The sequence below is a fragment of the Balaenoptera borealis genome (assembly GCF_965194805.1).
Source record: "Balaenoptera borealis genome assembly, chromosome: 5".
In the NCBI taxonomy this organism is placed as follows: Eukaryota; Metazoa; Chordata; class Mammalia; order Artiodactyla; family Balaenopteridae; genus Balaenoptera; species Balaenoptera borealis.
In genome coordinates, this window is record NC_138862.1 from 11,130,369 (window position 1) to 11,403,111 (window position 272,743).

General features: G+C 41.9%; 2 protein-coding genes and 4 long non-coding RNA genes across 13 annotated transcripts; 3 read left to right on the forward strand and 3 right to left on the reverse strand.

Annotated features, from left to right (window-relative positions):
- Positions 1–135,389: 135,389 nt before the first annotated feature.
- Positions 135,390–176,320, reverse strand: LOC309630200. Its single transcript, XR_014245527.1, has 2 exons — positions 173,153–176,320; positions 135,390–136,671 (listed from the first exon to the last, which is right to left on the reverse strand). It is a non-coding gene; the product is annotated as an uncharacterized lncRNA (long non-coding RNA).
- On the forward strand, positions 161,357–176,326 carry LOC309630199. Its single transcript, XR_014245526.1, has 2 exons — positions 161,357–162,885; positions 166,304–176,326. It is a non-coding gene; the product is annotated as an uncharacterized lncRNA (long non-coding RNA).
- Positions 176,327–176,938: 612 nt separating this feature from the next.
- On the reverse strand, positions 176,939–240,983 carry MRPS6 (mitochondrial ribosomal protein S6). Its single transcript, XM_082395123.1, has 3 exons — positions 240,849–240,983; positions 192,165–192,304; positions 176,939–177,501 (listed from the first exon to the last, which is right to left on the reverse strand). The coding sequence occupies exons 1-3, from the start codon at positions 240,891–240,893 to the stop codon at positions 177,312–177,314; spliced, it is 375 nt and encodes a 124-aa protein (XP_082251249.1). The 5' UTR covers positions 240,894–240,983; the 3' UTR covers positions 176,939–177,311.
- LOC309630197 lies at positions 177,508–190,155 on the forward strand. Its single transcript, XR_014245523.1, has 2 exons — positions 177,508–179,746; positions 179,794–190,155. It is a non-coding gene; the product is annotated as an uncharacterized lncRNA (long non-coding RNA).
- On the forward strand, positions 202,419–207,928 carry LOC309630202. The gene is made up of 2 exons (XR_014245529.1): positions 202,419–205,659; positions 205,945–207,928. It is a non-coding gene; the product is annotated as an uncharacterized lncRNA (long non-coding RNA).
- On the reverse strand, positions 207,379–243,234 carry SLC5A3 (solute carrier family 5 member 3). 8 transcript variants are annotated; one of them, XM_082395057.1, is made up of 3 exons: positions 239,985–240,623; positions 236,147–236,229; positions 207,379–218,994 (listed from the first exon to the last, which is right to left on the reverse strand). In XM_082395057.1, exon 3 carries the CDS (start codon positions 218,653–218,655, stop codon positions 216,499–216,501), a length of 2,157 nt encoding a protein of 718 aa, XP_082251183.1. In that variant the 5' UTR covers positions 218,656–218,994; positions 236,147–236,229; positions 239,985–240,623; the 3' UTR covers positions 207,379–216,498. The 8 variants fall into 8 exon arrangements, with proteins under 8 accessions (XP_082251183.1, XP_082251182.1, XP_082251186.1 ...); XM_082395056.1 differs by lacking the exons at positions 236,147–236,229; positions 239,985–240,623 and adding exons at positions 221,282–221,572; positions 222,866–236,119; XM_082395060.1 differs by lacking the exons at positions 236,147–236,229; positions 239,985–240,623 and adding exons at positions 220,084–220,166; positions 220,989–221,275.
- Positions 243,235–272,743: the final 29,509 nt, after the last annotated feature.

Below are 272,743 nucleotides of genomic sequence, written 5' to 3' on the forward strand. Positions count from 1 at the left end.
TGAGACAAATTTCTGATGTTTAAGCCACCTGGTCTGTGGTATTTTGTATGCAGCCCTAGCAATTTAATATGCTGGCAAAAGAACAAAAATCCTGGGAACTCTCTCTAAGCTTCTGTTCCTCATCTGTAAATTAGGAATATTTGTTTCTGCCTTGCGGGGCTCTTGTAAGGGTTAGGATCACAAATGACAAGGCACCTGGAGCAGGGTCTAACGTAGAGCAGGCGTGTGCTAAATAATTGTGAAAGTTAAGATTGTTGTTACTATTATTAGAGATCAATCAATGTGTATGTGTTGCTTATGGGTGGTCCCTACCAAATGTACCTAGAATCTCTACCCATTGATTTGATGATTTAGCACCAAAGAATTTAGTGTTTTAGGCAACCCTGGAGATTTCACCCTCTCTGGGCCACCAGGCTACCCAACTCCAGGGGGCACATTTATTCCCTAAACTGACCCCTCTTCATAACTTTACATCCTCACCTATTTCACAGAAAGTCAGTATCGCATAATAGCCATTGACAAGACAAAGCTTTGTTGAAAGTCTAATATAAATTATATCCACGAGGCTACTCACCTTCATGTCAAACTCTAATAAATTGGTCAGGCATGATTTTGCTCTGATATAATCTGTTTTCTTTCCCCCAAAGAGATCATCTTTTTAAAGGATTGGTGATTCTATCTTCTCGCATATCTGTGCCATGTGACACACGGGAGAAGTGAGGCCTGAACAATGAGCCTTTTTTGTGTAGTAGGATTTCCGAGGACACTGTGACCACAGGTAATGATGGGTTACATCCTTCACTAACAGTCCTGGCCACTGAGGTACATTTAGTTTGCTTGTCCTTGAAAGTACTGGACTTTGACCACCTCTGAATTTTAACCTCTAATCTGATTAATTAGAATCTCCCTAAAAGTTCTCCCCACCAGCACTGGCTCAGATCATGGCCACACACCACTTCTTTACCTTAATATCTCTAAATGAAAGGACCCTCTTAGCCCTCAGTTTCTGATGGCCCCAGATTCTCTGCCTGAGTTTCTCCTTTTGGACATAACTTTCTGTAAACACTCAGGCCCTGCAAAGTTGGCTCACCCCAGCAGCTATTTCAGATTTGTCCTCTCTGTTTAAATGAGATGATGTACAACAACACTCAGTGAACCATGATACCAGAGATAAATGTCCAGCTTTACATTAAATTACTGTTTTTCAACTTTTAATATTCTCTCATTCCTGACTGATAACTTGACCCCAGGATTTTCTGGTCATGAAAAGTGAATTGTCTTCATTTACACAGCTGACGTTCGCGGTCCCTGATAACGACTTTCCTCCATGTCTGTCGTCTTTTCCTTCCACCTGGCCTCAGGAGAGCAACACGCCCACTCTCCCCAGGGCCAACAGCTTTCTACTAAACTCCTGTGCAGTGTCTGCCCTCACCTCAGAGGACCTTCCTCTCACAGATTTCTCGGCTTCTCCCTCCCACCCACAGGCTCCTTCCTGACATTACAAAATCATCTTCTCCTGAGCTCATGCCCTTCCCTAGCTGACCATCTCTCATGGCCAAAATTCTCTTTTTTAAAAAAATTAAATTAAATTAAATTTTAAGAGTTGTATTGAGATATAATTGACATATAACATTGTGTTAGCCTAAAGTGCATGACGTTGATTCGATACATTTATGTATTATAATATGATGACCACAGTAGTGTTAGCTCACATCCGTGTCTCATCATGTAATTAGCATTGCTTTTTTCTGGTGGGAACAATTAAGATCTAGACTCTTAGCAACTGTGAACTTTATAATACAGTATAGTTGACTATCATCTCTATGCTGTGCCTTAGATCTCTAGGACTTATTTAACTATTGGTTGCAAGTCTGTACCCTTAAGTAATATCTCCCCAGTCAATTCCTTGCCCCCCAGCCACTGGTAACCACATTCTGCTCTGTTTTTATGATTTTGACTTTTTTAGATTCCACACATAAGTGAGACCATAGAGTATCTATCTTTCTCTGTCTGACTTACCTCACTCAGCAGAATGCCCTCAATGTCCATCTACGTTGCCTCAAATGGCAGAATTTCCCCCCTTTTCACAGCTGAATAATATTCCATTGTGATAATGCACCACATCTTCTTCACCAAGATTCTTCGTCACAAGGTTTTTTCCCACCACCGCATCTTGTAGCCACTCGCTCACTCGAGCATGTCTGAAGTCTGATTGCTGGCCCACCTCTCCACCAAACAAAACGCTCACTTCCAAGGCCCAAGATGGACCCCCTGGGCAAACTCCCACCCCCACTGGGAGGGAGGCAGAAGAAGCACAAGGCTATAAGCAGGAGAATGAGTGACCTGGCCTGGCTGAGACACCTGGCCTCTTGGGAAATTGCAGAATCACACAGCGAATCTCCAGGCGGTCCAGAGGCACCCGGAGGTCAATCACTGGCTTGCTGGAGGTGTCACCTCCTTCCCCTCTGTTACCCACGACTTCCTCCACCCCAAATGTGCCAGCCCACCTGGCTCATCTCCGTCTCCTCCAAGTCTTCCCCAACTTTCCCCCAGTCTAAGCAAGCCCCTCCTCAGCATCTTCCCACATCCATCAGAGACCCCCCAGCCAAGCACTCTGCACTGCCCCACCGCACTGACGAGTGCCACTGAATACCCACCTTGGGCCAGGCCATCACTCAGCTATTCTGTCTGCACAACAACCCCACAGGTTAGATACAGTTGCCATCCTCATTCCCATTTCACAGGTGAGGAAACTGAGTCCCAGAGAGGATAAACTTTCTTTCCCAGGGTGTCCCTTCTAAAAAGTAGCAGAGCCAGAACTCGATGGTGAGGAATCAGGCTCCACTGAACATATTCTGCCTCACGTCTGTATCTGCTCCCCTCTTGCCATCTGTGTTCACTCAACTGTGGGGCCCTAGGGCACCCACACCCCGGCCCACCCAGGGCAACCTTAGACTGGAGGGGCCTGTCCTCTTCCAGAGATCTTCCAAGCTGTCTCGAGAAGACCTTGACATTCACACCTGGGGCCCCGACCCCTCACTCTCCATCCTGGATTCTGCTTCGTCCTCATTTCCTTCCCCATCAAAGCCAGCAATGCTGCACCCACTTCCCCTGCTGAGTTGCCACCATTGGAGAGAGACCCAACTTTGTCCCCAAGAGGAAGAAGAGAGGAGCAGTTCTGCCACAGTCTCCAAGTGGACTGCCCAGGTTGTTGGCTGTGTGGTTTAGGGCAGGTTACTGAACCTCTCTGTGCCCTGGACCTCACATCTGTAAAATGGGCATGATAACAGTACCTCCCTCCTGTGAACGTTGTAAGGATGAAGTAGCACTGAATAAGCATTAGCTCTTCTTATTTGTACTCCTGTGGTCTAAGGAACTACCCCTTCTCTTAGAGGTAATATTTCAGTAGGAGGCTCTTAGAGGCAGACAACACTTGGAGAGATAAAGAAATGCATCTCTAACAGCAGAATTCCAGACACCCTCGAAGGCCAAGGGTCTCTGCACCCTCCAAATCATATCACCAAGGCAGCTGCCCATGTGTCCTGACCATGCTCATGGCCCAGCAAGAGCCAGCAAGCTGGTTGGCACAAAGTGGCCAGTCGCCTCGCTAACACTGGCTTAAGGTTTTCATTAGTCAGATGTGAGCAGAGGGTGTTCCTGTACCACTTAAATGAGCTCCGTGGAAGATTCACCTCCACAGTGGTGACCACCACCCAGAAAAGTAACAAGGGAGGGGCAGGGCCCAGGCCCCAGCCATCTTGTTAGGCCTTGCATGAATCCTGGCCACGAGGTGGGGAGCAGGGCGAGAAGGGAGCTGTGCAGAGGGAGCGCGAACAGCTCTGGTGTCTTTTTCTTTTTCTTTTCTTTCTTTTTTTTTTTTTTGGCTATGCACATTTGGAGCTGTTACCGGTCTCAGTCGCGACATCTTTATTGATTCCACAGGCTCCAGGACCAGAGCATGATGAATATCGCTTTTCCACTGGGGCTGAAGTCACACGGCCAAAAGAGTGAGGCAATCATCCAGAAAACAAAATTGTTTTTGTCTGAATGTGCCATTGGAGACGCTCTGAAAAACAGTCTCTTCAGGTGATTATAGAGCTTAAGCAAAGCCAGGCTCTTGCTTGAATTATCCGCATAATTGCCTTAGTTCTCCAGTTTGTCCACGCAGATGGGACCTCGCAAATCACCGGCTCGCCTAAGGGAGCACGTTTGAAGTCAAGCAATGATAGTAATGATGCCAATTTAATAAAGGAAGAGCTAGGCTCTGCTGAGCACTCAGCTGCAGCAACAGCCTGGGGTTTGTTTAAAGATTTCCTATGACAATGGGTTTCATGGATGTTTTTGTCGCTGGTTGTCCATGATGATCCTGGAAGGTAGAATTCCCACCTTGAAGATCATCTTGGTCCCTGAACCAAACTTGTCATCTTGGATGGCTTCCCCGTTGCTGGGAGATCCCTCGTCCCCTCACTGCAGGAGGTGTCCACGGCAGGCCAGTTCCTGAGGTCAGCCGTCTGCGCCATGTTGACCAAACTGGACACCGTCTTCTTGCAGAGTTAGCGCACTTCCCCTGAGATCCCCCTCTTGTCCCTGCCTTTGGCTAACCAGGCAGATTACCCCCTTGGGCATCAGAGCATGTGAGTACATATCTGCCTCTACCAAGGCCAAAATAAAAAAACAAGTGGCATGGCAAAACGGAAGCATTCAAGGTGGGGATATAGGGGTAATTACAAAGGTGTGGGCAGCTGAGCATAACTGCTGGGGGGGGGGGGTGCAGGAATCCCAGGTTAGCAACATTGGTGCTCTCACGCATGGCCCCTCCATCCACCTGCTGGATGGGGAAAGGAGAGGTCCCCAGAATATGCAATGTGAGGGTCATGTGGAGTGGGCCATCTTGAGAGGAGTTGTGAGGGACAGAGCCAGCCAAGGCCATTTTACAAGGACGGGCCAGGGGAGTCAGACCATGGTGCCAACCTACTCCCTGCCTCTGGTCTCAGGTTGGGCTCCCTGCTATAGCGCCAAACCCAACCAGAAGGCAGGCTCCATGATCCCATCCATGCGCCATATAGGTCAGGCCCCCAAGGCAGAGATCAGGGTAGAGGAAGGTGAAGAGAGAACATAGCAGGGTAAAGAGAAGGCATTCCCCAAACATAGCAATCAAAATTCAATCATAAAAGGAACCCAATTTGGAAGTTCAGAATTGAATGTCCTTCGATGTTTAACCACATCTTATAACCCAACAAGAGTCAATTGATGTAAAACCTAGAACCTGCTGCCTTGACTAGGCTGAGGTGATACTTTGACTTTGGGTCTGATAAATTATTATAACCCTGGGAAAGTATAGAAATTACTATCTTGTATAGTCACTGTAACCTCAGGAATGGATAAAAGTAAACATAAGTAGAAAGATAATAAAGTAAACAAATTAGGTCCATGATTCTAGTACTTTTATCATTGTTTTAAGTGTAATTGTAACAAAGTTTCATTATCATTGTAATAATATTCAAATTTTTTGAAGCATGTAAAAGAATCCAGTACAGTAGGCTTGTGATTTTAATTGGTGATTAGGAAATTTTGAAAAAAGAAGTTTGTACTCAAGTTTAAATATCAGGGAACTTTAAAATTTGTAAATTCCTAGGTTTTATGTTATTGGTTGGGTAAGTGGCATTTGAAGAACAATATTTAATAGGCTTATGAGATTAATAAGCTGTGTGTTCAATTAATCATACATAGTATTGTTCTTTGTGCTCAAACCTGTTGGATATTTACAAAGGCATTCTCCTCTTACCAAGGACCTAGGAATATAAGCTCCAAGCTAAGCCCCACCATGTCCATGAGGCTTTCATTGATCCCTCTAGGAATTTCTCATCTCCTAATTCTTTAGCTGCTAGACCTTCTTTTTGGGTCTCTGCTGTGTAACTAAGCTTTTTCCGTCTTGTTATTTGGGGTATATATGCCTTGACTCCCCAACTAGACTCTAAACTCTTTGAGAGACAAGCACTTCTCTTGAAACAATCTTCATTTCTTTCTCATTCTCCATTTCTCCACGCCCAGCGCTAGACACATATTAGGTACTTAACACATGCTCATTATTTGGGTGGTTTCAGATGTGTGGAATGATTGTGTTACACTACAGATACCCCAATAAACAAAATCAAAGTTTTTGTCAAGGAAAGAGTTAATATAGAGGACCCAGATATGGCCTGCTTGAGTATGCAGTAATGGGAGTGTTTTATCAGGACTTTCCTAACTTAAAAATACTTTCTCAATTCTAGGATGAGAACTATACCCTTGTCTCCCTTCACCATCACCATCATGCACAAAGACCCTTTCAGAGCCATGAACTTTTCAGACTCTGTGATTCTCTAGAGGTATAAGACATAGCCTCTTCTTTTGAAGAGGCTCAAACCTTGTTAGCAGAATTCATCTATTAAGAAAATGTCTGATGAGTACCTACTGTGTGCCCAGCAGTGTCCTGGAGACATAGCAGGGAAAGAAGCAGAGTCTCCGCCCCTTAGAGAGTCATGATCTCACAAAACAACAATACCATGTAGCACGTGCTCAGTGAGAACAGAATGAGTGACCATAAGCGCTCTAGAACTTGAGAAGAATGCCACTACTGAGCAACAGAGTGATCAGGTTAAGCTCCATGAAAGAAGGGGCAGGGCGGCAGGGTGGGCCTTAGGGAGTCAAGAGGGGTGGGTGGAGGGGGATGCATTCTTACTGTATTGGAGTGAACAACATAAGGGAGGTAGAAATTGATTTCTGTTTTGGCCATGTAACATGTGTGCCACTGTCACATCAGGGGTAGATGTGGAGAGTAGACCTATATAGCGATGGTATGAGTAGACCAGAGCTAAACAAGGACAATCTCGGAAAGAAGTTCAGAGTATCAAGGGTTTAGAATAGATCCATGGGTGGTACAACAATAGTGTGATGTGATAGATAGTGTGATGTGATGTGGTGTCTAGTGTTTTTAGACATTTCTCCAAAGAAGACATACGGATGGCCAACAGGTGCATGAAAAGATGCTTAACACCACTAATTATTAGAGAAATGCAAATCAACAGTACAATGAGGTACCACCTCACACCAGTCAGAATGGCCATCATTAAAAAGTCTACAAATAACAAATGCTGGAGAGGGTGTGGAGAAAAGGGAACCCTCCTACACTGTTGGTGGGAATGTAAGCTGGTGCAGCCACTATGGAAAATAGTATGGAGGTTCCTCAAAAAACTAAAGATAGAATTATCATATGATCCAGCAATCCCATTCCCGGGCATATATCTGGACAAAACTACAATTCAAAACGATACATGCACCCCTATGTTCATAGCAGCCTTATTCACAATAGCCAGGACATGGAAACAACCAAAATGTCCATCGACAGAGGAGTGGATAAAGGAGATGTGGTACATACATACATATACTCAGCCATAAAAAAAAGAATGAAATAATCCCATTTGCAGCAACATGGATGGAACTATAGATGATCATACTAAGTGAAGTGAGTCAGAAAGAGAAAGACAAATACCATATGATATCACTTATATGTGGAATCTAAAATACGACACAAATGAACCTATCTACAAAACAGAAACAGACTCACAGACATAGAGAACAGATTTGTGGTTGCCAAGGGGTAGGGGTGGGGGAGGGATGGACTGGGAGTTTGGGGTTAGCAGATGCAAACTATTACATATAGAATGGATAAGCAACAAGGTCCTACTGTATAGCACAGAGAACTATACTCAATATCTTGTGATAAACCATAATGGAAAATACTTTTTTAAATGTATATAATGTATAACTGAATCACTTTGCTGTACAGCAGAAATTAACACATTGTAAATCAACTATTCTTCAATTAAAAAAAAAAAAAAAAACTAGTGTTTTTAGTTCCAGACATTCCTTTTCTGCTCACCAGCTACTTCTCATATTCTGTAAATTGGGGTATTCCAAAGTTAGGAATTTTTAATTTGATCCAGCCAAGGTGTAAGGTCGGGGTGGAGATATGTGATGGTGGGGGTGGAGCATGGCGTGGGAAAAGAATGACAGAAATGTCCCAGAGGGCTGGGGAGTCCATGTGCAAGGCACTGTTATTCTTTAGGATTCTTCCCATGAGGATTCCTGAAAGGGGGTGAGCCTGGGAGGGTGCTTCCATGCCAAGCATAAGTACTTGAGAAGCAAAAGTGGGGTGGCATGTCACCAAGCAAATGGGCCAGTCCTGTTTCACAATTTCCCTGCACCCACATTAATTCTGAGAGTAGCTAGATGTTTCCCATGTGCCCCAGAATGGCACAGAGGTGATGGACGGAGAGCCGGCCCTGACAAGAGCTTGCGGGGGGGTGGGGGGGCAGAAGGACACTGTGGTGACATACATTGCTGAGGACAGGGACCTGACAGGAGTGACAGAAGCCTCGGGGTGTGCCAGTGTGCATGGAAGATAATGAGTCATAACCAGTTTCCAGCCCCCTCCTCGCAAAAAGAACAAGGATCCCAGGGCAAGGGGAGAGCAGGGCAGTGGGCAAGGATTTGAGATGACCCTGAGTTCGCTGACATTTCAGTTTCCACCATCTGGCAAAACAAGATCTTGAAACAGAAGGTAAAATCAGTTTGTTTGTTTTTTTTAATTAAAAATAATGAACATTTCTGAGTTCAGGATTTGAGATTTGTGCCACATTTTTAAGGCTAAAAGAAAAAGTAGAGACTCTGAAATAGACACAAGAAGGTAGGACAAAAACCAAGAGAGAGGGAGATGGGTGTCACAGGAATCAGGGGAGAAAGGAGGTCCACAAAGTGTGAGTGGTAGTGTGGACACCAATGCCGAAAGAACCAGAGATGAGCCACAGTTTGCATAAGGAGGTTGTGAGAAATAAGGCGGTGATCTTTCAAGGGACAGAGGCTACATGTACAATGCTTCTCTCAACTTTACCAGCTGCCTGTGTCTGCAGCATGTCCTGCAGCTTGAGCTTCAGGGGATACTGTTGCATGCATTCTTCTTCAGAGAGGCTGGTGCTCTTCTTCAGGGCGCCAGGGCTCTTCTTTAGGAAGACTGCTACTCTAGTTCATAGACCATTTAGCCCTTCTTTGAGCCTGAAACAAAGCTCATTGTCAGCAAGTTTGACCAGGCACAGAATATAACAATATATTGAAAAGCAAACATGGAGAAGATTTGGCCCTGTTTTGGGGTCCTAGAGAACTTTGAGCCACCATGATCCTTCAAGACCAGTATGGGAAGCTGCTTAAATACAATCTTTTAAAATGGAAGGTGCAAGGGGAGGTCAGGTAAGCCTAGAATAATCATTAACTCATTGATCCGATGTGGTGACCAGAATTGGTCATTGTGCTGCAATGACCAGTTTCAATGAGATACCCACTGATTATCTGTATAACTTTGGGCAAGTCACTTACTTTTCTGGGTCTCACTTTCCTCCTGTAGAAAGGAGACATTCTACATTCTCGGAGATTTCTTCTGCTCTCCCAACCATTTTCAGTGCTTTATCGTTGTCTATTGTCATGTTATTGTTGAATCCAAAGTACTAGAACTGTTGATTTGCCAAACCATAAGAAGATATTTTCCAACTGGTGTAGATCTGATGAAATGGTCGCTCTTGTTGGTGGGAATGTGATTCTAGAGGACAATTTGGCAATAAGTATCAGAAGCCTTGAAAATATTGTACGTTTGACTCAGTGATCACGTTTCTAGACCCAGGAAGTAATCATGGACAAGTGAAAAGATATGTAGGCAAGGATGGATGTTCACTGCCATGTTATGGATAATAGGAGAAAACTGGAAACAACCTAAATATCAAATAATAGAAGATGATTACATAAATTATGATAATTCATATTAGTATAATAGAATATTATGTATAAAATTATACATAACACTACACTGTACATGAATATTTAGTAACATGGGAAAATGTGTACAATATTCAGGACATTTGGTTACAGTGAGATCTGATTTTTGGAACATTATTGTTCCATTTATATGAATAAAAAATAAAGGAGAAGGATGTAGCCTAAATATTTACAAGACTATTCTTTAGGTGTGAGGATAGAAGCCATCTTAATTTTCTTCTTTGTGCTTCTGCGTTTTCTGCAATCAATGTGAACTGTTTGTAATCAGGTTTTTAAATACATTTTTATGGAGGGCACCTTGCACCTAGGCCCTCTTCATATCCTGATGCCAGTTAATCTCTCAGAAATATGGCAGTAAATACTTCATCACCAAATACTTCATCACCAAATGGTCTCTGCCTGGCTCTGAGCCTTTTGGAGTATGGTTTTCATGGATGGTGGGGAGACTTAGGTGGGTTTTGTTGAGATGGTTGTGGGGGTTTTGTGGGGAAAGGTGAGACTCTGGGGGTAGAAGGACAGAGTGAAGAGGGGTCAGTAGTAGCTCAGTCTCTCCCTCTTTCCACCTGTAATGCCAACAGCCCACATACAAGTTCAGCAGAAAAACTTCCATCTATACAAACAAGGAGCAGCGAGGGTGTTTGCGCATGAGGATTATGTAACTGATGATGTCTCTGTACACAAAATTAAAAAGCATTACTTCCACATGCCAGCCTTGGAAGTAGCTCCCCTCTCTAGAGGACTGTCAGCATTCCTGGCTTCAGAAGACATGCTGCACCTTTTCCCCCATATTCTATTGGTTACAAGCAAATGGCCAAGGACAAGATTCTCTCCAGACTCAAGGCAAGAGGAACCAGACCCCATCTCTTGGTGGCAGAGTGGCAAAGGTCATGTTGCAGGAGAGTATGCAGGATATGACGTGTGTTGCATCTGTTTTGGTACAAGGCCTTCTCGAAAAGAACAGCTGATGCCTGTGGAGATGCTGATATATAGGCCTGGCATTACCAGATCTTCTACTTTTTCAGGAGTAGCCTGCAAAAATCTTGATTTTTATCTGAAATCTCTTATTTTTTTTAATGTCAACAACTAATTCTGAACACTACAAAGCCATTGTCCAATGTCACTTCATATAGTGTCTCCTTTTATCTCTGTATGAAAGTGCCTGTCCCTTCTCTAAGTGGTAACATTTTTATTTACCATGGTAAAAACAAGTTTTCAACCTTCAGTATGGAATGGGGGGAAAGGTGAGAAGTAGAATGTCACTTAAAGAGTCTGTCACACAGAGTGAAGTAAGTCAGAAAGAGAAAAACAAATACTGTATGCTAACACATATATATGGAATCTAAAAAAAAAAAAAGGTCATGAAGAACCTAGTGGCGAGATGGGAATAAAGACACAGACCTACTAGAGAATGGACTTGAGGATATGGGGAGGGGGAAGGGTAATCTGGGACAAAGTGAGAGAGTGGCATGGACGTATATACACTACCAAACGTAAAATAGATAGCTAGTGGGAAGCAACCACATAGCACAGGGAGATCAGCTCTGTGCTTTGTGACCACCTAGAGGGGTGGGATAGGGAGGGTGGGAGGGAGGGAGATGCAAGAGGGAAGAGATATGGGAACATATGTATATGTATAACTGTTATAAAGCAGAAACTAACACACCACTGTAAAGCAATTATACTCCAATAAAGGGGTTAAAAAAAAAAAGAGGGATAATGCTGAGGTCAAGAGGAAGATGAAGTTGATGATTCTAGAAAGTAAACCAAAGAAGGACCAGGGTTCTAGAGGAGAGAATAACAAAGCAGGTGAGGTCATCTCTTACGTTCTTCCTTGACTGGAAGAGGGGCCATGCCTTCTTTTCCAAAGGGAAAGAAAGGAGGAGGAAAAGGGAATGAAGGAAGGCTCATCCCACGGGAAACAACACTTTGCTGAGCACAGATCACATTCCAGGCATCGTTCAGGCGCTCTTTCAGACCTGGGGGCATCAGAAAGCCCAGTCAGGTGACTTCGTGGTGCTTATCTTCTCATGGGCTTCCCTGTCTCCTCACAGGGCCCAGGTATGTGCTGAGAATGAGATGGGAGGTGGTGAGGGCACTGAGGGCTCAGAGGAGACCAAGGGTAGGAGCAGCTGCTGGGGACAGAGGGCCGGGAGCTCTCTGGAGTTGATCATCTGCCCTGCAGAGATTCCCAAGACCACCCCGCAAGCAGGCACCCACGAGCAGGGATCTTCTGAGGCTTGGGAGCAAGAACACGGGAACACTTAACATGGTCCTGGGTTGAAGATTAGGGCAGAGGAAGGCCAGTGGAGTGAGGTCTGAGTGGCCTTTAAGTGGTGTGGCTCCAGGGGAGGCCAATGGAGCGCAGGGTGGGGGACGAATGCTCTGGGGCACGGCTCCTCTCAGGAGGCCAGAGGAGGGAACGGCTATGACTGAGCCCAGAGGCCACGCCCATCTGCCAGTTCTGCCAAAGGTCAGCAATGTGCCTGTGGCCCTGGCTGGCCGAGTGATGCGTCTACCCAGTCATGAGATAATGGGTGCTTGTATCTCTGAGAAGTTAGCCCCCCAAGTACTCAAATGACACTTTAACATACAGAATTGATGGTGCTAACCAACTCTTCATTTAAAAGGAGAAATAAACTGTTCATGTGACCTTTGTATTTATTCCAATTATTAAGGACCCCAAGAAAAATGAAAAACTGCAATTTAACTGAGCAGAAATACATTCTGCAGCCTTATAACAAGCTAGGGCTTTATTGAAATTCCTGTTTTTCTAAGAGATGAGCAGTTAGAACCAGGCTGTAACAGAACAGGCAAAGATTCACAGGAAAGAATATTAGAAAGCATCACTAGATGAATAAAAAAGGACTAAACATACACTAAAGCTCAAAAGCAAGAGAAAAATTTTTCTGAGCCTACAGACAGTGGATAATCAAGTCAGTTCTCTCTTGGATACCTTATGTAAAAGTATTCAGAAAGTTGCTTAGTTTCTGTGAAATGAGGTGTACCTTCCGAAATTTCATTTCCAAACTTAAATTTGAACCTGGAATAAAATTTAATTCCTCCCTCTCCATGCTATGCATCTGTTGGAAAAAAAATTTGAAACCAATTTTCTATTGTACAGCAAAATCAATGCCAATTCATCCTGATGTTTCTAATCAACATGTCTTATTTTCTTCTCTGTTCCCATAACTTATAATTATTTGTGGTACTCTCCAAACAAACCCTTCTGTTCTTCTGCTTATGCCTCCTTCTGGCTTGCGATTTATATATGTGGAAGTAATTTGAGGCTGGAGATCACCAATCTATTACTAAGCAATTTGGGGGGTCTTCAAGACCCCCCAGACATTTACAAATACAGATCTCTGTCTCTTGGTCTCTCATAGTTCAGGTACAGTGTTTTAAAGAAAAGGTTAAATCCTTAATCAGAAGGTAAACACAGAGCCATGCAATTTCTTAATTTGGATTTTGAGAAAACTAATCATTGTCTTAGTGCCACCACTGTTCCCTGCTAAAATAATTTCCACAAATGCTGGAGGACTGAAATATTTGATTCTTGCTCAGAAATCTCATCCAATAATTTGACATTGGCACACTCCCGCCTGGGCCTTCAGCACAAGGCTGCTTCTTACCCAGCCCTGCCATTCCCCCACTCTTGGTCACTTTGGGGTTGTTTAAAATATATGGGCATATTTTCAGCTTGAAAATATTGAAAGCATTTCCAATAAGTTTTTATAATTACTGAGGCTTGAGTTTTGGAGAGCAAACTTCTTAAGTGGGCATCAGCCCGTGGAACTTCTTGAGAAACCAGCCAGTCTTCGTGTACCTAAAATACTGGGGGCAGAGTTGGGCTGACACTAAAAGTTATGTCCATGGCAGTCTCCTCCAAATTGAGGGGTGGTGTTTAGGAACTACCACCTGAAGAATTATTTACCCACTTGGGAGATGTCAGGCTTAGCAAATGGGCTCACCACTGGAAGGAGGTGCAGATGGAACCTGGTAAGGAGGAAAGGAAAACTGCGTGCTGGGAGCCGTATCAGGAATGACTCTGAGGTAAGAAGGAGGCAGGTGGAGAGCGGGGATGGAGTTTTAGGAAAAGAACATTCTTCAAAAATGGACCCATTGTGGTGTAAGACTATGAAGAGAGTGTTAAAGGATGCTACATCCCTTCTCTTAATTCAGGCCACCCAAAGACCTTTGAGAAGGAGCAAGCTTTGTCAGTCACCCCAAAATGTAGACACACTAAGCCACCCCTTCCCCGTACCCTTTCTCCGTTATTATCTTCTGCAGATGGACGTGATTTATAAAGAGAAGTTTTACAAAGAAGTGTTTTAATGCATAGACTATAATTACAGGGAGATCTAATGTGGAAAGCCACTTTATCAAAGAAGACAAAGACAGCACAAGTGGCTTAACTTGAGCAACACTTGCTCTGTGTCACCTTCAAAAGGATTTCTTGGAGTCTGGCTGGAGCTGACAGCAGGGCAGATATCCCACCAGGGTGTACCCAGAAGGTATAGCAACCATAGTCCATTTTAATTGGTTGAAACCAGTCCTTAAATATCTGTATTATTGCTCTTGTGGCTTCACAGTCTCTTTGAGATGGTGAGGCTTGAAACAAAAGAAAATAAAATGAAGGACATTTGAGTTCCAGGAAGTTGAGTTGGAAGCCCTGTTCCACTACTAACAGTGGAAACTTAAGCTTCAGATTCTTTCTTTCCCCCTTCCTCTTACCCCCAGTGATACATAACATCTCAGGTAACTTGCACAATATCAACCAAAAACCTCCTGAACTGAGTGCCAACAGGCTCTCTTGTCCATTGGTCACTTTTTTCAAAAAGAAACCAACCAATAAACATCAATCCAGTAGGGGACGTGTCTCCAGAGGCCTTTACCTTTAAGATAAATTTTCTTAAGTCAACATTTAGATCCCTTTGTTAGCCCACACTGGGACATGGAAGTTGGCAAGGCATTGCTACTCTCATAAAATATACAATGTCATTAATAAGGAGATACTGTAGCTTCCTCTTATGTCTGTTGAGGTATCAATTCTTAACCAGGCATCCAGTTCCCCTTTATATCTTCGCCCTTTCAAGTCTGATAAGGATTGCTCATCAATTATGTACTTCTCCCTCCCAGGGGGAACTCCATTGCCTCCAAGCCCAGAGAAAAATTCACTACCTGAGATGGGAGGAGATCTCTGTGTTCTCAGGTTAGTTTCTTCCATGTTCTCAAAGAGAATTTTAAAAGTTCAAATTCACAGCCCATTTGCATTGCATGGTGATTTGTATTTTAAGATGATGTTCCCATGTGATGTTCATATGTATTTGTGTAAAAAGCCCTTTAGATTTCTGGATATAAAAACTTATAAATGCAGGATGTCTGTCTTCACATTTTGAAAGACTTTCTTATTAAAGGGGCATTGGATTTCATCTCTGTTGCTCCAGAAAAAAAGAAATGAAACCAAAGAGCAGAGTCTACAGGAATATAATTCTTTTCAAAAATAAGAATTTTCCTTAATAGTTTAAGGTGTTAAAAATGGAACCACTTGCTTCAGGACAGTGGGGCCAGTTGCTGGCACTGGAAGAAGACACCCCTACCACAGTATTTCAAGAGACTGGAGGCCATTCATGAGGGAAGTAAAATAGGGGTTCAGCACCAAATGTCTATATGGTACCTTCCAACCTTCCAACTCAAAAGCCTTTGGGAACTCCTAACTGTGAGGGGTCTGTTGACGGTACCGGGAATCGCCCCACTCTCTGGAACATAGCATACTCAGTATCACACTTTCTTTCATTTGTTCAAGTCTTCCTTTACCTCCCTTAGTACAGTTTTATTGTTTATTATTTTATTTGTATAAATACTTGGTTTTTTTGTTTTGTTTGGTTTCTGCTTTCTGAGGTTTAAAAGTTACAGTAAAATAAAGGAATAACTTAAACTTCCATATTCCCACAATTTAGAATCAACAAATGTTAACTTTTTTGGTCATATCTACTTTTTGTCAATTTTTAGGAAGAGAAGAAGAAGGAAGAAAGGAAAGAATGAGGGAGGGGGAGGAGAGGGGAGGGGTGAGTCGAGGATGAATGTTAGCTAATGTCCCCTAAGCCACCAACCCCCCCACCCACTCCTCCCCACATTCCCCTGGAGACTAAAGTTGTCATGTATCATTCCATTTCGTTAAAAAATTTTTTTCTAGGTAGATATGCATCCATTAAAACACACACACACATACACATTGTATGATTTTGTTTTTTAACTACATATACAAGTACATTATCTGTATATATCCCATAAATCTGCATCTTGCTTTTTATACTCTACCTTAGGTTTTTAACATCTGTTAATGTTGATGTATACCAGCTCTATTTATTATTTTTTTAATTGTTTTATGGTATTTCATCATAGGAAAATACCACATTTTGATTGTTTATTCCTATATTGAGGGATATTTCAGTCATTTCCTTTTTTTTCTGCTGTTGCAAACAATGCTGTAACAGACATCATTGCATATAGGATGCTTATGAAACTTCTCAGGAGGTTGTCTACTGTGTATCTCAAAGCATAATTTCTAAGACACAGGGCAAGTACATTTTCCTAAATGCACCAAACTTCTCTCCAAGAGGTCTTTACCAATTCATATTTCCAGAAACAATTTACCATTTCCCCTACAACCTTGCCAGCAGTTGAGATAGCTTGACTACTTAATCTTACAAATACAGTGGCTGGGAAATTGTCTCTCTTTGTTCTTTTTATTTGCCTTCTCTGAATTTCAGCATCTTTTGTTTGTTTTTTTTTCTTATTTGTTGACCATTCACATTTCCTCTTTGGATAATTCATTTTTTTCTACTTTTATTTTCCTTATTATGTGTTTTATATACTAATTCCTAGTCTATTAAATATGTCTCCCAGTCTATTTTTTCACCTTTTGCCAACAGAAGTTTATAGGTTTTTCTGTACAGAGTTTTAAAATTTGAAGCAGTTGAATATATCTATCTTTTTCTTTATTGTTTGGGCTTTATAAATTCTTCTTTTAAGGTTTTCTCTAAAATCATGTAGATGTTGTTCTTTATTTTCTTTAATAATTTTTCACATGTAGATCTATAATCCGTCTGGTGTATGTGTAAAGTATATGGTTTGAGGTAGGGATCTAATTGCATTTATTCTGCTCTTCCCCCTTGCCCCACCTACCACTTCCCAACCTCATGAGATTTTTCTGAGATAGTTTCTGCCACTACAGAGTTGACCTCTCCCTGTCTTGATGTAATCTTCTCTGGAACACATTTTCTTGTGCATCAGAAGGTGACAAGTTGATACAGTTCCAATTGGTTCACAGTGTGGTACACTTGAGCATATCAAAAGTGGAATGAAGCATGGAATTATAGACAGAGGTCTGCACATGTCACTCAAGTAGTGTGCACAGGCTTATCTGCCTGGCTGGCACAGACCCTCTCCCACGTGTACCCAGTGTAGATGTTATGGGCTGAAATATGTCCCTCCACCAAATTCATATGTTGAAGCCCTAACCCCTAGTACCTCAGAATGTGACTAGAAATGGAGCTTTTATAAAGGTAATCAAGTTAAAATTTTCATTGAATTTTAATAAAATTTAAAGGTAAAGGTTAAGGCAAAATTATCTTTAAGTAATTTTAGGGTGGGTCCTAATGTAATCTGACCAGTGTCCTCATAAGAAGAGGAAATTTGGACACAAAGAGACACCAGTGATGTGTGTGCACAGAACAAAGACCATGTGAGGACACAGGGGGAAGGCGGCCGTCTGCAAGCCAAAGAGAGAGGCCTCAGGAGAAACCAACCTGCCAGCCCCTTGCACTTGGACTTCCAACCTCCAGAACTGTGAGAAAATACATTTCTGTTGTTTAAGGCACCCAGTCTGTGGTACTTTGTTTTGACAGTCCTAGAAAACTAATATGGTAGGATAATCCCCCACAAAGATGAATGAAGATCCTTGTGATTAGATACAGATAGATTTAAACTTCTCAACGTGGATTTTTCATTTAGCATACTGAAAAGTAGGTGAACAATTGATACCATAAGTTCACCCAAACAAAGGAATGCATCCAAGGAAATTGTATGACGGTCCAGATGGAGCAGTACTTTATTTGTCAATAAGTCAGTCCTCCTTCAAGCTAGCACACAGGATCTGACCAACCACAATAGATGTATTAGTTTCTTATTGTGGCCAAAACAAATTGACACAAACTTAGTGGCTGAGGACAAATTTTTTATCTCACAATTGAGAAATCCTAAAATCCAAAAATCAAGGCAAGGCTTCATTCCTTCTGGAGGCTGCAGAAGAGAACATATGTCCTTACCTTTTCCAGCTTCTAGAGGTCACCTAGATTCCTTGGCTTGTAGCCCCTTCCTCCATCTTCAAATTACATCACTCCAACTTTTGTTCCTGTCCTCACAGCTCCTTTTCAGACTCTGACTCTCCTGTCTCCCTCTTACAAGGACCTTTGTAACTACACTAGGCTCACTTAATCCAGAATAAAGTCCTCATCTCAAAATCCTCAACTTGATCACATCTACACAGTCCCTTGTGCCATGTAAGGTAACATATTCATCATGTTCCAAGATGTGAACATCTTTGGGAGCCATTATTCTGTGTACCACAGTTGCAAAACAGGTCAGTAAAACAATTTTAAAAGAAAATAATTCTATTATGTTCAAAAGGAGAGGATTTTAAAAGAATGGAAGTATTGAAAGCCTTCCTGCTTTTTAACTCAACAGAAGAGTTTTTAAACTAACTTTTTAAACGGTCTATTAGTACCAGACGTTTTTCAAAATCGTTTTTAAGTCCTTGTTATACTAAAATTGTGTTGTTTCACTTGATTTTTTGTTTGGTTTGAGCCCTCTGTTGAGCTTTTTTCCACATCCGGTTGGATTCCATCTGCCAACGAGCACATGGGCCTGTTTCTACTTAGAAGATCCTCTTCCATGTGCAGCCTCGAGGCAAAAGTGTCCCGAACTACTGAAAACGCTTTCCTACCCTGGATTTCTCTAGGCAGCTTATGCAACGCTGAGTCAAGCTCCAAGTCAGGAAGGCAAAGCTGCGGGGCTGGAGAGAGACAAATGCTCCTCTGGCCCAACATGATTCAGTTCCTTCAGGCCTCCTGTTACTGACCCTCTCAGGCAGCTTCAGGCAGCATGTTCTTGCCACCAAAGACCTCCAGTGTCATGTGGGGGACTTGAGTGTCATCCACTGACAACACTGAATTACAGCCTGCCTTGGGCATTGAAGAAGGGTGAGTGGGAAAGCCCCCTGCAGGCAGACCGGGATGAACACGTGTATGCATCTGCCAGAAACCTATGGGAAGTTTCAGATGCTGGCAGAGCTCATGCAGCTGAGAGAGGAAGGAGGGCTGATTGTTCTGGAAGGCTGTTGCGCTCCCAGGGGACATGTGTTAGAACAATTCATGCCCCAGGCGATCGAGAGAGCAGAGCATGTTTTTCAGCAGCTATTGCTTGTTTTCCAGAATGGCAAGCTGCCCTGATCATCTGTGTCTCTGTAGTGGATAAACTCTGCAGGCGTGTGCCACATAGGTGTGCATCTGCATGTGTCTGTCAGTCTGCCTATGTCTGTGCACTTGCTCTTGTATATGCTAGTGTCTCCATGTATAAGTTCTGCTTTTTACTAAGAACCAAGAGCTGCCAGAGATGGAATCTTCTAACTGCCCTTCCAGCCTCTCTCATCTCTCTTTGATGCTCCCAGAGGTGCAGGCTTTTGACCGACACACCAGCCTTCCCAGAAAGCTGCCCCTGCAGCACTTGGGAAGGCAGGAAATGCCCAGAGGCCTCAATCCCTTTCCTGCTCCCCCTCATAACTCTTTGGGGGGAAGTTCCAGGCCTGTGGGGGAAGGTCCAAGCCCCGAAATGCCACTGACCCTGTCTCCCTCCCAAGGCCCACGCTCACTCCCTCAGCCAGGCAGGGACACCCAGAGGTGCAGGCACTTTGGCTTAGACCCTGTGTGTGACTGGGTGGGCTGTTTTTCTCAGGAGGTAAGAGCTACTCTGAAGAAGAAGCTGAGGTATGAACTCATTACATTTTGCAGGCTCTTTTTTTCTTTTTTTAATTAATAAACTTTATTTTTTGAGCAGTTTTAGGCTCACCAAAAAATTGAGCAGAAAGTTCGGAGAGTTGCTATATACCCCCTGTCCACACACACACACACACACACTCATACACACACACACACACACACACTCATACACACACACACACAGAGCCTCCCCCATTATCCACATTCCCCCACCAGATTGGTGCATTTGTTACATTCAATGAACCGAAATTGACATACCATCATCACCCAAAGTCCACAGTTTACATAAGGTTTGCTCTTGGTGTTGTATATTCTACAGGTTTGGAAAAATGCATGACATATATCCACCAAAATAGTATCACTGCCCATTATATACAGAATAGTTTCACTGTGCGAAAAATCCTCTGTGCTTTGATTGTTCATCTGTCTCTCCCCTCTAACCCCTGGCATCCCCTGATCTTTTTACTATCTCCACAGTTTTTCCTTTTCCACCATGTTATATAGTTGGAGTCATATAGTATTACTCTTTTCAGATTGGCTTATTTCACTCAGTAGTATGCATTTAAGATTTTTCCTTGTCTTTTCACAGCTTGATAGCTCATTTATTTTTATTGCTGAGTAATATTCCATTGTCTGGATATACCAGTTTGTCTGTCCAGTTCACCTACTTTGTTGCTTCCAAGTTTGGGCAATTATGAATAAAGCTGTTGTAAACATCCTCGTGTAGGGTTTTTGCATAGGTATGTTTTTTCAATTCCTTTGGCTAAATACTATGGAGCTTGACTGTTGGATCATATGATGAGTGTGTTTAGTTCTGCAAGAAACTGGCAAAGTGTGCAGACTCTTTTTAAATGTACAATTTCTGCCTAACTTTATTTTTCACAAAGCTATTTATTAATATGTAGTAGGCGCTTGAAATCCTCATGGGATGACACTTTTGATTCTTCCAGAATTCCCCAACTCAAGAATGTGGAAAATTTGTACAGGCTCCTGGCATCTTCCCGAATCACATGTCCACTGGGGATTGTGTTTCCTGCACATCCATGCACACCACAGTCTAACTGCCTCTTTGACTTTTACAAAATGTCTAGCTTTTACTTGGTGACCATTTTTTTACACACAAGAAAATTACTTTCGGTTGTTCTATACTTTCAAGAGAATTACTTTGTAGCATTAGGTCAAGGAGAGGAAATCAACCCACCACCCTGGGATGAGGATGCTGGTGACCAGCTAAGGACATTCATGAAGCCACATGATCTGTCCCCAGTACAAGCCTCACTGCGTAGTTGGTTCATATCGGTGACTCAGCAAAATGACAAAGTGCAACTTGCTGTAGGCCTTCTGAATCGTTCAGGGAAACTCAAAACTTCAAAGAATAGGTCCACAAATCCAGTACAGTTTCTTTTCCAAAAGGTCTTATGAAACAGATTCACATGAGTAACCTGGTCTAATCTGAGGAATATTTCATTAGTCTGTCCTCACATTGCACAGTTAGCGTAATGACAGTATAACATTAAGACTGCTGAGAACAATAAAAAAAACCACTGATCCATTCATTGTAAAAAATGAATTGAGTCCCAGTTCTGTTGGCTTCTCCATTGAGAGATGAGAAGTGGAAATTGGTAGTAGTTACCTATCAATGTCCCTGGCAATATGGTGACAGCTCTCCTAAGTAGACCATTTAACAATGCTGGAGATGATATTAATTAAAATAATGTTTGTAAAGCACAGCTGAACAAGCATCAGAACAAGAGATTCCTAGGAGGTCAGAAACCTTGAGAAAGTATGAAGCCATGAAGCAGAGCTAAAGTGGAGGCAGCAGTTGCCTATGGGGTCACAGGCCAGTTCTTGGCAGCCTAACTCAGGTTATAAGGGGTCGTGAAGGCACCAGGGACAAGTAGGGTGATGCCTGGAACACCCTCACATAAAGCCAAGACCACCAAAGGGCAACCCCCTGAAAATTGAACCAGGGTAAAACAGGGGCCTGGAAGAGAATGTTCTGTCTCCTCCTTGGCTCTGGGTGGACCTGGAAAGAATTGTCCCCTGTGAATTTCTAATAGCAAACCAAAATTCATACTACGTGGGAAGCTCTACCTCTGTTAGAGGTAGGTAGAAAGTATAAAAGTGGTTAAGAGACATGGAGGATAAAGTGAGAATATCTAACATGTTACCAGATCAGAGTTTCACAAACAGATAACAGAAACAATGTGGAAGAGGCAATATTTAAAAAGATAACAAGCATGAATTTTACAGAGCCAATGAAAGATATCAATCCTCAGATTCAGAAAGCCTTAAGAGCAACAAACTAGATAAATAAAAAGAAATCCTCCCTTACATGCATTGGTAGTGAAACTGGGCAACAGGATTCAGCAAATTATGGCCCATGGGTCAAATCCTGCCTGCCATCTAAATAAAGTTTTATTGGAACACAGCCATACCATTTGTTTACACATTGTTTATGGCTGTTTTCATGTTACAATGGCAGAGTTGAGTAGTTGCAACAGAGACTGTGTGGATGGCAAAGCTAGAAACATTTATTATATGGTCCTTTCCTGAAAATGTTTGCCTACCCTTGTCGTAGAACATTAAAGGAAAGAGAAGACATTAAATGATTATTTAAATTTATGGAGAGTTAGCACAACTAGAATTTTATCTCACATCTCTTGACTAAGGATTCTCAAAGCTGGTCCTAGAACAAGGACCAGCAACATCAGCATCACCTGGAAGCTTGTCAAAAATGCAACTTTTTGAGCCCCACAAGTTGTCCAAAAGACTCCAATGCATGCTAAGTTTGAGAACCACTGCTCTTGACTAATTTACTAGACCAGAGGTTCCCAACCCTGGCTGTACTTTTTTTTTTTTTTTTTGGCCGCACCACACAGTATGCAGGATCTTAGTTTCCCGACCAGGGATCAAACCCGTGCCCCCTGCAGTGGAAACATGGAGTCTTAACCACTGGACCGCCAGGGAAGTCCCCCTGGCTGTACTTTAGAATCACCTGGGAGTTTGTAAAAAATATCACTGCCTGGCCTCACCCCCCAAAGATTCCCACTTAATAGGTCTGGAATGGGGCCTGGGTATTGACATTTTTTCAAAGCTCCCCAGGTGAGTCCAGTCTCCATTCAGGTGAGAACCACTGCATTATAGACTTCTGCCTTCCTTGTTTTATCACTGGTGAAGTAGACATGGAGAAAATTTGACAAACTCCCAAAGCTTTGTCCGTGCAGTGTATGGTATTCTTGACTATGCAGACTAAAAAAGAACACTTGGGGTGGGGAGGACTGTTTTGCTGTCTTATTCAAACCACCTAAATAAGCCAGAGTTAAGTCTTACCCTCCCTTCCTTTCATCCCCTTCATCTCTCTCGGTAGAGGAACTATTAAAAAGTGAAATGACCAAATGTCAAGCCATGTGAGTGGCTGGAGGGTCAAGCTTCATGAACCCTCAGTTCTGTTGTAAACAATTTTAGAATAATGAAGGGTTTTGGTAATGCCCAACTACACCAACAAGGGAAGGAACTGAGAAGAAGGAACTGAGATTTGATGAGTTAAGAAACCAAGGAGTCTTCTGTAGGTACGTGGGTTGGGGAAAGTGGGAGACGGAGCATTCATGCTAAAGTTCTCACAGACGTAGGGGCTAGAAGAGGAAGACTGACAACTTCTTCTCTATTCACCCCCAACAACATTGACTTCTGCTGAAGGACACACCTCCTGGACATGATGTCTACTGAAAGCCTGCCCCACCTGTACCCACCATCTTTACATTGTCACGGCAAGGATAGCCCTCTGGAAGGCAAGCCACAACCTAAGAACTAGATGGCATCAAATCACCACCATCATCTTAGCTTTTAGGTGAAAGGAGCTATTTGGATCAAGAGCTTCTCTGACAGAGGATAGTGAAATTCAGAGAGAAAGGAAAACGGATTGACATTCCCAAGCTTGGCAAAATTCCATTTGCATAAAATGGAATGCTGAGAATTTATCAAAATTTTAACTTAAAATGTCAAAATAGCATAATTTTGAACCATCATGAAAACAAGTGGTTTTTATAATAGGAAAGCCCACAAAATGGCCACAGTAATTTGCATCTTCATGGTTTACAGGCAAGAAGTCTTCAACTGGAGTTGAGGGAGAAGTAAAATAAACAGCTAGGGTTCTTTTAACCACTCACCAAGATACTTATGCACTTAAGAGACTGATGCTGGAAACCACATTCTCATCTACTCTGAGTTTCCACCCATTGCCTTGGAGCTATATCTGGTGGACATTATTGTAATGCCACTGTGAATATTTGTTTAAATCTCACCACATATTTATGGGGAACAGATTTGTTTCCCCACGGAAATCTTGGATGAGGCAACTGAGAAAAATGATTTTGATGACTAAGGCTTGGGCAGCAGGGAGAATGAGAGATTTGGGAGAAAACCAGAACCAGAAGACAAGCAGACCCCCAGGGTCAGGGGAAGCCATGGCAAAGTTTCCACTTGGGGTCTCCACATCAGGAGTCAAACTCAAGTCCAGGAGGCCAGGGAACCTGAGTCCAGATAGCTGACCTGAAATTAAGTTTTTTGGGTCTAAGGCAAAGTTCAGGACAGCTGCAGGAATTGTATGGGTCATGCAAGGTTAGGGTTGGGAAATGGCCAGTGTGGGGAGCAGGGTAAAGGGAGAGAGTTTGAAGGTGGGTAAGGAGCCTCCTTGCACAAGGCCTGGTCAGGTAGAAGCTGGGGTTGGTTTCCAAGGCTCATTGCTGCCAGGGGAGGCCAGTTGCCAGGAAACCTATCCTTGGGAGATTAGGTACTTGCCTTGACAACTCCACCAGGAGTCTGTTCTCTCTGGAGTCCATGGTCAGGGACCTGGTGTTCTCTTAGACTGTTTCTCAAGCACTGGTACATCCTCAAGGCATCTGATGAATACCTGATGGGGAAGAAGACAGGCACAGACTGGGGGTGGGTTAGACCAAACAATGGACACCATGGAGATGTGGCCACAGGGACTGGCAATTCATTTTCAGAAGTGTATTCCCTGGGAGGCTGGAATACAGACTAACAAGGTTCAATGTTCTCACCCTGGCTGGGCATTAGAATGATACAAGGAAGTTTTTTTAAAAAAAACATTGCAATGCCCTGGCCCTATGCCCAGAGATTCTGACTTAATTGGTCTGGGGAGAGTCTCTGGGATTGATATCTTTGAAACATTCTCTGGGTTATTCTAAGGCTCAGTCCAGGCTGGGTTAGAGGAAGGTGGGGATGGGAAATAGATGACCACTTCTGTACTTGTTACCCACTCTCTCCCTTCTCTTTCTATGGAAACGCCATCCTGTGAATGTCTAGTATTTGACAACCTTTGAGTTTTTATTCATGCTGCCTCTGGAAAGAACAATAACCATTGGGTTTATTTATTACTTTTCCACTAAATTACTTTAAAATGGGAATTTTTAAAGAAGTCTTTTACTTATTTAACAATTACTAATCACTATGTACAAAGTATTGTTCTCCGAGGGAGAGGCACAAAGTGACAGGAGGTGACAGGAATGGGGATCAGAAATGTTCAGAGCCCAATCGGGGATGCCTGTGTTCTCACCTGTCCACAGATGTGCGGGAGGAGCTGCATCGATCTCAGCCTCATCCAAGATGTCACCCCATCTGTTGAAGGTGGATGTCTCCGCAGGGACTGAACTGTTTGATAATAAGCCACAGGAATGGGCACCATCTGAAATGTAGCTCCAGAGCAGAACTGGAATGACAATGCAAGGAACTCACATCTTTGCCCTGGGCTTGGGCTCCTCAACAAGATACACTCTTGAAGATCTCTAGGGTGCAGACCAGCTGGCCTTTCCCAAGCAACAACTCTTCCTGGATAAATTTCCTTTGTCCGCGACCTCCAAGCCCAGATGGGAAATATCCACAAGTTTCCTCCTCCACCGGATGCTTCATAACCTTGGCTGAAATACGGCAGCACATCCATCACAACCTCTCCAGCTACCAAACCCCTGTCTGCCGTTCTGGGGACTTTAGGCTCACCTGAGTTTTCTCTATTGATCAGGGATACCCAAGGTGACTCCTAAGTCATCCAGAGTGAAAGAAGTCAGACAGAGAAAGACAAATACTATATGATATCACTTACATGAGGAATCTAAAAAGGTGGAACTGGGGGCTTCCCTGGTGGCACAGTGGTTAAGAATCTGCCTGCCAATGCAGGGGACACGGGCTCGAGACTTGGTCCGGGAAGAACCCACATGCCACGGAGCAACTAAGCCCGTGTGCCACAACTACTGAGCCTGCACTCTAGAGCCCACGAGCCACAACTACTGAGACTGAATGCCACAACTACTGAAGCTTGCGTGCCTGGAGCCTGTGCTCCGCAACAAGAGAAGCCACCGCAATGAGAAGCCTGCGTGCCGCAACGAAGAGTAGCCCCGGCTCACCACAACTAGAGAAAAGCCAGCGCGCAGGAACAAAGACCCAATGCAGCCAAAAATAAAAATAAATAAATAAATTTATAAAAAAAGTAAAAAATAAAAAGGTGGAACTTGCAGAAACAGAAAGTAGAATAGTGGTTACCAGGGCTTGGGTGCTGGGGTGAATAGGGAGATGTTAGTCAAAGAGTGCAAACTTCCAGGTAGAAGATGACTAAGTTCTGGAAATCTAATGTACAGCAGGGTGATTATAGTTAATAATACTGTATTGTATACTTGAAAGTTGCTAAGAGAGTAGATCTTAAATGTTCTCACCACAAAAATGTAATGTTAATTATGTGACATGATGGAGTTGTTAGCTAACTATGGTGGTAATCATTTTGTACTATATAAACATATCAAATCAAAGCTGTATACCTTAAACTTACACAGTTTTTTATGCCAATTATATCTCAATAAAGCTGGAAAAATAATTTTAAAATATAGGTGTCTATTGAAAATATCAGCAAATGTTCTTGAGAATCCTCCTATTCTACACTCAGTGTCACTGAATCTATTTGTTGTAATTCTGTCCCAGTTGTACAGTTGACCCTTTATATTTTTGTATGTGTCTTCTGGTTTTTGAGTCAAATGGATATGCATTTCTATATTTTTTTAATCAGTGGAATTGAGACATATTAAGGTTGAGAAATGGAATTAATTTTTATGCTTTGTATGATTTATTAAAAATTTCCCATTTTCAACCGTTGGTGAATAAGTATCAGCATTCTTGTTTTGATAGATCAGGGAAATTAAATAAGTCACCCAAGGTCACAGAGCTAGTCAGTGGAAGAGCTACAGTTCAACCAGAGTTAATTTGGTTATTTATACATTAAGTGAATTTTTCTCTGCTTTGTTCAAAAGTAAGCCAAAATAAGTATTTAATTGATTTGTTTTCTTTTATATTGAGGGCTCTATTTTGTTGGTTAGTTTGACTGTTCTTCCTTTATTCCTTAATAAAAAAAAAAAATTTCTTGGGGACTGTGGTTGGCAGAATAATGGCTTCCCAAAAATGTCCACATCCTAACCCTGGGAACCTATAAAAATATTGTCTACATGGTAAAAAGGACTTTGCAGATGTGATTACATTAAGGATCTTGAGATAAGGAGATCCTCCAGGATAATCTGGGTGAGCCCAATATAATCACAAGGGTCCCTGTAAGAGGTTGGCAGAAGGATCAGAATGAGAGAGAGAGAGAGACGATGTAAGGACAGAAGCAGAGTAGAAGGAATACACTTTGAAGGTGGAGGAAGGCTCCATGAGCCAAGGTACGTAGATGGTCTACAGATGCTGGAAAAGGCAAGGAAACAGATTCTCCCCTGGGGCCTCCAGAAGGAAGGCAGCCCTGCCAACACCTTGATTTTAGCCTAGCGAAACTGATCTCAGATTTCTGAGCCCTTGAACAGTAAGGCAATACATTTGTGTTGTTTTAAGCCACTAACTTGTGATAACTTGTTACAGCAGCAACAGGAAACTAGTACACTCCCCTCCCTTCCCCGTCTACACTACGATCTTTTGTTCTTTGACCTAGCCAGTTCCACATTCTACCCCAGGAAAATGTTACTTTTAGGTGTGTAGTGAGCTCACTTTTCCCTTTTATTTTTTCACAGTGTCCTAGATCCTAAACACAACAGTCTTGTTGTTTGGGGCTGGGGCCATGTACAGGGGACTTGGATATTTTCTTGGAATTCCTGGCTTTGGGTTGTACTTGGTGGATCAGGCCAAGTTGTGGGAGGTCCCAACCCTGGCGGATACTTAGGGGAGATCGCTCTCCTCTTCTTCCCCTGCTCCAAGACACACCACCCACACTGGCTGGCTGAATTGTATCTGAGTGTTTGTGCAAAGTTCTGGAATGTAGAACTGTTCCAACCACAGAGGTGGTCAGACCCCCCAGATCCTCCCATTCCTGCTACAATTCCATACTTTCTTTTCATTCCTTCATTTATTCATTCATTCATTTATTCAAGTGACAATAAATAGCCACCTTCCAGGACCCACTGCTGTGGTAGGTACTGGGATAAAACACTGAACAGACACAGCCTCTGTCTCTGTGCGGCAGGGCGATGGATGGTAAGAGTGCGGTCAGTGTGTGCTAAGAGAGATGTATGGTCCCAGACAAGGGCGATCCACACTGCTGAGAGCTGGTCGGAGTTGGTCTCAAACACAGCCTCTGGGAGGATGGGACCTTGAGCTAGGTCTTGAGGATCAATAGGGCTCAACAAGCAGGCAGGGAAGAATGGGGGAAGGTGTTGAAGGCAAAAAGTAAGCGCTGCAGCTCTAGAGGCTGGATGTCCTGGACTGGCTTGGCCCAGCACAGCAATGCAAGTAGTTTGGTGTGGCCACAGCAAAGGGTATAAAGGCAAGTGGAAAAGAGGAGGTGGAGAGGGGGGCCCAGCCCCTTGGAGACTAACAAGAATGTCAAGGGCAGCATTTGTAAAACGGAAGCTTATCTTCCTGCACGTTTGAATTGCACAGCCATGACCCATTTGTTGGATGGTGGAATCGTCTGAGAGCATCTCATCACTGGATGATGGATACTTGTTGGCTGATTTAACTAATTCAAGGATTGTGTGTGGGATTGTTTCAGGGTTGGTGTACAGTTAAAGAGGAAAGACGGGGCAGCATAATGGTTAGACCGTGGGCTTTGGCGTAGAATAAACATGGGCTCTGACTTTCTATCTGTTTCACTTTGGGCCAGTTAAATAACCCTCTGTCCCTGAATTTTCCCCAGTGAGGTTCAAAGGTTGGAGTGAAGATTAAATCAAATAATGCATCTAAAGTGTTCAGCCTTCTACCGAGAATAGACTCAGTGTTCATAAATCATAGTTGTTTATTATCATGTCCCTTTATGTCAATTTAACAATGTGTCACTCTATTTTCCTACCAGAGGAAGATAAGAGGAAGCTGTCAATGGCTTCAAGAAGGGATTTTAATAAGAAGCTGTGAGGAGAATGACAGAAAAGCCAGAAATACAAATCCTACATTATAAGAAGATTCAGGTTGAAAGCAGATGGGATTAACTGAAGTGTTAGAAGATTTTAAATTAATTAGGGAAAAGTTTCATGATTCTAGAACAACAGACCTTTCTCTAGTTCCCATCAGGGAAACCAAGACCACAATGGCAGGAATTTGGAGGAAAGATGGTGTTAAGTCATTTTCTGAAAGAACCTTAACTGGGGAAAGTGGGGAAAGAAGAGGAGGAAAGACTTTTAGTCAGCATTTTGACATGACCTTCAGGTTTGGTCATCAGGGGAATCTGGGCTCTAGTTCTCTGAGGGCAGGGCTTTGTCTTGGTGTCTGTACCTACAGAGTGTCTGCCACATGGTGGGGAACCCACAAATGTTGAATGGGTGAAGGAAACATTACTAGTTATTTCTTCTTAACCAGCTTCCCTTCCAGTTCAGGCATTATTCACATTTTAATTTGGCACAGGTAAGCCAGTAGATGGCTTGAAATAAAAATGACAACTTCTTGTCCCTAGCTTGAAACCCATCTACCATTCAAATTCCTCAAATCGCTCAGACACTTTGTTTTCACTCATGATCCTGTCAGCACCCGGTAATGCCAAGATCACATGTGGTCACATGCTTGACAGAGTTTCGTAAACTGAATTAAACATCGTCACTCGTGTCCCATAGAATATGGACTGACAATGAAACGATACTTAAAGTATATCTTTAGTGAGAGAGAGGTGATTAATAGACTTCATTATTTTTGCAAGTCTTAACTTTATATTTTGTGAAACAACAAAAATTTAGAGATGTTATTTTACTGGCTGTCATGGATTTTTAAAAGTGACTGCCCAAATATGAGAGAACTGAACAGAAGATGTGAGTGTCTGCACTTACTGGGGCTGGACACTCATTGTTCAATCCTTTATACCAACCATGACGAAGTTTTTCTTGAAATTGCACTAGTAAGCTTCTTTTTTCCTGATTTAACAGAATTTTCTTGCAATCTAATCGGATCACACTGATTATTTTTAACAAATTTATTAAAAACTCACTGAAATACTTTCTCTGGAAGATTTTTGAACAGGTTAAAAATGTTTCCATTTTTAATATGCAGGTACGAGTTTTTATAGCTAACCCATCATTTTCAGCAATGGTACTGCGTAGTAATGAAATATTTCCAAATGTCTGTTTTCAAAATGCTTTCTCCATAGCATGATTTACTCTTGAGGATCAGATCAGTAATGTTCTTATTCAAAGTTAAAATGTCAACTTTACCTTTACAGATTATGTTTATTTATTACTTCAAAAATATCTGCCAGCTAGCAAACCACTGGCAGCCACCTGCCTCAGAAACTGTGAATTTGCAACACTAATCTTATGGTAAAACACTGAATACCCTGGCTCTAAGTTGGAAAACGTTTAAAGTATTTTATAAAAGATAACCAGGAAATCTCTGTGTGATTCAAAACATGTTCACAATTACTTCCGCTTCCATTACAAAATACTCGAAAGAGTCCTGCATAATTTAAAGTTTTTTGTGCATGTTTTATTACTACATTTTTTTTAGAAGTTAGCTTCATCAATGTCATCTTCTAAAACTTTGTGCCCTCCAGCGACAACTTCTTCCTAATGATAGGTTCCCTGTGAGCAGAGTAGTAAATAAAAATCACCCTTGGATCTATCTCTGTAAGGTTACCCTGGGCTTCCTTTTATATTCTGGTCAAATTGGCTGTCACATCAAGGGTTACACTAACACCATTTTCTCATAGAACATTATTCTTATAACAGAAGTCACTTAGCATTAAAAATATCTTCTCCAGTCCATCTTTCTTTTAGAGGTCTACAAAGAAAGAAGTCCTGGATGTATTTCACCACTGAGCAGAGTTAAAGAATTCCATAGGCTGAGACATGTCAGAAACATCTGTACTTCAACCCAACTGTGTAGTAAACCACCCGCACTGTCTCATTTCTCCTAGGACTTGTTTCTTCACATCTTCAGTGATGTTTTTCAAGGCATCTTCCAGAAGTATTTGCTGACAGAGGAATGCATTTTAGTTTAGTCATCAATTTGTGTTCCATGCATTATTTTCGAGCTGTTGTCACCACAACAGGAATAACAAGTGTTTCCTTCATAGTATGTAGCTTTCCCCCATTTACTATTAAGTGAGAAACTTACTATTAAATGTGCAACTTAAACTTTGGAAGTCTCTTAAGGTGCTTCCAAACATTTATCGTCAAATTTATTGTGATTTTTGTAAAGCACTGGATTGAGTAGTGAACAGCTCTGAGCATTTAAAAAAATGTAGAAATTTACTGTCATATTATGGATAATACCTTTTTCAATGTTTGCAAATAGTTAGCTTCATACCAGCTTTAGTGATAACCCAAGTTGCAATACGCATTTACTTGGGCTGCACGGCTAATGGTAGATGATATATATTCATATTTCAAGCAGCTTTTTCGGTCATGTCAATTTTTGTGTGTGTGTATATGACTTGTTGCCAGGACTGAGTAGATTATCATTGTTTTGCCTCATAATGTGACCAAGAAAGAGCTTGCATCAGGAGAAGGGTTGGCCCTGACATCTCTCCAATGGTTCACCACTGTTTTCATTATTAGTATTATCTGTAACCAGTACTTTCTCTACAGGTTCTTTAAAGCCCACTTGTCTGCTTTGTGGGTGTTGGTTTTGTTGAAATAAGGTGATAGAAACCGTAAACCCACTCATATAAGCTCATAAGCTCATATAATTTGCATTTGTCATATCGCCCTGAACTCAAGTTAATGGATTCAGGGGTTACTCCATCACCAATTGAACTTCACGTGAGCGAGAAACAATCTTTCAATGGTGTCAAGCCACTAATATTTGAGGTGTCTGTTACAGCAGCCAGTGTTCGCTTAATTAATACATTTCCTTTGTGTGAGACATTTTGACAGATGTTGTAAGGGCTGCAAAGATAAATAGACATCCCTGAGTTCAAGACTATAACTAAGACATGCATGTAGGTAATCATATTATGACTCAGTCCAGAGCACAGGCACCACGAGAGTAGCCCAAATTAAGCACGATGGGAGTTTAAGTAAAGAGAACAACCTTTTCAGTTATTGTGGTTAGAAAATGTTCCCTGGAGGAGATCATATTTGTGCCAGACTTTGGGGGAGAGATAAGATTTCAGTAGACAGAGCTGAGAAGGGGTCTTCTCAAAGAAGAGAGATGTGTGTCTCCTGGTGGCACTTTAAATGTCAAGCTAAGGTGTTTGGACTTGATCCTGTAGGCAATGAAGAGCCAGTGAGGAATTCTGAGTGGGGGAAGGTGCAGTCCCATTGATGCGTTAAGGAGATGACTCTGGGAACAGTGAAGAGGGTCTAGGACTTTCCTGGTGGTCCAGTGGTTAAGACTCTGTGCTCCCAATATCGGGGGCCTGGGTCCAATCCCTGGTCAGGGAACTAGATCCCACATGCATGTCACAACTAAGAGTTCACATGCTACAACTAAGGAGCCGGTGAGGCGCAACTAAGGAACCCACCTGCCTCAACTTGAACCCAGCGCAACCAAATAAATAAATAAATATTGACAAAAAAAAAAGAGGGTCTAGAGGAAGCACAGGAAAACCTGTGTGTTTTTGAGACTGATTAAGAGGCAACTACAATGGTGAGTCTTGAGTCACCACTTCAAAGCTCCGACTGTGCGGTCAGCAGACTTGTGTGTGAATCCTGGCTCTTCCATTTGTCAACTATACTGACCTTGAGTTACTTAATCAACTAAGCCTCCATTTCCCCATTTCAAAAAAGGACTAATAATAGAAGGTGCTTCATAGATTTATGTGAAGGTTGAGATAATGCATATAACACATGCAGCAGAGTGCCTGGCACTCTGACTTAACAGTCAGTGACTTAACAGTGACTTAACAGTCACTATTATTTGTATTCCCAAGGTGAGATTATAAGGACCTGAAATGGGTTTGTTGCAGTGATAACAGAAATGAAGGACTGAATTCAACATACATGCAAGTTAGGCAGATAAATCCAAAATGACTCAGAAATTTGGTCTCAGTTACTTGGGAGAATGTTCTCCCACTGAAAGGACTGATTGGTTTCATGCAGGTAAAAAAAAAAAAAAAAGAGAGAATTTTTAGATAAGCCAAGTGTGAGGTGTGAAGGGAAAGCCAGAGACATTTGTAGACAGGGATGAAGAAGGCAGTAATTTAAAGAGAAGGAGAAAATTTTTTAAATGGAATAAATTGTTGGAGAAAGATTCCAAATGAGAAAGGAGATGTGACTGAGACATCATTTAGGGTCTTATCTGTAGCGAGATGAAGACACATGCCCTGCTCCCCTTCCTCTGAGATAAAAGAGAATGAGAAGGAAAAGGGAAGAAAAACTCTAGAAAAGCTATGATATATAGAACAGAAAAATTGAGGTTGCTGGTGGTATGTGGCCTTGGCTTTTTCGGAAAAGCTGGTGGTGTGGGGGCTGGAAGTGGGGACAGATGTGTCAGCACAGGAAGCAATTACCACTCAACACTCACCATCTCCAAATCCTGTCCACTGAAGACCCTGTGCTCAGTGCTCTGCAGAGAGAATTTTTAAGGGACATTGTTTTTATGGGGATTGTTGAGTGACAAACTTCCCTGGCCCTGCCGGAGGTTTATAAGGTTAGCTAGAGGCTAACAAGAACAAACACACTCTCACCATCTTGAAGAACTGGATTTAAAGTTAAAGGTCCAAATTGACTTCTTTTGCTCTGATGTTGGGCAGAATCAATGCCAAGGGCATGGCATGTCAAGGTGTTTGCCAACAGAGGCCAAGCTGTAGTTTGCTCTCAACCATCCCAGGGAAGCCGTTGGGGGACTGGAAGCTGGTTAGTGCATTTGGTGCTACAAATGCTGACTCAATATCCATAGAATCAGCTCCACCTTCCTACACCGACACACCCCTCAGGTCAGGACCTTATTGACTTCTCATCTTCCAGGCTACCCAGATCCTCCCTTTAACCGGATTTTGTCTTTGGATAACATGACTGAGGACAGAGGGAGATGCCCAGTGTGATGGATAACTCTACAGAGGGCCCTGCCTGGATGTTGGGGCCAAGTTTCAGCTGAAGTTGAGTTAGGGCAAGCCAACTTGGAAGCTCATAAGGTTGAAGATCTCCAGCCGGGAGAGGCACCCACCAGAAGTTACCGGTCACATTAGAACCTTCCTAATGAAGCGAAGCCTTGTTTATTTTTCTGTGGTAGAGGTAATTGCATGTGACATTTTGCTGAATCATTTATTTATATTTTTCCTCCTTTTTTCAGCATAAGAAACTAAACAGATGGAGAAAACTTACTTAAAGTGTTTTCTTATTACTCCTGGCAGTCTTTGGCTCCAGACAACTGCTTAGCCTCTTTCCCTGGCTAGAAAGAATGCCTGGAAGTGTTTATGCTGCCTTCAGATTCACAGAGGGTGAGCAGGGACCACATTTCCCCATTTGTTTCCTTCATCAAAGTCTTCTTCCCAGCTCCAGTACAAAGATGTTTGACTGAGGCTCTGGACCCCACTCAGAAGCTTTTTTGTTTAATTTGATTCTTCTTGTTGACATTAGGAGTGCATTTAAGCATGTCTCCGTCCCCATCTTCAAGCTGGAATGCTCCCTGTGAGAAGTTTGGACATGGATGAAAACATCCATGATGGTGAACACAGCTGGGAACACGGGCAACTGAGGGAAGGGCAGATGGGAGGCAGGGGCAAGATTATATGATTAATTTCTGTTATGGGTGGAATTGTGCCTTCATCCCCCCATCAAAATTTAAATGTTAAAGTCCTAACCTCCATACCTTAGAATGTGATCTTACTTGGAAACAGGGTCTTTACAGAAATAATCAAGTTAAAATTAGGTCATTAGGGTGGACTCTAATCCAATATGACTGATGTCCTTACTGAAAGGGGGAAATTTGGATACAGAGACACACATAGAGGGAAGACAACATAGAGACACAGGGAGAAGAGAGCCATTTCCAAGCCAAGGAGTAAGGCTAGGAGCAGATCTTCTTTCACAGACGTTAGAAGAAACCAATCCTGCCAACACCTTGACCTTTGACTTCTAGCATCCAGAATTGTGAGGCAATAATTTCTGGTTTTTAAGCCACACCGTCTGTGGTATTTTATTATGGAAGCCCTAGGACACTAATGCAATTTCATTCCAGAAAAGTACAAGGGGTGTGAGATATGTTATAAAAAGAGGCAATGGGTATGATGGGGTTGAGAATAACTACTTGGTTCAGACTCTCAAACAGAGCTGCTGAATATGGCCTCAAACAGCAATAATAATATAAAAATTTGGTTTGGTTTGGCAAAGGCAATGCCATAATGGGTAATTTCAGTGTCAGAAACAATCAGAGTATTAAATATCTAGCAAAAGAAAAGAAAAGTAAACCTCTAACTATGGAGATTTCCTGTGCTTGAGAGGAATTGACCACGAAGCAATTAAAGTTAAAAAAGAAAGAAAACCTTCTATTTCATACTTAGAGAAAACTCTTAAAACTCTTCTTGCTATACACAAATAGCCCCACTTATATCTGTATGGCTTGTCACAGTTTTTCAAGCACTTCTTGTACTTGATTCCACTTAATAGTCCCAAGAGATAAACAGGGCAGAACAAATTATTCTTATTTTATAAATGGGAAATTTGTGACTGTTAGGGTGTTTTCGCCAAGGTCAGATAAACTTTAAATTTCTTTCTTGATTAAAATGATTTTGGTTGAAAAATAGTCACCAATTTGAGTAACTTAGACATAAAATCATTTAATAGTAAAGATGCCCCCCACAAAGAAGCTATTCAATATAAGTAACCGGCCATGGGAAGACCAGAACCACAGCTACCCCGAGGCCTTCCCCTGCAAGCGGTTGAGAGTCTGGTCCATGAGGTTGCCATGGAGATGATTCACCGCCAACCTCCAAGACTGAGTCTCTGATCAAATTTCAAATTCCCAGATGAGAGGATCTGATTGGCTGGTCAGGTGTCTAGCCCTGTGGCAACTAATTGTGGCCAGGGTGGCCAGGTCATATAGTATCAGCAGGGTGAATGGGGACCCAATCATTATAGATTACGGGGACAGTTTCCAAAGAGAGGGAAATCATAATGTAGCTGAGCAAGTCCCCGGAAGTTCCATCCCTCAGCTGCCCAACACCAACATACATGGACCTTCCTGTGCATCCAGATACGCCCCCTGGGTAACACGATGCAGAACATAGAGGCACAAGCACACATATCCACTCTCCAGTAGAAACAACCAAAAGTCACATCCAGCTCATCAAACTTGATTCCTTTTCTTCCTGGGCTCACAGATTCACTCCATTTCCCAGCCTCCCCTGGGATAAGATGGGCTGTGTGACCAAGTTCTAGCCAGTGGAATGTGAGCAGAAATGTTGGGCATCACTTCTAGGTCTGGACCTCCTTGCTCTTCCCCCTTCAGTGACTTGATGCAGATGCCACAGTGACCTTGGCAGCTTCTGTAAATTGCCTATGGAAAAATTACAATATGCAAGGAGGCTGGGTCCCAAGTCACTTCTTAGAGAAGAGGAACCAGCAGATCAAGAACACATTTGAGATTTTAGAAGAGCAAGAGAGAAAGTCTATGGTGTTTGAGCCCTAACACATTCTTGGTTTTGGTTTTATAGCAGCTAGTGTTGTCTTAATCACTGCAGAGGGTGATGTTAAAGGCATACTGTTCAGTGTTCCCAAACTCCAACGGGTGTTCACTCCTCCCTTCATTCCATCACAGTCCTTTCTCCCAATTTCACACCTTATGGACGCTTCCATCACCAATGTACATTGTATAAAGGAGTGGGGAGAAGGAAAGAAGAAACAATATGAGATATGAATCGGGAGACTGAGTTGCACACCTGACTCAGTAATGCTACATCTTTTGCTCATGGCAGTTCCCTTTTCTATGGGAACCACAGGAATGGGCTACTGGCAGCCATGTTTATACTGCATGAACTTGACTCCTCAAGGCTGACTGGGGCAAGCAAGGGCATAGCCTTCACCTTAATGGGCCAATCAGTTTCTCTCTCCTGGGAACTTGGAATTTGAATGAAAGTAAGAGAGACCAGGAGACGAGAACTAACCACATGAATAGCAAAGTTCTCGAGGAAAGGTCTATTAATTCCTGGGTGGATAGACATCAGTGGAGCAGCCCACTTCCTATCTTCCTTGAGGTGACTTTTCAACTTCTCCCTGAATTACATGATATGCCAGTAATTCCCCTTTATGCTTAAACTTTAAAAAATTACAACCAAAAAACTCTAATTAAAAAGGTAGTTCCAGCGGAAGGGATTTGATAATCTCCTTGGTACCCAGAGGAGGAGCTCTCCAAATATTCATTCATTCATTTAAAGAATATTTATTGATATCCTACTATGTGCCAGGCATACTCTGCTAGATACTGAAGATTCGATGACAAACTCAGTCTCTGCCCTCTTGATGTTTACAGAGGGGAGAGGGGTATTAGTCAGGTAATCTCATTCATAAACATGTAATTACAAACTTAGATAAAGACTCTGAAGGAAAGATTCAGGTCTGTGAAAGAGCATAGCAAAGCATCAAACCTTAGACTTGAGGATTTGAAGAAATGACATTTGGGTTGAGTCCTGAATACTGAGTAGGTGTTAACTCACGGAAGAAAGCAATTCTTAGATAAATATTTACAGAACCTTGTGATGTGGGTACACAGGGAGTACAATAGGAGCCCCCCCAAAATGTATTTTAATTTCTTTGAAGGAAATGGAAAAGGCTTCTCATAGTAGGTGACATTGCAGTTGAATACTAATGGATGAAAAGAGATTTGCAAAGAAGAAAAAGGAGGAAGGACATTCCAAGCAGAGGGAACAAAGCATGTGCAGAGGCATGAAGGCATCAGAAAGTGAGAACAAATAGCTCTGCATGGTTGTAGCCGTTAGGATCAGGATGTTTGTGAGGGAAACGGTCAGTGAGAAAGCTAGAGGATCAAGTCATAAAGGGCCTCATCTAAGTCATGCTAAAGGGGATAGACTGTACCCTGTGGGCAGGGGGAGTCAAAGGAAAATGATCACAGGGAAGTGTTCCAATAGGATTTTTGCTTCGGAGAGTTCTTTCTAGATTTTATGAAGAACAGTTTGGACCTGGAAGAGGATGGAAGCTGAGAGGAAAATTCAGGACCATGAAGCCCCTCTGTGTTAATAGTCATCATCTACGATAGGCTTGAGGTCCACCATAACCTGAGCATTTCTGGGAGAAGCAATAGTTTGAAGTGTTCCTCCCCTCCTACCTGGCTCATCGCTGCGATCTTGCTTGGCTCTAGTTGCCTCAGGGGTGACTCGTGCCATAGCAGCAAGTGGGTTCTCTTCCTGCGGCCTTCCATCCCTGTAATCCCTTCTCCACAGTACCAGCTGGTTATGCTTCCTGGGGCTCACAGCTGATCACATCCCTCTGGCCTAGAGAGTTACTTGTGGCCTACAAGCTCAAGCCATAGCCCTCTCTTGACCATTTCTAGCATCCTTTCTCTTTACTTACTAATACTGACCGTCGGCTCAGCTCTTTACGTACATCATCTCTAATTCCCACCCCACCCCAAGGTGAACATTACTGTCCTTATTTTACAGCTTCGGAGGCATCAAGTCAAACGTCACAAGCCAAAGGTCACAGGCTAATAAATTGTGTGATCACATTTTGAGTCCAGAACTAACTCCAAAGCGCATACCCTCTCCATCCAGGCATGTTAACTCTAAACCAAGTGGCCTGGGTTAGTCAAGCTATAGTCTCCAAATTATCCACCCCCACATGCAGTACCCCAAGAACTGAACCAAAGCATTACTTACATAAGATGGGAAAATGCCAATACTATACTTTTCCCAAACCACAGTAAATAATCCAATTTTCTTAATTTTACATATGTGCCCTCTATAAATTTTTTAAACTCTTTGGCCCCTTCTACTACCATGTAAATTAGAATTTAGTATAGAACACTGACTATGTACTAATTTTATGGTTATTTTAATTGACTCCAGCGCTTAAATAAGTTTGAAATCCACTGAGCTAAACTATACGGTTAGTAGGGAAAGAGGGAAATGAGGCTAGAAATCTTGGTTGGGGTTTGATACACAGAAGGCTTCGAAAACCTAGCCCGATAGTTGTACTCTAAGCAATGGGGAGCCTTAGGTGGCTTCAAGCTGAGGGGATGCCCAATTCCAGCTACACTGTAGGAAGACTTCTCTGACCACAGGGGCCAAAAAGATCAGAGCAGAATTTCTCAAAACATGGTCCCATAGCAGTTGGATCAGAATCCCCCAGGAGCTGATCCCCCAGGAGTTAAAATACAAATTCCCAGGCCCCACCCACAATTAGAATCCTTGGGGTTGGGATCCAAGAATCTACATTTTAACAACCTCTGAGATTTTAACGGACACTGAATTTGAGAATCAGCAGATTAGGAGGAGAGATTCGAGCCATGGAAACCAGTTGGGGGGCTGCAGAGATTCTCCAGAAAGGAAGCAAGAAGGGAATGAGCTGGAGGGGAGGAGAGGAAACTCAGGGAGAGATGGACAGGAGAGGATGTGGAACGGGACTAGTGATTAGATGTAAAGGAAAAGGGAGAGATGGAAGTCGGCTCAGGGTTTCTGACCTGGGTGGCCAGGAGGATGGTGGGGTCATTGGCAGAAACAAGGAGGGCAGGGGAAAAAGCCACGTGGAGGAAGATAATTTATGCTTGTGTTGGTCACTTTGAAATTGAGGTGCTGACAGGACATCCTAGCCAGTGTGTAAACAGTATACCATTAGCAGGTCTCTAAGTGGCATTGAAAATCTACGGCCGACTTGCACGGTTGGAAACCTCAGGACACTGAGGCTCAGGCCAAGGGACAGGCCTTCGGGGAGTCTATTAGCTTTCTCTGATCATGGCCACAGACGACACCTCATGCCCAATGGCCAGCTGCAGATACAGGCCGTTCATCACACCAAGGTGGGGAGAGCTGGGGAGTGAGGACGAATGGGTTCCTGCAGATCCAGCCTTGCTCTGGGAAAACCAGCTCTAGTTTCCTGTCCTGCCAGTGCTACCTTGTGACAGCACCTTCCAAACTGCACCTTGTTACTGTCACTCGTGCTCTGGTTGGGATCACTCACCAGCGGTGACCTCAAAGGCAGCTTCAAACCCCGCACAGCTGTGTGCTCAACCCGGCCAGTTGTATTCCACTGGAAAGTCAGTGGGGGCCAGAACCTGGGAGTCAGCTCAAGGACACCTTTTAAGACCAAAAGAAGGCCTATTAGAGTTGACAGTTTCTGGAGATCCAAGTCACATGGGGGCCTCTCATCTGCACATTAACACATGCGGGCCTCAGGGTCGGGGGCTTGTCTGGAACTCAAACCATCGGGTTTTCTAAAACACACACATTTTCTTGTTTAGCTTCCCGTCTGCTGAGGAGATCATCTGGGGACTATCACCGCCGGAAATGCATCTAGAGGTTTTCAATTAAAATAAATTGCCTCAATCTTTACAAATTATACAAGAAACTATTGGTGTCATACTAGGGCCTCAGACTGTTCACTCTCAGGCGAGCTCCAGGCTGAACTCCTTCGGAGGCCACAGGAAAGAAGGAAACATCAGCAGACTCACAGCCAATGCCCACACCCCTGCCCTGCGTCCCCGCTTCTGCACCTCCCCACGCCCGACCTACCTCAGGCATCGAGCCACAGTGCCCTGTTCTCAGCCCCGGGAAGCTCTCAGCATAAGCCTCGGAAAACCCACCCTGGTGATCAGTCCCCAGGTCTCCCTGTCTGTCACAGGGACCCCCATAGCAGCACAGGGTTCGGTGGCCTCCAGACACCCTTTCTCCACCGTCAGCCAAATCCAACTCATCTCAAGGACCGTAAGTGACACAGTACCCCGGCACCTCCCAGGTGCAAGCCTGCCCTGCTCTCTGGTCTTTGTCCCCAAGCAGGGTCTCCGGGACACATAGAAGAGCAAGGGTGCAGTTACCTTGCCTCCACACCAGAGCACAAACTCCTGGGGTGAATATTTCCTTTCTGGAATTCCCCTCCTAGGGACGCAGCCCACAAGAGCCTGGGAAGAGTGCAAAGTTTAGGTGAACAGCCCTTGTGCTGTTTACAGACCTTTCAGGATGTGATTGTTTAAGACAATTCAGGACTACTTGTGTTGACACACACATATGTCACTGTCTTAGTCTGCTACGGCTGCCATAACCAAGAACTGCAGACTGGGGGGCTTCAACAACAGAAGTTTATCTTCTCACAGTTCTGGAGGCCAGAAGTCCAAGGACAAGGTGTCCATGGGGTTGGTTTCTTCTGAGGCCTCTCTGCTTGGCTTGTAGGTGGCTGTCTTCTTCTGGTGTCTTCACATGGCCTTCCCTCTGGTGTCTGTTTTAATCTCTTTGCATAAGGACACCAGTCAGATGGAATTAAGGCCCACCCATATGACTTCATTACCTTAATCACCTCTTTAAAGACGCTATCTAGATACAGTCACATTCTGATGTGTGCTGGTTAGGACTGAAACATACGACTCTTGGAGAAGAAACGATTCAGTCTGTAATAGTCACAGAGCACAGCACCCACCCATTCAAGTCTGACCCCTCCTGTTCCTTGTCTATTAGCCAGACTATCCACCACTGCATTCCTTACAAGCTACAGTGAGTCAGAGAAGAAGAAGGAAAGGTCCAAAAAAAGTCACTGGCTTGTAGGTCACAGTTCTGGTAAAAAGGTCATCGGAGGAAGAGTTTGAAATTAGTAACTGTGGGTCCCTGTCCTCATCTATTTAACACCCATCTCTCTTGGTCCTGGGAAGTCACCAAGTGCCTTTAACTGAATGCAGATCAGCTACTCTGGCTTGTAGCCATGACACTCCCCCCCTCCCCCACCCCCCAGCCTTCGGAGAAGATTCTTTCCTAAAAGATCCACACACACTCTAGGCAACAGACATCACCTTAGTGCCTGTGGTGCTTTGGTTACTATTGGAAACCCCATCACTAGGTCCAGCCAGCCCTGTGATCTCACAGGATGGAGGAGGCCTCGCGGAGGCCTCCACGTGCAGATGGGCCATGCCGCCAGCTAGAACATGTTGGAGACGTTAGGCAGCTGTCTGAAGAGAACTGTTTTGATCCTCACAATGGATGAGCTGAAACACTCTGGGAAATCTACTCTAAAAGGAAAAAAAAAGACACTGACATTTACCCACACAGAGGCACTGCTGTTAGCATGTATGGCAAGATGGAGCAGTGCGTGGTACAGTCAGAGGAGGGTAAGGCCAGAGGCCTGGGGGAGAAAAGCTGGGGGAGGAGGTGGTGCCAGAGCTGAGCCTGGAAGGGAGAAGCCAACGAGGCTGAGAGCAGGCAGGAGAGAGGCCCCAGAAGTGAGGGCACGGCCTACCTGACCAGATTCAGGTAGGAGCCAGCTGCGCTCAGGGCTGAGACGGGGTGGCAGAGCCCCGTTCTGACTGAAGCAGAGGCAAGTGCTCCAAATGCAGATATGAGGATGCTATGTGAACCGTATACTTTCCAGAAAGAACAGGGAGCTGACGGCGGTGCCTGTGGCCGAAGCAGGCCTGCAGGCAGCAGGAGAGGCCAGCCTGTTCTCAGACTCAGCACCTCTTCGGCATCTAAACCAAAGCTCTGCTGCACTTTTTGGCTGGCCCCGAACTCGCTCTCCGCTGTCAGCATTATTGCTTTCCAGGAATCTCCTGTTTTTCAAAGTATTTTTGCCAAGATGAGATGTTTTGCAAGCCCCGCGGCCCATCTCCCTCCTCCCCATCGTCTTCCAGCCCCAAGCAGTCTCGCCCCACCCTGCCCTCGCTCCCCAACTCACCCCAGGATCTGGCTGAGACCCAGGAGTCCCGGAGGCAGAAGACAGGCCCGTCTGTCTCAACCAGAGCTGGCGACATGTAGGGGCTGCGGTATTCTCACTGCCCAATAAAGACAACTGCTTGTTGGCAGATACTCCCAAGGGGCAGCCCTTGAGTCTTGGCAAGAGAGAGGGTAGGACTGTTTCTGAGTATACTGTGACATGAATTAAGGGCAAGGGACCCTTTCTAAAATATTTGCTTGAGGACTGGGTCTTAAACTTATTCCACTGCTCAGTGACTCCTACCCCACATAAATTCATCAGTACAGTAAAATATGTATTCCGATTCCCGTTTACTACACCGAGGGGAACACAAGTTGCCTATGGATAAAGTGTTTCAGGCTTGTCGATCCCTGCAACTGTAAATCATTTTAACCCAGTCTTGCAAATAAACACGGAATTTTACCAGCCCACTACTATACTTCGTCAACGTAGGCAAACTCATCTTCAGGCTGCAGAATATGTTATTAACATTTATCGAACTGTGGGGCTGGCATTATTTTGAAAGTTTCATATGTGTAAATGTACGTAATCCAAAAGAGAATTCCATTTTACCAGGAAAAAAATAATAATAAAATCCCTACATTAGAACCACCTGTGACTCTTCGGCTTGGCATCCATGGTGATACCCATGGTAGTACTTCTCCACCACAAGTACTGGAGCGATAGCAAACTGTATGTTTAATCCAGGCCTAAAGACTAAATCATTGTTCTACCTCAGCATTCCTTGGAGAACTGCAATCTTTCAACTAAGTTAGGACTTAAGTTTTTCCTCACCTATATACGGTAGAGCTTTCCCAGCTGCTGGCGGAGACCTTGGTGCAAACAGCCACCCCAAAGAAATGACCCTGGACTTTTCTGGAAGCCTCACCAAGTCCTAGGAGGGTGAGAGGGTAGGCAGGCTGTTTCATTCCCTGGTTTAGCCAACCCTGGGGCATGGCTTCCCCAGCACCAAGCATGCGGCTTTACGGGAAATAGAAAAGTAATTCAGTAAGAAAACTCTTTAGGAGTTTACAGGGCAAAATGGCTGTCACAAGCCCTAAATAGTATTAGCATTAAAGTTCTCTTCAGAAAGGTTACCCTGTCCCTGACTGCTGGTGCGGTAGAGACGTGAAAGATGATAAAGCCATACTATGTCAAAGACGGAAGGGAATTTCAGAGGTTATGTAAGTCTGTGGTTTTAAAACTTTAAAACTTTGAACAGAATCTTACATGGAAACCCAGTACATCAAGCAGGCGAGTAGAAGGCCCGCTCGCTCCTCCTCTTTACCCCAGACACCTCTTGGCAATAGCGGGAACAAGCTGGGCCACCACCCTCCCGTGGCTTGCCTCCCCACTGTCACTCAAGTGTCAGCCTTGGAAGTAGAGAGGAGTCACACAGCCTTCTAACATGGCAGTTCCACTGAAGAATGATGCCATATCGGCTCTGAGATGAGAGTCTCCCGGTGGCACCAGGCAGCTAGACTCGAAGCTCCTGTGCCTGCATCTGGGGTTCACAGCATCTGGGTAATGGGACGCTGCACGGGCCTTCCTGCCACTCCCTGCTCAGCCCCTCCTGCCAGCAGTTCCTCAGCAGGAGAGCCTGCCCCCAAGTGGTTGATACAGATAGTACAATAAAAATCACAGCTGTTGCCAACGTAGGTTCATTAATTGTAACAAATATACCACCAAATACCAAATGGCCAATATTTACTTTATATACATTTCTGTATGTCTGTTACATGTTATAAAACCTATACTATAAGAGAAGGGTTCTCCTCTTCTTACTGGGGCTTGGAGAGGGAAATTGCCCTAGAGCAGATAACATAGCTAGTAAGTAGCAACGTCTAGCCACAAATCAGGGGCTGCCTCAGCATTTTTCCCTTCCTGTCTTATGTCTTTACCATCACCGCCTCCCCACCCCACTTCCTAATACCCGTGTCAGTCTCTTCATCTCTCAGTACATTCATTCAACAATATTGATCAAGTACCCACTGTATTCCTGGTACTGTTCTGTCACTGGGGATATAACAACTGAACAGGGCACACAGGACCTCCCCCCCATAGAGTACACAGGGTATAAGTAAACAAAGAAACAAACAATGGAATAACATCTCATGATAACTGCAATGAAGGAAATAAACAGGATGCTGGGATGGAGAACAACTGATTTCCCGCACATAATTTTAGAGCCATAACCCAAACCCAGAGACTATCAAACTCCTGATATGCTCCTGACAGCTGGAGCATTTGGTTACTCCTACTCCCAACCCCTTAAAAGAGTTGTTCATGCCCAAGAGGGGGCCCTGGTTCAACCACCCACCCAGCTGTGTGGAGTGGGACAGAAGAGAGTGGCGGACCTCCCCAGAGGAAGTACTGAGGGGAAACAGGAAGTGCTGAGGGGGACAGGAAGTGCTGAGGGGGAACAGGAAGTGCTATGGGGAAAGAGGAAGTGCTGAGGGGGAAGCAGGAAGTCCTGAGGGGGGACAGGAAGTGCTGAGGGGAAACAGGAAGTGCTGAGGGGAAAACAGGAAGTGCTGAGGGGGAACAAGAAGTGCTGAGGGGAAACAGGAAGTGCTGAGGGGAAACAGGAAGTGCTGAGGGGAAAACAGGAAGTGCTGAGGGGGAACAGGAAGTGCTGAGGGGGAACAGGAAGTGTTGAGGGGGAACAGGAAGTGTCTAGCAGGAAAAGAAGTGCAAGAAACAGGAGGTAAAGGAAGCACTCATCTCAGGGATCCTCAAGGCAGAAGAATGTCTTCAGCTGGTAAAAGATGAACATTCAGATCTCCTAAGTCCTAACCAAACACACCAGGGAGACGATGGTAAAAGGGGGGCAGAAGGAAATGCTCACGGGGCTTCCTATGAGCCCAAGGCGGGATGAGGTGAAGGGGTATTAAAGGTTCCTCCTCTCTTCCACCCCAAGGGAATATGTGACCCTAATAGGGAGAATTTCAGGCACCCAACTAACCTTTGCCAGCTAGGAGAAAATGAAAACCTCAACTAGAACACAGTAACCCGCCAATTTCTTCACCTTCGCCTGGGACAGCACTAACCATGAATAGAAGAAACTGCAGCCAGGCAGTCGCCAGGGTTCAGAGAAGCTTGCAGGAGGGTGGGATCTCAGAAATATTTGCTGGAGGAAAGGGGGGCACAGAATGCAAATATTGTATTGAGGCCATGCCTTTACTCACATTACAACTCAGAGTCTCAAAGAAAAGATTCTTTATTTTCTCTATCACTTCATCTGATATTCCTCATGAGTCCACACCCTGCTCAATTCACAATAGATCGGACCTTTCCAATTTAAACGGTCTCTGTTCCATGTAAACACTGAGTCAGTTTATTCAAAGTTCAATTCCCTATGAGGCTGGTCTTAACAGTCTCTTTAGGTCAGCTCAGATTTCCTCACCTGTTGCTCTGTTACTTTCCTATATGGGAGCTAAATGTTTAGAGGAGAGGTGGAGTTTTCATGACTCTGAAGAGACCTGGCATCTCTGAGCCTCCCTACTGGAAAGCTCCCCGAGCCAGATATTACACCTAGCTCCGCCTGCCCCTCCAAGGGCATCCAGGCATTTCTGCTGGTCCCTTCCACACTGCAGCTGATGACAGCTGCGTAGGGTCAATCGCTGCTTCTTCCTCTGACCCACTGAGTTGGTGTCTTCCCCAGGCTAGAGCCAGGGCAACTTGTGAAACAGTCTCTTCCCAGTGTCCTAAACTGTATTTCACTCATTTACCCAGTAGTCCCCATTGACTCTGGGGTTGCGACTGTGAGAGGGGATATTAGACTGGGGTTTGGTCTCTTGCTTGCCCTGCTATGGTCAGCCCTCCACCAGTCCTTCCATGCCATTTGGAAGTGGCCAAGAGCAGGGTTTCTCCCGGAGGTCTGAGCCTCCCTTTAATACACCCAGGGAAGCATGCCACTAGCCTTGAGGTTTGGGGCTGCCCTTGCCTATCTGGATGTTTCTGGTAGCCCCATGGAATAAAGGTGTGTGATCAAGATCCCTGATACCGAACCCAGCCTTCTTCCTTCTCGATTCTTCTCTGCACCCACAGTTGCAGGTCCAAGCAGGGTAGGCTCAAGCTCTTCCTTCTGTGTATCATATCTTTCCCCTACCCTGCAACAGGGAGCCTCAAAGTCTAGTTGTCACTGGCTGAAGTCTACCTCTTCAGTAATTATAGAAAATTTTCAGGATATGCGTCCTCCAGCCTGGGTTCTTGATATGTTCAGGAATTTTGAAAGTCCTCTCCCTCTCTACAAAGTCTGGTTTTCAAGACTATTGTCTTGCTGCAAAATCCTATTTGGTTGTCAGAAACTTGTTTCTCTTTGCCCCCTGACATAACAATTCTGATTCTTTTCCAACCTCCCCCTGAGGGGGAGCGGATGGCTTAACTGTAGAGGAAGAACTGGAAGGAGGCCCTGCCCACGAAAATGCAAGGAACATTAGCTGTTTGCAAAAACAAAACACAGACAAACAAAAACCAAGGAAAAACCTATCTCCATCCCATAAACCTATTACTGAGACTCAATCAAATGCTTGGCCTCAGTCTGATTTGCTCCTATTCTCAAAAGAGTAACACGAATACTTCGGTGGATGAGAATGGGCCCTCCAGAGCCCCAGAGTCTGTTTGGCCTCTTGTCGCTACTCATCCTTACTCTCAGACTCTCGGGTGAGAGACCATGACAGTCACATAGCCCCAGAGAACCGGCACTTCTGACTCTGTGGGAACTTCAGGGACAAGTTGATGCCTTTCCGATGTCAGAAAGAGGCAGAGAGAGACAGATGGGGCTGGACTTAATACTTCTACAAAGTTATCAACTTATGGCTGATCTCTTTTGCCCAGTGATGGAAAGGTCTCCTAATTGCCACAACTCTTAGAGACTCAGTTTAGAAGAGAGGAGACAGTTGTATGGATGCCTCGGTGCCCTCTGTATGGAGGATGCAATCAGGAAAATGAGGGAAAACTAAGGAGAAACAGAGCCAAATACGTGCACATGGACCATTTCATTCACCAACTTCTTCGGAAGCCACTTTAAACAGAGCCGTTGTTATTTTTGATGATGGCCTGCCTTCCTCTGGCAACTTAATTTTCAAAGGACTATCACATCTATGATCTCCTTTCATCCTCTCAAAGCCCGGTGAGGTGGGTACAAGAGCACAGCCATTGCCTTTGACAGATGCGTCAGCCTCTAGGGCACAAAAAGGTTGTCTGAGATGCTCAAGGTGACCTGCTTCAAATAAAACCCCCTGACGCGTGGGACACGTCCTTTCCCTTGGGTACCAAAGAGAAGCGGGGCATAAATCTTTGGAAAGAGGTGCAGAGCTGAGTGAGGCTGTGGGACAGTGTAGAGGAGACACTGGGTGCTATAGATTCATGCTGGACTTAGACACAGGAATCCTGCTTCTCAACTTGGATCGGCCACAGAGTGACCATGTGACTCTGAGGACGTCCCTGAACCTTAGCCTCTCTTTTCCTGCCCATAAATAGGAATAATAGTGTCACCAGTGAAGCTAATGAACAAGTCCCAGGAAATAAAAATAGAATCTGGGTAATAAAATAAAGTCTAACATTTTTTTTCCCTTTGTGCTTAGTCCAGTGTCATAGGGTACCGCGTGCAGAGGCCTGGCACCTGGCCCTTCAGACCGGGGTTCCTGGTGCGAAATGGCCCCGCCCAACACTTCAGCTTAGTGGGCCGTGTGCAGAGACCCTGCATCTGGCGCTGCCATCTGGAGCTCAGAGCAGCACGCCTGCTCCTGATGCTTGAGAATCCCACCCCCTCCCTCCTGACCGGAACCCTATAAAGCAGCCCGGCCCACATCCTGTCGAGAGAGCATGTGCTCTAGAGCTGGAGGACCCAACCCCCGGGCCGTGGGCTGGTAGTGGTCCGTGGCCTGTTAGGAACCGGACAGCACAGCAGAAGGTGAGTGGCGGGCGAGCGAACGAAACTTCATCTGCCCCTCCCCATCGCTCCCCATCGCTCCCATTATTGCCTGAACCATCCCACCACCCCCACCCCATGTCTGTGGAAATATTGTCTTCCATGAAACTGGTCCCTGGTAACAAAAAGGTCGGCGATCGCTGCTCTAGAGCACTAGCTCCCACCTCTCCATTCTTTGATCAAAGAATAAAGCTTTCCTTTGCTTATGAACCAAACTTGGTCTCATTCTACTGGCTCATCTGTTGGCTTGAATGACATAGCGCAGGAGGGCCCTTGCTGGAGACTGACTTGAAAGGGTCGGTAACAATAGTAATAATAATATCTGCTCTATTCACCACACAGGATGGTTGAAAGTATCAAAAATAAGCTTTTTTATGTGGCTGTATCTCTGAATGTGTCTTTATGGAGGGATATTTTATGACACAACCAGCCTTTGGAGACAGTGCTATGAATACTCAATGCCAATAACTAGAACGTGCCCATGCTCTTGCTTTTTCTAACCCCATTTTGGATAACACCCCAGCATCTCTGTCTCCTTATTTTAGGAAAGAAAGGAGGAAAAAATTGTGTGCAATCAGGAATATATAGATTAGTCCTTTTATTTTTGCTTACAGATGACTGGAGGAAGGAAGATGGTAAAGCGTTGGGTTCTTAGCATTCTTGGTCTGTACATTAGAAGAACATTTTATAAAGCACTTTTATATCTTTTTCTCTTTGGGTCTTCACAACAACCACATAGGTAGGTAAGCAGGATAAATCATATCACCTGGGTACAGAGCCTGAAGAATGGAGCTGACAAGTGATGGGACCATGACCACATGGCACTGACCTGACGTCTCCTAAGCCTCCTACACTCTCCCCCTCAACCTGGTGCTACATTTGGGGCTGAAACCTTCAGCACTTGAGACAAAAGATATTTTTTTTAAACATCTTTCTTGGAGTATAATTGCTTTACAATGGTGTGTTAGTTTCTGCGGTATAACAAAGTGAATCAGCTATACGTATACTTATATCCCCATATCCCCTCCCACTTGCATCTCCCTCCCACCCTCCCTATCCCACCCCTCTGGGTGGACACAAAGCACCAAGCTGCTCTCCCTGTGCTATGTGACTGCTTCCCACTAGCTATCTATTTTACATTTGGTAGTGTACATATGTCAATGTTACTCTCTCACGTCATCCCAGATTACCCTTCCTCCTCCCCGTGTCCTCAAGTCCATTCTCTACATCTGCGTCTTTATTCCTGTCTTGCCCTTACGTTCTTCAGAACCATTTTTTTTTTTTTTTTTAGAATCCATATGTATGTGTTACCATACGGTATTTGTTTTTCTCTTCCTGACTTACTTCACTTGTATGACAGAATCTAGCTCCATCCATCTCACAACAAATAACTCAATTTCGTTTCTTTTGAAGGCTGAGTAATATTCCATTGTATATATGTACCACATCTTCTTTATCCTTTCATCTGTCGATGGACACTTAGGTTGCTTCCATGTCCTGGCTATTGTAAATAGAGCTGCAATGAACATTTTGGTACATGACTCTTTTTGAATTATGGTTTTCTCAGGGTATATGCCCAGTAGTGGGATTGCTGGGTCATATGGTAGTTGTATTTTTAGTTTTTAAGGAACCTCCAAACTGTTCTCCATAGTGGCTGCATCAATTTACATTCCCACCAAGAGTTCAAGAGGGTTCCCTTTTCTCCACACCCTCTCCAGCATTTATTGTTTGTAGATTTTTTGATGATGGCCATTCTGACCGGTGTGAGGTGATACCTCATAGTAGTTTTGATTTGCATTTCTCTAATGATTAGTAATGTTGAGCATGCTTTCATGTGTTTGTTGGCAATCTGTGTATCTTCTTTGGAGAAATGTCTATTTAGGTCTTCTGCCCATTTTTGGATTGGGTTGTTTGTTTTTTTGATATTGAGCTGCATGAGCTGCTTGTATATTTTGGAGACTAATCCTTTGTCAGTTGCTTCACTTGCAAATATTTTCTCCCATTCTGAGGGTTGTCTTTTCATCTTGTTTATGGTTTCCTTTGCCATGTAAAAGCTTTTAAGTTTCATTAGGTCTCATTTGTTTACATTTGTTTTTATTTCCATTTCTCTAGGAGGTGAGTCAAAAAGGATCTTTCTGTGATTTATGTCATAGAGTGTTCTGTCTAGGTTTTCCTCTAAGAGTTTTATAGTGTCTGGCCTTACATTTAGGTCTTTAATCCACTTTGAGTTTATTTTTGTGTGTGGTGTTAGGGAGTGTTCTAATTTCATTCTTTTACATGTAGCTGTCCAGTTTTCCCAGCACCACTTATTGAAGAGGCTGTCTTTTCGCCATTGTATATTCTTGCCTCCTTTATCAAAGATAAGGTGACCATATGTGTGTGGCTTTATCTCTGGGCTTTCTATCCTGTTCCATTGATCTATATTTCTGTTTTTGTGCCAGTACCATACTGTCTTGATTACTGTAGCTGTGTATTATAGTCTGAAGTCAGGGAGCCTCATTCCTCCAGCTCCGTTTTTCTTTCTCAAGATTGCTGTGGCTATTTGGGGTCTTTTGTGTTTCCATACAAATTGTGAAATGTTTTGTTCTAGTTCTGTGAAAAATGCCGTTGGTAGTTTGATAGGGATTGCATTTAATCTGTAGATTGCTTTGGGTAGTATAGTCATTTTCACAATGTTGATTCTTCCAATCCAAGAACATGGTATATCTCTCCATCTGCTTGTAACATCTTTAATTTCTTTCATCAGTGTCCTGTAGTTTTCTGCATACAGGTCTTTTGTCTCCTTAGGTAGGTTTATTCTTAGGTATTTTATTCTTTTTGTTGCAGTGGTAAATGGGAGTGTTTCCTTAAATTCTCTTTCAGATTTTTCATCATTAGTGTATAGGAATGCAAGAGCTTTCTATGCATTAATTTTGTATCCTGCTACTTTACCAAATTTATTGATTAGCTCTAGTAGTTTTCTGGTAACATCTTTAGGATTCTCTATGTATAGTATCATGTCATCTGAAAACAGTGACAGTTTTACTTCTTCTTTTCTGATTTGTATTCCTTTTATTTCTTTTTCTTCTCTGATTGCTGTGGCTAAAACTTCCAAAACTATGTTGAATAATAGTGGTTAGAGTGGGTAACCTTGTCTTGTTCCTGATCTTAGTGGAAATGGTTTCAGTTTTTCACCATTCAGAACAATGTTGGCTGTGGGTTTGTCATATAGGGCCTTTATTATGTTGAGAGAAGTTCCCTCTATGCCTACCTTCTGGAGAGTTTTTATCATAAATGTGTGTTGAATATTGTCGAAAGCTTTCTCTGCCATCTATTGAGATGATCATATGGTTTTTCTCCTTCAATTTGTTAATGTGGTGTATCACATTGATTGATATGCATATATTGAAGAATCCTTGCATTCTTGGGATTAACCCCACTTGACCATGGTGTATGATCCTTTTAATGTGCTATTGGATTCTGTTTGCTAGTATTTTGTTGAGGATTTTTGCATCTATGTTCACCAGTGGTATTGGCCTGTAGTTTTCTTTTTTTGTGACATCTTTGTCTGGTTTTGGTATCAGGGTGATGGTGGCCTCATAGAATGAGTTTGGGAGTGTTCCTCCCTCTGCTGTATTTTGGAAGAGTTTGAGAAGGACAGGTGTTAGCTCTTCTCTAAATGTTTGATAGAATTCGCCTGTGAAGGTAGCTGGTCCTGGGCTTTTGTTTGTTGGAAGATTTTTAATCATAGTTTCAATTTCAGTACTTGTTATTGGTCTGTTTATAATTTCTCTTTCTTCCTGGTTCAGTCTCAGAAGGTTGTGCTTTTCTAAGAATTTGTCCATTTCTTCCAGTGAGACAAAAATTTGAGCAACTTGAACAAAGGTGTTTATTTTTTTCCCTGAAATTCAGCAGTAGTTGTTATTGAGATTCCTTGAACATCTAATAATTATAGAGTGTTATATCAATTTACAGATCTAGGCTGAGCCTCAGCTTTGTTCTGGGACTAAAAAAGATGTGGAAGTGAAGTGGTTGATGACATCTAAGATGTATGAAGCTATTAGTGGAGAAAAGACAAATTATGAAATAATAATGAATGACTCAGGCCAGAACTACAACTAGTGTGGGGCACGGCACACACTAAGCTCTAAAGGGACACGATGAAGTAACAAGTGATTGAAGCAATGAATTAAAAGTAATTAATGAGAAACATACTATTAAGTGCTAGGTTGTATGGTTCACAATGTAAAAGATGCAGGGTTTGGATGGAAAAGAAATCAATGAAAGTGAGTATTGTTAGGGGAAATGTCATGGAGAAGGAGAGATTTGACTGGATGTTCATAGATCAGTAAAGATTCTCTATTTCAGGAAAAAGTGAAGACATGCCAGATAGGTAAAAACAGAAAAATCCCAGACAGAGGCATATACAAGGTATGTACACAGTGGCATGCTGGTAAATATTCAACTTCCCTCTCTCAGGAAAAAAACAAACAAACCCTTATTTGTAGCATTTACCAATTTCCATGGTATAACTACTCCAAACATGGTTGATTTCAAGCTACCAGCATGATGTTACTGAATGTGGAGTTGGGAAGAGATATGCATTAGCTCACCATCATATAGTGTTTCCAGTGTACAATAGACATAAGTAGTCTCAAGAGCACAGATAATAGTAAAATAACTAGGGACTTATGAGTTTTAAGTATTAACTTTTTAAACATACTTTATTTAATATTATATAAGTTACTTTTTAATAATGGCTGAGTTTAGCAACTGGCTCACAAACTTCCTGGAAATTTACCATCAGCTCTTGTGACCCAGTACAAGACACTATTGCATGTACATAAAACAAAGAAATCAGACCCACAGGAATGGCTCATGCTGGAGGTTAGAGGGAAATGGAATTCACTTCTTGGAGCCAGGTTTAAAAGACTAGGAAAGACACAGAACCCGGTCCAGTCTGAATGGAGTAGGACATGAGGAGGCACTGAGGATACTCAAGCAAGGGACCAGCTGCCATAATGTTTGAGGAAGCCTTAGAGGGACAGACAGGGCAGAGGGATGTGGGGAAGAGACAGACATGGGGCTCCAAGGCTGTGAAGTAACGGGGGCTGGAAGCAAGGGTGACAAATGGAACCCAGATGGCGAGACTAAGGGGAGAGACATTCTGAAATAAATCCAAGCACAACTTGGTGCCTGGATTTGGGGGTAGGGAGACAGGCCAGACAAAGATGCATTAGGCAGGTCTGGGTGACTTGAGAGGAAAGTTAAAGATGAGAGAACTAGCTGAGCTGAACACACTGGGAAGGAAAACGATTTCTTGAACCTGCTGGATGGGAGGCAACAGCCAGGGGGTATACAATGGAAATATCTTGTGGACAACTGTGAGGAGATATGGGCCTGGAGCTTGGGGGAAAAGAATGTGGTGGAAAATGCCACCACCTTTAAGAGTTTCAACCCAGAAGTAGCAGAAGAAGCTTGAGCAGGACAAGCTCTCTGAGGAATACACACTGAAAAGAAAGCCTGAGTGTTGGCACACACACCGTCACCAGGAAAGTGGGAAGAGGAAGAAGAGCTGCAGAAGATTCCAGATTAAGAAGGCACTGGAAGAAGACGCAAGAGGGAAGAGATATGGGAACATATGTATATGTATAACTGATTCACTTTGTTATAAAGCAGAAACTGACACACCATTGTAAAGCAATTACACTCCAATAAAGATGTTAAAAAAATAAAATAAAATAAAAGAAGGCACTGGAGAGTAGGAGAACCAGAGGAAGAGGTCAGAGATACCAAGAAGGGGCAGTTTCCAAAAGGGAAGAGTGTATCCAAAGCATTAGGGATGTTGAGCAAGCTAAAAGAGAGAAAAATAAGTTTTCAGAAAGAAAAACGGTAATGGAATTTAATTCCATCCCACGAAGAGAAATAAATCCCTCTGTCTCAGGCAGAAGCTCTTCTCTTGGCCTGGGTCATCTGGAACTGGCCTCAATAACACACCTCGCTTGGCTTTTGTAGACACAGGCTCTTTGCTTCAAAGATGGAGGTTCCAGTCAGGCAGTAGAAGTGTGGGTTAGGAAATCTCAGCGTGCTAAACAAGCCCTAAAAATAATGGATAACTTCTCAGTAATCAACAGTGATGACAGAGCTGAGATTACAGCAGTTAAATCTTGACTAAGCAGCTAGGGAGGTGGAACACGACACAGGCAGCCTTCTCAAGGGATATGAAGTTACAGTTTGTGAAATAATCTGGTGGCTACATTGATTCCAATTGCTTCCTTTGAGAAGATCCTCCACGAAACCTAAAAACACAAGTCTTGTCCCTTTAGAGGAAATCGGTTTTAAATATCCAAAAATAATAAAGTATAAATACAGCTGTCTTCTTAAAGGAATGTGCTGTATACGTGCATTGTTTGTTACGGATGCCAGAGATATCCACATACAGCCTTTGGGGACCACTGTATAAATAATGAGCACTCTTAAAAATGCAAAAGCCAATTCAACAACATATTCATTGCTCTTATTTTGGATTATGGCTATTGAGAGAGAAAACAGATCCCAAGCCAAGTAGAGAGAAAGATGATATCCCACATACTGTGTTTAATTTAACAGCAATAACAAAAACAAAGTTACTCTACAGGTTTATTTCCAAAATTTAGTAATTCTGGCAATTCTTTTGCTTCATAAAGAGCTGAAATTAACAGCAAGATTATTTACCTTCTCTTTTTGTTTTACAGCGTGTGTCATCCTTTTCCCTTTGGTGTCATCTTATTTGTTCTGTTTGTCTCTAACCCTCTAAAAGGGCAACCATGTCCCGACATTTTTTTTTCATTTTGAACTTGAATGATAAAATCTTCCTTAGTTTCTTAACACTTTATGATATATATTAAAACCTCCCCTGTATTACTGCACCAGGCTTTAATTAGGGGAAGATTATTTCCTGATCCCATCTCCTTAGCTACATGGGATTGTGCTGCAATCAGGAGAACCACAGGAGAAATGACTAAAAATGACAAAATTGTTTGTTGGCAGGGATTTGGGGAAGCAGGCACACTAAACTTTGCTGGTGGCACCATAAACTGAAAAAAAAAAAAGTCTTAAAGAGCAATTTTGCAATATGTGAGCAGTCATGGTAGTTATTCTACTCTTTGACCTGGTAGATCCTCTTGGGGAAAAATGTCCCCAGGAATCATTCCAAGAAAACAAACATATTTGTAAAAAGATGTTTCTCGTCCTGTCGTATATGAAAATGAATCACTGGAAACAGCCCAAGTACCCAACTGTGAGGAGATGGTTTAGGCAGACTGTGCTCTATTAATACAATGGAATATTAAATTGTCACTAGGAAGGACGATTATAGGGATGATTATGAAATCTGGGAAGTATCATGCAAAAGCATTCTGAGTGGAAAAAGTAGAAAATCGATCAGGGCACAAGAATATAGGTAAAATTTTATGATGTATCTAACTAGTGATATAGGGGTTCAGTTATTGGGATTCCTTAGCTTTCACCTTGGGCCTGTTTGATCTCCTTGTATACGAAATCCTACAACTCTCAACTGGGAGGCTGTATACTCCCCTCAGAGGGGAGCAGCAAAATCAGAAGATGGAGGAAAGGAGGAGGTTCACATAGTTTAAAAACAATACAGTATTTTGTTCTATTGTTTTCGTGTGTGTGTGTGTTTGTGTGTGTACATACATATACACATATATGTACATAGGGAGAGAGATTGTGCTTCATTTGAACCTCAAATAATATTTTTAAAGAATGTCAGCATTGTATGTTTATCAAAAATCAAAAAAAGGGCTTAAAAATATTGAGAAATACTAAGTTCCTTCTTACAATTGGTTCTAGGTATTTACTTAACCTATTTAGTGATGGCATTTGAATTGGATCTCCAGATATTCCATGGAAAGTGTTCATATTGAAGCAGTCTAGCCGCCCACAACTATCCTGAGTGGCAACTATCACACAAAATAATTTCCTGTCCAGCAATTTGCCTAGGAAGAGAGTTTACATGAGATAAACAGGCTGATGGTCTGCTGCACTGAAGTGGCAGTATGGCAACACACTTAACGCAAATTTTTAAATGCTCAAAAGTGAACTCTATGAAGGGAAGTAGACTAAATGGAGGACCAAATAGTCACTTTGAGTGTATGGTTGAAAAGGTCTCATTATTTTGCTATATATTTAAAAGGAACTTCTGCCATGTTGGTAGACAATAACCTCTCCCAATACCCAGGCTCCGGAACCCAATCCACCATCCCCTGAGAGCCCTACTTAATCAGAGTTCTATCTGTCTCCATCATCTCCACTGCCACCTCCGGTGACTTCTTGCTCTCACTGTCCCCAACCTAAATGAAACTCACTCTGGACACTTCCTTTTCCCTTCAAGCAGCGGTGTGCCAGTAAATGTTTAACAACCAGCTCGATTTATAGCCTTTGCCAATTGCCATGGTGTAAATACTCCTACTGTGGCCAATTTCAGGCTACCCACATGATGTCACTGAACGAAGAGTTGAGAAGAGATAAACAAGAGCACACCATTCACATGAGTGGTGTTTGGTTTAAATGACCAAACAGATACAATAGACATAAGTAACCTCAAGAGCATTGGTAATAGTAAAATGTGATAAAATAACTAAGAAGTGAAGAGTTTTGAATATTTATTACCTTTGATTTTAAGAAAATGTATTTAATTATAATCTTACACATTTTAATTTTTAAATTTTAATAACAGCTCACAAAAATCCCCCAAAAGTTAACAACCAGCTCTTGCAAGCCACCTCTGGCACACCGATCTAGCACACCAGCCCATCTCTCCATTGACATTTGGATCATAAAACTACTGTGCCATGGTGCATAGGGTTTCACTGCCCTCTTTGAAGCTTTCTCCTACTGTGGTTCTAGAACAACACACTGTTGTAGTTTTCCTTTGACATTTCGGGCACACCTTCTCATCTCTTGTCTTGGTTCCATCTCTTTCTCCCATCCCCTTTGCATATTAATATGCCCCAGGATTTCCTTCTTTATCTGTGTCCCTTCTTACCTTCCTTGGGTGATCTCATTCATCACCAGCACATTAAGAACTCCAAAATGATTCCAGCATTTGAACCCCAAATCCTGACTTTTCTCTCAGGTTCAAAAGGGCCCATGAGCACTCCACCTTGCTCCTTACCTTTGTGCCTTCTTTCCTATCTCTTCTTCCCAACTTGATATTTTTCATGCCTTCCTTATCTGGAGATAAGGATATTCCCACTCAATCACTAATTCATTTGCAAATATTGATTATTTAATAGGGGCCAGGCACAGTTTTAGGCTATAGAAATATAATAGAGAGCAAAATTGGCAGACTCCACCAGAAGCTCACTGTCTGGAGGGTGATACAAGACAGTCCATAAGACAAAGAGGCAAACAAAAACCAGATATATTTTATAGTGTCACATAATAATCAACTGGATGAAGGGCAAGGCATCTTAGAGTTACCCTCTTTTCTTTCTTCCTTTACTCCCTACATCCAATTGGATACTAAGATCTATCCCTTTACTGATTAAATATCCCCGAATGGAACCTTCCCCTCTCTCCAAATTGGCCTTAATTTGGTCATTATGACTTCCACAGTCTCTGACCTGGCCTCCCTGTTCCAGGTTCTTGCCTGATCCATGCTTCACACTTTCTCTGGAGCTTTCCAAAACACCAATCTCATCATCCCCCTCCCCCTTGTTAAATGCCTCGGGGGTACTTTAATAACCGTAGGATAAATTCCTTGGCATGTTAAACAAGGAACCTAATTTTGTTAGTTATTTACCATGTGTGAAATGCTCAGTGAACACACTTACATCTGTGTGGACACACAACACATACACACACAATGCATTTACTTCTATATCCCAAATAGTTACAGAAAGGATTTCATTATCCTTCCAACAACTTGGTGAATTCTCATGATTTTTCACTTTGCACCTGACCCTTTCCCAGTCTGGCCCAAGCTTTCCCCATGAGGTTTCCTCTCCTGCCCTTCCCCACCACGCCTGAAACCTGGCCTCACTGCCCTAGGTTCCCATTTGAAGTTAGTTTCACACTTTTGAGCGTGTGCTCACCTTGCCCCCTCTGCCAGGGGTGCATGTGCTTCCCTTTCTCTACCCGGTGAGATCCTACAGTTAGATGCTTCCTTCTTAGACGTCTCTTCCCTCTGACCCCCACCACCATACTTTGCCCCAGGAAACCCCTCCCTTCTTAGCAGTTCCACAGCACTTTGCTCATAAGACGCTTTGTTGAGCATCTACTACGTTCTAGGCTCAATTCCAGACACGGGGGATAGAGTGATGAACAAATCTAAGTCCCTGCCCTCATGGGGTTGGTATTCTAGTGGGAGGAAATGGAACACACACACATAAATAACTTCAAGTAGCAATGAACACTGTGAGAAAAAGCACGGGGTAGTGAGTTGATGGGAAGGAGTTCCAGGTTGTGTCAGGGAGGGACAACCACGGCACATACCACCACATAGAAGAGTTGGTACTGGGTCCTCATTCATCTCCCCCATTAGTCAATGCGGGTAGGGATCATGTCTTATTTCTCTTTGTCCCATGTCACCTAGCATATATGCAGTAAGTATTTGTAGAATAAATAAATAAACCAATGGGCTTTCACAGGCAATTTGTTTCGGGCACAGTATCCAATCAATTACCAACATTTCAAGTTCCCAAACTTCTTTTTTTTATAATTTTAATTTGTCCTCATTTCTTTTTCTAAAATTTATTTATTTATTTATTTATTTATTTATTTATTTATTTATTTATTTATTTATTTATTTATGGCTGTGTTGGGTCTTCGCTTCTGTGCGAGGGCTTTCTCTAGTTGGGGCAAGTGGGGGCCACCCTTCATTGCGGTGTGCGGGCCTCTCATTATCGCGGCCTCTCTTGTTGCGGAGCACAGGCTCCAGACGCGCAGGCTCAGTAATTGTGGCTCACGGGCCTAGTTGCTCCGCGGCATGTGGGATCTTCCCAGACCAGGGCTCGAACCCGTGTCCCCTGCATTGGCAGGCAGATTCGCAACCACTGCGCCACCAGGGAAGCCCCCCAAACTTCTTCTGATGGCTTCGTAGAAAATCCCAGTGACACAATGAGCCTCCTTTTCAAGCTATTCATAGCAAGCCACCTGAGCAGCTCATACTTTCCCCATTTTTCTCCCATGACCGTTGCACTACATCCAGCCATCTGACAGGGAGTGTAAAATTGCGTCAGACTTCCCAAATTTGAAAGTACAAGGGTTATTTCTGGCTTGGAAGTAGTTCAGTCCCAGGAATATCAATGCCAGCATCCGTTCTAAAGTTAATCTATTTCTCCATCTGTACCATTCATGAATCTACCCATTTGACCTCACAGGAAAGAGAAGTAGCTAGATGGACTCCACAGCTACAGGAGCTAGTAAGCCGTTAGCTTCCTTTTAGGGAAATGCACAGAGCATCTCCACAAGGAAAGAATTGTGAGATATCACACGTGTTTTTCACACTCTCACAGAACGCATGCAGCAGATAGATGGGGGGAAGGCACTGACGATTTTCATCCTTCCACCTTGAAAATAGAATGGTGACTTTGGCAGATCACATATGTGATCACATTTCACGTTATTTGGGGCACCCTAATTAACATTACTTTTTTGTTTGGGTGAGAAAATAGCACATATCCTTTGACCACTAGTACAGGTACAAAAATTACAAGAGGAAATATTATTCCAGGTGGTTTAAACCCCAGTACTTTATCCCTTATATACTTGCTCTCAATGAATTCAGATTTGCATGGGTGTGTGTGTGCATATATATATATGAATATTTATACAGCTTACTACATTGATAAAAGAATTTTAGGCAATTTAGAAAATCACTTAAAATATAACAAGATTGTATGACTTAAAAATGGGATAAAATTTTCGCATATGATGTTTACTTGAAACGAGATTGACTTATTGTACTAGACCTTTCTTACTGAGATTTGCTAAAACATAATTAAATCCTTCTGTATAGAAACTTAAGACTCCAAAAGAAATAATGGTGCTAACAGAAGCCCAGGGTAATATCTCTGGGAATGAGGAAGATTATGTTCCTCATTTCAGACACATTTTTGCACAATAGATGAAGGAGAGTCGTCTTCTGTGTGGTGAGCAGTTGTGAAGTTCTAAATGCTTTTAGTTTCTCGACCTTGGTGTCAAGACCTCCCAGCTCATGGACTCATACAGCCCGGGATGTCTCCAGGTATTGTTGTGATGGGCAAGAGAGGTGGGGCAGAGGACCAAGAGGTTAAAACGTTCTCTGAAAAAGAAAGTGACTACTTTTTTATTTCATATTGGCCTGCGGGAGGATAGGAGGATGTAGGAGATGAGGAGCAGTCAGAAAAGAAGAGAACTAATAGGGGAAGCCACAACCCAAAACATTGACTACTGTAACACTGAAATGTTGAGAACCCTGCATCTGCGTAGATGGTGGGTTGGGGAGGGAGGATATGGGGTAGGGGTTAAGAGTTTGGGTCTGACACAGGCTGGCCTTGACTCTTCTTCCATCAGCTCTGCTGTTTACCAGCTGTGTGACCTTGGGCATGGTCACTTAGCTCTTAGGATCCAAGTGTACGATGTGCTCATTATTCTTAGCTCCCTTTTTGAAGTCAAAGAGCCAAACTTGAAGATCTCTTGAGAAAACTCCCGTTCAGTTTTCAGAAGCACAGTGGAATGAAGAGGCTCCCAAGGAGCTGGAGGAGAGGCACGGTCCTGCTGGGGACTGGTCTGGGGAAACTTCACTTGTGTTTTCCTAGGTGGATATTAGGTGAGTGAAGCCCAGAGTTCGGCCTCCAGGGACCTACGTATCTTCTCCACAAGCATGTCAAGTCTTTACCCTAAAAAGCCCATTACTGAAAATGTTAGTGATAAAAGAGTTTGTATATCTTTTTGGAATATCTGCTTTTCCCCCCTTAGTGGTTTATAACACCCCACCCTAAATTCATGGCATCATACCTGTTCTTGTGAAAAACAGAACAATATGTCCTTGAAATGTGACTTTTTTGATGCCCTTTGGTATGTGCCAGTTGCATTGGAACAAAGAGCCCTCACCAATCTTTGTCTTTTTTTTCCTAATTTTCTATAAATTACTATTTTCAGACTTAGTAGTAAAGGTTTCTTCACATACAAACTCTCTAGGCCCACATGAAAACTTGAAAACAAGTAATTAAACACATTACCACTAAGAACAATTAAGCACATTTTATTTTACCTCCTGGAAAAGAAGGTTAAAGCATCTTAATTCCAACAATCAGCTTGAGACAAAGGACTTTGTACCCAGAGCTGCAGAGGGCCCATAGAGGAAGCCCACCATGACACTCACCCTGGGTCTCCAGAAGTCCAGAGAGGACAGGAGACAAGAGCAGAACAGTATCTCCTTAGAGGGTGAGGGTGGCGCTGCCCCAGTAGAATGCCTGGATCCACAAACACATAGACCCTGATGGATTAACAGAAGGACTTAGAACAGGACCCAGTGGGAGGACCTAGCTGGTGGCCACCACACACATTTTCTGTGGATTTCCTCACCACTGGGCCCTGCGCTCAGCTCTCTGAGACTTGAGGCTCTAATGCAAAGACCAGGCTGAGAAGGTTCCCTGGTTGTCGGTCACTCTGCCTTTACATGGTTACTCAGCAGATTATAAACTCAGTAACTATGGATTTCCACTTTATTGAACAATGCTTTGAATGGGTATTAAGTTTTTTCGGGTCTTTATGTTTCTCCCCATACAGAGTGAACAAGCGGAGGCTCAGTAGGTTTTTGCTGATGGAGGTGATAATCAACTCCTTGAAGGCAGTATTTACGGACTCAGCCAATATTTATTGAGCACGTACTACATGCACTGGTCTTGATTTATAGTGGTGAGCATTACAACAGAAAACAAAATGCAACTGAGTGCGTTTCAGAGATCTTATTGACTTTATTCATCGATTCATGAATCAGGCAGCATCAAATCAAGCAGATACAAAGGAGCTCTGAGAAGCTGTGCAAAATGAAAGGCAGAAGGGAGCAGGAGTAAAGAAGTTATACTAGGCAAAAAATCAAATTGGTTATTGCCAGGTTACTTTCCTTTAGAGGATGGCAGGGGTCTACCAGGCAGATTACCTAATGAAAGCTGGTCGGGTGATTCCTTATTGACTGATTTAAGATTGCTTTTCTAGGAAAGCTGAAACTGTAATTCAATTAAGTATTGGTTTGGTGACGTGGGTTTTGCATAAACAACTCCATTGTGGGCCTGTTGTCTTGTTTTTAACAACAGACATGACCTTAACCCTAATGTAACTTAGAATCTAGTAGGAGGGACAGGTACCAAATTTACAGTACAACAATAGATATAAAAGTATGCCCTCTTGGGCTTCCCTGGTGGCGCAGTGGTTAAGAATCTGCCTGCAATGCAGGGGACACGGGTTCGAGCCCTGGTCCGGGAAGATCCCACATGCCGCGGAGCAACTGGGCCCGTGCGCCACAACTACTGAGCCCATGTGCCACAACTACTGAAGCCCGCCTGCCTAGAGCCTGTGCTCCACAACAAGAGAAGCCACCGCAGTGAGAAGCCCACCCACTGCAACAAAGAGTAGCCCCCGCTCGCCGCAACTAGAGAAAGCCTGCACACAGCAACGAAGACCCAACGCAGTCAAACATAAAAATAATAAATAAATTTTAAAATTTTTTTTAAAAATTAAAAAAAAAAATGCACTCTCATGTCAGGTGCTATGAGAAAGTATAATGGGGGCTTTAATTAGATTGAGGGGTGTCAGAAAAGGCCTGTTTGAGGAAGTCTTCTCAAAGATGAGGAGGCCCTAGCCAAGGGCTGATTTAGGGGAAAGACTGGTGAGGCCAGAGCCCAGGGAGAGGTAGAGATGGGGGAGAGAGAGGAGGCTGGGAGGTTAACAGGGGCTAGATCACACAGGGTCCTGAGGACGTGTGAAAGACTTGATTCAAAGCCAAGTGCAGGAGGAAACTATTGAAGGGTTTGGGGCAGGGTTTTAAGACGATTTGGTTTTTACTTAGAGGAGATCATTCTGGCTGCAGGAGAGAAGGCGGCAGATGGACACAATTATAAATAGTCATGGGGAGACAGGTAGGAGGCTAATGGGTTCTCCAGGTAAGAACTCTTTTTGTGTGTGTGTGTGAGATAACATTTATTTATTTATTTATTTATTTTATACTACCAGGTAAGAACTCTTGGTGCTGGACCTGGGATGGGGCAGTGGAGATGGAGGGAAATGACAGATTGCAGATGTACTCAGAAGGCAGAGTAAACACACTCTGTTTGTGATAAAGGGGAGAGAGTTGCTGGGGCAACTAAGTGGACGGTGGCTCTGTTTCCAGAAGGAGAATACAGTAAAGGAGCAGGTTCAACAGGAAGGTCACGCGGCTGCTTTGGAAATGTTGAGGTCGAGGAGTCCATGAGAGCTCCAAGCCAAGCTGACGAGGGGGCGGAGATGTGACCATCCTGCAACTCAGAAAGGAGGTGGAAGATGCTTTCTCCACGCGGCATAGCAAGGCTCCTCATCACTAGCCTGGCCTAACAAATGACAACCACAGGACCAAAAACACTCACCTGAATCTGCCACTTACCCGGAGGCCTCCAGAGCCCCAGTCTCAAGAAGGCTTAACAGTCCCTTTTGCAACATATTGAAAACATTGAAATCCAACCACAAACCGGTCAATTGCCAAGGGAGCTCCCAAAGAGTTAAATGTGTAGTAAGTATTACTTTAGGTATCCTCCAGCTTCCTCCCATATCACAGTTCATATACTCAAGTCCCAGTATAATAAAATATGGATTAAGCTGTTGTAGAACTTAATGGAGCCAAGTCATGAGGCCAAGTTTCAGTTAATACATTTTAAATGAAAACACACCGGCAAGATTTAGAACAAGGGTCAGGAATCATAAAATAAATACCACAAAATAATTCTCCATTGTGAAATGACGGGCATCGTGCCCCTGGGAATCTAAAATCTCTTCTGAATTCAACAATCTTTTCACTTGGAGACAATTAGCAAACTGTTGGCAGGCTCTGCTCTTACCTTTAGGGAGGGAAAGAGAAGAAGCAAACTCAGACAAGGCAGCCAGAATCTTGTCTATCTCTATTTCTAAGCTTGGCTTGAGGCATTGTCAAAATATGATTGCTCTGGTTCAAGGGAAGGCACTGACCAACCAACTACTGGGCAGGAGTAGAGGGCTGGGAAAGAAGAACCTGGTTGTGCAAGCTTCTAGAACCTTCTAGACGCTAGCGATACCTTTGTTTTCTGAGGGCTGCAGGTGGTGGAGTAAATTAAAACTCTTTCCCGTCCATCCCTCTAAAATCAGTCTCATCATGAATCCTGCCAGAGAGCTTGGTTCTACTCTCAGGGAAGGCGATCACTGCTACAAATATTCTTTGCCATGGTGATAGTGAAGGCGGGGGTCTCACTGCCACCTCCGGGGGTGTTTGGCTTTTCTGCGCCCACATCTTTTTCCAACCTCCACAGCACACTGAGTTCCTAGATAATGCTGGGAGAGCGCCAGGCCCTGGAAAGACTGAGCTGCTGGGCCAACTCTTCAGCTGCTCAGAGCTCTGTGCTGTGACGGGCAGTGCCCTTCAGTCAAGCAAAGGAGAGGCTGAGTGTCACACTTATACTCCAAAATATTGTCTGTCTGGAAGTACTGGGAGCCTCCTGGAAAGGCCTGAGTCCTGCATGTTTCTCATAGGGAGACATCCCAGCAGGACAATCCTTTGTTGGGTGCTGCTGTCCTGGGCCTTGGGGAGTCTTTGGCTATCTGCTCAGTCCCTCACGCCAGTGCCCACGGCATGGTAAAGAGCTAAAATGCCCCCCTTGTATTTCCAAATGCCCCCCTAAAGGAGGTAGTACCACCCCAGGATGAGAAGCACTGTTGGAGGAAACCCCAGGACAGAAGGAGTTAGGGACCCAGAACAGTGTCTTCTCTGTACCTGTCACATCCAGGACTTGGACAGTCAACAGGATGCTATTCCCAGCCTCTCTGTCCCCCAAATTAATCCAAGATGTATCCCCCCAAAAGTCATCTGGGTATTTTGGTGAAACCCATGGCTTTCCCTGGGAGGCCTCTAAGCTGCCTACCATGCTGCTCTCCCTACCAGCTCTCTCTGGGGTGGCCAGCATTCCTAGGCGGGCTGGGTGGCAAGCCATGTTGCCACCTTCCCCTGCCTCTCATGGGCCTTAGTGACTTGCTGCCCAGTCCCCATGTCACAGCTCTTTCTCCTCCTTACACAATGCGGACACCCATTCCTTCACACTAGGGCCCAGGAAGAGCCATTATCAATAAATGCTGCAGTGGGTTCTTATGTTTCTTGAATGTGAGGATGCACGAACAGTTTAATTCTGTAAGCAGAGAAGCTAAAATAGTTGCTGGCTGACACAACTGGTTGCTGAACTATGTGGAACAGACACTGCTGCCACTGGGCCAAGACTGGAGTAAATGTGGCCACACATGTGAATTGGATTTTGACAAGATCCTGTTGCAGACTCTCCTGTGTCAAAAGCAGCAAGGTCTACCACAAAAGGGAGGGTTTTGTCCTTGAAAAAGGTGATGTCAAAGAGAGAAGTGATGACCAGCTTGTGAGCTGTATTTAGAGGGCTATTAATACACTGGTCCCCAAACCACAGGTGATCCCAGGTGGTTGAAATGAATGAAGAAAGAGGACACTTCTGAAGGCTTGCACGTCTAAGCAGTTACAAAATTTGAAGTTAACTGATGGGGGCACAGAGTGGAGTCATAGCCCAGCATGGGTGACTCCCAGGCTCGCAGCCCAGCAAATGGACCGTGGCAGTCTCCAGGCCAAAACATTAGTATCATTTACCCTAATTAAATCTACTCTGAAGGGGGCCCGAGCAGGACTGTGTGGAGCTGTATGTCTTGTGAGACCTTTGGAAAGGCAAGCAGCCTGTAGCCACCATGTCTGGCTCAGAGCAAATAAACAGCAATCGACATCTTGGCCCAGACTATAAATGTAAACTTTCAGGGGAGTTCTTTTCCAAGGTTGGATCCGTGTTTTTCTTCATTATTATATATATATATATATTTTTTTTTTTTCCATTTTCATGCACATTGCTACTACTGGCCTCCAGCCAGATCTACTCTGCCAAGAGCAAGAAAACTATGAGAAAAGCTTTTTTTATATATAACATTTCTGAACTGACTAGAAACAGGTATAAGGAATCTAGGCAGTGGCTGGCAAGGGGAAAAGAAAAAAGGGAGATGCATGCTTGTGGGCCAGAGTAGAGACATTGCAGAAGAAGAATATCTAGCACTCGAGAATGAATTACAGTGAGATGGGGATGAAGAAAAGAGAAGGAACAATCAAGGGAAAGTCCACAGTTCAAGGCTGGGGTCTGGAAGAATCAATGGAGTTGGGGCATCTGTAGCAGGCTGGTGCTTTTAATCACTCCCTCATGCTCATGTTCAGGTTCGAAGGAACACCATGGAAAGGGCTCGTATCAGCATTTTACCAGCTCAGAGTTTTCTCCAGGACATGCTTCCCACCCTCCAAACTCTCCAATCTCTTCTAATCTTGCAAAATTTCATCTTGTTCCCTTTCTCCCTAGATCCTCCGGCCTGTCTCACCTCTGTGAATTGGTGACATTTTGGGGTATAGCCTGGTAGGCTTTGATCTGTCATCATCTCTATGATCATTTTCTATGATCCCTCTCCCACTCCCACCCCATACACACCATACCCTGCAGCTTTTGACATGTGAAGCCCAACTTTCACCTGGCCTAAGATTAGGATACACTGTACACCAGGCTGACTCGAGATTCTGGTTGCCTGGGCCAAGAGGGGACAAAGGGAAGAGAGAGGAGACAAGAGGGGGACCTAACAAGGAGAAATCAAATTTGTTTTCATACATGTAAGTGCAAAGTGATGGTATATCTAAATGGAGATGACCAGAGGGCACTTGGAAATTGAGTATGGAGTTCAAGAGTTAGGGCTAGGGATGACTTTTGAGAGACATTGGCCTAAAGGTAAAAGTTGAACCTGTGGTGGTGATTTATTGTAAAAATTTCCAGCCCCACCTACAAATTTATTTACATTTACACTCACACTCACCCTTACACTGTTAGCTCTCATCTCTGTATTCAAGATAAATCTCCCACCTACAGTCATAACCCCATTCCTTATCTCCTTTACTACTAGCTCCTAATCTTCAGTTTACAAACATGTTCAAATCTCCCTTATCATGAGAACAACAACAAATTAACAAACTAAATAAAAAAAAAATACCCTCCCATGACCCTGACTCTTCCTCCAGCCTACTGTCTGCTTTGAAATGTTCTTGGCTTTCCCAAGAGGGAAAGTGGTTTGCCTGGGAGGAATAGATGCTGCCTTTACTTCCTCATTTCTCATCAGCTTCTCTCTTTCAGAGGTCACCCTTAATCTCCAGGTCTCCAAACCCAGTGAATTTGTTTCAATCCTCATTTTATTGGACACTTCTACAATTGACATTTTTGTTCTTTGGAATTCTCTGCTCCCTTGGCCTCTGTGACTCCTCTTTCTTGGTTTTCCTTATTATTCTCTGATCTTTTTCTTACTGGCCTTCTTAAAGAGCTCCTACTGTGGTACCACCATTCTGGTATGTATTCCCCCAAATTTTAGCCTTGGACCTTCTCTCCTTTCTCTCTGCATGTTCCTCATGGGTGATCTCTTTCATAGATTTCTAATTTAATTCCATTACCATTAGACAACACATTCCATATGATTTCATTTTTTTCCATCATTGAGAATTATTTTATGACCCAGCCTATAATTGATCTTAATGAATGTTCCATATGCAAACAAAGAGTAAGTATTCTGTTGTTGTCATGGGGAGTTTTTAAACAAATGTCAATTACATCACATTATTGATATATATTCAAGTCTTCTATATGCTTATTGATGTTCTATCAATTATGGAGAAAGGAACGTTGATGTCTTAAACTATAATTGTGGATTTGTCTGTCTTTCCTTTTAGTTATGTTAGTTTTGCTTCATATATTTTGAAGCTTGGTTATTGATGAATATATATTTAGAATTTTTGTGTCTTCTTGATAAATTAATTACTTTATTATTATGAACGCTCCCTCTTTATCCTTGGTAATACGCCTTGTTCCAAAGTCTACTTTGTTTGATATAGCCAATTCAACTTTCACTGCATTGATGTTAGTGTGGTATATCTTTATTCACCCTTTTACTTTTAACCTATCTGTATTTTTATATATAAAGAGAGTCTCTTGTATGGTATGGTCTTTCATTTTATCCAGTGACAATCCTTGCCTTTTAATTAGGGTGTTTAGACCATTTCTATTTAGTTTAATTATCCACGTGGTATAATTTTCATTTACCATCTTCCTGTTTGTTTTCTATTTGTCCTATCTGTTCTTTAATCTCTTTTTCCTTCTTTTACTTTTTTTGGATTACTTGATAATATTTTATGATTTATTTTATATCCATTACTGGTGAGCAAAGAGATAGAAATAAAATCTGATGAATATGGTGTCATTAAAGTTAACATAAGAAATATCTCAATAAGAAGAGTAATCAACTGTATTAAATGCCTCTGAGAGCATGAATAAATATAGACAGTAAAATGACCATAGGATTTGACAATGTGGAGGTTGATCTGATGACTTTGATAGAAACAACCATGGTGAAGTAGTTATATATATATAGATATATATATATGGTGAAGGGGTTATAAATCCAATCTAAATGGGATGCAAAAGGAATAAAAAATGAAGAAGTAGAGAGGGATACCATGGACAACTGAAGAAGTTTTACTGTAAAAGGGAGCAGAGAGAATGTGGTAGTGATTGGAAAAGGATGTGGCATCAATAGGGATTGTATTTTAAGAAGAGAAATATAAGACATGTTTGAGTGTTGATGAAAATGATCCCATAAAGATAAAGAGATTGATGTTACAGCAGAGAGACGAAGTAAAGAAAAAGAGAGCCGGTGGGTTCCAGAACACAAGTGGAGAGAGTGAACTTTGATAGGAAAATGTCACTTGTCATTTGTAAAAGGAGAAGCAGCAAAGAAGTGGTAGACATCAAATCAATTGGTGATTTTTTTGACTTTCCAAGTTCCTCTCTCTGTTCCCCATGTTCTCAAAGATAAATAAGCATAGATCACCAGCAGAGAATGAGTGTGTATAAAGTGGTATAACAAAAGGAGTTATCACTGTGCTAGAAGCTTGGATATGGAAGTTAGTTCCTGATGAAGGAATCAGAGAAATCTTCTTAGAAATGGTATCATTCAAGCTGGGTCTTGAAAAATGGGTAGGATTTGAGTAAGTAGACATTCATTCATTGGCAAATATCCATGGAGTGATTGTAACCACCCATGATCTGTGCCATGAACAAGACAGGGTCACTGCCCTCAGGAACTGCTTGCTAAAACTGGGAAATGGTTTTCCAGGAAAAGGAGAGAATAGGAATAGGGGGAGGATAATTGATGAGAAATGAGGGAAAGTGGGCATGTGGTAGCCAAATTATGGAGGACCATAGTGGAAAGCTTAAGGAATAAGGAATTACTGAAGATTTTCTAGTAGAAAAATGAAAAGATTGGTCTTTAAAATGGGCTACTCATCAGAGTTGTATATCTCAAGAAGACCAGGAAGCCAGAAGGAAGAGAAGGCAGGGTTTCACATCCATAAAGGGTCTTAAATTGAAACTTTTGACATTATCTCTAAATAAGCTTACATGTATTGTCATAGTAATACATTGATAAAATTGAGAGAAGACAATGTTTATCTGCCTGATTTTTAACTTTTGTCTTTATTGGTCCACACTACCTGTAATGCCTCTGAAATTATACTTTTTATAAATCCTGTAATCATCTTGTGAGACAGTTATGTTAAATTTGGATTTTATATTAAAAACATTAATTTTAAAAATGGAAATATTTTAAAATATTCTACCATTTGGGGAACTCAGTGTGTGTGTGTGTGTGGTGTGTGTGTGTGTGTGTGTGCATGTGATACAGACCAGAATCTCTAAAAGACTGAAAGTGATAAAGACTCAACCACTGAGAACTTCTGCTTGGAAATACAGCATTGTTAACTTTCATAAACTGTTAGTAGCTGCCTTCTTCCTGCAGTATTTTGCAATATGCTGAGAAGCATCAGATGATCAAACAGATGGCAAATTATTACAGTTCTTTCATTAATGTCAACTCTGGTCTTATCATATTAACAATGGTCACATATTGTATCTCATTCTGCCTTTGCATGCACTCTGTACCAATTAGTAGAATTTATTTCCAGTCCATTGACATTTTTAAAAGTTTTTCAAAGTAAACAATTTGATACAATTTAATTACAATGCTTTGAAATTCAGCTATGATTAATGGAGTTAAAGAAGAACACACATAAAATTCTTGACAGACACAAAGTGATTACCAAATGAAACTGTCATGAGAAAATAAGATACTTATTTGAATTTCAATTAGTACTGAGAAATGACCCCTGTAGGCAGATGAAATAAGAACACACATTAAGCAATGCTGAGAGTAAGAACTAATGTCCCCAAAACACATGAATCCATATCCTTCATTGTTTGACTTCTCCACAGGACTAGACTAACAGAGGAACAGAGTAGTTGAGCACCTGTTGGGTATTTTGTGAAGAGAACTACAAATGCACAGATGTTTCCTAAGAAAATCTCCCTCCCCATTCTTCCATTAAAGATTAATATCTTTAGTTAAGTATTACCCTGTTTTTTCTTCTTTTTTAAAATCCAAATACTTCTGGGTATTTGCCTGACCACGAGGAAACACACTCATAACTAAAAGAAAGCAGAACATGTTACTCAGGGTCCTAGACTTGCAGCTGGGGATGGTAGCTGTGTGGGCTTTAGGTTGACTCTCTTTGGGAAGAGAGGATGCATAAATATTGTTAAAAGGATGCATATTTTTAACTCTAAATATGAGAAGAAGGATTGGTGTGTGTGCCACAGGACTAAGGGATGTAATGTTGTGGACATCTGTTGTTTCTGTCTGTTCAACACCCCCATTTCCTCTGTGGAACTGCTCCTCTTCCATATCAATCATGAATTGATACTACAGATGGATCAACAACCCCATCAGCCCAACACCGTCTCTCGGCACAGGAGAGAATGACTGACATAGACCCTGATGATCAGAGTCTCCCATTATTCTAACCACAAGTGCTGGTGCAAGTGTAAGTCCTTCCCTGGTATTTTTCTACTTAAGCTGGAATAAAATTATTTAGGAGGTCAGGAGATCCCAGAATGAAATGCAGAATGCAGGAGAATAATGTGTTGACCTAAGTACTGATAACTTTGGAAATGAGTGGAGTCTGTAAGACTAAGGGCCAAAGAAATGGTACCTAGGCACAGCAGTGCACACTAGCTGATAAAGTTGTTTCCTACAAGTGTACAGGTTGACAACTTTAAAGTCATTATATATGTATACTGGAATTGGACAGTTAAGTAAATGGATCACAGATAGTGAGAGCCAGGTTTCTTACAGTTGGAGGAGGAGGTTACACATAAGAAGTGAGAGGAGGCTAGAATAATCTATGAAGTAATGGGTTAAAGTTGGAGACATCCGTATGAACTCATATTTAGCTTAGTATAGATACTGATGGTTACATATAGAAACATTTATAGATACGTGTATATACACAAGTTAGTATACACACATATATCTCCTTACTCTGGCAGCTGAGAAGACCTAAAAGCAGTAGCCATCCAGATCTTGGTTTATAATAGCATTCTCCAATAAAGGAGCCAAACTCCCTGGAGAAATGACTGATTCTAGAACTGGAGCATGAAATATGCAAGATGATCCTGGAGCATCTTCTGGTGCCAGAAAGTAAGAAAGTGCTCAAAACCCCACAAAACCCACATTGATGTGAGTATGTCAAAGGGACCCAGAAGCAAACTGAAAGAGCTGTCAATGGCCAAAGCTAGAATTCTGAGCAACAAAATCTTTAAAATAGTAGTGGATTATAACTCAATGTATAAAATAAATATCAATCAGCCCATAATGATATAAATAAATAAATTGAGGAGAATAGACAAATCTCCTGTGCAGAGGAATTTCTAGTAATTTATGTAGAATGGAGTACACCCTCAAGGAGATGAAGCATAACTCCTCATTCCTTAAGTGTGGGTTGTACATAGCAACTTCCCTCCAAAAAGGACAGTATGGAAAGGACGACAAAGAGTAACTTTACAGTGTAGAAATTGACAAACATTACTTTATAACATCAACAGTGATAAGTCATGTTAATAGCATATACTCTTGATATGATGTGATGAAAATGACACTTTACATGTATGGTCATCTTCCCCCAAACGCATAGCCCAAGTCTAATTATGAGGAAAACCTCCGACAAATCCCAACTGACAGACACTCTACAAACTAGCTGACCAGTTCCCCTCAAAACTGTCAAGGTCATAAAAAGACAAATAAAGCCTGAGAAACTGTGACAACCAAGGGGAGCCTAAAGGGACATAGCGACTAAATGTCATGTGGAATCCTGAATGGGATCCCAGAACAGAAAAGAGACATTAGGGGAAAACTGAGAAAATCTGAAGAAAAAGTGTGGACTTTAAAATAATGCATCAATAGTGATTCATGAATCACGACAAATGTACCATACGAATGTTAGATGTTAATAATAGGGGAAACTGGGTGTAGGGAACTCTCTGTGCTACCGTCACAATAATTCTACAATGAGACTTGTTCTAAAATAAAAAGTGTATTAAAATAAAATTAAAAGCTTACTCAAATAATACCTGCACCAGAAAGCCAGCTCTCTCTCCAGCATCAGTGGCTCCCTGGTTCTGGAGGTCCTGGGTCCTCTGTAACTCTTCTTGACTGCCATAGTTTCTATAGACTGCCTGCTTTCTGCCCTGGGTCCCCGAGCTCTGTTCCTTGGATCCTTATGGGGTACCCTTCTTTCACCATCCTTGGTGCTTCACAGGACCCTACTGAGGGTCACTTTTTCCTCCACATCATCATCTGCAGATCCAAGTCAGGCATCCCAAGCAAGATACTAGGTTAATGGGAGTCTTCATTCAACGCCAGTAAATGCTTAGAAATTCTGCCTTGTAAAACCGCTGCCTCCGCTCCCCTCTGCCCGCTTTATCAGGGGGAGCTATTTGAAGGCAAATCTACTTTTCTACTTAAGACAATGAGAGAGACTTACCAAAAAAGAAGACCTAGAACATTCTGAGACTCTGAAATTCCAGTGTACTCCTGACCTTCCCTTAAGGCAATGCACAAGACCCTTAGTTGCAAATACCTTTCAAATAGCTGCAAATCATGCATTTGTCCCATTAAACTTGTCCTGGCTCTAGCCTCATATCCTAGAGTTCTCCCTCTGCCTGTTCCCCATCTCTACTCCCTCACCTCTCTCTACACCCCAAAGCATCAACTTAGTACTACAAAGACCTCAGAGAAAACAGGTAAAGAAGACTTTATCCAAGAGCATGGGCAGAGGGATAAACTGGCGAAGGGGGAAAAGTGCACCACTCCAAAGAAGAATCGTCAAAACGAGCAAGAAAACAGCCAGGGTCTTAAATAGGGCCCACAGCGATGGGTTTGCATTGGGCTGCTTCTGTGAATGCAACAAGTTGGGGTCCCAGGATGCAACAGTCAAGAGAGGGTATGGAGAAATCAGAAAATATGTAAACTTCATTCTGGAAAAACAGTCAAGAGACACCTGGAAAAGAGCCAAAGAAAGGGTGAATAAAAGAAAAAGGAAATAGGATGTATTTAGTTTCCCGCAGCTGCTGTAAAAAATTACCACAAACTTTGTGACCTAAAACAACAGAAATTTATTTTCTCATGCTTGGGTGTGGGGCGCAGGGCGGGCAGAAGACTGAACTCACGGTGTCAGGAGGGCAATGTTCCCTCCATGGCTCCAGGGAAGAATCCTTCCTTGCCTCTTCCATCTTCTGGCGGCTGCAGGCATTCCTAGGCTTGTGACTGCATCAGTCCAGTCTCTGTCTCCACTTCCACCTAGCCAACCCCTCTTCTCCGTGTCCATGTCTCCTCTTCTATCTCTTAGAAACTTACTTGTTGTTGGACGTAAAGCCCATCGAGGTAATCCTGGATGACCTCATCTCAAGCTGCCTACCTTTACTTAATTAGAGCCACAAAGATCCTTTTGCCAAATAAGGTCACACTCAGAGGATCTGGGACATGGACACGTTTGGGGTGGGGAGGGGGCACCGTTCAAGCTACTACCTAGAACGTAGGAAGGAAGGTTAGAAGCAACCACCTCTCCTAAGCGTGAAAAAACAAATACTCCCAATGTGGTTGTTGGACGTTTGATGGGGAACAGGTATTTTCATACACTGGGCACAGCAGAGCTGTGAAGCATTTGTGCTTCATTGGACTTCAACCCTGTGCACCTGAAAAAATACAGAATCCCAGGCTCCACCCCATGCTAACTGAATGAGAACCTCTAGGAAGTGGAGTTTGCATATCAGTATTTTTAAAAGCTTCCCACATGATATTAATGTGAGCCAAGGCTAAGAACCACGGTGCTAGATGAGATGGGAAGGGAACGGGCACTGAATTTTTTTTTTTTTTTTTTTTGGTCGTCACCAAGCCGCTTGTGGGATCTTAGTTCCTCCACCGGGGAATGAACCCCGGGCCCTCGGCAGTGAAAGAGCGGAGTCCTAACGGCTGGACCACCAGGGAATTCCTCTGATTTTTTTTTAATGAAGCTCCCAGCCCACCCTCAGGACAAACAGAAGCAGAAATGCCACCATGTCCGGTCATCACCCAATATTCAACTGCAAGAGGCCTTGGGACCTGCCCCTCAAGACCAGGGATAGTCAACAGCATAACGAAGTAGATTTCTTGGCTTTGTTTGTTGCCAGCATCTGTGCAGTCTCCCAGACACATGTGCATTCCCCTTGCCCCGACCCCCGACCCAGAATAATTCCCTGCCCACGGTGACTCACGCCTCTTTCCATAGAGACTCACGCCTCTTTCCTCCTCCCCAAATGGGGATATTCCAACTAGCGCATAATGATCCAGGTGGAATGACATAGTTTTCCTAAAGGTGTTCTCCCAGATGAAAACCACATCTTAATCTAATCAAACTGTTTCTTTTCTAATTATTTTGTACAAGAAGCACTAGATCGGATGAGAAAGACGAGAGTCAACTCATTAAAGTTATCTGATTTATATTGAAGGAAAATTTGATTTGCCTTGACCTAAAACAAACATATTCTCTCAGTCAGATCATGAAATATGGATCAAACCGTATTTAGAATGGATTACGAATATGCTTTGATTGTTTTAGTAACACTCTTTTACACGAGTGACATCAAAGGAAGCACCAGTTAAACAGAAATGAAGCCAAACTGGCTGGCCTTTGAAGGGGAACAAGAAACTCACTATCCTGTAATCACTACTGAAACAGTCACTTAAAGAAACTCCCTGGGCTCGAAAGCAATCAGTCTCAAAGCTACAGGCAAAATCTGAACGGACAGTGCCCCATTGTTGAGAACAAGGAAAAGATGACTGGATATTTCTCCACTTTGTCATTCTGACTTAGCAAAAAAGAAATGTGAAGACAAAATCAAAAATACTCCCAGGTTAAGGCCAATTTTGAGCTGGTGGAAGGAGAGGTACGTCCACAGCGGAGTTCCATGGGACGGAAACACGAGAGTCTAAATGTTCTCAGAGAAGAGCTTTAAACAAAGAACATTACGCTTCTTTTTATTCTCTCAGAATCATTGCCTACCAAAAGATGATCCAAGAATAAATAGTCCATTTACACATAAAAAAATAGTAAACCATGATGTGGTAGTCATTAGTTCTGCCTTCTAGATTCTTCTGGATTGTCTCTTGGGACCATGATAGGATTGTAGATCCCTTGCCGGTGAAGTAGGGTGTGACCATATGACTTGCTTTGGCCAATGAAATGGTGGGAGAAGTGACAAGTAATTTGCAGGCCAAAGCGTTTAATGACCTACATATGATTTGCTACTCTTTCTCACTTCCTCATGACCGCAGCATTTCAGAAAGTGGTGGCTTCACCAGCCCAGCTCCTACAATAAGGACATGAGGAGAAACATCAACTGGTCAACCCACAGTGGAAATGTAGCATGAGCAAGAAATAAACCTCTGTGGTTATAAGTCACTAAGATTTTTGACATGTTGTAACCATATCTTAACCCAGCCTAATTAGTTTTGTATATATGATATGAAAGAAAAATGTTCAGCTTTGTACAATTCAAGTCAATTAAGAAATAGCATTTTGTAACTTTTGAATTAGCAAAAAAGGAATTAAATGATTAAAATTCATTGCTAAGAATACCAGAAATTAAAAAAAAGCATTATTGATAACTATACAATTTGATGATATAACATTTCTGGAGCACTATCTAGTACTATCTAATGAGAATCAAAAAATATTCACATCCTTTAGGATGTGAATTATTGTTTTAGGAAGGGAATTATTATTCTCTTCTGGGAATTTTTTTAAGGAAATAATTCAAAGGAATTGTTGGAAGTTAATTATATAGATTTGTGTACAGTAGCTCTGTTTGTAATGATCAAAAACTGGAAAAATCAAAATGCCCAACTATTAGGTATGGTTAAGTAAACTATAGCAAGTAAGAAATTTAATATGTAACTTATCAAAACCAATGGAACAGTAAATATTACATAAAGTTCAGTGAAAAAGTAGCACATCTCTGCACCCATACAGACTTATAGCTCCTGTAGAATAAGCAGATTTTCCCACTAGAATATAAGCTCTATGTGGGTAGGAATTTTCTGGGTCTTGGTCCCCACATTCCAAGTCCTCAGAACAATGCTTGGCCCATGGAACACATTTTGTCATACTTTTTTTGAGTTAATTAGTTAATCTCCATAAAAAACCTTCAAAGTCAAGTATAAAGTTATTGTCCTCAATTTATAAATAGAAAAAAATGTAGTTTTGAGGAATTTTTTGTTTGGTTGGTTTTTGGAGGGTTTTTTTTTTTTTGCATATTTTCTATAACGTTTCAGCATTTTAACTGAGGGGATGCCTAACTCCTCAATTCTCCCTCTCCACACAATCCCTCAAGATGTGTCTCTTCTGTGGTCCCCAAGAGGTGGGAGAAGATCAGAGGTACACAGGGGTTTAGAAACCAGGCAACACCTGAGGGAGGAGATGAGTCCCAGATGCTCCTCATATTCGGTGTCTATTACGGTGCAATAAATTATCCCAAAACTTAGCTGCTGAAAACAACAAACGTTTATCATTTCACAGTTTCTCTCAGTCAGGGATCCAGATATGGTTTAGCTGAGTGTCTCTGACTGAAGGTCTCTCATGAGGTTTCAGTCATGCTATCTTCCAGGGCTGTGGTTTCATCCGAAGGCTTGATGGAAGTGGGATGGATCTATTTTGAAGCTCACTCATTTGATTGTTGAAAGACCTCTCTCTCATCATGTGGATTTCTCCACAGAGCTACCCTACAACACAACAGCTGGCTTCCCCAAAGTTGAGTGATCCAAGAGAGAGTGAGCACCTAAGATGGAAGGCACAATCTTTTTATAATTTAATCTCAAGATGGCATCCCATCACTTCTGCCTTATTCAAGAGAGTCAGTAAGTCCAGCACACACTCAAGGAGAGGGGATTACAAAAGAGAATAAATATAGGAGGCAGGGGTCACTGGGGGAATTCTCGGAGGCTGCCTGCCATCCTCCTTTTCCATGACATTCACTCCATAAATGACAGTGTTGGCCCCTCAGACAGAGGCCATTCCACTTACCAGGCTCAACACACTGCAGATCCAGTCCTGTTCCCCAAATGCTCCACAGTGGCTTAGAAAGTTGGAGATATATCATATCATATCTGCATACAAGGAGATTCACGTAGGAACCCCCAGCCCAGGCTCATGCCACCTCTAACACTGTCTGAGTGTGTTTGGGCTCTTATAACAAAAGTACCATAGACTGGGTGGATCATAAACAACTATTTACTTCTCAGAGTACTGGAGACTGGGAAGACCAAGATCAAGGAGTCAGCAGATTTTGTGTCTGGTGAAGACCCACTTCCTGGTTCGAAGACAGCCATCTTGTCGCTGTGTCCTCACATGGCAAAATGGTCGAGGGGAATCTCTGGGGTCTCTTTTTAAGAAAACTTTTTTATTGAAGTGTAGTTGATTTACAGTGATTCAGGTGTACAGCAAAGTGATTCATATATATATATGTATATATATTCTTTTTCAGATTCTTTTCCATTATATGTTATAAGAAGATATTGAAAATAGTTCCCTGTGCCATACAGTAGGTCCTTGTTGGTTATCTGTTTTATATATAGTAGTGTGTATGTGTTAATCCCAAATTCCTAATTTATCACTCCCCCCTCCCCCTTTGGTAAGTTTGTTTTCTATGTCTATGGGTCTATTTATGTTTTGTAAATGAGTTCATTTGTATCTTTTTTATTTCAGATTCCACATATAAGCAATATCATATGATATTTGTCTTTCTCTGTCTGACTGACGTCACTTAGTATGATAATCTCTAGATCTATCCATGTTGCTGCAAATGGTATTATTTCACTCTTTTTATAGCTAAGTAATATTCCACTGTGTATATATACCACATCTCTTTATCCATTCATCTGTCAATGGACATTTAGGTTACTGGGGTCTCTTTATAAGGACTAATCCCATTTATGAGGGCTCCACCTTCATGACCTAATCACCTCCCTAAGGCCACCTCCAAATACCATCACATTGGGGATTAGGCTTCAACATGAATTTTGAAGGAACACAAACATTTAATCTGTAGCAAACACACACCAACCTGAAAAAAAAATGATTTGTTAAGAAAAATAAAGGATAGTGGTTGAGGATGTACAGGCTGGCACCAGACTATCTGGGCTAGAGTCTTGATTTTGCCACTTAATTATTGTGTGACCTTATCCAAATTTCTCACCTTCTCTGAGTCTTAGTTTTCTCATCTATAAAATGGGACCTATCTCATAGGACTGTACTGAGGATTAAAGAAAACAATATTTAAAGCGCTTAGAACAGGGTCCAGCACACAGTAAACTCTCAATAAATGATAACAGTTGGTTTATGTTTGTTGTTGTAAATAAAAACAGAAGATCTAACTTAGAGAAGGGATAGGACTGATCCTTTTGCCCAAACTTCCCTCTCTGCAGTCATGGACTTCTGAATATGGTGTTCAAGCAGTTTTCAAAAAGGAAAAGGTTTTTCCAAGGAAGGCCAGGTTCCATCCACTGCGTGTTAACTCTTGGCCTCATAGCTTGGCTTGGACCACCATGAGCCATGAGAGTGGCAGGAACACAATGGTTTGTTTTCTGTGCATCTCTCCTAATCTGCAAAACAGATGCAGCCTGGATGGTCTCCACTCTGGGCTGTCTTCAGCAGGAACGAAGCCCCAAACTCTGGCACACGGTCCTGCATTCCCAGTGGATGGGATCCCCATAAATCAGGCCACTGATTCCAACCCCACAACCGGCAGCAGAGAGATTCTTGGCAGAAGCTCCTATTTTGTTAGCCTATGACTTTCTGTCTAACCATTTAGTCCTGTAAAATCCAACTGGTTGCCACTAGAGAAATGATGATTTTAGCTATGATTTCTCGTTCATGCTGAGCATGTGTCTCCTGTCTGCATGCCTTGGTGAGTTCCAAAGCAAGAAGAGCGTATTATAGCATATTCTTCCCAGTGGACTCCAGTCCCGGAGAGGAAGCCAAGGAAATTAGAACAACCAAACCAAGAGCACTTAGGAGCTGGGACAGACACGGGGCACGAGCAGCCTCTCAGCCCTCTCCTATCAGGGAGCCACTTTACCACCAAGCCCTGGGGACCACCTCACCGTGGACTCGCCTCCTCGGGGAAGATGAGCCTGACCCCCAGTCCTCCAGATGCCACACGTCCCAGGGGCTACTGTGCACCCAAAGCTTTGCCTCTTCATCTTTCCAGAAGCATGTTCACTGCCCGTGCTTCTCATTCTCTCCAGGGAATGTGTTCTCTCTTTTGTCCCTATGTTCCCTGCTCCTCAGACTTGGGTATCTGTAAAACAGCTGGATGGCCTGAAAAAATATCAGTTTGATCCCCATTCTATCTGCTGGCACAGTGACCTTAGCCAAGTCACTTCACCTCCTTGAACGCTAGTTTTCTTCTCAGTCAAATAAAGAGGAAGGTGGAGCAGTGTGATCCCCGAAATACTTTTTAGCACTGCATTTTCCATCTCTCTGAGTGGATGGTGGTAGGTCAAAAGCAAAGACTCACTGCAGCCCACTGATGAGTGGACATCATCCCTTCAGGAAGAGCTGGCCTGACCCGGTCCTCCCTTCCTCCCGCCCCACAAGCCCAGGGAGTGAGACGGGACAGACCCCCAAACACTTTGCCCCAGCAATTGGAGGAAAGAGCCTGGTGAGAAGACCCCAGCCCGGGGGGAGGCAGCTTGTCACCAAAAAATAAAGGAGTAAATACATTACGATCCTCTTACAGGGAGCACGCGTGGCAATGAAGCTTAAATCTGGGGCAGTGTGGCTTGTGTGTGTGTGTGTGTGATTGTGTGTGTCTGTGGTGTGTGTGTGTGTTTGTGTGGTGTGGTATGTGTATGTCTGTGGTGTATGTGTGGTATAATGTGTGTGTCTGTGGTGTGTGTGTGGGTGTGTGTGTACAGCCAGATCCACCTTTTCAACAACTTTTGACACTAAGAATAATAGGTTTTTACTTGGGCTCAGAAAATTACCATAAAGGACACTTTGGGGAACATTGGTGAAACTTGAATATGGACTGTATATTACATATTAGTATCGTATCAGTGTTAAATTTTCTGAACTTAACACTTATATTGTGATTATAAAAGTGAGAGTCCTTATTCTTAGCCTTCAGGGACAAAGGATCATGGTGTCTGCAACTTATTCTCAAATGGTTCCGTAAATATTGCTAATAATATAAGTCTGCATATGGAGAGAGCTAAAAGCACACGTAGCAATGTTAACCATTGATAAATGTAGGTCAAGGGCAGACGGATGTCCATTGTGCTAGTCTCACAACTTTTCTGCAGGCTTGAAAATTTTCAAAATAAAAGGTTAAAGTGAAATTTTAAAATTTAAAAAGCAAAGTGTCTAGGGATTTTAAAAACATCTTAGTTTGGGGTTAAAAGTAGTGGGGGTAAAGACAGGTGAGAGCCTCTAGCTCTAATTAAGTTCACCGACCCTCTCAGGTTTCAACCCCATGACAAAGGCCAAAAGGCTGAGCCAGCCCCGCACAGCTGTGTTTCAGGAAAGAACCCAGTGAGAGAGACCCGCCGCTGTCGGTGGGGAGGAAACGCAGGCCGTGTGGTGATTGATGGCCACCCAGACGCAGTGGGCCACCGGGACAGGCAGCCCTTCAGCCCTGGAGGTGAGGGCCCTTGCTTCTGGGGGCATCTATTCTGACTCCAAGTTCCAAATGCAGCTGCTTCTCAGGCAAATCTTCCTCTCTCCCCGCAAAGCATCAGTGCTTTCTTTCCCTCCTTAACTTCCAATTGTCATTTCAATGACTGATAGGGGTGAGGCCAGCAGCGGACCAGGTTGCCCTCAGGAGGCAGAAGGGCTGGGCCATTGGCCACCTCTGCCACTCTGCCCCAGATCAATAGACGTCAGCTCAACAGACGTCAATTCAACAGACGTCAGCTCAACAGACATCATGGAGATCCAAGGCCTCTTAGGAGGGATTAGATGACCATAGGTCTTTTGAATTTCATTCCCATCTCAAATCATTCTGATTGTCCCCATAAGGAAGCATCATTATGGTCACCAAAGAGTGAGCATCTGCCACCACACTGCACTGACAGAGGGCACTCCTGGTCGCCTTGGATGGGGTAGGGGTGAGGGGCTGCCCACAGAAGGAGGGCTTGGAGGACAAGAGCTCTCCTCCCCTGGCTCTTTCCAAACTTTTTGCTCCTCCTCTTACCAAGGTGGCAGCACCTAGTCAGCCCCGTAAGGCTCTGGAATCTTCTCCCACGCCTCTGCAGTTGCTTCATTTTTTCTCCTTCACTTCCCCTGATTTTCAGGCATCCTGAGAGTTCGTTTTGGTTTGATACAGCCAAGAAGAGGCCAAGCTGGGGCTCAAATTCCCAATCCTCTAGGCTTCTTGCCTGGAGGCAGCCTCATACCTGGAAGGACCAACATGGCCCTCCCAGCTCCGAAGGTTCCAAGAGGTCTGAGTGGTTCCCCCAAGAGACCACAAAAGGTAGACAGCTTTTTCTGCCGGGGTGGGCAGCAGGAAAGCCTGCGCCCCTAAACAAGTGCTTGGAAAAGAGATAAATAATTTAAGAAAGCATAAAGGAGGGAAATTAGCTAGCATCCCTCCCCCAAAGTCATGACACCAAGAAGAATCCCTCCCACCACATTCTCACCCTTTCTCTGACTCTATATGAAGTCCCCAAAGTCAATCAACACTTCGGGTTAATTACTAGATCCATCCCAGATTTCAGAATCCTACCCCTTCCAAATTTTGAGTTTAGATCTTGTTCCTGGCTCCCTTTACTTCTTTCTCCTTTCCTTTTCTTATCCTGTGTATACAGTATAGTCCCACTGATATGCTAGGTCATGACGTCCAATGACAAGAAGAGAATTCTAGCAGACCCCTATCATTTCTCTGCCCTGGTCCTCCCTCTCTTGGACCACACACCTACCTCTCTTCCCTGCCTCCAACCAGTTTTCCTGGATTGGAGTCTCGATGCCCCTATCCATCCACCCCCCCACCACACCGGTGAGCCCCAGGGAGCCTCCTCCTCACGCCATCCCTGCCCTAGGAGAAAAGATATTCTGATCATATCAGTGCCTCCCATCCACTATGGAGAGGAAGGTAATGCAGGGCACATTTCTTACCCACACAGGCTCTTACTAGGGTCCTCTACACAGCACTTACTATCATTTTACACCCTCCACCTTCCACCCATCCCAGAGCACGGTCCTTTAAAGAAGAAAATGTTCCTAAAAGCACCTTGAATTGTGTGAAGATTTCAGTTAACACCAGAGATATTATTTCTTAATAGACTTTAGTTTTTAGAGCAGTTTTAGGTTCACAGCAAAATTGAGCAAAAGGTACCAAGATTTCCCATATAAACCACCTCCACACGTGCATAAGCTCCCCCATTATCAACATCTTCCACTGGATGTTACATCCCTCATGGTTACAATCAATGAATTGACACATGATTATCACCCTGAGTCCACAGTTTACATTAGAGTTCCTCTTGATGTTGTACATTCTATGGATTTGGGCATACGTGTAAGGACATGTATCCCTCGGTGTAGTATCACACATAGTATTTTCACTGTCCTAAAAATCCTCTATGCTCTGCCTTTTTATCCATCCCCCACTCCTCCTTAACCCCTGGCAAGCCCTGATTTTTTTACTGTCTCCATAGTTTTGCCTTTCCAGAATGTCACATAGTTGGAATCATACAGTATGTAGCCTCTTGGGATTGGCTTCTTTCACTTGATAATATGCCTTTACATTTCCTCCATGTCTTTTTTTTTTTTTTTTTAAGCACTTTTCTTTTTTATAGCTACTTTATTTATTTATTTTTTTATTTTATTTTTGGCTGTGTTGGGTCTTCGGTTCATGCGAGGGCTTTCTCCAGTTGAGGCAAGTGGGGGCCACTCTTCATCGCGGTGCGGGGACCGCTCTTCATCGCGGTGCGCGGGCCTTTCACTATCGCGGCCTCTCCCGTCGCGGGGCACAGGCTCCAGACGCGCAGGCTCAGCAGTTGTGGCTCACGGGCCCAGCCGCTCCGCGGCATGTGGGATCTTCCCAGACCAGGGCTCGAACCCGTGTCCCCTGCATTAGCAGGCAGATTCTCAACCACTGCGCCACCAGGGAAGCCCCCCTCCATGTCTTTTTATGGCTGATAGTTCATTTCGCTATAGCTCTGAATAACATTCCATTGTCTGGATGCACCACAGTGGTTTCTTAAAAATTTCCATTGGAGTAGAGTTGATTTACAGTGTTGTGTTAGTTTCTGCCATACAGCAAAGTGTATCAGTGATACATATACATATATCCACCCTTTTTTAGATTTTTTTCCCATAGAGATCATTACAGAGTATTGAGTAGAGTTCCCTGTGCTATACAGTAGGTTCTTATTAGTTATCTATTTTATATATAGTAGTGTGTATATGTCAATCCCAATCTTCCAATTTATCCCTCCCCCTACCCTTTTCCCCCTGGTAACCATACATTTGTTTTCTACATCTACCACAGTTTATTTATTCCTTTCACCTACCGAAGGACATCTTGGTTGTTTCCAAGTTTGGGTGATTATGAATAAAGCTGCTCTAAACATTCGTGTGCAGGTTTTTGTGTCGACAAAAGTTTTCAGTTCATTTGAGTAAACACCAAGGAGAATAACTGGTGGATCGTATGGTAAGAGGCACTGCTATTATTAATTGTATTTTTCACGCAAAGACCCTTGCTCCTCAGCTCCTTCTGGGGTCTGCCTCATGCCCCACAGCTCCCCAGTTCTTAGCGTCTGATTCACTTGACTTTTTTAATATAGCTTTCTAGAAAAAAACTTTATTTCTAGATAATTGTAGGTTTCTTTGCAGTTGTAAGAGATAATTCAGGAAGATCCCTTCACCCAGTTTCTCCCAAAGATAACATCATCTTGCATAACTATAGTATAATATCACAACCAGGAATTTGACAGCGATATGGATGTACAAGTTTGTTTAACCATTTATCCACTGAAGGACATTTGGGTTGTTTCCAGTTTGGGGCTATTACAAATAGAACTGCTATGAACATTTTTGTAGAGGTTTTCTTTTATTTTTGTGAGCATAAGGTTTCATTTCCCTGGGATAATGTCCAAGAGTATGATTGCTGGGTCACATGGTAAGTGCATGTTTTGTTTTGTAAGAAGCTGCCAGATTCTTTTCCAAAGTAGCTGTGCCATTTCCATTCTCATCAGCCATCAGCCGTGATCCAGTTTCTCCCCATCCTTGCCAGCAGTTGGTGTTATCACTGGTTTTTATTTTAGCCGTTCTGATAGGTGTGCAATGATAGCTTGTCGTGGTTTTCACTTGCATCTCCCTAATGGCTAATGGTGTTCAACACCTTTTCATGTGCAAGTCTGCCTTCTGCATATCTTCTCCAGTGAAACATCTGTTCATGCCTTTGCCCATTTTCTAATTGGATTATTTAGGGCTTTTTTACTACTGAGTTTCTGAGAGTTCTTTATATATTTTAGATATGAGTCCTTTGTTGGGTGTGTGGTTTGCAAATATTTTCTCCCAGGCTGTAACTCGTCTTTCCATTCTCTTCTCAGGGTCTTTCACAGGGCAAAGGTTTTAATTTGAGGAGGTAAAATTGACCAATTTTTCCCTTTATGGATCGTGTTTTTGATATCAAGTCTAGAAACTCTTCACCTAGCCCTAGGTCCCCATGATTTTCTTCTATTTTTTCTAAAAGTTTTATATTTTACATTTTATATTCAAGTCCATGATCCATTTTGAGTTAACTTTTGTGTAATAACGTGAGTACTCAATGTGTGAGGTTTAGGCTGAGGTTCATTTCGGTGCCTGTGGATATCCATCGTTCCAGCACCTTTTGTTGAAAAGGTCATCCTTCCTCAGCTGAATTGTTTCTGCTCCTTTGTCAAAAATCACTTTGACATATTTGTATGGTCATTCGCTTGACATTCGTTTTGCCTTTTTTCTTTTTAGAAATTCCCCTGCCTGGCAGAAGGCAACCGGCTGGGCCTGTCTGAAGTCTCAGAGACTCTGGATAGATAGGTAGCCATTGCTTCAAGCAGCCTGGGCTCAAACTCTTACCCAGTTGCAAAGCATCAGGGATGTGGAAAATGGCATCCTAACTTAAGGAAAGCAAGAAGCTAAAATGGTCTGGGAAGGGCAGGTGTCAATCAGCACTTAACTGGATTTTATAAAAATGGAAACTATTAGCTTCAAATGCTAAAATAAATTTTTATTCAGTTAAAAAAAGATGGAAACCAGTAGAATAGGTGTCTTTCCAAGGAGATGGCAGAATGTGAGTGAATTCCAGCTTTCCTTTCTCTAAAACACTGAGTTGTTCTGAAGGCCATGGTGGGCAGTGATGGGGACTGTGGCACCATGGTGTAACCACAACCCAAGTTAAAAACCCCACCTGGGAGACAAAGCCATTCCCGGCCACCAGTAATGGCCAGGGTGCACTTTTGACGGCATGTCTTGCAGCTCAGTGCAATATTTCTTTTCAGATGTGCTTTTCCTATAGTTTTTGGTTCTCCTTGAAAGTGTCAGGATTCAGTCTCCTCCTGTGAACTTCACCCAGAGCTGGAGGAGCTGGGTGGAGTTCATTGTGAGCCGAGAACCCACTCTCTTCACTTCTCTTCTGCTGCCCTGGCCTCTCCCTCATCCTACCTTTCACCCCACAGACCCCCAGGTGGGGAGGGTGGAGGAAAGGTGAACACTATAACCAGAAGCCTCACAATGTGGGTCCATTTTCATTCCAGGTCCAGGTGAGAGAGACCAGATCCTTTGGAGCAGAGCAGATTCCCTTGACCGGCAGGTACAAGACTAAGAATTACAGCTCCAGGTCTTTTTTTAATGTCAGAATGTCAAAAATTAGAACACATTTCTTGAAAAGCAAGATACTGGCTCTTCACAATTCCCTACTCGGGCTGGCTTTCTGAACCACCTTAAATGCAGAGCTTCCTTCTGCGTGCCTCAGAATCTCCTAGAAACAAAGGCTATTCAAGACACAGCACTTCTCAGGTTCCAAGAGTGGATCTTTCTGCCTCTTGCTGGACCTAGAGCAGCAGAAACTCCTGGCAACACATCTGGAGAAGGATGCGGGTCAAATGAACTTATGCCAAAGCCATCAGCCCTTTTGACCCGCATCCTTCCCCAGATGTGTTCAAGAAGAACATCCCAGGGTGAACTCCTGTCACAAAGCAATCTCCTCTTGCTGTTTGCAAGACAAACTAAGAGGGCAGTCATAATTAGAGTGTCACAAACACACCACAGTTAATAAGTGACATAAATAACCATATAAATGACAAGCTGTGAATCTGAAACTTGACAGGACCTTTCAGATCCAACAAGAGCTTGGCACCGAAAAGCATTCTCTGAATTTGCACATAATCTGCTTTTTGCAGCTCCTTTGAGAAGGAGCTATTTACCCAGTAAGCATGTTATTCTCCACTGGAGATTATGGTCATTCCAAGTCAATTAACTGCATTCCAAAGAAAACAGGAGGAATTTAAAATACCGGATTTGAAGGTTTGTGAGGGAGATAGAGAAGACAGGAAGGGTCCTTGTAAATTGTGGTTACTAATACGACGATATTGCCCTAGAGCTCTGGACAGCAGACAGCACTTGATTTTTTTAAAGAGAAAAGATTCCATCTTGTTACTCAGATTTTCCCATGGGCAGCATGGTGGAGGCTGTACAGGCCAGTTTCAGGATGGCACCAGCTGGGTGCTCTCTCTGGAGCCCCATCACAGGGGGTGCCCACAGAGCCATCCATGGTTACTGAGTCCTCACAGCCTCTGGTCTCCCAAGACTTCCCCTTCTTGCTTTTTACTTTTTTTAATTGAAAATTAAATTCATGTAACACAAAATCAACCATTTTAAAGTGTACAGTTCAGTGTCATTGACTACATTCACAACGCTGTGCAGCCAAAACCTCTATCTAGTTCCAAAACATTTTCATCACCATAGAAGAAAACCCCATCCCATTAAGTCACTCCCCACTTTTCCCTCCCCCCAGCTCCTGGCGACCACTAATCTGTTTTCTGTCTCTATGGATTGGTCTATCCTGGACATTTCACAGAAACGGAATCATACCATATGTGACCTTTTGTGACTGGCTTCTTTCCCTTAGCATCATGTGTTTGAGGTTCATCCATGATGTAGGATGTATCAGAATTTCACTCCTTGTTATGGCGAAGTAATATTCTGTTGTTGCATAGATGTAGCACATTTTGTTTATCCATTCATTGGCTGAGGGACATTGGGTTGCTTCCACCTTTTGGCTATTCTGAGTAGCACTGTTATGAATATTCATGTACAAGTTTTTGTTTGAATACATTTTCAGTTTGGGGAGGTATCTACCTAGGAGTGGAGTAGCTGGGTCTTACAGTAATTCTATGTTTAACTTTTTGAAGAAACACCAAACTGTCTTTCCCCTGCTTGCTTTTAAGTGCAGTTATGCCTTCACTTAAAACTGTCTTCCCTGTTATTTCTGAGGTTGGGAACAAGGGAGTGGAAGTTCCCTGGTGTGTCACTCATCCATCTGGATACCAGAAGTCCAGCATTAAATTAACCTTCTGCATCACTGTAGCTCCTGAAGAAGGCCTGGTCTTTCCACACTCACACCCTCCCTGCCCCAGTAGGAACTGGGGCTGAATGATCACGGGGGAAAAAGGAGGAAGGACAGAACTAATGAGGCAGCGGACTCCAAAGAAAAGTACCCACAACCCGTGGGTGCACCAGACCATTACCTACTGAGATGCTAGAATATGCTAGAATAGGACTTCTATTTTGATTATATTTATCTAAAAAGTAAGAAAAAAATGAGCTTTACTAATGGTTATGGGTTGAATGGTGCTCCCCCCTGCCCCCCGAAAAAGATATGTTAGAGTCCTAACCCCAGCACCTCAGAATGTGACCTTATTTGGAAATAGGGTCCTTACAGAGCTAATCAAATTAAAATAAGGTCAAGGTGGGCCCTAATCCAATATGACTGGTATCCCTATAAAAAGGGGAAATTTGGATAGACACACACACACACACAAAGAGAAAAAGACAGACAGAGACACAGAGAGAATGCCACGTGAAGAGATAGGCAGAGATCAGGGTGATGAGTCTTGAAGCCAAGCAATGCCAAAGATTGCTGGCTGACCACCAGAAGCTAGGAGGGAGGCCTGGAACAGGTTCTCCCTCACAGCCCTCAGGAGGAACCAGCCCTGTCCACACCTTGATCTCGAATTTCTAGCATCCAGAACTGTGAGGAAATAAATATTTATTGTTTAAGCCACCCAGTCTATGGTATTTGATTACGGCAGCTTTAAGAAGCTAATATTCTAATCTGTAATATAAAGGTGCTCCTGGGTGCCCCTAACTGCAGGATTTGAGGCTTCTTGAGGGAGGAGGGAGTTCCACACCTTGCAAGGAGAGGTGACAAGTCCCCCTCTTGGGAAGAGTGACTAGAAGCAAATGAAGTGGATTTATAAAGATTAGATCTCGTTGTGACGTAATCAATTCTTACAAAACAGATGGGTAAAAGCCCAGCTGGAAACAATGCAGAGGCTGCAAGCACAGGAGGGAAAAGGGAAAAGGGGAGCTGATTTGTCTCCTACACGCAGGCTTCCCCTCAACCCCACCATGCTGCACCATCAAAACACTGGGAGCTGGTCAGATCCCACAGGAAGACAGACCAAAATCATATCCCTTCTGTTATCGATGAATCAAATCTAAATTCCTACGATGCCGTGAGGTATTAACCAATGGTGATATAAAACCACCACAATTGATAACACTTTAAAAATTGTTTATTTCACCTTGTTTCTCTGTTTTAACCTCAACTTGACGCATATTTTATAACTCATATAATGTACGGTTTTTAAATAAATATATGGGGAATATGTATCCCTCCCACACACAACTTTTTACTAAATGAGTACATAATCAGAAGAGCTTGGCAACCACTGATTTAGGGTAAGGACTGCAGATAGATGTGGGACACCAAAACAGAAGGTGCTGGGGCCCTTATATCTGATCTTCAGCAAGAGACAGATGCTGTTGAGATATGAGAGATGTTCTGGACCAGAAAATTCCCCAAGGATGACACATTCAGTTCTCCCAGCTCAAGGACAGGACATGGCTTCCACGGCAGTGGGACCAGCACAGGCTCCCACAGAGGGCACTGACAGAGCTCCCTCACATGTCAAGTGGCCGAGAGATGGAAAGGTCTTCCCCACGTGCCCAGGTGCACCACACAACCATATTGACCCATGGGTTCACCAGAAGTAGAAGGAGCCAGGTCTCTGGTTTGAAAGGTCACAAAGATTTCCACCAAGAAGAGAACTGAGCAGGATGGCTTCCCCCTACCTGTGGCAGTGGAAGAGGGGGAAAAAAACCTCAGATATTGGAAAGGGGCAAGTGAAAGTGACTTTTTAATGTATTTCAAGGTTGGTGAGGAGACAAACATTCTTGAGCAAGTACAGCCTCCTAGGACCTGCAAATCTCAGCAGATTGCCTTGAAGTGGAAGGGTTTAAGCACCCAGGGTTGAAGGGAGGCCAGTGGATAATCTACTGGAATTCCAGAATCCAGACCCCTCCTTTCCTTCTCCACCTTCCTAATCTGAAACTCCCTACCTTCTTCTGACTCCAAATCAGAAGTGGGTGGGAAAGAGCCAGCAAAGCAAGAAGCTTGAAGAGTTCCAAGTTAAGCAGGTAAAGGCAAAGTTCTCAGGCAAAGAATGGAGAAGTAAGGGATTTCAGGGAAGAGGCAGAAATTCATGGGATTTGGGGGCCTGGGGGAAGGTGTGAAAAGTGTGGGGGTTCAGATGAGGTCGCTGTGGGATGCTCAGAAGATGTGAGCCCCACCCCCAGCCACACGCTCATTCACGCGCACGGGGATGAATTAGCTGGATGAGAAGCGCTACACCCACATTCTTGGACACGGCACACTTTAGGAATGCGACACTGTGAACGTGAAGTCAAGAGCAGATGAAACCTTTTCTACACTCTGTGTAGGTTTCCTTGGCAGAGGGAGGGAGAACCCATCCTCTCCACCGGTGGTTTAAGGAAACTTCAGTAATAAGAATGGCAAGTCAAATGGTATCACACTTGCCAATGACCCAACCAACCAACTAGTAAGACAGACTGTCCTCACCACTTTAAAAAAGGCAGACTTTTTCAGGGCAGTTCTTGGTGGACCTATAATTTTAGAACCTTTCTGTGAAGAGTGGAACAGCCACAGTAGCCTGTGTCCCTGGCAATCGACCACTCCAGTATGCTCTGGGGGGGCCTTCCTTGCGTGGCTGCCTGATCCTGCTGTTGGATGGGGACGCCCGGATGTGGACCTTCCTCCACGTGAACAGTGACCCATCAGCCAGGGTGCACTTTGGGCCAACTCAGGCATCTCATTGGAGGGGAACCACAGGTGGTCTTGGAAGAGATCCGGTTGGACCACGAGAGGCTGGAGACCAGTGAGCAGGAGGGGCTAAGCTCCTCTGAGGCCAAGGTAGATAAAAATGTACCCAGGTGAGAGGCTGCCCTCATGCCCCAGCTGCTCCTAAAATGACAAGAGCTTAGATTTTCTCTGTCGAATCTGGGGGTGTCCTGAGTCAGAGGACCTTCACCAACCTCTCTTGCTGACAAGCCATGTTTGAGCTTGGGGGAGAGGCAATGGTGTCTGACGTTCCCTGACCATCGCTAAAAGCTCAAGATGAGGTTTTCCTCCGGCAGCTTCTCATTTGCCTCTAGCGAAGGATCCTTCCTGGAGGGGCCTCGGGAGCCCCAGATGCACCTGGTTCCACCTGGTACCTTCACGGCAGGTCCCGGACAAAGCAGCTCCCAAGGCGGAGCAGTAGGGCTTGTGTACCTGGCTCCTCCTCCAGGCCCAGCCCTGCCTGCGTTGACTTTGAAAGAAATATTTATACTAAGGGCTGAAGCTAAGGGAAGATTTCACCACCTCTTATCTCTTGTAGTTTAGAAAAACAACCAACATTTCATTGACAGCTGAGCCCGTGGCGCCTCTGTTTGCGTCTTGTTTCTCTGGGGAGCATACTCTTCCCAGAGCCCTGTCTCAGTTTACACTGCTCTGCTCACTTCCTCTCAGACTCCCAGGGGAAAAGAAGATTCTCAGGAACAGGCCGCGTCCCTGGTGAGGTCCCCTGAGCACTCCAAAGGCCCCAAACTTGAGGCTGGCCTGGCTTCACATGCCATCTGTTTGATGACAGCTCCCCAGTCTGGACCTCCAGCCAAAGCATCATGAGTCTCTCAGTTTGGAGGAGCCCTGGAGATCCTCCCACCCACCCGAGCCCAATACTCAGTGCAGTCACACAGCGCCCCAGCCCAGAGCAATCTTCTCAGCTTCTTTGCACTTGTCCCCACCCCTACGTAAGCCCTGCTTTTCTATCCATTGCCCCCAAGCCACCCCATGCACTTCCCCAGAAATTACAAGGAAAAGGCTCTCCAGCCCCACATCCCACCACCGTTCCTCCCTTTCAGTCCATGGCAGAATTCTGTTAGGCTCAAGCACTCATCCTTCTCCAAGGAACCAAGCATCAACCTAGGATGGAAATCTCTGTGCCCATCCATCCTCCCCCAACACCCTCTGCCATCTTCCCCTGACTCAGTCTGCTCTCCTCCCTCTCTCCTTCCCTCCCACTCTCCAAACTCCTGCACCATGGTGGCAAACTCCCTACACCCACAGCACTTCTTCACACGTTCCTCCTAACTCTTGGCTTAACTTCGTGATTCTCAACCCTGGCCACACATCAGAAACCCTCAAGAAGATTTTTTAAAAGATACCAGTGCCCAGACAACCCTGGCTACTTAATTTGTGAGGCCCAGGGCAGAATGAATTTGCAGGTCCCCTTGTTCATAAATTATTAAGAATTTCACAATGGCAACGGCGGAGCATTAAACCAAGTGTGAGGCCCTTCTGAGCACCGGGCCCTGTGCAACTACAGGGATTGCAGGATCCATGACCCATGAAGTCCAGGCGCTTTCCTTAAACATTAGATTTAATTAGCCTGGGGCCCCTGGAATCTGCATTTTAAAAGCTTCCCAGGAGATGTTCCGGTGACTGAGAGGGTTGCTGCTGGCTGCCCAGAGATCCTACTTCTGCTGCAGGCCTCTCGGATAGAAACTGTTTATTCTTCTTCTCTTGACCTTGGGGCTAGGAGTTGGGCTTACACCTTCCTTGTTTCATATTGTACTTCCAAAACATCGTTCATTCACAGTTTTGCAAACTACCTGCTTGATTGAGGCTAAGGTCATTCAGGTCTTTTCCTTGCCCTAGTCTAGGTCTTTTCTGGTCTTTCTTTGGTACATTTCCTCATCCAACCAAGACTTAGCAAATGGTTCATGACCTTCTTCACCCCTTATCATGCTGCTGCTTCAGACTCCTTGTGGGTGGCTCACCCAAGATCCTGGCCCCTCCTTTCCTGTTCTTCTGTCTCTGGTGATCATCTCCTTCCTTCTCCTCAGCACCCCACTCCCATGCTCCCCTGAGCCTGGCAGACACTCAGGGCTCCTGCACCTCTAAATCTCAAACCCAAGTGTCCCTACTCTCTGACCATAGCCTCTTATCCTAACTTCTCTTTCAATCCCATAATCCTGCTACACGTGTTACTCAATCCCATTGAAGCCTTTGGTCCCATGACCTTCCAGGAATCCCTTGTCTGTTCACTCTCTTCATCTGACATTTTATCCTGCTTAGATTCAATGTTCTAGTTCTTCCAAATACTATACATTCCCTTCCTCTTCTGCTCTTACATCCCTCTCCCCCTTCTAGTGAAATCCCAGCCCTAGATGAAGATCAACATCCATCTTCTCCAGAAGAGTTTCTCCATCTTGCCAGAGCATTGCTGGAGGCAAGTCCCACAGGTGCATGAACCCACTTCAGCCATGCCCTCAGGACTGCCCGACAATCAAAGCCTCTCAGAGATCCCCCCGCCAGCTTAGGCTCCAATTACACACAAATCATCCTTCCAACCTTCTCCAGTCTCATCATGTCCGCAGCCACCCCTCCCTCCTTCACTCTCCGCAAGTGACCTTGCCCCCTATTTCACTGAGAAAAGAGAACCAATTGTCAATCCCCAAATCTATCAGCAGGCACTCCTGCATTTGCCCCTGACTCTCCATCCTCTCGTCCAGGGCTAATTCCTTCACAGATGCTCTCTGCTTCCCTTGCCTCCCATCTGCTCGGGAGCCTTATGCCATCAATTTCCCTCTCTCTGGCCTTTTTCTTCCATCTCGTCTCTGTTCTAGATCCTTCCCTTCAGTATTTAAATGTCCTAGATTCTGCACTCCTTTAAAAAGAAAGAAAAAGGGGAAAAGAAAAGGTGAGGAAAGGAGAGGAGAATAGAGGAGGAGAGAAGAGAAGAGAAGAGAAGAGAAGGGAAAACAAAAGGAAAGAAGTCTCCCCATCTCCAGCTGCTACTCTCTCTTGCTCCTTCTATCATGGTCACACTTATCGGAAATGTGGTCCATCTCTCACCTCCCGTTTACTCCTCACCTCCTACCCACTGGCTTTTATTCCATTATCTCAATGAAACAGTTCTTGATAAGGTCACCAATTACTTCCATTTTAAACACAATGGCCACATTTTGGGCCTCTTCTTTCTTGACCTCAAGCATTACCAGAACTGGTTGACCACTCTCTCCTTCCTGAAATATACTCTCCCATTGGCTCCTTCACATCATTTTCCTTTCCTGTTTCTCTGGCTTCCCCTCCTCAGCCTCCTTAGGGGTTCTTCCTCCTCCACATGACAAGTATATGTTTGAGTTCTTTAAGGCTCTATTCTAGACCCTCTCCTTTGCTCCCTCTACTCTCTATTCCTGGATAATCTCATTTATTTCCATCACTGTAAAAGTCATGTAAATGCTGATTCATTTTATCTGCAAAGACATGAAATATCAATGGCCATTTCTCTCACACTGTATAAGCATCCTGGGCTGATATAATGGTGCCATGGTTTGGGGAACCCAGGCTCCTTCTGTCTTGTTGCTCAGCCACCCCCAGTATATTGCATTATCTGCATAGTCTCAGATAACTCCACACCAATAGTCCAGTCTTTAGGAGGAGGGAAAGTGGCAGGGAGCAGACAGGTCCCTTCCCTTTAAAGATACTACTCAGAAGTTGCATGCGTCACTTCTGCAAACATGTCATTGGCCAGAACTTGAACAAATAGCCACACCTAGATCCAAGGAGGACTGAGAACTCTAGGTTTTATTCTGGGTGATCACATGTCCCTTTAAACTTCTCTTAATGTGGAAGAAGGGAAAACCAATATTGACAGAAAACTAGCAGAATCAGCCACAGGGATCAACTAGATTTGCCAACTTTTTATTTTGTCAAATAAGAATTTTTTTTAAACCTACCCCTTATTGCCATCGTTTCATAAAAGAGGACATATTTAATGCCAAAATTGGAGAAGACGTTATCTCAAAATAGAGAACAGAGTTTTAAATTAAATGAACTTAGATTTATGGAAGAAGGCACCATATCATCCTCATTTTTCTCATTCCCCTTGAAGCTGGCACAGCAGCTAAGCATTCATCTCCTGACCTGAACAGGGAGCCATGACTGAGGCAGGGCTGGCAGGGTACTGTCAGCATCGTCTTTATCTGCCTACACTACCCTGACTTAGGGGGACAGCTATGATTGACCCCAGTGTGATTTGACCCCCAGCTCCCACCTGGTACTAGTATGGAAACCCAAGCCTCAACCCCCTCAAGTCCCTTCCCACTGCCAAATGTCCAAGGGTACCTAGGTCCTGTGTAGTTGGGGGTCACTGCTGTGTCTGGAGAATTCAGTCCCTTGCAGGACCTTACATTATATCAGGGGTCTCCAGAAAGTTCAGCAACATCACGTCTGCCACTCTCCAAGGGTGCGCCACATAGGGGAGTGTCCCCAGCAGAAGCAATGACATCTGTCTCCTTTTGGCCAGTCTTGAAAGGTCACACCTTTTCTAGCAGTGCTCTCTCTTTCTGCCTCACATTCCGTCCACATAGAACAGGTCCTCAGCAGACCAGCCCAGAGAACCCTGAGGGACACTGGGCAGTGTCTTATCTATCAATGGCCTCATCTATCACAAAAAGACTCAAGTTTTGTCTTGATTTGCTCTGGAGACCTCTGCTTCTCTCTACCCCCAGGCCCCCAACATTTCTCTAGGTGGCCTGTAGGCTTCGCCCAATATCCCGGAGTCCTCCAGACAGTCACACAGATTAGGTCACGGAGTAGACTTGAAGCTGAAGGGCTGAGGACTGTCCCTTGTCTCAGGGCAGAGGAGGAAACCCCTTCCACACCCCCTTTCTGCTCCTCCAATTGCAGGGTAGGGGGCAAGCTCTCAGCTGTCTTGATGGAAAAGAAGCCTTGGAAGAGTTGGTTTTCTGACTTATTTTTTGTGTGTTCTGCCTTTTGAAATTGAACTGTTTCACTCACAGAGTCCTTCACTGCATATTCCTGAATCCTAAAAACTTAGATTATTTTTGTCATGAATTCCCTCCCTCTTTTTTTTTTTTTTCATCTAGACTTCGATAGGTTCGAATCCTAGAACTTTAGTACAGGAGGGGGCTTAGAGATCCTAAGATCCTATGGCTGTGTTTTCTGGCTGAGGAAACTGAGGCCCAGAGAGACGAATGATGCCCGAGGTCACACAGAAGCCAGCCCCAGGGTCCAGGTCACGCGACTCTGCACCCTGGGCTGGGTACAGCATGGGTGGGGTGGAGGGCTGGCCTGAGAAGTTGGAGCCAGGCCTGGAAGGATTTGATGCTCCATCCTGGCATGTTCAAGGTCGTCTGCCCTCGCCCTTGCACTTCATAGCCCCTGCTCGACCTCTGTGCCGAACAGAGTTGATAAACAGAGAGGAATTGCAGAGGAAACTCTCACGGGTGGGCTTCAAGATCCTCTAAGAAAAATGTTCTCTTGTTTACAGCAGAGTGCATCCTAGGTGCAATGCCAACAAGGTTTGCTTCTTTGTTTATTTTAACCAAGAAGGGAAATTAGCGGCAAAAGAATATTTTGATAATGAATGGAAAGTTAGTCATGACATTTTTGAGGGGGGAAAATATAAATAAACTTGAAAATGAGAGCTGTCTCGGCCGACGATAGAGAGGACTCATGTGTCTCGGTCAATTTGAAGAGATATTTGGGGTGCTTGGAGTGTCTGCCGTGGGTTTCTGCTTCTCCCATTCACCCTGTGAACGTAGTGTAAGCCTTTGAGGACAGCGGAATGTGTGTGAGCGTGTGTGTGTGTGGGATCTCCTAAAGCAATCCTTGTTAATGGAAAGGTTTTTAAATATTTGCAAAAGGATCTCAGAACTTTACAGAATACAACAGTATCTATTTCAAAACAACCTGGGAGTATTTGGTGTTTGCTCAGGTCTGGTAAATTTCCACTGTGGGCAGAGCTGCCCAGCTTTTCATTCCAACTCAACTCAATTCAAGTGGCATGATTTGATTAAGCATTTCTTCACTTATAATTGCATGCCAAGGCCTCAGGGCATCATTTGTTGGGTGGCCCCGAGTGGGCTGAGTGGGGACGGAAAGACAAGTCCATCCAGAAAGGTCTGTGGCTGACCTTGTTCTCCAGTGTAATTCTGTCTGGTACCTGGCCAATCCTTCCCATTATTATGAACTGGCCTGTCTTGACCGACGATGGTTTTCTAGGGTTCAAGGTGAGGCGCATCCAGGGGAGAGCCTGTATCCTCGGAACTCTTGGCTATATTGAAAGCTGGGAGGGCATCACACTGCATTTGACTGAACTTCACCCACCACCTGGGAAATTACAGCCCTGCGCTGCCCACTTGCAAACTCTAATACCACAGTCTTTTAGAAAAAGGGTTGTTTAATAATATCAAAAAATCTTAACCTCTGAGCACAGTCTCCACCTCTGTAAGATGAGGTAATAATACAAACTCATGGGGTTGAGGTGGGAGTTAGAAACATTGCAGATCTAGTCCTGGAACCTGGTGAAACTGCAAGTTGTATTTATAGGTGGCAACCTTGATTGTCACAGTAATTATGTCCCCATCCTCCTTCTTTAAAGAACCCCTGTTTTGTTCAGACATCGGCCCCACTCCCAGGTACCTGTGTACCCAGGACAGGGACTTGGGGAGCAGCCCTCCATTTCTGATGGCTAGTGATTTCCTTGGGATGAGCCCGTGACACAAGGATGGCTCGTAAGACATGAACCTGCAGGTAGGGGTACAGGGAGGCAAAGGTGGGAATGTCCTATTTGCTGAGAAAAAAGCCACAGGAAGAGAGTCTTCCTCATGCCTCAGGATGTTACTTCTCAGGTTAATGCCACCATCTTTAAACCAGCAGGAGGATAAGGCCAATGCCCAGGACGGCAAAGCACAGAGAAGCAAAGAGACTGGTTCCTAGAGGACAATACCATCAGGGCCAGGTGTCTAACCAACCTCAAGTAAAAAAACCCCTGGTTTCTCAGCACCTCCCAGAGTGGTATCCCAGGCTGCTCACAGTTTCCAGACAGGTAAGGCATCGCATACTAAACACACTCAATGTGACTGGTCTTCTCCAAATCTTCTCTGGCTGGAAATCTTCTTTGCCTCCCTACTAGTGAGCCATCTCCCCAGTGATGACCCATCCCCCCAACAGTGAGCCATCCCCCCAACAGTGAGCCATCCCCCAACAGTGAGACATCACACCAACAGTGAGCCATCCCCCCAACAGTGAGACATTCCAACAGTGAGATATCCCCCAACAGTGAGACATCCCACCAACAGTGAGACATCCCCCAACAGTGAGCCATCCCCCAACAGTGAGACATCCCCCAACAGTGAGCCATCCCCCAACACTGAGACATCCCCCAACACTGAGACATCCCCCAACAGTGAGCCATCCCCCAACAGTGAGACATCCCCCAACAGTGAGACATCCCCCAACAGTGAGGCATCCCACCAACAGTGAGGCATCCCACCAACAGTGAGACATCCCCCAACAGTGAGACATCCCCCCAACAGTGAGACATCCCCCCAACAGTGAGACATCCCACCAATAGAGAGCCATCCCCCAACAGTGAGCCATCCCCCAACAGTAAGCCATCCCCCCAACAGTGAGCCATCCCCCAACAGTGAGACATCCCACCAACAGTGAGCCATCCCCCAACAGTGAGCCATCCCCCAACAGTGAGCCATCCCCCCAACAGTGAGCCATCCCCCCAACAGTGAGCCATCCACCCAACAGTGAGACATCCCCCAACAGTGAGACATCCCCAACAGTGAGCCATCCCCCCAACAGTGAGACATCCCCCAACAGTGAGACATCCCCCCAACAGTGAGCCATCCCCCAACAGTGAGCCATCCCCCAACAGTGAGACATCCCCCAACAGTGAGCCATCCCCCCAACAGTGAGACATCCCCCAACAATGAGACATCCCCCAACAGTGAGACATCCCACCAACAGTGAGCCATCCCCCCAACAGTGAGCCATCCCCCAACAGTGAGACATCCCCCAACAGTGAGACATCCCCCAACAGTGAGACATCCCCCCAACAGTGAGACATCCCCCCAACAGTGAGCCATCCCCCAACAGTGAGCCATCCCCCAACAGTGAGCCATCCCCCCAACAGTGAGCCATCCCCCAACAGTGAGCCATCCCACCAAAAGTGAGACATCCCACCAACAGTCACCCATCCCCCAACAGTGAGACATCTCCCAACAGTGAGACATCCCCCAACAGTGAGCCATCCCCCCAACAGTGAGCCATCCCCCAACAGTGAGCCATCCCACCAACAGTGAGACATTCCCCCAAGTGAGACATCCCCTAAGAGTGAGACATTACCCCAACAGTGAGACATCCCACCAACAGTGAGACATCCCACCAACAGTGAGACATCCCACCAACAGTGAGATATTCCACCAACAGTGAGATATTCCACCAACAGTGAGCCAACCCCCCAAACAGTGAGCCATCCCCCCGACAGTGAGCCATCCCCCCAGCAGTGAGACATCCCCCCAATGATGAGCCAACCTCCCCACAGTGAGCCATCCCCCCAACAGTGAGCCATTACCCCAAGAGTGAGACATTCCCCAATCATGAGCCATCCCCCCATCAGTTAGCCATCCTCTCAACAGTGAGGAATCCCCCTCCTAATGAGCAGTGACTCGTCCTTCTTCATAAGCAGGAGGCTGACATGCCTGAAGGGAAGATGCGCAGGGTGGGAGGTTTTCCTGGACTTTCCCAGAAGAAAGGAAGCCAATAGGAATGAAAGTGAAAAACTCAGCAGAGGTGGGAGGGCTGGCTCCCAGAGGAAAGTGAAAAGGAAATTTCATCTCTGAGATTTGCAAAAGAACAACACTGCTGTGAGTCTTCCAATACTGCTCCTGGGGCATCCTAAGAAGCTACAGGGCTTTATGGGGTTTGGCATTAGAACTACTCTATCCACTGGGAGGCTCTGGCCGCAAATAACAGAAACCCCAACTGGAACCAGCAGCATCAATACAGGAATGTATTATCTTCTATAATAAAAATTCTCTGGAGGGGAGCTTTGGGGTCAGTAGAATAAGTGGTTCAAGGATGTCAACAAGGACCCTGTTCTTTGCCTCTCTCTGCTTTCTGTGTGGGTTTCATTCTCTGTCTGGTAGCAACACGGCTGCAGGAATTCTAGGCATTTTAATAATGACCCCCAACAAGAAAATAGCTGGCTTTGCATTCCATGCCGCTCAAGTACTGCTGACTAAAGATGGACAGGCTTTGAAGGAGGACAGAAGCCAAGGTCCCAGTCCCCAGAGTGACACTGAGGTCCAGGGAGACATTTTAGAGACTATGAAAAGACAGCCTGTAGCCAGCCACATTGAGGAGGCTCAATATCACAGTGGCCTGCTTGGAATTTGGAAACAATACATTCCATATCCCAGAGTGTTTACTACAGCCTCTGTCCCAGATTACTAGACAAGTGGGTCCTATAGCAAGATGCTTTAGAAGCAAACCAGGCAGCAGTAAAGCAAACCTCGCCTAGAACACCCATCTCCCTCAGATTCTATGGAATGACAGCTGTCCATGACCAGACTCTGCTGACAGAGCCTTTGGCAAGGAGACTCATGGATCCTCAACCCTCAACTAATATTTCTCAGCCTCTGGGTTTCAGGACCCTCTGCTGAATACAACTGCCAGGGAAGAAAAAGATAGACTTGACTGTATGTCAAATCCCTTTTTCAAAAAAAAGTATCCAGAACTTAGCAGGAAAACTGGGAAGGATATTTGCAACACATATGACAAATGTTTGAGACCCTTATTTTATCCTGAACTCTATAATCAATTTTTTAAATTAAGCACACACAACTTATAGCATATAAAAACATATAAAATGCTACCACTCACAAGTAATGAAAAAGGAGTTATAAAACGAGACACTTTTTTTTCTCATTTTGTTGTTGTTATTGTTGTTGTTTTCTTTATAAAATGGTAAAGAAATACCACATAGTGGCAAGGGAAGTGGCTTTGGTACTGTAATGCACTGCTAATGACAATATAAATTCAGGCAACCTTTCTAGAGGCCAATTTGGCAAAATAGAGCAAAAAGACTTAAAAATGTATGTACATAACCTTTGAACCAGCAATTCCACATCCAAAAATGTATCCTGAGGAAGTAAGTGTGCAAGGCAGTTCTGTACACTCAAGAATATTCAACAAAGTGTTTTGACATTAAAATGTTGGAAATTATCAAAATGTCTAATGAAATTTGAATTAGCTAAATGGATGACGGGATATCCATTCCATAATCTGCAGTCACCAAAAAATAATGTAAAAGAATAATTCACCAAAGAGACAATGTTAAGTTAAAAGAGAGAGTTATGAACCATTAAGATTATTGTAAATTTTGGTAACTATTTGCATGGTATAACTTTGTATTATCTTTACTTTCAAACTTTCTGAGCACACAGTATATACACAAGAGAGATATTCAAAGTATTTAACAACTGGTTTTCAAGAATGAAGGGTCATATCCCCAGTTACAGGCACTGGAATTATTTTTATTAACTACTTTGTGTATCAACTACCCCCACACAAAGTGGTTTAATTAATTAATTAATTTGCATTATTTAATTATAACTAAATAATTTAACTATTCAAATAATTAGCTTTATTTAATTACCCACACATTAGTAGCTTTATTAACTTCTTTGTGTGTTTTCATATTTTCCACTTTTTTTCTAGTGAAAATATTTTACTTATCAAAAAAAATTTTTTTAAACAATAATATAGTTAAATTAAGAAATAAAAAGTTCGATGCATAGGTATTTTTCATCCGCTGTCCTTTATTCTGCCTTCCCAGCCTCTGATCCATGTCTGGTCTTCATCTGGAATCCCAAAAGCTACTCAAGCAACTACATTTCTCAAAAGCCATCAGAATCTGATCTTGATATCAATAACCAGATGTTTGTCCTTGACAAGGTGTCAGACGGTAATGCCCCTGCACAACCTGGGGATGCCAAGCAGAGTGGAAAAATTTGGAGGCCCCTTAAAGACCTGCCCACTGGGTAGTGTTCCCAGCATTGGCAACAGTATAAATTGCTGCCATGGTTTTGGAGAGCAGCCCAACCCTGTCCATCAAAGGTTTAATGCACAAATCTTGGATCCAGCATTTTCTCGACAGATCTGCTCACACGCTTACAAAAGATGTCTGCACAATACACTCCCTAAAGTGTTTTTGGAAATAGCAAAAGTATGGGAAATAAACCTGATGCCTAGTAATAGAGGATCATTAATGTATGGGAAACCTACTACAGTTGCTGAAAACATGAGGTAAAACTACATGGGCAGATAGGAAAATATATCCAAACTCTATCGATAAATAAAAATTTAAATCTGCAAAACAAGTATGCTTGATCTCGTTTGTGTTAAAAGGAAAAAAATCAGTGTCTGAACATATAACATTTCTGGAAAGGTCCACGAGAAGTGCGACTTATGGGAATCAGGGAGGGAGAGGTGGTTGGTTGGGGCTCTTTTTCCTTCCACTCTACAGCCTTTGGTAAGGTTTTCACTTTTTGTCATGAGTAATAATAATTTTTAAAGATCTGCCTCCTGACATTTTAGGGTAGGCCTAGATAAAACAATAGCTACAGACCACTGAGCCAGCCAAGTGCTCTCAAGTTTGGGGCATTAATTTCCATGTCAGGGACTTGCCCACAGAGTGATTTCCATTTTAGCAGCAAAGATCATTTCAGGGCAGTGCTTCTCAAACTTTTCCACAGAAGTACCCCCCGATGACAAAATAGAACGAACACATAAGCTCAGGGGATGAAGGAAATTGGCCCAAACTTCTGCCTCAAGCAAAATTTCTTTAGGGCTCAGGCTATCTTAAAATTTCAAGCTAATTTTGATTTTTTAACTCCACAATAGAATCATCTTCGACTTCTTGTAAAACATAATTTTCTCCTCAAATCATATTTGTGGAATTCTTGTCACTATATTTGTAAATCCCTCACTTCCACTTTAAATGGATAAAAATTCTAGATAAAACTTAACAAGAAAAACATTTATTCATAAGCTGTAAGGCAAGAAAAGTGAAAATGGTGATGGGAACTCAAGATGAGGGACTTATGGAAAATTAGGACTTGATATAGGCTGGGAGTTGCAAAATCTAACGTTCATGTGGAAGAAAAAGTCTGGGCCTGACTCTAGTGCCCACAGAGTCAGAACTAATCTAAAACACTGGGCTGGGATTTGCAAACACTGCTCCAGACTTGAAATAAGAAAAGGATTGGAAACATTCTACACCAGTCTGAGATGTGACAAAGAAGCTGTTCATCTGCTTGGACTTTGGGGAAGAAAAAGAGAAAAATACTAGAAATCAGAAATCCAAGCCAGTGCTGTTATAGAAAGTAAATTCATACTATCTAGCACAATGGCTTCAAGCCACATCAATGTAAAAAGTAGTTCAGCACTAAGAAATTCATAAGGGCCCTGGTAGAGCAACAAATAAAACTGTTCTGTAGAGGTGGTCCTCAAATCCAGGGAACTGGGACCTTACCATAAAAATATGAACCATACTGAAGATAAATAGAACTAAAAAACTGCATGAGGAAATGAATCACCATGATGGAGAGTCACAGATGCAATCAATGGGAAAAATTGCATATCAAGAACCAAAGATAATAGGACAGTACAAAAGGGATATTTAACACATTTAAAAATATAAAGGAAGGAACATAAACTGTAGGAACAGAATGAAAATAGAACAGGGATATTGCCAAAGGACCAAATAGAAGTTTAAGAACGGAAACATATAAACTTTCCATAGGGAAATGCAGTTGAGGTAACTATAGTTGCCATAGATGAGGAGAGTATTAGTGAACTGGGAGATTAGAGGAAATTACCCAACACACCTCCAAAAGTAAAGGGATGGAAAATATGAGAAAGAAGTTAAGAAACATGAACATTTGAATGGGAAAACCCAACATATATCTAAAATGAGTTCCAATAAAAAAAAAAAAAAGAAAAATTGGGCGATATTCAGAGAGGTAATGGCTGAGAATTCTTCAATAACAAAGTAAGATATGAACCCACAGTTAAAGTATACCAAAACCTCAAAAGGATAATTAAAATGGATGCATACCCAGATACATCATAGTGAAACTACAGAATACCAAAGACAAAGAGAAAAATAAATCTTCAAAGGTTTACAGGGCAAGTGAGAAAAAAATTTAACAAGGCTAAAGGAGAACTAAAATTATATAATAAATTTTAAAAATAGAGAACATCTCCTTTTCAAGTGACCACAGAACCAACCCCAAAATTTCCAAAAAACAAAAACAGAACAGAAAACATCCTTTAATGACAATGTAGAAATTAATGTCAAAAATCCAAAAGCAAAAAGCTCTAACTAGCTGGAAAACTTTTAAACACTCTTTCAAACAAATGTTGAGTCAAAGAAAATATACAAACTGATATCAAAGAATAACAGAAGACACACCATAAACTGTATTTATGGCAATATAGTTAAAGCAGTGCTTGATGAAAAAGCATAGTCTTATATACTTTTACTAGTAAACAGAAAAAAAAAGTATGTGACTGAAGCAACATAATAAACAAGTTAGAAAAAATCAAACTGAAGGATACACTAGCTGAAGGAATAAATTAATGAAGTTAGACTACAATGATCATAAAACAAGACTATAGAACTATTTAACAAATTCAAAAGCTGTTTCTTTGAAAAACAAAATAACAATAAAATGTATAAACTTATGGCTAATAAAATCAAGAGGAAAGAAGGGCAAATATATAAAATGAGATTAAATGAATCCAAACTGCTGGAGAAACCACGGAAATTACGCAAATCATAATCAAAGTAGTTTGTTCAATGTTATAAAAATAAATTTTCAAATACATTTGAAAGCATGGATGAAAAGGACAGGGTTCTAGAACTGATCTCTTCAATACAGTAGCTACTAGCCACATGTGGAAATTGAGCATTTAAAGTGTGGCTAGTCCAGAAAGAGAAAAACAATACCGTGTGCTAACACATATATATGGAATCTAAAAACAAAAACAAAAACAAAATGGTCATGAAGCACCTAGGGGCAAGACGGGAATAAAGATGCAGACCTACTAGAGAATGGACTTGAGGACACGAGGAGGGGGAAGGGTAAGCTGGGACAAAGTGAGAGAGTGGTAGTGTATATATGGACATATATACACTACCTAATGTAAAATAGATAGCTAGTGGGAAGCAGTCGCATAGCACAGGGAGATCAGCTCAGTGCTTTGTGACCAGCTAGAAGGGTGGGATAGGGAGGGTGGGAGGGAGAGAGACGCAAGAGGGAAGAGATATGGGGATATATGTATATGTATAACTGATTCACTTTGTTATAAAGCAGAAACTAACACACCATTGTAAAGCAATTATACTCCAATAAAAACATTAAAAAATAAAATAAAGCGTGGCTAGTCTAAACCGAGATGTGTTGTAAGTGTAAAATGCACACTAGACTTTGAAGATATAGAGCAAAAAAAGAGTATTTTACTAATATTTTTAACTGATCACTTGTTGAGAATATTGATAATGGTAATATTTTAGATATATATGGTCAAATAAAATATTTCAAATAATTTCACCTGTTTTTTTTAACTTTTTAAATATGGCTACTAGAAAATTTTAGATTATATACGTGGCTTGTGTTATATTTGTATTGGACAGTACTGTAAAAGAAAATATAATTTGTTAAAACTGATTCCAGAAGACATAGAAATTTAATAAACTGATACCCGCAGAGGAGCAAAGAAATTTGTGCAAAAACTCCCTTCCACTTCTGTCAATAAAAGCTCCAGACCAAGATGATTCCCCATTAAAGGGCAGTAATTCCAATGTTATTTAAACTGTACCTAAGCATATTTAAGAAAACAATTTTCAAATGTTCTTCATGAAATAACCATAATACCACAAGCTGAGGATTTTACACAGAAACTCATAAATTAATTTCACTTATGGATTTTGAAGCAACAAACAAAGGATGATAATAACAACAACAAAAACTAAATAAAATATTGACAAACAGGGTACTTGACCTTCCAGGTAGAATACAATGGACCAGAAAGAGCAATGCTCTCTCAACAATAACAACAACTAGATAAATTTGAAATATTCGTATTTTAAAGACAGTGGAAAACCATGAGAACAACAAGGACTAGATAGACCAAAATTCCAGAGGAGGAAGGGCTCATCCTGGATGAGCTGGTAATCACCAGCTGGATGTGGGCTAATGTCAGCTTGGCTCAAACAGAAGGACTCTGTATGCAAAGAGAAACCAGCAGAGCTTTTGGTTAAAGGATTGGAAATTGAAAGAACCCAAAACACAAGGGATTGGAAATTGAAAGAACCCAAAACACAAGGCTAATTTTCCTCATGAGCCATTTGCTAAGTTCCAGGGTGGTCCAGAAGCTTGGTGGCTTGGGTAGAAAGGCAGAGTGGAATATTCTGCAGTCTTTTAGGCGCTTCAGAAACAAAGACCCATCAGAAGCAGAGGCCTGCAAAACACATGACCAGTCTTCCCCTCAAGATATTTGCCAAATTTTAACTTGCTTGGTGTGGTTGCTTAACTCAGTCAAAAAAGAAGGACTTTCAGGGCAAACCAGAGGTGGAATGCATTTGACTAAACTAGAATGCAGCCCCAACAAAACTCAGTCCCTGAGTCGACTGAAGCAATCTGCTCTTCAACTTATCTGCCAGATAGAAGGGAAAGGCAACCTTCACTGGTAAGAAGATATCATCTGGAGCCTCCATGAGTCTTAAAAAATATGATAAATGTGTTAAAGAAAATAATTAGAATCTATGAAGATAATCAAGTGGACATTCTACAACTGAAAATACAATACCTGAAATTAAGAACTTATTGGTTTTGAGGGAATGGTCGAGATGGTGGTGTAAGAAGACCCTGAGCTCACCTCCTCCCACAGACACACCAAAATTACAACTATTTACAGAGCAACTATTAATGAGAACAACCTGAAGCCTAGCAGAAAGATCTTCTACAACTAAAGATCTAAAGAAGGAACCACAACAAGATGGGTGGGAGAGGCAGAGAAGCAGTATAGTCAGGACCCATACTCCCATGTGGGTGACCAAAAATCAGGAAGATATTTACAATTGCAGTAGTTCTCCCCAAGAAGCAAGAGTCCACAATACTTATATCAGACAAAATAAACTTTAAAATAAAGACTGTAACAAAAGATAAAGAAGGACATTACATATAAAGATCAAGGGATCAATCCAACAAGAATTTATAACAATTGTAAATATATATGCACCCAACACAGGAGCATCCAAATACACAAAGCAAATATTGACAGATATAAAGGGATAAATTAACAGTAACACAATAATAATAGGGAACTTTAACACCCCACTTACATCAATGGACAGATCATTCAAACAGAAAATTAATAAGAAAACACTGGCTTAAGCAATACATTAGACCAAATGGACTTAATAGATAGATATATATATATAAAACATTCCACCTAAAAGCAGCAGAATACCCATTCTTTTCAGCTGTACAAGGAATACTCTCCAGAATAGATCACAGGCTAGGCCACAAAACAAGTCTCAGTAAATTTAAGAAGATTGAAATCATATCAAGCATAATTTCCATCTACAATGCTATTAGGCTAGAAAATCAACTACAGGCAAAAAAACTACAATCATGTGGAGGCTAAACAATATGCTACTAAACAACCAATGGGTACTGAAGAAATCAAAGATGGAATTCTAGAAAATACCTGGAAACAAATAAAATCAAAAACACAACGATCTAAAATTTATGGGATACAGCAAAAGCAGTTCTGAGGGAAGTTTACAGTGATATAAGCCTAACTCAGGAAACAAGAAAAATCTCAAATAAACAACCTAACCTTACACTTAAAGGAATTAGAAAGAGAAGAACACACAAAACCCAAAGTTAGTAGAAGGAAAGAAATCATAAAGAACAGATCAGAAATAAATGAAATAGAGACCCCCCCCCAAAAAAAGAAAAGATCAATGAAGATTAAGAGCTGTTCTTTGAAAAGATCAACAAAATTGATAAACCTTTAAGTCAGACTCATCAAGAAGAAAAGAGAGAGGGCCCAAATCAACAAAATCAGAAATGAAAAAGGAGAAGTTATAATCAACACCACAGAAATACAAAATATCATAAGAGACTACTATGAACAACTGTATGCCAATAAAAGGGACAACCTAGAATAAATGGACAAATTCTTAGAAAGGCACAATTTCCCAAGACTGAACCAGGAAGAAATAGAAAATATGAACAGAATGATTATCAGTAACGAAATTGAATTAGTAATTTAAAAACTCAACAAACAAAAGTCCAGGACTAGAAAGCTTCATAGGTGAATTCTACCAAACACTTAAAAAAGAGTCAACACCTATCCTTCTCAAACTATTTCAAAAATATGCAGAGAAAAGAAAGCATCCAAACTCATCCTATGAGGTACCAAAGCCAGACAAAGATATCACAAAAAAAGAAAATTACAGGCCAATATCAATAGTGAACACAGATGCAAAAATCCTCAACAAAACATTGACAAACTGAATTCAACAGTGCATTAAAAGGATCATACACCATGATCAAGTGGGATTTATCCCGGAGATTAAAAAGTGGTTCATTATCCACAAATCAATCAATATGATACACCACATTAACAAATTGATCATCTCAATAGATACAGAGAAAGCTTTTGACAAAATTCAACATCCACTTATGATAAAATCTCTCAAAAAAAGTGGGTATAGAGGGAACATACTTCAACATAATAAAGGCCATATATGATAAGCCCACAGCTAACATGATATTCAATGGTGAAAAGCTGAAAGCATTTCCTCTAAGATCAGGAGCAAGGCGAGGATGCCCAATCTTGCCACTTTTATTCAACATAGTATTGGAAGTCCTAACCACAGCAATCAGATAAGAAAAAGAAATAAAAGGAACCCAAATTGGAAAGAAAGAAGTAAAACTCTCACTGTTTGCAGATGACATGATACTATACATAGAAAATCCTAAAGATGTTACCAAAAAACTACTGGAACTCATCAATGAATTTGGTAAATTTGCAGGATACAAAATTAATATACAGAAATCTGTTCTATTTCTATACACTAACAATGAACTATCCAAAAGAGAAATTAGGAAAACAACCCCACTTACAATTGCATCAAAAAGAATAAAATGCCTAGGAATAAATCTAACTAAGAAGGTCATAGACCTATACTTGGAAAACTATAAGACACTGATGAAAGAAACTGAAGAAGACACAAACATATAGAAGATATACCATGTGTATGGATTGGAAGAATTAATATTGTTAAAATGACCATATAACCCAAGGCAATCTACAGATTCAATGCAATCCCTATCAATACCTATGGCATTTTTCACAGAAGTAGAACAAATAATTTATAATTTTGTATGGACACACAAAAGAACTCAAATAGCCAAAACAATCTTGAGAAAGAACATTGCTGGAGGTATCACACTCCCTGACTTTAGACTACAATACTACAGTAATCAAAATAGTATGACACTTGCACAAATATAGACACATAGATCATGGAACAGAATAGAGAGCCCAGAAGTAAACCCACACTTATATGAGCAATCAATCTCTAACAAAAGAGGCAAGAATATACAACGGAGAAAAGACAGTCTCTTTAATAAGTGTGCTGGGAAAACTGGACAGCTACATATAAAAGAATGAAATTAGAACATTCTCTAACACCACACACAAAAATAAACTCCAAATGGACTTTAAATGTAAGACCGGATACCATAAAACTCATAGGGGAAAACATAGGCAGAACACCCTTTGACATAAATCATAACAATATTTTTTGGGTTTGTCTCCTAAGGCAAAAGAAACAAAACAAAAATAAACAAATGGGACCTAATTAAACTTAAGAAGTTTTGCACAGCCAAGGAAACCATCGACAAAAAGAAAAGGCTGCCTACTGGATGGGCAAAGATATTTGCAAAGATTTATCCAATAAGGAGTTAATAGCCAAAATATACAAAGAACTCATATAACTCAACATCAAAAAACAAACAACCCAGTTAAAAAATGGGCAGAGGGTCTAAGTAGATATTTTTCCAAAGAAGACATACAAATGGGCAACAAGCACGTGAAAAGATGCTCAACGTCACTAATCATCAGGGAAATGCAAATCAAAATCAAAACCGCAATGAAATATTACCTCACAACTGTCAGAATGGCTATTATCAAAAAGACAACAAATTCAAGTGTTGGCGAGGGTGTGGAGATAAGAGAACCCTCATGAACTGTTGGTAGAAATCTAAATTGGTGCAGGCACTACAGAAAACAGTATGGAGATTCCTCAAAAACTTAAAAATAGAACTACCATATGACCCAGCAATTGCACTCCTGGATATTTATCCAAAGAAAACAAAAGCACTAATTCAGAAAGATATATGCACCCCCATGTTCACTGCAGCATTACTTATAATAGCCAAGATGTGGAAGCAACCTAAGGGTCCCTTAAGAGATGAATGTTTAAAAAAGATATATATCTTCTTCTGAGTCTATAGGTAGATATCTATCTATCTATCTATCTATCTATCTATCTATCTATCTATCTATATCTTCTTTATCTATATTTTCTTCTTAGTCACAAAAAGAATGAAATCTTGCCATTTGTGACAATATGGATGGACTTGGAAGGTATTATGCTAAGTGAAATAAGTTAGACAGATTAAGACACATACTGTATAATTTCACTTACATGTGGAAACTAAAAAACAAGACAAATGAACAAAAATAACAAAAAAGAATCAGAGTCATAGATACAGAGAACAAACAGGTGGTTGCCAGATGAGAGGAGAGGAGAGAAATGCATGAGGACGATTAAGAGGTACAAACTTTCAATTACAAATTAAACAAGTCATGGGTATAAATGCAGAGCGTGGGGAATATAGTCTATGACTATGTAAAGTCTTTGTACGGTGATAGATTGTAACTAGACTTATCATGTGATCATTTTGAAATGTATAGAAATTTTGAATCACTATGTGTGTAACAAGAACTAACATAGTGTTGCAGGGCAATTATAGTTCAAAAACAAAGAAACAAACAAATTCAAAGAAAAAGAGGTCAGATTTGTGGTTACCAGAAGCAGTGGGTGGGGGAATTGGATGGAGGTAGTCAAAAGGTACAAACTTCTAGCTACAAGATAAATAAGTGCTAGGGATGTGATGTACAACATGATAAATAAATTGAACACATCTGTATGTTACATATGGAAGCTGTTAAGAGAGTAAATCCTCAAAGTTCTCATCACAAGGGAAAATGTTTTTTTCTATTTCTTTAATTTTGCATCTATATGAGATGATGGATGTTCACTAAACTTACTGTTATAATCATTTCATGATGTATGTAAGTCAAATTATTATGCACGCCTTAAACTTATACAGTGCTGTGTATCACTTATATCTCAATATCTCAATAAAACTCAATAAAAGAAAAAAGAACTTATCAGTTTTAAAAGAAGACTCTACATAGCAGGGGACTGGATTAGTAAACTCAAAAATAGATCAATAGAAATATTCAATACAAAGCACAGAGAGAAAAATTAATGGAAAGAACAGAATAGAGCATAAGTGATATATTGGACACAGCCAAAAGATTTAAAATATTTATAATTGGAGTCAAGAAAGAGAAGACAAAGAGATAAGAGTGGAAGCAATATTTCAAGAGATAATGGGCAAGAATTTTCCAATACTTATGAAAGATATCAATCCTTTAATCCAGCGTCTCAGTGAACCTCAAGGAAAATAAATAAAAAGAAAAATGCATCAAGGCACAACTTATTGAAACAGTTGAAGATTAAAGACAAAGAGAAAATCTTAAAGGCATCTTTCTAAAAATGGACACAATCTTCAATGGAGCAATAGTAAAACTGATTATGGATTTTTGTCAAGGAAAAAAAATGTGTGAAAGCCAGAAGACAATAGAGTGATATATTAAAATTCTGAAAGAAAAAAAAAAAAACACTACAAACTAGAATTCTATATCCAGCAAAAGGTCCTTCAACTATGAAGGCAAAATAAAAATTTTTCAGGCAAAACAAACAAACAAACAAAACCTGAAATAATTCATCCCCAGTGGAGAAGCACTACATGAAATACTAAAGCGCGTTTTTTCAAGTAAAGGGAAATGTTCCCAGATGAAAGCACAGAATTTCAGGAAGGAACAAAAAGCACTGAAAAGAATAAATATGTGGGAAGAGAGAAAAGAATATTTTCTGCTTGAAGCCAAAATAATAATGTCTTGTGAACTTGATAACACACGTAGAAGTAAAACTATACAACAATATCCTAAAGTGTGGGATGGAGTAAATGGACTTAAACTGTTTTAAGGTTATTGCATTATTATTTAAAAGGGAAAAGTACCAACTGAAGGTTGAAGGCAATAAGTGAGAGATGCATAATGAAATCTTTAGGGCAATCACACACAAAAAATGTATAAGTAAAAAGCTAATAGCTGAGAAAATGGAATAGGAAAATACATGATTCTCAGCTATGATTGTTAATTTATTTCTTCTTTTAATTCGGTTAATTTCCATTTTTAAACAATGTTATTAGGTGCATAAAATTTCAGATTCTTGGGTTTTCTTGTTGAATTGACCCTGTCATCATAATCTCAATAAAGCATTTCCTTTTCCCTCTAGTAATACTTCTTGTCTTAAAGTGTAGTCTGATATTAAGGTAGCCAACCAAATATCTTTTTGCTAGTATTGCATGGTATAACTCATTTCATCTTTTTGCTTTCATCCTAACCTTATTCTTTTTATTTTTTTTAATTTTTTAAAAATTTTATTTATGTTATTTATTTTTGGCTGCATTGGGTCTTTGTCGCTGCGCACGGGCTTTCTCTAGTTGCAGCGAGTGGGGGTTACTCTTTGCTGCAGTGTGAGGGCTTCTCATGGCGGTGGCTTCTCTTGTTGTGGAGCATGGGTTCTAGGCGTGTGGGCTTCAGTAGTTGTGGCGCACGGGCTCAGTAGTTGTGGCTTACGGGCTCTAGAGCACAGGCTCAGTAGTTGTGGCACATGGGCTTAGTTGCTCCGTGGCATGTGGGATCTTCCCAGACTAGGGCTCGAACCTGTGTCCCCTGCATTGGCAGGCAGATTCTTAACCACTGCGCCACCAGGGAAGCCCCTTAACTTTATCCTTATATTTCATATATGCTCACTGTAAAAGTATACCCTTGGGTCTCAATTCTTTTGATTTAGTCTGACTACTTTATTCTTTTTTATGTGTTTCATATTTATACTTCATATACATATATATATATATATATACATACTATATATACTGATATAGTTACATTAAATTCTACCATGCTGCTATTTATTTTCTATTTGTTCCACCTGTTCTATTCCTTTGTTTTCCATTTTCTGCCTTTTTGAGGATTAATCATGCATTCTTCCATTTCACTTTTCTCACCAGTTAGCTTTTTAATTATATATTTTTTGCATGCAGATTCTAATGTATATATTGCATATACATACATATATAAATTCATCTACTTATACACTTTAGATTTGTGCATTTGTGTACACATAAGTTTTGTGCACTTTTACTATCAATAAAAATGCTAACAAATATATTAGCAGACAGAATTTGTCAGCAGGTAAAAATAATAATGTACTTCATGACCAAATGGGGCTTGTTCCAAGAATGCAAAGATGATTCAGCATTAGGAAATCCACTTAATTCTAAGGAGAAAATTATGCAGTCACCTCAATACATGTTCAAACAGTATTTGACAATATTTGACAATTCATTCTTGATTTTTCAAAGCCAATAACACAGGAATAGACAGATATATTTAAACCATATATAGAACCTCAAAACCAAATGTGTGCTTAGTTAAGAAATACTAGAGGCTTCTACCCTTAAGCCAGAAATGAGACAAATGTTTGCTCACTATTACATCATTTGATTTTGTACCAGAAAAAGAACAAAATAAAAATTGAGCAAAAGAGATAAAACTATCACTATTTGCAGGTGATTGGTTTTATAGTTTGAAACCCAAAGAAAAATGTGTGAAAAATACTGCAATCAGTAACAGAATTTAAGAGGATATGTAAAATTAATATACAGAAATCCATAGCTTTTGTTTATACAAACAAAACCCAGTTAGGCAATATAATAGAAGAAAATACCTCATTTACAATAAAAAAGAAAAAATAATTAAAATAAGCTTAAAAGATACACACAGGACCTACACAATCTTTTAAACATTCATAAAAGAAATAAAAAGAGAGAGAGAAACAGAGAGAGAGAGAGATGAATAAATGAAAAGACATACCATGTTCTTGGATAGGAAAACTTAGCTTTTTGTCAATTTCCTTAACATATAAATGTTAATTAATAAATATTATCCCAATAAAAATAAGAAAAGACATTTTTATCTATACAAGGTGATTCTAACTTTCACATGGAAAAATAAACGATAGCCTGGGTAATTCTGATAAAGAAAAGGAGAAGGAATAACTATACCATATATTAAAATATACTTAAAATCTTCAATAATTAAAACTTTGTACTAGTAGAATATGATTTGTCAGACTAACAAATGGCACAGAATTGAAAATCCTGAAAAATACCCAAATACGTATGGAAATGATGTTTAAGATAAAGGTGGCATCTCAAATACATGGGGAAAAGATGGATTATTCAATAAGTGGTGGTGATATCAAACATTTTTTTAGATAGACTTTACATCTACAGTAGAATAAATTTCAGTTATATCAAAGATTTAAATATAAAAAAGAAAAACATAAAAATACTAAAACAGAAATGGGAGATGAGGAAGATCTTGCTATGACTCAAAATCTAGAAGCCACAAAATAAATGGTTGACAGTTTCGACTACATGGAAATCAAAAACTTATGCATGGCAGGAAGCAAACTAATTTGTAAAAACACCCGAAGCAAAGTCAATAAGTAAATGACAGAATGAGAGCTATATGTAACTCATATCACAAAGGGCTAATTTCCCCAATACTATATAAAGAGCTCCTGCAAATTGATGAGTTGATGAGACAAAAGACCAAAAAACCAATAGAATGATGGGCATGGGTAAGGACAGTTTACAGGAAATATACTTGGTTTTGTAAACATATGAAAACATGCTCAATGTCAATCATACTAAGAAATATACAAAACAAAAACACACTGATTTTTAAAAATTTATTAGAAAGGGCAAAAATCCAAAAGTTTGAAAACAAACTCTGTTGGTGGGCTGGGAGACACAGGCATTCTCCCTCCAACATTGCTACTGGAAGCAGAAATTGGCATACCCCCTGCAGAGAGTAATTTGGCAACATCTGTCCACATTAGAGATTCATTTACCCTTTGACTCTGCAATTTCACTTTTAGGAATTTACCTTCTGCATAAACATAATCATGTGCTGCATGAAGAACTACGAAGTTATCCGTGGCAACGCTGTCTGAAAGCAAAAGACTGCAACAACTTTAAAAGTCCATCCATAGGAGATTGTTTTGGCACACTTTGGATAGTAACCATCAGTAAAGAGGAATGATGACACGCTTTATGTACCATGATGGAAAGATGTCTAAGACATACTGTTAACCGAAAACAACAAGGTACAGAATGCTGGATTGTGAACTACCAAGCAAGTGGGAAAAGAGTTGAGAGTTGGGGAAGACTATGTATTCAATTTGCTTGTGTATGCAAAAGGAGGGGAGGGGGAGGGGGAGGGGGAGGGGAGGGGGGAAGGGACAGGAGGGGAGGGGAGGGGGAGGGGAGGGGAAGGGATGGGAGGGAGGGGGAGGGGAGGGGAGGGGAGGAGAGGGGAGGGGAGGGGAGGGGAGGGGGAGGATCTCTAGAAAGGTACACAACAAATTAATAACAGTGGCTACCTTTGTGGGGGTGTGGGAGAGATAAGAACTGAGCAGATGGGAAAGTACGCTTTCCACTGTGTAATGTTTTATAACTGTTGATTTTCTGAACCATATGTTATATTACTTATTCAAAATGTTAAGTAAATAAAACGTTTAGCTATGAGGAGATAGAGGACAATAGCCCCCCTCTCTTCCTCTTGCCACCCCAGAGCAGCTGGGCTGCGGCTGAGCTGAGGAATGAGCATATGCATGATTGTCTTGGTCTCACAAAGCCAGCCCCGGAGGACGAGGACGCAGCTGAGTCTCTGAAGGTCCTACGTATGACTTGCTCAGGCCTGTCCGGGGAGGTCAAGGGTGATGCTAGAGTTAGAAGCCCCGGGCGGGGGCGCTCTGCCGTGATGAATCTTGTGACTTAAGAACGGAGCCCCCGACCTCCAGGCGAGGAGACAAGCGCCTGTGAGGGGCCACCGCCACTGCTGGGAGGGTGCACTGGGCCAGTTGGCTGGTTCTGCAAGGAGTGGCAAGGCATTGTGGGATTTTCTGAACTGGCCTCATCAAATTTCTCTATCCCTGATCACCCTCCTCACCTGGTAAGAGGCCTTGGACAAAATTACAAAAGCAAGGAGGGTCAGAGACCCAGAAAGCAGACAGGCCTGTCAGCAGAATGCAGCTGCCCACAGGCCCCTGGCCCAGGACCCAGGACTGGCCTAGCTAAAGACGGGAGGCTGCAGCCTGGACACCTTATTGCGTTTTGTAATTTCCCTGGGGGGATTCCATCCAGTTACCAGCATGGTCATTTACTTCTTCTTGAGGCCTTTTCTCACCCTGGAGCTGGAGGACCATCCAAGCGGCCTCGACTGTGGGCTGGCGACACTGGCCCGCATGTGAGGGGCTGCCAGGGGCTGCAGGCCATCCCGAGGTGGGAGAGGAGGAGACCTGTTTCTCAACCTCAGGCACTCCCTCTGCCCACAAACCATCCCTGGGCACCTACTATGATCCCAGCACAATCCCTGGGTGCCCCTGGGGTTCCCAAAGCTCCCAGTTTCCTCCTGTTTTCAGGGTCCCTCCACACAATTTAGCAAGTATGAGAAACTGTCTTGTATTGATCACTAATTGGTTTTTTTGCAGCTAAACTATATTGCCGACAGGACTGTGGCCTCCTTAAAGCATGCCTCTGCATTCTACTTCCTTGTGCTCTCCAGACCCCCAGAGCATGCTCAAAAACAGCAAAGCTTTTGATGAATGCTTGCTGGTGGCTTCTCAGTGTCCAAATTAGAAATAAAGTTGCGGGACTTCCCTGGTGGTCCAGTGGGTAAGACTCCGCGCTCCCAATGCAGGGGGCCTGAGTTAGAGCCCCGATCGGGGAACTAGATCCTGCATGCATGCCAAAACTTAGAAGTCCGCATGCTACAACTAAAGATCCTGCATGCCACAACAAAGATCCCGCGTGCCCCACGAAGACCCAGCGCAGCCAAAATAAATAAATAGTAAATTAATTAATTAACTTTAAAAAACTTTAAAAAAAGAAATCAAGCTGCATTGCAATCAGTTAAGACCCAAGGTGGTTCCTCAGCAGTGCTGTCCAATGACCGCCCAGAACCCTCATGGTGAAAGCCAGGGCCACCTTCAAAGCCCTAGGAGCCTTTCCTAACCCCACCTCCACCCGGCCAGCCCCTGACCTCAGTCCCATCATTCACTCCCCTCTGGGGACAGCGCCTGTTCCTCCAACAGGGAGGACCACAGTCCCATCTCAGGCCCTTTGCACCCTCTGGCACCCCCCAACCTGGAATGTTCTTCCCCCAGAAATCCATAGAAATCACCCCCTCACCTCCCTGTCAGGTCTCTGCTTATATACCACCTTCTCAGTGAGGCCTTTCCCCCTCACCCTATTCAAAATCACCCCCCTATCCCTCTTACCTGTTGTAGTTTTCTCCGTATCACTCAGCACCAAAAATACTCTTTTGTTTTCTTATTTATTTTCTTACCTGTCTCCCCCATGACAATGGGAGCTTCCCAAGAGCAGGGTAGTTGTGTTTTCTTCAGTGCTGTATCCCCAGGCACATAGTAGGTGTTCAGTAAGTATTTACCGACTATATTAATACATGTATTGATTGATCTAACCATGGCTCTTGATCAAAGTTAATTCAACTAGATAAACATATTATTGTTTATGCATGTGGATAAAAAACACTTGCATAGATTTCTTGACGGTTTTATAGACATCATTTCATTTTCTTTTAGTCTCAGGAATTATTATCCAGATTTTGCAGAGGTAAAAACTAAGACTCAGGGAAGTTAGGAGATTTTCCAGGACCGTCAGCTGGTCACTAGCAGAACTGGGGCGGCCGGTTTCCCGTCTCCTGAAGCTCAGCTCGGCTCAGCTACCTCAGGCTTTTGGACCCAGGATGGCCCCTTCTTACCTCTCTGTTCTGTGGGTTCTTCCTAAAGCTTCATACTCTCCTTTAAGAAGAAAAACCTGCATTTTCTCCTTTCCTTCTCTTTTCCCCCTCCCAGATCGCTGGGGCCCATTAACCCCCTCCCCCTTTCCAATCCCAGAAGAGGCCTTTGTGATTGTCTTCTGGCAGAGGCGCTCTTGGGCAAGGTTGCATTCTGATTTTTGGACTCTGTTCACTAGGTTCTTTTACACTGCGAGGAGCCGAAACAAGCCTGGATCCCCTGAAATCATGGGGATTTATTGCAATAATTCACGTGGAGTTAAGGAAGGGATCTCGTAACACAGTCCAGCTGCATGGAAACGCAGAGGCCTGTCCAGCAGCCTCACTCCGGGGGGCTGGAACACAGGCTCCCGGCGCCTCCCCCTTCTCTGTCTGGCTAACTTCTCTCCTTCCAGCTCCGACCTGCATCCCTTCCTGCCCCCGCAATGGCAGACTGAGCAAGATGTCCCTCCTTTGTGGCCCTGCGATTTTCTGTGCGTCTCTGGATCAGGGCACTGATCCTGTTGTACTGGGTTCCGTTGCAGCTGGGTCTCCCTGCGCACCTTCATTAAATACACACCTTTGCTGACTCCTAACCCTTCGCTCTCTAGGACCCACCGGCCACTTCTAAAAGGGCACCGTAGTTCACGGGTGGAGAGATCTAGAAAGGAGTCCCGCTCATTCATTCTCCGCACACTTATTGGGTTGCAAAGCCTGGCGGAGTCGGGGGGACAAGGGCGGACAGGACTCACTGCTTGCGTGGGCGAGGAGGATGCTGGGGGCGGTGGTTTATAACACACACACGCGCGCGCGCACACACACACACACACACACACACACACATCACAGGAGAGGAAAATGCCATCAGAGCCCCCTCCCCCCCAACCCCGCAATGATCCCGGCATCGCCAGACTTTCTTTGATTTGCTGAAAGCATCTCTCGCAGGGAGGTGGCGAGAACAAGAGAAAAAACAGCTCCTGCACGGTGACTCGTGTGACAGCGCCCCGAAACCTGGCGGCTTGGCGGGGGCTCCCACAGCAGCGGGCCGGGCCCGGGGACCTGGGGACCCGGAGCTGCAGGATGCGGAGCGCGCGCCGCCGCCAGGGGCCGCCGCAGCCGCCCGCCCGGAGCGTGGAATTTTCCACCGCCCAGCCGAGCTTGCACAATTGCGTCTCATTGGCCGAGCGGGGGTGTCTGTCCCCGCAAGGGGACGGAGATTAGATTAGCCTGGGAGCCCTCCTCAGTGGGCTTGGCAGGGTTCTGATTAATCAGGTCGGCGGGGCCAGGGAGGGGAGCCGAGGGAGGGTAGGAGGCGGGAGCAGACCGCGTCTGTTTTCAAACCCAGCTAAGCTTCGGCCTTTGGATGTCACCTTTCTACGCAGAAAATGCTCCAGTGAGCCAGGAACAGTCGAGGGTAGATATGAGAATTTGCCTCTTCATAGTAAAATTCCCCTAGAAACCACTGGAAAATGCCCAGATGCCCAAATCCAGACACCTCCCCCATCCCTCGCCCCCGCCCCCGCCCCTCTCTTTAGTCTCAGTCTGGCCATGGCATTTAACCCTTTGAGCAGCAATGCCGTCAAGAGATTCTCTTTGGACGGTGACTTTCACAGACTCCCCCATCCAATAAGAACTTCAGAACCAAATCAGTTTCCACGAACGCCCGCCCTCCCACCCGGGGGGGTCAGTCAAGAAATGCCGACAGCGAAAGACAGAAATAGTGAGTGACTCCTTTCTGTCTGCTGGAGAATCAGCATGAACTCCCCACACTGACATTAAAATGTGCAGCAAGACGTGAGAGACTGTCGCTGTGCTCAGATAGATTGTTCTCATAATGGGATTTATGTGTGAGCTCCTTGTGTTGATTTATGATTAAAATACTCCCCTTGTTTTGTTTTCTCCTGAAGTCTGGCATTCGGAAGCTTCTTTCTGAGAGCTATTGTTAAATCTGCCACAAAGGCCAGCTCTGACCCTCAATGGATGTTTGGTGAGTGAATGAATGATGTTCCCTGCAGTCCTGGTCCTTAGAATGACAGCAGTATGAGCTTCTGGGTCCTAGTGCGGGTTGTGTTATTTACTAGTCGTGTGACCTCAGGCAACTCAATTTCTTTGAGCCTCAGATTCCTTGCTTTTAAAACGGTGCTAATAGGTTCCTCAAAAAGTTAGGTAGAGAAATACCATTTGCCCCAGCTATTCCACTTCTAGGTATATACTGAAAAGAACTGAAAACAGGTACTCAAAACAGGTGCTTGTACAGGAATGTTTATTGGAGTATTAGTCACACAATGGCCAAAAAGTGGAAACAACCCAAGTGATTCCATCGATGGATGAAACAGATAAACAAAATGTGGAGGACTGTCCAAACAATTAAATAGTACCCCGCCATAAAAAGGAGTGAAGTACTGATACACCCTACCACATGGATGAACCTTGAAAACTTTATGCTAAGTGAAAGAAGACAGACACGAAAGGCCGCCTACTATACAATTCCATGTATATGACATGTTCGGAACAGATCAATCCAGAGACAGAAAGCAGTTAGTGGTTGCCAGGGGCTGGGGAGCAAGGGATAGGGAATAACTGTTTAATGTGAGTATGGGATTTTCCTTTGGGGGTGATGAAAATGTTCTGGAACTAGATAAAGGTGGTGGTTGTATGGACAAAAAAAAAAAAATGTTGCCTGCCATTTCAGTAAACAAAGGATGTTGCCTGCTCTTCTGGTAAAGGAGTGATGCCAGCCATCAAGCCATCAGCCACTGCAGAGTCACCCCAGTGGTGCACCCTGAGGGGCATTCAGGTTGGAGAAAAACAGGATACTGGCCCTAAATAGCTAACATGCATATCAAAGGAGTAATTTCAATGAGCCCAGACTCTTGCATCTTCCCATATATAGAAACGCACTAAAATCATTAACTTGAGATGTCTGGTTTTGGTCATTAGCAGTAATCTTTTGATGTTCCACTACATGGGTTTTTTTCAGCAACAACTCCTATATATCCTGGCTTCTCCCTTGCCTCTTCAGAACAGTTGCTCAGAGCCATCTGAGAAGCTGTCTTCCGTTCTTCGGAAGGTCCTGGAATAAATCAAAACTCACAACTCTTAGGTTGTGTGGGGTGTTTTGTTTTCTCAGTCGACAGTTGCACGACATTGTGAATGTACTGAATGCCACTGAAATGTTCACTTTCAAATGGTTAGTTTTATGTTATATGAATTTCACTTCGATACAAAAAATGTAATGGGGCTAATGTAAGAAAACCTGACTGAGGATTAAGTGTGACTTCTATGGAGAGATGTTAGAGCAAGTTAAACACCTTATTCTTTGATTCCCTCTACCTTATGCCCTGGGTCACGTGGATCCATGAGAACAAGGGGCTTCATGGTGTTGATCTAAGCCCCAGCGCCGGAGGCTCCACAACGGTCTGTCCTGCAGGCAGGAAAGCCTCAAGGGACCATGAAAACCACCGAAAAAGTGATAAATGCTGGAGAGGGTGTGGAGAAAAGGGAACCTGCACTGTTGGTGGGAATGTAAATTGGTGCAGCCACTATGGAGAACAGTATGGAGGTTCCTTAAAAAACTAAACATAGAGTTGCCAGTGGTCCCACTCAGAAAACTATAATTCAATAAGATACATGCACCCCAGTGTTCATAGCAACACTATTTACAATAGCCAAGACATGGAAGCAACCTAAATGTCCATTGACAGGTGAATGGATAAAGGATGTGGTGCATATATACAATGGAATATACAATGGAATATTATGCAGCCATAAAAAAGAATGAAATAATGCCATTTGCAGCAACGTGGCTGGACCTAGAGATTGTCATACTGAGTGAAGTAAGTCAGACAGAGAAAGCCAAATATCATATGATATCACTTATATGTGGAACCTAAAAAATGATACAAATGAACTTATTATTTACAAAACAGAAACAGACTCACAGACAAAACAACCTTATGGTTATCAAAGGGGAAAGGGGAGGAGGGATAAATTAGGAGTTGCGATTAACAGATACACACTACTATATATAAAATAATGAACAAGGTCCTACTGCATATATACAGGGAATCATATTCAACATCTTTTAATAACCTATAATGGAAAAGAACCTGAAAAAGAATATATATAACTGAATCACTTTGCTGCACACCTGAAACTAGCACAACTATACTTCAGAAAACAAATACAAAAACAAACAAACAAAACACCGAGAATGCTGAATGATAGGATTGGAGTCTTTAAAATTTTTCATACAGGTGCCTCAGAGGAACAACCACAGAACAGGGGCTGTCTCACCACTGAGGCTGGGAGCCTAGTGGCCTGAGCTGCCAGCCCTTGCATTGCCCACGCGTGGGACCCCCAGCTAAGGAAGGCTTTTGCGAAGAGTCAGTTTCCTCATCTGAACAGTGGGGCTCATTGATGTACCTTTAGCATAGGGCTGCTGTCAGAAGTCAGTGAATTAATACATGTGCTGGAAATAGAGTATATGCTCAACAAATGTTAGCAAGGAAATGGTAAGCAATGACCGAGAAACATTGGGCGTGTGGGCCCTGTTGGGGGGCTGGTGGGTTGAGGAAGACAAGGGGATGCTTTGAGCACTTCAAGCAAAAGGGGGCGTTTTGAAGTTGTTTTTGAAGTTGCTTTAAGCAATTTGCAGAACTGCCGGGTGGAAGGGAGTAGGGGAAATTGGGGGACAGAGGACAATGACAAGAGGGGAGAGGAGAAGTCGAGCATCAAAGGGATTATTCTGAAAATTAAGGAAGGAGGTGCTGGCAGTACTGGGAGAGGCTCAGAAGTGGGGATGACACAGAAATTCAGGCGTCTCTACAGGGCATGGGACTGGCTATTCTGTTTTAACAGTGAGAGGGGGACTGGAATTTTGTCCCTTGCAACAGGGCACTGGGAAAGTGCAGCTCTCCAAGCAGAATCAGCTGTGCCAAACGGGCTCCCTCAGAGGAAAACCACTAATGAACTCAACTCAGTAGAGTCCCGCCATGCAGGCGTCCCTGAACTCCTCATCTTGTTTCCACCAGAGTTGAAAGTCTCATCATGAGAGTGAATCTTTCTGCAAATCAGCCTTTAGCAGCAAAAGGGAGGGCTGCATGGAGCAGAATTTAATGGGAATTAGAACATTTTTTGGTTTTCTATGGTGCCCTGACATTAGCCATGGCCCTCATCGTCCTGCTTCCCTCACTGTAACTGGAGGCCTCCTGCCCTGGCCCACCCGTCAGTGATGTGTCAGTGTGAGAATCCAGGGGTGCCCCAAACGAAGCACTGGCCTGCAATACAGCGTGGTCAGCCTGTGTCCCCAAAGCCCAGTTCCCCCCCAGTCGTAGGGCAGGGCGCCCAGTGAACCGGCGCTCCAGAGAAAACAGGTCACCAATCCCCCAAAGTATGCGACGTTTGGGTTTTGTTGGAAAGCATTGTCTTCAGACTTTCTTCAGCCTTTCATGTGTCAACTGAAAAAAAAAAAACCACACACACAACCTAAAAAGTTGGGAGTTGTGGTTTATTCGGGGCGCTTACTGAGAACTATAGCCCATGACACAGCCTCTCAGATGGCTCTGAGGAACCGTTCTGAAGAAGTAAGGGAGAAGCCAGGATATATAAGAGTTTTTATATCCTTGGAAAAAACAAGTAGTCGAACATCAAAAGATTACAGCTAATCACAAACAGACATCCAAGTTAATAATTTTGGTGCTTTTCTATGTATGGGAAGATGTAAGAGTCTGGGCTCATCAAAATTATTCCTTTGATATGCATGTTAAGTATCTAGGGCCAGTATCCTGTTTTTCTCCAACCTGAATGCCCCTCAGGGTGCACCATGTGGTGACCGCAGTGGCTGATGCTTGATGGCTGGCAATAGTCGTTGTTTACTGAAATGGCAGGCAACATTTTTTTTTTTTTTTTTGTCTACACATGGATAAAAAGATAAGAGATAGAGATAACAAGTGTATCAATGCAATACATGTGCACACCTTAAACTTAAACAATGTTATATGTCAATTATATCTCAATAAAGCCAGAAAAAATATATAGATATAGGAACACAATACAGTTAACTGTTAACAGTATATAGATACTGAGAGCCTATGAAAGACTGAATGTAAAAAAGGGGAGGTGTCTGCTACTAGGAATAATTTGAAATCACAGTTCCATATGATTCTTTTATGCCCATTGTATATCTCCTCTCCCGCCACCCTGCCACCCCTTGCCACCCCCCCTTCCCTCCCCAGTCCTACCCCATCCCTCTAACTTGACACAGGGAAAGTACTTTGCCTGGGATGGCAGGAAACTCACAGTTAAATGTACTAAACAATTAAGTGGATTCAGATTTGGAGTCATAACTGATTTCAGGTGCATCTTAATTTTTTCAATATAAGTAATACATGTTTATTGTAGAAATTCAAAAAACACAAGTAAGCAAGAGAAATTTTTTTTAAACATTTAAGCACCTTGATCTTGCCATTTGGGAATTATTACCATTAAAATTTTAAATTCTAATTTACATTGCTTTAATAATACTCGCATGCATGTACATGTACTTTCACGCTTATGGGGGACCGACTGAGAAGGATGAGCTTGGGGGCCCCCGTGAGCTCACCTGGGCGTGGAGATAGCTATGAGGTTGGTGCTAGATGCATGGGGGTATGGGTTCAGCCAGCATGTAGAAAATGAGGCCGGCGTGACTGCTGGCATGGCCACTGGTCCCCAGCCTGCCCAGAACCACAGCTCAGCCCTGTGGAACAGCCCCTGTTCATCTTCTTCCTTCTTTGCAGAACGCAGTTGACCCACCTGCACAGGACCAAGGCAAGTGTGTGCAGCAGAGTGACGCATGCATCTGTGGCAGACCTCTCTGAGGCACCAGCTGCAAGAGTGAGGGCTGGGACTGTCCTCGTGCACCTCTGCACATGATGGAAACCAAGAGGCCAGAGAGAGAATTTTAGGGCTCGTGGTCCTACTAGGTGGGAAACGCCCCTAACCCGGCTCAGAGAGAACTGGGGGAGACTGAGGAGGAAGGTGCTACCATTATGCAAATGAGGTCACCAGCCAGGGGAATCTGAGTAATTATGATTAACGTGACTTCATTTTTTCCAAAGACTGGTGAAGCCTGCGAAAATTAGTGTATATATATTATATATATATATATATATGTGTGTGTGTGTGTGTGTGTGTGTGTTTATTTATATAGTATATAAATATAAAGTATATTTTAAATATGAAATTGGATCATACCATGATTTGATTGGTGAATGGTTTTCTTTGTTTAACAAGACCTCGTATTTTTTTCATGTAGATAAAGAGATAACTATAACAATGGTTTTCAAATGCTAGAGAACAGTGAAGGTGTTTCAGGGCCGCACAGAAGGGAGAGTAGATTTTGCAGGTGGAAGAGAAGATATGAGTTCCCACCCTCGGTTCACCCAGAATAGTCTACTTTTCTCAGATCTGTATACTAGGATCCTATGAAAGACTGAATATCAAAAGGAGGAGGTGTCCACTACTAGAAATAATTTGAAACCACAGTTCAACATGATTTTGCCATATGGCACTTCATTGCGTGGATAAATGATAATGTATTAACCAAAGCTCTCTTTTTGGACAGTTAGGTTGCATGTAAGTTAGGAGTTGTGTTCAGATGCAAATATCACATTCCTGAGACACCACAGCTTAAACAAATTAGGATTTTTTTCCTCATATAACGACAAATCTGGATGGAGGAAGTGCTGACATCAGGTTAGTGGGTAATGGGTCTCCAAAATCCCATCAGAGTTCCAGGCAAGATAAAAGGGGGGGAGGGGGACAGAAGTCATAGGTCAGAAGGGGGCTGGCAACTGAGTTGACTCCCCTCATAAAGAGCTTTCCTGGAGATGCCTCTGAATGATGTCTGCTTACATTTCATTGTCCACCTCTATTTGCAAAGAGTCCAAAAAACATTTTTAGCTAAGCACCGCACTCCTCCCCCCAAAACTGGGGTTCTGTTACTAAGGAAGAAGACGAGAACAACAACTAAACCGTTGTCTGAAAATCCTTTTTGCTATATCCTTGAAGCTACATCACAACCTAAATTTTAACAAGATCAAGTCACAGAAATGAAATTGTTCCCCTAAAGAACAATTCTGTGGATTGTTCTAAAACTTCCCAGTGAAGGTATTGGTAACAAAAGCAACAAAGATATTGGTATAATTTCTCTCTATTTTGAATCTTTGCTATTTTAATAAGCAAAATTTCTTCATGATTGTTTTTCCTAATTGCGATAAATGTTTTTCAACAACGGAAGCATCTTGTTTCCATTCTTATCAATGTGACCTGAATGCTCTGGAGCAGTGCTTCTTACATTTTAACGTGTGTACAAATTACCCGCGATCTTATTAAAATGCAGGTTCTTATGAGACAGGATTGGGGTCAGCTGAGAATCTGCATCACTAAGAAGCTCTCAGATGATGCAGTGCTGTTGGTCCACAGAACTCACTTTGAGTAGTCAGTTCCTAGTCGCCCCAGCATTGCAATTTCATCATAAGGCAGAATACATCTGTATTGTGGAGTAAGAACAGCTCCCTTCCCTTAGCAGAGAAGGGTCAGGACCAAACATCTCCAGTGGGGATTTGGTCCCCAAGTCAAATCTACACCCATACACTGCTGCAGAGGGAATAACTCAGTTCTGCTCAATTCAACAGGAGGTTTCTGAGTGAGCTGGGAGGTCCCTGGGAAAAGTGAGGGCTGCCTTAAACAGGTTAAAGTCTGAGTGGGCTGGGGGCTGGGGGCAGGGTGGGAGGGGGCAGGGCGGATAAGACACTCAATCACCTCTGGAATTCTTGTCCAAACAAACAGAGACCCAGAGACTGGAACAGCCCAGAGCAGAAACCATGAGCGCCGCTGGTGGGCACCTGGGGATAGTGGCACGACATTACGGCAGGATCGGCTGTTAAAATACGAATTTGAGCCTGGTTCCCTTCTTCCCCACCCACACCCATTTCCAGCTGGTAGCCAAGCTTCACGCTTCCTGGTTTCGGGGATATGGGCCAGCTGAAAAGATTCTTCCCTGCTTTTGTAAAAGCTAAACCCCTAGATGAGATGATGCCAAGGGTCTGGAGGATGAGAGGAGGGAGAAAAAGCAGGAGAAGGAATCCAGAGCAGCGGGGCCGTGCAAGCAGGAGCTGAGGGGTCTGGGGAGGCGATGACACATCAGAGGTCTTGGGTGGGGGCGGTCAGAGGGGTGGCCCCAGGCACCCCTACCCAGATCCCTGTCCCTGTGGATGCAGCTGAACCGCAGGGTCTGAAGGACCCAGTGCCAAAGCAGTGAGGGTGGGATGGGGTGGGCGAAGGGGGATGGGAAGGGAGCTTCTGGGGGCCTTACCTCTGTCTATACTCCTTATCCTGAAGCCTACTTTGCTGGATCCTAAGATAGCCACACGAGCTTTCTATGTATGCTTTGAGTTTGCATAGTACATAGGTACCCTTTTCATGAATGAGAAACCAGAATATGGTGAGAAACATTCCCTAGATTACAGGTTGAGGTCACAAGAGTGCAGTTCCCATGGTTACTGGATAACCTGCATTTCCAGCCAGGTGACCAATGCGGGACCTTTCAACCTGGGAAGAGTGTGTGTGTGTGTGTGTGTGTGTGTGTGTGTGTGTGTCCCCTGCCAGGTGGGCTTAGCCCTCACAATGCCTGTTTCCCTAACAGGACCTGAAAACAGTGAAGCCCCATCCCAGGGACATGAGCACGCTTTAGTGGCCCTTATGCCACACCGACGAATATCACAGCACCACCTGCAGAGACAAGAGACCCAGGATCCCAGGAAACACAGCCGAGAGACAGCTTCCATGTCTCAAGCTCAGGAGTTCTTGGCCCTGGCACCTTACAAGCCTCCACCTGAGAAGATTTTTGAAATGCTCGTGCCCAGGCCCCATTCCCAGGTGATTCTATTCCGTTGATCTGAGGTGGGGCTAGGCATCTGAATTTTCTTTTAGGTGATTTCAATTTGAATCAATATTTTTATAGGCCACCTAGGTTCATCTAGTGGGCAATCAGATCCTTTTGCAGGCTGCAAATATTCCAGAAGGGAATCAGGTAGAAAGCCACCAGTTTTATACAGCCAGGTACATGTTATTCTGTGCTGTTACCAATGACACCAGGGCTGGCTGGCTTGAAGGACAACTCTGCCGAGATGGAATGTGACCAGGCAGTGCCAGGACCATCCCGGCTGGCTTGGGAACAGCATCTGACATTGAGGCTCCCCATGGGAGAGGATCACAGCTACAACACATGGAACAGGAGCCCTGCTTGCCCCTCAGCAAATAATCAGGGCGGAACAACAGCATTACTTGATATCTATCTCCAAGGTCAATGTGAATGAATAGATCTCTTTGCTTGGTTTCTTTCCTCAAAGCAAATGTTTCAGTGGTCTCCATTTACCCCTCGATTCAGAGTACATTGTCCAGCGCATTTGAGTCACTCTAAACAAGCTTGTATGTGGGTATCATGGAAATAAAACCACTTCCATGAGACAGTAATTCTTGTTCAACCCCCCTTACGAGAGCTTACTAAACTGGCAGAGAAAAAAGCAGCGATTTTCAAAGTATGAAAAACTACCCATTATTCATTAGAGGGAAGCTGGTGGGAGTCAGGAGCTTTGGGCTTCAGGCAGAACTAGAGTTTGAGGCTCATTTTCTAAATGGAAAATGCTCTTCTTTGCTGCTCACGGCAACTAGTTCCCGGTATGAAACCCAAACCAGACCTTTTGAAAATGATACTGTTCTAGGACTAAGGGGTTGGGAGAGACAGAGGTTTTCAAAGGATGAGAACTTTCTTCCGTCCTCTTGGCCAGACTGAATCCCATCCACTTATTCAGTCCAGGGATTCCTGCATTCATTGTCCCCAGGTGCGAACTTGCCAGATGTCATGAATTCACCCCAAAACTCCCTGCTTGCAGGCACCGGGTCCCACCTGTTCTCCCATCTTTGCAGTATCGGTCCCAGCCCTTCCTTCCCAGCCATCCTTCTCTGCCACCAGCCTCTCGGCTCCTGCAGAACAAGAGGTAGGTGTGTGAGGGGAGTTGCACGCCTCACGGGGGTGCACCATTCCCCCATCCATTCCCTGCAGAAGTGTCAACACAAACATGCTTGCGATGGGAGGCTGGAGAAAGGGGGAGGGTCAGAGGATTGTGCAGGGATCTTGTGGCTGCTGAAGCCCAGAACAGAATTCCCCTCTGCTACTCAGAAACAGCAGTCAGAGGCCACAGCTCCTGCCTCCTGAACTTTTGACCACTTGATAAGAGCAGTTGAAGATGTTTAAACACTCCACCAATCTTCCCTTCAATGAACAGTCAGGATACATCTTCTAAGTTTAACAGCTCAACTGCCAGCATGGACATTGTAAAGGCAAGAGGGGGCGGGGGCAGAACCTGAGTTCTCCTTCACTCTGAGACAGGGGTGGCTTGATAAAACAGAAAGCCTTGAGAGAGAACGGACCGAGTACTCACTAAGTGCCAGTGGTATCAAGGCTATGATACATTGAATGGCCTTGGAGATTACATCCACTAACAAAGACAATGAGAGTTTGTCCTCGCCTACACAGAAATTCTACTACTCAGATATCCATGTCCCACTTGGGACTCAGTTTTTCAGAGAGTAATTTTATTCTCCAGCATCCTTTCCCTGTATTTACTGTGTGTGTCCAGGTGGGAAGTTGGGAAGTGTGATTCCTCACCTGTTGCACTGTTTTCTGTAGCTGGAATTTACAATGTGGAATTTGAAGAACAAAAAAGTTGCAGTGGCTCCTTTGTAAGGCTAGTACTCAGAGGCAGATCTTTCTGAATAAAAGAGGACTTGATGTCACAAGTCTGGAGATAAAATGACTCTAAGTGACCCAGCTTTGCCATCCATGGCTGCTAGGTGCATGCCTTGGGGATGAAGCACTGAAGAGGCATGAGCAGACCTGGATTCTGATCTGTGTCCCAAAGTACGTGTGAAGTGTGTTGCGTACATGTGTGTGCGTGTACGTGTGAACCTGCATGCACTCATGTTCACTTCCCAGGTGACAGTACCTGACCCACGCACCTCACAGGATTGTTTGGTAGATCAAATAAGAAATGAGTAGATTCGGGTCCTCCAGAAAAATAGAACCAAGATGATATAGAGATAGAGATGGAGATGGAGAGAGAGATTTATTATAAGGAATTGACTCCTGTGATTATAGAGGCTGACAAGTCCCAAGACTTGCAGGCTGAGTTGGCAAGCTGGAGACCCAAGAATACCCATGGTGTAGCTCTAGTGTAAGTCCAAAGGCCTGAGAACCAGGAGAGCCAGTGGTGAAGTTCCAGCCTAAAGGCCGGTAGGGTCAATACCCAGGAAGGGTTGATGTTTCAGTTCAAGTCCAAAGGCAGGACAGAGCTGATGTTCCAGCTCAAGCAGTCGGGCAGGAGGAGTTCTCTCTTACTCAGAGCAGGATCAGCTTCTTTGCTCTATTCAGGCCTTCAACTGATCGGATGAGGCCCATTCCTACCAGCGAGGGCAATCTTCTTGCTCAATCTACCGATTTAAATGTTGATTTCATGCAAAAACTCCCTCTCAGAAACACTCAGAATAGTGTTTGACCAAATGTCTGGGTACCCTGTGGGCCAGTCAGGTTGACGCATAAAATGAACCATCACAATGGAGTAAAAGGCAGCATGAGTACTGAAAGAATGCCCGTTTCTGGAGCCCAACAGCCCAAGGCCAAGCTCTAGCTTTGTTACTTGCTGGCTGTGTGATTTGTAGGTTACTCGAGTCTCTCCCGGGTTGCCTCCAATGCCTCTCTGGGAAGGTGGGGGTAACGAAAGAGTCAGCATATGTACGTACATGACACATAGCAGGCACCAACGCATTAGTTGTTTTGGATGCAAAAAGTTACTTTTTAAAGGTTCGATTTGTCTTTTACATTTAATGTTTATTATTATTTTAGGCAAAAGAGACTGTTGGACATAGAACATATAGGAGGAAAAAGAGACGCATTAATATCAAGAAAGAAAAATAACACAGGCCTTGTCAGCATATCTTCACTGTTAAATTAGTAGGCCAGGATCTGGGGGTTTCAGGGAGACATCAGACCTACTGGACTGTGGGGCTCCTCTCCCTGAAGGGAAAATTCTTTATTCCCCCAGGAGGCTTGTGGGCTCATATTTACCATGGAGCCTAATGTTAGGATGGCTGTGGTCTTTGCAGAGTATGTACATGTTTTACATGATATATGTAAGTGTTGGATGACAGGGCAACCTAATACATTTGGGACCTGAAACCATCATCCTCCATAAAAGCAAAATATTTTCCCATCCAGAAACCAAGCTGGAAAACCTCTCTCACAGTTGGTCTGGAGTTTAAAATCACAGTAATGGCTGCAAAGATGGCCTGTTGGTCCAGATAAGACCGGAGCCAACCTGACACCTCATTGCAGGATTGGTCCCTCTTCCAAAGTCCTGTTAAGCATGTGGGTGGTGTTAACAGCATCCTTCTGGCAGCTAAAATGGACCAAGAGAACGGCCTAATGGTTAGAGAAAACCTAGATGGTACAGCAAGAAATGCAGTGGCTGGACTGGCCAGATGAGACTGTTGGGGGCCAGCAGGACGGCTCTCAAAGAGTGTGAGATGTTTGGGGTTTGGCAAACCCTAAGAAGCTGGCTGCCAAGCTCCACCACCCCTTGTCCCCCTGGTGTATTTCAAAGGAAATGAAATCCACATGTTTCTGATTTTTGACACTTAAAGCTCATCCAAAGGTGGTTTTGCAAGAGTGGTTTGGACACGAGAAGCCTAGAGAAAGTTTAATTATTATTGTTTTTTTCATTTTGAAATGCAGACCTGTATGCTTACATAATAAATGCCATGCCTACAAAATTGGAGCCCAGTTCTGCCTTACCAAAACTTTTTGTCCTGGGCCCACCAGAAACAGATAATTGGAGTCAACTAGAGAAGACAAACAGTGCCTTTAATATCCAATCTAGAAATCCACCTGGAAAACGGCACTCTCAATGACCCCTTTTGATTGGGCTGCACTAGAACTGCCAAAGCTAAGAGTTCAAACATACAGGCACAGTGTGGGTTGAGTCTATAGATTCAATTATTTCCTCAGACTCTGGCCAAGGGGACGAAAACATAAATTCAAGATGGCGTCCATCATACGTCCTGGGAATCCGGGTCCAAGGATGTGGGGCATGAGGCCTCAGGGACAAGGAACCATCGCAAAGGTGTTCTGTGGAATGTTCTGAAATGTCCTGCCATGTCCCTGAATGTAACCTAGACAAGCAGCGACCCAAATTCTACACTTAGAAAGAATTAGTGTTTCTGGACATGACATGTGACCTCTCCAAGTTCAGTCACCTGAAAACTACTGGCCAGAGAGATCCAGGACCAAAGGGTCCTCCTCTTCTGAACCCAGGATTAACATTTTCGGTTTCTCCCATCTCTGCTTCTAGCCACTGCATGAGGCTTTTCCTGAAGATTCATCTCAGAGTCAGCCTCCTCCACTGCTCTGAGCTCTCCTGACAGAAGTCATGGCTTTGTTCTCTCCGGCTGTTCCCACCTCTTTCCCCAGCCATGGGCCGTCCACTGCTTGGTTGGCCGTTCACATGTTGGGCTCTGCCATTGGAACCCCCCAGCCCCTAGCTCGGGGTCTGGTACAGGTAAGTGTGCCTTAAATCTGTGATGGATGAGGTGGTGAACGCTGAGATGAAGAACAGCTTAGCCCTCCCCCGGGTCCTCTCTCTGCTCCTGCTGTTGGATTTCTCTGGACATGCGGGGTACGCTTCTTGCTCCCTCTTGCCCAAGAGCCTTCACGTGTGCTCCCCTCCCCCCATTTTTTTATCCAAGTAACCTTGCTTCGCAGGTCAGATCAGATGTCCCTTTCTCAGGGACCCTTTTTCTTTCCAGCCCAGGTTGGGGTGCCTCCCCCAGGGTTGTGCCTCCTCCCCACCTCTGCACACTCGATAGATATTCATAGTTAACTAATCAAGTACAAGGTCATCGCGCTGCCTCCCTTCCCACCAGACTGCTGGCTCCCAGAGGCCAGGAACCAGGTCTGTCTCCCTCACCGTCTCCCCAGCACCTTGCCCTGAGACATCGGTGCTTGTTCACTGACCAACTTCTCAGCCTATAGCTGCATCCAGTCTTTGCCACCAAGACAGCTCATGTCTATGAACTGTAAACACTAAGAACAATGAGAGGGTTTTCAGATGCTTTGAAACCAGTACCCACTTGAATTCATTTGCAAGAGCTGCCATAACAACATACCACAGATGGATGGCTTAGAACAGCAGAAATGGATTGGCTCACAGTTCTGGAGGCCGGAAGTCCAAGATCAAGGTGTCCCCAGGGTTGGTTCCTTCTGAGGACCACAGGAAGGTGCTGCCCCAGGCCTCTCCCTTAGCTTCTGGTGGTTTGCCGGCCATCTTTGGCACCCCTTGCTTGTAGAAGATCACCCCAATCTCTGCCTCTATCATCACAAGGCATTCTCCCAGTGTGCACATCCGTCTCTGTCCCAATTTCCCCTTTTTATAAGGACACCAGTCATATTGGATGTGGGTCCACCCAGATGACCTCATCTTAAGCTGGTCATCTACGAAGACCCTAATTTCCCAGTAAGGTCACTTTCACAGGTACAAGGGTTAGGACTTCAACATCTTTTGGGGGAACACAATTCAACTTATAACATAACTCTTTGGGTAGAGAAATAAAAGGCAGCTTAAAACTGACATTGAAGTACGGTAACTATTTATTTATAGTCCAAACTGGGATTGTTTTATAAGAATGAAAGGGGGGCACCATTAATAATTTTGCAGGGACAACAGGCATAAACCAGGACTGTCCTAGGCACGCAGTCTGAGACTTACGGCCACCGTCTGTGGCGAGGCTCATTATCCAGCCTTTCCCAGGCAAGGATGCATTGTACCTTTCCTTCAAATCCCTCTTTGTTTGTGTTCCCAGCAAGTCCAGTCTGTTTTACACACAGACACAGCAATACTGAGGGATTAGCTGTATTCCAGCTGTAGTTAATTCACTGTTTCCAGTTACCAAATGCAAGCCCAATCTCAGCAATTAATTTGGCCAGATTAAATCAGGCCCTCTTACACCTGTTCCCCTGTTTAATTAGGCTCTAATCTTCCCGGGGGGATTGGAGGCACCGGGGACAATGACCTAAGCCTTAGATTAGGAGGGCAGCGTCAGACACCCCGCCGTCACCATAATGGGACACCCCTGAAACAGCTCCAGCCCTTCAGTCCAGAAATTCGCCTTGACAACTGTGATCCCCCCAGCATGGCCAGGGAAACGATCCCTTCCTCTGATACAGACTTCCTTTCATATCCTCCCAAGGGAAGGAAATGCCCCCAGTGGTGCTTCTCTCTGAGGTAATTGCTGGACAGGAGTCAGCCAGTTAAAGCTGCCCATTTAATTAACAGAGTCTGTTATGAGTTATCAGGATAATGAGGTGGGGAACAAAGACATCGAATTTTTTTTTCCCTCCCTGATATTTTGGCCTCTTTTCTTCCTTTTGGAAGATGACCCAACGTTAATGAGAAACGAGTCACTTATTGTTGGGGTGCAAATAGAGAGATAAATGACATCAGTAATTAAGTCTCAATCCCTCTTTGGTATACAGAGCCATTTGTCAGGCAATATTATTCAATTAATTAATTCTATTAGGGCTACCACCCTTCCCCAAATCCAGCCATTCAACCATCAGCAAGGATAATTTGTATGGTACAAAAATAGAATGGTTAATAAATGCACAGTGAACCCCCAAAGAAAGTATTTTAGCCACCACAGGAAACCTAGCTAGAAGCATTTGATTTGAGAACATGTAAAGTGCTCACAGCCAGCCATGTACTTCTTTCCATCAAGGATTGGACAAACATTCTGGCTATTTCTGAGTTCGAATGCCCAGAAGGAAAAAGGGGGACATCGGATTGGTCCAGCTCATCTTCTTGCACCATATCAGTAGTCATTGTCAAGGCCTCTGGTCAGCCGCCCATCTGTGGCTAGAGAGGGAACAAGATGACATGAAATGTAACCATTAAGGGCCAATTCTAAGGACAATATGATGGGAGGGAACACTTCCAGAACAGGAGCTCCCAAACTGTGTGGTCAGTTTGTCTGCTTTCTGTCTTCTCTCTGCCCATCCATCTCTCACTGCTCACAAGTTAATTTTGTCTCCGTTGACGCTCGTGTTAATAAAAAACAAGCCCACATTCTCTTTGATTCCCTTCTCTTTCCCCTCTCCTTTTCAACTCTTGCCAACTTGTCTCGGCATTCTTTATCTCCCTCCTAGTGAGAAATTTGACTTCAGAAAAAGATAAATTAACAGTCCAGAACCACGTTTAAGGCAAATCTAACGAAAGGAATTAGTCTCATGACATTCTACAGAGAAAGGCCAGCCACTCCGTCATAATCTTGACAAATCCCCATTTATCTCTTCATCCGCCTCCAAATCAACCTTTCCTTCCACCACCAATATTAGCATAAAGAAAATACTATCCCTGTTTCATTTATTGCCTTATTCTGTTTTGATTGGTTTCTAATTCTACAGGTACATCGCGATCTGCCCTATTTCATTGTGATGCAGCAATATTTCAGCTGGATTCAGGATTAAATACGTTGGCATGGGAACATATCTATCACTCCCAGGAAGACAGCTCATATTCCAAGCAGCTGACTTCCAAAGTCCAGAACATAATCTGCAAGTTGGGTAGCTGCCTACACAGTCCTAGCCCCTTTCTGATCTCTTGGCTAATCAAGTAATCTTTTGTTCCCTAAGCCCATTCTCTGGGAAGGAGTGTGAAATCAATATTGAAGACCACCAAAGCTCGAAAGCCAGGGTGTGAAGGGAAAGACCCGGGGCCGTGGTTTTCAAACTTGAGCCGGCATCAGAATCACTTGGAAGGCTTATCAGAACAGATTGCTGAAGATCTGGGGTGGGATCCAAGGACTGGAATTTTTAACCTCCCTCATGTGGAAATGTGCCTTCAGAAAAAGACCGTCTCATCCAGGGGTCAGAAGTACTGTATTAGATCATACAGGTACAGGGAGGTAACTAGATTTTCAGAATTCCGAGTGTCCAGCCAACAACCTGGCTGATGCAAAGGCCACGCTTCCCTGGAATGGATCACGACAGAAGCAAAGAAGCCCTCCCTGACTGGGTCTCCTCCACTTTTACTTGTAGACAGAGACCATGCCTAGAGTGAGATCAACAATTTCCTTCTAATAGGCCAGCATCACTTGTAGTTGTATAATTAGATCTAGTAATAGTGCAGAAGTCTCCCAGGGTAGTGGGATTTCTGAATGTTTCTGCTCTGTTTGGTTTTGTTCTCTGCCTCTCCTCGATGTCACACATACTCACAGCTGTTCAACAGGCTTGACAAGGCTTGGGGATCTTCTCCTACTGTTCTTCGTGGAAGACTCAGGCACTCATGAACCTGTTAGAGCTGGATGGGGACCTGACAATTCTTATTTTACATGCCATGATTCCAATGGCCATCTGGTCCAGGGTTTCCCAGATTTCTCTTTGAACCCCATTCACAGACATAGAGAACCCAACCAATCCCTTAGCAATTCGTCTTCTGTCTTCATTCTAGTGTATCCTAGCATCTTACTGTACCCTGGGTTCCCTACAGAAAGCAGAGCTTTTGTAAAGGAAGGTTATTTTGGAGAGTGATCCCAGCAGACAGGAGTCAAGGGCAGGAGGGAGTGAAGGGGGGAAGGGGGGAGATAAGGTGGTCATGTGATCTATCACATCTCTGGCGAGGACCCTCTAAGAAGCTGTGTAGAATGCACATCAGAATTTTCAGCCTGATGGAAGAAAAAGAGAAGCATTAACCCATAGACTCCTATTCCCTTTCGGAGCATTGTCACATGAAGTGCTGACACCCTCACAACTTCCAGGTTGCACACACATGTGTATCAGGATACCGTCCCAGAGAAGGCCAGGGCTGAAAGGGAAACACAGGGTGCAGCTGAAACAAGGCACCGTCTGGTTACACCTGCACAAAGCTGGTTCCCCAGCAACAGCTGGCATCAAAGGTGGCCCAGAAGGTGAGAGACACGCACAGAAGATGTCCAAGATGGTGTACTATCGAAAAGAAGAAACTAGGAGTAAAAAAAAATGTTTATATTTTATCCACATACATTATAAATCTCATAGTAGTATAATCTTTAATATTCAGCATATTTAAACATTTAATTAAATGTGAGGATTAACACTGGATTTCAGGAGTGTGTCTAAAACCCAGAAACCTTCCAGCGTGCCTACATGCCCTATTTCTAGAAACTTGTACCATTTCTGCACCCAGTGTCACTAGGAAACACTGACTAAACAGTACGTTTTATGATCTCCACCATCAAGGCCATCAGATACAAGGAGGAAGTCAATAAAAGAGTTACTTTGTGTTAGCTGTTTGGCACTCACATTAAAATATAGGTTTGGAGCATCAAAACTTGCTTTCATGACCTCATGTCTGAAATTCTTATATTTTGTGCTTAAAAAATCAACTAGTTGCTATTTATAATCACTTCTGTATGATAGTTTGTTCTTGATTAAGTGAAAACCAAATTTAGACATAATTGTCACTGTCTTTTCTTTCTGTAACACTGTTGCTGAGGTCCAGGGGCCTCTTCAGAGGGACAGATTTTGACGCAAAAAGAGACCATCTTTAGATAAAGTGAACATTATCGTCAGGCAATTTACTGAATTATTAACATGAATCTCAGCATCTGTGTTGCTAATGCTTCTAGTCTTTAACAAAGCATCCATTCAGGATATGGACCAAAGAACATATGGCGAAGAATAAAGGCCATTGGAAACCGTAACAATACCTCCGTTAGAAGCCTTGGGGTGGGAGCGGGGGATTCAGCCCCCCGTGGAATCGGCCGAGGCCACTCCGGAGCATGCTCAGTCGAGCCCCCTCCCTGCCGCGCATGTGTACATGATACCCACCCGCGGGCTCTGAGATCGTTCTGAGATGAAAAATAGAAGTATTTACATACTTTCTAAAAACTTCCTCTCACTGAAATTTTCAAAAATATACAAAGTATTAGAATAATGGGCCCTCAAATACCTCACCCACCTCGATTATGGGCAACCTTAAATACGTTTTCTTTTTTTAAAAATTTTAACAGGCATCATTTTTGCCTCTAAAGACAGGAAACCCGGGAAGATTTTCATGACCCCCTGAGGGTTTGTGACCTGCTGGTTCTTTGGTTCACTGACCTCGTTCAATCCTCTCTTTATACAAGGGAACGCTCTGCGTCTCCCATTCTCTCTGGCTATCTCTCGTGCTTGCAGCCAATTAAGTGGACTCTATGATTTCAGCAATGGTGACATATAATCCCAGTGTTAAAGCATGGAATTTTCCAATGCAAGAAGCAGCAGAAAACGAAGAGAGGAAACGTTGCCATGAGCAAAGGCTTCTCAACACAGTATCTCCAACTGCGCTACAAGCAACCCAGCTTTTGGATGAAGAGTGAGAAAAAAAAAAAAAAAAATCTGACAATGGAGTGATTGTTCTCCCTCCACAAGCAATCCTACTATTTCTAACCCCTCCATGAGCTGTGCTGGCAAAGGCAGACATCGCTTAGGTCTTCCTCAAGTGGCCGGTAACCCCAAAGGCAAAGGGGAAGGGACCCATTGTTTCCAGGAAACCAAAATCCCACGGCAGGATCAGAGCCACCACGACCTTTCCTCTCCAAACAAAGAGGGGGGATGAGCAAGGCAGCTACTTACCTGTCTCATTTGTTCAAAGAACCCAAAGCCAGCAGCATGGATCCGTTTCTTGCTTTTTGTCCAACCACTTGCCTACTACTAGAAAAACAACCGAGGTCTGCCAAGAATCTGCAATCTTCTGAATCTCAAAATAATGACTAGCCTATCCAGTGTTTCCATCCAAGGAATTGTTGGTTCCTATACAAGAAAACCCTTTGGGGTGAGAGTCAGGAGTCCAAGAAGGCATGTGGTTATTTTTTGCCACACTCTGGAAAGAAAGGGAAATCTATTTTTGACATCAGCTTTCAGATTTCAAATAACATCAGCCTGTAAAGCATACCTAATTTAAATGTTGATTCCAAATTTTACTTTAAGGTTTTTTGGTCTCCTCTAAGCTATTGCTTCAAGCACACACACACACTCTCACACTTACATTCTCTTTTCTTGGCATATCTGAGCAAAAGTTTTAGAATAGGATAAGGAATTAACACCCCCATTTCCATCTGACAACTTTCATCTTTAAAAAAATAACAATAAACAGGAGTGATCAAGTGGAGAGTTTGATTGCTTCATTCAGACTACAACGCTTCCAAGTCTGGTCATGGCATTTGATGCAATGAGTCGTTAAAGACTACGTTTATGAGCTATGATGGGAAAACGAGATGCAGAGGGCTAAGAGGGAAGCAAAGGACTCATACAGTAGTTTTGGAATATTCCAGCAGGTGTGTGAGTCATTACATGTCAACCCTGAACTGAAGGCAGAGATCAAACATGAAGTTCACTGAGGGTTTGTGAAAACTAGTAAGGATTGTAATATCTCTGACAACCTAATCACCCCATTTGTATACAGACATGAAAATGACTTCTCCATGTGAGGGCACCTTGCTGGAAGGGAAAGCCAAGAATATATGTTTCATTGTTTTATAAAGAAAAAAAATATATATGTATATATATTTCCAATAATCATGAAAGCATTTGCAATCCAGAGTTCAGCTAGCCTTTTAATTGAGAAACAGAAAGCTACACCAAAATGATTCCTAACATGAAAGAATGGAGTTGTTTTTGCCATTAACTCATTTCAAAGGCAAAGAAAATTACTTTTCTTCAGAGATGTTGGTTTGTATTGTTTATCCAAAGTAAAATAGAATTACAAAATGAAAGCAGCTTTCCCTGCCCTCCTCATCTCTGCTTTACCAGCCACCCACCTTCTCTTAACCTCTGGAGACTGTGGTGGATGCTCTCTTAGGCTACCACCTTATCTTCCTCTAGCCATTTGTGGACAGGTCTTCTCACCCCTGGCAGCCACCTTGACCTATCATTGTAGCCCCCTACAGGGCTTTAAGTAGGAACTTAATCAGTGTTGTTGAGTGACTGAATGGAATGGATTTAGTAACTATAAGATTTAAGTCATGTTTGTCAAATTAGCCTCTTTCTATGAAAATAGGAGAGATGGAAGTGAAAGAAAATAAAAGCCACAGTTGTAGGTTTAGTATCACACTTAGACATGGAAATAGTAATGCAAATATTAAACTAAAAGGAAACAGAGTTAGAACCCCTATTGGGTTCTATCGGGCGAGCAGCCTTGCCAGTGTGCCTGGGAATGCCCGCTCTAGGACTGAAATTCCCATATCCCAGGAGACCAGTCAGTCCCAGGCAAACCTCGAAACAGCTGATCACCCTGCAGGCTATCAATGACTCTCAGAGACCAAAATTCAAATGTTGACTTAGTTGGAACTCAGCAAGATCTCAGAGAGCTCATCACAAATGCACGATACACCCTACCCACACCCCACCGTGAGTCTCCATCTCAACACCCCCCCCCCCCGTTTATTTCCTTCGTTGCACTTTTTAAATGTGATTACTTTTCTGCTTATTCATTTATTGTCTGCTCTCCCTACTTAATGTGAGCTCCATGTGGTCAAGGGAGTCATCTAGCCTGTCTTCCACTGTAGCCCTAGAACATTTCCTGGCAGAGGACATTCAAGAAATGTGTCTTACATGGAAACAACCTAAATGTCCATCAACAGATGAATGGATAAAGAAGATGTGGTATATATATATATATATATATATATATATATATATATATATATATATATATATATATATATATATATATATATATACAGTGGAATATTACTCAGCCATAAAAAGAATGAAATAATGTCATTTGCAGCAATATGAATGGACCTAGACATTATCTTACTAAATCAGTCAGAAAGAGAAAGATAAATATCATATGATCTCACTTATATGTGGAATCTAAAATATGACACAAATGAACTTATCTACAAAACAGAAACAATCTCACAGACATGGAGAATAAACTTGTGGTTGCCAAGGGGGAGGGAGGGTGGGGGAGGGATGGATTGGGAGTTTGGGATTAGCAGATGCAAACTATTATATACAGAATGGATAAACAACAAGGTCCTACTGTATAGCACAGGGAACTATGTTCAATATCCTGTGATAAACCATAATGGAAAAGAATATGAAAAAGAATGTATATATATATATATATATATAACTGAATCACTTTGCTGTACAGTAGAAATTAACATAGCATTGTAAATCAACTGTACTTCAATAAAATAAATTTAAAAAAAAGAATCATGTCTTAGGGGCAGAACTCTCCCAAATCATGGAATCTAACAGAATTGCTGTATTCTACTGATTCTAAGATATACAGTTTTGCAAAATTTAACATCTCTGGAATCCGGTGCATCTGAGTCAATGGTGCCTTTCAAAAGCCATCAGCCACCTGGCGGTCATGACATGGAGGCCGTGGCCTTTGTGTATGCATCCACTTGGTCATAGCCGTTTACACTGTCCTCACTTCAGCTGAGGTATGTGCATCTGTTAACTTGTGCACTTAACTGTCATTCAGAATGTCCTCAAAAAAATTTTCACTGATTCAGCATTGAAATGACAAGCTATTTTGTACTCAGAAAGGCACAGAAGCCAAGCAGTAGGATGTCAATGTGATATTAGTGAGTATTTGTCATAGAGGAATGATCACAAGTCCACATTTTCTTGTAAAGGAACAACCAAGTGCCTTAGAAACCACAGGAAGGAAGATACCCACAAAGTCAGGGAAGCTGTGTTACTTTCTATTATCAAAATATTTGCTTCATTGCCAAATCCTTCAGAAGAGATGAAGATTAATTTCAAAGGAATCCGATGTGATTGATTCATATGTCTCTCAGGACTGTTGTTAAAGGCACCTGTCATAGTCTATTGGAAGTGTTTTTCCTCTCTTATTGGTGCATAAAATGATGGTAGAGCTTACAATCAAGGGCATCTTAGACTTGACTTAATGAAATAAGGTATTAGACTCTCCCAATCTTTTATTCAGGTCTATGGATCACCAAGGAGAGTGTTGGTACATGATAGGGTCAATGAAGTGTAGCAACTCATCCAGTCTGTGCAACTTTTCCAGAACCTTCTGGTGATTGAGTTCTCTACCAGCCCCTGCTACTGGCTGAGCAGAAGGGCTGTCCAGTTCCAATTCCAACTTTAGCTTTCAGGTCTCCATAAGTTTCCCATTGGAACCCCTCATGCAAAGTACCATGTGTGCTTGCTCAGTTCTGCCCCTCACCTGAGACTCCCTGTTAAGCCTGAATGATTCCCATTTGCATTATTGTCTCAACACTGCACCTACCAAGTCTTGCCCTACAGGGCACGAGAAATCTCAAACACCAATTCCCATGTGTACTTTTTAAAAAATTAACTAATTTATTTACTTATTTATTTTTGGTGGTGTTTGGTCTTCGTTGCTGCACGTGGACTTTCTCTAGTTGCAGCGAGCGGGGGCTACTCTCCATTGCGGTGCATGAGCTTCTCATTGCAGTGGCTTCTCTTGTTGCAGAGCACGGGCTCTAGGCACACGGGCTTCAGTAGTTGTGGCTCGTGGGCTCTAGAGCGCAGGCTCAGTAGTTGTGGCGCATGGGTTTAGTTGCTCCGTGGCATGTGGGATCTTCCTGGACCAGGGCTCGAACCCATGTCCCCTGCATTGGCAGGCGGATTCTTAACCACTGCGCCACCAGGGAAGTTCCCATGTGTACCTTTTTTGGACAGTTATTTACCATTTTGATGACAACAGCTGCATAATTCTGGAGAAAGGATTTGTGTATTTAACTGTGGTCCCTCTACAGGATGGAAGCAGGAGATGCTCAGAAACAATGCAGGTACCACAACACAAGACAGGAGAGTCATTGGAGAGGGTCCAGGGCATAGTTATCAAAAGTGAGCATATGTTGGGTTAAACAAAATGTGTCCATTTTTCTTAAAGTCTTTAGAGTCTCTCAATGCATCGTTTTATGTTTAATAAGTCATTTCGTAGTTTGTTCATTCATTTATTCTTTTATTCTCCAAATAACTGAATGCCTACTGTATGCCAGTCCACTCTACTAGGCTCAGGGCATAGAAGGATAAACAAAAAAGAGACACTTTTCCACACAGTATATAGCACAGAATGGTTTTTAACCTAGAGCCCACAGACCCTCTCCCAAAGTGGTTCATGAACTTGGATGGGAAAAAAAATTACAACATTGTCTTCACTAACCTCTCACTGCTGGAAAACACTGATTTGTCTCCATCACTATTGTTTTATTTTTTCATATAAAATTCTTCATAGAATTTCATTTAAATGGAATCATGCAGTATGTAGAACTTTTGAGATTGGCTTCTTTCACTCGTCATAACAACTTCAAGATTCGTCCAAGTTGTTGGGTGTGTCAGTAGGTCATTCTTTTTTATTGCTAAATTGAGTAGTATTCCATAGGGATGTACCACAGTTTATTTACCCATTTATCCATTGAAAGACATTTGGATTGTTTCTAGGTATTTATGATTATGAGTAGAGCTGCTATAAACATTCATGTACAGGTTTTTGTGTGAACATACATTTTCCATTCACTTGGGTAATTCCCTAGAATTATGATTGTTGGGTCATAAGCTAAGTGTGTGTTTAGCTTTATAAGAAACTGCCAAGTGGTTTCGCAGAGTAGTTGTGCAATTTGGCCTTCCAAACTGGTGATGTATGAGAGTCCCAATTGCTTTGCATCGTCCTGAGCACTTGGTATTGCCTGTAGTTTTTAATTTTCACCATTCTATTTTGCCATTCTAGGTATGTAGTTATATCTCTTCAGGGTTTAATTTGCATTTCTCTAATGGTCAATGATACTGAGCATCTCTTCATGTGCTTATGTACTGCTGGATATTTGCCAATATTTTGTTGAGAATTTTTGCATCTGTGTTCATGAGAGATATTGTTCCATATGCTTTCTTTTATTGTACCATCTTTGTCTGGTTTTGGCATCAAAGTAATGCTGGCCTCATAAAATGAGTTGCGGAGTGTTCCCTCCTATTCTATTTTCTAGAAGAGACCGTATAGAATGCATTGTATTTCCTCTTTAAATATTTGATAGAATTTGCTAGTGAAATCGTCTGGGTCCAGAGATTTCTTTTACAGAAGGTTTTAAACTACAAATTCAGTCTTCAAAATAATTTTAGGGCTATTCAACTGATCTATATTTTACCTTGAGTGATTTTGGTAGTTTGTGTTTTTGGCAGAATTTGTCCATTTTATCTAAATTGTCAAGTTTATGACCAAGGTCTGTAGTGGTAACTCCTCTTTCATTCGTAATACTGGTAATTTTTGCACTCTCTTTCTCTGCAGTTTCTGTATAGGTTTATCAATAATATTGAACTTCTCAAAGAACCAAGTTTTAATTTCACTGATTTTTCTCTATTGTGTTTTAAATTTTATTCAGTTTCATTGCTTTATACTCTTACTTCTATTATTCCCTTCCTTTTGCTTGCTTTGGGTTTATTTTACTCTTCTTTTTCTAATTTCTTAAGGTAGCAGCTTAGGCTGTTGGTTTGATACTTTTCTTTATTCTAATATGAGCATTTTAATTGTATAAATTTCCCTCTAAGCACTGCTTTTCCTGCATCCTACAAATTTTGATATGTTATATTTTGATATTCATTCAGTTCAAAATATTTTTCTAATTTCCCTGAGACTTCCTCTTTGACTCATGGATTATTTAGAAGTGTGTTGTTTAATTTCCAAGGGTTTGGAATTTTCCCAGTCATTCTGTTATTGATTTCTAGTCTAATTCCATTATAGTCAGAGAACATATTTTGTATGATTCCAACTCTTTAAATTTTTAAAAAAATTATCTTATGACACAGGATATGGTTTATATTGGTAAAGGTTCCATGTACACTTGAGAAGAATGTATGTTCTGCTGTTTTGGGCTGGAGTGTTCTATAAATGTCAATTAGAACCAGTTGTTTATAGTATTGCTCAGTTTTGTATACTATACACTTGCTGGTTTTCTGTCTGCCAGTTCCATTTATTACTGAGAGAGGAATGTTGAAGTCTCCAATTATTATTGTAGATTTGTCTGTTTCTTGTTTCAGCTCGGTTAGTTTTTGTTTCATACATTTTCAAGCTTGTTTACTTGGTACATATCCATTTAGGATTGCGTGACTTCTTCTTGTGTGAATTTACCCCTTTATCACTATCTATTGTCCCTTTTTATCCCTGGTAATTATCTTTGTTCTGAAATCTGATTTGTCCGATATTACTCTAGCCACTCCAGATTTCTTCGGAATAGTGAAATATATATATTTCCATCTTTTACTTGTAACCTACCTATGTCATTATATTTGAAATGAGTTTCTAATAAACAGTATATAATTGAGTCATTTTTGAAATCTGTTCTGACAACACATCTTTTAATTAGTGTGTTCAGTTCATTTACATTTTATGTCATTACTGGTATTTAGGATTTAGGTCTACCGTTTTATTATTTGTTTCCTCTTTGTCTATTTTTAGTTTCTGTATTTCCCTTTTTCTTCCTTTCTTTTAGGATATTTAAACATTGTTTAGTTTTCTATTTTAATTTATCTATTGCATTTTTACTATTTTGTGTAATTTTCTTTCATTTTAATTTTTATATTTTTAATTTTTTTTAAACATCTTTATTGGAGTATAATTGCTTTACACTGTTGTGTTAGTTTCTGCTGTATAACAAAGTAAATCAGCTATACGTATACATATATCCCCATATCCCCTCCTTCTTGTGTCTCCCTCCCACCCTCCCTATCCCATTCCTCTAGGTGATCACAAAGCACTGACCTGATCTCGCTGTGCTATGCAGCTGCTTCCCACTAGCTATCTATTTTACATTTGGTAGTGTATATATGTCAATGCCACTCTCTCACCTCGTCCCAGCTTACACTTCCCCCTCCCCATGTCCTCAAGTCCATTCTCTACATCTGCATCTTTATTCCTGTCCTGACCCTACGTTCTTCAGAACCATTTTTTTTTTTAGAATCCATACATATGTGTTAGCATATGGTATTTGTTTTTCTCTTCCTGACTTACTTCACTTGTATGACAGAATCTAGCTCCATCCATCTCACTACAAATAACTCAATTTTGTTTCTTTTGAAGGCTGAGTAATATTCCATTGTATATATGTACCACATCTTCTTTATCCTTTCATCTGTCGATGGACACTTAGGTTGCTTCCATGTCCTGGCTATTGTAAATAGAGCTGCAATGAACATTGTGGTACATGACTCTTTTTGAATTATGGTTTTCTCAGGGTATATGCCCAGTAGTGGGATTGCTGGGTCATATGGTAGTTGTATTTTTAGTTTTTTAAGGAACCTCCAAACTGTTCACCATAGTGGCTGTATCAATTTACATTCCCACCAAGAGTTCAAGAGGGTACCCTTTTCTCCACACCCTCTTCAGCATTTATTGTTTGTAGATTTTTTGATGATGGCCATTCTGACCGGTGTGAGGTGATACCTCATAGTAGTTTCGATTTGCATTTCTCTAATGATTAGTGATGTTGAGCATCCTTTCATGTGTTTGTTGGCAATCTGTGTATCTTCTTTGGAGAAATGTCTATTTAGGTCTTCTGCCCATTTTTGGAATGGGTTGTTTGTTTTTTTGATATTGAGCTGCATGAGCTGCTTGTATATTTTGGAGACTAATCTTTTGTCAGTTGCTTCACTTGCAAATATTTTCTCCCATTCTGAGGGTTGTCTTTTCATCTTGTTTATGGTTTCCTTTGCTGTGCAAAATCTTTTAAGTTTCATTAGGTCCCATTTGTTTATATTTGTTTTTATTTCCATTTCTCTAGGAGGTGGGTCAAAAAGGATCTTGCTGTGATTTATGTCATAGAGTGTTCTGCCTATGTTTTCCTCTAAGAGTTTTATAGTGTCTGGCCTTACATTTAGGTCTTTAAAACATTTTGAGTTTATTTTTGTGTATGGTGTTAGGGAGTTCTAATTTCATTCTTTTACATGTAGCTGTCCAGTTTTCCCAGCACCACTTATTGAAGAGGCTGTCTTTTCTCTATTGTATATTTTTGTCTCCTTTATCAAAGATAAGGTGACCATATGTGCGTGGGTTTATCTCTTGGCTTTCTACCCTGTTCCATTGATCTATATTTCTGTTTTTGTGCCAGTACCATACTGTCTTGATTACTATAGCTTTGTAGTATAGTCTGAAGTCAGGGAGCCTGATTCCTCCAAATCCCTTTTTCGTTCTCAAGATTGCTTTGGCTATTTGGGATCTTTTGTGTTTCCATACAAATTTTGAAATGTTTTGTTCTAGTTCTGTGAAAAATGCCATTCGTAATTTGATAGGGGTTGCATTGAATCTGTAGATTGCTTTGGGTAGAATAGTCATTTTCAAAATGTTGATTCTTCCAATACAAGAACGTGGTATATCTCTCCATCTGTTTGTATCATCTTTAATTTCTTTCATTAGTATCTTATAATTTTCTGCATACAGGTCTTTTGTCTCCTTAGGTAGGTTTATTCCTAGGTATTTTATTCTTTTTGTTGCAGTGGTAAATGGGAGTGTTCACTTAATATCACTTTCAGATTTTTCATCATTAGTATATAGGAATGAAAGAGATTTCTGTGCATTAATTTTGTATCCTGCTACTTTACCAAATTTATTGATTAGCTCTAATCATTTTCTGGTAGCATTTTTAGGATCCTCTATGTATAGTATCATGTCATCTGAAAACAGTGACAGTTTTACTTCTTCTTTTCTGATTTGGATTCCTTTTATTTCTATTTGTCTCTGGCTGCTGTGGCTAAAACTTCCAAAACTATGTTGAATAATAGTGGTTAGAGTGGGCAACCTTGTCTTGTTCCTGATCTTAGTGGAAATGGTTTCAGTTTTTCACCATTCAGAACAATGTTGGCTGTGGGTTTGTCATATATGGCCTTTACTGTGTTGAGGTAAGTTCCCTCTATGCCTATTTTCTGGAGAGTTTTTATCATAAATGGGTGTTGAATTTTGTCAAAAGCTTTTTCTGCATCTATTGAGATAATCATATGGTTTTTCTCCATCAATTTGTTAATATGGTGTATCACATTGATTGATTTGCATATATTGAAGAATCCTTGCATTCCTGGGATAAACCCCACTTGATCATGATGTATGACCCTTTTAATGCGCTGTTGGATTCTGTCTGCTAGTATTTTGTTGAGGATTTTTGCCTCTATGGTCATCAGTGATATTGGTTTGTAGTTTTCTTTTTTTGTGACGTCTTTGTCTGGTTTTGTTATCAGGGTGACGGTGGCCTCATAGAATGAGTTTGGGAGTGTTCATCCCTCTGCTTTATTTTGGAAGAGTTTAAGAAGGATAGCTGTTAGCTCTTCTCTAAACGTTTGATAGAATTCGCCTGTGAATCCATCTGGTCCTGGGCTTCTGTTTACTGGAAGATTTTTAATCACAGTCTCAATTTCAGTGCTTGTGATTGGTCTGTTTATATTTTCTATTTCTTCCTGGTTCAGTCTCGGAAAGTTGTGCTTTTCTAAGAATTTGTCCATTTCTTCCAGGTTGTCCATTTTATTGGCATATTGTTGCTTGTAGTAATCTCTCATGATCCTTTGTATTTCTGCAGTGTCAGTTGTTACTTCTCCTTTTTCATTTCTAATTCTGTTGATTTGAGTTTTCTCTCTTTTTTTCTTGATGAGTCTGGCTAATGGTTTATCAATTCTGTTTATCTTCTCAAAGAACCAGCTTTTAGTTTTATTGATCTTTGCTACTGTTTCCTTCATTTCTTTTTCATTTATTTCTGATCTGACCTTTATGATTTCTTTCCTTCTGTTAACTTTGGGGTTTTTTTGTTCTTCTTTCTCTAATTGCTTTAGTTGTAAGGTTAGGTTGTTTATTTGAGATGTTTCTTGTTTCTTGAGGTAGGATTGCATTGCTGTAAAATTCCCTCTTAGAAATGCTTTTGCTGCATCCCATAGGTTTTGGGCCGTCGTGTTTTCATTGTCATTTGTTTCTAGGTATTTTTTGATTTCCTCTTTGATTTCTTCAGTGATATCTTGGTTATTTATTAGTGTATTGTATAGCCTCCTGGTGTTTGTATTTTTTACAGTTTTTTTCCTGCAATTGCTATCTAGTCTCATAGTGTTGTGCTCAGAAAAGATACTTGATATAATTTTAATTTTCTTAAATTTACCAAGGCTTGATTTGTGACCCAAGATATGATCTATCCTGGAGAATGTTCCATGAGCACTTGAGAAGAAAGTGCATTCTGTTGTTTTGGATGGAATGTCCTATAAATATCAATTAAGTCCATCTTGTTTAATGTATCATAGAAAGTTTGTGTTTCCTTATTTATTTTCATTTTGGTTGATCTGTCCACTGGTGAAAGTGGGGTGTTAAAGTCCCCTACTATGATTGTGTTACTGTCGATTTCCCCTTTTATGGCTGTTAGCATTTGCCTTATGTATTGAGGTGCTCCTACATTGGGTGCATAAATATTTACAATTGTTATATCTTCTTCCTGGATTGATCCCTTGATCATTATGTAGTATCCTTCTTTGTCCCTTGTAATAGTCTTTACTTTAAAGTCTATTTTGTCTGATATGAGAATTGCTACTCCAGCTTTCTTTTGATTTCCTTTTGCATGGAATATCTTTTTCCATCCCTTCACTTTCAGTCTTTATGGAGCTTGCTGTTATTTGAGTGGAGCTGGGTCTTAGCGTTAAGACAGAGATCTCTGGGAAAGCTCTCGCCAATTGATATTATGTGGGTCCTGGAGGTCTCTGGTGGTCCAATGTTCTGAACTCGGCTCTCCCACCTCAGAGGCTCAGGCCTGACACCCGGCCAGAGCACCAAGACCCTGTCAGCCACATGGCCAGGTACGTGGGGAGTTTCTTGCCTTTTGGGAAGTCTGAGGTTTTCTGCCAGCATTCAGTAGGTGTTCTGTAGGAGTTGTTCCACATTTAGATGTATTTTTGATGTATTTGTGGGGAGGAAGGTGATCTCCACGACTTACTCCTCCTCCATCTTGAAGGTCCTCCTGAGTTAGAGTGCTGATGGGTAACCTGGTACTTTGGCTGCCGGCAGCCAGTGAGAGCTCAGTGACTGACTTGTTGTAGCACCAGATACTGTAGTACCACATACAGAAGAAGGGAACACCAGCAGGAAGAAGGGAACATGAGTTCCTTTTTTTTTCTTCTCATTTGCGCTTAGTCCAGTTTCACTTGCTCATAGGGTACCGCGTACAGAGGTCTTGCCCTCAGCTTCAAACCAAAGATCCTTGAGCGAAAATCTATGCCCGATACCTCAGCTCACAGAAGTGCTGTGGAGACACTGCCATTCAAGATGGCTGGGGCCATGTGCCATTCTTTTGTGTAATTTTTAAGCTGCTGTTCTAGGGATTAAAATATACATACTCAACTTTTCATAGTCTATGTAGAATCAATATTTACCACTTCAAGTGATATATTACCACTATGTAGGCACCATTACCCTCCCTCCTTTATGTTGCCATTGTCGTATTTGTTACCTTAACATACACTGAAATCCTACTAGACAATTTTATAATTTTGGTTTTAACCATCAAACACATTTAAAGAACTCAAGAGGAGAAGAATAGTCTGTCATACTTACCCAGGTATGTGCCACTTCTGTTGTTCTTCCTTCATTTTTGATGTTCCAGCTTCCGTCTGGTGTCATTTCTCATCCTGAAGCAATAGAGCTGGTGAAATGAAGTCTCTCTTGTGTGTCTTTCACCTAAGAATGTCTTTATTTCATCTTCATTTCTGAAGGATATTTTTACTGCATATAGAATTGTTGGTTGACAGTTCTTTTAAAATATTCTTTAAAAATGTTCCATTTCCTTCTGGAGAAATCTATGGCTATTTGAATCATTTTATTCCATAAGTGAAGTGTTGTTTTTTTCTGGTTGCTCTACATGTTGTTTTTTCTTCTTTAGTTTTCAACAGTTTGGTAATGATATATCTGGGCATGGATTTCTTTGGGTTTATCTTCTTTGGGGTTTCTTAGACTTCTTGAGTGTGTAGATTTATGCCTTTCTACAAATTTGGCAAGTTTTTAGCCATTGTTTCTTCATACATTTTCTATGCACCATATCCTTTCTTCCTAGGACACCTAGGATAAGATCGTTAGAATATTTGATACTTTCTCACCAGTTGATGATACTCTGTTCTTTTTTACTTTTAATCTTTTTTTCTCTGTATTGTTCAGATTTTATAATTTCTATTGATTTACATTAAAGTTCACTGACTCTTCCTTCTGTCATCTCCATTCTGCTGCTATTGAGCCATATCCAGTGAGGTTTTTATATTGGTTGTAGTATTTTTCCATCCTAAAGTTTCCTTTTGGTTCTTCTTTATATCTTTTTTTCTTTTCTGAGACTTTTAATCTCCTCATTCATTTTAAGAATGTTTGCTCTTACATGTTGGAGTATTTTTATAATAGTTGCTTTAAATTCTGTGTCATCTAAGTATTGGCTTCTGTTGACTGTCTTTTCCCATACAAATTGAGATTTTCCCAATTCTTCATATGTGCTGAGTAATTTTTAATTGTTTCCTGGACATTTGGATGATTATGTTACAAGACTCTAGATTTTATCTAAATCCTATGGAGAATGTTGATTTTTTTTTTTTTTTTTCATCAGAGTCTACCAGGTTGAGTTCCAACCGGTCTTCCATGGGTTATGATTCTAATATAAGTCCTGTTGTCCAAGATTTCAGATCTGGGCCTGTGTACACTATTCAGTAGCCAGTCTGAAACCTAGGCAGTGGTCTATTTTGTAGTTCAGTTCTCAAAATTTATGGTGTGCTATTTGAGGTCAGGTCTATTCTTGTGCATCTCAGGGGTGAGCCCAGAAGTTCATAAACAACTTTCTGAGGTTGCTTTCCCTAGCTCTTCCTTCCCTCTGGTACTTTCCAGTTCCCAGGGGCTCAACTTTTTGGTCCCCTGGCCAAAAAGCTGGGGCTTTACTTAGCCTGCTCTTCTATGCATTTTCCACAACTGCATCTGTGTCCAGGGACAGTAGTGGTAGCAGAAAGGGGGAAAAAAAAAAAAAGCATTGGGAGTTTGCCCTATGCTCTTGGGACCACAGCTCTTCTGATCAGAGAGATGATTCTCCTCCCTCAGTTTTAGGATCCTATAAGCTCTCATGCCCCTGACACCACAGGATGGCTTGGAGTCTGGGGCACAAGAGAATGGAGAAAAGGAAAACAAAACAGCGGATTTCTCCACCACTTCTCAGTATTAGGAGACCTCCTTCCTGCTCCCTAGGGCAGGACCTGAGTGGGACTCTCTCTAAAGGCACCAGTGCCCATTTCTGGGTTTAGACCTGTACTGACTTTAGGCTTGGGGGGTTCTGGAGGGGAAAAAATGGTAACTCACCACAAGTTTGGGGATTCTTCAGATTCTGTCTTCTTCACCAGTTTGCAAACTACCGTTTGCTTTTCAGACAGGTTGGAACGTGCTTACTCCATCTTGCCCTGAATCAGAACCCAATGTGTTTTATTTCATGCACTTAAAACATAATTTTGAGGTAAGATCCATAGGCCACATCAGCTTCCAAAGAGGTGTCTGGCATAGTAAGGATTTTTAGTCAAAAGGGAGAGACAGACATGTCAGCAACGACTTTCAAATCAGCATTATATATGCTCAGGAGGAGCAGCTAGGACCTTTGGGAGCCCTTAGAGAGCACGTAGGCTAGTTTGGGATCAGGAAAGGCTGCCCAGTGAGCAGGGGAGGAAGAGTGTTCTCAGCAAATGGAAAGTCATGCTCATGAGCCAGAAAAGAACCAGAGTGTGGAAAGTGTGGGTCATAGCGAGTAGTTTAGAATGGCCAGGACATGAACTCTTCTTGGCTTTTGAGACCATGGCAGAAGAAAATCACATTGTTTCATTAGACAGCATTGGTAGACTATTAAATTCAATGAAATTCTAAGCCCATTGGAAGCTGTCATCCTGATGATACCCATGGTAGAATCCAATTCCAAATCTCCGTCTCAGTTCTATACATAGACTCTGCTGTGTAGGCATTTCACATTTCAATAAGGAATCCATTCATTTTGTATGCCTGGCAACAACCTCTGTTGTGGATACATATACCATTGGATGGCTATTTTAAATTGCTCTTTCAGAGATCAAAAATTCAGTGAGGAGACTGAAAGCAAAATACAAAAATTAAGAATGCAAAAGAATAAAATAGCCAAAGGAAAAAATTTAAATTCCATCTTTTCATTATTATAAACTCGAAGAACAACCACAAATAACTGACACAATCAGTATAATACATTTCTCTGTGCTTTTTGGAAAATTCAGATTTGTCAGAGCTGGGGGCAGAGAATGGAAATAAATATGATGAAACAGAGAAAGTATGCCAAGAAATAAAAAAGGAACTAAATTCCCAAGGCAGGTAAATCCAGCATTCAATAACACAGATTCAAATCCCCACAGACAAACACAGGCTTGTTGTGAGAAATTTAGTGGCTTTGCCACAGAGACTATGGGCTGAATCTGACCTCAGGCATAGAGCTCACTTCATTACCATGCAACAGCAGGATATTTTGGGGAAAAGAAAAAAATAAAGAAAGGACCATATATTCACGCCACTATAGAGTTTTTTTTACATAAAATATGACTGCCTAAGGATAAAATAGACAATAAAGAGGTAATTCATTTAATTTATCTTAAGAAAGCATTTGCTATCTCATGCATAACAACCTGCTTGAAAATCAAAATAGGGAAAAAGAACACAGTGGGAGGCTTTCATTTAAGCAATAAACAAAACTTAACTGAGCATCTACTACAGACCGAGCCTGCACTGAGGTCCAGGGGTGTGTTAAGGACTGAATTGTGTCCCCCAAACTTATATGTTGTAGCCTTAATATTTAATACCTCAGAATGGGACTGTGTTTGGGCCTTTAAAGAGGTAAATAAGGTTAAATGAGGTCATTAGGGTGGGCCCTAATCCAATCTGACTGGTTCCTTAAAAGAAGAGGAAATTTGCACACAAAAAGGGACACCAGGAACATGCACACATAGAGGAAAGACCATGTGAGGAGGAAAGACCCTGTGAGGACACAACAAGAAGATAGCCATCTGCAAGCCAAGGAGAGAGGCCTGCCAAACCCCAATCCTGCCAACACCTGACCTTGGACTTCCAGGCTCCAGAACTGTGAGATACAAATTTCTGTTGTTTAAGCCGCCCAGTTTGTGGTACTTTGTCGTGGCAGCTTGAGCTGACTAATACAGGTGGGAGGTGAACAGAGGACACAGGCTCAGGAGGAAGCTGACACAGGAACAAAGGATAACAATACTCAGAACCCAGGGTGGGGTGATGAGCAAGCTTGTGGGCCCATAAGCAGAGCACAGAGGGAGAAATGACATGATTCCAGGAAATAATTAAGAAGATCAAAGGATAAACTCAACTTCAAAACTGTCAACACTGATACTTTCTCTAGAAACTGGATTCATCCTGGGTTTGGTCAGACTGAAAACGACATCTGAATCTGAAGCTGCCCCCTTGCTGATGTGGTCTCCCCATCAAGGGGTTTTGGATCCTCCTGCCTTCCAGGTATAAACCATCCCCAAGCAATTAGTATAAAAATTGCTAACAGTTTCTATCCATCCCTCAGCCTTCTACTTTCTCATGATGGTGATCAGTAAACAACTTGATCTGAATGATCAATGATATGATTGACCCCAGAACATAGAGTACAAATTCAATAAAATAAAAATCATGAATAAAATATGAGAGCTGGGGAGTACATTTCAATAATATTGCACACTGGGAGAATATCGGCTATTGAATATTGGGAGTTTCAGAAAAGGAGAGAAAAATGATATGAAGAAGCAAACTTGAAAAGTAAATAGAAGAAAACACCCCTTAACTGAATAAAGACCAATTTTTGGACCGAATGTAAATACACTCTAAGCACCAAGCAAGATAAATAATAATAATTTGAAAAGAAAAAAAAAATCACCCCCCGGACAAAATCTGGTGAATTCCCAAACTCCAGCTGCTAGAGAACAAAAGCAAATATTTACATAGGGAAGGAAATTTGAATGGCACCAGATCCTCACTGGAAGTAGCTAGAGCCCCCAAGCAGTGGAGCCAGACTTACAGCTTTTGAGAGATAAGGCTCTGGTCCAAGATCCCTCTGCCTGGCTAATATCATGCATACAGGAGGCCAGGGAAAGACACTTTGGCACTTTGCAAGGATTTAAAAAATTTCTACCCATGTTCCATTTTTAAGAAAAGACTAGGAGTATATGGGATTAGGAAAAATCAAATCATAAAAGAAAACACACAGTTGAACTTCTAATTACCAATGAGGATGGGGACAAGATGGGTAGGAAGGATTAAAAAATAGAAACAAAAACCTTGACTAATCCAGGAAAAATAAGGAAAGTAAAAATAAGACACAAGAAGAAACTTGTGTTTCTTGTGTTACCTCATTAAAAAAAGAGGTAAGATGAAAAAATAAGACCAAAAATATTAGACATCTCAATAAATGTGACTAGATTAAATTCCTCCATGGAATGAAAAATATTCTAAAATAGAGTTTTAAAGCACTATTGGTTATATGCTATTTATGAGAAACAGCCAAACAAAATTATAAAGAAAGCTTGAAAAGAAAGAGATGGGAAAATATACTGGGCAAGAGTAAACAAAAGAATGGAGGCAACATGGAGATCAGATAAAGTGGAATTTAAGACCAACAGCTTTAAATAGGACAAAAAGCAATATTTTATAATGATAATAGGTACAACTCCAAATAGAAAGAGTCATGAACCATTATATATTCCTTATGACATTATTTCTAAATACATAGGGCAAAACTTTTCCAAGATAAAAGAAACGGATGAATCCGCAGTCCTTATAGGGTTAACAGCTCTCTTTGAAATTACCAGATCAAGTTGTCAAACAAGAAGTGAAGACGTGGAGACACTGAGTAACCAATAAGCCAAATGCAATCTGCGTAGAACTTCAGACTAAATTTAGAAAACAAATTCTCTTCAAACACTCATAAATGATTTCAGGCTGCTCTAACAGAATACCACAAACTGGGCAGCTTAAACGACAAGCATTCATTTCTCACAGTCCTAGAGGCTGAAGTCCAAGATCAAGTGCCAGACAGTCAGGTTCTTGGTGAGGGCTGTCTTCTCATTGTAGGAGAGGAAGAAAGAGAGAAAGAGAGACAGAGGTCTTTTGTCTCTTCTTATAAGGGCACAAATTCCATTCAAGAAGGCTCTGTCCTTATGGTCTAATCACCTCCCAAAGGCCCCACCTCCTAATACCATCACACTGGGGATTAGGGCTTCAACATATGAACTTTGGGGGGAAACAAACATTCAGTACATAACAATTAGGCCACAAAGGAAAAGGTAAAAATGGATATAAACATTCTGTTCAATGTGGAAGCCTGAGATGATGAGAAAGAATGTCCTGCTCCAAATGGATGGAAATATGACAGAATTTTGTTACATTGCTGAGCTTGAAACCAAACAGAGAGAGACCAGAAAAAAGAGGGTGACATAAAGCAGTGAGCGATAGCAAAAGTATTGAAAACAGTCCAAGGCCTCCCAGAGTCAAACATAGGTCTGGACATCTGGGCTGGGATTGGAGGACCATACTGGAAGAGGAGCCCAGGCTGCCGGGTCAGGACAGGTGGGGAGCTGGAGGAGCCGCCAGCATGGAACCAGGAGTTACCAAGAGTGACTTGTCTCCAGAAACCAAACTAGAGAACTCTCTACCCATGGATCCAGGAAGCTTGCCTCAGAGCCAGACCAAGCCAGTGATGGGAAAACAGTGACCCATGGGTAATTGGAGTGAATGAATGAATATATTACAAAGTTTCCTCCTGTCCATGAACTCAGAACTGCTCCCACATTCATTATTGGGGTGCAGGTGCAAAACTACTTCCTGGTGCCTGAATCTTTTACCTAATTACCAACTGGACCTGTACCCATCAGAACTACAGAAACTGCATGTGTCTGTGTGTCTTGCTTCTTCACCCCAAGAAATATTTGTTGGAAAACATGAAACCACACTGTAACTGGTTCTTTTCATCATTACCTCCATGCTGCTCTGCCAGCCCGAGGTCAAGTGCATCCTGCAGGAGATATCACATTTCTGAAAATGCCACCATTGGTGCCAGTTCTGTGGCAGGCGACAGACATTTCAGAAACTCTAAGAAGGGCAGGGCTTTGGAGATAAAAGAGCTGGGGGCTGCGGAAAGTATTCTTGGAACCTCAGTTTCCTCGTCTGAAAATGGGAATGATAATACGTATTTTTGAAGGTTATCATGAGAATCAAGTGAGATATGTAGAATAGTAACTATAGTAAACAAATGAGTATTATTATTATCATTATTATGGTTAGGTGTTTAGGTATAAATAGGTTCCTTGATTTGAAATAAAAAAAAATTGCCCCAATGATTTATTTTTGGTTTACATAGCTTGCTAAAATTCTTTTTTATTGCCAAATAATATGCCATTGTATGGATATATCACATGTTATTTATTCATTCATCAGTTGAAGGACATTTGGGTTGTTTCTACTTTTCGGCTATTATGAATAATGCTGCTATAATATCTCTGTACAAGTGTTTGTGTGGATATAAGTTTTTCAATTCTCTTGGGTAGATTCCTATGACTAGGATTGCTGAGTTATATGGTAACTGTATGTCTAACTTTTTGAGGAACTGCGACTGTTTTCCAAAGCGGCTGCACCAGTTTACATTCCCACCAGCAGTATATGAGGGTTCCAATTTCTCCATGTCAGTAGGATGTTTTTAAAGTAACCAGAGAGCAAATGAACTACAGAAAGATGGGATATTCAGCATCCCCACCTCTTTCCTGGAGAGCATCACAAGTTGGTAAAGATCTGCTTCCCTTTTATTTGTATAAATTGAAACAGAAATAGTAAAGTTCAATCAAAGTCTTTCTCCTAAATTGTGGGGATTCCAGGCAAGGCAAGCACCCTCCCCTGTGATTCCGTTTTCTCTTCTAGAAATGAAGACAGAGGCAGAAGCATCTCATTAAGGTACCTATTTAGTCCAAAATAGGTAGAAAACATGGTAGGATTGAAACCTAAGACTTAGAACATGTAACAAGGCTTCACATGACATACAAACAGATCTTTTGCAAGCCTGCTTGAGCAATGAAGGAATCTCCTTGATTCCAAGGAGAGAGGTTTTTCTTATCCTCCTTCCAGGCCTAAGAAAGCAAAGACCAGGGTGATGGAGAAGTGACCTGGAGAGCCAAGGTGGCTATAAGCAAAGGGCAGTAGCAAAATGCTTAGCTAAGTAATGTCTTCAACAGGTTTGAACAGAAAAAAGAAAAAAGGAATAGCATGCCCAGACTTCTCTGCAGAAGCCTAAACCTTCATGCTCTACAGCGCACTGCATCCTTGGAGAGCATTATCAGCCACTGAAGAGGAACTTCCCTGGTGGTCCAGTGGTTAAGAATCTGCCTTTCAAAGAAGGGGATGCGGGTTCGATCCCTGGTCGGGGAACTCAGATCCCACATGCCACGGGCGACTAAGTCCGTGCACCGTGAGTACTGAGCCCCTGCCTCTGGAGCCCAAGCGCCACAACTAGAGAGAAGCCTGTGCGCCACAACTAAGACCCAAGGCAGACTAATTAATTAATTAATTAAAAAAAACATTTTTTTTAAAACCATAGAAGAAATGGACTTTGGGTGTGATGCATGGGGTTGGCCATACTTTGAATCTTATCTCCTCCCATGTTGAATCGAAAGGGTTCCTACAGAGAATTCTTTTGAGTGTAAAATGTAATTCTGCTGGTCGGGGCAAAAAACCATCATGGTACAGGATGAATAATCGGATGCTACACTTTTTTCCACCATCAACTACAGGAGGGAAAAAAAAACCACACACAATGGAGTATTCTTTGATGCGTTTCTTTCCCCATGCAATTCAAAACATAAGGTGGTAGAGTAATAAAAGTACATATGCCATAATGGAAAAAATAATCCCACTATAAATAAGCTGTGTTATTCCATCCAAGAAAGAAAACAGGGAGCTGGAGAGTGTGTGCCTCTTCCCTTTCAAACCCTAATCGTAATCAAAAGCAAACAGGTTCAAAAACAGAACAGAGATAAAGCTGGAATTTGCAGCTGTGAAGAGAGACGCCCATGGGGTGAAACAGGCCACACACAATGAATGCGCAGAAGTGTGGTGTTTTGTTTTATTCGGGAGATGCCTATGAAGGGCTCCGACCCCTGGAGCTGGGGCCCCAGACACTCCACAGTTGAGACCCGCTGTGTGACGTGGCATCTGAGCCTCAGGCAGGGACCAGATGAGCAGCCCCAGCATGGGGGGCGGGGCACAGAGTCTCGTAACTGCCAGCCCAGAGTGAAACCCAGCCCTGCAGGTCCAAAGCTTTCAGCTGCTGTGTGCTGCCTTCTAAGGCCTGAAAGGGTGGGCCAGCGCCTCCTCAGCTTTCCCCAGCCATGGACCCTTGTGAGACGAAGGAGGCTGTTTTCTGAAAAACGCCTAGAAGGAGATGTCAACACCGTACAAGGTGGTGTCTGAGGTTTACCTGCGTCTGTGCCTCGGGGCAGGGCCGGCAGCGACCTCACTTGGACACTCTGCCCCGCTGTGTCACCCACACAGTTTTTCCGATGCTTGGGCCGCTCATGGCAGACTTCCTCCCCTCCCGCCCTCATCCCAGGAGCTGCTGGTAAGGCCCGAATTGTTATTCCTCCGGTCGCCAGTTCTCTACTGGTCCCTCACTCCCCCTACACAGCTCTGCAGCATCCCCGCCCCCATTCTGTTTAAAGGGGCCTTTCCTTGTCATCCTCGGCCCCCCTGAGTCCCTCCACCTTCTGGCCATGGCTGAGGCCTGGCCCTCCTCCAGGTACCCCACTCCCTTCCAGCATCCCAGGGCCAGTGCTCCTGTTGCCACTGCCAGGGTCTGTCACCATCAGAGAGGAGTTCAACATCCCCACAGGTGGCTCCTTTGGCTCCGGGCCACCTCCTGCCTGAACTCCTTGATTCCGGTGAATTTCAGCCCCCACTTCAGCCACCTTCTCCCACACTCACATCAGGACCTTGACCTCCCCTGAATCCCTCTGCCTCTGAAATCTTATTCTCCAGTTTGACGTCTGCATCCACCAGGGTTTTCATTTCAGAACCCTAACCGTTCTACTGCGCAGAATTCCCCACACCCAATCCTGCAGACCTCATTCTCAGCTAGCTGTTAAGGCTGGAAAAAATCCAGTTACCTCTGGCTCACCAAGGGTTGTCTCATCTTGGATTACACGGAACTGACGAATCCTTTTCCTTCCAAGAATGACCATAGAAACATCTATACAGATGAGAATCAGTGTCATGCTCCTAAAGCTATTCTCCTAATGTTACCTCTCCTCCTTCCTATCAAAGTATTGATTTTCAAAAAGTTAAGCCCATGACTCCCATAAAGACATAGAATGAACATGTGTCCAAGATTTATTTAACTCGTGAAAATGAGCCAACCAGTAGGACAGGAAAGGTGGTTCAAAGAGCATGTGTGGAACTTACTGACCTTTAAAAACAGAATGTCAGAATGATGGCTGGGTCATTTGTTAGATACAAAACTGGTTAACGCCCTATGTGAGAATAAAACCATAACTTTCGTGGTTATCTTTTCTAAGGGACAGAAATTGACAAGTTAACATGCATCTTTACTGTGTCTGGGCTTGTCAACTAGTAAATAGTAAAGTCAAACACAGGTACATTCTCCTCAAGAATTAAGTAATCCTTGGGTGAGCCTATTCAACAATGCCTCTGTGAGACGTGGAGAGGACGTGCCCTTTTGCCTTATTTCTAGGCAAATAGTTTGGGATAATTTTTCTTAACAATCCCTAAAAGAAATTCTAAACTAGTTACCTCAAAATCTCCACATTTATTCCTTCTTGAACCTAAGAATAGAAAAAAAGAAAACCCTAAGTGCATCACTCACATTCCATTGGGCTCTTGATGACCAAAGAATGATTGTCACCTGGTAGAACTTCAGACAGCATGACTCAGCGGGAGGACTGGTATTCTGGCAGCCTTCTCATCACACAGATGAGATCGCCACCAGCTCTCCCAAGACCAGTCCTGGCCAAGAACACAGACACTTCGAGTTCCAGGATAGGATGTTCAAGAATGGATTGGGTGAGCTTATACCTTCATTGAGACATCATAGGATTGGAACTTTAAGGAACCTTCTGGAAAGTCTCCCTGGATTTTCTAGGACAGATGGTGTTTCCTATATTTAGTCCTCCCAGGACTGAGCAAGCCCACGGTCAGGTCAGCCCATGCCAGGCTCTCAACAGCCTCCCTAGCAAGGATTTCTTCTTCAAGCTCTCTCTTAATCAATTTAAGGCCATTTCTTCTTCTGTCCTCTGTGAAAATGATTCATAATTGATCAGTGTCTTCATCTAAAACCTCTTTACTCACAATTTTTAAGCCCCAATTTCTTTTATGCTAAATAATCCAAACTGTTATCTTCTTAATTCTATTATTAGTTGTGTTTGCTGAGCCCTCTTGGGTCTCTCCTAAGACCAGGAAGAGCTTAATAAAGCCCCCAGAGACGATGACTTCACAAACCAGTTCTACTATCCTCCGTGCCATATGAGCTTTCTCTGAATCATATTTGCAGAGTAGGAAAGTCGCTGTGATGACCCTTCAGGTTGCTTCTCGTGCTGTTTTGGTTGCTCAGTATTTCTTCGTTGTTCTTGGAAATATTTCTACTGTGTTCTTCAGCACATAGCCATCGTTTTTTAAAAATTAGCAATGATAGTTAACAAAAAAAAGAAAATCAAAAATACCATCATGACACTTCTCAGAGACAACTACAGTTGGTAGCGTGGTACTCAGCACTTTGGTCTTTTATCCTGAGTTTTTTCTTTTTTAAGAAGAGATCAGACTGGACTGGACTGCCCTCAAGCTACTTTTTTCATCCAATAACAGACGGGGTCCCACGCTCTCCCCCTGCTCAGGGCCATCTCACTCTTTCCCAGCTGTTGGGTCACCATCACTACAACCCGCTTCAACACAAAAGCAGCTCCTAGTCTCAGAATCAGTCCTAGCAGCAGTTCAGATTGGCTTAGGAGGCAAAATAAAATGAATCTACCAACACTGATTTATTTAACCAGAAGAGGAACCAGCCCAGTACACGGAGGGCAACACCAGCAAGCACTCAAGACTTGGGCTGAGATATTTATTCAAACCAAAACCTCTCCTTTGTTCCATCTTCTGAGTCCACCCAGGTTTACACGAGGGACCTTCTCTGGGGCACTCTGGTCTCCACAGTGGGTTTTCCGGGCTGCTACATAAGGGCCCTCACATGAGCACCAGTGGATCCTTGCTGCTGAAGGGTTGGCTGTCGTCCTAGACTAGTTTGCTGAATGCCCACACAGTCCTTCCTTGTGGATGACCCTCATGCTGTTTGCTTTTCTTCCAATTTGGTTGCCAACCTAATGCTGTTTCTGTGCTCAAAATTATACCAGACACCGATTTTCTATTATATCCACGAGCTCTCATTGATATTATATTGACCCATCTATGTATTTTTTCCTATCTTTGTAAATCTGGTTCTCTTTTTTGGGGCAAATCTGTTTTATTTTCATATTAAGTTTATGTATCTAAGATACCATTTCACTTTACTCCCATTGATATGTCATAAATATTTTCTCATGCTGTTATATATTGATTTTTTTAATGGTGGTATAGTATGTCCATACACAATTTATCTCAATAGTCGCCTACTGCAGAACATTTAGGTGATTTTCAACTTTTTGATTTTATCAAAGAACAATATGGTGACCATCCTCATACCTTAACTCTGTGCGCCAATCATGATTCAAGGCAAATGCCCACAAGTGGAATTGCTGGGCCATAGGCCATGCATTTATTTGGTGGTTTTTGTTACCTACTGCCAACTTACTCTTGGTAGTTTGTGATTTTACATCCACAGGTATTTTGCTGTATTCATCCTTATTCATCTTTATCCAGTTTTTGACCAATCCATTCTCGCCCTGGGACATACGGAAGACAGGGCCACTGACGTTGGCTCTCTTAGGACGGGAGGTTTCAAAGTCTAGGACTCTAACTTTAGATCTATCATGTTCTCTTGGAAAATTCCTCCTCGTTCATCCAACGGCAATGTGCCAGGCACCACTTCAGGCACTATTCATGCATCCATGAACCAGCCAGATAAAATTCATACCCCAACAGGGCTTACATTCCCACCTGGGAGGAGACAGACACTATAGATACAAGTACATAACACAAGTATCAGATGGCAAAACATGTGCAGTGGTGAAACATACAGCAGAGGAAGGAGGTGGGCTGCATTTCAAAGCAGGGTGGTCAGGAAAGGCCCCGCTGGGACGGTGATACTTGGCCAACCCCTCAGAGAGAGGTGGTGCTGTGCCCCCATCAGGATCACGCACTCTGATCATTCACACACGCTGTGTGGCCTTGAGAGAGCAGTTTAATTCCTCTGTACCTGGGTTTCCTCCACTGTAAAATGAGGGGTGTCAGCCCCCACGGCAGAGGGATGTTCAGAGAACAAGAAGAATTAACTAAGTTAATGTTCATAAAATACTTATAACTGGGCCTGGCGTATAATAAATGTTACATGCGTGTCTGCTAAATAGGAAGATTCGAGGAAGGGCTCAGGCAGGCAGAGGGCACTGCCGAAAGGAAAGGCCTCAGAGCTGGTGTAGCTAAAGTGGAGTGGGGGAGGGGAAGAGAAGGAGGTCAGGTTTTAGACCATTAGAAGGACACTGGCCTTTACTCCGGTGAAACAGGAGCCTCTGGAGGGTTTAAGCCGAGGAGCCATGTGCCCAGGCTGTGGGCTGCAAGTCAGAGCAGGAGGTGCTGAGCAGGAGGAGGGCACCTGAGACGAGGTGGAGTGGATTGAACAGTGTCTCCCCAAATGCATGTCCCCCGGAACCTCAGAATGTGGCCTTATTTGGAAATCGTCTTTGCAGATGTAGTTAAGGATCTTTAGGTGTGATCACCCTAGACTAAATGGTGGGCTCTAAATCAAAATCCGGTACCCTAAGCGGAGGGGAGGGGACACAGACACACACAGGGAAGGAGGCCCCGTGAAGACAGAGGCAGGGATGGGAGAGACGCAGCTACAGACAAGGAACGTCAGGAGCCACTCGACGCTGGGAGCAGAGGATCCTCCTCTAGAGCCTTCGGAGGGAGTCACATTTTAAGCAATCATATTTTCAATTTATATATTGAAACCAGTATATAATTTCTTAATATTATTTCTTAATAACATTATGACCAAGAATTTTATCACATTCATTTTCAGTGCAGTTTGTTGTTTAAAATAATGTAATCATCAAAATGATACCTATTGCTACACAGTTATTAATTAGGCTTCCATATATCGGTGTTTATTTCCTTGTGTTAAATGTATACTTGTATACAAGTATACATTTATACTCAATAAAATATACTCAATAAAATAGCTGCAAACCTTGATTTCATACTTCCAGCCTCCAGAACTGTGAGAGACTGAATTTCCATTGTTTTAAGTCACCCAGATTGTGGTACTTTGTTACAGCAGTCCCAGGAAAAGAATCAAGGAATTGCTTGCTGTGGTCTAGCGGGGAGATGATGTGGTCTGGACCCTGGAGGCGGCTGTGGAGGAGATGAGAACTGGTTGGACTCCAGATACGTTTTGAAGGTGAGAAAACAGGATGGGGACTGGGTAGGGGATGTGGAGGAAAGCGAGGAGTACAGGATGATTCCGAGGTATAGAGATGAATATATATTTAACACCAGAAGCGTGGGTGAGATCACCCTGGAAGTGTGGGCATGAGAGCAGCTGGAGGAGAGGTCTGGGCTGAACCTGGAACAGCCTGACGCTGAGTCAGGGAAGTTGAGGAGGAACCAGCAAAGTGCCCACGGAGGAGACCAGAGTCAGGAGGAGCGGAGTCTGTGATGCCTTAGAAACCAAGCAAGGAAGGCTTTTCAAGGGGGAGGGAGTGAGCAACTGTGCCAGTGCCTCTGATGGGAGAGTAAAATGAGGACTGAGGGGAGCAGTGAGTGGGGCAGGGGGCAAAAGCGAGTTCAAGGGGTTGGGGGGGGGATGTACTTGAATACAAAAGGGCTGAGCTTCTTTTTGCTCCTTTCACCATTATCTTCATTGAGACTGAGAAGAAAGGACGAACGTGGATAACTCTTTTGAGAAGTTTTTTTCAGAGAGAATTAACAGCATGTTTTTGCTGATGGGAATGACCAGAAGACTGAGAAATCTGATGATGCAGGAGGGAGGGGGGAAATTTGCTGGGTGATGCCTCGGCAGGTGCGAGGGGACAGAACTCTGGGCACGGGGAAGGCGTGAGCCCTCTGTAGCATCACAGGCTGTCCACCCAGGACAGGGCTTGGAGGATGCGGTTACAGACGCCGGGAGGACAGTAGGTGTGGTTTGAGCATTTGTGGAACTTTTCTTCTAACTGCCTTAATTTTTTCAGTAAAATAGGGAGTGAGGTCATCAGCTGAGAGTGAAATTGGGCCAAAAGGATACTGGAAATTTGACAAGGGAAGGAAGGAAATATTTGGCCCACAGGTGGTCTCTGAGACCGGTCAGCAGAGATGGGTTTTTCTCCAGCCACATTCAGCTGCACAGGTGCAGGCATAGAATGGGTGAAGCATTTGACTGTAATCAGCAAGAGAGGATCTAGAGAGTTGAGGGGTGACCATAGTGATGGAATTTAAGCTGGAGTAGGGAGGAAAGTGATGGCGTGAGGGAGACGAGACACAAAGAAAAGATGGTAGGATCAGTAGGTCCCGGTGGGGTTGACAGAATAGATTGTGGGAGCTGGGGTTCAAGAGGGAGTGACCTAGAAAGATAAGAAAGGGAAATTGAGATGTTGGGTGATGCAGCTATTGGTAATGACAAGGTCTAAGGTATAACCAGGGAGCAGGTGACAAAGGGAAGATGGATGGTATGACCACTGGAGCAGAGGTGATCAGGTAGTGGAGAGGCCAGCGTATTAGAGAGGATCACCTAAGTGGATACTGAAATCACCCAGAATCATATGAAATTGGGTGGAAAGAGTAACAGTGAGCCAGGAGCTGAAGTCGTCAAGGAACAAGAGGGTGTGGCCTAGGGTCCTCAGATGACAGAAGTCTAGGGAGTTTAGGACAGGACGGGCAATGGTCTGGATGGGGCAGAGAGCCAAGGAGGATGGCTGCTCTGCCTCTAGGCCAAGTGGGAAAGAGGTGATGGGAGAGAAAACAGTCACAGTTGAGAGGGCTCCAGGGGAAGCAGGGGCTCAGGGGCGATCCCAGTTTCAGCTGGGGCAACAAGAAGAAAGAGATGTTTTAGAACAAGCTGAAGAGATAAGAGATCTGACTGATGACTGTGAGTCCCAGGGGCACAGAGAACAGGTTTTGAGAGTGGAGAGAGAGACAGTTGAAAGACAGTACGTCCTGAGCTAAATGTGGATTGGGTTGCCAAGGGTGAGGGACAATCTGGAAATCCTAGCCTGCTCGCGGTGACTCTCATAAACCAGAATAAAGGGCATCGTAATATTAGTCCCAAATTCTCAAGGCAGTAGCAGAGCCAGGCTGGGGGGAGGGGAGGAAGGGGGAAGGCAAGAATGAATGCGGGTGTTGCCAGAAGCATGTAGAATCTGGGATGTGGGACGCCCTTCTTCATTCCTGCCAGTGGTGGGGTGAAGCCAGGGTGGGGTCTTCGGCCTTCTTTTGAACTGCACTTGTATAGAAAGCATTGCCTTTGGTTTCTTAGGTTAGAAAAATAAGGAACAATCCAGGAAGGAAATTAACGAAGTATATAAAAAGGCAATTAACAAGGGAAAAAACAGAATGACCATCAGCGTGAAAATAAGCTCATGCTTATTAATAATAGAGAAAAATGTAAGTTTAAAAGAGAGACAGCTCTCGACACTCGATTGGTAAAGTTTTTTGGTTTTTGTGTTTTTTTTAAATAACATGATTAATACCATGTATTGGGGGATGTTAGAAAACAGGGTCTCTCAAATCTGGCTGTTGGGTGTGTCAACTGGTACAATGACTTTGGAGAGAAATTTGTCAATAACTAGTAAGGATGAAAATGGAAATACCCAATAAGTCAGCAATTCAATGTCTAGTGAAATACTCAGATGTATGCCCTAGGAGATATCTGCCAGCAAGTTCACTAGAGCTTTGCTTGAAACACTGTAAACTTAGACATGCCCATTAAGAGGCAAGTGGCTGGACTTCCCTGGTGGCGCAGTGGTTAAGAGTCCACCTGCCAATGCAGGGGATGCGAGTTCGATCCCTGGTCGGGGAAGATCCCACAAGCCACAGAGCAAATAAGCCTGTGCGCCACAACTACTGAGCCTGCGCTTTAAAGCCCACAAGCTACAACTACTGAGTCTGCGTGCCGCAACTACTGAAGCCTGCGTGCCTAGAGCCCGTGCTCTGCAACAAGAGAAGCCACAGCAATGAGAAGCCCGCGCACCGCAATGAAGAGTAGCTCCTGCTCGCCACAACTAGAGCAAGCCCACACGCAGCAATGAAGACCCAACGCAGCCAAAAATAAATAAAGAAATAAATTTATAAAAAAAAAAAGATCCCACATGCCACATAGCCAATAAGTAAATAAATAAATAATTTTTAAAATGCTATCTTTAAAAAAAAAAAGTATTTGAAGAGTGTTATGAAAACCCTTGAGATATCAGAGTCCTGGGAAGGGGTTGCTCCACTGCTAATCTAATTATCCCTTAAGTAAACCCATTGAATCACCTGCTTCTAAGGCTGAGAGACAAGTGGACGGTGTCCAGGCTCTTTCTGGCCCCATCACCAAACCTTTCTGTCAAGGTTCTTTGTGCTCCCCTCAAAGAGAAGGCCCCTGGCTCATGCAGACACGTGGCTCTCTAGTGGATGGGAGCTGGTGGAGGAGAATGAAAGTGATGACAGGGGGGGAGGCAGGATGGTGAAAGACAAACCGGACAAGCAGAATAAGAACAGTGGTGGGAATAAAAATCTCTGTTGCAAATAGAAGTTGGAGAATTATTGGAAGATGTCAAAGAGGTGCTCAGCAGAAAAACAAAGCACAAAACCCACGTCAAATACAGTCAATTCTTGTCATGCCTGATACTTCTGTCATATACAGTTGCTGCGAATGCTGATTTAGAGAACAATAAAACCACTGCTCCTAGAGGAAATACAGGGTTAGGCTCCTGCGAGCCTCTGACACAACATCTGTGTCAACCCGTCAATACATAATCCTGCTTTATCTGTGTGTTTCTTTCTAATAACCCCTTACTTAATATATATTGTTGATCCATTAACATTGAACAAGGCCTACAGCACCATAACTTGGGCCAAAACAAAGCTAACCTAACACATGTATTTTTTACGTAAGACACATCCCAGCCTTTTTGTGCTTAGGGACAACAGACAGCATTTCAGCATTACACAGTGGGCGGGGCACACGGGTAGGGGCATTTTAAGCAGTAAAATCACCAACAAAAAGCACGCAAATGCAAAAAACACGACACTAAATTGACCAAAAAAAAGACACTTGTGTACAGTGTTAAGACTTGAAATGAGAAGTCGCCTTGTTCATCCTTGGCTGCAAACAGATTCACCAGAGACTCAAAATTTTGCCTCTGTATCTGTGAATGACCGCAAAGACACCGTATTGATTTGGGGGTTACAGATAAACTTTTGCGATTAGGCAAATTCACAAAAACAGAATCTTTGAATAATGAGAATTGGCTGTACCAGTTAACAGTACCAGTTAATCTCTGTCCAAAAAGCAAAATCTAGTCTTCCACAAAGAGGTGCTCACATTTTGGGATCCACATGGACAAACAGTGCTACATCCAAGTCACATCATTTAGCTCAATACAAGTTTATGGAAACAATGGAGTCGCCCACTTATTTGGAATGGAGAGGTCAAGAGCCCATTTTGCACAATTCTGACTTCTGGCATTATCCACTGAACAATGTATCCTTGTCTTTTCCACTCACAATGCAATCATCTCAGGGCAAATCTCTGGGAAATGAAGTGAAATCACATTTCCTTCCCCAGAGGAGACACGGCTTAGCCCCAGGTGTTCTGGAGAAAAGGGTTCAGTTGCAGTACGCAGACAATTCTGCCCCTTTGCAGCAACCCAAAGGTCTTGAGCACTTTGGACACTCCGTCTGGCTTCAGGAGTTTGACTTTTGTTAATCTCCCTGTTGGGTTGTGGGGAGCTGGGAGTGTGCAAGGTTATCTAGGTATTGCTGCTGTTACTATAAACTTAGGGGCTGATTTTTGGGGTCATGGCGCAGCTCTCCAAAAACCAGACCTCACCACCACCCAAGAACTTCCTGGTCACCACACCGTTTTCCTCCTGTGGACTCACAGGATGCCTTGTGCCTGTGTTTTGGTCTAAGTCCTCATGCCTTAAAACTTTGTTCTCAGAGCAAAAAGAATGCTGGCAATTCAAGCTCAGCAAATGACCAAGCTGGCCTCTGGAGCTCCCTTTGCTGTTTTCTTGTGATCAAGTACAGCGCCTATTCTGTTTAGAATTAGAGTGATAGCCCCACAGAACCCCCTGGCAGGCTGTGGAAACAGCTATCCTTACCAGAAGATGAAGAGTGTGCAAAGCCTCTGAGAAATTCTCTTAACCCTTCCCCATCTCCCTATCCTGCCAACCAGCAGGATGGCTGAATAACCCTCCACCCAAAACCCCAGCAAACTGTGGGCACAGTGGGACCTGGTCCAGGGCCTGATAGACTTGGAAAGGCTCTCTGAGACCAGCTTGTGCACTGGAGGCTGAGAGAAGATAAGAAACTGTCCATGATCATGTGGTCCATTGAGGTCTCTGACCCAAAGTTCTACGCTCATCCCACTACTACGTGTTTTTCAAGGTGACTGAGAATCTCACAAATTGCCCTGGAAACTCCCCACTATCAGCACCACACTGGCCTGTTTCCGGGTGCAGAAAACAGGGCAGGGGGTGGCAGGTGGCCTTCCAGGTGGATGCCAGGTGCAGTCATCTCTCGCTGAGCCCTCCGAACACAAATGGTTACAGCCCAGACCACAACAAGGAGAGGATGGTGCGTACTTTCCAAATGCTCCCTCACACCATTTCAGAGCACCCCCAGGTCAGGTAGGGGCCATGGGGCAAGCACTACACTGTCTAGTCCCCTCTGTCTACTGCTGGTGGACATCTGGAAACCTTGCCTCAGTCCTCTTTGTACTTCTCCATGATGAGTCTGTATAATCCTTTCTTTCTCAAGAACATGTGGGCAGCATGGGGGGTTGGTCAATTAGGAGGCACCTTTCAGAACAAGTTAATATGCATAGTACTCATTCTTGGTTCTTCAGAATGGTCCCTTCACTTCAAGAAACCCTTAGCAGCCACAAAATGTCTCTTCACCAACAGATGGCAGCTTGGACCCTCCCTGAATTTCCAGGCTCTCCTGCACCCCAAGCCCTTTCCCGCCATCACACCATACCTGCCCGCTCCCAGGTGTTTCCAAAACACACTTTAGCCACCTCCCATCTTCCACCACCCATGCTCCCCACTAGTTGCTCCCATGCCAGCTTAAACGCCATCTCTGCCGGAAAACTTCCTACCTCCCCCCGACTCCAAGTACTAACGAATCCAGTTCTTCGTTTCCACAGCGCTTGGTATGAACCTCAGTGATTATTTTTATTACGGCCTGTCTTCAGATGGCTGAATATTTCCACCTCCCCCATCTGTGAGAGCCTTGGGGTCAGGGACACAGCCCATTCGTCTTTGTATCCTGCCCAGGGCAGCACCTGCCATGTGTGTGCCCTATAAACACACCCCTGGGGTAATTTGGAGAGAAAAAAGCTCTGTGGGAAATTATGGAACAGTTTGGAAAACCATGACAAAAGGAGGCCTATTCTCCAGGGTACACTAACTTTTCTTCTGGTGTTCTCAGGACTTCCCTTTGAGGACCTGAGATTAAAAACACTCCCAAGGAGTCCCAGATCCCCTGTCTCCCCTCCTATAGTGATGAAGCCCGGGGTCTTGGTCTAGGTGCGGGACAGGAAGGGCACAGGGTAACAGGTCAGTCAGCGTGGCCCGGGCTGCAGGGACAGGCAGAGGCCACCTCTAGAAGGGTATGGTGTGCCCAAAGTGGACATTCAAATCCCCAATCCCAACTCCTCCCTTGGTAGCTTTGGAGGAGTCACTTATTTTCTCTTAGCACTTGGGTGCCCCATCTGTAAAATGGGTATAATACTGGCCTCAGGGAGTTGGGAGGAGGGGAAAGGCATAATGTCCATGTTGAGCTTTTGCTGAAGGTGTGTGTGGTATCCCTCAGGTGTGTCAGGGTGGATAACTACTCTTCTAGACTCAACCAGAAGCATGGACATACAGATCATGCTTTCAGTGCTCCTCTATCTTTTAATTGGTATTTCATCTCAATCAACACAAACCTGGTCTTTCAGCAAAAGGTTCACTTGGGCCTAGTGGTCCTTCCTTGTGGACATTCCACGGGACAGGACTTCATCGTCTCGGATTCAGATGCTTCCGTGACCTGACAACGTCTCCAGGAAGCAGCTTCCAAGGCACCCCTGGGACTAGCTTCTTGGGTCCACAGCCTCCATCTTTCTCGACCTTCCTGAGCCCACCTTATGAAGAAAAAAAAAAAAAAGTACTTCTGGAAGCTCAACTCTGTTCCAAGTGGACCACAAATAGGGTAACAAATCTAAGAGGCCCCAAAAGGGAGTGCTCTGGAGTTGCTGCTTCACCCCGAGACCTGGCCTCTTGTGCTTCTGCGTCTCCTTTCACTTCAGCAGACTCCTATCCCTTCGTGTTTATTCTCGGGAGTTTCCATCCAGTCTCCCAGATCTGGCCCCCCAATTCCTCATCCTGCCCGCTCCACCCTCTGGTCTCCAGCTCAGGGCCTCGAGGCATCTGCACGTGCTGTGCCATCTGCCGACACCATCACATCACGGGACTGGCTCCGCATCCTGCAGGTCTCAGCTTCCCTGTCCCCTCCCGACCACGTCCTCTGCTCTTTCCCTTTGCAGCGCCCCCCATGTGGCAACACCCACGCCACTCTGCCTTCCCAGCTATCAGCCCCCCAGGACTGTCTTTGTCCGCTGCTCTACTCCCAGCACTTCACTGATAACCGTCCACTGAAGGGGCAGACCACCCAAACAGTGCCTCTGCCTGCCGCCAACCCGGGCAAGGGGACCCAGGGCAAAGATGCGGCCCGGAGGTGACCTGCACATAGGCCCTGCTCAAACCCTGGCATCCCAATAGGCTGCAAGGGGGCAAGGGCCCCTTAGTGGCTGAAGGTCCAGCTATGAATCAGCGCCTCAGGGGGCAGGGACAGTGGCTTCATTTTGGAGGGGAACTGGCACACAGCACAGTTGTCCTACTTAGCCAGCCTCCTTCCTAAGCCGCTCTAAACTGTGCCACAGGATTCTGAACACTCGATGACCTGGAATGCCCGACAGAGTCCGTCGATTTCCTAGGGGCTAGCAAGTGCAGCAAAAGAAAGTGCCAGCACCACACTCAGGACACGAGGACAACTGCTACTCTCTGAGTGACACTAACTCACCCCTGTCACCCAGGTGCCTTGTTTAACCAGAGAGGACAGTGACAACCTCAGTGCTACTGGATAGAAAAGACTCCATGGCGTCAGGGTCCCCAGTTCAAGATCCCAGCTGTCACTTGGTACTTGTGGGGTCAAGTTCAAATCCCTTGGAGTCTGTTTTCTCATGCAAAAAACAGGGCATAACACCACTCCCTCACAGAGCTGCTGAAAGGGCTAAATGAGGTGACAGATTAAGTGTGCGCAGCACAGCGTACGGCACGCAGCACGCACATAATACACTGCAAGGAAAACGTAAGATGCACCTCAGATAGCACCTGAGTGAAAGTACATCGAGACCCAAGCCATTTGGTGGAAGAGTTTGTGCTCCCTCGAGCCCTGGCTGAGAGCCTGCGCTTTCAGGAAATTCCTAATGAAACAGGAAGAAGCATATTTTCCCCGATAATCTCCACTTTATCCCTTTTATTTCCAGTGTACAGTTCTTAATGACCCTCTTGACTGAACTATTGCTCTTCAAAGAGACTTTTTAATAGCTTTTTGCTTCTGGAGGAAGTTGAAGCTGGATGCTGCCCGGGCTCTTAAGAATAAGCAAAGTGCGGAATCTGATCGTCCAGGGCAGAGACAGGCAGCATCACGGACGGAGGAAGCCCTGGACTAGTTTGGAGCTGGGCTCCTCCTGGCTGTTGGGGCACCTCTCTTGCACATCTGCCTGTGCTTCAGTCTCACCATTAAAAAGAGGCAGAGGCCAGATCTCTGGGCCCCCTCCTGCTTTGACATGATCTGACTGTGTAATTAGTACAAACAGAGATTCGACTTAGTAACTGGCGCTTCCCCCAACAACTTGTGTGCAGAAGCTTCGTCGTTTGGGCTGCTGATGGACACCCCGTGCAGGGCCCCGCTGTGGGAAGATGGAAAGGCCGGTCAATTTCTTCCAATTCACCAGCTCTGAGGAGACTGAGGAGGAGATGCCAGTGACTGTTGCAGGAAAAAGCCTCATCCTCACCCACCACAGAAGCCATCCCACTGCCAGGGACCCGAGGTCCCCAGCTTCCCAGGCCTGGGGCAGAGACCACATATGGAACTTCTTAAAGGAGAATTCTCAGACTGTGGTATAAATTCAGGCTCACAGAACAGATTATCTGGCACTGACCAGAAATGAAATTTCAGTTGGTTTCTAGATCAGTTTTCTGGTAGGTTGAGGGAATAAGGGTTTGGGGCACATTAGAGCACACCCACTGCGTTCTCTTCCGTAACTTGCCTCGTTACCAGTGTAGTCAGCTGAAGCCAGGATGCTGGATGTTGACTTTATTTCCTTCTCAGCTTTGCTGTCTCTGGCTTGGTATTGCTTATTCCTTTATGTGAGTTATACCAAGGTTACCACGTAAAATACAGGACATCCAGGTAAATCTGAATGTCAAATAGACAATGCATCATTTTTTGCTATAAGTGTACTCCATGCAATATTTGGAGCATACTTATGTGGAAGCTGACTCATTATTTATCTGAAATTCAAATTTAATTGGCCATCCTGCATTTTTATTTGCTAAATATGATAACCCTAATTAAATCAATTTTAAGCAAAGACTAGCTGCTTCTTAGTCTCAAAGTATTAACAACATTTCAAACTCAACTTCCCCTGCCAACACAAAAATGTCTCAAAGCAAAACCTATCTTTTTATTTCTAGGACAATGTCGTTTTTAAAAATAGGTCTATGAGTATCAAATAAAAACAATAACAAAAAAGATGTATCTTGGGCTTCCCTGGTGGCGCAGTGGTCGGGAATTTGCCTGCCAATGCAGGGGACACGGGTTCGAGCCCTGGTCTGGGGGGATCCCACGTGCCGCGGAGCAACTAGGACCGTGAGCCACAATTACTGAGCCTGCGCGTCTGGAGCCTGTGCTCCGCAACAAGAGAGGCCGCGATAGTGAGAGGCCCGCGCACCGTGATGAAGAGTGGCCCCCACTTGCCGCAACTAGAGAAAGCCCTCGCGCAGAAACGAAGACCCAACACAGCCATAAATAAATTAAATAAATAAATAAATAAAAATTTTTTTAAAAAGGCCTTCCAAAATGAAGGGATAAACTTAAAAAAAAAAAAAAAGATGTATCTTCTTACAAGCCCCCCTAACTTACGAGCTTAGCATGCCACTAGCCACAGGCATGGCGCCAGCTAGCTCTTTGGGCATCCCCAACTCAACAGCAATTGGCTTCCGACTCATAAGGGTAGCGGGGAGAAGGGAAGAGGTGCAGAGTTCAAAGGTGGCCACTTCCCCAAAGAGGTCTGCAGGCCCGAGGGACAGTGAGGAAGCAATGCTACTGGCAGAGGAATGACAGGAAGCGGTGCCACCACCAACCGCCACAGAACACACACGCCCCTCTACCAAGAGCAGCACCCACCACAAGGACAAGTTACTGGTGAGATGAAAGGGAAAGTGACTGCCCAGGAGTCAAGGGGCAGACACATCCCACCTGCCCTCACCCTGGCTTCTCCCAGTCTTGAACCTGCGCTGGTAACCGGGAGCCCCGCCCACACGCTGCCAGCATTCTGGGCAGACTGGAGCTGTGAGGCCTCGGATGGGGCACGGTGCTGGGGGAGGTGAAGAGGCAAAAGTTCTTTAAAATCACAGACTTTCACTCTGATCAAAAGTTACTCATATAATACGATGGTCTTAAAATTTTATTTTGCATGGTGGTATACAGTCTGAATGACTAGCGTGCAATCCAAAGTGGTTTTTATAATCTTTGCTCTTCAAAGCGGTGTTAGTGCTGCTGCAGGGCAAAGTCCTCACTGACAAATTACATTCGTGAAACGCAGTCGAGCAGGGAGCGCTGATGCCATATATTACAAAGTGGCTCTAAGGAGGCCATTCCCCGACTTCTCACAGCAAAGGGGACCAAGAACTAAAAGTACCTTAGAAAATCAAAGGGCACTGAAAGCACCCTCTTACATAAAGATCAAGCTGGTAAGTTATTAATCCATGGTGCTCAAAAGTGAGAGAATTAAATAGAAGGCTAAAATCTGGTGAATCTTCTCACTTCCTCTTCTTGGTGGAATACAGCTTTTCTTCAAGTGGGACTGGGACGATCCCTTCACACTCTTTCACTTCCTGGGTCAGAGGGTGTTTTACAATATTTGGTCTAATCACATCAATGTCTCGAGACAAGTGCTCCATTATGCCTTCAACAGTTGTTGTCGGTGCGTAAAAATCCACCAAGAAATACCTGCAATAAAATAAAAATTTGTGAATATGCTGCATTCTGAAATACAGCAATCTCACTATCTTGGTCAATGTTTTTGTTTTACTCCTCTCCACATACAGACATCAACTACCCACAAACACACATACACATCTTTGTCAAAATAGAAACCGCCAGCTGACCAGCTAAACCAAAGTGTAGTAGTGTGCCCGACCTCCCTTTTCCTACGGCCTTTCCCATTACACTCCACTGAATTTTTCAAACCATTAGTTGATGCTTTTTGTGAAAACATCTATGAGTCTTCTAATTTTCCAAAGGATTTTACAAGTGACTTAATGCACCTAAGAGACAGAGTAAGAACCATCAGCCATACTTCATAAACTAGAAAAAGGTTAAGAAAGGCCTGGGACTCATCCAAGACTATCCAGCACATTCAAGAACTGACAAGGAACAAAAAGAAAACTACTTGAATCTTGGGTGACAGAAAGAATTTAACATTCATCTACTCAGACCAGACTAATACAGACAGACATCTCATACAGCTACTGGTCTTCAGTCTTAATAACTTTATCAGTAGTTAGCCGTATGCCAATGCAAAGGAAGAAGTGTCTCTACTCCCTGCCCACCCCACCCGTGCTCTGTTGCAAAAGTTGAAGCCTCACTTGTACTGTTTGGTTTGGACCACGGTGTTGTTAAAGGACAGTTTTCAGGGCAGTATTTCAGAATTCTACAATGTTCCAGCTGGTTCAGATGACCTTTGACACCACTTATTTGGTTCCAGCCACACTCTTCTCCCAAGCATATTCCCATCCTAGGTCTTTGCACTCTTTGTGCCTCTGCCAGAAATATTCTTCACCTTAGTTCCACAGAGTTCATCCCTCACTTCCATCACGTCTTGTCCAAAAGTCACCTTGTCAGAGAGCCCTTCTGCCCCGCCCACCCAGCCTCATCCCTCTTACCTCCCTTTCTTAATGCTTTATTTTTTTCCCCATAGCACTTTATCACCGCTAACACAGTGTATATGTGTTTACAGTCTGTCTCACTCCACTGAAATATAACTGCCCTAAGAAGAAGGACTTTGTTGCTACATCCCCAGCAGCTTGAGCATAGGCTAACGTACATCAGGTCCACAGTAAGTATTTCACAGTGGTGTGTTGGCATGAAACGTGGAATTCTCACAGAAAGCAGGAAAGACCAAATTAAAAGTGAACAAATTCAGCAAGGAAGAACATTATTAGAAAAAGTATGGCATTTTGTGTAATTCTACACAAGGAGAGGGTTCAAAACTCGTAAGAAAAATTCCCAACTTCCCATGTGACCATTCACAAGCCTAGTGGGAAAGTTATTCAAGTAAAAATAATTAAATTTAAAGCACAGAAAAATATATATCATGCAAAAACACTAATCAAAAGACAGTTGAAGTGGCTACAGTAATATCAGACAAAGGAGACTTCTAAGCAAAAAAAATTATCAGGGGAAAAAAGAGACAACACTTAACGATGGGCTCACCAAGAAGACACAAAATTCCTAAACGTGTACGTACAGATAACAGAGCTACAACATACAGAAAGTAAAAACTAACAGAACTGAAAAGAGAAAGAGACAAATCCACAATTATAGGTGGAAACTTTTAACATTCCTCTCAGTAATCAAAGACCTAGTATACAGAAAACCAGCAAGGTTACAGAAGAAGCAAACACCACCCTCAACCAACTGGATCTGACATTTATAGACCCCTCCACCCAACAACAACAAGATACATATTGGTTCTCAAGGGCATACAAAACATTTACCAAGGATGACCATATTCTGGGCCGTAAAATGAGTTTCAATACATCTAAAGGGATTTGAGTCATACAGAAAAATCTTGAGAAAATTCCCATATACTTGGAAACTAAACATACATCTAAATAACCTATGGGTCAAAGAAGAAATCAAAAGGGAAATTACAAAATACTCTGAATTGAATGAAAATGAAAACAACACATCAAATTTGGAGAATGCCACTAAAGCAGTACTTAGCAGTAAACTTACAGCGCTAAACATCTACGTAAGACAAAAGAAGGGCCTCAAATCAATGACCTCAGCTTCCACCTTAAGAAACTAGGAAAAGAAGAGCAAATTAAATGCAAAGTAAGACCAAAAAAGAAAATAATAAAAATCAGAGCAGAAATCCCTGAAGCAGGAAAAACAATAGAGAACATCAGTGAAACCAAATACTAGTTCACTGAGATCAATAAAACTGATACAATTCCAATTGGATTGATCAGTAAAAACAGATAAGATACAAATTACCGATATTTGGGAATGAGAAAGGTGAAACAACTACAAAGTTTACAGATATTAAAAGAATGGTAAGGGAATATCATAAAAAAAACTTTTGCAATAAATTGACAACCTAACTGAAATTCCTAGAAAAATACGAACTATCAAAACTCACTCAAGAAGGAACAGATGACCTGAATAGCCCTATATCTATCAAAGAAATTAAATTTGTAGTTAAAAACCTTCCCACAAGGATAACTATAGGCACAAATGGTTTCACTGGCAAACTCTACCAAATGTTTAAGAAAAATATACCAATTCTGATACAAATTGGTCTGGAAAGTAGGACAACACTTTTGAACTTGTGCTATGAAGTCAGCATTACCCTGGTACCAAGACCAGACAAAGACACTAAAAGAAAAGAAAAACACAGACCAACATCCCTCATAAACATAAATGAAAAGATTCTAAACAAAATTTTAGCAAATTGACTACTATAATATATAAAAAGGACAATGTATCCTGACCAAGTAGGATTTAGTCCAAGAATACAAGATTGGCTTAACATTTGAAAATCAATGAAAATCACCATATTAACAAACTAAAAAAGAAAAACCATGTGATCATTATTCCAATAGATGCAAAAAACAGCACTTAGCAAAATCCCATATCCATTCCTGATAAAAAACTCTCAGCAAGCTAGGGAAAGAAGGAATCTTCTACAACCTTATAAAAAGCATCTTTGAAAAACCTACAGCTAACATCATACTAACTGGTCAAAGTCTAAATGCTTTCCCCCTAAGAACGGGAACAAACAAGAACGTCTACTCTCACTACTTCTATCTGACATTTTACTGAAGTGCCTTGCCAGTGCAATAAGGCAAGAAAAAAAGAAGTAAAAGGCATCCAGGTTGATAAGGAAAAAGTAAAACTGTCTTTATTTGCAGATGTCATGATCGTGTATACAGAAAAATCTGAAGAAGTTTATGGAAAAGATACCAGACTGTAAGTTTAACAAGGCTGCAAGATACAAGATCAATAAACAAAAATCAACTGTATTTCTATATACTAGCAACAAATAATCAGACCTTGAAATTAAATATTAAATATTCAGTGATAAATCTGACAGAAGATGTGCAAGACTTGTAAATTAAAACTATAAAACATTGCTGAAAGAAGTTAAAGAAAACATACATAAATGGAGAGGTATACCTTGTTCATGGGTGTAGGAAGATTCAACTTGTTTAGTTGTCTATTTTCCCAAACTGACGTAAAGAGTCAAAAGAATCCCAGTCAAAATCCTAAGACTTTTCTGTTAGAAATTGACAACTGATTCTTAAGTTCATATGGAAATTCAAAAGACCAAGAACAGCCAAAACAACTTTGATAAAGAATGAAGTTGAAGGACTTAACACTACCTGATTTCAAGACTTACTATAAAGCTATGGTAATCAAGACAGTATGGTATTTATATAAAGATAAACAAATAGATCAATAGAATAGAGAGTTCAGAAATAGATCCAAATGCACAACTGATTTGTAACAAAGGTGCAAAGGCAATTCAGTAAAGAAAGGGTAGTCCTTTCTACAAAAGGTGCTGTAACAATTTGATATCCATAGGCAAAAAAATGAGCTCTTTGATCCATGCTTGTACCATATACAAAAATTAACTCAAAACTAGAACACGAATCTGAACATAAAACACAAAGCTAGAAAACTAGAAGAAAACACAGGAGAAAATCCTTGTGACCTTGGGTTAAGCAAAGATTCCTTAGACATGACACCAAAAGCACAATCCATAAAAGAAAAATTTGATACTTTAGATTTCATCAAAATTAAAAACTGCTCTTGAAAGATACACTTAAGATAATAAGAAGACAAGCCATGCACTGGGACTTGCAAACTCATATTTGATAAAGGACTTATTTCTAGAATATTAAAAACTCTCAAAGTTTAATTAAAAAACCAATTTTTAAAAATGGACATAAAATTTGAAAAGGCATTTCACTGAAGATATACAATGGTGAAGAAGCATATGAAAAGATGCTTAATACCACTAGTCATTAGAGAAATGCAAACTAAAACCACGAAGAGTTACCTACTAGAATGGCTAAAAAATGACCATACCAAGTGTGGTGAGCATGTAGAGGAACTGACACTTTCATACACTGCTAGTGGGAATGCAAAATGATACAGCCAACTTTGGAAACCAGTGTGGCAGTCTCTTAAAAAGTTAAACATACACCTGCCATTATGATCAAGCCATTCCATTCCTAGATTTACCCAAGAAAATTAAAGCATATGCCCACAGAACAACTTCTACATCGATGTTCATAGCAGCTTTACTTGTAACAACCCGAAACTGGAAATAACACAAATATCCATTAACATGTAAACTGATAAGCAAACTGTAGTATATCCATAAAATGGCACACTACTCAGCAATAAAAAGGAATAAACTATTAATACATACCACTGATGAATCTCATAATAATTTCGCTGAGTAAAAGAAACTAGAGTAAAAAAGAGTACATACTGTCTGATTCTATCTAAGTAAGATTTTAGAAAACATAAGCTAATCTATAGTGAAAGAAAGGAGATCAGATGGCGGATAAGTGGAAGGAAGGATCACAAGAGGCAGGAGGAAACTTTAGGGGTGACCAATTTATCATCTTGATTGTGGTGATTTCATGGGTTTACATATATGTGCAGTTTATTGTGTGTCATTTATACCTCCACAAAGCTGTTGATTTTAAAATGGTATGTAGAAGCTGAATGAGCAGGACTTGGTGAATGACTCGATATAGAGTGGTGATGATGAGCTGATGAAAACGCCGCGGGTTTTTCAAGAAATGAAATAAAAATGCCAATTCCTCCACGACCTGGCAAACTTATTGATCACTGCCTTGCACGTGTGCTCAATGATGAGACCACCATTTGGGCTTACTCTGAAAATTACACACCAACCTGGGCAAATCTTCCAAGGTTTAATTCTACTTGTTTATTTCTACGCCACAAAGCAGGCACTATGGTTGCAATCACCCAACTTAAGAACTGCTCGTTTGTTCAATGGTTAATTATTGATTACTTACCTTGAGTAAGGCTCTGAATTAGAGCCTAAAAAATAAGTGTAATCGACCTTAAATTACCTTCTCCTTGCCAACCCCCAGCACTTTTCCCACTCCTCCAACCCCCAATAATTATGGCCGCCTGGTGGCCAGGGCTGCGAACGCCCTCATTCAACATGGCCTCCAGCATCTCTCTTCCCTTTTTATCCATTTGTTCTTTCATCCAGTATACATCAAAATGTCTTGCCTAGCTACCATGGACAAGTTATGACCTCACCCTCTGTCTGTTAACATCCCACAATACTTCATTCTATAGCGGCAGTTTTTCTTTAAACACATATACACCCTCTCTGAGCTCCTTCCTCTTTCCTTGCTTTTCATCTAGTTTCCATAGACGTGTCTTCCTCTTTTGCTTTACTCCACTTAAAGCCCTGATAGCCGGAGGTAGTGCACTGTGAAATGCCATCTATTACACAGGGTAATATATGGAGGGACATGCTTAGCGAGGGCCTGACATGCTCTGGGCACACAGCCACCCCGGCAGTTACCACTGCCAGCCCTGTAAATGCTCCACATCCCCTCCCTCCAGAGTACACAGGTGTCTCTTGCTCTAGTGAGCTAAGCCTGCCCCTCTTTATGGTCAAGTATTCAAGTTACTCAGATACCATATCTGGGGTTCAGCAAGCATTGTCTTCTTCCATTTTCCATTCTACTACACCACAGAGGTATTTTTGTGGGCTAGCCTCTGAGTCTAAACATGTTTCTAAGAGAGAGTGTGTTTACGATAGCCAACAAGCAACTCATCTGCCCACAAATCAATTCTCGTGCAGTCTTCCTGAGCAGTACCCTCCATACACTGGCATTCACCAAATAATGCTAAGAAATAACCCAAAACTTTCTGGATACCATTTTGTGATAAGGGTAAAAAGAATACCCAAGGATGGAAACTAGAGGCCAGATATTATCTCAGAAATGAAAAGGCAAGTGTCTTAGATAGAACTTTCTTTTAAACAGTTCCTGAGGAAGAGGAGGAGGAAGTGGAAGCTCCACTCCATGTGGCAACTCAGGAAGTGCAAGAGGAAGTGGTGCTGGGTGCTGGTGTGGGCCCAGCAGCCTTCTCCCCAGCAACAACCAGCAGTTTTCGAAGTGGTTTCCTACACATTATCTCCTTTGAATTTTATAATGATTAAGTCATTAGTTCAAGGTCACTCAGCTACTAAGTGGCCTCAGCCAGGATGCTAAGAGTACATCTTTTGACTCCAGGACATGAGAAGCCACAGAGAACTTTGGGATCACTGGGTTACAGAACCCCAGTGAACGGGGAGAGGACCGTGAAGACGACGCGGTCCAACCCCTTCCGCTGCTTTCCAGGGAACTGATCTGCACCAGGTCACAAAGGGAGAAGAGGATCCAGACTACAGAGCCCTCAGCCCCCACTCTGTCAAATACACCTCTTGCTAGCCAGCAACTGGCATTCTGCAGTTTCTCAAGGATAAAGAAACGCACTAGAAAAAGGTCTGGGAACCCTAAGCTTGGCTTCAGGAGGCTCTGTTACTACCAAAACCCCTCCAGCCTTTACCTTCTTTTAGCTACTCTGCCTTCCCTCTACCAGTCAGGACACTCATCCAGCAACCAAACCCAAACAAAAGCACTGGCCAAGATGCAAATGGGTTAGTGCCCACAACCACAGCTGTGACAGTCACTTCATGCTTATCACACTGTTGATCTACGCCTGGGGCTCATGTGGGCAAGACTGCTTCTACTCCCATGCTCCTTATTGCACTGTGGAAATTTCCACAAAAAGGAAACACCACCAAGACAGAGGAGGAGCTAGGAGCGGCTCAGAGATGGGCAGATCTTACTGTATTCAGAGTTGAAAGCTAACCTTACATTCACAGTTGAAAGCTAACCTCTTGGACTTCCCTGGTGGCGCAGTGCTTAAGAATCCGCCTGCCAGTGCAGGCAGGGGACACGGGTTTGAGCCCTGGTCCGGGAAGATCCCACATGCCGCTGAGCAACTAAGGCCACAACTACTGAGCCTGCACTCTAGAGCCCGTGAGCCACAACTACTGAGCCCGTGCCTAGAGCCTGTGCTCCACAACAGGAGAAGCCACCGCAATGAGAAGCCCGCGCACCGCAACGAAGAGTAGCCCCTGCTCGCTGCAACTAGAGAAAAGCCCGGGCGCAGCAACAAAGATCCAACGCAGCCAAAAATAAAATAAATAAAATAAAATAAATTAATTAAAAAAAATAGCTAACCTCTTACCTCCACATCTCTCTCCCAGGGAACAAAGCTGTCCCTCCCCACTGTGAGAGAAACAAGCAGGAGTCCAGGACAATCTCTATCTGCCTTAGCAGCCCAAGCACACAGGTCAATAGTCCTTTATGGCTTTCCCACACAGGGATGCACTGACCAATTCTTGGTTACCGCCAGGATATATTCCTCTTCTCACTGATTTATCTTGGGCAAACTTAACCAGTCAATGAACATCTACTATGGGCAAACCTCAGGAGACTAAAAAGATGAGGTACACATGGCCTTGACCCCCTGGAACACTAAGTCCAGCTAGGGAGAGAAGTCACAGGGGCCACAGTGCTAGCAGAAACCCAGGCTTCCAAGACCTGCACACGTCTCCCAGTCCCGCAGGAGACTGTGGAAATGACGCGGCGGTCGTGGACACCTGACTCCTAGCTACTGGGTTTTTCTTTTTTCTTTTGAATTTTTGAATTTCATTTTATTTATTTTTTTATACAGCAGGTTCTTGTTAGTTATCTATTTTATATATATTAGTGGGTTTTTCTAACCACAGGTGACCTAAGGAATGACAATGAGAAGTGAAGCCCAGAAACAGCCTACTTGGAGTTGTAGGTCTGGGCAGCTTCTGAAGCCTGCAAGGATCCCTTTCCCATGACAGCACAGGTCCATAACAGACCTGTAAAAATAGGAATTAGGTTGACAAAACGACCTCGGAACTCCCTACATCCCACTGAAATCTGCCATGGAGAAGCCATTCTGAAATTCAGACGAGCTGCTGTTCAAAGGAAGGGGGCCAAAAGAGGGGCTCGGCATCTCCAGAGGCATCTGCTCCACCTTTATCCCACAATGAGGTAACAACGTCTGCTTCTCCCCCTAACCTAGCTACGCAGAATCAACACACAAGACCAAACGTCGTCACACGTCTAACATGTAGACTCGTATCTCCATTCTCAGGATGAGCTCCTCACTCAAGGTAGTTTACAAGTATGACTATAATTGCAACTGCCTAGACATGCCCAAAAGCTGACATTCCAATAAGGAAAAAAAAAAAAATCAAGTTCTCCAAACAGCCAGTTTTCCAATCTCCACATTTAATCAGTGATTAAATCAATATATGAACCAATCATTTTGGAAAAATCCAGTTTAGCAATCTCAAATCTAATTAGTCTACATTCCCAGCACCTTCAACCACATGTCCAGTAGCACCAGTGAAATGGTTCTGCACACCAGGTAGCCAGGGTAAGCACTGCTCTCGCCTTCAACACAAAACCCAGTGGTGCTGACATTTCAAGGTCCCACATGTGGTTCTCATTATAGAATCACTTCACCCGCAAGGTAGACATCAGCTTCTCTCTTTTCTATAGAAAACCACTTGAATTTTAGGTGGCACCAACTCTGCAGAAGTAGAAGCAAGGAAATGATGGATACCGGCAAGGAGAGAAAGGACAAAAAAGGTTTAGTACACTAGTGCATTTCTCATCACAGAGTCCCATGTTCAAAAGTTGGAGGAACAGGGAACCATCTCGTAGGCAGAACTGCCCACGTGGTCTTGAAGGTGGCAGTTAACCCTTTCTGTATTTCTGAAGACACGCACTACAAAACTCTCCACTGCATGACTGAAACCCCCCCCAGAGATCTGAGAAGACGCAGAGAAAGGGCTCGCCCAGGACAGACCGAGCCCAGTGCCGCCAAGCATTCTCCATGCCCAGCTCGGCTTCACGAGGGAGCCAGCAGCCCTCAGCGTCCTTTCTGCCCTCCTCTCGGGGCAACAAGACCAGCAAACCACTCAGTGGCCTCCTGACACAAGGCTCTGCAGCCTGCCAGCCCTCACCCCCCCGCCAGTGGCTTCTTGCAACGCTCCTAAACGCTAAAGGTTGTATTTGGTTTTTATTTCACTTCTGTCTTCACCCTACAGTTACAAGTTGTCCATAGAAAGTGCCTGCTTGAATGTGAGTTTTCTTTGTCTGTCTCTCTCCGTCACACACTCACTCACAGCCTCGCCCTCCCCCTCGCAGACGAGTGGAAATTTCCACTGAAGCGCTCAGTGGCTCCCCGTGAGTGGGGTGGGGGAGGGAGAGGAGAGGGATTTGCAGCCAGGAAGCCTCTTCAAGCCTTTTGGAACATAGGAAACAGATCCGTTTGAATGCCAGTTCCTAGACTGTATCGGTTAAACCTTGCTGGATTCAGGCTTCACTGAAGCAGTGAATTATTCTCCTTAAAACCAAGATAGCCTCTGCATGGAAAAGCCCCAATCCTTTTTTAAAATCCATTGGGTCTCATACATTTTAAAAACCACCAAACCTGCTGCAGAATTCTCACAAATCTTGGGACCCTGCCACTAAAAAGAAACCTCCAAGGCCACACAGCAGCCCTGCCCTGAAACCCCATCGTGAAGCACCTACACGAGCGGCGTCAGGGTGCTGGCCTGGGCTTAACGCTGGCAGGAAAGCACAAGAACATGGAAACGTTAGCGAACGAGAAAACTGCACAGGAGAATCAGTCTCCTCTAGAGAGGGTGCCAGCACTCTTGGAGTTAGCTGCAGACACATTTGGAGAGCAAGTCAGTAAAATTCCACTGATTCACCACAGAGCCAGTTATTTTTATCATTCTGCTTACCCGTAAACAGAAGGGCGTCTTATATGTAGACCAGCAGATCTTTGCTATAAGCACCTATTCACATTTTAAATGCATGAGGGAAGACAAAGGAGGGACAAAACAGGCAAGAAAAACCTCCTTCACTACTTAAGAGTTCTCATACACACACATTCTGAAGTCAGCCCAATCGCACTGCCGTGAAAGCAGAGGTGGTAAAAAGAGTCAAAGCAATGTGGGGCATCCTTTTCCAAACAGGCACAAGCCCATCGCTGCAACATAGACTACGGTTTCTTCTAAGGTTCCCCCTCCTGCACCAGAAATCCCTCTTAGTCTCAGTCCAGCCCCATCTAGTGGAAAGAGAGCCTTAAACCAGTCTGTGCAGCCCTGGAGGCAGATGCTGAGGCAGTTCTGGCAGAGGGTGACTGATACTATGAGTCAGTAAAAACCTGCCCCTTCTGAGCAAGGGTCTAAATGAGCACTGACTCCCTTCTGCCTATGTAACACTGTCCCCTTTTAGACACCAAGGGACACAGAAAGAATTTTCCACAGCAACAACCTTGCCTTTCCCAGAGAGCTGATGAGGGTACAAAGGTGAGCATGTGAAAGCACAAAGGAAAGATAATCTGGGGGGGCCCCCAGGAGACCAAAGCAAATCCAGAGCTGAGAATAAATCCCAGCCCCTCTAAGACCATCCCCACCCCAACCCCCCACTCTACCCCCAGCTCCTAATCATGCTCCAGTGGTTTCCAGGTGCTGCCTCGTGAAATGGGTGGTGAGTGAGGCCAGAAGCCTCCATCGGGAAAAACGGTCCGAAGACCCAACCATCCCAACCTGGCCCAAACAGCAACAGGGCATCCGGTCAACTCTTCCCTGTCCCTAGGGGACATAAATGACTCGTCCAATTCTATTGACCCTCAGAGATTATGAGTTTAAGGAAGTTTCTGTGGATCAGCCTGGGAACAAGTTGTTCCAATGGGAAAATAGGTTCCCAGTTATAAACAATAAACCTACAGACAAATTCCTGGAATGTAACCTGTTCCCAAAGTCAGGACTGACTAAGTTAATATCTGGAATATAATGATGATATTTTTTTGGCATAAACTGGTAACAGACTTGATATAATAATAAACACCAGGTACCACTTTCAAGGTACCACCTCCTCCTTTTGGAAAGCTTCCCAAATAACCCTAAAGTAGCACTATCTTTCCTACCTAAGCACTCTCTCAGTCCATTCTTCTTTCGGGCAGGCCTACTTGGCATGTGTGTAGCAGGGGTATGGATTTGGGGGAAGGAGGTGAGATGGGAGGCAGTCACTCAACATGATGGAAGTAACTGCAAGAGAGACGCCTGGTTGTCAGCTTCGGTCAGAGGGACCGTTCCGTGCTGGGCCCCTGTGTTTACACCCGCTTGGCTGGTGCCTAGGTTAGCCATATGCAGGCATGTCTTTGATTCAAGTGAAAACTCCTTGAGATCAAGAACCACAACGATCATAAGAACCATCCTGAGACCTAGGAATACCACCAGGATATACCACTTCTTCCCACAAAATGTAAAAGCAACACTTAAAACCAACAGCACCACAGTGCAATGTGGATTCATGGAGGGCATCTAGGGCTCACTCGTTAGCCAGCTAAAAAACTGGCTCTCAACATATCAACCTCAGGAGTCAAACCAGTGCCCCACCACAATTACAGATACGTTTCATGGCCTCCAGGGCTGTTTGAAAAGAGCCAAAAACTTCTGAACGCTAATAAATGCATAACACACAAGTCCACCCTGTTTCTTCTCAACCACTTCATAAAAGTGAACCTTCCCAGCACCTAACCTGGCACATAGTCTCCTTCATACATGCTTGTAATGCCTTCTGTGGCTATGTCAGTGCACAAAAAGAATTTGACAAGTGAACAGAACGCCTACTACAAACATCACTGGGGTTAGTGACCCCAGTGGGAGGACCGGCTGCAGCTAAGGGAATATCAGACTAAACTTAATTAAGCTCCACAACGCAGTCATCTGACATGCCACTCAATTTTAAATCTCCAAACCAGGGAACTCCCAACTATACTAGCCCCTCGTCTCATTTACCAAAAGCCACTGTGAAGAACATTAATGAGTGTTACAAAAACAAAAGTGACATGGTCAAGTAAAATTGACAAACTAGGGCATCTTATGGAAGGGCTTCTCACCATTTATACGCTAAGGTGTGTTGTGAATTTCCAGAAGGATTAGATCACGCAAGGCTTCCCACATCTTTTTTTTTTTTTTTTTTTTTTTGGCCGCGCTGCACGGTATGTGCAGCACGTGGGGTCTCAGTTCCCTGACCAGGGATCAAACCCGCGCCCCCTGCAGCGGAAGCTCGGAGTCTTAACACTGGACTGCCAGGAAAGTCCCTTCTTTTCACTTTTTTTTTTTTTTTTTTTTTAAGGCTTCCCACATCTGACTGATCACACACACCCTCCATTTTTGGTGGAGCATATCTGTATCACTAGCATTTCAGAGACCACACTTTGGAAAACACTACCTCAAGCAAATAAATACCAGATACTGATTTATCCTCAGAAAAGCAAACTTAAAACATGAACCTCCCACACTGGGGCTAGGCACCACCTTTTTCTGTTGATGTATAATAGACACAGTATGATATATTTTAAGGATGCTGCTTCTCCTTCTCTGAGGAGTCTGAAAGTAAAAAAACAAACAAACAGAAAAACCACCCAGAAATAAAATCCTTAACTATAAATGAACTAAGTGACGGCAACACAGCCCTTGGTGGGGCACCGGCACCTTGTCAGGAATCTGGAATGTAGGTCTGGTGTTGTCAGCAGCTCTGGCTTGATTCCAGGTGAGCTCTTCCCAGATCTGAGTCTATTCCATCCATAAAGGAGAAAGAATACCACCCTACCCCAGCACTGCACACAGAGGCCTGAAAACTAGAGGAGTTAATGCGGCAGTTCTCAAAGCGTGGCCCTCACAGCAGCAGCAGCAGCGCTACCCACGCACTGTGAGAGATGCAAATTCCAGGATGCTGGTCACACTAGCCCTCAACAAGGTCGAATCCTCTACTTGGAAAGGGGGCAGAAGAAAGCATTCCTACTGTGCATCCCTGAAAGCACATAATGAGGAAACTGCCTTCTCTCCCTGTTCAGTGCCTTCCATCACAGAACCTGGCTAATAACTCTTGGCCAAAGTTTATATGCTTCTCTTAAAAAAAAAAAAAAAAAGGCAAAAGGATTCATAGCCTTGCTATTAAAACCAAACCCCTTTGTTTGGTTTAAGTTTTAAAAAAATGTTATACACACAGTCTCCATCGCTTACTGTTGTTATGATTGTGGAGAGGAATAAGCCACCGAGCATTTCAGGTTGCCTAGCAACACCGCAGGCACACTCTTCAGAGGTGCTCTCAAGAAGCTGAACACTAGCACAAAACAAGGTGAAGCAATAAAAAGAAACGTGCAGTCTGTGCCACATCTCGGCAGAAGGTTTACAAGCAGTAAGAAAGCCTGGCGTGAGGTGTGACTTTACTCGGGCCCATCACATGTAGCAAACCTGCACAAGGCTGCTCGCCCCACATGACTAAAAGCGGCATCGTACAACACCCAGTACTGTTCGCAGAGCACATCTTCAGAGGTTATTTCATTTGATCACTGTGACAAAGTGGATGGGAGAACGACCACCTGAGTTCAGTATCCAAGGAAGCTAAGTGACTTGGTCTAGGTCACACAGCAGGGAGCCCCAGAAGGAGAATCAAGTCTCCTAGTCCTGGACTTTCCCTGCTATGCTAAAAACTGATTCCCATTTCTTTATCACCTACTTCTAGGAAACCCAACAAAATAAGATTCTTCCTCCAAACCAGAAACCTTGGGCATAAGCCTAGAGAAGCGGCAAACCAACCCAACAAACAAACTGACCTCGAAGAATTTCTACAAAGATAGGTATCTCTATAAAATCAAATCCTTGACATGTTTGAGGAACTTGCTATATACTATGTGAGAAAAAAGTCCGATTACTTTTGTGATTAAAATTGTGATTAAAATTGGCTGGAATAGGTAAAACCATTTTCCTATTGGGGATTTTAGGCTCTGGTTATACACATTAGTAATAAGAAGTACATTTTGCTTGTTATCTGCAACCTTCATATTTACAAAGGAAGCACTGAGTAGGTGGACAACACATTGCTCAATGAGGTGTTTTAAAGGCGAAAGTTAAAGAAATGCCAGGGGAAAACAGTGCTTAAGTTGATGAGAAAAGTTTCCCACAATCAAAAGCTTATAAATAATGTGTTACTGCTGGCATGACCTCTTTTGGGGCTCTGATTAGCTTATTGTGAGTCAGCATAAATGCATTCCATCTGCAACACAACATGGCTGGGGTACGTACCTGCACACCACCTGGCACAGTGGGGATCTGACTATGAGCGTCTAATAACTCCTGAGATGAATTACACAGCGCTCCTTACGGAGCCCACCAAAGGCACGTGTCCAGTGACTCACGAAGGACTTACCCTCCCCTGGTGTGCCGCTGACTGTGGGCGGAGATCCTGTAAGGAAGCGCACGCTCGCCCAGGTTCTCCAAGTTCCTCACCACAGCCCCTCTGTCCATCAGGGTTTCTAGTGTACGCTTCAAAGCAGCAGCGGTCTCTGGCTGTTTTTTGTTTTTGTTTTTAAAAAGAAGAAAAAAACACATCAGAATCAATGTAAGAACTAGAATGATTAAGTGTGGTCAGTTCCAATCATAACAGCTCTATTGGTAGGGATCTTTGGGTAAAAGCAACAGAAACTACTTTTGGCTAACTTAAAGTTTAAAAAAAAAAAAAGAGAGAGAAAGACACATTTATCATAAGGATATGAGATAGCTCACAGATACGAAGGAAAATCTGAAGCAGCAGGCCTCGGAGAGTTCAGGGACCAGAGCAGCTCCAGGGATCTGGGAGGCAGGAACTAATGAGTGTTGTCTTCAGAGCACCTTGGCCAGGATGAATCAGCGCCAATCACTGTCAGTCCTTGTAGCCCATGATTCAAAATTCAAATTCCAGGGAAAGAGCATCCTCTTGGCAGGACACTTTGATTGACCATCTCACCAAAACCATAGACAGCCAGTGGGAAAAGGGGTTGTCTCCCAAAGAAAAACTGAGAGATTGTAACCAAAAGGGAGAAAGGATGAGTAAGACCCAATCTCTGCCCGCATGGAGCTTACAATCTAATAAAGACATGAACTCAAAAACCCACGTAAGAAGACCAGAAGGCAGAACACCGGAAGTGACATAGGGACCAGAGCAGAACACCAGAAGTGACATAGGGACCAGAGAGCTCATGAGAAGAGAAAGCACATTCAGTTGGAAGAAGGGTTCCATTAAAGAAAGCGGTCTCGAGGGGAGCCCTGGAAAATGACAATGGGAGATGCAAAGAACAAACAAACCAAGCACTGAGTAAAAGAGCAGAGACAAGAAAGTATTGAGGAAACAGCTAGGAGTCCCATCCGATGAAGTTCAGGACAAGGAGGACTGAGAAGTTAAGATTGTAGGTTGGGTCCAAGTATATAAACAATCAATATCTGTTACTAAAAAACAAAATTGAAACAATATAAAATCCCATCATCCAGAGATAAAAGACTTTAAATATTTTGGTGTATTTCCTTCCAGACAGCCCTCTATGCACATGTATACACCAAAAACTTTTGGAAGAAAAGACACTTTATAGGGGTAAACTTGAGAAGACACAACTAACGGAATGTGGAAAATGAGGGAGAGGCGTGGCAAAAGAGGGGCACCAAACATGGTGGCTGGGAGAATGGGGTTATTATTAACAGCTAAAGGGAAATCTGGACAAGCTGGCTGGGGACACAAAAGATGACTTTGGTTTAGGACATGCTGAGTCTGAGATGCCCACAGTTCCTCCAGGCTGACCTCTCAAGATATAAACCTTAAGCTCAAAACAACAGGGCAGGCTAGAATTACACATTTAACAGTCATCTGCAGAGAAGGGCTATCTGAAACCCTGGGAGGAGTGAGAGCACTGAGGGAGGGTGTGGGGTGAGAAGAAAAGAGACCAACAACAGAACCCGGGGGAGTGCAAACATTTGGGGGCGGACAAGAGGACTCAAAGTCAGAGAAGCAAACAGCAAAAGGAAAACCAGACCTGCCTTGTCACAGAAACTAAGGAAAGAGGCAGCCTCCAGAATGACAGGATGGAGATGAAGAAAAAACCACAGCACGGTGACTGCACAGTCACTTAGCAAGATGGGGCTAAAAGCTAGATTGCAAAGGTAGAGGTGAAGGAAAGAGAAAGTTCTAGAGCCTGAGGGGCAAACAAATTTGAGTAAAATGTTTGAGGAGAGAGAAAACACAAGGAAGTTAGCAGTTAAAGGGGAATGAACCAGTCGAAGGATAAAATGTAGGATGTTTTAAATATCATCATCGATGGCCAACATGATTTGCTGCGTAACTGCTACGTGATCAACACAGATCTAGTGTTTTATTGGTACATATTTAATCTTCACCACACAAAAAAAAAGAAAGCCAAGAAGGTTGATAGATTTGGAAACTGGGCCTCTGAGAGATGTCCTGACTTTGAGATTACATGACAGTTAACAAGTGGAAGAGCCTGATGCAAAGAAAAGGAACACTGACAAAAGTCAAATCGGGGGAGGAGGCCAGAGGACACCTTGGCAAGGAAAAGAGTACTTCTCCTCAGACATAAATGAAGAAATGCAAGCAGAGAAATCTTCAATGCAGGAGTGAACTTAAGAAAAGGCTACCTTCCAGTGGCTCATTTTGGATCAAATGAAAAGAAAACTGCAGAACAATTTTAAGTGTGCACTCTAGTAACTGAAGAAAATCTACTATATACCTGTATATTTTCTTTCTGACAAATACTGCTAAAATGCTGTGAATGCACTAAGTACTAGTTTAAGGTTTAGAAATAAAATTTCTACTTTTATTTCATATTGTAGCCCACTAGGGATTTTTTAAATTCCTACTGAAAATTATGTGTATTTATATATTTAACCAGCCTTATGATAAACAGAAACTTCCTGAAAACAAAAATAAGGGCCAAAATCTCTTTGTATTAACACTAACTAGGTAAAAAGTCTATGGCAATTTCTCATGATTGTAAACAAATATTTTTATATAGTTCTAAATCAAACAGAGCCTAAATTCTTCTCACATTTCATTAGTTCACAGACATATCAGTATTTTGCAGAAACCTCATTACTAACAGCAGGGTAATATTTCATTTCATTAAAAATGCTATTTCTTGACTCGGTATTGCATCAATAAACTTATGATAAGTAGATGAACAGTGTATCCAAATAAAGAATGGGTAAGGGAGAACACACACACACACACACACACACACACACACACACTTTGATTACAGTCTGCTGATTAGCTACCCAAATCATAAATTTTAATTCAGTTTTGCCTGATTAAAAAGGAATATATCTCAATGCCTCTTGTTTAAATTCCAACTGAAGAGTTTACAGTATGAAACATGGAGCATGCTCTTCTGAAGTAAGAGCTTGTATAATAAAAGATTTGCTTCTGTCCAAAAAAGGGGAAAGGCTACCTAACAAGAATGTAACTTGGGAAAATATCAAAACACATTTTAACTTCGGCATGTCAAGGTCAAATTGCAGACTGAATGGCCACATTCATTTCACTGTAATTCAAATTACCCAAAAGTTTAAAAAGATGAAGGAGGGGTTAAAAGACTTCCTGTTTATTAAGGGAGCTGCTCAACTTGTCCCATATACCTACCACATAACTCTTAAGTCAAGGGTCAGCAATCCAGGGCCCGTGGGCCAAATCTAGCTCACTACCTCCTTTTGCAAATAAAGTTTTACTGGAACACAGCCAGCTCAGGCATTTACATAGTGTCCATGGCTGTTTTCATGTTAAAAGCAGACTTGAAATTACAGCAGAGACTATATGACCCTCAAAGTCTACACTAGTTACTATCTGGCCAACCTCTGCTCTACAGTGTAATGGATTGAGGGAAGCTGGCAAGGCCTCAATCCACTCACCCTAAAATGTACCACAGATAATACCATGAGCCTGGGCCACTGAGCTACAGACAGTGAGTTCCCCATGGGATGGGTCCTCAGGTAGAAACACAGGGCGCCAACCTAATAAGGAACATCAGCCTGACTGTTCAAATCAACACAGGATTCAGAAGGGATTCTACAAAATCACCATTCCACCCACCAAGCTCCTAATCTAATCAATCCAGGCTTTCAACTTCCCTCACTGGTGAAACTTCTAAGTCTATTAAAATAAAAATTTTAGGCTTCCAAAAGAAAAAAAAAAAAAGCTCTGCTCAACACAGCACAATGTTCGATTTGTAAAAACATATGGTCTGCAGGAAGCACACGATCTTGCTGGCGTAATTCTCATTTACAAGGTCTCTGAACCCTTTAATTCCAACTATTCTAAGAGAGGTTGTGCGCATGTGCTCCTTACGGGCTTCTCTCACCCCATCTGAAAGCAGCTCCTTAAGACTTTCCTCCAACCCACCATATGTCAATGAAACACAATTCTGTTACAGCACAGATTGGAGAGCCAAAAACGTTCACTTGGACAAAAAAAGTATGGAAAAGAAACAGTGAATGAATGTGAACGGGAACCAGGAAAACTGGACTCCAGTCGCAGCTCCTTCACTAATGCTATGCAACTCTTTAAATTATTAAATTTAATAATAACTTATTAAAATTTATCCATTTAAAAGTTGTGCCTCAGTTCCCTCATGTGCTAAATTAGTGGTTCTCAACAAATTTTCTGTCTCTATAAGCCTCTCACAAATAACATTTATGTCACAATTCTCAAAATATCCTGGGGGCACAAAGTTTTTAAAAAGTCTCTCTCTTTTCTTCTGATATCCTCATCACCCCAAAGTGCCCCGCCCACCTCAGGGACTCTTTATGTCATTCTCATTTACTTCTACACAGCAATTTATGAATATCCTTTCATCACGGGAATGTAAGCTTCAGGAGACCAAGCACTTTTGTCTGTCTTGTACACAACTGTACTCCCCAAATCTACAAGAGTCCATATCATGGAGCAGGCGCTAGAAATCGTCATTGAATAAATTAGCGTATCAAATGTACCTCCCCAAGAGGGTCTCTTGCTTACTTACTCTCATTTTCCCCCCTGAGGGACTGGAAGTTTCCTCGTTTCTCTAATACAATTTGAAGCCACTTTTCATATACAACATACCTCACTATCAGGGTAGTGACCGTAATACTGAAGCAACATTACAGTACTAGTGCTTTTCTGTTTATTTCATGTAGTGCCAAAACGCTGTTAATACCAATACTACAGTTTAAAAGAATCCAGAATTCATCCAGTAGAAGTGAAACTAAATATTTCATGTATTTCAGAAATATAAAGTACAAACATACATAAACATAAATGTTAAACTTGGATTGTTCTAATTATTTGTGATAAGACATAATACTATCCAAAGAATTTACACTAAACAATACTTGAAAAAAGAAAGTTCATCCTAGACAAAACTAAAACCAAATTTTGATCTTATTATTATTAATTACTGGGCCTACTGGTGTTCAGGCTACAAAAGAAGACTTAGGGAAAACCCAACAGCTAACTTCAAATATTTGCAGGGCTACTATGTAAAAGATAGGTATGTTTTATTTTGATTGGACACTGAGAAACTGGAATCAAAAGGTAAAAATTACAGAGAGACAGAGCATTGATGTATAAACAAGAACACATTTCTGAAAATTACAGCTATATGAGAGTGAAATAGGCTGCCTTGTAAAGAACTGACCTTCCCATCACTCGAAATGCAAAGATATGGGATGACCATCATATCAATCTTTGCACCGGGTGGGAGGTTAGACTTTTCGACTTCTAAAGCCCCTGCTGAGATTAAATTCCAATACTATTCTGGCACCACTCATCATTCTGAAGGACATTCTGAAGTGAAACCGCCTTTTTACAAACACTACAATTGCATGGTGGTGAGGAATACACTACTAGTAAAGTTTGGTGGTGGTGCCTAGATTTATATGAAGGCACCAGCTGTTTTACCCACTATTGCTTTTGCAGTGATCCCCTGAAAAGGTCTCTGGGAAGTCCAAGGCTCCTCAGATCACATTTGGCAAACTGCAGTTCTAGGGATTCTAATGGGCAAAGTTTCTATAAAAAAGAATAAAGAGCAAGGAGGTGAGGAAAATAAACGGAAGGACATCTCTACTTGCCCCTCAAATAAAATCCCCATTCAGTAAGGTTATTTAAGCTAAGAATTCATGGGAATATCATAAACACCATCGGTCAATGACCAGTGTTTAATCTAATTAAACTTGTTTTCATCCCAGGAGAGAAGCTTTTCAACAAAATTATCTTGTAAATTAGACTCTCTGGCAAAGACAGTTTTGAACCAGTGGCCCTCGGGTGCACCCAGCTATCACTACAACACCCTCACGACCCACCAGGAAATGAAAACCACATAGAATCCACAACATTTAATGGCGTGAAGCATCTACCTACACCTCACCCTTCTCACTCTACAAAGAGTAGTGCAACTCCCAGCAGCAAGTAGGATTTAGGGAAGGCAGAGCCAGGTCAGAAAACTGTCAAAACCTGTGAAAATGTAAATGTAAAAGCCTTTCCCAATCAACGCTGCATCTTAATTCCAAGGTTTATCTCCTTAAGAAAATTTCCTTGAAATTTACATTTCCAAATAGAGAGAATGTACCTGGAAATTCTGCATTGAGAGTCTCACAGCAATTTGAAAAAGAAAATCTGTGAGCACAGCTTTCAACAGAAGAACCAGCTTCCAGGGAAAGCTCTGTCACTAGCAGACCTCAGTTGGAAGAAGAGAATGGACACCACCTACCTCAAAACGTGTGAGGTGCCAGCGCTGCCTAACATCTACAGAGCCCAACTTTGGGAATGATTCCATGGGAACTGTTTTATCAAATATTTTTATGACTCAGTAGAACCTCTTTGCCCCACAATTTATTGAATCAAGAGCTGCAGTCCTCCCAGTAATTAAGGATAAAAATTACTAAGCACAGAAGCTATTTTAAAAATTAGAATAAAATTCAGTAAGGGCAAGCCTAGAACACTAAAAAAAGTAAAGATACATAAATACATGCTGGAACATGATTACACTTACCTATAATGGACTATTATACACTATATAACTTGTAGGTAAGTGACTAGAAAAGTAACTCTTAAAGATTTTTTAAAGGTCAAAGATAGAAAACACTTGAGATCTTTTAACTGCTCTACTACTTTGCCCATGAATCATTAAACCATTTATTTTAAAAACTATAAAATAACTATGAACAAAGGCTTAACAGACTTTAAAAAGCGGGGTAGAGGACAGGAGAAGAAGAGACGGGAACCAATACACATCAAGTGCACTGGGAAAGTAACAAATACTTTAATGAGGTGAAAAACTGTTTCTTTTTATAAGCCACTGTTGTGTACTCTGCAAACCGAAAATATCTCCAAATTTTAAAATAATGTTAAATACTGCAAATTCACAGTTCAGACATATCAAGTGGTCATTTAACCGTTAAAGCAATATAGCCCTAAGAGTTGCTGAAGCATGTACTAAGTGAAAAGCACTCATGAATATGATATTCAATTTACACACTCATCTTCATGAGAAACAATTATGGGGGGGCATCTAGAACTCTCCACTGCAGAACAATTTTAAAATAATCTTAATGGCATAAATCAGCTGTAAAAGAGAAGGTGTATAGTATACATCCACATCTGGAAATGGAGTGAGAACAAACTGGATGATTTCTTATAAATATACCAAACTCTGTGGGTATCAGAAATATAGGTTGAACCTTATGAAACTGCCATTTGGGAGGATCAAGAACAGTCCAAATATTGACCATTTCTTAAGGCTCAACCTAATAGCTATCCACAAACATTCCTCTCAAAGTGCCTCCCTCAAGACAAGTATTTCCAAGTTGCTCACTGTGAAATCCACCTCCAAAAGGATAGCCACGGGGATATGAAACACAAAGTCCCTGCCCTTTGGAAGTATGCAGACACACATAAGTTAACTAATAAAGGGAGGGTGAAACACTTCTGACTGGTGGTTTGGAGATGGCAGACCTCAGCCAGACTCTAAAGGCTGAAGAACACCTCTTCAAGAGGTAGAAGGAGCGTTAGTTAGGGTCCTCTCAGAGCAGGTCTGGATTAAGAAGGTTCTGATGGAATTTATATTTGGGGCAGAATCAATGTGGACACTGTACTCAGTACAGGTAGAAGCCATTGCTTTTTTCCACTCGTGGCAATTTTTTTTTTTTTTGCCTAGAACATTAAGATTTAGTTTCTTCAAACACACTTTTGGTAAAAATGTAAACTTTCTGGAGGGCAATTTGGCAATATATATTAGTTTAAAATATGTATGCCTTCAATGCTACAGCCACTTCTAGGAAATTGCTCTATGAAAACTGTCATACCCACGCACAAGGATTTAGCTATGAAAATACCACAAAATTACTAGGATAGTGAATAAATGGAAATGTAGTTCTTCATTAATAGGAGTCTGGTTCAATAAAATATTTTTACTGATTGAACAAGTACTACGCAGCCATTAAAACAACAGGAATGCTGACCCTTACATACTGACATGAAAATATTATAATAATAAAATGAAGAAAAAACCCAGCTTGTAGGGTCAGTCCAGCTTTTCCCAAAAGAAAAAAAGTACTAAGATACATATATATTTTAAAAGTCTGGATGAATATGCAGCTAAACGATACCAGTTTTCCTTAGGTAGTAAGATGAGAGGAGTATTCTATTCTCTGCTTTCTGCACTTTATCTGATTTCTCTCACAATGAGCAATGAAAAGGTGATTTAAAAACTTTTGGGGTGGGGGTGGGAGCGAATTCAGTTTTGTTCTGTTTTAAGAAGAATTTCTTCCCCTGAGTCTATGCCAATTGCTATCTTACTAGATGCCACAGTTTGTGAATTCTGTGTCAAAGCCCTGAAACTATGCCTCAACATTTAGAACTCATGCCATATCCATACTGATTCCATATCCATATACGTTTTAAAAAATATAATAATCAGGGAGGTATAGATGGAGAGCTTTTCAGTGGTTAATGAAAGAGCCTTGTAAGTTATACTTCCAGCATCATGAGCTCTTACAACTGGCTGCTCTGTCTCTTGGGAATCAGAGGAAAAACTGGAATCTCGAAGTCAGGAGCCCAGAGATCTCTGATCTCTGCTTCTAGAATCAGAGCAGACCAAAGAGATGTGATAGGAAAAGGCCAACTGTGGCCTTGAAAACACAACAGCCAATGAAAGCAAGATGATGCGAAAAATAAGAGGAGCCTGCCCATTCTATTGCCATACAGGCAAGACTCAGATTCTTGAGATCTGGGAAATCTGACACAAAAATGTATTCTTTGGACGATATGATGAAAATAAAAAGAACCCAGGGAAGAATGGAAGAAAAAAATCAGAGGAATAAGGGTCCAACGACTGCCAGATTCAGCATAGATTAATGCCGTGCCAACAGCAAAGTGCAAATGAAGTAGAGTCACAGTTCGTAGCATGGCTGAATTTGCAAATATAAAAATAATAGGATGATCGGTAAAGTAACTTCAGCTGCAAGGTAGGCAGAATGTCTTTAAATCATTAACTGGACTTACCTTAAATGCAATGGGCATCCAGGGGACCCCTGCAGCTAGTCCACACAGAGACATAAATACTGGCATTGGTATCAAAAGGCTATAAATGAATAAATTTAAAGAACACAGAGAGCAAGAAGGAAGTCATGATTACATGAGATCCAACTTCACGTGAATTTACTAGTTGTCAATTACTTATGTGCCCAGGTTATCAGTAAACATGAGTAGTTCAACCATAATGCAGTTTTGTTCCTTAATAAACCCACTTCTTTCCAAGGCCTCAACTCAAAGAATGTCATTCAGAGACCATTTAAGGCCAAAAGTGGGGGCTCATTTGCATATAACCAACCATTCCCTTTGTGATTTGGGTAAGTCAAAGAAAAGGGCAGAATTACCAAGGCATTCCTCTAGAGCACATTAGAATCATCCGGGGAGCTTTTAAAATGAGATGCCTATGTCTCATCCTCAGATATTTTGATTCTATTGGTCTATTGGGGATTCAAAAATCTTGGGCACTAGGATTTTTCAAAGCTCCCCAGGTGTGGACAAAGGTGAAAACCACATTCTAGTAGGAAGCTGGCTAGCTTCTCATCACTCCAAAGATGAATGATTCTGGCTGAACTGTAGTTTATAAAGGATTTTCAGCAATGACCTCCTTCAACTCTAATTTAAGGAACATAAATGCTCCACTTTTCTCACAGTAATAATGGAGCCCTCCCTGAATGTGAAATCACAATCACAATAGGTGACTACTTGTGGTTAATACTGCCTGAACAGCTGGGAAAATGCCAAAATTAAGGTACCCATGTTTGCTATTCTGAGAACATTCCAAAATCCACAATCCTTTTACTGGGAGATTTCCACTTCTTTCCTCCTCATTCCCCTCCAGATGCACTTACAGATGAATAAAAGATGGGAAACAAGAAGATTGGCAGGAGTCCTGGTTACTATGGCAGCAAGTAAATGAAATGCCACAGCTCATGAAACTGATAGTGAGAGCAGGCATCAGGTAGACATCATGGAGCTGTACCTGTCTTGTTGATTGCTCTCCTTCATGCACAATTCAGTTCACTGCCTCCGCCTTATATTTCATCCTGTTCAGAGAGTAGAAGGGGGACAGCACTGGAATGACAGAGAGACCAAGGAGGTAAGAATCAGCAAAGGATGTTGACAGTAGAGACAAAAGGGTTATGAGAAAAGCCGATTTAGATTCTGTGAATCTTCTAAGCATCAGTGTACGGGTTTAGCAAAAATATCAGTCTGACTGGGTTAAGAGAAATTTTTTTAAAATATGCCTAGAAAGAATCAGAAACTTGGGCTTTGGCAAGACAGTCAGATTTGCATACCTTGCTGAACAACAGACCAAAAGTGTCTTCACCAACTAAGCCGCTGCAATGGTGCGTATTAACTCAAGTGGTGGGAGGAAGGTACTTACGGGACTACACTGCTCCAAAGAGCAGGGAGGAGAAAGGGCATAACAGCACAGAGGAACTGAAGGGATCAAAACACCCTTCGAGATTCAGCTACTTCCTAGCAAAAGTGTGCCTTTCCTCCTCTAATCCTATCTTGCAAGTGTAATTATTTAGAAGTACATGTCCTTCCCTAACAAAGCCTCTTCAAGGTTGCTTCCTATTCATCTTTACTAGATGCTGGAGATGAAAAGAACCTGGCACACAGGATGCATTCGATAAATGTTTGATGAATACGTACATCAAAGAATAAATGGAAAGATAGATGAGAGATGGAAGTTACTAACTCTACTTAATTCAACTAGAAAGGAAGAAAGGATTAAACCAAAAAATGAAATAAAATTCAAGGAGAAATAAGATCTTCATTGCAAAAAGGAAAACAGCATATATATATATATAATGCGTATATATAATGTGTGTATATATATATATAAAGGCAGAGATACATAATAAAGTTAAGCATATCCTGTTAGTCAAAAACAGAGATGTATATGGTCAAGGAACTAGGAACAAACAGGTGGAAGGTGGAAATAAAGACATAGTGGGAGAGACTTCCCTGGTGGCGCAGTGGTTGAGAATCCGCCTGCCAATGCAGGGGACCCGGGTCTGAACCCTGGTCCAGGAAGATCCCACATGCCGCGGAGCAACTAAGCCCGTGTGCCACAACTACTGAGCCTGCGCTCTAGAGCCCATGAGCCACAGCTGCTGAAGCCCACGCGCCTAGAGCCCGTGCTCTGCAACAAGAGAAACCACCGCAATGAGAAGCCCACGCACCGCAACGAAGAGTAGCCCCCCGCTCGACGCAACTAGAGAAGAGCCCGTGTGCAGCAACGAAGACCCAACGCAGGCAAAAATAAATTAATTTAAAAAAAAAAAAACATAGTGGGAGACACGTAAAGGTGCCTCCAAACTTCTAAAGATTCTTGGGACTAATAAAACCAATGGACATTCGACTCCTAGAGTGTACAAGAGAATATAACAAAACTCAGCCTCCAAAAACCTATGAAAACTTCTGGTAACTGAGTCAGCAAGCTTCATGTAGAGACAATAATATTTTACAGATAATCTGCCATAGGGCATGACAATAAAATTTCAAATTAGAATTGGAAGGAGAGTAAAACCCAAAGTAACGATAGCCCTCATTTTGTTGTGTTTATTGCTCCTTCCAGTCTAAAATCAGCAGCATCTACCCTGGAGTACTGCATTCAAACTTGGAGGTCACATATAAAAGTTGTCTAACTCCTAAGATAAGCAGAATTTTTAAACTCCCACTGTGCTTCTGGTTGACAACATGTTCTTTTAGGATAAGGCAGCAACTGGCAACAGGCTCTGAAATTTTAAGCTTCAAATGCTAAGTGAAGAGTGGATACGAGGATTTCCCAGTAAGTTGGAGTATTCAACATAAGCATGTTATGCTCCCTCCTGAAAACCTACTAGAACTACTGTAAAGGAGTGGTTTTTTTGTTTGCTTTTTTTTTTTTAATGTACAACTCTGCAAGAATGAGGGAGAAAGGAGGGGAAAACAGCAATTCAATTTTAGAAAAAAAGAAAGCAGATGGAGAAAAGCAGCAATGGGGAAAACCAAGAGTCAACCATATTTACACTGCAGAATTCCCCAAAAGATCTGGGAATTGGCAACACTGAGTACACCTCTGAAAATGCAGGTGAGTGGGGGACTAAAATAAAGTTGGTTGAAAGTTTATGAAAGTTGGTTGGACCCCTAGCTGCATGTTTGGAGGTTGATTCTCTGGAGTGGGTAAAACAGAGAAGTACACGGACTGCAGGACACAGGCACAGCTGTAAGAGGAGATATTATACCAAAAAGGAATGAAGAAAAAAAGGCACATTGCATGCTGAAGACCCCTGTGCTCTTTCTCCCGACTGGCTTCCAGAATGATGGCCCAAGGCCTTTTATCCTTCAAAGAACCTTCTTTGGGGAATCTGACCTGTTCTAAAGAGACTGCAGGAGCCATCCAACCAACAGCCAGGCCCTGAAGGCCCGACAATGAGGCCGACAAACTCCACCCACACACTCAGAGCATTTTTTAGTCCACCCCATTAAACATAAGCAAACCACCAAAGATCAGAACACATTTGTGAAAAGCCTTTAACATGTGAGACCAACACAAACAAAATAAAAACTGGAGGAGACAATGCAGAAGGAGAAAACTTTAGCATATTCAAAGATGAGAAAATACAGCATACATGAAATACAGAACAAGGCTATAAAAAAGAAAGATTTGGGGAACAAAGGCTCTCTTAAAAATTAAAAACCTGACAGAAATTTAAAAGAAATTCTTTTTTAACAGAAGGGTTGGAAGATAAAGTTTAGATACACCTCTAGAAAGACCAAAAAGACAAAGATGAGAAGTAAAAGACTGTATGAAACCAACTGGACCAGTCCAGAAGATCCAAGACATGAACAAAAGAGGTTCAAAAAGAGGAGAAAAACTACCCCCAAACTGAAGGACACGGGGTTGACAAACTGAAAGAGGCCACTGAGGGCCAGTACAAGTGAAAGAAAAGCTTTCTTCAAGGCACATGATCATAAAATTTTAAAACACAGGGATTAGAAGCCAGAAAAGAATGGTCTTATGTTTACACATTTCTGAAGGAAACTACTTCACAATCCAGAATTCTATATTCAGCCAAACTTTCAGACAAATGAGTAGAATAAAAACACTTTTAGACATGCAAAAACTTTAATTCTAAGGCACTGTAAAATTGAAAAAAATAAGTAAATGTGTCAGTATTACCAGCTTTCTTGCTGTTGGAGAAGGGAGATACAAACATAGAAAGGGGAGGCTAAAAAGAAACCGCTGGTGCTGGTTTACAACTGGAGGCATCAGTAGATGTGTACGTGAACTTCCTAGTTCTGTACACTGACCACGTTTACCTCTGTAAGAATGAGCTCACCCAGACCTTAGTTTCTAAATACCATACCCTACTAAATGCCTGATCCTGAATGGGTCAGGGAAAGTACAAGATGAGGCCGGAACACTTTGTTGTGCTGGAAAATAAGGAAGTACTCAAAAAAACGATGGAATGTGCCACAGGACACAAACTAGCCTGAAGGGAGACCTGCTAGCTAAATCTGGAAAACATCTGATCAAAATAATGACAGTAATGAATTATAACCCACTAAATAATACATGAGTTCAAACTGATAAATAAATGGGGAAAAGGGGAAACTCTTGATTTCAGTATAGTAAAAAAAAAAAAAAAAAAAAAGTTAGAAAAATCACTGTTTCACACCACCACAGTAATAACTTACTCAGGCAAGAATTATCAATGGGGCTTCCCTGGTGGCACAGTGGTTAAGAATCCTCCTGCCAATGCAGGGGGGACAAGTTCGAGCCCTGGTCTGGGAAGATCCCACATGCCACAGAGCAACTAAGCCCATGCGCCACAACTACTGAGCCTGTGCTGTAGAGCCCGCGAGCCACAACTACTGAAGCCCACGCGCCTAGAGCCCATGCTCCACAACAAGAGAAGCCACCACAATGAGAAGCCTGAGCACCTCAACAAAGAGTAGCCCCTGCTCACAACAACTAGAGAAAGCCCACGCACAGCAACGAAGACCCAACACAGGCAAAAATAAATAAAATAAATAAATTTATTTTTTAAAAGAAGAATTATCAATGGATGCTAAAACTAGGGATTCAAGCTTGATGAGGAATAAGTTATTTACATAAACTCTATCTCCCCACAATTTACTTATTACCAAAGGGGAAAACATTAACTAGACAGTGGAGAGACCTGATAGGTACCACCTCAATCAAGTATCAAAGTTAATGTGTCAACAATAATGAGACAACACAACACATGCCTCTCAGTGTGAGGCTTTGAGGACATATTATTGCTTACGCTGTAGTCCTGCCAAAAATGCATAGTGTGAATCAAATCATGAGGAAACAACCCTAAATAGGGGTGGCATTCACAAAATGACTGGCCTCTAAACTTCAAAAATATCAATACCACAAAAGACAAAAAGAACAGCTGAGGAACTATTTCAGACTAAAGGAGATAGACATAAGAGCTAAATGCAATGAACTGGTTTCCAAACTTAAAAAAAAAAAGTTGCTATAAAAGAACATTATTGAAACAGCAACATTTGAATAAAGACCTTAGATTAAAATATCGTACCAGTTACTTTCCAGATTTTGATCATTATATTGTGATTATCCTTGTCTTAAGAAATATATCCCTAAGTACTTAGAAGGTAAAGGGGAATGATGTCTGCAACTTATGTTTTCAAACGGTTCAGGAAAGTGTCTAATGAGAGAATGACAAAGAAACTGTGGCAAAATGTTAACTACTATGAATCTGGATGAAAATGATTCCTGAGTTCTTCAAACTATTCTTGCAACTTTCCTATAATTTGGAATTATTTCAAAATTAGGAATGAAAACACTAAGAATATTTTTATTTATTCAATGTTTCATATACAACTCAATTCTCAGTCAGTATTTGCAAGTCCATGTTTACCAAGGTAAAGAATGGCAATAATTGGTGGGGGAAACCCACTGGAACTCTTCATGAGCCAAGAGAAAAGGAACTGAGATACAACCTTTTGAGGGTAGACATGTGTTCATATTGAAAATACTTAGTCACAGAAGTGTAAATTTTTCATTTTATTCAAAGTTGGTACAGAAGTGCTAACATTTCCATAAAATAATTACTATACTTCAGTTACAGGACAAAATACCACAGAAAGGAATATACTTTGCAAGAAATGTAGTTCATCTTAAATTTCCAAATACTTTTAAAGGCTAATGCAGCAGCTGGCAAAATAACACATAGTACACAAAGAACAGTGTATTTTACAGAGTCAGTAATGAAAACTGACAGCTCTTTAGCAGATTTGCTTCATTTTTTTCATTTTTAAACAGTAACACTTTTAAAAACACATTAAACCAAGATCATACATGTCTACAATTTAAAAAATGAGATTGTATACAATAGGTTAGAATAAGTCAAGTTAGAATTGTCATGTATGGTTAACAATCCTAAATCTACAATTTTAATTGTATTCCTTTCAATATGGAAGTAACCTGGTTTATACCAAATTCTACTTTCTGCTTGCAACTAAAACATTGTACAGTGAGATGGACCTGATCAGTCAAACCTTACAAAAAAAAAAAAATGCTGTGGACAATGAAGGTACCCTGGAAATCAGTTTACAATTCAAAAAACTCACCAATAACCCAACAACTTCATTTAAAATCACATTTGGTCTACAATGCATAACTGACAAAACAATCCATGTATACAATACACAACCCCAGTGCACAGACTGGTCTCTCACAGAACATCTGAACAAAGCTTAAGAGGCAGGACACTGGGAAAAACATTTTTCAATGTAGACATCTTTTAAAAATGCATTAATACTTACATATCAAAATTACTAGATAAAAGCAGCAGTACTCTGCTGACATTTGGCTTAAAAATAAAGGAATGAATGAAGCAATTTCACAGGATATTAGAAAAGGAATTGGTTTTCTTCTTGAAGAAGACTACTAACTTTTGCACAGCAACTATTTTTGATATCCACCTTATCAAAAAAAAAAGGAGAAGAAGAAGCACTGAGAAGCCTAACATAGTTCATATGTGATTGCCAACATAGGTCCAGGCAACAGAAAATGGGATGTCCAAGCAAAGAATGGGTAAATCCTCGCTTTATTTTGGAACTCTGTTGGCAATCTATAAACTGAAGCAATACTGGTGGGGGAAAGCAGGGCAACAGATTCCATACCATCATCTGACACTAATGTAATATGTCATTATTTAAAAAATAAAGCTTTTGCATTTTAACAACCCCACAGAAAAGTCCATGAGCAAAAGACTTGTTGATCTGTTTGCCACTCAAAAGTTAGAGATCTCACAGTGAAATTAGAAAATTCTATTTATACATATTTACACCGCTAGGACTACTTTCACCTAGACTAATTAAAGCAATTTTCCATGGAATTACAGATGAAAGATATTCTGCCAAAGGAATCTTCAAAAGCATCCTTTAAGTTCTTAAAAACTATTTTAAATTTTAAAACAAAATTTAAAGGTACAGAACACATTCTACACAGGACTAACAGGTTATTACTGCTTTGCCTTATCACATATTGTTAAGCCAAAGATGTTCCTCAAACCTCTCCTTTCTCCTGCATTTCTGGTACTCCTCTCCAGTAACCCCACCGAAGCCTGAGGTTTTACATTCTTAAAAAATGCTGTAGGTCCACAACCTGGCGACTTTTGGCTAGAGGGGGTAAGTCTCTCCCTCAAAGTGCTCAGGTTAATTCTTCTAAAACATGTTCCATTAGTCTATACCAACTTTAATCTTCATTCCATATATTATTAAAGTTGATTATCTCTAAGAAGATAAACATACAAAATAGAGGAGAGTGGGAACAAAGATAGTCACTTCTCTCCATCCTTAGAGTCCTTCCATCTTTTGACATACAGGCAAAATCCAAGACACAGATGTATTTATTCATTGTTTACAAACAGGGACTATTCAGGTGAAGAAAGTGACGAGTAAAATAAGGATAATGTCGAGTTCAAGAAAACACATTATTTTCTTCTTTTGCATGCATATTCACAGATTTCATCTAATCTAGTCTTGAAGCGGGTAATGAGACAGGCAAAAGAATCCTTTAGACTCTTACAACCATTGTGAAAAGCAAAGTAGTTCATTTGGCAGATCTGTCTCAGTTAGTTTGATGCTCGTAACACTTGGATCAAATTCTACTCTATTAAAATGAAGTGCAGTGAAGCATATGAAAAAATAACTTCATTAAGTTTAGATTAAATTTACACAAAGATTAAAGATTAGTATTTGCCCTATTAAAATGTGAGATTTCTCCATGTTTTCAGGGTACTATTGACGGGAGGTAAAATTTCCTAAAGATTTATGATTAAAAAAAAAAAAATCCAATGGCTCTACAGCTTAAAGCAGAAGTCTGTCAAAATGTTCCACCCACCAAAAACCTAGAAGTCTGTCCCTGTTTCTCAAATTCCAGATTGCAGGAAAGAGCCCACAGACCCCATTTTAGCTAGTAACCCCCCAATACAATTGCAGTATTCTTGACATTGGTATTCTCTCCTCCACCAAAGCAGTACAAACGTACTCAGATTAGAACGCTGAATCCCTCATGATTTAGGACCCCTATTTTAGGTACCTCACTGTCTAGGGCTTTCAGTACTGCGGTCCTCATCCTGACAACTCGAGACAAACCCATGGTGGGCTTTTTATGCCTGGCACTTGTGGGATAATGAGAATACTGTTAGTCTTGTGCTTTCTACATGTGGAGTTACAAATATGAGGGAACATGGTTTTGTGCTTTCTATGGACACTTACTTTCAGCTTTTTCCTTATCATGGAATGTGAAACTGTTGTCACATATATGTTCTCAGATATGCCTATCCAACCTACACTGGAAAATGATAAAGTTAAAATACACTCACAGAATAAGTAACCTTAAATTTTTAATTAAGGATATAAAAGAAACAAATACAGATGAATAAATAACATTTAAGCTGCAACACAAACCAGACTTACCTGGTTCCTTGAACTTAAACAGAGACTGCATATAAAGTATGTAAATATAAATGTATTTCCTTCACTAGCTATAACAATATTTAAAAAGAGGAATTGTAACAAATAAGAGTTATCTATCAAGAAAGGGAAAGGTGTGAACTAGCAGATTCAATATTGGCAACCAGAAGGCACTAATCAAAACATAAATTTCAGAAGATGATTATATTATGGAATACCCTACAGAATGGCCTTTGCCAATTGGGGGTTTCAATAACATAGATAGCAATGAGCTTAATTTCAGTTTCCAACTAGTATAACAAAAAAGTGAGTTATTAAGGAACATTCCACTTATAGAGGTATAGGCTACACTGATATATTGGAAAATTATCCAGAGTAGTTTGTCCAGAGGCAATAAAAAAAAGTAAACACTCCTTTATCCAGCAGCACTAGGGTACAAGGTGAATTTCCAACATAAGTCTCCAACAAAGGTGTGGTTATCTACTGTCAACTTGTGCTGTTGCCGAAATCACTGGAAAATGTATTTCCCTCAATGACAGAGTTCACTCACTGTAAACTGTCTTGAACTGGGGTGGGGGGCTCCGTTATCCTGGGCAACAATTATAATACAGTGCTTCTCTGAGGAGAGCAAAGCACTGCTCCTACACTAACAAGAATCTGAGACCACTGTGCTTTGTCTTGACTTATTCTAGCATCCCTCTCTTCAAACACGCTATATATCCAGGTAACCAAACCAAACTTTTAAAAGTCTTACATAAATTAAGGTTATTGGTTTAAGTCAAGTCTCAGATTATGGTCCTCCCCGAAAAAGTAAAGTGCATGAGATGAGTAATGATACAGATACATCAAACCTTTTTTACTTCTGAGTAAAAGACTATATGCCAATGGTTAAGCCTGTTAGTTACCAGATAAATGGGGTGCTTAACCCAAAACAATAAGCTAAATCCTATCTTTTATAAAGGATTTGAGATGGAAACAAACATTAATTATATCAATTCTCTTAACATTCCTTTAAAGGTGAATCAGTAGTTTAAAGCCTTATTCCCAGCACTGGAGAGAGAAGTTTAAATAAAAACATTTATATGACAATGTGAATAATGGCGTGGGACTCAGTGCTGGCAAAGCCCATCAATTATTTTGAACCTTAGCTAAATTCTGTTCTGGAGTCAAAGTAGTTGAGTATCTACTCTTCCAACAGAGGTGAGAGTCTGACAAAATGCATACCAAATTAAGAGAAGTTAGCTTAATGGAGGAAAAGGGGTTTGCAGCCCTGAGTTAAGTCAACCAAGAAAACCAAACGTAGTGATCAAAAGATTACTTCTTATGTAATCCAGCTTCATACCTAACTAGTACAAAAGGGTTTCTCTATATGCCAACTGACTAGTTCCAACTTTTTACCTTTAATTACTGCAAGAACAAGGCTTTTCGGCATCAAAACAAACTCCATTCCTCTCTACATTGTGATACCATCATTTCAAAGGGACTGGTGTGAATTTAACTATTCTTGCCTCCTAATTTTTGAAAAATGAGTTTCGAGAATAAAATACTGATGAATTATTAAGGGCTTTTATTATTAGTGAACACAAAGTCTAAGAAAATAATTCTTGAGAACAGTTTAAGCTAATAGAAATTTAGTATATTTAAACACAACTATATTTAGTGAATCACTATTTGGATCCAGACCTTCAAATATGGGGCAAAGCAGCACTTCTGCACACCATGACAATAAGCCTGAAAGAAAGTGAATTAAGCTGACAAAAGATCAAAATAGGAATCTGTTAAGTGTTGAAAGAATAGGTGAATAATTAAAGCAATGTGAGGGAAGACAAATAAAGGGGGAAACCAGTCTCTCTGAATGGTAGGTAGGCATACACACAAATAGGAATATATCCCATTTGTAAAGTCTGCTCAGGCTAATGTCAACATTAAAATGACTTGAACAATTTAACACCTGGCTAATGATAAATCTTATGAATACTGAAGCCTAAAACCATTTTTTTCTACTAAAGTATCATTATGAAATATCAGTCATTTTAACCTCAAATATGTTAATAAACTCATGCTTTACGATATTCAACATCAAACCAGGGTTTAACAAGCTTGATCTTATTCACTGTACCCTAATCTATATGCGGAGGGGTTTAAACTAGCTGATAGCAAAGATGCCTCAAGTTCTAGGGTTCAATGAATATGATTCTACATCTAACACATTTTAAGCTAATTTTGTCTTCTGTTAAGTCTGCATCACCCAGGTACTTCTCAGCATCTCACTTAATAGTGTTTCTGACTTCTTAAGAAAATTTTGTCCTGGCAAGTCTCCGTACTCATGTAATTCAACAATGGTCTTTATACATCTCTCAACCCAAACTCAGGAAATGCTGAGGTGTCACTACTAGATACCCATGTGGTCATTTTCAGCCATCATACCTCAGATGAAAATGACACATGGGCGTAAAGTATAAGAAAAGCAAGTAAGCCGAATACTGCCAAGTGGGAACATTGATGGGTCTAACCTTTTAATAGTTAATAATATAGCAGCTCTATAGTGTGGTAAAGAATGAGAATAACCCATACGCTACATTAAATGATATCTAAAGAGAGAGGGGAAAGATCCACACACCCAATATAGGGAAGACAGCAATGGACTGAGAAATGTAGAGACTTAAAGGTTCTCATCACCCTGGACAAGACTTTCAAGCCCCCACTTAGCCTCAGGTTGGAGAACTGAGTAACAACCTTCCCACTCAATTCTTAAAATGTGAAGTTTCATGGAGTGATGGGCCCCCACTAATTACTTGACTTGCCATCCCGAAGAGCTAGGGCTTTGTGACCCAGGCCAGCCTCTTTGTGCAAAAAGACAATGGATCCTTTGAGCCAAGTGAAAAAGAAGCCTTGGGAGATCAGATCTGCTGGATTTAGGCCAAAGGACACAGCACCATTGCTACTGCTTGATGCTTCTCTAACCAAAAGATAAGAGTGATAACCTCACCAGGAAAGAAAGGCTGGGGAAAAAGACTGGCTCAGCTGTTTCAAAAGCCGTTTACTGTCTTGGGTAGGAGGACAAAATATTCTTAGATGAACAGGGAAATTAGAGGTCCCACAAAGGAACCAATAATCATTCTGCATGTCAGGGTACTAAGCTCTTCTCATCAGATCTGGAGACTAAGATTGCCTGAGAGGACAAAAATCTAAGAACTGGGGATACCATTAACAGCAGATAAGACAATATTTTTCTCCACCTTTGAACACCAGTGTCCTCGCTTCATTTTGACTCGCAGCTAACTATTGTAGTCAATCACTCTTAGCCAATTCTGAACTTCAGCTTAAGCCAATATGAAAACATATACATGTTAATGTCTAGGTATCAATGTCATCATTTAGGACCCATTTAGTTAGTGTAAAGTATGACTATTTTGCTAGCTTTAAGACAGACCACGTATCATTCCATGAACAATCATTCTAATGAAATACAGACTGAAGAACGGTCCCCTGAAATGAAGTTGCAATCAGGAATTCACATACTTATTCAAGCACATTATCTATTACTGGGAAGCAATAAGAAGGGCAAGCTTCAGGGACTTCAGTCTAAATAAAATGTTTATACTGGCAAGAATAAACAATCCTAATGGATATGCTAATAATCATTCCTTATTTACAAACATTAGTACTCTAAACTTGACCTACTGCTATATACACATGAATAGACACAAGATGATGTATTTTATGTATCCTACTAAGACAACAGCAGAGAGAAGGTAGGGGGATGCTAATATCCCAAACTATTAGGAGTCAACATTAAATAAAGGGGGGAAAAATCCACTTAAATACCACCTATTCATTGATGCTTTTAATAGAAGGGGTAAGAAGGCTGCTCAGCCAATATGTCAATCCTCACTGCTGAGTTACACAGCAAGGTGTTCAGAGTCAAAGAAAAATTTTAATTCCTACAACTTAATGTCAATTTGAAAAATCTAAGATCCTGTTATTTCCCCCAATATCAAAAAGCTGTCTCAAAGGAAGAACAGTTCCTTTGAGAAAAGAAGAGGACAAACCATGAATCCAGATTTGGACACCTGGTTTTCTGTTCTTCCCAACAGACTTTGTAACCTTGGACATGTCACAGCCTCAGCCTCCACACAAGAAAAGGATGGTCCTTATTTTTATTTGGCCCCCAGCTTATAAACCTTAAGAATGAAATTGAGAACAAAATTCCACAAGGCACTCTAATAAGCTCTCAGAAACCATACTATTCGTACATGAATTATTTTTTCACCTACAGACTCAGTCCTTCAGAAAGCCCCCTGGAGATGGGAAGACATTATGCTACCTGATAATTTCTAAAATCAACTTTGAACTAATCAAATCCATCATAATGAAACTAGTTTATAAATACAAAAAAATTTAAAGTCATTAGGACTGAGTTTTGATTCAAAATCTACAAAAATATCTAAAAAAGTAATAATTTTCCCCTGAAGAATAAAGGTTAATAAAATCATGCAATTTAAAAAATATCAGAGATTACAGAAAAGTCAAAGTAGATACACAATTAGTTTCCTTCATCTGTCATGGAGGAAAAAGGACAGGACACACAAAGAACTACCTAATCTGTAGAGCTTTTCTCAAACGTCTTTCGTACCCTGTCCTCATGAAGGGAATCAGCCTGTGAAAAATGGATTCTCTTCCAGGAAGGCTGTAACTGGGTACGAAGCCATGTCAAGATAGAGGGTCCTACAATTAACGCAAGTCCTGTAATCTCCTCTACAAGACACACTACTAAACCGGTAGAAGTTCTTGTTCATGGCACCTCTTGAACATGCTATCCATTCTACAGAAAAACTATACTGACAATCCACCAATGGCAAAGCGTGCACTCTTGAGTTTTCTGTTACTGATGGTCAGTTTGCATCGAAATAGCATCACACTCTAAGTCACTGTTAACTTTTTAAGCAAAAATGTAGAGGCTGTGTACACATGGTAAGTCTTTTGAAAAAAAAGTAAATCGGGGAAAAAAGACTTATCAAGGATACAATATGATCTGAGAATTAAATTTTCACTCTAAAAACTCAACTGCAATATCTCATGATCTAATCAAGTAGGGCGACCCAGCACAAAGGCAGAGTTAATTCTTCTTCAAATTTCCGGACATTATCTTCCAAATGGATCCACTTGGGAAGGTACCTGGCTAATAAAGAATGTTACCAAATGACAAGAACAAAGCTAGAGAATTAATGAAGTATGAGAACATGAAAATTCCAAGTGAACACACGGCAAAAAGTCCGATATTTAGTATTAGACTATCACCTGTTCAGCTTAGTCAATCAAATGCTGCTTAGGAGATGCTAATTTCCAAACTATATAAATGATCTTAATTTGGTCAGTAAATCTGGGGATCATCAGCAATGTTTACTTCATTTTCTCCCCCATAATCATTTACAATACAATCATGACATACAACTTTATAAAGACAGACTTGGTGGTCATTTGAGTATGGTTCACTTAAACTTCAAAGTAGGAAAAAAAGAAAAAAACAACTGGAACAAACTTTTTCCCAACATTCCATATACTGGTGGTACAAGAATAGCTACAGGAAAACATTCTTCGTCCTTTCTTTCAGCATTCAGAATCCATAGGCTCATGCTAACAAAACAAACCTGGCAAACGAACTTGCCCTGAAACAAGCACATGTTAGATTTTCAGTACATAATTGATTATACAATGTCTACAAATTCAGTTTTTTAAAACGGAAGTAGGGATTACAGAGAGAGAAAAAACTTTAAAATGAGCAAGTCTTCTACTTCAGGGTAAGAAGGCCTACCAAGATTTGGCAGTGCAGACAGTCTATCTTATTCGTGATATCTTAGCATATATTCTGCTCTAAGTGCTCTATGAGAATAATTGGTCTCTCCTTACTTTGGTATGGAAAATTTTAAACCACATTTGCACACAATTCAGTCTGTTAAACAAGTTTTACTTCATTTAGATTGAAATTTTACTTTCATCCATCTCTGGGAAAATAAAGTCTTGCAAATAGATGATTTTTCTGCTAAGTAAAATTTGGCTAAAACCTACAGCGTAAACAATGCCTGAGAGATGCAACAGTTACATAGGTGTTTTGTTTTTTGTTTTTTTGTTTTTTTTCAAAGACCAGTATTTTCTTAAGTTAGTGTCTCATCATATCCTTAAAAGTTCATAAGGAGAAATAAACAAACATGAAAATTCCAAGTGAACACACAGCAAAAAGTCCAATATTCAGTATTAGTTTAACTTGTGGAGTTTCTTCCAACATTTGTAAACAAACAGCCTCCTCCTCCATCAGGTCTCTGAGACTCCTCTTGCTGAGGCTCTTACTTTTAAAGCCACAGAACCAATCTATGAACTTCCAGTACCGGCCTCCATCCTCTGTTTCTTTCTTTCTCTCTTTCTCACCCATGAGAGCTGCTTGCCCATTGGAATAAGCATCTACAGGTGTTTCTGCCTCTGAATGACCTAAAGAAGCCACTGGGTTGCCCTCCTCTCTGCAGGTCACCAACAGATTAACATCTTCAGGCTGCAGGCCCTTAATGCTATCTTCAGATTTCCCATTGGGAATGACGTGGTTGACAGCCTCACTATTCTCACTGCATCTCAGGATGCTCTTCTCTTGCATTTTGTATGGTTCTTCTTTTGGGGAGCAGCTCTCCTTTACCACCAGGCTCTTCTTAGACCAAAAGGTGGTGGTACGAATCTGTTCCTTCGTAGGAGGTGGCGTGAGAAGGCTAACAATTACAGTAATGAGTCCTGTGACCCAAAACAACGCTGTGGCCACGTACATGTAATGGATGTCTTTGATGAAGCCTGGCCTGTTATCAGGTTGGTCACATTCTGGGGCACGGTAGGCAAAGGCCAGTGTCAAACGGACTGCTCCAAGAACAAAGCCAGCCATTCCACCATAGAAAGCCCCTTGTTCATTGCAACGCTTCCAGAAAATCGCCAGAAGGAACAGGGCTGCAACTGGGGGCGTCAGGTAATCTGCCACCTCCTGAATGTAAAGGTACATCTGGCCTCCTTGCATCTCCACGATGATGGGCACCCATGCAATGCTGATCACTACCATAAAAGCCACAAATATCCTCCCCACAATCATTAGTTCCCGGGAGCTTGCACTCTTGCGGATGAGTTTGTACACATCGAGGGTGAATATGGTACTGGCACTGTTAAAGATAGAGTCCAAGTCACTCATCAGAGCTGCAATCATCACTGCCATCATTAAGCCCCGGAGGCCCACAGGAACCAGCTTCATCACCAGGCGTGGGTAAGCAATGTTAGAGCACCCAGCTCTGCTTCCACACACTTGCATGCAGTGCTCTGGGTTGATGCAAGCTATATCATCAGCAAACAGTATCCTGGAAATCATTCCTGGGACAACTATGATAAACATTGGCAGAAGCTTCAAGAAGCCAGCCATCAGAGTAGAGCCTTTGGCATGAGCAATGTTTTTAGCCGCTAGGACCCTCTGCACGATGACTTGGTCAGCACACCAGTACCACACCGAAGCTGGGGTCTGCCCAAGAATGAATCCAGGCCAAGGAACGTCTTCATCTGTTGGATTCCGCAACATTTTCAGTGCATCTTTCTTAGGGTGGACATTACAAGAATTTGTGTTGGAAAGGTTGTATGTCAACAAGATGGAAGTGACATTGGGTGAGGCCAACATGTACCTTCTCTTAACTTCCTCAAACCCGCCAATCTCCATCATGCTAATAATCATAAGTGTGAGTGCCCCAACGATCATGAGCAGAGCCTGCAGAGTGTCTGTGTAGATCACCGCAACAAGGCCTCCGGTGACAGTCAGCAAAGCAGTCATGCCAATGAGTAGGATGACAGACACATAAAGGTTCCAACCCAAAGACTCCTGGATAAAGAGGGCACCCGAATACAGATCCACTGAGAGCTTGGTGAAGATATAGAGAATCAGAGACAACGCTGCGAAATAGACCTGAATCCTATGGCCACCAAATCGCTTGGACAAGTATTCAGGCATGGTGTATACCCCTGACCGGATGTAAATCGGGATGAAAACCCATCCCAGAAGTTGCAAAAGCAGTAAGGCATTGAATTCCCATGCGCCCACTGCAAATCCACTTGCAGCTCCAGATCCTGCCAGCCCAATGAAGTGCTCACTCCCAATATTGCTCACAAACAGAGAGGCACCAATTGCTACCCAGGTCATAGAGCGCCCCGCCAGGAAGTATCCACTTACAGTGCTTCTATTAGATTTCCACATGGCAAAAAAACCAATGCACATGACCAGGATAAAATACAGGGCCACTATGGCAATGTCTGCTGTCTCCAGTACAGCCCTCATTTTGGTAACTTTGTGAATAAAAGTGTCCAGTGACAGAAGTGTCCAACTTTTTATTTACTCATTAGTAACCCCAGCCAAGTCTGTAAACCATACGTGAACTGGACTACACAGAGCAACACAGCAGGTCAAAGTCTTTGTCCTTTGGTTTGCTGTCTTGATGGTGGCGGTTGTGATAAACTTTGAAGGAGACAGTTTAAATTTTCCTCCGCTTCTTAATTGGGATTGAGAACTTAGCTCGTACTCTTAATCCACTCTCCACAAGACCATCAGCATTTACTCAGGTGCTGGAGGAGAAATTCTGAGTTGCAGCTAAGTCTAGTGAAGCCTACTGTACCAACCCTGCAAGGCAGCAAAGACAAAAGACAAAGATTGAATTAGAGGAGGGGCTCACCAAGCGATGAGGAAACTTTCAGTCTAGCAAAACGGCGCAACAAGACATTATAAAAAGAAAAAAAAAACTTTTAAAATATATGTACTTTAGTTCCACAGGAGAGAGTGATCCATACTATCACATCTGATACTTAAAGTCAGGGAGAATAGTTATCATTTTGAACTAAGAACAAAAATTCATCGACCTCCTAACTAAGTGGCTTAACTTCTCTGGCAACTAAGAACTGCCCACCATGACACTGCCCTTTCTTGTCTTAGTGTGGTAGTCTCAGATTGGAAAGGCACCAAGGTCTTAAAGCACCTTGGGGGCGGGGGGGAGGTGACACTAATTATTCATAATAAATAAGGGCACCAAAATGAATCTTCAAATACTGTGAATCCTAAGAGTAATGTATTTTATAGCCAGTTAGGGTCCTGGACAGAACAGGTATTTACTAAGTGTTATCATCTACTCCCAAACACAATACCAAGTCCTGCTTAGTCTGTGCAGACTACTGTTACAAAATTTTCCTAGATTCCTACTACAAATGTACATCTGTGCTAGTCATCATATATTACCCTAGAAATTGTGACATGACTCCTGCCCTAAGGGGAAACAAGATGTTCCACACAAAAAAACTAGGAACATACAACTTATAAACAACCCTAAAATTTTACTCTGCTAGCTAGAAGGAAGACATTGAAAAAAAGATTTGTTTAATGTTAAAGAAAGTAATTTCCTTCCCTTCCATTTCATCAGGCATTATTTCCAAGAGAACCTCTGAGAAGATGAAGGCACTGACTCAAGGTTTGATTTTGCTGAATAATTTTTCCTTTTAAATGCTTTCTTGTTGAAGGGTATACAGAGCAAGGAGAGGAGGAAGAAAGAGAAAATTTTTCTGGAAGACTGAAAAATAACGTCATTATTATTATATCTTCCAAACCTAAACAAAACAGACATCTATAAACCATTAGATAATAAATTATCTTCAATAAGTCAATCAGATTTTTTCAGTCCTGGATTAAGAAAATCATTGAAAAACAGACATTTAAATTTACCTAAAATTGAGTTTATGAATATGACGGGTTTTCTCCTGGAAAAAGAGACAAATTCTGAATCTTCAAAGTTATTATAATTGGAGCTGAAAGACCAATATGAAAAACACTTTGTAATTCAACCTAATGCCTTCCACATGTTAACTCCTGAAGTGATTTCTCCTTTTGAGATAAGGCAACCTCAGAGTGAAATGTTTTTTTATGTTTGACAAAGCAGATGCTTTTTGATGAATCTAGATATTTTCCTTCAAAAATTATTAAGTCCTATAAATGATACTAAAAGCCACCTCTTTTCCAAATAGACCACAGTACTAAACACTTAACCACACACCTCTTACTGGTAAGGAAAAGAGCTGGAAATAATGCTTAAAGATAAACACGCTACCGAATTAGGTTATTAGGTCTAATTAATAATGCTGCCACGTAGAAATGTCTTAAACCCATCTTTATGCCTTTTTAAGCATAAAGCACTACAACAATTACACTAAAAAAAACTAAAATCTTTCCTCCTAAAAGCCAGTGTCAATAATGACTGGCATGAGTAAAACTGCCACACACAAAAACATAAAATACACTAAAAGTTGGTATTTGTATCACTTCATACTTGCCAAAACCTGAAGCTGCTTGTATTTCTATGACTACTTTCTCTGACCCCAAAATGTTCAAGTTATTTAAAAAAATACTTGGACATTATTTAGGAAGAATTACCTAAATTTTTAATAAAATCTAATCAGGTGACTAATAAATATTAATTATTTAAAAGGGTACCTGTAACATTTCAGTATAAGGGTTAGGTCCTCAATTACAAAGAAAACTGCAGTTGGCAATTATGAGATCCCTGCCCCCAACAGAGCTCCCACTGCCATCCAACATCCAAGCCATACCCTTGCCATTTTGTTCCAACTTACACACAGATAAGCCTAGCTCACTGGTCAGAAGGGCCATTTCAAGTGTCTCTCTTCTCAACGGCAATGCTTGACCATCTGCCTCCTCAAGAAGGGACAAACAGCCCGAGTGCTTTTATGTTTGTCTGGAGGGAAGGTGGAAGGGGCTATGCGCTGCAGGGGCTGCTGCACCAGCCTATCCGTTCAAAGAGCAGAGCCCTCAGAGACAAAACAAGCCCTTCCTTCTCTGATCACTAGGAAGCACTGCTAAAATAAACAACACTTTCCCATTGTCAAATATGATGCAAGTAAGATACCTAAGCCATATTCCGCTCCGTGATGAATGCTTAGACTGGTCTAACCCCTAACTTCCCTAGAACAGCTGGCAGGTAAGCTAGAGAGAAAAGATGTTGGGCCCACAGGAGAGGCAGCAGGAAGACGCCAAACACTAGCTCAAGGCCGAGTTCTCAGCTCTTTCTGCCCCTCAGATCCTTCAAAAGCCACTGCCAACAGTCCCCATCTCACTGGATACCATAGCAGTCTGTGGACAGATTTAAGATTTTTCCAATTTAAACAAAAAACATCCAGAGACCAGCACCTAGTAAAGACTGGAAAAGGAAACAAAAACAAAAACAGATCAAATTAGTTTACAGAAAAATATAAAATACTATAATACAATGCAGCCAAATTTTACATCCTAGTCATTAAGAGAGACTGTCACAGCCTTTTAGGAGATGAAGTGTGCAATTCTTAAAAAATGGTTCCAAATAAAATATACAAGTTTTGCATATTTTTTCTCACTCTTTTAAAAAAGTAAACATTTCTACAACAAAAATATAACGAACACTATCCAGAGTTCCTTTATTGTTAGAAAGAATATACATGGAAAAATTTTTTCTCCAGCTAAAACGAAATTTTTTAATTTATGTTTTTATATTTCTAGGACTAAGCTGGTTCATGGTTCAGATAAATCCCTTAAGTGAGAAATGTGGGACAAGTAATAAAGTAGGTATAGTAATGATAAGTATGTGGGTTGGCTCCTTGGTAGTGCATTTTTAAGAAAACGATTATTTCTGTAATGAGAGTAATAAACGTAGAATGTATAAAGAAATGATCCCCTAGTTATGATGGCCAGTGTAAGAAATTGAGCTGATTTCAATCAAACACAAGGGTGTTGTGAAACAGAGAGACCCTCCCCAACAGGAGGGCGCTTCTGTCTCAGAAAGCAGTGTTTTGTTGATAGTTCCGCACAAAATTAAAATACAATCTTGGTACATGAAAGTACTATTTCATTTACTTGGATGAATTAAATTACAATTAAAGAATTAATCCAAATAAAGAAGTGTACACAAATATTTGCTGTGTTTGAACTATAAAGAGTAAAATAGGTAAGACCAAATTTAAATCAGCTATTAAACCCCTTCAGGTAATATAATCAAAACGTAATTAGTTATGACCAAATCTAACATCTCTCTTCTATTATCTAGGGAGAACATATAGTTTATCTTCCAAGCTAGGAAGCTATTCTGGGACATTGTGTAAAATCCAGGATGTATGGTCACTCTTAAAAGAAAGTCATCTGCCATAAAAACCAAACAAAGAACAAGAAAAACAAACCTTAAAGCCATCACGGCTGCAAGTCATAATAAACTCAATGAGGCTCGTGAACTACCAAAGAGTAGAACAAAGTGACCCTCAACGTGACCAAAACACAATCGTTTTAGCTTTGGGGTCGATTTAAAAACCAAACATTCAAAAGGACAATCTGAATAGGCAGAGCCCACTACTGTCAATAGTAGGCTTGCCAAGTCTTGCTCATTTTCTGATTCGATGGAAAATATTCCCTTTACTAACTAGTAATTTAAGGGGTACAGAACACACCGACACGTCTGAAAACTTACATGTGTAGGTGGCATGGTCAAGAAAGCAGACGAGCTTTGAAGGGCTGGGGGTCCAAGCTCTGTCACTTCCTAACTGCAGGATCTTAGGCAAGTAATCTCTGTGAGCCTCAACTGTCTCTCTGTAAAATGAAGGCACCACGCAGCTCCTAATGGTTTAATAAGGAGTAAGTAACACCTAGAAAGTGTGTTGCCTAGTGCAACAGGCAGGTGCTCAGTAAACGTCACTTCACTGTCTACAACTTGCATAGACTGGAAGTGGTGATATCGACTCCTTTCAAATTAAACTATCAACGATACCCCAGGTGTTTTAGGAGCCTCATAGAAGTTATTTATAGATAAAAAGAACTAAATAAAATAATGTATTAAATATGCAGTTCTGTCACAAATATTTTAAACAGGCTCCCAACCAACTCAACTATTAGCTCCTATCTACATCACTTCATTCAAGTTAAATACAAAAAAACTCACTAAATTTATATAAAATTCTACTTACAGACTTTTCAGACACATTTTCACTTTTGTTATCTTGATTCAAAGTCCAACAAAGCAAACTCCTCTAGTGGAATAGGTTACTGGCGCTTGGTATATACATACTCATAACAGGGCCTTCCTCAACCCTTGCTTAACTTTAAAAATGTAGAGCTTGGCTATGATAGCAGTTTATCAGTGACACCGAAAGGAAAATGAGTGTTTCTAATACAACAGATATGAATTCCAGCCAATTTTAAATTACAAGTGGAGCTGAAGACATGTAATCATATAATAGTCCCTAAAACATTTAAGGAGCTTGCCCTTAAATTTCTTTGGCAAAACATTTCTACTATACCTACAATCTTGCTGTTCAAGTTTTTGGAAGTATGCAAGAAATGTATGAAACCGTGATTGAACTCAAATGGCATTCAAACTATATTCTGAGGGTTCCTAGATGGGACACGGGGGTGTCCCATCACAGGGGTGGGAGGTGAGGCAGAGTGAACAGGGATTTAAGCCCCCCTCCAGCAACCTTCTACCAACCAGAATGGCTCTACTTTTAGCAAATTATTGGGGGGTGGGGGGTTAGGAGGGATGGTTTCCCGTGTAAGTAATCCATTTCTTCAAATAAAATCTTATTCACCTAGAAAAGTTCATAAATCACCAGATTTATCATTTCATCCATATACACACATCCCCCAAAATACAGTCATTTTAATTTGCTTCTACGAATGTAGAAGTGTGGCTCACCAGGGGTCTTTTGGGTTTTGTTTGTTTTTCGAAAGAAGTCTCAGCAATGAAGACCTTTTGGGTATGGGGGTAAATTTGAAACTACTACTGGTTTCAACCTTTATGTGGATGATACCAGAACATGTGTATGGAGCAAACTCCAATAATCTATATTTTTTGAGAGAAATGAAAATGTAAAGTAACGGAGTAGTAGCGCCTATGATACCATATCATGTAATCCCAATGACTAAGCATTCTGTGTTACCTTTTAATGGGAAGAATTCAAAAGGCTCAGCACTATTTGCTTGCAAACGACTAGTTATCATAAATGAGTTATAAATAATGGAGATAAAAAATAAATACCTGGCACTAAGTCTTAACACCTTGTAGGTACTGTGCCTAGAGTGCTGTATGCATTACTTTAATCCTCACAACAATTATAAGATAAGTACAATTATTATGATCATTTTACACACAAGAAAACTGAAACCAATGAGGTAGTATAACACTCCAGGATACAGTTATTTGTGTTTACATCTGGATTTGCACTCCCATCTAGGTTTAAATTGCTTCTTCCCTTAATCACTGTGCAACACTATCTTTAATGAAAAGGACATTTATTAATAGAAACAAACAATATTAATAAAAGATCATTCAATATCACCCATGTTTAAAAATTTTGAGTTTGCAGAGAAAACAACTGAGATGTATATATAACAAATGTTAACGAAAGAGACTGCAAAGAGTGTAGAGGATAAAATCCAACTGAAGTATTTATGTATGATCATTCGTGATGAATATATGTATGAAGAAAATGAAGAGATTCAAAACAAAAGAAGTCCCAGGCACAGGCTTCTTATGTAAGTAAAAACACACAGAGCAGGAAATTCGGCTAGATGATCAAGGCTCAACCAGCTTCTCATTCTCCAAGCCCAAGGCTTTTGCCTCCATTCTCTTTTTCAGTGTTAGAATTAAAAAATTAAGTCTCAAAGTCTATTCTACATCTGACCTTGTTACCACAGGCTATATGAATCTCAGCCTTCCCTCATCTGCTAACTCTTACATCCTTAAGACATTAGGTTAAGAGAATTGGCTATATGATCTATAGATATGAGTTCTCATAGCAAAATCTATGGATCACTGTCCTTACCGAATGAAGTGTTTGTAACCACCTATCCTTTTCCTTGGGAGTATGAATAATTTGGCTCACCCCCTTAAAGCTGTTCCACTCTCAATCTTCCTCACCTCAGAGAATGGTGACTCCATCCTTACTATTGCTCAAGCCCAAATTATCAGTCATCACTGAGGGCTTGCTCACTTTCTCTCTCAACCCACTCATAATCAATCCATTAGCAAAATCTGTTAGCTTTCTCTCAAAAAATATATCCAGAATCAGACCACTCAGAATCTCAACCACTAGCACCCTGATCCAAATCACCATTCCATCTCATCCGGTTAACTGCCCTAGCCTCTTAACCTGTCTCCAAGCTCTGGCCCTTGGCCCACAACAGGGCATTAACACAGCAAGCAGTCACCTCTTTACTCACAATGCACAATGTACCAAACATGCCTCGGGACCTTGACACTGGCTGTCCCCTATGCAGGACACACTCTGCACCCCCAGATTTTCACAAGACTTGCTCTCCTCTCATTGTCTTTGCTCAAAAGTAACTTCCTAACCATCTCAGTCTCTCCTTATCCTGCTTTATTTTTTTCCACAGGACTCAACACCTTCTAACATACTATACAACTTCCTCATATTTACTGTCACCTCACTACCAAAATGTAAATTCCATGAGGGCAGAGACTCTAGTCTCTGATGCTCACTGATGTGGTCTGTGTCTAGAACACTATCTTGCACACTGCAGGTGCTCAAATGTTTAAATAAATGAATCAAATATTAATGACTAAACACCTGATCAAGAGTGTTAAACTTCCAACACTCTATACAATTATCAACAGTGGGGTTTTTTTAAAGCAGAAAGAGAAGGCAGATTAAAAGGCCAAGAAGAAGTAAAGCACTTCCTCCCCTACCAAAGTGATCTGCAATCTCAAACAGCTCTAGTTGAGTGTAGAATGACAACAAGACAAATCAGACTAGGCAAGCATGCTGCCCTTTGTTCAGATAAAAAACTCAAAGGGCCATGACATAGTGAAAACCTGTACCTGGAGCCACCATCCCATACTACCTCCCTCCCTCCCTCCCTTCACTGTACTAACCCCATTTCAGAATGCGTTCCAGATTCTACCTCTTCAATTGTCAGTATCCATTTCACAGCGCGCAGTGATACACGCCTCGTGTGTCATGGGTGTTTCCATGCAGTCACAAAGGACAGCCTGGTGTGCGCAAGCAGCACTTCCCTCAGCTCACTCTCCACAAGTATGTCAACGCATGAAGAACCTCTCCCATCTCTGCCTCTCCATTACACTTGAAGAATTAAATGAAAAAGTGACTTTAATAACTAGCGCTTACCCCAACATTAGTGCCAGGCACCATTTTTAAGCTATATGTACCGGACCATTTAATCCTCACAAAATCCCCAAGAGGTATAGGCATAATTACCCCCAAATTTACATATGAGAAAATTGAGGACATATTACAGAATTACTAAGGAAGTCCAGAACCATCCTTTGTGAAGTAAAGATGAAGAATGTATCCTTTTACAACTCTCCCCAGGAAGGTATACATAAAAAAGTAGAAATAAACACAGGTCAGAAAAAAATCTGCTCATCGATACAGAAGGAATGATGCAATCTGAGAATCACCTTTCGTAATCCCTAATGAAATAATGTCCCTAGGAAATGACTGCAATGGATGCTAGAACCCTTAGGTGAAAGAAAGTTTGATGGGAACTTCAGAATGGATGCTTGAGGCTGTCAACATCTACACCCATCAAGAATTAATCTTATCTCTAAAGGCAGACATGAATGCTATACCCAGGAACACTTGCAAAAACATCAAGTAAATACAACCTGTGGACGTTGCTTGGATTCAGATTCAAGCAAATCAACTGTAGAGAAACAACTGAGACAATTCAGGGCATTTGAATATGGATATTAGATGTTAAGGAATTGTAGTGAGGTGGCATAAAGGCACTGTGGTTTTTTGTTTTTGTTTTTTAAGCCCTTACCTTTTAGATACATGATAAATATTTACAGGAGAAATTTTATATCTGCATTTGCTTTAAAGTACTCCAGCAATAACTGATTCTGAATCATCAATAAATGCTAAATCCAGTGGAAGACTGCTGGAGAAAAGAATACTGAGTCTCAATCAAGTTTGTCACTCCATAAATCACTTAACAATTACTAAAGGGAAAAAGGTACATTTATAATGAAGCAATCTGGTGGATATCACCTAAACCAAATAATTGTTTGACATCCCCAACAGTGGGACAAACTGACATCCCTATGTAACATTCCTGCCAACAATGTTTAACCTATCTCTAATCATGAGAAAGCAGATAGACAAATTCAAATTGAGGGATTCTCCAGACCAGAGGGCCTGGACTCTCCAAAGTGACACTGTCCTTAATGACAAAGGCTTGAGAACTGCTCTAGCTCACGAAGACTAAACACCAACCAAATACATGAGCCTTGACTGAATACTGGACTGAAGAACTAAAGGATAACACTGGAATAACAAGGTAAATTAGAACACAAATTGAACATTCTATAATTGTACTGTATTGATGTCAAATCTGAGTGTAATGGTCATGCTATGGTTAGGAAGAAAGTTCTTATTCCTAAGAAAGGCATGTCAACAATGCCTGCAACTCTCAAATGATAAAAAAAGAGCCAATACAGCAAATTAGTGATCTAGGTGAAAAGCATACAGGTGTTAACTGAATGGTTCTTATACCGGTAACTCTTCTAAAGGTTTAAAATTTTAAGATAAAGTTAAGAAAATATAAAATACTCCAGCAAAAAAAATAAATAAATAAAGGGAAGGGGTGGTAGAGATAAAGCAAGAGTGGCAAATGGTGATAACTGCTGAAGCTGGGTGATGGATACAATACGGAGATTCGTTAAACGAGTCACCTTTACATATGCTCGAGTCCACATCTTAATTCTCACTTCTATAAAATGGGAAAAACATGTACCTCAAGCCAACTTCATCAAGATAGATTACTAGATAAAAGTCCTGTGGAAAAAAAGTTAGCATTAAACTGTCATATGCTGTCAATTCTTTCAGCAAAGGCTTGAAGACGACCTATAAAATAAAAGCCTGCTGAATTGAATGCCACATTAATATAACCACTCCAAGACCTCTGCACTCATCCCTGCTCTTCTGCCCGCAGTTAATGGCCATGGCTCGCTCCCTCACTGAAGTCTCAGCCTTGCCTGAGCACTATAATGAAAATATAAGGCCACATTTGTCCCCTTATCCTGCTGTTTCTCTTCACAGCATTTGCTAGTTTGTCTCCCTCATTAGAATGTAAGCCTTATGAAAGCTGGAACTTTGTCCTACAGTTTACCACTCTATTTCCCAAACACATGGTAGTGCTGGCACCTACTAGGCACTCAAAACAGATACAAAATACTTCCTTCAGTCTAAGGGGACTTTATAGCTCTAATACAGTACAGTGTACACTGTTTTCTACAGATGCAGTGATCAAAAGTATAGCTTCTAGTTTGAGACTGCCTTTAGGATCCTGACTTGGCCCCTTGCTGAGCTGTGTGGTCCCGCGTACCTTTCTGCTTCAGTTTTTTCATGTGTAAAATGGAGATCACACTATCTAACCCTTAAGATGGCTGAATATTCAAGGGGTGGAGGGAATACACACACACACATATATGTAACACACACACACACACACACACACACACACACCCTGCTTAAACCAGCCACTAAGAATTAGGTATTACAAACCATAAGATTTACAGATGTCAGACAGACATCCAACCAGGTCAACTTGGTGGTTTACCGTCATGTTTTCTATTCTCATCCTACTTGGTTCCAATTTTATGTTCCTAGAAGAACAGAGGCCAAGAAGTTTCTCATTTTTCCATGAGACTGAGGCCAGAAAATGTAAACACAAGAGTCTTCCTGGTAGACCAGATTCTAATTCTCCCAGGAGGCCAAGTCATAAAATAGAAGATCCTGAAATTGGGATGTTTCCTCAGGCAGATACTTTTGGTTAGAAAATTTTAAAACCTTCCAATCTTCTCCAAGGTTTGGGGAATACAGGATTTTCAAGAAGTAAACAATAGGACCATAAACAGGATAACTTTAACAGAATTTGGAAGGACTGGAAGAAATTATGCCCTGAACTGAACCTAAGAAGTGAATCTAAAACTGAGGCACGGTTTTGTAGATTACAAATGCAGCTGGATTTTTCTCTTACATTTCAAAGACAGAACTAGTAGACTGGTATAAAAATCCAGAAAAATAAGATCAGAAGTGCTTTCCTTGGATGTCAGAAGGTAGGAGATCTTGAAATTATAAGTAGCTTCCAATTATTTCATCCTAATCAGATAAAATATTTAATAAAGGAAATGATATTAGAAGGAATTTCTTTTCTTCACTTTAATCTTCTCAAACTGAATTTGCACAAAGTCCTGGCCCTCAGTCTATACATAGGAATGGCATTCCTGAGACCAATCATGCTACTAGAGTCTGCTAGACTAAAGATCATCCCTGATGGAAACTCGGTGTCTAAGGTTTTCAAGGTAGTATACTTCACAAAACTGCTTTCTCATGTAACTGTCAACAAAACAGAAGGCAAGCAGTATACCAGCACAAAAGAATGACAATCAAAACAACCTACTACTGGGTCATATATTTACTTAATAATGGTTGAAGCAGTTTTTTTAAAAGGACACTTAAGTACACCTTCCCTGCAACATACGCCTGGCAAAGATCTTACCCCCAAAATCCGCTTTTTACTCAGCAGCAGAAACTCACCTTGAATCCGAATCAAAACCAGTACTGAACAATGTCTTATATTCATAATTCGCACACAGGACACCTGAACAACTGAAAACAGGACAGGTATCTGGGACTTTGGTCCTCCATCCTTCTAATACAAGCAAAGACTACACATGGGTTCCCACATGAGGACCTTCCCAGCACCTGAAATCCAAGCTCAGCTATGACCTGACCACCACACAGTCAATGTGTTCTCATACTGAAGTACATCCACAGCAATCTGGCTGTTATAGCTGCACTTGGGTTTCTACACCTGACAAAATTAAAGCATTGTAATAGGCAAGGTAGGTGTCAAGGAGACACTGAAGTCTAAACAAAGACAAAACCAGGAATTTTTTTTTTTTTTTGGCCGCGCCACATGGCTTGTGGGATCTTACTTAGTTCCCCGACCAGGGATCGAATCCGCGCCCTCAGCAGTGAAAGCACAGAGTCCTAACCACTGGACCGCCAGGGGATTCAAAACCAGGAATTCTTGATGCTAGGACAGAAGCAGGGAAATGCCACTTTATGAGCACTGAGAGCTCCAGGTCGAGGTTTTAAGTCCCTACCTTCACTTGCAATTCCATTTTTAAGCTCTCATCCACATCAACCTCTACTGAAATGTTCCCAAAGTGGGTAAGGATTCCCTTAACTAGGGCACTGTAATCATAATAAAAATGATGGGGGAGAGGGATGGGAACAAATCAACTGTACCCTGGACTTGAAAGGCAGGGAAGAACAAACTGGACCTGAGTTTATTTGCAATCTGCTGTTATGTATCTGGAGTGGGAGTGGGGAAGTAACAAAGACAAAAAGGGAAAGTCAGTCAAGGTAATGACTTGGCTTCCATTCCATGGAAACATGAAGCCTGGCCAAAAATTATAATATTGTATCATCCTCTTGTTCTATCCTCTGACTAGAAGAGCACCTAATTTCTTTCATAGTAATACTATATTCCAAGGATCATGTGTCATATAAGCTAATGTGAATTTCATAGATATACCCTGAGCAAAAAAATGTCATTTTCTAGATAAAGCAGTCTTTTCCAGGAAGCAGTATTTGAAACCTGTAAGACTTTAGTACAGTGGGTGTAAACCAAACTGTACTAAGGCATGCTTAAAATAACCAATCACCCAGACATCTAAAGAAGAAGTAGACTATGAATACCAATCGCTGACAGTCCACACTAAGTCAATACCTCAGCCTCTGGGCAACTCTCTGAAGTCTGTACGTACACTTAGCCTAAATGGGCATACATAATCCACGAGTCCAGAACTAGAAACTGATACTACTTTTAAGACATGAACATGTTTGCCATTTACTAATTATTAGTCCTACTGTAAATCAATGACCAATTAACAAGATGGGTTCTGTCAATGTGTGAGCAGCAAATTTTGTAACCTAAATGCTAAAAGAGTTCTAAAGGCAATTAAGGATGTCTTTAAAGAACATCTAAAGCCCATCATCTAAATCAGAAATTACAAGATGGTAGCCATACCTGAGCAACAGATACATTTCCTTAGGTCCATGGTGCTTAAATATTTTTAGTTGTGACATCTTAAAAATCAGACTTCCTGTAAAATCTAGATTTCTGGCTAAGAATAGGATAGAAAAGGACAAGCTGGCAAAACCTGGCCCACACTCCCCATGGCAATAATAGACTGTAGTGGTAAGCACCAGCACCACCAGCATGTGTGCACACACACACGTACACACACACACACACACACACACCCCTACCTTCCCCCCACCCCTAGCAGCTCTACCATTTTACCACAGGCCCACTTAACCCCTTTCAGTCTTGAATTACAACACTCCAAACTATGACAAAATAAGGCTGATTCATACTTACCCAGTTTTTAAAACACCGTAGTCAAAAGAATTCAACATATAACCTTTCTATTTCTTAGGCAACTTTGTTAAACAGCTTTCATTAACTCGTGAATATATTTACACTTCACATTGCCATCTCCAAACACAATGAAAATGATTTCAAAGTTAGCAGCATTACTATTCGATCTTCTTGGTCACATTCTTGTTTCTTCATCCACTATTATACACTCACACACACACATATTTCTCTACCCTGCTTCATACAGTACCCAATACCCTACATCATCCAATATTTCATTATGCAGCTTCAGAGTAAAATAATCAGGTAGAAAAAAAGTCACAAATTAAGTCTGAAACAAAGTTGGACTTAAAAAACTGACAGTTAAGTATACATCAATACAAAATGTGCATTCTCTTGTAAATGGTCTTATTTTTGACTTGGATCACAGGTACCCCTGGCTTACAAGACAATTATTTAAAAATCAATCAAGCGTGTTAATGAATGTTAACATGTTAATGTTAATGAAACATATACATTCCAGCAACATATGCTATGATGTTTAAAAAATAAAATAATACTGTTGTATTTTAATTCCTTTACAAGAAAAAAAATCTGTACCAATAGGAGTGGAAAAAAATCTCTCAAAATCAACAATTAAAAGGAAAGATGTAGTTTTATAATACATTGCTCCATCAAAAATGAAAAGTAAAATACTAACTGAAGATATCACGGAGCAGCAGAAATCAATTAGGCTATGATCTATCTGCTCCATGTGTTGATTTTACTGAAAAAGGGTCATCCCTAAAGATTTAGCAATATGCAATTAGCAATCAAACATTTACTGAAGATTAAAATACTAAGTTTTCCCTCCACCTGCCTCAAATCACCTTGACACTTAGTCTATCTAAAGTAATTCTTTTAGATTTTTCCCTGTTCTTCACTTTTCCCAGACTTCTCACTTAAAAAACACATTAAACCTAAGTACTAGTTATACAAGGTCAGATGAGAGAGATGAACACAAAGCCCAGTTGCACACAGTTTAGTTCTTGATGAGGAATCCCACTGCACTCAGCCTGGCAAAGGCCAGTAGCTGCTGAATAAACGCTGCACATCTGTCTGACAGACAGGCCGTTCCAAGCAGTGGAGTTCATTCATGGGCTCCCTCACACACACATTCTACGTTTCACGGATGCAGAAGCTAGACCTTGCTTAATTAGCATGCAAGCTATTATGCAGTATGGCTCATGTTCACTAATACAAAAATTTCTGAGCAAATACTATATTCCAGGTTTGATTCAGTCTTGGATTCTGGTAGCTCACACATAAAAAAATTTATCTTTTGGAGTCTCTTCATTAAGAAAGTGGGAATAATGGAAAACTACACAATAAAGTTTGATAACTTGCCTGAGATCACAAAACTACTTTAATGACACACTGAACACCTACTACCTCTAAGGTCGTGTTACCATCTTATCTTCAAAGACTCTCCAACTGAGGGATCACTCCCATCCTACAGACAGAAATGAGGATCCAAGAGGGTTAAGACTCCTAGGATGTAGGTGCCAGGAATCAAAACGAGGTTCATTGTTTCTAAAGCTCTTTCTGCTGTCCCAGTGTCAGTTCTTTGTTTATTCCAACATAACACAACCAGGATCTTCATTTCGGATCTTAATTTCTTCCATTCATTTAGAAAACAAAAATCGGAGCACTTATTGAAGCAAAAGCCTTTGTATCCAAAACAATCATATACAAAAGTAGTAAGTAAAAAAGGGATTAAAGCTAAAATAGGAAATCAAAAAATCATACATACATAACAAACATTTTATCTACATTTAACACATGAATGTATTTGTCAATCTTAACATGGGGTCAAGCACTTGGAGAACGGGATTAATGATGTGGTGCTCCTTGCTGACCGAAGTTCCTGCTGCTTGATCTAAACTGTATCTATAAATGCATCATCTACAATCTCCATTCCAGTTTCATTAAAGTGGAAAGCTTTAAGAAATCTTGTAAAGCAGTCTACATACAGAATCATCCTGGATTATTGTTATTCTTTCTCCAAAACTTTGTTATTACAGCCATATCTAATTCTACACCCGTTATTTTAGTGACTCACCTTTATCAAGTTTTTCCAAAGAATCCAACTTGGTTTTCAGGAAAAAAAAAAAAGTTTGCACTCATTTCATCGGTTTACATATTTAAATTATTATAAAAGCAAGATTACCTGCCATGAAATAGTCTTCGAAATCAACACAACTTCTGATAAGCATACAACTCTCTCAGTGCAAAGTGCACTGACTTGAAAGCAACTTACTAGCACAAGAGGTCAGCATGCTATCTCACATTCAAGAACTGTTTTAGACAGATAGAAGAGGAATCCCCATAAGGCAGCTAAGTGAATATCAACCTTGTGTGCAAAGCAGAGCAGAGGACAGAAATGAAACAGACCTGACCCTCAAGAACATGTAACCTACCAAAGGAGGTATGAAACATTCACCAATTAACTGTAATACTAAGTAGAAAGTGGTCCATGTGATAAGACACGGAAACACACCATGCAAGTCCAAAGGAAATATTATACTCATACAGTGCAGGTCCTCAATATTTGTTTCATGTACCAGATGAGTTAAAATGAACTTGAAGCATGTCTTCATGGAGATGATGGGGTAATACAGGAGGGCATTACAAGAAAAGCAGTGTGACACAGGCACCAAAGGAAATAAAAGGGAATGGTATTTATAGGGATCTACAGCAATTCTCTTTACTCAGTACTATACGAAATGGAGAATGAAAGAAATTGAGAGATGAGGTTAAAAAAAAAGATTGGAGTCATATCACAGGTGGCCTTGGATGCCAGACTTCATTAGGAGTATCTTTGAAAAAGAGCACATTTCTGAATGTGCTGTAATTTGGCAATGGTGTTGACACAATCAACTGATATGGGACGGTAATGATGTAATCAAAAAGACATCATTATACAATGCTTTGTAACAATGGTTTGTGTTATTTTCTTTAAAATGCATCCCAATTTAATTCTTTCAAAGTATCTCAAGAACTTATATTCTTGCACTCCAAAAAGCATATTTACAGGCATTGATTATCCTCCCCCCCAGCAATATGTTAGAGAGACCACCTAAGAAACTGCAAGAATCCAAGCAAGAAACATAAGTAGTTCAGCTAGGGCAGAGAAGAGACTATATGGGATTGAGACTGATGGAACAAAGAGTTGGATTGGTTCAGCCACATGTGACAGAAAACAGAAGCCACAAACAGAAATAAGTTAGACAAGTTTTGGGGTAGGCAACTCATTAAGTTTGAATCACACTGAGTTTGCAGAGCCAAGGGAACATCCAGGAGGCTATAACCAGCACAGAAGAGTACAAAATACCAGAGTTCTTGGCTTGTTACCAAAAAAAAGGCAAACCATATGAAGGTTAAACCACATGAAAGCAAAGGTACAGTATATAGAGGGAAAGGAAGGAATCAAAGCAGAAATCTCAGAAAACAGCACCATAAGAAGCTAAGAGAAATGGTGAACCTAGGAAATTATGTGTAAATAAGGGGTCAGCAAATTTTTTTTGTAAAGGACCAGATAATAAATATAAACAAATGAATAGAGTTATGTTCCAAAACACCTGCATTTATGGACTCTGATATTTGAACTTCATATAACTTTCATAAAATACTCTTAATTTTTTCCCAACTATTTAAAAATGTAAAATCCTTCCTTAAGCTCACAGGCCATACAAATGCAGGTGACAGGTTGGATTTGGCCTGTGAACCATATAGTTTGCCAACTCCTGCTCTAAGTACAACAAGGATAACAGGACTGGATTAACTGTCTTTTTCTGAACTTCTGAGGGTAGTTTTTCCTTTAGATAAATTGATAACTTACCAGACATTCATTAAATTTGAATGATTTCTTTAAATCTGACCAATTCCTTAAATGTGATTCCCCTAAGAAATTAACTACATGTGTTGGTAACATTCCTTGTTGGTTTAGAACTGCCTTCCACTAAAAAGATGTATTCCTCATCTTCAACAGATAAATTCTACCTGAACTACAAATACAGTGAAGGTACCAGATGAAAAACATTACTTCAGAATTTCCTCAATGCTTTCCCACTTAGTTTTCTTTAAAGTGATTTTATAATCTAAAGGTGAGAAGATTCAATAGCAGTCTGCATATGAAACATGTAGATTCTAAAAAGCAACAAACAGCTGTACTGAATGTGTGAGTCACGAATAACAAAGAATTTAGTGCAGAATGTCAAACTTCTGACAAGCAGTCTTCATACATACAAACCATGTCTGGTGAGGAAGGATTCCTTACCCCCAAGCCACTCCTTGTACCTTAGCTGTAAGCTCAGGGGCAGGAACAGGACTCCTTCTTCAATCACTTGCTGCGGCAATAAGCTGTAACCCAAGAAAACTTTAGTACCAAGTGAAAGTACAACATTGCCCAAAAGGCTCAAGTCTTTCATTACTGGATAACTATTTTAAGTTGTCTGATTTCAAGTAGACAAAACACAAAGGGTGATTATTAAAGATAAAAGCTACAAGCTAAGCTGTTAAGGGAGGGCTCACAGAAGGAAAAAGAGACTAACTTAGCCATCTGACAACTAGAACAAATATGTTTCCATTTGAACTTCTGTCTGCCACCAACTGACAGCAAAAGTATCACTAGCTCCTAGTTATCAAATGTTGCCAAGCAAGCCAAGCTACAATGACCTAAGGTTGGCCAGTTCCATACTTGAGTTCATTATTAGACCCTATGCCTCCAGAAAGTATCTAAAATGCAAACATTTTGTAGCAATTACTTTCACAAGATCCTAAACCTGGGATACAACTCTAGAGTACACAATTTTTGCCAGGTTTTCTAACTGAAAAGGCTTGACTGAGGAGAAATAGAAGAGACTCTTCACTGCATTATCAGAAAACCTACTGCTTTGTACAGTTTTAGGAATATCACTACACTTCTATTTCTAAACTTATAAAACCCAGGTCATAAATTAAACTCAGTACATCGTAAAACTCTTTACTTACAAATAACTATTTCAATGTTATCGTAAAATTTAAAATATAATCTGATTTTCAATGAAATTAAAAATGAAGGATAGTAAACATAAAATAACTTGCGAAATCTCTTTTAATGAAAAAGAATTTGATTTCCAAAGTAGCTATCTACTTTTATTCCTATTTGAAAAATTATGCAAGAGGATATATAAATGCTATTTTATTGTACACACCTATATTCACTTAGAATTAAACTAATTATTATTTAAACCATTAACCTTTAATTCCTAAAAATTCCTAAGTAGCAATGAGAAGACTTCAGGAAAAAATATTTTCCCAGGGCTTTCACAACTCTAAATATGCCAATTGTGATCATCCTCTGGGCAAATGTGCTAAGACATGATAAAGTGTTCCTAAACTAAGTAACCAAAATATATAAATGTCCTGCATAGATCTTTTTTTAACCTCAAAATTCCTCTTCCTGAGCCTATCCCAAACGTAAAATTTTCTACGAAGTTCACACAGCTTTTCAACACAGTATGTGGCTTTAAAATTCAAAAATTGTCAATTCAATCTATCTTTTACCTAGCTGAAATGAAATACCAATGTGTTAAATCAAATTTCAAAGTGAAATCAAAGGACAAAAGCCATTTCTCAAACTCTCAGGGGACCTCAGAAATCAGTGTCATGTATCTCACCTACCAAATGCATGAGCCCTCCTCCTCTACCTACCTAAACATTCCCACTGCAAGAGGTCAGGGCAGAGGTGGAGAGAAAACTCACCATCTCACAGGCAATTCGTTACTTTTTCAGTTGTTAGAAAAGGTTTTCCATATGCTGAATTGAGACTGCCTGGAACCCTGCAGCTTGTGATCTTTCCTCTACAGCTATGTCCTTCCATACTACAGCCTTGAAAACCGTGTTTGCCAGAAAGGAATAAAACTCTTACGATGCTGACCTATGACAAGACTTTTCAATACCTTTTTATTCTGGAGGCACTTCTACCTAACGATCTACAACTGGTCTAAGCAACCACCTTTTCAAATGGCTTTAGTCATCACCTTTAAAAGTCTGGTTTCACAACATCCATTACTCTACCGCATCAACTTTCAGGAATTAACCACATTTATCTACTTTTCACGCTAAACTAAAAATAGGGGGAATACAGAAAGACAACTTTACATACACACGTTTTAATAAAATTCAAGCTAAATGGTACCTGCAAATAAATTTCTTCTTGGGAGGGCTGGTATCTACATTCGTAAGTACACAAACTTGAGAGCGCAACACAAGCAGCGATTCATTATAATGGACTCCCAATTGCAAACTGAGAAAAAGACAGCACTGAAACTTCTAAGTGACTAACACACAATTGTATATAGTTCAATAAAGATTCATTCTATATACTACACCCTGAAATCTTCTAATGGGGACTCCCACAAGAGTCTGTGCTACAATGCAGTGGGTCTTTAACACAAGAAATGCTGCGAGAGCCTCAACACAGTACCTGCATCTTAAATTTAAAATCTCTTCTATGCTCAGTTTTCACCCTAAAGAGAGGAGGAATGCTCTTCAGGCCTACAGAGTACCACAAAAAAGAAACAGGAAAACCTCTCTGGGAATCCAAGAAAAGACTGCAACTTCCACATCTTTTACAAGAGTTGTCTAACATAGAATATTTCCTCAATTCCAAGATACATAAATGATCTGAGGAAGGTGGGAAAGGAAAATAAGTCATCAAGGGGTACACCGTAAGAGGTATACATTTCAGAATCTAAAAATATAAAAGATATGCATCTTAAAGTTGAGGAGTTACATAGAATAGGCTACCTGCAGGCGGAACTGAAAACCACTGCATATTAGAAGGAAGGCTTCCCCAAAGCCTGTCAGAGATATACAAGCTCATGGTGGCATTTTTCATTCATTTCCCCCAAAGTATGGATCTTATTTTAGGATCCAATTTCCCCAAATGGAAAGCAAGCAAAACTGTTCAAAACCAGTAAGTCTTTGTGTTCGTTACCCATTGACAACCTACTCAAAAACAGGTTTTATGAATACAAAAAGAGAAATTTGTTGTTGTTTAATCTTACTTTATTTAGGTCAAGGATCTCTTCAACACAACTTCATCATTGTTACAATATCCTTATCTGTAGCCATGGAGGCCTCCGCCTCCAGGGAGGAGTTCACCTTGATTATTTGCAAAGGGCCCCTGCCCAACCTCGCCAGGATTTCAAGGAAGGTTAATTGAATTATTATTTTAACCAAACTGTACTATGTGGCTTATCTGAACTGGAGTAAGAAATGTATGATCCACACCAAAGATTGTGAATCCTGGTTGTTACAGGATACCAAAAAAAAAAAAAAAAAATGGAACACAGAGGAAATACATTTAACTAACATACTCGAAGCTCTGTTAACAAATGTACAGTACTTGGCAGCTATGCTAAAGACAAAGAAGAGTTCTGAATTTTCATTCCAAAGGTTTATGGAATGAACAAATACTATGTCTATACGTTGACTCAAATACATTGTTTAATGATACTTGTTTTCTCCCTAAAACAAGGTGAAACAAAAGAAATTTCAGCATCTCCATTTCCCAGGTTCTGATAGCTCCTAAAACACGTAACTTAAAGGGAGGACTTAAACAACTGCCACATAATTTTAAATGTTTCCTTTTTAACACTATGCTTTTCTTTTCTTCATTGTTCCCATTCTCTTTAAGCAGTGTATTTCAGTATAGAGGGAAGAGGGCCAAGAAAGCGGCAATACTCAGGAGGCTGAACAATGCAATCTTACCTTCCCCCAAATTCAGGGAGAACAAGCTTGGGGACACAATGGCATGCCTGACCAGACTCTCCAGACCTGATCAAGAGACACTGGTGTCTTTTCCACTTTACAGTGTGCAAAGAACGGAACGATTTTCTAATGCTCTGTGATTGGCAGCGTTTCAACAGCGCTTGGACCAAGACCCCAGGCTTAACTTCCTAACAGCTCCTTTTCAAAACTGACCCAAAACATAGAATGTGCCCAAGCCTCTGGCGCTGTAGGACGCTATCTTCCCAAAGTTCGAACATCGAATTATTATCATTTTTATCATTATACCTGGAAGGGAAGGCGGGGGGAGGAAAAAAAGCACACACCACACTCTACGTTACCGAATTCACGGAAGAATGGGGATTTCGGCGACGGCTTGAGGAGTACCTGACCCAGAACAGAGAACGAAGAGCTGCCTCCGGGCCGCGGGTCCCTGTCCTCGGCCACAGCGTTACCTGGAGTGAACGGACTGCAGGATCGCTTAACATCCCTCCAAACCTGAAATCCTCTACCTCAACAGCAATCAAAAGCAGAGGGAGCCAAATTTCTTCCGGAAGGCGCAAAAAAGGCCACAACTTGGATGAATGAAACTGGGCTAAGGGCACCCGGAGCAGGATTGTCGCTGAAGTCAGAAAACGAGAAGTCAAAGATTTTTTTTTTCACGTGAGAGCCGGTTCTACGCGACCGTGGTCCAGACAATCGCACAAACACGCTTTGGAGAAGGTTTTATTGAGCGCGGACGGTTCCGGGGCGGCCGGCGGAGGCGAGGCGGAGGCGGGTGGGCGGCGGAGCTGGGCCGGAGCGGGGCCGGAGCGGGGCCGGAGCGGGCGGCAGCGGCGGGGCCGGCGACGAGGCAGCTTCGCGACGGCGGGAGCGGGACCCGGGCCGGGGCCGGGCGCTGGCGCGTGTCCTCCCGCGGACCTTCCACTGGACTCCCGCGGGCCGCCCCGCCCCCCGTCCCCCGCCCGCCCGCCAGACCGCCCGGCGGCCGCGTGCGAGGCACACCCTCCCGCGGCCGCGCGCACGCGGCCTCGCCGGGCCGGTCGGCCCCACGCGCCCCCTCAGCGCGGACGCCCGCCGCCCGCCGCCCGCGGCCCCGGCCCCCTCCGGCCGCGCGGGGAGGGCGAGGAGGGCGGGGGGCGGCGGCCTAGCGGCTGCGAGGGCGCCCGCGCGGGAAGGCGGGCTCTGAGGGGAAGGTCACTTACCCGCTGCATGGCTTTCAGGATCAAAGCCAGCTCGTAGCGGGGCATGCCCGAACGCACAGCTCTCGGCTCCGAACCGAGCCGGCTCCCGGGACGCAGGAAGGCTGGGACCGCGGGGAACCGCACACGCAGCTGGGCGGGAAGGCTCCCAGGCGGCGAAAGCACACTCCGGCCGAGCGAGCCCGGGCTTAAAGGCTCTGGCAGCTGCGCAGACGAGCCGCCACGCCCCCTCGGCGAGCCACGCCCCCTCCGTAAGGCGGCTGCGCCGCCCCCCTCCACACCCGCGCTCCACGCCGCCCGCGGCCCCCGCCGGGACCCCCACCGCGGCCCCGCAGGTGCTGCGCGGGGGAGGAGGCACCGCGGGTTCGGCCGGGAGCCTCCAGCGGCAGCCGCACGCCCCCTCCGACCCTGTCGCCGCCGCAGCCGCCGCGCTTGCTACGTACAGTTCTCGAACCAGCTGGAACTTTCCATGCCTTCCGTCTCATCCTGGGCGGCGGGCGAGCCTGCGCCCCCGTGTGCGCGTGCGCTGCGGTGCGGTCTGGCTCGTGCGCGCGCCTCTACCCCGCGACTTCTCGGTGCGAGGGGCCTGCTCCGTGGCTACGCTGCTCCTTGCGGGATCTCGGCCGGACCAGGGGCTCTCCCCGCCCCCGGCCTCGCACCCGGGTTCCAGAACGTTCCCGCTTCGGTCTGCGTCTCCCACCCGCACTCCGCGGGGGATAGCGGGGGCGGGGGGGCCGGCTAGCCCTCGCGCCCTTGCCCACAGCTCTCCGTTCCAGTGCGGCTGCTGGCGCGGCTTCCCGGGGCCCCTTCCCCGGCGAAGTGGGCGCCAGGCGCAGGCGGTGGGCCGCCGGGTTCGGATCGTGCCCATCCCTCGCCGGCTGCCTGACCTTGGGCAGGCTCCTACAAAAAGGGGATGTGAAGGGCACCTACTTCACAGGGCTGTGATGCGTCTGAGTGAGTTGATGCTCTTCAACCGCTGAGAGCGATGCCTGCACAGACCGGCATTTGTTGTTTTATGAGCACGGTCTGACCCACGTGTTGTTGCTAAGGATAGGCTAAGACTTTGGCCCAAATGTGTACTGGGCGTTCATTTAGAGAACCAGCTGAATGCTTGGAAAGCCACTTAGTAACTGTCCGGGATCGTGCGTGCCCTGGAAGGAGCGGAGCCTCATCCTGCGTACCCCTTACCCCCGCAAGCACGAACGCAGAGCTCACCTCCCTCCAGCCGTTGGCTGTACTCTCCCTGGCAGGAGTTGTACTAAATGCATTTTTCTCCAGCTGCACTCTTTAGAGATGGAATCCCCTGCAACTGTAGCCTCTGCCCATGCTTGCCCCATTAAAAGGGTCTGTAGGCGAAATGTCTGTCAACTTTTAAGTGCTTTAATAATAGGTGAAACTTAGCACTAACTATGGATCAGGCACCACGCTACGATTTTTACATTGCAATGAGGCAAGAACTATTTTTAACCCCACTTTAGGGATTTAGAAATACAGGCACGCAAAGGTTATGATAGCAATAGAGACAAAGTTTGGATCCAGACTATATGGCGACTGAGCTCATACTCTTATTCAGTAGATGTACTCTGGGTGAACCAAGAATGAGGCCCTTTGTCACCTTATCCAGACACCTTACTATTTCTCATCCCCAACCTCCCATCCATCACCAGAGATAAGGATGGTTTGAACACAGACTCTTCTGTGATACCTGGATTTTAACATTTTCCTTTCGTGGACTACTCCACCACACGTATTCTTCCGAAGAGAAACCATAGAAGTATTAATACAAATTACCTGGTTAGTGTAATTTCGCCTTTGGATATAAAGAGTAGAATATTGTAAATAAATAAAATAAGGAAGTAAGGAATTTTCTGGACCTTCAGAAGTGAGTTACAGGTTTCCCAGGATGGTCCCTACTTCAACTGTCCCTCCTGTCATCAATCACATGTCCCCATTTGCATGAGAAAATGTGGACCCCAAAGGAATATGCTGAGCCAAAGACCAGGGCAATACCATGAGCTGACTTCAACTTTTAGCATTCCACCGGGGAAGCGCCACAGTTTCCCCCGGTGCCCAGGGGTGAGTGAGAATCTGTCCGCTGCTTCTCCTCCTCGCTCTAACCTGAGAAGTAGCATAAGGAAATCAGCCCGACTGCCTAATGCTTCAACGCACTCAGCACCCCCAACTCTCCCAAGCTGGTGGCTGCCTGAGGGCTCATTCCATTTCTTCTGAAAAGGAGAAAAAGGAACGTCGTACTCCTTTGTTTATTTGTTTTTGTTGTTTTTTTTTTTAAAAACATCTTTATTGGAGTATAATTGCTTTACAATGCTGTGTTAGTTTCTGCTTTATAACAAAGTGAATCAGTTATACATATACATATGTTCCCATATCTCTTCCCTCTTGCATCTCCCTCCCTCCCACCCTCCCTGTCCCACCCCTCTAGGTGGTCACAAAGCACCGAGCTGATCTGCCTGTGCTATGTGGCTGCTTCCCACTAGCTATCTATTTTACGTTTGGTAGTGTATATATGTCCATGACACTCTCTCACCCTGTCACATCTCACCCCACCCCCTCCCCATATCCTCAAGTCCATTCTCTAGTAGGTCTGTGTCTTTATTCCCGTCTTGCCACTAGGTTCTTCATGGCCTTTTTTTTTTTTTTTCCTTAGATTCCATATATATGTGTTAGCATACTGTATTTGTTTTTCTCTTTCTGACTTACTTCACTCTGTATGACAGACTCTACCTCCATCCACCTCACTACAAATACCTCCATTTCATTTCTTTTTATGGTTGAGTAATATTCCATTGTATGTATGTGCCACATCTTCTTTATCCATTCATCTGTTGATGGACACTTAGGTTGCTTCCATGTCCTGGCTATTGTAAATAGAGCTGCAATGAACATTTTGGTACATGACTCTTTTTGAATTATGGTTTTCTCAGGGTATATGCCCAGTAGTGGGATTGCTGGGTCATATGGTAGTTCTATTTTTAGTTTTTTAAGGAACCTCCATATTGTTCTCCATAGTGGCTGTATCAATTTACATTTCCACCAACAGTGCAAGAGTGTTCCCTTTTCTCCACACCCTCTCCAGCATTTATTGTTTGTAGATTTTTTGATGATGGCCATTCTGACCGGTGTGAGATGATATCTCATTGTAGTTTTGATTTGCATTTCTCTAATGATTAATGATGTTGAGCATTCTTTCATGTGTCTGTTGGCAATCTGTATATCTTCTTTGGAGAAATGTCTATTTAGGTCTTCTGCCCATTTTTGGATTGGGTTGTTTGTTTTTTTGTTATTGAGCTGCATGAGCTGCTTGTAAATCTTGGAGATTAATCCTTTGTCAGTTGCTTCATTTGCAAATATTTTCTCCCATTCTGAGGGTTGTCTTTTGGTCTTGTTTATGGTTTCCTTTGCTGTGCAAAAGCTTTGAAGTTTCATTAGGTCCCATTTGTTTATTTGTGTTTTTATTTCCATTTCTCTAGGAGTTGGGTCAAAAAGGATCTTGCGTGATTTATGTCATAGAGTGTTCTGCCTATGTTTTCCTCTAAGAGTTTGATACTGTCTGGCCTTACACTTAGGTCTTTAATCCATTTTGAGTTTATTTTTGTGTATGGTGTCAGGGAGTGTTCTAATTTCATACTTTTACATGTACCTGTCCAGTTTTCCCAGCACCACTTATTGAAGAGGCTGTCTTTTCTCCACTGTATATGCTTGCCTCCTTTATCAAAGATAAGGTGACCATATGTGCGTGGGTTTATCTCTGGGCTTTCTATCCTGTTCCATTGATCTATGTTTCTGTTTTTGTGCCAGTACCAAACTGTCTTGATTACTGTAGCTTTGTAATATAGTCTGAAGTCAGGGAGCCTGATTCCTCCAGCTCCATTTTTCGTTCTCAAGATTGCTTTGGCTATTCGGGGTCTTTTGTGTTTCCATACAAATTGTGAAATTTTTTGTTCTAGTTCTGTGAAAAATGCCAGTGGTAGTTTGATAGGGATTGCATTGAATCTGTAGATTGCTTTGGGTAGTAGAGTCATTTTCACAATGTTGATTCTTCCAATCCAAGAACATGGTATATCTCTTCATCTATTTGTATCATCTTTAATTTCTTTCATCAGTGTCTTATAATTTTCTGCATACAGGTCTTTTGTCTCCTTAGGTAGGTTTATTCCTAGATATTTTATTCTTTTTGTTGCAATGGTAAATGGGAGTGTTTTCTTAATTTCACTTTCAGATTTTTCATCATTGGTGTATAGGAATGCAAGAGATTTCTGTGCATTAATTTTGTATCCTGCTACTTTACCAAATTCGTTGATTAGCTCTAGTAGTTTTCTGGTAGCATCTTTAGGATTCTCTATGTATAGTATCATGTCATCTGCAAACAGTGACAGCTTTACTTCTTCTTTTCCAATTTGGATTCATTTTATTTCTTTTTCTTCTCTGATTGCTGTGGCTAACACTTCCAAAACTATGTTGAATAATAGTGGTGAGAGTGGGCAGCCTTGTCTTGTTCCTGATCTTAGTGGAAATGGTTTCAGTTTTTTACCATTGAGGACAATGTTGGCTGTGGGTTTGTCATATATGGCCTTTATTATGTTGAGGAAAGTTCCCTCTAATCTTCCAACAAACAAAACCCCAGGACCAGATGGCTTCACAGGTGAATTCTATCAAACATTTAGAGAAGAGCTAACACCTATCCTTCTCAAACTCTTCCAAAATATTGCAGAGGGAGGAACACTCTCCAACTCATTCTACGAGGCCACCATCACCCTGATACCAAAACCAGACAAAGATGTCACAAAGAAAGAAAACTACAGGCCAATATCACTGATGAACATAGATGCAAAAATCCTCAACAAAATACTAGCAAACAGAATCCAACAGCACATTAAAAAGATCATACACCATGATCAAGTGGGGTTTATTCCAGGAATGCAAGGATTCTTCAATATACGCAAATCAATCAACGTGATACATCATGTTAACAAATTGAAGGAGAAAAACCATATGATCATCTCAATAGATGCAGAGAAAGCTTTCGACAAAATTCAACACCCATTTTTGATAAAAGCCCTGCAGAAAGTAGGCATAGAGGGAACTTTCCTTTGATTATTTGAAATGCTGATTAAAACAGGCCTTCTGCAGCGAAACTTGTAGATAAGGAAGTATCCCATGTTCAGTAGCTGTTTACTGTTCCATCTTTCGTTGTTGTTAATAAACTTTACACCCCTTCAACTTTTTTTTTTTTTTTTTTAAGCACAGCTGCAGAATGCTGGCGGGTTCATTTAAAAATAATAATAAAATCATAGAGAATGCTGCTGCAAATTTAGTGTTTTCCTACTGTAACTATAAATGTAAATTCACCAAAAAAAGATTTTTGTGCAATGTATAGTCATCATGAGAATTATAAAATATTTCTTCAGTATCCATGTATAAATTTTAAAAATTGCTCTGATTCTTAAGAATAAGCTTAACCAAAAAGGTGAAATATCTGTATACTGAAAACTACAAAACACTGATGAAACAAATTAAAGCAGACACAAATAAATGGAAAGATATCTATGTTCATGGGTTGGAAGAATTAATATTGTTAAAATGCCAATAGTTCCCAAAGCAATCTACAGATTCAGTGCAATCCCTGTCAAAATCTCAATGACAATTTTTAGAGAATTTCTTTAAAAGAATCCTAAAATTCATGTGGAATTTCAAAAAAACCCTGAATAGCCAAAGCAATTTTGAGCAAGAAGAACAAAGCTGGAGGTATTATAACTCCTGATTTCAAACTGTATTACAAAGTTATAGTAATCAAAACAGTACTAGCATAAAAACAGACATACAGACCAATGGAACAGAATAGAGAGCACACAAATAAACCCACGCATATAAGGTCAATGGATGATCTTCAACAAGGGTCTAAAAATACACAATGGGAAAAGGATAGTCTCTTTACATATAGTGCTGGAAAAACAGGATATTCACTTGCAAAGGAATAAAATTGGACTTGTCTTACACCACACACACACACACACACACACACACACACACAAATCAACTCAAAATAGGTTAAAGATGTACATATAAACTTGAAACCATAAAACTCCTAGAAGAAAACATAGGGAAGAAGCTCCTTGACATTGGCCTTGGTAATAATTTCTTGGGTATGACACCAAGAGCAAAGATAGACAAATGGGATTACATTAAACTAAAAAGCCTCTGCACAGCAAAGGAAATAATCAACAAAATGAAAAAGAAACCTACAGAATGGGAGCAAATATTTGCAAACTGTATATCTAATAAGATGTTAATATCCAAATATATAAGAAACTCATACTATTCACAGCACTAAATAAATAAATAATAACCTGATTTTAAAATGGGCAAAGGAACTTAATAGACATTTCTTTGCAGAAGGCATGCAAATGACCAACAAGTACATGAAGAGGAGCTTGACATCACTAATCATCTAGGAAATGCAAATCAAAGCCGCAATGAGATATCACCTCACACCTGTTAGAATAACTGTTACCGAAAAGTCAAGAGACAACAAGTATCGCGAGGGTGTGGAGAAAAGGGAACCCTGTACACAATTGGTGAGAATGTAAATTGGTGCAGCCACTATAGAAAATGGTATGGAGGCTCCTCAAAAGATTAAAAATAAAACTCCCATATGATCCAGCAATCCTTCTTCTGATTATATATCTAAAGGAATTGAAATCAAGATGTTAGTGAGATATCTGCACTCCCATGTTCATTGTAGCATTTTTCATAACAGCCAAGACAGGAAAGCAGTCTAAATGTCCATGAGTGGATAAAGAAGATGTGGTAAATGGGACATTATTCAGCCTTTAAAAAGAAGGAAATTTTGCCATTTGTGACAACATGGGTGAACCTGGAGGACGTTATGTAAGTGAAATAATCCAGACACAGAAAGACAAATACTATGTGATACCACTTATACAAGGCATCTAAAATAGTCAAACGCATAGAAGCAGAGAGTCGAATAGTGATTGGGAGGAGCTGGGAGAAGCAGGGGAAAGAGGAGGTATTAGTTAGTCAAAGAGCACAGTTTCAGTTCTACAAGAAAAAAAAATTACTCTGTAATTTAGAGTCTCCTGAAGATTTGATATGGTATACGTTTAAGATTTGATTAGCCAGAAATTATAATACATTTTCAAGTAAGTTTTTATGAGAGGGAATAGAAAAGAAAAAATAAGAAGTCAAAATCTGATCCTATTTCAAAAAAGTAACCTCAGCTTATGCCCTACGTCAGTTTAATCACCTTTACCCTTTTATTTTATATTACTGTATAATGAGACTTGACCTTGAGTCACACTAGATCATTAATTCTCGAAGGTATCTCAAAAAGAGTCCTGTGTCTCTAAATACAACCCTCAGAAAGTGAAGAAATGTGAATGTTTTCAATCAACAGAGAAAATAATCCCTCGGTGGAATCAAGTCATATTTAAGGCTGTCAATCATCACTCTCATCAGCCTATCATATTCTCGCTGATGAAAGGGAGCCACCATTTCTGGCAAATGTGAGCTCCCCATCCTGTATCTCACTTCACTAACACCTGAGATTGTTCCATCGCTAATTGCTCCGGGAACATGGACCTGTAAAATCCTGTATCTCCGCCTGGCTGCTCAGTATGTACCTTTGTTCCTCATCCGATGGCCCACACCCAAGTGACAACATTTCACACTTATTTTGTTTTTAAATGATTTACCAGTGTACCGGTGGTATTTCCTAAACCCCCTACCCACAGCCTTGCCCACCCTTTTAGATCCTTTCAGCCTTGTTGATTTGCCTGTGATTCTTTCTGTCTTCTCAGCAAGACTCTAGGAAATATCTAGACGAATCTTTACCTCTCTCACCCCGTCAGCTTGCATGTGCTCTTGGTTGTGTGCCTTGCAGAATGAAATCCTGTGTGCTACATATATTGTTAGGTCAGGCATTTGGGGAGTTCCCTAAACATTTTCCTCTCTTTTAATTCCCCAATTTACAAGTTATTTTTTTAATCTTGAAAAAATAAGGGGTTTTTTTTGGGGGGGCGGGTGGGTGCAGCTCAAATTTGGACTCCACTTATAAGAAAAAAAAAAAAAGATAAAGTAAAGTTTGCCTAAAATGGAATGTTCTCTTACTTGCACCCTTGCCTACCCTCGCCTGCAAATAAATTATGGGATGTTTGTGGGAGATGTTCTCCTTAGCACAATATCTTTTTTTTAGGAAAGAAATGCTTAATGTATTTTTTAACTTTATGACTTTAAAAAGACAAACTACTTCCTGCATCTCCACTTACTGAAGCAGTTAGTTTTTCTTCTAACATTATTGTGAAGTATCCCCAACTGCCTATTGCAGGCCCACAGGTGTTCTCCTTTTTTTTTTTTTAACATCTTTATTGGAGTATAATTGCTTTAAAATGGTGTGTTAGTTTCTGCTTTATAACAAAGTGAATCAGCTCTACATATACATATATCCGCATATCTCCTCCCTCTTGCGTCTCCCTCCCACCCTCCCTATCCCACCCTTTAGGTGGTCACAAAGTACTGAGCAGATTTCCCTGTGTTATGCAGATGCTTCCCACTAGCTATCTATTTTACATTTGGTAGTATATATAAGTCCATGGCACTCTCTCACGTCGTCCCAGCTTACCCTTTCCCCTCCCTGTGTCCTCAAGTCCATTCTCTACATCTGTGTCTTTATTCCTGTCCTGCCCCTATGTTCTTCAGAACCGTTTTTTTTCTTTTTTCTTTTAGATTCCATATATATGTGTTAGCACACGGTATTTGTTTTTCTCTTTCTGGCTTACTTCACTCCGTATGACACACTCTAGATCCATCCACCTCACTACAAATAACTCAATTTTGTTTCTTTTTACGGCTGAGTAATATTCCATTGTATATATGTGCCACATCTTCTTTATCCATTCATCTGTCGATGGACACTTAGGTTGCTTCCATGTCCTGGCTATAGTAAATGGAGCTGCACTGAACATTGTGGTACATGACTCTTTGAATTATGCTTTTCTCAGGGTATATGCCAGTAGTGGGATTGCTGGGTCATATGGTAGTTCCATTTTTAGTTTTTTAAGGAACCTCCATACTGTTCTCCATAGTGGCTGTATCAATTTACATTCCCACCAACAGTGTAAGAGGGTTCCCTTTTCTCCACACCCTCTCCAGCATTTATTGTTTGTAGATTTTTTGATGATGGCCATTCTGACCGGTGTGAGGTGATACCTCATTGTAGTTTTGATTTGCATTTCTCTAATGATTAGTGATGTTGAGCATTCTTTCATATGTTTGTTGGCAATCTGTATATCTTCTTGGGAGAAATGTCTATTTAGGTCTTCTGCCCATTTTTGGATTGGGTTTTTTGTTTGTTGGATATTGAGCTGCATGAGCTGCTTGTATATTTTGGAGATTAATCCTTTGTCAGTTGCTTCATTTGCAAATATTTTCTCCCATTCTGAGGGTTGTCTTTTCATCTTGTTTACGTTTTCCTTTGCTGTCCAAAAGCTTTTAAGTTTCATTAGGTCCCATATGTTTATTTTTGTTATTATTTCCATTTCTCTACGAAGTAGGTCCAAAAGGATCTTGCTGTGATTTATGTCATAGAGTGTTCTGCCTATGTTTTCCTCTAAGAGTTTTATAGTGTCTGGCCTTACATTTAGGTCTTTAAAACATTTTGAGTTTATTTTTCTGTATGGTTTTAGGGAGTGTTCTAATTTCATTCCTTTACATGTAGCTGTCCAGTTTTCCCAGCACCACTTATTGAAGAGGCTGTCTTTTCTCCATTATATATTCTTGCCTCCTTTATCAAAAATAAGGTGACCATATGTGTCTGGGTTTACCACTGAGCTTTCAATTCTGCTCCATTGATCTATATTTCTGTTTTTGTGCCAGTACCATACTGTCTTGATTACTGTAGCTTTGTAGTATAGCCTGAAGTCCAGGAGCCTGATTCCTCCAGCTCCGTTTTACTTTCTCAAGATTGCTTTGGCTATTCAGGGTCTTTTGTGTTTCCATACAAATTGTGAAATTTTTTGTTCTAGTTCTGTGAAAAAAGCCAGTTGTAGTTTGATAGTGATTGCATTGAATCTGTAGATTGCCTTGGGTAGTATAGTCAATTTCACAATGTTGATTCTTCTAATCCAAGAACATGGTATATCGCTCCATCTGTTTGTATCATCTTTAATTTCTTTCATCAGTGACTTATAGTTTTCTGCATACAGGTCTTTTGTCTCCTTAGGTAGGTTTATTCCTAGGTATTTTATTCTTTTTGTTGCAATGGTAAATGGGAGTGGTCCCTTAATTTCTCTTTCAGATTTTTCCTCACTAGTGTATAGGAATACAAGAGATTTCTGTGCATTAATTTTGTATCCTGCAACTTTACCAAATTCATTGATTAGCTCAAGTAGTTTTCTGGTGGCATCCTTAGGATTCTCTAAGTATAGTACCATGTCATCTGCAAACAGTGACAGCTTTACTTCTTCTTTTCGATTTGGATTCCTTTTATTTCTTTTTCTTATCTGATTGCTGTGGCTAAAACTTCCAAAACTATGTTGAATAATAGTGGTGAGAGTGGACAACCTTGTCTTGATCCTGATCTTAGAGGAAATGGTTTCAGTTTTTCACCATTGAGAATGTTGTTTGCTGTGGGTTTGTCATATAGGGCCTTTATTATGTTGCAATAAGTTCCCTCTATGCCTACGTTCTGGAGGGTTTTTATCATAAATTGGTTTTGAATTTTGTCGGAAGCTTTTTCTGCATCTATTGAGATGATCATATGGTTTTTCTCCTTCAGTTTGTTAATATGGTTTATCACATTGATTGATTTGCGTATATTAAAGAATCCTTGCATTCCTGGGATAAACCTCACTTGATCATGGTGTATGATCCTTTTAATCTGCTATTGGATTCTGTTTGCTAGTATTTTGTTGAGGATTTTTGCATCTATGTTCATCAGTGATATTGGCCTGTAGTTTTCTTTCTGTGTGACATCTTTGGTTTTGATATCAGGGTGATGGTGGCTTCGTAGAATGAGTTTGGGAGTGTTCCTCCCTCTGCTATATTTTGGAAGGGTTTGAGAAGGAAAGGTGTTAGCTCTTCTCTAAATGTTTGATGGAATTCACCTGTGAAGCCATCTGGTCCTTGGCTTTTGTTCTTTGGAAGATTTTAAATCACAGTCTCAATTTCAGTGCTTGTGATTGGCCTGTTCAAATTTTCTATTTCTTCCTGGTTCAGTCTCGGAAGGTTGTGCTTTTCTAAGAATTTGTCCATTTCTTCCAGGTTGTCCATTTATTGGCATATAGTTGCTTGTAGTAATCTCTCATGATCGTTTGTTTTTCTGCAGTGTCAGTTGTTACTTCTCCTTTTTCATTTCTAATTCTATTGATTTGAGTCTTCTCCCTTTTCTTCTTGATGAGTCTAGCTAATGGTTTCTCAATTTTGTTTATCTTCTCAAAGAGCCAGCTTTTAGTTTTATTGATCTTTGCTATTGTTTCCTTCATTTCTTTTTCATTTATTTCTGATCTGATCTTTATAATTTCTTTCCTTCTGTTAACTTTGGGATATTTTTGCTCTTCTTTCTCTAATTGCTTTAGTTGTGAGGTTAAGTTGTTTATTTGAGATGTTTCGTATTTCTTGAGGTAGGATTGTATTGCTGTAAAGTTCCCTGTTAGAACTGCATTTGCTGCATCCCATAGGTTTTGGGTCGTCGTGTTTTCATTGTCATTTGTTTCTAGGTATTTTTTTATTTCCTCTTTGATTTCTTCAGGGATCTCTTGGTTATTTAGTAGTGTATTGTTTAACCTCCATGTGTTTGTAATTTTTACAGATTTTTTCCTGTAACTGATATCTAATCTCATAGCGTTGTGGTCGGAAAAGATACTTGATATGATTTCAATTTTCTTAAATTTACCAAGGCTTGATTTGTGACCCAAGATATGATCTATCCTGGAGAATGTTCCATGAGCACTTGAGAAGAAACTGTATTCTGTTGTTTTTGGATGGAATGTCCTATAAATATCAATTAAGTCCATCTTGTTTAATGTATCATTTAAAGCTTGTGTTTCCTTATTTATTTTCATTTTGGATGATCTGTCCATTGGTGAAAGTGGGGTGTTAAAGTCCCCTACTATGACTGTGTTACTGTTGATTTCCCCTTTTATGGCTGTTAGCATTTGCCTTATGTATTGAGGTGCTCCTATGTTGGGTGCATAAATATTTACAATTGTTATATCTCCTTCTTGGATTGATCCCTTGATCATTATGTAGTGTCCTTCTTTGTCTCTTGTAATAGTCTTTGTTTTAAAGTCTGTTTTGTCTGATATGAGAATTGCTACTCCAGCTTTCTTTTGATTTCCATTTGCATGGAATATCTCTTTCCATTCCTTCACTTTCACTCTGTATGTGTCACTAGGTCTGAAGTTGGTCTCTTGTAGACAACATATATACAGGTCTTGTTTTTGTATCCATTCAGCCAGTCTCTGTCTTTTGGTTGGAGCATTTAATCCATTTAAATTTAAGGTAATTATCAATATGTATGTTCCTATTACCATTTTCTTAATTCTTTTGGGTTTGTTATTGTAGGTCTTTTCCTTCTCTTGTGTTTCCTTCCTAGAAAAGTTCCTTTAGCATTTGTTGTAAAGCTGGTTTGGTGGTGCTGAATTCTCTTAGCTTTTGCTTGTCTGTAAAGGTTTTAATTTCTCCGTCAAATCTGAATGAGATCCTTGCTGCATAGAGTAATCTTGGTTATAGGTTTTTCCCTTTCATCACTTTAAATATGTCCTGCCACACCCTTCTGGCTTGCAGAGTTTCTGCTGAAAGATCAGCTCTTAACCTTATGGGGATACCCTTGTATGTTATTTGTTGCTTTTCCCTTGCTGCTTTTAATATTTTTTCTTTGTATTTAATTTTTGATAGTGTGATTAATATGTGCCTTGGCATATTTCTCCTTGGATTTATCCTGTATGGCACTCACTGTGCTTCCTGGACTTGATTGACTATTTCCTTTCCCATATTTGGGAAGTTTCCAACTATAATCTCTTCAAATATTTTCTCAGTCCCTTCCTTTTTCTCTTCTTCTTTTGGGACCCCTATAATTCGAATGTTGGTGCATTTAATGTTGTCCCAGAGGCCTCTGAGACTGTCCTCAATTCTTTTCATTCTTTTCTCTTTATTCTGCTCTGCAGTATAAGTAAAAATAAAATAGTTCCACTATTTTATCTTCCAGGTCACTTAGCCGTTCTTCTGCCTCAGTTATTCTGCTATTGATTCCTTCTAGAGAATTTTTAATTTCATTTATTGTGTTGTTCATCATTGTTTGTTTTGCTCTTTAGTTCTTCTAGGTCCTTGTTAAACGTTTCTTGTATTTTCTCCATTGTATTTCCAAGATTTTGGATCATCTTTACTATCATTACTCTGAAGTCTTTTTCAGGTAGACTGCTTATTTCCTCTTCATTTGTTTGGTCTGGTGGGTTTTTACTTTGCTCCTTCATCCGCTGTGTGTTTCTCTGTCTTCTCATTTTGCTTAACTTACTGTGTTTGGGGTCTCCTTTTCACAGGCTGCAGGTTTGTAGTTCCCGTTGTTTTTGGTGTCTGCCCCCCGTGGCTAAGGTTGTTTCAGTGTGTTGTGTAGGCTTCCTGGTGGAGGGGACTAGTGCCTGTGTTCTGGTGGATAAGGCTGGATCTTGTCTTTCTGGTGGGCAGGTCCACGTCTGGTGGTGTGTTTTGGGGTGTCTGTAGCCTTATTATGATTTTAGGCAGCCTCTCTGCTAATGGATGGGGCTGTGTTCCTGTCTTGCTAGTTGTTTGGCATAGGGTGTCCAGCACTGTAGCTTGCTGGTCATTGAGTGGAGCTGGGTCTTAGCATTGAGATGGAGATCTCTGGGAGAGCTTTTGCCATTTGCTATTACGTGGAGCTGGGAGGTCTCTTCTGGACCCATGTCCTAAACTCGGCTCTCCCACCTCAGAGGCACAGGCCTGACACCTGGCCAAGCACCAAGACCCTGTCAGCCACACGGCTCAGAAGAAAAGGAGAAAAAAAAGTAAGAAAGAAAGAAGAGAGCAAACAAACCAAAAAAACCAATCCACAAATGATAACAAGCACTAAAAATTATATGGAAAAAAAAAAGAAAACAGACAGACGAACCCTAGGTCAAATGGTAAAAGCAAAGCTATACAGACAAAATCACACAATGAAGCCTACACATACACACTCACAAAAAGAGAAAAAGGAAGAAAATATATATACCGTTGCTTCCAAAGTCCACCTCCTCAACTTTGGGATGATTTGTTGTCTATTCAGGTATTCCAGAGATGCAGGTACAACAAGTTGATTGTGGAGATTTAATCCGCTGCCCCTGAGGCTGCTGGGAGAGATTTCCCTTTCTCTTCTTTGTTCGCACAGCTCCTGGGGTTCAGCTTTGGATGTGGCCCTGCCTCTGCGCGTAGGTCGCCTGAGGGCATCTGTTCTTCGCTCAGACAGGACGGGGTTAAAGGAGCAGCTGCTTCGGGGGCTCTGGCTCACTCAGGCCGGGGGGAGGGAGCGGTACGGAGGAGGCGGGGCGAGCCTGCGGCGGCAGAGGCGTCATGACGTTGCACCAGCCCGAGGCGCGCAGTGCGTTCTCCCGGGGAAGTTGTCCCTGGATCACGGGACGCTGGCAGTGGCGGGCTGCACAGGCTCCCGGGAGGGGCGGTGTGGAGAGTGACCTGTGCTCGCACACAGGCTTCTTGGTGGCGGCAGTAGCAGCCTTAGCATCTCCTGCCCGTCTCCCGGGTCCGCGCTGATAGCCACGGCTCGCGCCTGTCTCTGCAGCTCGTGTAGGCGGCGCTCTGAAACCCCTCTCCTCGTGCACCCCGAAACAATGGTCTCTTGCCTCCTAGGCAGCTGCAGACTTTTTCCCGGACTCCCTCCCGGCTAGCCGCGGCGCACTAGCCCCTTCAGGCTGTGTTCACGCCGCCAACCCCAGTCCTCTCCCTGGGATCCGACCTCCCGAAGCCCGAGCCTCAGCTCCCAGCCCCGCCCGCCCCGGCGGGTGAGCAGACAAGCCTCTCGGGCTGGTGAGTGCTGGTCGGCACCGATCCTCTGTGCGGGGATCTCTCCGCTTTGCCCTCCGCACCCCTGTGTCTGCGCTCTCCTCCGTGGCTCCGAAGCTCCCCACCTCCGCCACCCGCCATCTCCACCCTCGAAGGGGCTTCTTAGTGTGTGGAAACCTTTCCTCCTTCACAGCTTCCTCTCACTGGCGCAGGTCCCGTCCCTATTCTTTGTCTCTGTTTTTTGTTTTTTCTTTTGCCCTACCCAGGTACGTGGGGAGTTTCTTGCCTTTTGGGAAGTCTGAGGTCTTCTGCCAGCGTTCAGTAGGTGTTCGGTAGGAGTTGTTCCACATGTAGTTGTATTTCTGATGTATTTGTGGGGAGGAAGGTAATCTCCACATCTTAGTCCTCTGCCATCTTGAAGGTCTCCTCCCACAAGTGTTCTTAACGTTAAATGTCAATAATGTTGAAGGTATTAAAAAGCTTTATGTTCTTTCTCCACAAGTGCAAAATACAGAAGAACACATGTGGAAGGATTTGAGATTTAGTAAAATAAACAAAGGCCAGAAGCTAGAGAAGGTTGTGGGTGGATGAAACACATCTACAGGGGTCTTGGAGGGGCGAAGCTTTCTGGGCGAGGCGGGAGCACCCGGCAAAATAAGCTAGATGGGCAGTCATTCAGGGGAGGCCTGAGAGGGACATGAGCCTGCCCTGCTCAGCACATAGGAGTTTCAAGGCTGGAGGTGATCAGGGATGAATGGATTCAAAGGGGGCATGTGTGCAAGTGTGCACGTGTGCAAGCAGGGACAAGCTCAGAGGGCATTGTGCAGGCCAAAAAAAGGGTGGAGTCTTGTGGAGGTTGAAGGCAGGAGTGTTAGGGATAGAATCTGTAGGATTTGGAGACTGATCAGATATCTGAGGGGCAGCTAGCGAGGCAAGTGTCAACAATGGCAACAAACATTCTCGACTGAATTTCCTTTAGTTCTGGTCACATCCCCATGTGGTACTTCCTCAGCTCCTAGTGCATAAAGCTTATATTACAACTCAGTGTGTTGGTGTTTTTTCTCTGATTGTCTTACCTTCATAAATCTTCATAACAATGTTATAATCTTCTGGAGAACCTAGGTGATATCTTTTATTGCTCAAAATTGTCTCCCTGTTCAGGACTTTAACCAAAAGAAGGAAATTGACAGTCCTGAAGCCTGCAGGAGAAGCACCACCTAAATGATCTGGCCACCCAAGGAATGTTGAAAGGTGGGTGTCATGACAGCACCGGTCAACACTTCCTGGTAAGAAGGTCATACATTCAAGTACCATCTCAGAGTCTAGCCCTCCGTGAGGATCATCCCACCCTGTGTTTCTGGGGCTCTGTTGAGGCACGTTTGCGAGAACGTCCACCTTGTCATCAGACAGGACTGAATAGAGCTTTAGTAAAAGAAGCAAAGCCCATAGGCACTAGATTACACCTAATAGCTGTGCAGCCCCCGTTGACTCAGGGTCAAGTTTGCCTTGGCAAAACAGAGTTGTGCCCTTGATCTGAACTTCGTTGACTTTCCCTTGACAAAGGAAGAAGATGACAGCTAGGCAAGAGCGTGTAGGAGGCAGAGGGAATTCCAACAGAGAACATATTCAGGAGGTAAATGATTATTGTCACTGGAGAAGGTATTTAGTAGGTAGCCAACTTCCTCCGAAACTGCTATGAGGAAGACTTTATACTTTAGAATATATCAAATCTAGATATATTATTTCACTATTAGATAGTATCTACTTTCTCAGATTGCCCATATTTTAAAAAATAAATGCAACGGCAACAATAACAGCTATCCACGCTGCCAGAAAGAAAAAAATTTTCCTCACATGCAATTAAAATTACAAGGTAATTGGGAGCCATTAGGTGGTTCCTCCCACAATAAATCATCTTGAACTTTCAGCCTAGGTTTACTGAGGCCTTAAGAGAACATGCAGGAAATATCTTGGGAATTTAGTTCCTCACTTGAATAAAGAAGTCCACAACTGACCTTAGTATTAAATACATAATCACTAAGAAAATTTTCCCATATTAACCAAATGCTCATCTATAATAGCATTGCAAATGGAACAAGTCATTTTAGTGATAAAGAATCATTACCTATAGTGCTACTATTAAATGATTCCTACAGAGGGTTATCTTTTGGAATGATCAGTTATTTACAAATCCTTTTGCTTTTTTTCTTTTCTCCTCTGCACCAAAATGTTCAGCATCTTAATGACATGGACTTTGGGACCCAGAATGACACTTTCACCTCAATTAATAATATGACCGATGGACATTGGAGAGCAACCAGATAGGAGACTCTCCTCCTGTTATTAATGATTCAGTGGTTAAGAAATTACAAGTCCCTAGATGCAGCAGCATAGCAAGGCAGTTAGTCTGATGGTGAGGAAGACCAGCCACCAGCAACATCTAGGATCAGGAACCCTCGTCCTTTTCCCACCTCACTGCCACTCGCCTGGATACTGTGAGGCACATCCTTACACTGGGGCTGAAGGATCTTTCTGGAAATGTAAATCTGATTCAGTCTCTCCACAGCTTAAATACCTCAGTGGCTCCCTATTGCCCTCAGGGTAAAGTCCAAACTCCTCAGCAGGGGTTTATGAGACCCCTCCTTCTGTAGGGGCCTCCTGTCTGCTTCCATCACTCTTGTCATTCCTCACCACATCACCCCATTGTGTTTGCAGGTCCCTGAGCTCTGCATGCACTTCCCCCCCGGCCTTTGCCCTATGCCTGGAACACACCCCACTCCCTCCACCCAGCCTACTCCTATCCACCCCCTTTTTTAAATTATGAAATATACAGACAGAGATTGCATGAAACACATATGGAGAATTTAAAGAAAAATTATTCAACAAGCATTCCAGAATAGCACATCCCAGAATCCTCTTCTGTGCGTCTCCACAAGCACAACCCCAACTCTCCCCACTTTCCTTGCTTTTCTTTATGGCCTTACCATCAATGTATGCATTCCCTAAGCCATAGCTTATTTCTGCCTGCTTTTTAAGTATTGTATGAGTATCTTGATTTTCCCCCCTCAACATTGTGTTTATGATCCAAGTTATTTAATGTAGCTGTAAATTTATTTATTTTCATTGCTGATACTACTCCATTGTACCACAGTTCATCTGTTCTGCTGATGGACGTGGGTTGTTTCCCTTGTGGGTGGCTATCACAAATAATACTGCTGGGAACATTCTTCTACATAGAGGCCAGTGCATATATGTGCACGTGCAAAGAGTTCCTCTAATTGCTGTCCCTAGGAGTGGAATGCTACCTCGCAGAGTATGCAAAACTTCAACTTTTCTACATAATGCCAATGGTTTTCCCAAGGGGTGGTACCAGTTTGCACCTGCATCAGCAGTATGTGTGAATTTGCTAATTCCTCTTCTCTGTTCAGGTCTCAGTTTTGACCACTGCATTGCAGAAAGCCTGCCCTACCCCTGAAAGTGTGGATTAGGTGCACCTCTTTTGTACTTCTTTAGTACCTATGCTCACCTCACCATGACACTAGTCATACCCTGTTGCATGCACATGACAGATGTGAAAAGATGCTGCTCAGATCCCCAACTGCTGTCCCTCTGGACCCACTGCTCCGCTAGTGCTGAGGCCACATATCCTTCAGGCTGCTCCCAGTCAAGGATTGAGCACAGTGAAGGTACAAATCCAGGCTCACTTCTGTTACACACAGGACTCCTCTGATGGGTGACTTGGGCTCAAAGACTTCCCAGTGACCCGGCACATCCTTTCTTGGAATTGCACTGCAGTGCAAAACTCTCCCTACCCACCCCTCCTTCCTTCCCCCAGCCTTGCACAGATGTCAGACCAGTAATGCAGTCTGAAAGCTCCCCCCACCTTCTCTGGTTCCCTCCCTTTGTCCTTCATAGGCATTTCCTCCAAGAAATCTCTTACATGTCTAATCCTATCTTGGTATCCACTTCTTAGAGAACCTAAACTAACACAATGTAATTTCCTCTTGATTTTGTGGCCTTAACAATCAACAGAAAAATTAGGAAAAAAGAAATTCTTGTGCCCCCAGTGCCTAACAGAGGGACTAGCACATGGTAGGTGCTGAGTAAGTCTTGGTGAATCAATAAGTTATTTATTTTAAAAGTGAGATTCCCACTTCTGTGCTTCGTATGAACACGTTTCTAGTGTCATCTGAAAGGCAGAAGAAAACTGCTTGGCCAAACTTGATACCTCCTTTATTTCCACAGGCGTAGCCTGAGACTGTACTTCCTAATTAAAAGGTATGGCCAGTGTGCAACGGTGAACGAAGCAGCTAAGATTCGCTTTCTTTCCATGAGGGGAAAGCAAAGTCTCCTATTAGGTCATTGGCTCAGGAATACTCTCCCTGGCTTCTCATTCCATAGTTCAGAAGCCTCTGACCAAGCCTCTGACGCTTCCTACCAGACTTGTGAGAATCCTAGAAAAGTGAAGGGACCTGTCATAAGTAGCCTCTCAGATGGTCTCCTATGGTCCCCACCTACTGGCATTATACTTCATATAGCTCCCTGTCCTTGAGTGTGAGCCAGATTTAAAGACTAGCTTCTAAAGTACTGAATACAGCAGAAGTGATAGAAGATAACCTCGGAGATTAGGTTATAAAAAGACTGGGGTTTCCATTATAGTCTCAGAGACGGAGTGGAAAAGACACTGGGTTTAGAGCCGGAAGACCTAAGTGTAGTCTTTATCTGTGTGACACTGGCCAAGACATTTCAGGGAACAATAATACCTAACTAACTCCTCTGACTGTTTTACTCAGGAAGTTATATAAGAGAAAACTTTTATCGAGTGTTGTTCTACAGACTTTTTTTTGTATCAACACAACGATCACAGCAATCTGATGAGTGGATACTGTCATCATCCCCATTTTACAGATGAGTCAACTGAGGCACAGAGATATTAAAGAATTTGCCCAAAGTAATACAGCCAGTAAGTGCTAGAGCCAGGATTTGCACACAGTAATCTAGCTCCAGAGTCCACATCATGAACACAACTTTATATCTGTGGGTGAAAGCACTTTATCTAAGACATTATAGGAATATAAATCATGCAGTGACATATTGGTGTAAAGACAGACACAACAATCATTAGAGCAGAATAGAGCCCATAAACAGATCCACACACATATGGTCAACTGATTTTCAACAAAGTTGCAAAGGCAATCCAGCAGAGAGAGGATAGTCTTTTCAACAGGTGATTCTGGAACAACTTAATGTCTTTACACACAAAAAAAAATGAACCTTGATCAATACCTCATACCATATGCAAAAATTAACTCAAAATTTATCATAAACCTATTTAGGTAAAACATAAAGTTATAAAACTTCCAGAAGAAGAAAATCTTTGTGACTCTGAGTTAAAGATTTCTTAGTCACAACACCAAAAGCACAATTCATAAAAGAAAATACTGATAAATTGGACTTCATCAAAATTTAAAACTTCTACTCTTGAAAAGATATAGTTAAGAAACAAGCCAGAGACCATGAGAAAATATTTACAAATCACGTGTATGATAAAGAATTTGTGTCCAAATATATAGAGTAATTGAAACTCAAAACGCAGCAGTAAGACAACTCAATTTTTAAAATGGACGACAGATCTGAACAAACACTTCATCAAAGAAGATGACAAATGAGCACATGAAAAGATGTTCATCATTAGTCATTAGGAAAATGCAAATTGAAACCACAGTGAGCTACCACTACATTGTAATGGCCAAAATTTAAAAAACAAGAGCAAATATTGGTGAGGAGATGGAGCAACTGCGACTCTCCTACACTGCTGGTGGGAATAAAAATGGTGCAATCATTTTGGTAATTTCTTAAATGTTATACAGAGACCTACCTTATGGCTCAGCCATTCTACTCCTAGGTATTTACCTAAGATGAATGAAATCATGTATCCACACAAAGACTTGTACAAATGTTCATAGCAGCTTAATTTGTAAAAGCCAAAAACTAGAAACAACTCAAATGACTATCAACAGATAAACAAATTGTGATATGCTCATGCAATGGAATACTACTCAGCAATAAAAAGGAGTGAACTCTTCAACAACATGGGTGAATCTTAAAATAATTATGCTGAGTGAAAGAAGCCAGACAAAGAGAGTACATACAGAATGGTTCCATTTATATAAAATTCTAGAAGTTCAAACTAGAGTGACAGAAAACAAATCAGCAGTTGCTTAAGGTGGAAGTGAATGAAAGAGATTACAAAGGGACATAAGGAAACTTCTGGGGGGTGGTAGATATATTTATTATCTTGATTAGGGCAATAGTTTCATGGTTGTAAACATATGTCAGAACTTATCAAATATATGCAGTTTTCATACCAATTATAACTCAAAACGCTATAAAAACTATAAATCATTCACATCATTATTATAGTCTGAGTAAAGTTATTTTAAGTCATTGTCTGACTTACTTCTCCCCTCATCTTCCCCTGTTTCCCCTTCCCCAAGGAGTCAAGACCATACCCACCTCTGGTATTCATATCAATTAAGGGGGAAAAAAAAGTCCATGTGGAAAGAATTTTGTTAAGTTCTACAGGAGATGCAAAGTTGGATAAGAAATATTTCATGTCTTCAAGAAGGTATAATCCAGGTAGAGAGAGAAGATATAAGTATGTTTAAAATTAAATTATCTAATAAAGTATAAGTATCAATTCTAAAAAATAGAAAACATTTAAAAAGAGAGTGATTAACCCCCTAACGAAGAGTACAGGCAAAAATTTGCAAAGAGTTACTTTGGGCTGGGATGGTTCAAGAATGTTTCATGTAGGATGTGGGATTTGAGCTGGAATGTGAAGAATGGATAACATTTAGATAGATAGGAGGAGTAAAGAGAATAAACACAAGATGCTTTGATGGGGTCAGAGGATGGTGACATTGAGTGAATAAGTTGGATGGGAAGAAAGGTTTCTGTGGAAGAATCACAGGACTTACCCCTACAAAAGTGGGACCAGAGTTGGAGGGTCTTGAGCATCAGGCAGAGTCTAAGCCCCCAGCCTTTATTTCATCCTAACATGAAAAAGAACTTGTGAGGTAGTGAATCTTTCATGGTTGGAATCATTCGGCAGAGAGTGTATGAGCATACGTGAGGAATACAGAAAGGAGATAACTTCCCTGAATGGACAAGTTCCTCCCAATCCCAAGACACGGGTCACAGATTCATGGGCTTTGAAAGAATCATTAGAAGTAGCACTGGATAGTTGTCTGATACTATCTTGGTTCCTCCTGGAGGTAGTACCTGACTTCCTCGTCAGAGTCAACAGGGACCTTATTTTCCCCTCGTCCACCCCGTGTTCAGCCAGGGAATGGAAGATGATCTAGGTGCAACCATAAGACTCTCTCCCATGATTCTGACTCCTGAGTGAATGGCTCAGAGATGTGAGGACCAGTTAGAAGTCATTCATCATGCTGATTAGACCCTGTCTGCTCCATGACTGTGGCTATGCTTCCTGCTAACCAGCCCTCCAGATACTCTTGATTCCTGGCCAGTACTCTGATATACGGTTAATTCTGTGATTCCCCCCCAAATATCATTCCAACAAATTTTGTTTCTGCCTAAGACATTAGAGTCTGCTTCTGTTGCTTAAAGCCAAGAACCAGAACTGACATGGAACTCTTTGGATCTTAGGGCTTCAATTCCCTGCATAACCTATTGGTCTTACTTCAGCCCCCTGGGGTCATATGGAGCAAGTCTATCCTCTCTTCCACATGAGTTCTTCCTAAATCTGATGACAGCTCTCCAACCTATCCTAACCTTTTCCCTCCCTAGGCTAAATGCCCCATGTTCCTTTGGGCACTCCTCATTTCACATGAGCTGGATTGCTTCACCAGCCTGGACACTTTTTCCAAGGGTGATAGGCTGTTCACATTCAGACCTTTGTGACTCAATAAATATTTGTTGAATGAGTGAATTGCACAAATTTAAAGTTTTACCTTTGGCTATACTACCTTCTGTAGAAAACAGTCATTCATTTCTGTTTTTTTCATGCAAAGACTGTGTTAAGGTGCTGGCTCAGCTACTGAAACAGAAGTCAAAATAACAGGGACTTAAATAAGATGGCTTATTTCTCTCACATGGAAAAGTCTAAATGTAAGTAGGGCTGGAGACCTAGGCTCTTTCTAGACTTTTGCTTTCCATTTACAGCACATGACTTCTGTCTTGTGGTCTAGCCTGGCCATTCCTGCTGCCAGTCTATGTTCAAGTTCCAGAAGGAAGGGAAAAAGTAGACTTGGGATGTTCCTTTAAGGGAATGTTCTGGAAGTTGCCCCCATCATGTCCACTCCTTTTTTATGGGTCAGAACTTAGTCTTATGGCCTTCCTTTGCCTTCAAGGAGGGCTGGGAAATGTAGCTTTTGCTGGGAGAGAATGGTAAACTAATAGTTTCAACCATGGACCATATAATGCAATTTGGAGATCGTCCAATAGACTAAGTATAATGAGATGCTACACGAGTCACAGGTGGTTAATTGTAACTTTCTTATACTCAGTGTTGGGTATTTTGCAAGTGATTATCAGGCCAGAGTTACTCTGAGTTGAGTTTTAGGTAAATTGGATTTTGTGGACTTAACAGGGGACATACCTTGGACCAGTACTTATAACCCAAAAGTCAGAACTACACTGGAAATTTCCTCTAATTGAGACAACCAAGCAGCTATTTCTTTTTAAAATAAAACCCGTGAGTTTGCTTCATACGAAGAGTTTAATATCTTTTCAGGCATATTAGATAGTATTCTTTTGGTTACAAATAATAGAAACTGACTCTGTTTTGTTCAGAAGGGAGAGATGAATTACTATTAGTGTACCAAATGTCTCCCAAGCCTCAAGGCAATGTGCAGCTGACCGGGCTTCTGGAACAAACTAGAACCCGATGCTCTCCATCTTTTGTTTCTGTTTCTCTGCCATCAGCTTAATTCTTCTCTCTCTAAAAGGACCCTTTTTTTCTGCACTCCAGTCTCCAAAAGTAGACGATAGCTATTCCCAGTTCCGTGGTCTACATATGATCCTTCTAGCCACCTAGATATAGTCTGAGGCTCTCTTTCAACTGGCACTCTTACTAGCCTTGCTTAGGTTAGTGGTTACCTTGGGCCAATAGTCAAGTCTAAATAGTGGGTCAAATCATATCATTACAACAGCAAGATACCTCTGAACCCTGTAGATCTGGAGGTTTATGGGTGCAGAGAAACAGTATGCAGCAAAGAGGACAGGCACCCCAATAGGCATCTTCTCCACCCATGTGTGTTTGGAGGGTTGCCATAAGCAGAACAAAATTTAGAAATATAGCTGTGTGATCTATGTCCCTGAGACAGGCTAGAAACATGATGTAATGGGGTTAGGGGAGAAACTGAGTCTTCCTCAAGACTTTTTTGGTTGTAAGTAACAAAACCCATCCAAAGGGTCATAAACATGGCACTTGAGATTTTTAATATCTGAAGAAGGCTTTTATGTGCAGAGGATCACCTATAGCTACTTGTTTTAGTTAATATTCAAGTTGTTAAAGTTGTAATGTTTTTTGACATCCTTGGTACTTATTTATCTTACATTCCTAGTACTTATTTATCTTATAACTGGAATTGGTACCTTTTGGCTACCTTCATCCAGTTCAACTCCCCCCAACACTCACCCCTGGTAACCACAAGTCTGGTCTTTTTGTCTACGAGTTTGTTTGTTTGTGAGGTATAATTGACCTACAAAACTATGTTATTTCCTGTTACACAACACAGTGATTTGATATTTCTACCTATTTCAAAATGATCATCATAAGTCTAGTTATGATCTATCACCATACAAAGATATTACATAATTATTGACTTTATTCTCCACACTGTACATTTTATACCTGTGACTCATTTATTTTGCAACTGGAAGTTTGTACCTCTCACCTATTTCTTTCCTCCCTCACCCCCTCCCCTCTGGCAACGACCTGTTTGTTCTCCATAACTCTGTTTCTGTTTTGTTATGTCTGTTCATTTGCTTTGTTTTTTTAGATTCCACATATAAGTGAAACCATGCTGCATTTGTCTTTCTCTGCCTGATTTATTTCACTTAGCATAATACCCTCTAGGTCCATCCATGTTGTCACAAAAGGCAAGATTTCATTCTTTTTATGGCTGAGTAATATTTCACTATATATATAGTGTATATATATATATATATATATATATATATATATATATATATATATATACACACACACACACCGTATCTTCTTTATCTATTCATCTATTGGTGGGCACTTGCTTGCTTCCATATCTTGGCTATAAACAATGCTATAATGAACATAGGGGTGCATATATCTTTTTTTAAAATTTTTAATAGGTCTTTATTAGAATATAATTGCTTCACAATACTGTGTTAGTTTCTGTTGAACAACAAAGAGAATCAGCCATATGCATACACACATCCCCATAACCCCTCCCTCTTGAGCCTCCCTCCCATCCTCCCTATGCCACCCCTCTAGGTCATCGCAAAGCACCAAGCCAATCTCCCTGTGCTATGCTGCTTCTTCCCACCAGCCAACTATTTTACATTCCGTACTGTATATATGTCAATGCTACTCTCATTTCATCCCAGCTTTGCTCTCCCATCCCATATCCTCAATTCTATTTTCTATGTCTATCTCTTTATTCCTGCCCTGAAACTGGGTTCATCAGTACCATTATTTTTTTTTTTAAGATTCCATATATATGCGTTAGCATACGGTATTTGTTTTTCTCTTTCTGACTTACTTCACTCTGTGTGACAGACTCTAAGTCCATCCACCTCACTACAAATAACTCAATTTCGTTTCTTTTTATGGCTGAGTAATATTCCATTGTATAAATGTGCCACATCTTCTTTATCCATTCATTTGTTGATGGACATTTAGGTTGGTTCCATGTCCTGGCTATTGTAAATAGTGCTGCAATGAACATTGTGGTGCATGTCTCTTTTTGAATTATGGTTTTCTCAGGGTATATGCTCAGTTGTGGGATTGCTGGGTCATATGGTAGTTCTATTTTTAGTTTTTTAAGGAACCTCCATACTGTTCTCCATAGTGGCTGTATCAATTTACATTCCCACCAACAGTGCAAGAGGGTTTTGTTTCTAGATTTTTTGACAATGGTCATTCTGACTGGTGTGAGGTGATACCTCATTGTAGTTTTGATTTGCATTTCTCTAATAATTAGTGATGTTGAGCATCTTTTCATATGCCTCTTGGCCATCTGTATGTCTTCCTTGGTGAAATGTCTATTTAGATCTTCTGCCCATTTTTTAACTGGCTTGTTGGTTTTTTTGCTATTGAGCTCCATGAGTCGTTTGTAAATTTTGGAGATTAATCCTTTGTCTGCTGTTTCATTTGAAAATATTTTCTCCCATTCTGAGGGTTGTCTTTTTGTCTTGTTTATGGTTTCCTTTGCTATGCAAAGCTTTTAAGTTTATTGAGTCCATTTGTTTATTTTTGTTTTTATTTTCGTTACTCTAGGAGGTAGGTCAAAAAAGATCTGGCTGTGGTTTATGTCAAAGAGTGTTTTTCCTATGTTTTCCTCTAAGAGTTTTATAGTGTCTGGTCTTATATTTAAGTCTTTAATCCATTTGGAGTTTATTTTTGTGTATGGTGTTACGGAGTGTTCTAATTTCATTCTTTTACATGTGGCTGTCCAGTTTTCCCAGCACCACCTATTGAAGAGGCTTTCTTTTCTCCATTGTATGTTCTTGCCTCCTTTGTCATAAATAAGGTGCCCATATGTGTGTGGGTTTATCTCTGGGAATTCTATCTTGTACCATTGATCTATATTTCTGTTTTTGTACCAGTACCATACTGTCTTGATTACTGTAGCTTTGTAGTATAGTCTGAAGACAGAGAGCCTGATTCCTCCAGCTCCATTTTTCTTTCTCAAGATTGCTTTGGCTATTTGGGGTCTTTTGTGTTTCCATACGAATTGCAAAGTTTTTTGTTCTAATTCTGTGAAGAATGCCATTGGTAGTTTGATAGGGATTGCACTGAGTCTGTAGATTGTTTTAGGTAGTATAGTCATTTTCACAATATTGATTCTTCTAATCCAAGAACGTGGTATATTCCTCCATCTGTTTATGTCATCTCTGATTTCTTTCATCAGTGTTTTATAGTTTTCTGAGTACAAGTCTTTCACCTCCTTAGGCAGGTTTATTCCTAGGTATTTTACTCTTTTTGTTGCAATGGTAAATGGGAGTGTTTCCTTAATTTCTCTTTCTGATTTTTTGTTGTTGGTGTATAGGACTGCCAGAGATTTCTGTGCATTGATTTTGTATCCTGCAACCTTACCAAATTCACTGATTAGTTCTAGTAGTTTTCTAGTGGCATCTTTAGGATTTTCTATGTATAGTATCATGTCACTGGCAAACAGTGACAATTTTACTTCTTCTTTTCCAATTTGTATTTTTTTATTTCTTTTTTTTCTCTGATTGCTGTGGCTAGGACTTCAAAAACTATGTTGAATAATAGTGGTGAGAGTGGACATCCTTGTATTGTTCCTGATCTTAGTGGAAATGCTTTCAGTTTTTCACCACTGAGTATGATGTTTGCTGTGGGTTTGTCATATATGGCCTTTATTATGTTGAGGTAGGTTCCCTCTATGCCCATTTTCTGGAGTTTTTATCATAAATGGGTGTTGAATTTGATCAAAAGCTTTTTCTCTGTCTATTGAGATGATCATATGATTTTATTCTTCAATTTGTTAATGTAGTGTATCATGTTGATTGATTTGTGGGCATTGAACCATATTTGCATCCCTGAGATAAATTCCACTTGATCATTGTGCATGATCCTTTTAATGTATTGTTGAATTCAGTTTGCTAATATTTCATTGAGAATTTTTGCATATATTTTCATCACTAATATTGGCTTGTAATTTTTTTTTTGGTGATGTCTTTGTCTGATTTTGGTATCAGGGTGATGGTGGCCTTGTAGAATGAGTTTGAAAGCATTCCTTCCTCTGCAATTTTTTGGAATAGTTTTGGAAGGATAGGTGTTAACACTTCTCTAAATGTTTGGTGGAATGCAGGGTTGTTAAAATGCATTCGAACTTAAGAGATCATATTATAGTCATATAATAATCATATATATGATTACTTAAAGTTTTACATATATAAACCTCATGGTAACCACAAACCCAAACTCTATAATAGATACACACACAAAAAAGAGGAATCCAAGCATAACACTAAAGGTAATCATAAATCACAGGGAAGAGTGCAAAAGAAGAAGAAAGAAACAAAAAACAGCCCTAAAACATTTAACAAAATGGCAATAGGTACATGCCTATCAATAATTAATTTAAATGTCAAATGCTCCAATCAAAAGACATAGAGTGGCTGAATGGATAGAAAAATAAGATCCATATATGTGTTCCCTACTAGAAACTCACTTCAGATCTAAAAATAGACACAGGCTGAAGGTGAGAAGATGGAAAAGGTGTTCTATACAAATGGAAGTTAAAAGAAAGCTGGAGTAGCAATACTTGTATCAAACAAAATACACTTTAGGGACTTCCCTGGCAGTCAAGTGGTTAAGACTCTGAACTTCCACTGCAGGGGATGCGGGTTCAATCCCTGGTCAGGGAACTAAAGTCCTGCATGCCTCACAGTGCAGCCAAAAAAAAAATACATTTTAAAACAAAGACTGTTACAAGAGACAAAGAAAGACATTACATAATCATCAAGGGATCAATCCAAGAAAAAGATATAACAGTTGTAAATATATATGCACCTAACATAGGAGCACTTAAAATCATAAAGCAAATATTAACAAACGTAAAGTGAGGAAATGACAGTAACATAGTAATAGTACAGTACTTTAACACCCTACTTACATCAATGGACAGATCATCCAGGCAGAAAAATCAATAAGGAAACACTGGCTTTAAACAACATATTAGATCAAATAGACTTAATAAAGATATATAGAACATTCCATCCAAGGGCAGCAGAATACACATTCTTTTCACATGCTCATGGAATATTCTCCAGGATAGATCACATGCTAGGCCACAAAACAAGTCTCAGTAATTTTTAAGAAAATTGATATCATATCAAGCATCTTTTCCAAGCACAACACTGTGAGACTAGAAATCAACTATAAGAAAAAACTGCAAAACACAAACAACTGGAGGCTAAACAATATGTTACTAAACAAGCAATGGTTCACTGAAGAAATCAAAGAAAAAACTTGAAAATACCTGGAGAGAAATGAAAATAAAAACACAATGATCCAAAATCTAGGGGACACAGTAAAAGCAGTTCTAAGAGGGAAGTTTGTAGCAATACAAGCCTACCTCAGAAAACAATAAAAATCCCAAATAAATAACTTAACCTTACACTTAAAGGAACTAGAAAAAAAAAGAACAAACAAAAAACAAAGTTAGTAGAAGGAAAGAAATCATAAAGATCAGAGCAGAAATAAATAAAATAGAGACTAAAAAACAATAGAAAAGATCAATGAAACTAAGAGCCAGTTCTTCAAAAAGATAAACAAAATTGATAAACCTTTAGCCAGACTCTTCAAGAAAAAAAGAGAGGGCCCAAATCAATAAAATGAAAAAAGAGAAGTTACAACTGACACAAAGGATCAAGAGATTACTACAAACAATTATATGTCAATAAAAATGGACATCCTAGAAGAAATGGACAAATTCCTAGAAATGTACAATCTCCCAGGACTGAACCAGGAAGAAATAGAAAATATGAACAGACTAATTACCAGTAATGAAATTGAATCAGTGATTTTTAAAACTCCAAACAACAAAAGTTCAGGGCCAGATGACTTCACCAGTAATATTTTTTTAAAGATTGTTTCTTTAGAGCTATTTTAGATTCACAGGAAAATTGAACAGAAGGTACAGAGATTTCTCATGCACTCCCTGCCCCCACACATACACAGCCTCCACCACAGCCAACATCCCCCAGCAGAGTAGTACATTTGTTACAATTGATGAACCTACAATGACACATCATCACCCAAAGTCCATAGTGTACATTAGAGTTCACTCCTGGTATTGTACATTCTATGGGTTTGGACAAATGTATAATGACATGTTTTCACTGTTGTAGCATAGTACAGATTATTTTCAGTTCTCTAAAAACCCTCTATGCTCCACCTATTCATCCTTTCCTCCCCACTAACCCCTGACAATCATTGATCTTTTTACTGTCCCCATAATTTTACCTTTTCCAGAACGTCATGTAATTGAAATAATATAGTACGTAGCCTCTTTAAATACAATACTAAAGGCATAATCTATGAAAGAAAGAACAACTCAATGGTAAAATAGGCCAAAGACCTTAACAGACACCCCACCAAAGAAGATATACACATGGCAAATAAGCATATGAAAACATGCTCCACATCATAGGTCATCAGGAAAATGCAAATTAAAACAATAGTAAGATATCACAACACACATATTAGAATGGTCAAAATCCAGAACACTGACAACACCAAATTTTGGTGAGGATATGGAGCCACAGGAACTATCATTACTGGTGGGAACACAAAATGGTACAGCCAGTATGGAAGACAGTCTGGTGATTTCTTACAAAACTAAACATACTCTTAACATACGATCCAGTAGTCATACTCCTTGGTATTTACCCAAAGGAGTTAAAAACTTATGTCCACACAAAAACCTGCACATGGATGTTTATAGCAGCTTTATTCATAATTGCCAAAACTTGGAGCAACTAAGGTATCCTTCAGCAGGTGAACGAATGAAGAAACTATGAAATGTGGAATAAAATGGAGTCGCTTATGTCAAAGGGTTTTAAAATGGGGCAGAGAGAACATTAAGAAGAGCAAACATACACATCCTCCCCAGGTGGAGCCATGAACTTTCGAACTAGGCTGACACTAAATATTCAAAGCACTCTGCAAGAGCACCTGCAACTTGTCACAGTAATGAACTTTTTCTTCTCTCTAGCGATAGACTTAGCAGTCAATTTTGTTTAGCCAAGACTAGCTTCTGCCTGCAACTCCAATTAAAATTCTTCGTAATCCAAACCTTTCTTCTTTGCCTTTAAAAGTCCCGGACTTTTATTCCGTAGTGGGACACTGTTTGGGTTGCTACCTGAATTTGTGTGTCCCGAATTGCAATTCTTCAATCCCAAATAAACGCCTTTTGCTTGATTATTGCCTCCTAAGTTTATTTAGTTGACAAAACTACGGTACATCCAAACAATTTGATATTATTCAGCAATAAAAAATAAATGGGCTACCAAGCAATGAAAAGACACAGAGGAAACTTAAATGCATGTTACTAAGTATAAGAAGTCAATCTGGAAAGTTTTAACATTTTAAAACCTAGGGTTTTTGTAACCCTTTATGTTTAACTCACAATCTTATTCTTAATTATGTGCAGTAGTTTTTATATAACAATAATATTAATTGCTTTCATTTTCTCTGATTAATGTTGAATTGACTCTTAAGTTTAACATAGTAAGTCTTCCTAAATAATTAACCCTATTTATAAACTTATTATTTAGTTTCTTGAAACATTTTAAGTGCATTTAAAATTAAAATATATCTGTTTCTCTAAAACACTTCACACGCCTGCCATGGCAAACTTATAAAACTGACAAGTGAAATCTTTCTAAGCCTTTAAGCAATAACTGAAATTTAATAAATCTAGTGAATGAAGTTTCTTAAGACTCAAGGTGGATGACTGCCAAATATTTTCCAGTGTTAATTCTCCCATTTTTTCCCTTTAGCTAAAACCCCTGAGTTTTAGCTGGACACATGTCCACCCAACAGTAGGCTACATTTTACAGCTAGTTGTGGCCATGTGACTAAGCTGGGC

Coding starts and splice junctions, on each gene's coding strand:
- MRPS6 (XM_082395123.1), bottom strand. CDS start 240,893: ATGCCCCGCTACGAGCTGGCTTTGATCCTGAAAGCCATGCAGCGG. Junction 192,305..240,848: donor TCCTGAAAGCCATGCAGCGG/GTAAGTGACCTT, acceptor AACAAAAAACAG/CCAGAGACCGCTGCTGCTTT. Junction 177,502..192,164: donor CAGCGGCACACCAGGGGAGG/GTAAGTCCTTCG, acceptor ATTTTATTGCAG/GTATTTCTTGGTGGATTTTT.
- SLC5A3 (XM_082395059.1), bottom strand. CDS start 218,655: ATGAGGGCTGTACTGGAGACAGCAGACATTGCCATAGTGGCCCTGTAT.